Source organism: Ornithorhynchus anatinus, chromosome 8 (assembly GCF_004115215.2).
Source record: "Ornithorhynchus anatinus isolate Pmale09 chromosome 8, mOrnAna1.pri.v4, whole genome shotgun sequence".
Taxonomy (NCBI): domain Eukaryota; kingdom Metazoa; phylum Chordata; class Mammalia; order Monotremata; family Ornithorhynchidae; genus Ornithorhynchus; species Ornithorhynchus anatinus.
The window spans coordinates 7,657,827-7,935,741 of record NC_041735.1 but is presented as its reverse complement, the minus strand read 5'-3'; the positions used below and the strand labels follow the sequence as shown (position 1 = coordinate 7,935,741).

Below are 277,915 nucleotides of genomic sequence, written 5' to 3'. Positions count from 1 at the left end.
GGTGAGTTTTTTTTTCCCTCCCCAACTAGCTTGGCCAGTTTTAGCTTTAAGCGAGATGGTCCGTTATTTATTTAACAGATCCCCTACACTCATCTCCTCAGACAGATGCAAGGCAAGAACCTCACCAGGGAAACACACCGCAAAGTCGGTTTTAGCGATCCGAGCCTTCGGGCGGACCGGGAACGAAACAGAGCGAGGGAAGGAGTCGAGGTTTCTGCTGGACAGTCACAGGAAGCCAGGCGCTCTGGTCATTTCCCCTACCCGTCCTTGAAGTTGATTTCCAGACTGAATGTCGCCTTGTGCCTCTTTCTTTTTCCCTTGTGGAAAGCCCACCTGTTTCTATAGACCGTCAAAGCCTCTTCATCACCTCTCTTTTTGGGGAAGTACCAGAATTTATTTTGGGGCAGGGAGGGGAGTCTGAGAATATATTTATATATTGTGGTGATGGAGAGTACGTCCTCTTGCTTTTTTTTTCAAATTGCCTTATTTGCCTTCTATTTCCTTAACTCTCATGGTTTACACGGGGTGTGTGTGTTTGTGTGTGTGTTTGTGTGTCTCCCTGTGCAGCTCACCCCTCTCCCCCCCTCCCTCATTGGGGATTTGGTTCCATGGACATATGACCCTCCACAGCCGTGGGCTGTGGACGTGATTCGCCCTACCTCTTGGCTTTTGCTTTTATTTGGAGGTGCGGGGTTTTTTTTTTTTTGGCTGGGGGCTGGGGGAGGTTGTTGTAGTTTTTGTTTCCTTTAAAGAGTCTATGAATCTTACTTAGGAAAGACGGGGTTATACTGTGTATCTCTTATCCAGCTCATATGAGAGTGCAGGAAGCTGTCCTTGAAAATGCTGGTAAGGTGTATCATACGTTCGAAGTATTTTGAACACATGCGCTTTAGGATACCTTCATGAGGGAACATTACACCCAGAGGAGAAAGTTTTGTTTCGTTTTTCATCGGAGCACAGAGCAATAAAGATTTAAAACGCTGGCGGGGTGGGGGTCGGACTTTTTATTTTTTTCACCTTTTCTCCCAGTCCTTCCAAAAACGTTGAAAGGTCGAACCTTTCCTCTCCTAACTCGTTAGTCCCGGAGCGTTTAGTTCCCGGCGCTAAGAAATCCAGACTCATACCTGGTTTAGTCCCCGGCTCAGTAGAGTCTGTGGCGGTTGGGTCATCCCATCCGTGGGTCAATATTTTAAGCTGATCTCTATCGAGGCAAATGCTCAGTCTGAGCAATATTTACCATCAGGTGTGTCTTGTGTTGGGACAAAGATAAGCTTCCGTTTTGAGACAAAAAAAGATGCTCGTTGAGGTCAACGCTGTGTAACGGTCTTTCACGACATCGAAGAAGATCACTTGTATTTCTTTGCAATCACATTTAGTTTTCTTTTTTCTTTAAGAAGAAAATTGGCATCTCTCTGATGTGCACTGTTAGTCTTTTATCCGATAAGTCAAATAACATAGAGTAACTGTAATCGTAAGAAACAGTCAAGCGCATGTGCTGTTAATGGTGTAAAAATGCTAATATACAAAAAACAAACAAACACAACCTTGTACATATTTTGGCAGCTGAAATTTTACAATCCCTCGAAGTCAATCTTGTCTTGAAGCCCCGTTTGTGGGCTGAAGAAGAATGTGCAAAAATGAAAACCTTTTTTTTTTTTCTTATTTACCAGTCGGAGGTTTTATTTGCTGGGATATTTATTTCACGTTTGTTTGGAAAATTTCTTGAAAGCTCCTCTTCCACAACCCCTTACTGCAGCTGAGCAACAGTCAATGTGCACTGCTTGTCTATGTTCACCACTCAGGATGGCATTGAAACCTGTAGGTAGCCGTATTTCATCACCACCTTTTTTGACCTTGCTCTTATGTTTTTCAGAGGTGCCAGGGGTACATTTTTGCACTGAAATCTAAAGATGTTTTAAAAGAAACACACTTTTCACACAGATAGTCCTTTGTCATTACATAATTTACCCATGTGTTTGTACATTTTTGTATGTTAATTTATGAATGATTTTTTCAGTAAAAAATACATATTCAAGAACTGAAGTCCTTTATTGTGGTGTCTCTTCAGAAATATGGTGGCGTTTCCTTTTGCCTGATTTTTAGCAGTGTGCTGTCAATCAGGGGTACGCATTGACTAATGATTACGATATTTATTAAGAGCTTACTATGTGCCAAGCACTGTTCTAAGCACTGGGGTAGATGCGAGGTCATCAGGTTGTCCCACGTGGGGCTCACGGTCTTAATCCCCATTTTACAGACGAGGTAACTGAGGCACAGAGAAGTGAAGTGACTTGCTCAAAGTCACACAGCAGACAAGTGGCGGAGCCAGGATTAGAACCCAGGTCCCCCACGCCCATACTATATCCACTAGGTCGGGCTGCTTCTCATTCCTTAGGATTGGAATTCCTTCAATGTCCCTTTGGCGACCTTTCAGCTCTCCCTACGGCACAGGAGCGAAAACTGCAGATGAGGCAGGTCGAGGATCAGGGCAGGAAACACATGGAGGAAATGAGGTGAAATGAATGTGTGATTCTGAGCACGGTTTGCTTCTCGTCCCCTTGTTCTGGGGTAGCAGTGATGAGAGATTTTATATTTATTTCTATTAATATTTATTTACATTAATGTCTCTCCCCCCCAGACTGTTAGCTCGTTGAGGCAGAAATGTGTCTCCTAACTCTGTTGTACTGAACTCTCCCAAGCACTTAGTACAGTGCTCTGCTCATAGCACAATGATTGATTGGACCTGCCAGGGTCTGTTAAAATGAGGAGAGAAGCAGAACTTCACGGCCCCAGTGTCTTCAGGGTCCTGACAGTGTAGGAAGAGAAATACGGAGACGGGGCTCGTGTTGACCAGAGAAGCAAAATCTGGCGGCTTTCTCTGGGGTCGGGCTAAAGGCTTTTAAACTTGCTGTTTGGAAATGAGCTGACTAGGCCAGTAGCTTCCTGTAGACTTCTGAATGAAACCTATTTCCAGAGCAGTGGTACGAGAAGCTCATTTCACCACAAGGGCCGAGCAGACATTCGTGCAAAGCAGGCAGGCTGCCTCTTCCTGCTTTCATTTAGAAAGAGAGAAGGAGGAAATCCTCCTCCTGGTCGTGGTGACATCTCTCGCCAGATGTCCGGGCCAAAACAGTCTACCCAGAGTACGTGAGCTTTCCAAACCAGCCTTCTCCGGTCTTCAAAGTTTGTTGCCTCACTCCTAGATACCCTGAACTGTCCCCGGGCGATTCGCTTTCCAGGTGGTGCTGCTTGGCAAATTGGCTGCCGTGGATCAAAGAAGCTGCTGCTTGGTCGGTTGTTCTTTCCCCACTCAGTCAACTATATTTATTGAGCGCTTACTGTGTGCGGAGCACAGTACTAAGCACTTGGGAAAGTACAATACAACAGAGTTGGTAGACACATTCCCTGCCCACCCAAGTGCCTGGCACGTAGTAAGTGCTTAAGAAGTACCGCAATTATTATGATTATCAAGAGGGAGAGACTGACATTAATAGAAGTAAATAATTTATACAATATAATGTACAGGTATGTGCATAAGTGCTGTGGGTTGAGGGTGGGTTGAATATCAAATCCCCAGTGGTCACAGATCCAAGTGCAGATTAGATTAGAGGGGGAGGCAGTTATTAAAATCAATCACAAATGTATTAAAATAAATTATGAGTGTAATTTATCGCTTGATCAATTTTACATGCCCCAGAGACTCCAAAATGCCCACCACTTGGTCCCAACCAAGCGGAAGAAGGAGCCAACAGCCGCGGACCCCTGAAAAGCCTCTGTTCACTGAGCCGCGGCTATTTCCTCTCCCCCTCTCTAGTTCAACAACCCAAGCCTTTCTCGGCTCTTTTTGCCCCGAACGAGAGTCAGATGAGTACTCTCCCAAATGATTACGATAGTGCTCTGCACACAGCACTTAATAAATATGATTGAATGAATGAGTCACGTCCTTCCTGGGACGAAGCTGTGATAGTTTTCCTTCATTCATTCGTATTTATTGAGCTTTTACTGTGTGCAGAGCACACTACTCAACGCTTGGGAGAGTAAAATATAACAATATAACATATTTTCTGCCCACACCAAGCTTACAGTCTAGAGGGGGAGACAGACCGTAATATAAATAAATGGCAGATATGGACGTACGTGCCGTGGAGCTGGGAGTGGGGAATGAATGAAGGGAGCAAGTCGGGGGATGCAGGAGGGAGTGGGAGAAGACCAAAGGAGGGCTTGGTCAGGAAAGGCCTCTTGGAAGAGACGTGCCTTCAGTAAGGCTTTGAAGAGAGAGTGATTTTCTGTCGGATTTGAGGAGGGAGGGTGTTCCAGGCTGGAGGCAGGATGTGTTAGAGACTTGATCACCTTTCCCAGGGCCCATCACTGAGGGACTTTTCTGGAATTTCTTCAGAGACAGGTGGCTCTCAATCAAGTAGTCATATTTATCCATATTTACTCTTAGTACAGCGCTCAGGACATAGTGAGCGCTCATTAAATACCATTGATCGAGCGCTTACAGTATGCAGAGCCCTGTACTAAGTGCTTGGGCTCTCAGGTCCTTCTAGATTGTAAGCTTGCTATGGGCGGGGAATGTGTGTTCTTGTTAAATTGTACTCCCCCAAGAGCCTAATAAGAATGCTCTGCACATAGTAAGCACTCTGTAAATACAATTGATTGATAGATATGATTAATAATAATAATGTTGCTATTTGTTAAGCGCTTACTATGTGCCGAGCACTGTTCTAAGTGCTGGGGTAGATACAGCGTAATCAGGTTGTCCCACATGAGGCTCATAGTTAATCCTCATTTTACAGATGAGGTAACTGAGGCACAGAGCAGTTAAGTGACTTGCCCAAAGTCACACAGCTGACAAGTGGCAGAGCCCGGATTCGAACTCATGATCTCTGACTCCCAAGCCCGTGCTCTTTCCACTGAGCCACGCTGCTTAATGCTTGTTGGCAAGTGGTAGTGAATCCTGGATCTAGAAAATGGGCTTCAGAGGGAGGAAGGAATCGTTGGTCTACAATGTCTGCTGCCACGACGGGGCTGGCACCCCACCATGTGGGGTGCCACATCCGTTCACGGGGCACTCTGGTCCTTGCCCAGGCGATTTAGAGAGATAGTTCACCTCTCTTCTGCCTACCCTCTCTTCCCTCTTTACTGCATCCCAGGGAATTCGAGTCTGGGCCCTCTCTGCGCTTAATCAACCCAACCCTGTACCTCACAGCACTTAGGTACACATCTTTAAATTCCATGGCTTCACTTCCCTGAAATTCATTTGAATATCTGTCGCCCCTGCTAGATTGTAGCTCCTCGAGGACAGAGAATCAGATCTTTTAACTCTATTGTAATCTCCCACGAGCTTAGTAAAGTGCTCGGGATGGTTAAGTGCTCTGCATAGAGTGCTCAGTAAATGCTATAACCCATTACCCCTTAAGAGACTCCTGGTCTCTGTTCCCCAGTATATCAGGTGCAGGGTGAGAGAATTCATTCACTCAACCGTTTCTCGAGCGCTTACTGTGGGCAGAGCACTGTACTAAGCGCTTGGCAGAGGACAACATAAGAGACACATTCCCCTCCCAGAACAAGTTCTCGTCTGTCCGTCTCCCCCGATTAGACCGTAAGCCCGTCAAACGGCAGGGACCGTCTCTATCTGTTGCCGACTTGTTCATTCCAAGCGCTTAGTACAGTGCTCTGCACATAGTAAGCGCTCAATAAATACTATTGAATGAATGAATGAAAGCTTACAGTCTAGAGTTCTGAGGCCCACCAGACCCACAGAAAGAGACTGTGGAATGTAGAAAGCACTCAGTATGGAAGCCTGGCTTGATTGTTCCGCAGGGGCCTGAAGCAGCAGGGAAAGAGCTTCGTTTGCTGAAACTCTTTTGATTTGCTCCCACGGGAAGGCCTCCCTGATGCTACCAGATCACCAGGGCAAAAGCAGCTTCTGCCTCTTGGGGAAACACTCCCTGCCTATTCCCAGCCTGCCTCTTTCCCCACTCAGTATGCTTTTGTGCAACCTAGTCTCCCTTTGTCTCCTAACTGTGGTTTTTGTTAAGTGCTTACTGTGTGCCAGATTTTCTACGAAGAGCCTGGAAAAAGTCATGAAATGTGCTGATGTAACAACTGCCACAAAAATACAAATTGTCAATTCGGTGTTTCCAGTGACAATGTATGGATCTAAAAGCTGGACAGTGAGAAAACAGGATAGAAAGAGCATCGATTCTTTTGAAATGTGGTGTTAGAGAAGGCTTTTGCCAATTCCGTGGGCTGCCCGAAAAACATACATATGGGTTTGGGAGCAAATTAAGCTAAAGTGGTCTTTGAAAGGCCCAATGACTCGACTTAGATTAACTTATTTTGGACACATAATCAGGAGGACTGATTCTCTGGAGAAGACACTGATGCTAGGAAAAGTCCGGGGAAAAAGCGGAAGAGGCAGACCGGCAGCTAGATGGATAGAAACAATAACAATGATAATGGAAGACCCGTTAAGCAAGGTTATGGATTATGGCAGAAGACGGGACGTTCTGGAGAAAATACATCCATAGAATCGCTACGAATCGGCAACGACTCGACGGCACTTGATGATGGTGTCAATACTATGTGCCAAACACTGTACTAAGTGCTGGGGTAGATACAAGGTAATCAGGTCCCACATGGGGCTCACAGTCTTCCCACCTTCACCACTTAAGAGCTGTCATACCTTGAAGCAGTGGGGATCTATTGGAAAGAGCCCAGGACTGGGAATCAGGAAACCTGGATTCTAACCCTGGCTCCACCACTTGCCTATTGTGTATGACCTTCCAAATTTATTCATTCATTTAATCGTATCTATTGAATGTTTACTGTGTACGGAGCACTGTAATAAGCACTTGGGAAAGTATACTACTACATTATACAGGGACATTCCCTGCCCACAAGGAGCTTTCAGTCTACGATGCGGGGAGACAGACATCAATACAAATAAATAAAATTACAGATACACGTTGTCTTGAAGCCCCATTTGTGGGCCGAAGAAGAATGTACCCATAAGTGATGTGGGGCTGGGAGTGGGGAAGAACAGAGGGAGCAAGTTACTTCATTGCACTTGCCTGTTATGTGACTCTTAATAATTCCACTTGCCTATTGTGTGACCTTGGACGAGTAATTTCATTTCTCTGGGCCTCAATTTCCTCATCCTTAAAATTGGGGATTCAATACCTGTTCTCCCTCCCCCTCAGACTGTGAGTCCCATGTAGGACAGGAACTGTGTATCATATCTAATCCAGCGCTAGCACAGTGCTTGGCACAGAGTAATCACTTCACAGAAACACCTTGATCAAAGTGGTGATCATTACCAAAATAGGGTGCTAAGAACAGGGATGCTCATTTCTAGGCTGGTGATGATGAAACGTTGAAGAACACAGAGGTGGAGAACGCGGAGACTCATCCCTGCTCTTGTCAGCCAGTAAATGGGCCAAGGGCCATCCAAGGGCAAATCACTTAACTTCTCTGGGCCTCAGTTTCTGCATCTGTAAAATTGGGTTTCAATTCCTCTTCTCCTCCTCTCACAGACTGTGAGCCCCGTATAGGATGGGATCCGTGTCTGACCTATCTTATATTTACCCCAGGGCTTACTACAGTGTTTGGTATATAGTAAGCCCTTAACAAATATCACTATTATTGTGATGATGATTGTCAGCTGTGTGACTGTGGGCAAGTCACTTAACTGCTCTGTGCCTCAGTGACCTCATCTGTAAAATGGGGATTAACTGTGAGCCTCATGTGGGACAACCTGATTACCCTGTATCTACCCCAGCGGTTAGAACAGTGCTCTGCACATAGTAAGCGCTTAACAAATACCAACATTATTATTCTTAACAAGGCCTCTTGAGCCCTGAGGATCTCGGAGAGACAACGATAATAATGATGGCATTCGTTAAGCACTCACAGTGTGCCAGGCACTGTCCTAAGTGCTCGGGTGGATACAAGCAAATCGAGTTGGACACAATCCTTGTCCCACATGAGGCTCATAGTGTCAATCCCCATTATCCAGATGAGGTAACCGAGGCCCAGAGAAGTGACGTGACTTGCCCAAGGTCACACAACAGACAAGTGGCGGAGTCGGGATTAGAATGCACAGCCTTCCGACTCCCAGGCCCGTGGTCTGTCCACCATCCCCAGACCATTCAGAACTGGGGAACCGCAGGGAGCGAGGGGTCCATTCTGGCCTCTGGATCGCTCGTCTTTGCCTCCGAAGGCAGGTGTTTGCCCTCTCCGGAGCCCAAACCCCCTTTTCCGGTGGATTTCCTCCGGTGGCTAGCTACGCTCCCTTAGCCCTAGAGAACTGTGACTGCGCTGGCTGCGGTCGGCTTGGCTACTCATTAACTGGGGCCGACTCCATAAATATTGTTTAACCTCTTGCGGTCCTGGCCCGGGCCCAGACAACGGGCCACACCCCGAACCCTCATGGTCTTGGGACTTCTCACGGAAACACAGAGGCCTGCCCGGGCAGTACCTTTCCTCTGTGACTTTTGTAAGCAAGGAGGGTGTGCAAAGAGAAACCCAGAGCAAACAGGTCTTCCTGGTCCCCCAGAGGTTTCTCCAAGGACGCCGAGACTCTCCGAGAGCTTCTAGGCCGGAGGGGATGTGGGACATGGTTACCGGGTTCCTCGCTTCCCAGAAGACTCAGGGAGTGACCCACCCTCCTGCCGGCTCCATCTGGCCGGTCGGCATACCTCAGATCCGGCATGGGGCGGGAGCACGGGATTGGGAATTGTGAGGGCCGGGCTTTGGTTTAGTTCCTTTTTTTTTAATGGTGTTTATTAAGCACGTAATAATAATAATGTTGGTATTCGTTAAGCGCTTACTATGTGCAGCTGGGGTAGACACAGGGGAATCAGGTGGTCCCACGCGGGGCTCACAGTCTTAATCCCCATTTTCCAGATGAGGGAACTGAGGCACAGAGAAGTGAAGTGACTTGCCCAGGGTCCCACAGCAGACAAGTGGCTGGGATTAGAACCCAGCATGGCCTAGTGGAAAGAGGACGGGCCTGGGAGTCTGAGGACCTGGGTCTTTCTAGAGAAGCAGCGTGGCTCAGTGGAAAGAGCACGGGCTTTGGAGTCGGAGGTCATGGGTTCGAATCTTGGCTCTGCCACTTGTCAGCTGTGTGCCTGTGGACAAGTCACTTCACTTCTCTGTGCCTCAGTGACCTCATCTGTAAAATGGGGATTAAGACTGAGTCCCACATGGGACAACCTGATTCCCCCGTGTCTACCCCAGCGCTTAGAACAGTGCTCTGCACATAGTAAGCGCTTAACAGATACCAACGTTATTAATCCCGGGATTAGACCATCGCTTGTCTGCTGTGTGACCTTGGGCAAATCATTTCATTCCTCCATGCCTCAGTTACCTCATCTGTAAAATGGGAATTAAAACGAGAGCCCCATGTGACACAGGGACCGTGTCCAACCCCATTACCTTGTATCCACCCCAGCGCCTGATTCGGTGCCTGGCACACAGTAAGCGCTTAACAAATACCACAATAATTATTATTATTATCGTAATCGTCATCGTTACTATCGTTATCATTTCCATCCCGCTGGCTTGTAGCTCGTATATATTTAATACGCGTCTGTAGAGATGATGGATTGACTGACGTGGGAGTGGGGCAAATCCACAAACATACCTGCGAACATAACCTGAGGCAGAAGCATGACACCTGGAGGAGATACCCATCAGTATTTGAATGCGGTACTAGTGATGGAGAGATTGTGGAGCTGGAGTGTGAGCAGGGCTGATCAGAGCTTGGGGTGACTGACATTTCTGCTCTATTCCATGCAAACGAAGATTGCCTTGGGTTGCACCTTGTTACCCACTTTAGGCCCCTCATGTAGGCCGTATTCTTGAAGCTTCCGCTCCCCAAATTTAGCGGGAATTTAACGAGCGCTCCATTTCGGTCAGGCGTGTACTACCTGGCTTGTACCCAGGCAGGCAGGGAGGCCCCGAGGGTTGGGAAGGCAGGGTAGAAAAGGGCAATAATGTTTGTTAAGCGCGTACGATGCGCCAGACTCTATACTAAATTTTGGGGTAGACACACGGCAATTAGACCAGCCCCAGTCTCTGTCCCTTATGGGGCTCACAATATAAGGGAGGAAGAAGCAGCGTGGCCTAGTGGAAAGAGCACGGGTCTGGGAGTCAGAAGGTCATGGGTTCTAATCCCCGCTCTGCCACATGTCTGCCGTGTGACCTTGGCTAAGTCACTTCACTTCTCTGGGCCAGTTGCTTCATCAGGGAAATGGAGATTTAAACTGTGAGCCCCATGTGGGGGACATGCACTGTGTCCAACCCGATTGACTATCATAATAATAATGATGGCGTTTGTTAAGCGCTTACTATGTACAAAGCACTGTTCTAAGAGCTGGGGGAGATACAAGGTGATCAGGTTGTCCCACGTGGGGCTCACAGTCTTCATCCCCATTTTACAGATGAGGTAACTGAGGTCAGAGCAGTTAAGTGACTTGCCCGAAGTCACACAGCTGACAAGTGGCGGAGTCGGGATTAGAACCCATGACCTCTGACTCCCAAGTCTGTGCTTTTTCCCCCGAGCCACGCCGCTTCTCTACCCTACCCTATCTACCCTAGTGCTCAGCATGGTGTCTGACACATAGGTTTGAACAAATACCACTTGAAAATTAAAAAAAGAAAAGGTATTTAATTCCCATTTTATGAATGGGGAAACTGAGGCACAGAGAAGGGACTTGCCCGAGGTCACCCGGCAGGTAAATGGTGGCACCTGGATCTCCTGACTCCCAGGCCCAAGCTCCTTCCAGTAGTCAGAGACCGGCTGAGCATAGTGCTCCGTACAGCGTAAACCCTCAACAAATATCGATTGATTGATTGGGAGTGACAGAGATCTGGGCGAGGCAGAGATAGACACTGAAAGGGGATTGAGAGACAGAGTTGAGGGGAGATGATAGAGCAGGCAGAGAGAAGGGAGGGAGGGAAAGCAGAGTGGGAAGAGCAGGAAAGCAGGGTGATCTAGTGGAAAGAGCCCAGGGCCTGGGAGTCGGAGGACCTGGATTCTAATCCCGGCTCTACCGCTTGCCCGCTGTTTGACCTTGGGCAAAACACATAACTTCTCTGTGCCTCAGTTTCCTCAACTCTAAAACGGGGATGAAATCCTATCCCCTTAGACTGTGAACCCCATGTGAGACCTGGATATCTTGTACCCGACCCAGAAGTTAGAACCACAATTATCATTATTATCATCAGCAGGGTCGGCTTCAGAGAGGAAGCAGGTAAGGCACTTGCATCAGGGCCCGTTACTGGATGGGGAAGTGTCCGAGGGGAATTGGAATTTGCTCCTGTTCAAACAGGGATGTGTTTAGTGGTCTGGAGTTCGGGGCGGCGGCTTGACCCGAGAGTTTTATGTGACATTATCACATCTCCTCCAAGAGGCCTTTCTCAAATAAACCCTCTTTTCCCCATCTCGTGCTCCCTTCTGTATCACCTATGCACCTGGATCTGTGACCTTAGGGCATTTGATATCCCACCCCCAGACCCACGACACTAATGTACATATCTTTAAATTACGGATTATAAATTATTTATTCATTTTAATGTATGTCTCCTCTCTAGACTGTAAGCTCGTTATGGGCAGGGAACACGTCTGCTAATTCTGTCGTACTCAGGCGCTTAGTACAGTACTCCGCATATAGTAAGCACTCAATAAATAGCACTGATTGGTCATTATGTCACCAGGCAGGTAAACGGCACGCAGAATCAGAGAGGGCGGTGAATTATTTTCCCTGTTTTATGGAGAACAACTGTCTGAAGCCAACCATGGAAGAAGCAACAAAGGTATCGAATAGAAAGTGGACCTGGGAGTCAGGAGGTCATGGGTTCTAAACCCAACTCCACCATTTGTCTGCTCTGTGACCATGGACAAGTCACTTCACTTCTCGGGGCCTCAGTTACCTCATCTGTAAAATGGGGATTGAGACTGGGAGCCCCACGTGGGACAGGGACTGTGTCCAACTCACTTTGCTTGTATTCACCCTAGCACTTAGTACGGTGCCTGGCACATAGTAAGCACTTAACAAATACCATCAGTATTATTATTATTATTTAAGGGGTGCAGAGCTCGATAAACAAGTGCAGTTTGGGGGAGACAGGGTGGAAATGTAGGTGACCAGAAACTCCTGAATGTTTCCCAGAGGTCACTATGTCCATATGTACTAAGGGGTTTTTGTAGAGAGTAGTGTGACCAGGCCCGGATGGGGTTGATAATAATATTAATAGTAATGATGGCATTTGTTAAGCGCTTACTATGTGCCCAAGCACTGTTCTAAGCACTGGGGTAGATACAAGGTAAGTAGGTTGTCCCAGGTGGGGCTCACAGTCTTCATCCCCATTTTCCAGATGAGGGAACTGCGGCACAGAGAAATGAAGTGACTTGCCCAAAGTCACCCAGCTGACAAGTGGCAGAGGCGGGATGAGAACCCACGACCTCTGACTTCAAAGCCCACACTCTTTCCACTAAGCCATGGGTTCGAATTCCAGCTCTGCGACTGTGGGCAAGTCACTTAGCTTCTCTGTGCCTCATTTCCCTCATCTGGAAAATGGGGACGAAGACTGTGAGCCCCACGTGGGACAACCTGATTACCTGTATCTACCCCCAGCGCTTAGAACAGTGCCCTGCACATAGTAAGCGCTTAACAAATACCAACATTAAAAGCCCCGCTGCTTCTGGGATGCCTTTTGGGAGGAGGTGGGTTTCTGCAGTTCAGGGGACCTTTAAGACAAGAAGAGAACCACTTGCCCAGCTGGCAAGGAACGGGGTGCGGGGCGGTGACAGGGGACAGGCTACTAGGGCCTTAGGTGGTCATTTCAGCCAGCGCCAGCCGCTCCTGGAAGTCTAGGACGCCTTCAAAGAGCACCATCTTCTGGCTGCCCTAGTATTTGTTAAGCTAGTAATCAAGAAATACGCCGAAGATTAATGTTAGGAAGGTCTGCCATGAAGCAGAACTTGGAAAAAACCATAAAATGCGCTGATATAACAGCCGCCACAAAAATACAGATTGTCCATTCTGTGGCGTTTCCGGTGACAACGTCTAGATCCCAAAGCCGGACAGTGAAAAAACAGGAGAAAGAGCATCGATTCTTTTGAAATGTGGTGTCGGAGAAGGCTTCTGCCAATACCATGGGCTGCCCGAAAGACAAACAGATGGATCTTGGAGCAAATTAAGCCAAAGTGGTCTTTGGTAGGCCAAATGACTTGACCTAGATGAGCATATTTTGGACACATCATCAGGAGGACTAATTCTCCAGAGAAGACACTAATGCTAGGAAAAGTCCAGGGAAAACGTGGAACAGGCAGACCGGCAGCTAGACGGATAGAGACCGTGACAACGATAAAAGAAGAACAGTTAGCAAGGTTAGGGATTATGGCGGAAGACAGGATGAAAACAGATGGATAGAGTTGTTACGAATCAGAAGCAACTCCATGGCACTTGATAATAACGTGCTTACTACGTGCCGGGCACTGTACTAGGCTCTGGGGGGAAATACAAGCTAATCAGGTTGGACACGGTCCCTGTCCCACACAGGGCACACAGTCTCAATCCCCCATTTTACAGATGAGGTAATTGAGACGCAGAGAAGTTAAGAGTCTTGAACAAGGACACGCAGAATTAAATGGCAGAGCTGGGGTTAGAACTCAGATCCTTCTGACTCCCAGGTCCGTGCTCTATCCACTAGGCTGTGCTGCTTCTAATCAGTGGCATTTATTGAGCACTTACTATATGCAGAGTACTGTAGTGAGCACTTGGGAGAGTGCAATACAACAGAATTAGCAAACATGTTCCCTGCCCATAATAAGATGGCAGTCTAGAGGGAGAGGCAGACGATAAAATGAATAAGTGAGTTATTTATAATACAAATAATATAGGGCACAGAAAGCGCTCAACAAATACCACAGAACGGAAAGACATGTAGTCTTTGGGGCTCACAATCTAAGTAGGGGGGTTAACAGGTATTTCATCTCTATTTAACAGATAAGGACACTGAGGCTCAGAGAAGCTAAATGACCTGTCCAAAGTCACACAGCAGGCATGTGGCAGAGTGAGGATTAGAACCCAGGTCTCTCGACTCCTAGTCCTGTATTCCTTCCACTAGGCCTCCTACTTCTTATAGACAGCACAGTACCATCATCTCTACTATACCGCTACGGCAGTTGAGTTCTTGAAGAATGTCTTATTATCGGGAATCGTGCTGTAGTAACCTTTGACGCAGTGGGAATGAATGGAATGAGGGATGAGGGTAAGAAAGACTCACCGTGACTGACTTTTTGTTATAAATTCTTCTGTTTTTGTCAGCTCGTTGTGGGCAGGGAATGTGTCTCCCAACCTTGTTATACTGTACGCTCCCAAATGCTTACTAGAGCTCTCGATAAATATCGTTGATTGGTTGTTACTAATAACCGTGGCATATTCACCTCTAGCACTTGCCATCCCTTGTTATTTTACTGGACTAAGATTGCAAATTTGCAAATAGATGAAAAAAACCCCAAAGTTCTACCCCGTACACACACAAAAAAGGCAGAGGCTGCGAATTGTAGCAGCATCATTATTATTATGTTATTTGTTAAGTGCTTACTATGTGCCGAGCACTGTTCTAACCGCTGGGGTAGGTACAAGGTAATCAGGTTGTCCCACATGAGGCTCACCGTCTTAATCCCCATTTTACAGATGAGGTAACTGAGGCACCGAGAGGTTAAGTGACTTGCCCTAAATCAGACAGCTGACAAGTGGCGGAGCTGGGATTAGAACCTATGACCTCTGACTTCTAAACCTGGGCTCTTGCCACTGAGTCACGCTGCTTCTCATCATGCTGTAACCGACATCTTATATATGTGCTCACATATGCACACACCTTCTTTTTATCCCTATTCCGTGGTAGATAGTGTGATAAATCAATAAATCGTACCCTCTAGACTGGGAGCTCGTGAGGAGAGAGTATGTCTTCCCACTCTGTTGTTATCTCCCAAGTACTTAGTATAGTGCTCCGCACATAGGAAGTGCTCAATAAATAATAATAATAATGATAATGTTGGTATCTGTTAAGCGCTTACTATGTGCAGAGCACTCTTCAAAGCGCTGGGGTAGATACGGGGTAATCAGGTTGTCCCACATGAGGCTCACAGTCTTGATCCCCATTTTACAGATGAGGTAACTGAGGCCCAGAGAAGTGAAGTGACTTGCCCACAGTCACACAGCTGACAAGCGGCGGAACCGGGCTTCGAACCCATGACCTCTGACTCCCACCATTGATTGATGGAGTGTTTATTTTTTACGGTATTTGTTAAGTGCTTATTATATGTTAAGCATTGTTTTAAGTGCGGGGGTACAGGCTGGATGCGGTACCTGTCCCCCATGGGGCTCACAGGACTCAAGATACTGAATCCCCCTTTTGCATTTGAGGAAACTGAGGCACAGAGTAACTAAGTGACTTGCCCAAGTTCACACAGCAGGCAAGTGGCAGAGCTGGAATTAGAACATAGGTCCTCTGACTTCTGGGCTCATGCTTTATCCACTAGGCCAAGCTGTTTCCCAACACTTACACACTTTTAAAAAAAATGGTATTTGTTAAGCGCTTACTATGTACCAGGCACTGTTCTAAGCACTAGATAGATACAAGATAATCGGTTTGGACACAGGTCAGATCCCATCTGGGATTCACAGTCTTAATCCCCATTTTACAGATGAGGTAACCGAGGCGCGGAGAATTTCAGTGACTTGCCCAAGGTCCCACAGCAGACAAGTGGTGGAGCCCCCGTATTGTTTGCAGAATAGTGTTCTAAGCGCTTAGGAGAGTACAGTATAACAGAGTTGGTAGATACGGCCCTGCCCACAGAGAGCTCACAGTTTAGAAAGGGAGACAAGGTTGTTGGTCTTAGGGGCTTGTTTCGTCTTGTCTTAGGCCGAGTCGTTCCGACCCATAGCGACACCGTGGACACCTCTCTCCCAGGATGTCCCGCTCTCCATCTGCCATCGTTCTGGTAGTGGATCCAGAGAGCTTTCTTGGTAAAAATCCAGAAGCGGTTGACCATCGCCTCCTTCCGCGCAGTAAACTCGAGTCTCCACCCTCCACTCTCTCCCGTTCCGCTGCTGCTCAGCACAGGGGAGTTTTGACTTGTAGCCGACGGCCTGCCACTCGCTAGCCACTGGCCAAGCTAGGAATGGAATGGACAGGCCTCCGTTTGACTCTCCCTCCCGTAGTCGTGACTGGTAGAGGCCTGGAAACTCTCCAGGTACGACCCCGAGAGGGATCTTAGCGGCTACTGGAATTGTACTGTGCCTTTTGTTTCCAACTCCCTTATTTCCTCAAACATTACTGTCCTTGGACTGATAGCTCCTACCAACTCCATTATATTATACTCTCCCCAGGTCTCGGTACAGTGCTCTGCACGTGGTAAGTGCACAATAAACACCGCTGATCGATCGATTGGTTCATTCATGTCTGGATTTTCAGGTCTGGATCTGAGCCAGTCAAAATATTGATTGCATTTATTTCACACATATAGTTATTTGTAGGGTCATGTCTACCAACTCGTTTGCCTACCAACACTTTTGTATTATACTCTCCCACATAGTTGAGTGCCCTGCTGACAATAAGTGCCAATAAATACCACTGATCGATTGATGAATCAGTATATGATTATTTGATTATCGCACTGTACTTTTTAATAGTATTTGTTAAAAACTTACTATGTGCTGGGTATTGTACTAATCGCTGGAGTAGATACAAGCTAATCAGGTTGGACACAATCCATGTTCCACTTGGGGCTTATGGTCGTACTTCTCATTCTTATAGAGGAGGTAACTGAGGCACAGAGAAGTGAAGTGACTCGTCCAAAGTCACGCAGCTGACAGAGTTGGATTAGAACCCATGACCTCTGACTCCTAAGCCCGTGCTCTTTCCACTGAGCCACGCTGCTTCTCTGGGCTGGGCTGATTATCTTGTAGGTGTAGGATCAGATGACATTTTCCCTCCACCCCTGCGGTGACGACCTTAGCCCAACCGCTAACTGTTCCGTGTTTGCTCCTCGGCCTAGCGCTTAGTACAGTGCTAGGCACATAGAGAAGCTTACAGGGAAGTAGCGTGGCTTAGTGGAAAGTGCCCGGGCTTGGGAGTCGGAGGTCATGGGTTCTAATCCCGCCTCTGCCACTTGTCAGCTGTGTGAACCTGGGCAAGTCACTTCACTTCTCCATGCTTCAGTGACCTCATCTGTAAAATGGGGATAATATAATAATAATAATGTTGGTATTTGTTAAGCGCTTACTATGTGCAGAGCACTGTTCTAAGCGCCGGGGTAGATAGAGGGTAATCAGGTTGTCCCACGTGAGGCTCACAGTTAATCCCCATTTTATAGATGAGGTAACTGAGGCCCAGAGAAGTGAAGTGACTTGCCCACAGTCACACAGCTGACAAGTGGCAGAGCCGGGATGAAGACTATGAGCCCCACATGACACAACCTGTTTACCTTGCATCTATCCCAGCGCTTAGAACAGTGTTTGGCACATAGTAAACGCTTAACAAATGCCAACATTATTCTTATTAGGAGAAGCAGCGTGGCTCAGTGGAACGAGCCCGGGCTTGGGAGTCAGAGGACCTGGGTTCGAATCCCGGCTCTGCCACTTGTCAGCTGCGTGACTGTGGGCGAGTCACTTCACTTCTCTGGGCCTCAGTGACCTCACCTGGAAAATGGGGATTAACTGTGAGCCTCACGTGGGACAACCTGATTACCCTGTATCTGCCCCGGCGCTTAGAGCAGTGCTCTGCACATAGTAAGCGCTTAACAAATACCAACATCATTAGTAAGCGTTAAATAAATACCGTTATTATTATAGGTGTGAAGGTGTATAACTAGATTGGACCACCAGGTGGCGCTGCTGCCACTCACAAGCTCTCCCAACGCCTACTGTATTTATTGCGCTCTTTCCCTTTTTCTATCGTTTTTCCCCCCAGTTTTTATTACTCTTCTGGTTCTTTCTGCTCCCGTCGCCAACTCTCCCCTTTTTATCCTTATACTGTGAGTCTCTTGGGGGGTGCAGGAAGGGTGGAATTTTCATCTTTGTATTTTTTCCCAGCAGTTAAGACAGTAATCGCCCACTGAAGGAGCTCCAAAAAGATTATTGAGTGAATGAATGAATTCGCTCAATCCCCGGGAATCCCACCCGTTCCTTAGACGGCCTAGTGAATCCTGGCTCCTGGCTCTGGAGATGAGTTGGACTTGGGGTGCGGTCTCCAAAATATCTGGACTGGGGCTGGGGCACGGAGATCCGCCTGTATGAGCTGGAGGTCAGAGTGACTGGGGAAGACTGAGGCAGGGTGGCCTGGTGGAAAGAGCACTCAGCTGGGAGTCAGGAAATCGGGGTTCAAGTTCTAGCGTTGACATTGGTTCGGAGTAGGACCTTGGATAAGTCACTTTAACTCTCTTGGCTTCAGTTTCTTCGTCTGGAAGAGGAGGAAAAGACAGTTTGTGAGTGGGACAGGGACTGTTTCTGATGTGAGAACCTTGTATTGACCCCAGAACTTGGCTTTGTTCATTAAGCACTTACTGTGTGCTAAGGGCGGAGAAAGATAAGTAATAACAAGGACATTTTTTATGTGCTTACTGTGTGCCAAGCACTGTTCTAAGCACTGGGGTAGATACAGGCAAATCAGGTTAGACACAGTCCCTGTCCCTCATGGGGCTCATAGTCTTAATCCCCATTTTACAGATGCGGTAACGGAGGCAGCGAGAAGTGAAATGATTTCACTCGGCGGACAAGGGGCGGAGCCGGGACTAGAACCCAGGTCCTTCTGACTCCCAGGCCCGGACTCTATCCACGAGGCCACGCTGCTTCTGTGCCTGGGTAGGAAGATGGCGGGATTTACTCTGTCCACTCCGACTCTACAAATTCCAGACTAGAAGACACATGGGACATCAAACAAGTTAGATTGGGCACTCAGTGTAGCGTGATGAAATCTAATGTGATAATTTGGGAAAATGCACTGATTTTTCTGCAATCTTAGTGTGTTTCTCTTCCGGGGGGGCGGGGATCCCACTTGCTTCAGAGATTTTCTGTTCCCCCTCAAAGTTTCTGCGTGAACCTTAGCGCTGGAGGCAGGGACTGTCGGAAAGGAAGATTGGGAGCCCCATAAGGGAAAGGGACTGTGTCCAATCTGATTATGGGACTGTGTCCAATCTGATTATCTCCTATCTATCCCAACACTTAGCACATAGCAAGTGTTTACAAATACAATTATTATTACTACTACTATTCATTCATTCAATCACATTTATCGGCGCTTACTGTGTGCAAAGCACAGTATTGCTACTACTAATAATAATGGGCTAAGAGCCGAACATAAAAATAAGAGATATTAAATTGTCCAGTATAGGTAGTGGACAGGGACCACACGCACTGAAAACTGGACTGTCAACCATTACGCGGTACGTTTGGGCACTTTAGCAACTCTAGTGCGTAGAACCAGGATGAGAGAGATGCCACTGTCGCCCTTCACAGGAGGGGGAGGTGAGCAGGAAGTAAAGCACAGGGTGCAAGCTGGTTTGAGAGGAACAGAACTTGTGAGCTGAGGTGGTGTGGGAGAGGAGAGAAGATAAGTAGGAGGGAGAGAGCTGATCAGGTGACTTTAAAGCCAATAGTCACAAATTTCTGCTTAGTGAGGAAAGGGCCAACCATTGAAGGAAAGAGGAGTGGACCCATGTTTTGAACAAGTAATCTGGGTTGTGGAGTTTTTAAAGACAGGAAAGGGGAGAAACTGGAGGCAGGGAGGCTGGTGAAGAGGTTGAGTCTAGCTAGGGATCAGAAAATACCTGGATCAATCACTCAGTCAACCAATAAAATATATTGAGCACCTGCTGGGTGCAGAGCCCTGTTCTAAGTGTTTGGGAGAGTACAGAAGAATTAGTAGACATGATCCCTGCCTCAAGAGTTTACAATCTAGCAGGGATGGGCGACAGACACTAAAATAAAAGACAGCCAGGAGCAAGTAATGGAGTATAAAGTTAGGTTCATAAATGCTATGGGCTTGGGGCCGGAAGGACATTTAAGCATATGCTTCTGTGGCATAGAATGCCTGAAAAGGTAGTTGGGGGACTAAGGATTGAGAGATGAGACAACAATCAGGGAAGACTTCCTGAACCATTGTGATGGAAGTTTAAGTGGATGTTTTAATGGAAGGGAAAGGGCAGATTGCATGGCCTAGTGGATAGAGCACGGGCCTGGGAGTCAGAAGGACCCGGGTTCCGATCCCAGCTCTGTCACACGACTGCTGCGTGACCTTGGTCGAGTCACTTAACTTTTGGGTGTCTCAGTTCCCTCAGCTTTAAAATGGGGATTAAGATTGTGAGGCCTATGTGGGACCGGGACTGTGTCCAACCTGGTTATCTTGTGTCTACCCCAGTGGTTAGTACAGTGCCTGGCACATAGTAAATATTTATCAAATACCACTGAGAAGAATCTGTTGGAAAAGCCAGCAGATTGGCTGTTGGGATTGAATATGTCTCCCTTATTCCTTCCTTCCTCAGCCCCACAGAGCTTATGTCCATATCCATAATTTATTTCTATTAATGTCTGTCTCCCCGCCTAGACAGGAAGCTTCTTACGGGCATGGAATGCATCTACCAACTCTGTTATACTGTACTCTCCCAAGTGCTTAGTACAGTGCTCTGCACACAGTAAATGCTCATTAAATATGATTAATTGATTGATTGATTGATGGAAGTGTAAAGGATAATGCCATGGTGGTGGGCTTCAGTGACAGGGAGGATGGCAGTGATATATGAGGAGAGAGAAATTCTCCCCCTTCCCTGTCAGGGCTATCCTAGTCCCACAGGGAGAGATTTGGGGGATGAGCCTGAAGTTGGGGGAGACTTGGTCAAAAAGGGGGACAGAGGGTTGTGATTTTGTCTGCAGTGTGACCTTGGGCAAGTCACTTCACTTCTCGGTGCCTCAGTTACCTCATCTGTAAAATGAGGATTGAGACTGTGAGCTCCACGTTGGACAGGGACTGGGTCCCACCTGATTAGCTTGTAATCACCCCATCGCTTAGTGAGGCACCTGGCATATAGTAAGCACTTAATAAATACCACAATTATTATTATTATTATTATTAGGGAAGGACTGGAAGCCAGAGGGGGCAGATGGAGACTGACAGCCTGGGTTTCCTTGAAAGGTCAATGGCTCTGACCCCCTGAGTAACCCCAGCTCTCGATTTCCAGGATTTGGAAATTAGGACTGTGAGAATGATGACACTTGGGAAGTAAGACTTGTTGACCAGGAGTCAGGCTCGGGTCCCAGGGGAGGGCTGAGAATGTAATCAGACATGCGGCGAAAGTGAGAGACTTCAGGGAAGAATGATGAAATCCAAATTTGTAGGCACGAAGACCAAGAAAGTCTGGCCCTATCTGAACTCTCAATTCTCATACTTTCTCTTTGTTCTTTCTCACCCACCCACATGATGCAGTTTTTTTGGCAGAGAGCAGCGGCACAAAGAGGAGGAGGAGAAGGAGGAGGAGGAGGAGGAAGAGAAAGAGAAGACATGGTGAGGGCTACCAGACCACACACTGGAGGTTCAGGACCCTCATTTAGGGAGAGAAAGGGGCAGTCATTGGACAGTAAATGAGGAGTGGGGAGACAGCCCTAGACCATGTTTTAGAAAATGATCTGAGTGGCACACACCCTGTAAGGGATCCTTCCTTCCAGCTGCCACCTGAGGCTCTGGAGCGAGGAAAGGAAGAGGGATGCGGGGAGAGATGGAAGGAAGAAGGGAAGGATGAAGGGAGAGGAGGAGGGAAGGAGAGGGAGAGAGAAGGGAGGAAGAAGGGAGGAGAAAAGGAGGGAAAGCAGGAGGGAGGGAGAGGAAGGGTATGGAGGAGGGGGCGGGGTAAGAGAAGAAAGGAAGAAGGGCAAGATGGAGGGGCAAAGAGAAAGAGGGAAGGGGAGGGGAAGAAAAGGGAGGATGAAGGGAGAGAGGAAGGGAAGGAGTAAAGAAGAGGGAGAGAGAAAGGAGGAAGAAAGGGAAGAGAGAAGGAGGGAAAGCAGAAGGGAGGGAGGAAGGGTGGGGAGGAGAGAAGGAAGGAAAGAGGCAGGGAGAGGAAGAGTGGGGAGGAAAGAAGAGGGGGCCGGGGAAGAGACGAAGAAGGGCAGGATGGAGGGACAAAGAGAAAGAGGGAGAGAGCTAGAGAAGGGAAGACGAGGAGGAGGATGGAGGGAAGGAGGGAGGACATGAGAGAGAGAGGGAGGAAGAAACAGAGGGGAGGGAGGGCTGCAGTCACAAGCCTGGATCACTGACACTCCAATCAACTTCCTCCCCACCTCCATGGCCACACATGAAAGAAGGCAGCAACTCTTGGCAGCCCCTGACTCTGGAGCTTTGAGGGGGGCCAGAGCAGCGACCCTGGAGCTCACAGTGTGGGAAAACCAGAGCCGGGTTGGGGTAGGGGTTGGGGAAGAAATTTTATTGCTAGGCCTCTGAGAGTCCATGGTCCGCTCTCCATGAAGGCCTGTTAATCTGCGAACCATCCTGCCAGTCTTCTGCTTAACTCTCCCAGCCCGCAACTCACTTCCAGCCTCAATACAGTGCTCTGCATTCAGTAAGGGCTCAGTAAATATGACTGACTGACTGACAATTGCTACCCGAAGTAAATGTAATTCATTCTCCTGCCCCTCACCAAACACATGTTTTCTTTCTCTCTCCCTCTCTCTTTCCCCCCCCCCTCACATTTATATATATATAAATACACATATATATACAGACACACACACACGCATATATATATATACACACACACATATATACACATTTTTGAAAAATACAAATTCGAGTAAAACTATTTTTCAAAAAAATGCCCCTGCCCAACTCCAAGGCCAAGCTCCCGGCTAGGCAGGGTTCCTAAACATTTCCTGCTGTAAAATAATTTCAGGAAAGAGAAAAAGCTAAAAATAAAGGCTGTCCCACCCAAAGTCACAGGCCGTGCCCAGACCAAGAGAAGACAAACAACTGCCACTGCCTTCCCGGCATCGTACACAAACAAGGCCAGAGCCGAGGCAGGCCAGAGGAGAGTTGAGCCAGGGAGGAAAGACTGGCAGGAGCTGAGGGATTTGGAAGGAGAGGGTAGGGGTTGATTGAGTCCAAAAGCAAATTCTCTCACCCTGTTGCAGCCGCTACTGGTCTCTACTGGTCTGGAGAATAGATCAGTCGATGACTTAATCAATAGTATCTTTTGAGTGTCCACTGTGTGCTGAGCACTGTTCTAAGCATAAGGGAGAGTTCCATGATCCCTGCCCTGGAAGACCTTTCAGTCTAGTAGGGGAATCAGATAGTAAAATAAATTTCCCTCCTTATTTTCCTCTTTCATTTTGTCTTCCTTCTTATCATCCTCATTATTTTCCACCTTACCTCCTTCTTCTCTCTCCTCCCCGCACTCCACACCCTCCCCTTTCTCTCCTTTCCCCTCCCCCTTCCCTCTTCTTTCCCTCCCCATTCCCTCTTCTCCTCATCCCCCACCCCGCAACTCACTTCTTCCTCCTCTTCTTTGGCAACGGCGACAGCAAGCCCAGCTGTTGCTGCGGCTACTCCGGCCCCTGAGACCGAAAGCTTGGCCCTTTGGACCTGGAGGGATGACCGATGTCCCGCTTGCCAGATTCTCCACTGGGGAGCCCCAGTGGCACCGACAGTCTCCTAAACGGTTCCTGAAGCCACTGCATAGGGCTCGGGGGGAGGGCAGTGACCACCCTCCCCAACCATCACTCTCTTCCTCTGCCTCCATTCCCTCCTAATGTCTCAGTAGGTCGGAAAAAGTCCCCAGTGGTGATTTCAGGCCTCGTCCTTGAAACATCTGTCCACGATGGGGGAAGTAACATAAGAGATTGGTTCCTCTTTGGGTTGGCCACACTAGAAACAGGTCCTGACCCCCCGGGCCCAGTTCTGCTGACAGATTTCCCGTCTCTGAAGAGGGGTAGGGATTTTTATCTTCCTGACTGGTCCTTTTCAGTTTCAGGAGCACAGACCTGAATTGAAATATTTCCAACCCCTGGGCCGGAGCCTTTTTCTGATTTCTGGGGCCCCTCGAAGTCATCAATCAATCAGTTGTATTTATCGAGGATGTAAAGACTGAAAAGTACCATGCCAAGCCCTGGGAGAAGTTCAGCAGAAGCAAGAATCACATCGCCTGCCTCCGGGAAGTTTCATCCAATCCATCATTTTCATCCAGCGCTTACTGCGTGCAGAGCACTGTACTAAGTGCTCGGAAGAGTAAAATACAACAATAAACAGATACTTTCCCACCCACAACGAGCTTAAAGTCTTGCATTCTAATAGAGGAGACGGACAGACAGAAACAATTTTCAAAGGGGGAGCAGAAATGGGAGGAAGAACCAAGGCATAACAGAGAGGAATATGTATGTTTCAGGGTGAAATACTGAATAAATAATCGAATGGACGAATGGAAGCCTAAAGGTGTAAGAAACCCAAGCATTTGTGCAGAAGCAGATGAGGTGTTGGGTTCATAGCATGAACTTTTCCCTCCCTCTCTTCCCTCCCAAGTCCAGTAAATGATGATGATGGTATTTGTTAAGTGCTTACTATGTGCCAAGCACTGTTCTGAGCGCTGGGATAGATGCAAGGCAATCAGGTTGTCCCAAGTGGGGCTCACAGTCTTAATCGCCATTTTAGGTAACTGAGGCATGGAGAAGTTAAGTGGTTTACCCAAGGTCACAGAACAGATAAGTTATAAAGCCTGGGAGTAGAATCTATGTCCTCTGACTCCCAAGCCCATGCTCTTTCCACTAAGCCATGCTGTTTCTCAATGTACTCTCCCAAGCGCTTAGTACAGTGTTCTGCACACAGTAAGAGCTCAATAGGTGTGATGATGAAGACGATGATAATGGTATTTATGAAGTGCTTACTACGTGCCAAGCACGGTCCTAAGCCCTGGGGTAGATGCAAAGTAAGCAGGTTGGACACAGTCCCTGTCCCACCTGGGGCTCACAGTCTTAATCCCCTTGTTCAGATGAGGTAACTGAGGCACAGAGAAGTGAAATGACTTGCCCAAGATCACATAGCAGACAAGCGGCAGAGTCGGGGTTAGAACCCATGACCTTCTAACGCCCAGACCTGTGCTCTATCCACTATGCCAGGCTGACATCTCCAACTTTTTACAAGAGTTCTGTCCCTTGACAACCCTCTATTCCCGGTGGTGGGTGTAGCGGGATAAATTGGGGATGCGGGGGCGCTTCAGGAATGAGGGTGTTGGAGCCAGCGTGTAGAGGAGGGAGCCAGAGAGGCAGGGACATCCCAATATCACCATTCATTTCAATTCAATCATTCTTACTCAGCACTTACTGTGTGCAGAGCACTGTACTGAGTACTTGGGAGAGTGCAATACAACAATAAACAGATACATTCCCTGCCCACAACAAACTTACAGTCTAGACAGGGGGAGACAGACATTAATATAAATAAATAAATTACAGATCTGTATATAAGTGCTGTGGGGGTGGGAGGGGGGATGAATAAAGGGAGCAAGTCAGAGTGACGCAGAAGGGAGTGGGAGAAGAGGAAAAGGGGAAGGCCTCTTAGAGATGTGCCTTCAATAAGGTTTTGAACGGGGAGAGGGTAATGGTCGGATTTGAGGAGGGAGGGCGTTCCAGGCCAGAGGCAGGACGTGGACGAGGGCTCGGCGGCGAGATAGATGAGATCGAGGTATAATGAGAAGGTTGGCATTAGAGGAGTGAAGTGTTCAGGCTGGGCTGTAGTAGGAGAGTAAGGAGATGAGATAGGAGAGGAAAAGGTGATTGACTGCTTTAAAGTCAACAATGAGGAGTATTTGTTAGATGTGCAAGCGGATGGGCTACTACTGGAATTTCTTGAGGAGTGGGGAAACACGTCCTGAACATCTCTGTGGAAAAATGATCTGGGCAGCAGAGTGAAATATGGACTAGAGTGGGGAGAGACGGGAGGCTGGGAGCTTCAGCAAGGAGGTTGATACAGTAATCAAGGCGGGATAGGGTAAGTGATTTGATTAATGTGGTAGAAGTTTGGATGGAGAGGAAAAAACAGATTCTGTGATGTTGTTAAGGCGGAACCAACAGGATTTAGTGATGGATTGAATATGTGGGTTGAATGGGAGAGAGGAGTCAAGGATAACCCCAAAGTTACGGGCTTGTAAGACGGGATGGATGGTGGTGCCGTTTGCGGTGACGGGAAAGTTAGTGGGAGGAGATGGTTTGGGTGGGAAGAGAAAAAGTTCAGTTTTAGACATATTAAGTTTGAGATGATGGGAGGACATCCAAGTAACGATGTCTTGAAGACAGGAGGAAATGTGAGACTGCAGAGAGGGAGAGAGTTTACCCCATCTGAACAGTCGAATTCCTGACTTTTCCTGCTCAGCTTTTAAGAGATCAGGCTCTCTCCTTTCTCCCCACCAGCTCTTATTCTGATCTGGCAGCACCAGGAAAAAGGAAAGCACGCAAGCAGTACATGAGTGGAATTTACTGAGCACTATGGTGTGTGGAGTGCTATACTAACTGCTAAGTAAAGCTAAGTGCTTTGGAGAGTACAATAGAGCAGGCTGGATAGATAGAGTCCCTGCCCACAAGGAGTTTACAGTCTGCCCCCAAAGCCCCGAGCTTGCTAGAATGGCCCTGGGGCTTGATTGTGATCGATTAGAATTGAAGTGTTGATTGAGGTTAGGGAGCTTTTGAGCTTTTTGAGAACCAGCATGACTTAGTGGATAGAGCACCAGTCTAGGAGTCAGAGGGACCTGGGTTCTAATCCCAGCTATGCCACGTGTTGGCTGGATGATTTTGGGCAAGTCACTTCACTCCTCTGGGTTTCAGTTACCTCATCTGTAAAATGGAGATTAAGAGTGTGAGCCCCATGGGGGACGGGGACTGGGTCCAACCTGATTAACTTGTATCTTTTCCAGCACTTAGAACAGTGCTTGGCACATAGTAAGTGCTTAGCAAGTACCATAATTATAATTATTATTATTTTTCTGGCGCTCAGGACCCTCCATATCCCGCATAGGAGTGGCTTCACATTTTATCACCAATATTTTCTGCCTGACTTCCCCTTTGGCCCAAGTCTGCATTAAAGCCACTATCTCATTTTTTTTAACGGTATTTGTTAAACTCGTATTATGTGCCAGGCGTGTAGCATAAGCACCAGGGTAGGTACAAGTTAATAATGCAGGACACAGTCCTTGTCCCACAAAGGGCTCACAGTCTTAATCCCCATTTTACAGATAAGGTAACTGAGATACATAGACATTAAGTGACTGGCCCAAGTCACACAGCAGTGTGGAGCCAGGATTAGAACCCAGACCCTCTGACTCCCAGGTCGGTGCTCTTTCCACTACGCCACACTGCTCCCCAATACTCATCTCTGCTCAGCTGAAGGCCAACGGAAGGCCTGTTGAGTCGTTCCTTAGCCAGGGCGAAAACTGCTCCAAGGAAGACCAAAGCACTGAGTCAACCCATCTGTGACGGAGGTGAATCTCCACTCAGAGGAATGGAGAGCTTCCAAATCGTGATCTCATCATGGTGAGGAAACAACGTGCTTTTGGGGCCTGTTGCATCTGAATCAGTGTCTTATCTAATCGCTGATTGCAACTGCTCCCAAAACCTTCCTGACTTTCCAGAGGTCTCGCGCCATGACGCATACTACGTCTGGATCAGGACTCAGACACTCACCCCAGCTCTGGTTTTTGCCATTTGCAAAGTTTAATCTTGGCGGCTCCTTTCCCATTGGCCCTGGAGTTCAGACTCTGGCCCTGGGCATAGAGCACATTGATCCCGGATGTTAGAGGCTTCGGTCAGCCTCTGGCTGAAGGCGGAGAGCTGTTCGTTTCACCCACCAGACAGTAGCTCCTTAGAAGGGAAACATGGCTGCCTCTTTCCTCCAAAGCCCAGGTCCCGGCTCAGAAAGAAACGGTCTAAGGTTTCTTGCATTGGTCGGAACGTGCTCTCTCCCTTCCTGAAATCCAGCCCTGCTGACTGGAGAAAGGAGCTGGCCCTGCTTCCTGATCCAAGTTGACTAATTTCCAGGCTGGAGTCAGGAGTCTGTTTCCCTCTGCCCTTCTGGGTCAGACCGATCAGGATCCTTGTTCATTCTTCCTGAAGCACACGGGAGCAGTGTATGTGTGTGTGACAAACAGAGAGGGTTAGATGTTGAAGAGGTGAGGAGGGTGTGTGGCGTGAGACCTCAAGGCAGTGCTGAGCAGGTGGCCAGTGGGATTTCTCTCTCTTGAACAAGCTGCTGCCATGTCCCTCCACCCTTACCCCCACAGAGCCATGCCCCATCCCTCTCTCCAAGACCCTGCTCCCGGCTCATCCCAGGGCAATGCCCCCTCACTCTTCCCAGCAACCCCCATCCCTTCTCCCTCCCCAGAGCCCCACCCCTTGTTTGCCTGGCATCCAAGATGGAAAACTGGCCCTTAAATTTCCTGGCTTGCATGCAGCACTAAGGGTGCTCTGCAATTTGGAGGTCCTGATGTTGTTGTTCCTCTAAACCGAAAGTGCAGTGTAGGCAGGGCCCGGGTCTTCCAACTCTGTTATACTGTACTCTCCCAAGTGCTTAGTACAAGTGTTCTGCCCATAGAAACTGCTCAATCAATCTGATTGCTTGATTAATAAAAGTACTTAAAAATGAAGAAGGAGAGGGGCGAGACTTCAGAGAAATTATTTGACTGAAAATCCCCAAGACAGTGAAGGAATTCAAGAGGGAGTTATTGATTGTTGGGGAATTTCAGCAAAATTCAGCTGATCGGCAGGCCAAAATTAGAAGAAACAGGGCCAACTAAAGTTCAGATGGTAAAATATGTACCTATCTTTAAATTATATATCATAGATTATTCATTTATATTACTGCCTGTCTTCCCCTCTAGACTGTAAACTTGTAGGCAGGGAAGGTGTCAACCAACTCTTTTGTACTGTACTCTCCTAAGCACTTAGTACAGTGCTTTGCATAGTAAGGACTCAGTTAATACCACTGATGATAAAACAGCAGTGTCCCACAAGGGCCCTGCTCCAGACAAAGCTCATTTCCTTTTCATGAAAATGTCTGAAGTATAACTTGGAAAACACTTTTGTGAGCAGACAAACAGGAGAATAATTTCTGGAAAAGAGTGAATGGAGACACCAGAGTACATGTTGAAATGACTTAAGAAAAAAAAAGTGACCTGTGTGTGTTTCTCATGAATTCAGGGGTTAGAAGAGGTTGGCCCTGAAGGAGTTAGACCATGAACCCTCTGAGGAACAGAGACTGTGTCTGATCCTACTCTCTCGAATCTGACTCAGTGATAAACACAGTACTTGGCACACAGCAAGGGCTTAATATCTACCATAATTAACTTCAGAATCTAATTAGTCAGTCAAGCCTTAAGATTTTGGCACTTCAGACTGAAGAATCTCAGCGCTAGAAAAAGCAACTGAAATTGAAAGTGACATTCCCTAATAATCTGGGAGTAAGGGCTTTGAGTTTCTGTTCCATTTCAGTCCATTAATACAGACATTAATATAAATAAATAAATGAAAGATATGTACATAAGTGGTCCAAGCTCACAGAGCAAGCCAGGGCAGAACTGGGACTTGAACTCGAGGCTCCTGACTCCCAGTTCCATGCCTTTTCCATTTGTGCCATCTTATTCACAAGAGAAGCAGTGTGGCACAGTGGAAAAAGCCTGGGCTTGGGAGTCAGAGGACATGGGTTCTAATCCTGGCTCTGCCACTTATCTGCTGTGTAACCTTGGGCAAGCCACTTCATTTCTCTGTACCTCAGTTCCCTCATCTGTAAAATGGGGATGAAGACTGTGAGCCCCACGTGGGACAACCTGATTACCTTGTATCTATCCCAGTGCTGAGAACAGTGCTCGGCACAAAGTAGGTGCTTAAAAAATACCATTACTATTCAATTAAAACATGGTTGGACTACTACTGCTATTTGTAATAATAATAGTTGTGGTGTTTGTTAAGGGCCAACTATATGCCAGGCACTATACTAAATGCTGGGGTGGATACAAACAAATCTGATTGGACACAGTCCCTGTCCCACGTGGGGCTCACAATCTCCATCCCCATTCTACAGATCAGGTAACTGAGGCACAGAGGAAGAGAAATGACTTGTCCAAGGTCACACAGCACACAAGTGGTGAAGCTGGGATTAGAACCCATGACTTCCGCTGCTCACGGAAGCAGCGTGGTTTAGTGGAATGAGCACGGGCTTGGGAGTCAGACGTCACAGGTTCTAATCCCGACTCCGCCACTTGTCTGCTCTGTGACCTTGGGCAAGTCACTTAACTTCCCTGGGCCTCCGTTACCTCATCTGTAAAAATGGGGATTAAAAAATGTGAGCTCCATGTGGGACAATCTGATTACCCTGAATCTACCCCTGCACTTGGAACAGTGCTCTGCACGTAGTAAGCGCTTAACAAATATAATTATTATGACTTCTGACTCCCAGGCCAGTGCTCTTTCCACTATCCTAGGCTGCTTCTCAAACTATTCGAGTTTTGGAGACTCTCCAATGGCAGGTCCTGGAAGCCACCCTGTTGCCTTTGGGAAAATTGAAGAGTCTTCAGCATGTGCTTCCATTTCCATCTTCCATCTTACTGTGGTTTCTCCGTTCTCCACAATTCTATCTCCCAGCTGGTTCTCAGTTCTTTCTCTCTGGGAGAAACGGCAGCCAGATAGAAAAGCTTTCGAGGGCACAGAACAGAAATCTCAAACATAGGGATTGAGGGAGGGAAGGATTTGGCAAAGCAATATCATTGGCCTCTGGAGTATTTCTGTTGAATTATGAATTTTACCGGAATAGCTGGTGGGACTTTCTTAGGGGTGGGGCCATCTTGACCTGGGTGTTCTCAGAGTCTTAATAATGCCCTTTAAGGTATGTGTGTGATTTTTTTCTTCGTTCTCGTCTCTCTCACTGCTGACTCCTTGCTCGCATCTTCTCTCTTGCCTGGAATCCCCTCCTCTTTCACATCCTGGAGACCCACTGCTCCCCACATCTGCAAGGCCCTCCTGAAACCACGTCTCCTCCAGAAGGCCTTCGCTAACCAATCTTTCATCTCCCCACCTCTTTCCCTCCATCTGTCCCCCTCTAGACGGTAAGTTCGTTGTGGGCAGGGAATGTGTCCATCAACTCTGTTAAATTGTACTCTCCCAAGTGCTTAGTACTGTGCTCTACACACAGTTAGTGCTCAATAAATGCGAATCATTGATCGATGGATCTGTCACCTCGGCATTTCCACGTCACCTAACCACCTGAGCACTCTAATAATAACGTTGGTATTTGTTTAAATGCTTACTCTGTGCAGAGCACTGTTCTAAGCACTGGGGTAGATATAGGGTGCTCAGGTTGTCCCACGTGAGGCTCACAGTCTTCATCCCATTTTACAGATGAGGGAACTGAGGCACAGAGAAGTTAAGTGACTTGCCCACACTCACACAACTGACAAGTGGCAGAGCTGGGATTCGAACTCATGACCTCTGACTCCCAAGCCCATGCTCTTTCCACTGAGCCACGCTGCTTCTAGACACTCTAGACAGTAAGCTCATTGTGGGCAGGAAATGTGTCACTTTATTGCTAGGTTGTATTCTCCCAAGCTCTTAGTACAGTACTCTGCACACAGTAAGCACACAATAAATATGACTGAATGAAGTACTCACCCCTCCTTCACCCCTCTCCTCTTGCACTTATGAATTGATAAGTGCGTCCTCCAGGTTGTAATTCATTTTTGTGTCTGACTCCTGTGCTAGACTGTAAGCTTCTTGAGGATAGAGATAATGGTTACTGTAGAGAGATCTCAAATGGAACTGTGCCTGGTTCACCAAGAGGAATTGGTTCTCAAACCTCATGAGTAAGTAAATTTTCATTCATTCATTCAATAGTATTTATTGAGCGCTTACTATGTGCAGAGCACTGTACTAAGCGCTTGGGATGAACAAGTCGGCAACAGATAGAGACAGTCCCTGCCGTTTGACGGGCTTACGGTCTAATCGGGGGAGACGGACAGACAAGAACAATGGCACTAAACAGCGTCAAGGGGAAGAACATCTCATAAAAACAATGGCAACTAAATAGAATCAAGGCGATGTACAATTCATTAACAAAATAAATAGGGTAACGAAAATATATACAGTTGATCCTTGAGGGCTGGAACTGGGCCTTGACCACTCTTGTACACTCACAAGAGCTTAGTTCAAAGCTCTTGCACACAGCTGGCACTCAACAAACCAAGGCTGATTGATTAATAATAATAATAATAATAATGTTGGTATTTGTTAAGCGCTTACTATGTGCCGAGCACTGTTCTAAGCGCTGGGGTAGAATCAGGTTGTCCCACGTGGGGCTCACAGTCTTAATCCCCATTTTACAGATGAGGGAACTGCGGCACCGAGAAGTTAAGTGACTTGCCCAAAGTCACACAGCTGACAAGCGGCAGAGCCGGGGTTCGAACCTATGACCTCTGACTCCAAAGCCCGTGCTCTTTCCAGTGAGCCACGCTATGAGAAAGACAGCTGGCTAGCAGTTCTTCGTGTCCACAGAAGAACAAGAAACCAGTTAAAATCAGGTGGTAGTAATCATATTTACTGGGTGTCCTTTGGGTGCAATGCACTGTACTGGATTCTTGGGGAGAATAATAATAATAATAATAATAGCATTTGTAAAGCACTTACTCTGTGCCAAGCCCTGTACTAAGTGCTGGGATATGCACAAGTTAATCAGATTGGACACACAGTCCTTGATCCAAATGGGGCTAACAGTCTAAGTAGGAGGGCATAGGATTTTATAAATGAGGCAACTGAAGCCCAGAAAAATGAAGTGACTTGCCCAAGGTGACAGAGCAGGGGAGTGGCAGAGCTGGGATTAGAATCCAGGTCCTCTGACTCCTAAGTCTGTGCTCTTTCCAGTAGGCCAAGCTGCTTCCCATGAGAACGTCCTTATGGTGGGATAATCACCCCAGGAAGTCAGATTATCAGGGAATTTGATGAATCCCATTCACTTGAGTAAGGTGAACTGGTCTTTCTGGAGCTGAGGAATCAAGAAGTCAGTGGATCAGAATTATTTATTGTCTGTCCACAGGATACAAAACGCTGTATCAATCAATCTATCAGTGGTAGTTATTGAGTATTTACTATGTGCAAATCACTGTACTAAGCACTTGGGAGAGAACACTATAACAGAAATGGCAGATGTGCTCCCTGCCCACAGTGAGCTTACAATCCAGATGGGGAGGCAGCAATCTAATAGGTAGTGGTCTAATAGGCATGAGAAGACAGAACAATTTTCATCATTGTATCCTACTGTGGTGGAAGGAAAACATCCAAACAAATGAAGATTCTGCCAAACAGCTGCATGATTTTCTGAAAGAACGATTCCACTTAAACCCCAGACAATCGAGAAGCAGCATAACTTAGTGGATAGAACTTGGGCCTGGGAGTCAGAGGACCTGAGTTCTAATTTCACTCTGCCACTCATCTGCTGTCACTCACTTCTCTATGCCTCAGTTACCTCATCTGGAGAGTGGGGATTTTTTTTTTAAAATTGCCTTTGCGAAGCATTTACTCTGCACTAGGCACTGTACTGAGCGATGAAGTAGGTACAAGTTAATCAAGTTGGACCGAATCCATGTCCCACATGGACTCACAAATGGTTTTAAGACAGTTTTAATACTGTGAGCCCCATGTGGAACATGGATTGGGTCCAAACTGATTATCTTGTACCTACCCCAGTGCTTCGTACAGCCTGGGACATAATAAGTGCTTAACCGAATACCAAATACCATTAAAAAAAAAAACACGAAAGTGGGAGATTCCCACCAGAGTAACTCATGTGTTTACCAAACATACTGTTGTAGACTCAGTTCTGGGGAAACATGATTTACATGTTATTGTTACACCCACTGGCCTGGAGGGTCAAGGGCCAGTCTAAAGAAGTTGGCTGAAATCTTGGGATTGTTTGCATGCTATCGCCACCTCTTTCTCTTTGGAAACCAAACCCACTTTTCTGCAGTCATCTGTGATTCATGGAATGGTAGTGTTCTTTTACTCCTTGAGAAATTTAGGACACGATAAGGAAAGAGTAGGTCAGATAAGCTGGATAAGGCATTAAGCAGCCTGTGTCATCTTTATTTTCAACATAAACCATCTACATGAAAGACCATTCCAAGATGAAATGAGGGTGGGTGCTCTACTGGAAGAAGAAAATCCACCTAACTGAACTATCTGAAGTAGAGAACTGAAATGGAGGTTGGCACCAGAAAGGAAATTGTGGGATATGTAGGCCATGCTTAGGAAGGATGACTGCCCTGTAATGGATGGGTGCCAAGTTGTGACGTTACAGATAAATGATATCAGTAATTTATTTATTGTATCTATAAAGTATTTATTATATCTGTATTCATTTACATTAAAGTCTGTCTCCCACTTTAGACTGTAAGCTCACTGCGGGCAGGGAATGTATCTGCTTATGTTTATATTGTCCTCTCCCATGCACCTAGTACAGTGCTCTGAAAGTGCTCAATAAAGACAAATGACTGCCTGACTGACTGACATTGAAATCTGGGGAGTTCATAGGATTTAGAAGGTCCTGGATACGGATCCTGGATCTGCCATTTGTCTGCTTTGTGACCTTGGGCAAATCACTTAACTTCTCTGTGCCTCAGTTATTTCATCTATAAATTGAGGATTAAGACTGTGAGCACAGGGAGTGTGTCCATCCTGATTAGCCTCAATCTACCCCAGCGCTTAGTATAGTGACTGGCACATAGTAAGCGCTTAACAAATACCATAAAAAAATCTGGAGATTTATCTATCCATTGTAGAGATCAGAGAAGCAAAGACTGGAGAAGCAGCATGGTCTAGTGGAGAGAGCCTGGACCCGGGAGTCAGGAGATCTGGGTTCTAATCCTGACTCCACCACTTGTCTGTTTGTGTCCTTGGGCAAGTCACTGACTTCTCGGGGCCTGTTACCTCATCTGTAAAATGAGGATTGAGACCGTGAGCCCCACGTGGGAAAGGGACTGCATCCAACTCAATTTTCCTATATCCACCCCAGCGCTTAGTGCCTGGCACATAATAAGCACTTAAGAAATAACACAATTATTGTTATTATTGTCAGAGGTGTCTCACAAATTCTAGAGGCTTGTGAAAATCTAGACGGGTGGCAACCCTACCAGCTGCCTTTGGGAGTCAGCTGCCTGGACAGCTGTACCTGGGGCTACCCCCAAAAAACCTCCTGATTCCCAAATCCAGGAAACATGTAGTTAATCTGGGAAGGGCATAGTCATTGGGGTCCCACAGGCATTAGTCATGGACCTGGATCTATTCCCCATCTTTGTTGATGATGTCAGTCTAATAATCGAGTGAAGGAATTGCCTGGAAACAAACAAAACCTGAGATAAACATAAGAACCCCTCTACGTACCATTTGAGTTATTTATTCAAACATTGCCAATTTGGATGGCTTCATCTTTAATTTGCTCTTACTGTGACTTGAATTCATTATTTGTAATTTATACTTGTTCAAGGGAATGGTCTTCTCCGGATTAGATTGTAATGATAATAGTAACGATGGTATTCGTTAGGTGCTTACTATGTGCCGAGCGCTGTTCTAAGCGCTGGGGTAGATACAAGGAAATCGTGTTGTCCCATGTGGGCTCACAGTCTTAATCCCCATTTTACAGATGAGGTCACTGAGGCACAGAGAAGTTAAGTGATTTGCCCAAAGTCACACGGCTGACAAGTGGCGGAGCAGGGATTTGAACCCATGACCTCTGACTCGCAAGCCCGGGCTCTTTCCAGTGAGCCACGCTGCTTCTCTAAGCAGATTAAGGTTGTGAGCCCCATGCGGGACCTGGACCCAAGTGATTAGCTTGTATCTATCTCAGTGCTTAGAACAGTACCCGGCACAGAGTAAGCACTTAACGAATACCACCAAAACAAAAATAGAAATCAAAGGGAAAAATTGGGGAAAAGGTCTACAACAGGTTGAAATTCAATAGGGGCAAGGGGGTCATGCAAGGTAGTCCACTTAGGAACATGAGGGTCCACCATTTAGTAGGATAAAAACAGAGTGATCAGTCCAAGCCCAGAAGAATAAGACCTAGGGGGTCAAAGGCAACCACAAGTTGACCCTGAGACAGCTATGGTGCTGCTAGTATAAAAACAAAGTGGCAGTGGGAACTATGAGTAGGAGAAGCAGGAGTGAGTTGGAAAGCATTCCTCTCCTCTACTCTGTCTGGTCAGGCCCTTACTAGACCACTGAATCCTGTTTAAGGATCTCGCTTTAAAGATGATGAAAGAAAGAGCCAGAGATGAGTAACCAAAGTGATTTAAGGGTTAGGAAATAGTTCCTGGGAAGAAGAGCCGAAGGATTTGCGATTGTTAGAGAAGACAAAGGGGGGACTTAATAACGGTTTCCAAATATACTCGGTTCTCCTAGGAGGTGGGGGTGGTTGTTTTTGCTACCCCATGTTAATCAACCCATCAGTAGCATTTATTGAGTCCCTACCATGTGTCGTGCCCTGTAGAGAATATGATACCATAGAGTTCATAGACTGTGAGCCCGTTGTTGGGTAGGGTCTGTCCCTATCTGTTGCCGAAGTGTACTTTCCAAGCGCTTAATACAGTGCTCTGCCCACAGCAAGCGCTCAATAAATACGATTGATTGAATGAATGGACAGATTACCTGCCTTCAAGGAGCATGTTCTAATGGCAGTGTACAACAATCATTTCTCCTGGCCCAACTGCACCATATCTAACTGTGCCCTAACTTCATTAGAGCCAAAATAGAGAGCGAAAATAGACATTAAAACTGGATATGTGCATATGAAGGATTTTTACGCGAACATTATCCCATGTGCACCGAGGACTGACCGAGTGAGAGAAAATGGTTATACAGTTAAGCAAGAAATGTAGGTTGGTCAAAAGCAACAGTTTTTTGCAGTAGGCTAAAAAAGGACTCGCCACCCATCAGAGACCTTCGTGTACAACTGGGTTACTCTTGTTCCATTCTGGTACCTTTCTTCACGAGATGTATGTTGTGCAGATGGGTTTATTGGGTAGAGTTGAGGGTGAATGAATAGAGGTTACATGAGCCGTTTGAGATCGGGTCACATGGGTCACAAGATTCCAACCCAATCTTGGAAGACTGCATGAGCCCAGATGGAAAGTGGAATGACAAATGGTTCTGATTTTTCATCTCCTAGTACTCAAAGAAGCAAATCTTTCAACCAGCCCTCCGGAGATGTAGGTCTAGTTCATGGTTTTGGGCTTTGGGCTAAAGTTTGTGTTCTAAGGTTAGGGAGAGGCCAAAGATAAATCAACTCCGATGTTCTAGATATGAATCTGCAGGTTCGATTCTTCCGACAGGATGGACCAGGTGAACACAAAGATATCGAACCCCAAACTCTCTAGAAATATTATAAAAATGCTGGTGAGACTGAAGTGACTCATTTCATACATTCAATTATTCTTTTACGGCACCAGTTAATTTCAGATTTGTTGTAGCAGGGGTTTTTAAGGAAAAAAATGAAAGGTATCAGATCCCCTTCTCTTCTTGTTCGCCGAGGGCTTTGTAGTCAATCAATCAGTGGTGTTTATTGAGCACTTACTGTGTGCAGAGCACTGAACTAAGCACTTGGGAGAGAATAGTCCATTACGGTTGGTAGAAGCAGCATGGTGTAGTATGAGAAGCAGAATGTTGTAGTGGATAGAGCACGGGTCTGGGAATCAGAAGGTCATAAATTCTAATCCCCGCCCCGCCACTTGTCTGCTGTGTGATCTTAGGCAAGTCACTTCGCTTCTCTGTGCCCGTTACCTCATCTGTAAAATGGGGATTGAGACTGTGAGGCCCACGAGGGACAGTGACCGGTCTAACCTGATTTGCGTGTATCCACTCCAGCGCATAGTACAGTGCATGGCACAGAGTAAGCACTTAACAAATACACAATCATTATTATTATGATTATTATTACACACAATCCCTGACCACAAGGAACAGAACTAGCGTCTTGTCCACATGTCATTCATTAATTCATTCAATTATATGTATAGCGTGCTTACTGTGTGCAAAGCAGTGATCTAAGCACTTGGGAGAATACAGTACTACAACAAACAGATATTTTCCTTGCCCACAAAGAGCTCACAGTTTAGATCCATCAGTCACTGGCATTATGAGGGTGGAATTGTGTTCTAGTGGCAAGTGCATAGAACTGGGAGGTGAGTCTTCTTTTCATCCTCCTGCACATCTCCCCCACCTCTTGTCCATTTCCCTCCCTGTCTTGGTTCTCTCCTCTCCTCTCCCTTGGTGTCTCAGTCTCCCCTTCCCCTTATGCAATTTTGTGTCCAGGCCTCCGATCCCATTTCTGACACACCTCCAAGGGGTTATTTTCTCATCCATAGGCCCAGGTCGACAAAGTTTTCCCAAGGATGGGGAGCAGATGGAAGAGTGGAGTTGGTGAAGTGAGCTGGCAGGTTTGAAATATAGCAGTTGAGATCCACATTGGCTCTGTTTCTCTTCTTAATCCCAAGAATGCTAAATGGAAACACTGTTATTTCTCGTAAATACTTTTTAACAAGTCCAGAACCTCCAACTTCAGCCAGGGTTTCCAGAGTGCACCAGGAATTTCAGGGGTTCACTTTTTCCATGATTTCAGTGCATTGCTGAACAACAGTTGGATAGTGCTGGGCTAGGAGTAGAGGCAGCAAGCAGCATGGCCTAGTGGATAGAGCCCGGGCCCGGGAGTCAGAAGGTCCTGGGTTCTAATCCCGGCTCTACCACATGTCTCTTGTGTGACTTTGGACAAGTCACTTCACTTCCCTGTGCCTCAGTTATCTCATCTGTAAAATGGGGATTAAAACTGTGAGCCCATGTGGGATGGGGATTGTGCCCAACTGATTAGCTTGTATTTACCCCAGCGCTTAGAACAGTGCTTGACACATAGTAAGTGCTTAATAAATACCATCATTTTTTAATCAATTATTTTACTGGGGGTCAGTCATAGGAAGCGCTTCATCAATACCATCAATAAAAATGGTCATAAAAATAATGTGTTGGAAGAAGACTCAACACTTTCCTCTTTCCTTATCACTTGAGCTTGAAGGAAAAGGCATATCCGAGGGAGGAAAAGGAGCTGGGACAGTGTACCGTTGACATGGCTTGAGTTCATGCCTGCCAAGAGGTCAAATGATAGACTTGATGACCCCAGGCTGACCTGTCAGTGATGTCATTTTTTTTCAGTGATATTTTTGAAGCGCTTACTATGTGTCAAACACTGTTCTCAGTGCTAGGATAGATACAACTTTGATTAGGTTGGACACTGTCCCCTTATTGCATGGGGCTCACGGTCTAAGTAATAAAGATAGTGTTTGTTAAGTGCTTACTATGTGTCAAGCACTTTTCTAAGCACTGGGGTAGATACAAGCTAAAAGGGAGAACAGGAGAACTGAGGCACAGAGACGTTAAGTGAATTGCCCAAGGTCACACAGCAAGCAATTGGCAGAGTGGGAATTAGAACCCAGGTCCTCCGACTGCCGGGCCCAAGCTTTTTCCACTAGGCCACGCGGTGAAGAAGACAGAGTAGGGCTCATTCTATACCGAAATCCTCCCGGGACTTGAGACTGTAATTATAATAATAATAATAATAATAATCTTGGTATTTGTTAAGCGCTTACTATGTGCAGAGCACTGTTCTAAGCACTGGGGTAGATACAGGGCAATCAGGTTATCCCACATGAGGCTCACAGTTAATCCCCATTTTACAGATGAGGTAACTGAGGCACAAAGAAGTGAAGTGACTTGCCCACAGTCACACAGCTGACAAGTGGCAGAGCCGGCAGTCGAACCCATGACCTCTGACTCCGAAGCCCAGGCTCTTTTCACTGAGCCACGCTGCTTCTCTGTAAGCTTGTTGTGGGCAGGATCGTTTCTACCAACTCTACTACTTTGTACTCCCCCAAGAGCTTAGTACAGTGCTCTGCACACATTAAGCGCTCAATAAATATGATCGACTGATTCACTTCATTTCACTTTTCTCTTGTGGTTTGAGTCTCATGCCAGACTTACCCCGGTGGCCTGAAATTCCACTCCGCCTGAAGTCTGGAGTGGCGAACAGGGTCGGGATAAACCATCTGAGAGAGGTCAAGCCAAGTCCAGTCCACTCTGAGCACTGATACGAAGCACTGTCATCTTCATGATGGATCGGGTCAATTATTGGGCCACCTCATTCTGGATCTTTAAGCAAATTATAGGCGAGACATCTGGACAATGGTTTTCACAAAATGAAATGAGGGCAGGGACCAAAGACAGGAAAAGCTCAAAAGGCCATTTCCCAGAATCGGATACTGGGGAGCTTGTAAAAGCAAGATAGCGGCCTAATCTTCAAACAAACAAGTAGATTTACACGGCTTCCCAGAGTCTCCAGAGAGTGGTTTTTTGTCCCTGAGTGAAAACACCACAAGGGCAGCCTCCCCAGGCTGGGCACCCCAAACTGAACACCCCAAAGTGGGCATCCTCCAGACAAGACCACCTTTTTGCCGAAGGGACTCTAAGAGTAAATTAGCACTTCTGCCTGCCTCCCTGCTGCAGCCTCAGAGCTGTGTCCCATACTCCTTTCCTGCCCCTCAACTTCTCCCACATCACCATCAGCCCTGGGATTTGTCTGGAGTGGGAACTGGGACTGGGGTTTTTCAAGTCTGAAGCATGAAACCCCACTGCTTGCTTTTTTAAAAAATAGTATTCGTTAAGCCCTTTCTATATGCCAGACGCTGTTCTAAGCGCTGGGGTAGATACAAGATAATCAGGTGGGACACAGTCGTTGTCCCACATGGGGCTCATGGTCTTAATCCCCATTTTGCAGCTGAGGACACTGAGGCCCAGAGAAGTGAAGTGACTTGCACAAGGTCACCCAGCAGACAAGTGGAGGAGCTGGGATGAGAATCCAGATCCTTCTGATTCCCAAGCCTCTGCTCTGTCCACTAGTCCTCGCTGCTTCTCTGCTGTTGTGTGTGGGACTTGAGAATAGTCATCTCTGAGTCAGCCGGAGCTTCCGGATTGGAGCTTACAATCAGTCAATCAATCAATCAATCAATGGTATTTATTGAGCGCTTACTCTGTGCGCTGTACTAAACGGTTAGGAGAGGACAATCCAACAAAAGTAGCAGACATGTTCCCTGCCCATAACAAGTTTGAAAAGTGCAGAGCTTCTAGAAAGGGATAGTAATAATAATAATAATAGTACTTGTTAAGCGCTTACTATGTACGTGCAGAGCACTGTTCTGAGAACTGGGATAGATATAAGGTTATCAGATTGTCCCAGGTGGGGTTCACAGTCTTAATCCCCATTTTACAGATGAGGTCACTGAGGCCCAGAGAAGTAAAGTGACTTGCCCAAAGTCACATAGCCGACAAGTGGCGGAGCTGGGATTAGAACCCATGACCTCTGACTCCCAAGCCCGTGCTCTTTTCACTAAGCCTGCATTTCCGGGGTGAATGGGTATAATAATAATAATAACAATGTTGGTATTTATTAAGCTCTTACTATGTGCCGAGCACTGTTCTAAGCGCTGGGGTAGATACAGGGTAATCAGGTTGTCCCGCGTGAGGCTCACAGTCTTCATCCCCATTTTACAGATGAGGGAACGGAGGCACAGAGAAGTTGTGACTTGCCCAAAGTCACACAGCTGACAGGTGGCGGAGCCGGGATTAGAACCCATGACCTCTGACTCCCAAACCCGTGCTCTTTCCACCGAGCCATGCTGCAGGAGGAAGGTATGGATTTCCAGGAGTGAGCAGAGGCCGCTACCCCTGCCTTATGCTCCCTAACTTTCCTTCTGGGTGCATTTGTGGAGGAGGAGGGAAGAGAAAAGGAGGGAGGCACTACGAGGTCGAAGGCCCCCAACATCTGGGACTTCTCTACTACAAGTCCCAGGAAACTATGGGTCCTAAACGGAGCATGGACTGAGCATGGTCCCGCTGGAAATGGCTGTCCAGCTGGGACCCCGCTGGGGGCTGATGCCAGATAGGCTGACCGATTTAGCCAGGACAGTCCAATTCTGGGTCATTTGGATGTTTTTCTAAACTCACCTGGAACAGTTCACAGAAGTCCAGGATTGTCCTGCCTAACACAGAATTCATGGTCAGCCACTTTCTCTGGGCGATTAATGCCCACCCACTTTTCCTCCCAGCCACCCTCTCCCGTCTCTCCTCTCACCCTGACACCAGACCTGACACCTCCCGTGTTTCTCCCTAATCACTGGACCACCTTGCCCTAGGGCAGTGTCACATAAACCCTGCTTTCCCCCTCCCGCTCTTTCATTTACCAAGCCCCGCTCCCTCTTTCGAACCTCTATGTCCCTTTCATGTTTATTTCTCTTCTGCCAGCTCCTTCTCTCCTCGTCTTTCTCCTTCATTCTCCCAAATTTTCTATTTCCTTTACTTTATCTTCTTCCATTTGGACTTGCATTCTGACTTTTGGTCTGGTGACTTGTTTCCCTGGTATTTCCTCTTGTATGGCCAGTTCTGTTTTCCTACCCTTATTATCTTGGGGTTTTCTGACATCATCTTTTGTTTACTTCCTTGGAATTTTTTTCTAGCCCGATCTACGCCCCTCTTTCACTTGCAGTTCTTTCCATTTTCCTCCCTTCTTTTTTTTTCTCCATTAGTTTATCTTACCCTTTTGAGGTCCTGCCCCTCTCCCCTACTCTTCCCCTCAGTTTCCCCTCCCCAAAAGCCCATCTCTACTTAATTGGCTGTCTGCCCTGTATGGGCTGGGCTGTTATTATTATTAATAATAATTAAGTAATAATATCTGTTGAACATTTACTATGTGCCAAGCACTCTACTAAGTGCTGGAGTGGATATAAACAAATCAAGCAGGACCCAGGCCCTGTCCCGCATGGGACTCACAGTCTTAACCTCCATTTTAAAGTTGCAGTATCTGAGGCACAGGGAAGTGAAGTGACTTGCCCCAGGTCACACAGCAGACAAGTGGTGGAGCCGGGATTAGAACTCAGATCCTGCTGACTCCCAGGCCACGCTCTATCCACCAGGCCAGGCTGCTGCGGTCACGTTTGCTGTCAGGCCGTGAAGATGGTGGAGCTTCTGGGGTCATTTTTGCAGCTGTAATTGAGGTGGTCTGGGGAGTCTGGGAGTCTGGGGGTTTGGGGGATCAGGAAGCCTGGTTGCAGCTGCTCTCAGGACTCACCGATGCAGGGGCAAAGACTGGATTGGAGTCCTCTCATTCATCCAATTCTATTTATTGAGCACCTACTGTGTGCAGAGCACTGTACTAAGCGCTTGGGAGACTACAATACAACAACACATTTCAGCAATCTCATGGCCCCAACCCTGGGGGTGGGGTCATCTCTCCTCCTGGACTGTGGGTTTTTGAGAACGTAGCCACCTTTCTTATGGTATTTGTTGAGCACTTACTGTGTGTCAAGCACTGTTCTAAACGCTGGGGTAGATACAAGTTTTATCAGGTTGGACACAGTCCCTGTCCCATAAGGGGCTGACAGTCTAAGTAAGAGAGAGTAGGATTAAGTCCCTATTTTACAGTTGAGGAAACTGAGGCACAGAGAAATTAAGAGTTGTCTAAAGTCATCCAGCAAGCGATTTGCAGAGCCAGGATTAGAACCCGGGTGGAGCCAGGAGTAAAACTTTCAGTCAAATCCAAACAATATATAATGATGGTATTTGTTAAATGCTTACTATGTGCTAAGCACTGTTCTAAGCGCTGGGGTAGATAGAAGATTATCAGGTTGTCCCACATGAGGCTCACAGTGTTAATCCCCATTTTACAGATGAGGTAACTGAGGCACAGAGAAGTTAAGTAAAATCACACAGTTGACAAGTGGTGGAGGTGGGCTTAGAACCCATGACCTCTGACTCCCAAGCCTCTGTTTGGGAGATGATAAAGCTGGGATTTTTAGGATTTATTCAAAAAGAAAACAGAAATTAGCTACATACATACCAGAAACAAACAAAAAACCCCACTACAGAATACATGTATTTGAACTGTTGCTATATTTTGGCAATAAATCATTTAATCTATATATAAAATACAAGCTGTCATCTGTTCAAACTCCTGGCAATGTGTTTATTTTCACTGTTAAAGCCTTCCAATCAAGTTAGAAAGAGGAGGCATTGCGTTATCGTTGTTTTTGTTTTTACATTTGTTAAGCACTTACTATGAATCAAGCACTCTTCTAAGCATTCATTCATTCATTCAATAGTATTTATTGAACGCTTACTATGTGCAGAGCACTGTACTAGGCTCTTGGAATGTACAAATCGGTAACAGATAGAGACAGTCCCTGCCCTCTGACGGGCTTAAGGTCCAATCGGGGGAGACGGACAGACAAGAACAATGGCAGTAAATAGAATCAAGGGGAAGAACATCTCATTAAAACAATAGCAAATAAATAGAATCAAGGGGATGTACATCTCATTAGCAAAATAAATAGGGTAAAGAAAATATATACAGTTGAGCGGACGAGTACAGTGCTAAGGGGAGGGGACGGGAGAGGGGGAGGAGGAGAGGGAAAGGGGGGAGAAGAGGGTTTAGCTGCGGAGAGGTGAAGGGGGGGGTGGGTAGAGGGAGCAGAGGGAAAAGGGGAGCTCAGTCTGGGAAGGCCTCTTAAGCACTGGGGTTGATATAAGCTAATCAGGTGGGATACAGTCCCTGTCCCCCATGGGGCTCACCATCTGACAGGAGAAAGAACAAGTATTCAATCCTCATTTTACAGTTTAGAAAATGGAGGCACAGAGAAATGATCTACTCAGGGCCACCCATCAAGCAATTGGCAGAACTAGGATTAGAACCCAGGTCCCCCTGCCTCCCAGCTCCGAGCTCTTTCCACAGACATTTCTTTTTTCCCCTTTTCCCCTCCCTCTTCCCCTTTCCAGCTTCCTCACTCTCACTTCACTGAAATACCAAAGGCCCGGCACCTCAACAAGGCAAAGAATATAATAGCGGCATGGACGGAAATGGGGGCCACACAGGAAATTTTTATTTTTGAGCACATACTCCTGTTGATTATTTGGTGACAGAAGAAAATCTGTGTCCAGTAGCAAGGCGGAATTGCCTAATGCACTGAGAGAAACACCAATGTCAGCTGCCAAGCCACAGAATTTCCTCCGTTTAATGGGCCTGTTTGGAAGCCTATTGTTCACGCTTCAGAAAAGACGGCTCACAAGTTCCGCCACGTAGTGCCGGAAGCTTCTGCCTTTCTCCGGCCCTCAATTGCTCGCAGGTGCACCGATGGCGACTGGTTTAGCGGCACTTGCTGTGGTTTAGATTTTCTTTTTCTTTCAAGTGGTATTTGTTAAGCGCTCACTCTGTGCCAGGCAGTCTTCTAAGAGCTGGGGTAGATTTGAGGTAATCAGGTTAGACACAGTCCCTGTCCCACAGTCTTAATCCCCATTTTACAGATGAGGTGACTGAGGCACAGGGAAATTAAGTGACTGGCCCAAGATCACACAGCAGACAAGTGGCAGAGAGGGGATTAGAACCCAAGTCCTTCAGACTCCCAGGCCCATGCTCTATCCACTAGGCCATGCTGCTCGTTTCCTGTCAACCAGGAGTTTACCACCATACTGGTTCAGACAGGCATACGTTGCAACCTGGCTTGACTACTCTATCGGCCTCTTCGCTGATCTCCCTGCCACCTTTCCCACCCCTCCCCAGTCCATACTTCACTCTGCTGCCTGGGTCATTTTTCTAAAATGTCATTCTGACATGCCTCCCCTCTCCTCAAAAATCTCCAACGGCCACCCATTCCTCTCCACATCAAGGAAAGACTCATGAACTCCCGCTTCAAGATACCTAATCTGTTCTCTCCTTTCTACTCAGCCACTTTTCTCCCTCCACACCCCACCTCGTACTCTCCGTTCCTCTCAAATCAACCTTCTCACGGAGCCTTATTTTCCCATCTCCCGCCACTGATTTCTTTGCCCAAGACCTCCCCTCGACCTTAGAACTCAAATCCAAAAGACTACAGACCTTCCCTTGAAATAACAGCTCCTGCAAAAGGTCTGTTCTGCAGTTATTTTCTACTCTCCCCATTGCCACTTTAGCATTCTGTGCCACTTGAGAATTTGTGAATTCATCATCTCCCTTAGCACTGCTATGTATTTCTTAACACCCACTATTCCTTACGCGTTATAACACACGTCCATAACCTCCTTATCTTCTTCGTTAGGCCATAATTTATGCCTCGGTTATGAGCCGTAATTTACTATCTTTATTAGTGCTTTTATTTGTTAATTTGTTTATATCAACCTCTGTCTCCCCCTTTAAACTGTAAGCTCATTATGGGCAGTGACGTATCTACCACCCCCACAGCACGTATGTACATATCTGTAATTTATTTATTTATATTGCCCTCCAGACTGTAAACTCATTATGTCAGGGAATGTATCTGTTTTATTGTTATAATGTAACATAATTATTATTATTATTATGGTATTTGTTAAGCACTTACTATTGTACCAAGCACTGTTCTAAGTGCTGGGGCAGATATAAGGTAATTAGGTTGTTCCACAAGGGACTTACAATATTAATCCCCATTTTACAGATTAGGTAACTGAGGCACAGAGAAGTTAAGTGGATTGCCCAAAGTCACACAGCTGACAAGTGGCAGAGATAGGGTTAGAACCCATGACCTCTGACTCCCAAGCCCGTTCTCTTTCCACTAAGCCCCACTGCTTCTCAGTGTACTTTCCCAAGTGCTTAGTACAGTGCTCTGCACACCGTAAGCACTCTATAAGTACTACTGACTGACTGACTGACCCGACCAGCTGAACGGCACCACCTAAACGATCCCAGCTGCGTGCTCATCCGGTGATCTGCATTTGATTGCATTCCCAGGTTTTCCAGTTAGACTACCCCTTGGATGTGAATTAGATTGAACCCCTCCACCATTCTGGAAATTTGGTCTGGTGGTCCAGTTCACTGCGGTCTAGTACATTTTTAACATTTTCAGTTTCTAGCACTTAAAAAAAATAAATTCTGCATTTAGCAAAGTTTCGTTCTTAGATTCAGCCCTGATGGTGGGTCTCTCAGCCCAGCTTGATTTTAGTGTTGAACAGAGCAGTTTCAAGGGAGGTTGCTTTACTTTTCCGGTTACCAGGGTTATTTTTGTTTTCATTGTGGGTATACTCCTTGAGTCTATCCATCTCATTAGATCGGAAGCTCCTAGAAAGCAGAGATCCTATCTTCTGCACACAGTAGATAATAATAATAATAATAATGATAATGATAACTGTGGTATTTGTTAAGAGCTTCCTATGTGCTAAGCACTGTACTAAGAGCTGGAGTAGAAACAGGTCCCATACAGGGCTCACAGTCTAAGCAGGAGGGAGAACGGATATTGAATCTCCATTCTGCAGATGAAGGAACTGAAGCCCAGAGAAGTGAAGTGACTTGCCCGTGATCACACAGCAGGCAAGAGGCAGAGCAGAGACTAGAGCCCACGTTCTCTGACTCTCAGGCCCGTGCTCTGTCCACCGAGCCATGCTATTTCTCTGGAGGATGTTGGTATTTGTATTTGTTAAGCGCTTACTATGTGCCGAGCACTGTTCTAAGCGCTGGGGTAGACACAGGGGAATCAGGTTGTCCCACGTGGGGCTCACAGTCTTAATCCCCATTTTACAGATGAGGTAACTGAGGCCCAGAGAAGTTAAGTGACTTGCCCACCGTCACACAGCTGACAAGTGGCCGAGCCGGGATTCAAACCCATGACCTCTGACTCCAAAGCCCGTGCTCTTTCCACTGATGAAGAATTGCTTGTAGAAGTATGGCCCAAACATAGACAACAGGAGGGGAGGGAGAAGATTGACCTTTTCCCCTCTGTGGTAAACAGGAGGGGACTTGGAGCAGAAATTGAAACAGCTGGACCTTTCTCCCCGTTTGAGAAATCTGGTCCTCGTTCCACCCTCCGAGCAGTAAGGTAAAAGGCCGGTTTGGGGATTAGAGCAGATGAACCCGCCACATCATTCTTTCCATTGGAAATCGCCAAGGTTTTTGGATCGGAGCTGCCAGAGCCGGCTGTGGTTTCGGAATCCTGAGGCCGCCTGTTTTGCAGGGTTTTAAGGGAAGCAGTATGGCCCAGTGGAAATTAGACCTGGGTTCTAATCCTGACTCCACTTGCCTGATGCGTGCGACCTTGGGCAAGTCACCTCACTATGCTTCAATTCCCTCATCTGTAAAATGGCAATTCAATACCTGTTCTTCCTCCCCGGTATACAGTGAGCCCCATATGAGACAGGGACATTGGATTATCTTCTTTTTTAACGGTATTACTTAAGCACTCACTATGTGCCAGGCACTGTACTAAGCACTGGGGTAGGCACAAGTTAATCAAATTGGACACAGTCCCTGTCCCACATGGGGCTCACAGTCTTAGTCTCGAGCACAGAGAAGTTAAGTGATTTGCCCAAGGTCTCACAGCAGGAAGAGGAGGAATTAGAACTCGGGTCCTCTGACTCCTAGGCCCGTGCTCTTTCCTCTAACCTACACTGCTTCTCTTTGTTGCTGTCCTTGTGTTCTCAAGTTGTTTTTTCTTATCATTTTCTTCTTATTATTATTGTTATTTCAGTCTTCCCTCATGTAGCCATCAAGGATCTTCTGAACCTCCTTTTTAGATTTTGAGCTCGCTTAGGACCAGTGACAGTGTACTTATTTGTACTCTTCCTGAGTGCCTATTACAGTGCTCGACAAACAGTAGGTGGTCAGTAAATTCCACAGAATGAATAAATTCCATTCAGGGTGGCCAGTCTATTTCTGAATAGCGTTGCTCAAACACTCAAGTACTACTGAGTGGTGATATTCATTTAGTCATTCAGTTGTATTTATTGAGGATTGTGTGCAGAGCACTGTACTAAGCGCTTGGGAGAGCACAATATAACAATAAACAGAAACATTCCCTGCCCACATCAAGCTTACAGGGCAAATCATCATTAGGCTCCTTAGACTGTGAGCCCCATGCGGGGCAGGGACCCTGTCCTACCTGATTATCTTGTGTCTACCCCAGCACTCAGTACAGTGCTTGGCACGTAGTAAGTGCTTAACAATTTCCACAATTATCATCATATTTCATAGACAAATTTAATCTCTTTCCTTGGAACGTCAAGATGACGTTTTACAGCTCAGTCACCTCTTAGTGGGGAGTCTCTGTGGGGGCGGATGTTTGGAAATGGCTGTTTTGGGGAGCAAAATGGAATTTGTGGGCTGTTGAATGTCAGCTCCTGGGGATTGGGGTGGGATCAGGGACTGGATTGGAGGAGGGAGGATGGGAAGGAAGCCTCTGAGGAGTAAAGGACGTGACACACAGCATAGCCAGATTACTGGAGGAGAGGACTGCTGCTACTGCCCGCTTCCACTGCCAAAGCTGCTGCTTCCCTCCATGGGTGAGGCCATAACAGCATCTGCTCGGGAGAGCAGAGGGGAAGGGAGGAGAGGAAAGATGCTGCCATGGGATGGGGATTGGGGAAAAAGGAGGAAAAGGAAGAAGCGAGGAGAAGGAGGAGGTGGATGAGGAGAAAAGGGAGGAGGGGGTGAAAGGAGGAGAGGAAGAAGGATGCGGAGGAGGAGGAGGTGAAGCAGGAGGGGGAGAGGGAGGATGAGATGGAGGAGGAGCAAGTGGCAGCAAGATTTATTAGTCCTGGCTGTGTGAAGGGTCAATAGGCAGGTTGACTGAGATGGGTAAGTAAGAGGAAAAGGACGAACTCCCCAGTAGCAAAGAAACCACAGCCCGAGAGACAGGAGACCTGGGTTCTAGTCCCGGCTCTACTATTTGCCTATTGAGTGATACTGATCAAGCCCCTCAGCCTACCGGAACCGCTACGGTGTGCGGTGCACTGTGCTATGGGCGTGGGAAGTACGAAACAAGCAGGTCTCATCCCCTGCCCACAGGAGCTTACACTCGAATGAGGGAGACAAATGAAAATATTTGTATTACAAGTAGCGTGGCTGGGAGGAGCGGAAAGACTGCTCCGTGTTTATAGGACAGACACCGGGGGTGGCTTCTGTGGGGGTGTGGAGGTAGAGAGAGACGAGGCTCCTCGCCAACCTGTCTTCCCTAAACAAAGGGGTTAACTGGGCAAATCTTTCCTCCTCTTAAAGGCCAATAAGACTCACTCCTGAAAGAAAGATCCAACCATCAGGTTAGAGGAGCAGCGTGGCTCAGTGGAAAGAGCCCGGGCTTGGGAGTCCGAGCTCATGGCTTCGAATCCCGGCTCTGCCGCTTGTCAGCTGTGTGACTTTGGGCAAGTCACTTCACTTCTCTGGGCCTCAGTTACCTCGTCTGTAAAACAGGGATTAAGACTGTGAGCCCCATGTGGGACAACCTGATTGCAGCGCTTAGAACAGTGCTCCGCACATAGTAAGCGCTTAACAAATACCAACATTATTAAAGATCTGTCAGAAGGTTCTATAAAAGGGGAAGAAGATGCAGGGAAGGCAGCTACTCTGTAATTTGTTAAGGGGCCCCATCAACCATTCGATCGATCAATGGTATTTTTAACCGTGTGCAGAACACTGTCCTAAGCGTTTGGGAGAGCACAGTGCAGCAGAGTTGGTGGACATAATCCCTGCCCTCGAGCGGCTTACGAGCGAGTGGAATCCATCAATCGATGGTTTTAATAAAGACAATAATGATGGTATTTGTTAAGCGCTTACTCTGTACAAAGCATTGTTCTAAGCGCTGGGGGTGGATACAAGGTGATCAGGTTGTCCCACGTGGGGCTCACAGTCTTAATCCCCATTTTACAGATGAGGTCACTGAGGTTCAGAGAAGTTAAGTGGCTTACCCAAAGTCTCACAGCTGACAAGCAGCAGAGCGGGGATTAGAACCCATGACCTCCGACTCCCAGGCCCGTGCTCTTTCCACTGAGCCACGAGCGCTTACTGTGTGCAGAAGACTGTACCGAGCACTTGGGAGAGTACAACACAACAGTTTTCACTAAAACAGATTTCTGGGTTGAGATCAACTACATTCTAAAATTGGGAGAGGGATAGGGATCCTTGGAAGGGGGATGAATTTAAAAGCAGGGTGTTTTTTTTTTCTTATGGTATTATACTTTCCTGAGGGCTTAGTACAGTGCTTTGCACACGGTAAGCACTCAATAAACATGACTGACTGAATAAATGAATTTATTAGGCACTTACTTTGTGCCAAAGCACTGGGGTAGCCAAAGGCCAATCAGGTTGGATACAGTCCCTGTCCCACATAGGGCTCACAGTCTTCCCATTTTCGGAAGAAGTAACTGAGGTCCAGAGAAGTGAAGTGACTTGCCCTAGATCACACAACTGACAAGTGGCAGGAAGATGTCCACGTTCTCTCTCTAGAGCTCCTTTTGGAATGCCTGGGGTTGTTCTTTCTCCTAAGGAGCCCCCACCTACTCACGACCCTCAGGCCAGATGGGTTAAACTGAGGCACGCAAGGCACCGCTCCTCCGGTGCCGCTAACCTCACCGGGCCTCATTCTCACCCGTCCCGCCGTCGACCTCCGGCCCACGTCCCACCTCCGGCCTGGAACGCCCTCCCTCCTCAAATTCGCCAAACCAGCACACTTCCCCCCTCCAAAGCCCTACTGAAGGCTCGCCTCCTCCGGGCGGCCTTCCCAGACTAAGCCCCCCTTTTCCTCTGCTCCCCGTCCCCTTCCCCTCACCCCGACTCACGCCCTTTGGTCTAGCCCCCTCTCTGCCCCACAACGCTTGTTTATATATGTACGTATTTATTTATTTATATTAATGATGTGTATGTATCTATAATTGCACTAATTGATAGCGATGCTATTGATGCCCGTTTACTTGTTTTGATGCCTGTCTCCCCCGGCGACTTGGCTTAACGGCAAGAGCCCGGGCTTGGGAGTCAGAGGTCGTGGGTTCTAATCCCACCTCAGTCACTTATCGTCTGTGTGACTTTGAGCAAGTCACTTCACTTCCCTGGGCCTCAGTTACCTCATCTGTAAAAGGGGGATTGACCCTGTGAGCCCCACGTGGGACAACAACCCGATCACCTTCTATCTACCCTAGAGCTTAGAACAGTCCTTGGCACATAGTAAGCGCTTAACAGATACCGCCGTTATTATTGTTTATTATCATTCTAGGCTGTGAGCCCGTTGTGGGCAGGGAATCGTCTCTATCTGTTGCTGAATTGTACTTAGAGAAGCAGCGTGGCTCCGTGGAAAGAGCACGGGCTTTGGAGTCAGAGGTCATGGGTTCAAATCCCCGCTCGGCCATTTGTCAGCTGTGTGACTTTGGCCAAGTCACTTCACTTCTCGGTGCCTCAGTTATCTCATCTGTGAAATGGGGATTAAGCCTGTGAGCCCCCCACCTGGGACAACCTGATTCCCTTGTGTCTACCCCAGCGTTTAGAACAGTGCTCGGCACATAGTAAGCGCTTAACAAATACCAACATTATTACTTTCCAAGCGCTTGGTCTGCACACAGTTAACGCTCAATAAATATGATTGGATGAATGAGTGAATTCGACCAGGTGTCTCCGGGGCTGGGAAGGGAAGGTTATATGAAGCCCCCGGGAGGGATCCTTTTCCGATCCCAATCCCCCTCCGGCCTCTGGGGGAACCGAGAGGAGGAAGAGGGGAGGTGAAGGGGTGAAGCAGCTTCCAGGGAAGGGAGCAGGGGGCGGGACCAGAGGGAAGAGGAGGAGAAAGGAGGGAGAAGGAGGAGAAGGGAGTCACCTGGGTCCAGCTGGAGTCCCGCGGAGGAGAGCGGAAAGCAGAGGCGGAGAAGGAGCGGCTCCCGGCCCGCTCGCCATGCCGTGGGTGCTGCTGGGCGGCCTGCTGGCCGGGCTGCTCCTCCTGCTGCTGCTCTCCCGACGCCGGACACGGTGAGGACCACCCCCTACGCCCCCCACCCGCTACCCTCCTTCCCCTTCCTCGCCGCCCTCAGCCGGACCTTCCTTCCTTCTCCCCTTCTCCTCCCCTCCACTTCACCGTCCTCTCCCCATACTGTCCCCTGTCCTCTCCCTATCTCCTCCATCTCGCTTTCCCCTGTCATCTCCCACTCCCCTCCACTGTCCCCTGTCCTCTCCCCATACTGTCCCCTGTCCTCTCCCTCTCTCCTCCATCTCGCTTTCCCCTGTCATCTCCCACTCCCCTCCACTCCACTGTCCCCTGTCCTCTCCCCTCCACTCCACTGTCCCCTGTCCTCTCCCCTCCACTCCACTGTCCCCTGTCCTCTCCCCTCCACTCCACTGTCCCCTGTCCTCTCCCTCTCCCCTCCACCCCACTGTCCCCTGTCCTCTCCCTCTCCCCGCCACCCCACGGTCCCCTGTCCTCTTTCACTCCCCCCCACCCCACTGTTCCTGTCCTCTCTCACTCCCCTCCACTGCCCCCGTCCTCTCCCTTTCCCCTCGATCCCACTGTCCTCTGTCCTCCCCCTCTCCCCTCAATCCCACTGTCCTCTCCCTTTCCCCTCCACCCCACTGCCCCCTGTCATCTCCCCCCTCCCCTCCACCCCAGTGTTCCCTACCCTGTCCCCCTCCACCCCACTATCCACTGTCCTCTCCCACTCCCCTCCACCCCACTGAACTCTCCCCCTCTCCTCCACCATAGTTCCCTACCCTTTCCCCCTCTCCTCTACCCGACTGTCCCCTACCCTTTCCCTCTCCCCTGCCCCTTTCCCCTCCGCCCATCCCACTATCCCCTGCCCTCTGCCCTTTTTCCTCCTCCCCCTCTCCCATTCTCTTCTTTCCCACTCCTGCTTTCCCCATTCCCCTTGGCCCTCTGCCTTTCCCCTCTCTCCTCCGCCCCCTTCTCTCCTCCCTCCCTCCCTCCGCTCCACGCCATCCCCCTCCCCAGCTTGGGGGCTCGGTGGGGCGTAGGGCATGTTGCCCACCCTCCCCGGGCACTCTCTTCCCTGGGCCGGTTTGGGGCACGCGGGACCCCGGGGTCCCGTCAGCCGGCCGGGCCCCTCTCCATCCCGTCCATTCCCGGCCCGGCCAGGCTCCCGGAAGGGAAGGGCGGTTACTCTTTCGGGGTGTAGTTGACCCTGGGGAGGCTGCGGGCGTCCTCTGAGGAGGAACGATGAGTCCTCAGGCCAGTGCTCTGCACATAGTAATTGCCCAGTAGAAAGGGCCCAGATTTCAGAATGTCCCCTCTCCCTCACAGAAACCCCCCACCTCTCTCCATCCCCCTCCCCCAAGTCCAGCCAGCTGACCCCCTTCCTGACCTCCCTCCCTGGGCTCCCCATGGTCAGAGAAGGTTAATCTGGTCCCTGAGGCTTGGAGGGTAACTGCCCCACCTACCGTGTGTATGTCCTGTGCCGTAATAACAGTAATAATACCGTTGACGGTATTTGTTAAGCTTTTACTCTGTGCCAGGCACTGTACTGAGTGCTGGGGTGGATTCAAGCAAATCGAGTCGGACACAGTCCGCGTCCCACTTGGGGCTCACGGTCGCAATCCCCATTTTATAGATGAGGTAAATGAGGCACAGAGAAGTGAAGCGATTGCCCGAGGTCACATAGCAGACAAATGAGTCGGGATTAGATCCATGACCTTCTGACTCAGGGCCGTGGTCTATCCACTACGCCGTGCTGCTTCTCATTTTGAGTCCAAGGAACCCTGAGAGGTCACTATAATTCAACTTCCCCTTTTGTCCCCCTCCAGCCACCCCCATCCTTCCATTCATTCAGTCGTATTTATTGAGCGCTTACTGTGTGAAGAGCACTGAAATAACCGCTTGGGAGAGTACAGTATCACGAGAAACAGGTGACAACCAAGCTGGTGTTCCACAGACTCAGAGGTGCCCCGTGAGATTGATGATATTATAAATGATAATTGTGGAATTTGTTAAGCACTTACTCTGTGACGAGCACTGTTTTAGCAGCTGGAGTGGGTATAAGTAAATCAGGTCAGCCACGGTCCCTGTCCCACGTTACTTTCACCGTCTAAATCAATAGCCTTTACTGAGCACTTCTTATGTGCGGAACACTGTACGAAGCACTTGGGAGAGTACGGTACAACAGAGTCAGCAGACACATTCCCTACCCGCAACGAGTTTGTAGTCTAGCTAGGAGAGAGCCTCTGAGTTACTAGAACTGAGACAAGGGTCCCCAGTGGGTGGGGACGGGGGGGGTCTCGGGAGGAGAGATCTACCTCAAAGCCAAGAAACCCCCCTCCTTACGACCCTTGAGCTGAAGCTGTTGGCTTGAGTCCGGTCCAGCCGGATTCTGGGGACCAAAAATATAAGGACAGAAAAGCAAGCTGGCAACTTCTGTGTGTCTTGCAAGTACCTTCTCTGTGCTTCAGTTTCCTCGACTGTATAGTGGGGATTCGATACCTGTTCTTAGACTGTGAATCTCATGTGGGACAGAGGCTGTGTCCAGTCTGAATCTACCTCAGCAATTAAAGCAGGGCATGATGATGATAATAATAAAATAGCCTGCTCAGAATTCTTTCATCTGAGGCCTGTCAAAGCTCTGGCATCCCAAGATTGAGAAGTCACTCCCCTCCCCCAACTCTAGGGAACTTCCCACTGCCCCAACTCTGGGAGCGGGACGGGGGCGATCTCGTCATTCTCGGCTCTGTACATCCCTGACCGGAGAGCTCAGCTACTGGACTTTGTGCGTGGAAAGAAAGAGACTAGGAAGGATAACATGATGCTGGTAAAATTGAGGACAGTGCGGGTCACCTCTGCCTTTGTTCTCCTCTATTTAAGAGCCCTCTTGGAAATGGCTCTTGTCTCAGGCTTCAGAGAAGCAGCGTAGCCTACTGGTTAGAGTAGGGGCATGGGAGTCAGAAGGACCTGGGTTCTAATCCCGTCTCTGTCACTTGTCTGTGGGGTGTGACCTTGGGCAAGTCACTTCACTACTCTGTGCCTCGGTTACCTCATCTGTAAAATTCAGATTGTGAGCCCCACGTGGGACACGGACCGTGTCCAACCTGATTAGCCTGTATCTACCCGATACTTAGTGCAGTGTCTGGCACATGTAAGCACTTAAATTCCATTAGGAAAAGGAACATAAGTTTTAGTTTGGATGTACACTTTCCAGCTGTTTGTAGTCAGCACGAAGAATTCCATCACAAAGTCAGCCTCAGACATCTGATCTCCTACTGGGGAATTTTCTCTCTAAATCACTGTTGGGATGGTCCTATAGTTGGCAATTCTAAGGCAAATACACTTGCAACCCACTTGACTGATGTCAGTGGCATTTTCCCGAATGCTTACTATGGGCAGAGCGCGGTACTCAGCTTGGGAAAGTAACTACCATCGAGTCGGAAGATACATTCCCTGCCCGCAACGAGCTTACAGCCTAGAGGTTCCTTCTCCCTGGACGTAGCTCCCTGAACAGTCTCATGGACACTTCTGCCTACTTCACTCTCATCAAATATTTGGTCTCTCCTTCCCCGCGGTGTCTCATTCCCCCATTCTGGTGTTCTAAATGATTTACCATAAAACACCAAGAACACAGAAACATTTCTAAGTCTTCGCTTGGGGATAAAATGCCACCCATTATATTTCTGTTGTGTTTGGATCAAATCACAGATTCCTTGTGGGCAGAGTATTTTAGTTAAGTCCTTGCCCAGCACTGCCTGTACACTTGGGATGTGTTATTTAGCTAACTGCCACGTATTCAGTCGGCAAGGAGGGAGAAGGATCCACTACTTCCTATTTTCTGAAAGTCCTGGAGCGTAATCATCAACCAACTCAGGCTTTTTTCAGCCTTTCATGTGGGATAAGGCTACGGGGTCTTGGTGGTCTTCTGGCTTTCCGATTGACTTTTGATTTGAAAGCCATTCCTGAATCCACGGTTGATCTCTAATAGAATTGCCGTTCCCAAGATCACGCTATTGAATTTTAATGACATTACTTAGTGGCTATGTCATTTAGCAGCCAAAGCTTCCCTTTAGACTGTAAGCTCGTTGTGAGCAGGGAATGTGTCTGTTATATTGTTACATGGTACTCTCCCAAGTGCTTAGTACAGTACTCTGAGCACAGTAAGCGCTCAATTAATACAACTGATTGAATGAATGGAACGTGAAAGAGAACATTTTGAAAATTAACTACTGGGTTGACATCTGCCCGTAGAAACACCAAATAAAAAATTCAAAATATCTGCACCTATTTATGTGGCTATTTGATTATGCAACTAGATGGTGCTTTTATCCCTGATTTTTAGCATATTTGCAATGTCTGGGTCAATATTTTAGATATTGGGAGCGCATCAATGCAGCTTACATTAAATCTTGTAGGAAGCTGAACTTCACTTAGCTTAGTACTCTTTCACATAATTCTCCATTTTCTGGAAGACAGCTAAGGCACTCAGTAAATTCTACTGAATGAAAGAATGCAATGGGAGAGCAAGAGCTGGAAAGACTGGATCAATCTCACGGCCCTTGAAAGAGTTAACATGTTAATCGATGGCATTTATTGAGCACCTACCATGTGCAGAACCCCGTCCTAAGTGCTCGGGAGAGCACAGTACAATAGAAACGATAGACATGATCTCTGCCTTCGAGGAGTTTACCCTCTATTTTCTCATCATACATTTTGAGAATGAATTCCTCTTATTGATTCCATCCCAGTTCCATTTGAGATCTCTCTCTACAACCTGCAGGAGTCAAACTAGGTTTTTTTTTTTAATGGTATTTGTTAAGGATCTACTATGTGTTTGACACTATTTAAAGCGCTGGGGTAGATACCAGCTAATTAGGTAGATACAAATTAATTAGGTCGGACACAGTCTCTGTTCCTCTTGGGGTTCACAGTCGAAGTAAGAGGGAGAACAGGAGTACTGAGGCACAGAGAAGTGAAGTGATTTTCCCAAAGTCACACTTCATTCATTCAGTCGTATTTATTGAACCCATATAGTGTGCAGAGCACTATACTAAGCGCTTGGAGAGTACAATTCAGTAACAAATAGAGACAATCCCTACCCAACAACGGGCTCACAGTCTAGAACGGGGGAGACAGGCATCGAAACAAGTAAGCAGGCATCAATAGCATCGAAATAAATAAATAGAAATATCTACACATCATTAATAAAATAAATAGAATAATAAATACATTCATATATACACAAGCGCTGTGGGGCGGGGAGGGGGGTAGAGCAGAGGGAGGGAGTCGGAGCGAAGGGGAAGGGAGGAGGAACAGAGGAAAAGGAAAAGGAGGCGAGCTTTCAGGAGGGCTTTGAAGGTCAGTAGGGCTTTGAAGGTCAGTGAGCATTTGGCAGAGCTGGGATTAGAACCCACATCCTCTGACTCCCAGGTCCGTGCTCTATTCCCAGGCCCATGATCTAGTCTCGCAAATGCTTCTTTTCTCCACAAGTGTCTCGTTTCCTTCCCACATCCCTGGAAGGGAATCCTTCTTGCCCGTGATGACACATTACTTGGCTGCAGAGTCCCGAGTGGAAAAGGAAAGTTGAAGGGCGGCTCCCAGTGAGCTCATGAAGGCCCCAGGCACCGCCACCGCCTCCCCTTCCACCCCCCCCCCCCCCGCCCCCACACACTAAGATACCTGATTCAGCTCTTGGGATTCCTCGTATGTAGGGCTTCATTCGTTCAGGTAGCGTTAACTGAGATCCTACTTTGTGCAGAAGCCCGTAGCGCGCTTTAGGAGGATGCAGTAAAGGTAAAAGAGATGGTCCCTGTCCTCGAGGAACTCGCCATCAAATGGGGAAGACAGGCAGACAGAAATTGTATGTAGAGTGGGAACAGAGGAAAGAGCATGGGCCTGGGAGTCAGAGAACTTGGGTTCTAACCCCAGCTCTACCATTTGACTGTTACGTGACCTCAGCTCTATTGGGTCTTTGATTCCTCATCTGTGTTAAGGGGTTCAAAACATGTTCTCTCTCCTATTTAGACTGTGAACACCACTTAGAACAGGGACGGGGTCCAGCCTGATTAACCTTTTTGAACCCCAGGGCTTAATGCAGTGCTTGGTACAGAGTAAGTGCCAAATAAATACCACAGTTAGGAGGAATAATATAGGGCGAATCTACTGGTCTACGCAACTGGTAACACTTATGGAAACATAAATAAATGGGATACTTAAATCAGTGTGTACCCTTAAGCTGAAGGCATATGTCTTTCAATCATATCTGAGTGCTTACTGTGTGCAGAGCACTGATCCAAGTGCTTGGGAGAGTACAATTTAACAACAAACAGGCACATTCCCTGCCCGAAATGAGCTTACAGGCTAGAGGGAGAATTTGATGCCCGTCATTCTGCTGCTCTTTGTCCTACAGTGTCCACTGATGGCACAGCAGTGGAGTCAAAATGCCTCTTTTCTACTTCTCCCTCCTACAACTGATTGTGGAACGAAGTTGATTGAGATCATTTTCTGATAGCTCATGGAGGGATCAAGTGTGACTGTGGGTATTCTGGGGACGAAAGGCGGTCAAAAGTAACCAGGCAACCTAATTACAGCTCCCAGATTGATATAAACATCATAACCACAATAAAATTTGTTAAGTACTTACTACATGCCAAACACTGAACTAAGCACTAGCGTAGATCCGAGATAATGAGATCAGATACAGCCCCTGTCAAGTATCTTGGCCTAGTGAATAGAGCACGGACCTGGGAGTCAGAAGGATCTGGTTCTAATCCTCGCTCCTCCACTTATCTGCTGTGTGACCTTGGGCAAGTCACTTCACTTCCCCCGGGCCTCAACCTCATCTGTAAAATGGGGATTGAGATTGTGAGCCCCATGGGGGACATGGACTGTGTCTGACCTGATGAGTTTATATCCACCCCAGTGTTCAGAGCAGTGCCCGGCACATAGTAAGTGCTTAACAAATACCACTTTTTTTTTTAAAAGATACCTGTGCCCTTTTTACCAATGAGGAAACTAAGATCACAAAGGTAAAGTGATTTTCCCAGTCACACAGAAGGCCAGTGACAGAGCCAGGACCCGCAGGTCCTGATCTCGAGCTCTTTCCGCTGGACCTCTCCCAAGTGTTTTGACTATTGGGAACATCGCTGATAGAGCAGCATTTTTTACAGAGATGGGAAGACTCGCTACATCCACTAGTAGTCACCTCCCTGACCTCATCTGACTTGCTTCATTCTTTAACAAGCTTTCAACACTGGCATCTGGGTGGAATCCTCCCTTTGTGAGACACAACTGAGCAGCGCCAGACGAAGCAGGACCTGGAGGGTGGGTTGCATCACCACACCTGGGGTTTAAAGAGGGGTGGCGAGGGCCAGTGCTGCTCTGCTGGGGGGTGTAGGAGAGCTGGGCCCACCATCGTGAAACTGATAAAGTACTGGTTGCATCTAAGGAAGGGAATCTCAGTGCTTTCACTCCTATGTTCAGGGAAGGAGCCATGCGTTTTACGCCTTATTAAAAGTACATTTCCAAAAGGCCTTTCCTGACCAAGCCTGAAATTTCCTCTTCTCCCATTTCCTTCTGCATCACTCTTGCACTCAGATCTGCATCCGTCGCTTACCCCTCCTGCAGCCCCACAGCACTTATGTCCATATCCATAATTTATTAATAATAATGCCTGTCTCCCCCTCTAGATTGTAAACTCCTTGCGGGCAGGGAAGTGTCTACCAACTCCGTTGTACCCTACTCTCCCAAGCACTTAATACACTACTCTGCACATAGTAAGTGCTCAATAAATACGACTGATTGACTGTTAGAAGCAGCGCGGGTTAGTGGCAAAAGCCTGGGCCTGGGAGTCAGATGACTTAGGTTCTAGTCCCGGTTCAGCCGCTTGCCTGCTGCTTGATCTTGGACAAGTCACTTGCATTCTCTGTGCCTCAGTTTCTCCTTCTATAAAATGGAGATTAAAATACCTGTTCTCTCTCCCGCTTCGACGGTGAGCCCCGAGTGGGCCAAGGTCAGAGTTACTTATCTTGTATCTACCCCGGCGCTTAGCCCACTTTTGACATTCATTCATTCGATCACAGTTATTGAGCGCTGTGTGAAGAGCACTGTACTAAACGCTTGGAAAGTTTGGCACACAGTAGGCCCTAAACCTATGATTATTCTTATCATTATTGTTGCGTTCCAGTCATCCCAGAGAACCCCCGCTGGACAGAGGTCTCATCCCTTGGTTGGGACATGCCTTGGAATTTGGCAAAGATACGGCCCACTTTCTCTCCCGGATGAAGCAGAAACATGGAGATATTTTCACTGTGAGTATTTGCCGGTTTGGGGTCGGGAAGCCAGGAAGGAGGCAAGAGGCCAGGGTGTTTGTGGTGCCATCCTGACTCCAGCCTGGTGACACATTCAGCCATCAGCAGGAGTTAAAATACTCAGCCTCAGTAGATTGCTCTGTGCAGAGAGCTTTTCTGAGATTCCAAGACTCCGCCTCCAACGTGACCATTCCAAGGTAGAAACATATCACTGTTTACTTTCCTGATCCTAGCTGAAACCCTGCCTCCTGCTCTTCTCTCCCTCACAGTTTACACCGCTCTCTGTTTTCCATCTAGCTTCTCTCTGCAAGCACCCGCTTGGCTTCCACCGCCTCCCCTGCCCCCCACCCTGCGATCTCCTTGAGGAATTTTTCTCCTGCCTCGATTTCTTGCTCCCTCCCTGCTGCCTTGTTGTCTTGGATGGGATTCCTGGCATGGGCTCCCGATGCCATTTCCAGCGAGGGAAAGGCCGAGGAGGCGAAAGGAGGGTGTGGAGAGAGACGCACCAAGAAGATCCGAGCGAAGGCCCAGGGGCCCAGCCAGTGACACGCTCGGAGAACACGCAGAGTCAGAGACCGCCACGGCAGAACCAGAGAGGAGAGAGAAAAGAGGGACAGAGACTGGAAAGCAAAACCTCAAACCATGCTAGAAGACATTCTGTGTGGGATGCTGGAAAAAATAATGGAGACAGACCAGCTAGGTATGGCTTTCTCTTTGAGTAAAGGCTTTGGACAGAATCAGCAGATGCAATGCTCAAACGGTAAAATTGTGAGGGTACATGTGTGCACTTGGCAAGGAAGGGATAGTTCATTTTTTTAATATGGTGTTTGTTAAGCACTTACTATGTGCCAGGCACGGTTCTGAGCACTGGGGTAGACACAAGTTTATCGGGTTGGACACAGTCCATGTCCCACAAGGGGCTCACAGTCTTAATCCCCATTTTACAGATGAGGTAACTGAGGCCCAGAGAAGTGAAGTGACTTGTCTAAAGTCCCACAGCACACAAGTGGTGGAGCCGGGATTAGGACCCAGGTCCTTCTGACTCCCAGGCCCGGGCTCTACTCACTAGGCAGAACTACTTCTCAGTGGTTCATTGATTACAGGTCTTTCCCATTTCACCCAGACACACAATCTATACTGTTGTTCTTCATGTCCAAAGACACCACTGGTGGTGAAGTTCATCTACGGGGGTGGGGGCAGGTGGGGTGCAGGAGGGTGTGTGTGTGTGTGTTTGTGTGTGTGGGTGTGTGTTTGTGTGTGTGTGTGAAGGCCAATGCAGGATTCACAGTCCCAGCCATATTGGGCACTCCAAAAGGTTGTCCCTCCTGGCGTCATCATGCTTAATGTTCGCAGTGCCCGGTGCTGCTTTCTCTTTTGCTTCCTTGATTTCCCTTCCTTACCAAGCTTCGGCTAGAAGAGAGTTACTTCTTCTTTGACGGCAGTATGCCACGCTGGTCTGCCTTCAGCAACTGACTCCCAGTTTTCAGCTGGGTTGTCGTGTTGGGTCTGAGGCTTTGCTTTATGACTCTAGGCCGAACAATAATAATTCACACCCGGGGGCGCCATCGTCCAATAAACTAGAGAGGGAAAACATAAAGCAAGCAGACTTCTTCTTCAGACTTTCACCCTAAAATGCAGACATCTTTTGGATCTCAAAGATGGGGGAAATGACCTCAAGACAGGTCAGTGCCATAGCTGTACTGACCAAAAAGCTTCCAGCCCCTTCTTCGGGAAAAGATGGACCGTGACCTTGGCAGGCTTCATGGGCTGGGGCACCCCCTCTTCCGGCTCTGTGGGATTTACCCCTTCCCAATGCCCACTGGATTTTAAGAGCCATTCCAGAGAGCACCCAACAGTCAGTTGGTCGGTCAATCATATTTACTGACAGGCAATTACTCCCGATTTAAAGTCTCATTAAAGGCACATCGCCTCCAAGAGGCCTTCCCTGACTAAGCCTTCCATTCCTCTTCTCCCTCGCCCTTCTGCATCATCCTGTCTTGCTCCCTTCATTCATCCCCCTTCCCAGGCCCACAGCACTTAAGTACACATCTGTAATTTATTTACTTATATTAATGTCTGTCTTGACTGTAAGCTCGTTGTGGGCAGGGAATGTGTCTGTTTACTGTTATATTGTAGTGCTTGCATCTACTCCAGCACTTAGTACAGTGCTCTGCACACAGTAAGCACCCAATAAATATGATTGAAAGAATAAAAGAATGGACTGAGTACTTACTGTATGCAGGATATTGTACGAAGCGCTTGGGAAAGTACAATATAACAATAACGAGTGTGCTTCTGACTGGGTCATGAGGACTCTCGTAAGGGGAGTCAGTAGATACCCATAATGAGCCAAAGGTCATGAGCTTTTGGCGGTGACGTGCCTGAGGTAGGGATTGATGCCCTTCGAGGTATTTTGGCAACCTTCACCGTGAGGAGTGCTTCTCTGTTCCTCCCTTCTGCTTAGAAAGGGAGGGAAGAGCCTGCCAACATGACCTCTCTGCAATTCCTTCTGTAAACAGTTAAGAAGACTTATAAACCCTGGGAGTGGAGGATTTCAAATGATTGCCACTGGACTGGGGTTCGGGGCCAAACAGGCACTACCAGTGGGTCCTCAGGCTGCAATAACAACACTAATCCAGCCTCCATGACTGCTCTAGAGACTCTGGAAATTATTTTTTTTAGTGGGGTTTGTTTAGAGCTTACTCTGTGCCGGGCAGTGTACTAAGTGCTGGAGTAGATGCAAGATAATTAGGTTGGACCCTGTCCCCCATGGGGCGCTCAGTCTTAATCCCCATTTTACGGATGAGGTAACTGAGGTAATTTGCTCGAGGTCACACAGCAGACAAGAGGTGGAGCTGGAATTAGAACCCAGGTCCCTCTGACTCCCAGGCCCGTGCTCTGTTCATTAGGCCGTAACTTCTCCATAACTTATTAGCATTTTTTTTTTTTCAGGGCATTCGTTCAGCACTCACTATATGCCAGATGAGGTATATAGGCGATAGAGTGATAGACTGTACTAGGTAGTAATATAGTTTATACACCATATAGTATCTTCATATTCAGTCAATCGTATTTATCGAGTGCTCGCTGTGCGCAAAGCACTGTACTTAGCATTTGGGAGAGTACAGTATAACAATAAACAGACACATTCCCAGCCCACGGTGATCTTATATATATGCATAGTATATAGTATATCTATATCATGTAGCACAAACTTCGCTAGTAATACATATAGTAATATATATTATATTCCTATGTATAGAGTAATACATATGGTAATATGTAGTATATTACAGATGAGGTAACTGAGGCCCAGAGAAGTGAAGTGACTTACCCAAGGTCACACAGCAGACAAGTGGCGGAGCTGGGATTATAGGCCTGTGCTCTTTCCACTAGGTCTTGTCGGCTGTGTGACTGTGGGCAAGTCACTTCACTTCTCTGGGCCTCAGTTCCCTCATCTGTAAAATGGGGATTAAGACTGTGAGCCCCACGTGGGACAACCTGATTCCTCTATGTCTACCCCAGCGCTTAGAACAGTGCTCGGCACATAGTAAGCGCTTAACAAATACCAACATTATTATTATTACTAGGTCACACCGCTTCTCACTACTGCTCTACTCACAGCGCCCCACGGTTTAGTGGCTAGAGCACGGGCCTGAGAGTCAGAAGGTCATGGGCCCTAATCCCATCTCTGCTACTTGTCTGCTGTGTGCCTTGGGCAACTCACTTCGCTTCTCTGGGCCTCAGTTACCTCATTTGCAAAATGGGGAATGAGACTGTGACCCCCATGTGGGACAGGGGCCGTGTCCAACCTGATTTTCTCGTATACGCCTCAGCGCTCAGTACGGTGTCCGACACGTAGTAAGTGCTTAACAGATACCACAGTTATTATCATTATTATTATTACTCGGCAGCCCCTCCTTTCCTTCTTCTTGCACCCAACATCCACTGCCAGTCCGAGAGGCTTCTGGGCAGTTACTCGGTGGCAGAAGAGGGAGCGGGAAGGGGCAAGGAGGGAACTAAGCTTGTTGTGGGGCAGGTTCTATTGCTGTATTGTACTCTCCCAAGTGCTTAGTACAGTGCTCTGCACACAGTAAGTGCTCAATAAATTCGATTGACCGACTATGGGAGGAGAGAGGGTCGGCTGGCACTGATCAGCTGTCAATCCCGGTTCCTCCTGGACCCTCAGGGAGAAGTGTAGAAGTGCGGCCCCAACCCAGCTGCCCTCTTTCATTCATTCAGTCGTATTTATTGAGCACTTACTGTGTGCAAAGCACTTGGAAAGTACAATTGGCAATAAAAAGAGCCAATCCCTGCCCACAGTGGGCTCACAGTCTAGACGTCTTCCCTGTCTTCCCAACTCCAAAGGAATAGCATTCATTTGCCATCACCCCCGTTTTTGACCTCCAGGATTTTCCCTCTGCATTTCTGCCCCTTTTGTCGCCTCCCTCCTCTCCAACCCTTCCCTCGCTCCGATCCTCGGAGCCTGCTTGATCCTCGGCCGCTCGCTTCTGCCCGTGTCTTGTCTCTGCCGTCCTCTAACTCCACCTCGCATCAGTCAGCCGCATCCCAGCGAGGACACACCCTGGACTTTCAAATAGTCAGACGCCGCACCTCCTCTGATCCTACAAGCTCCATAGCCTACCCTTCCAACAGTGAATTGCCACTGACATTAGCCTCCTAACCTGCCATTCCCTCCAATCTCTTGCCCCTCCCAAACTGTCCCGCATCTCTCTGAGAAGATTCCCCACTCATTAGCCCCCTCCACCTGCCCGGTCCCATTTCTGAGGTCTTGTTGGGTGACCTCGGGCAAGTCAACTTGACTTCTTTGTGGCTCGGTTTGCTCATCTGTAAAATGGAGATAATCATCTTGTCCCCTCCTGTCCTCAACTTCCAGTCTTCTATTCTTTCCTGGAGAATCCCATCTCTTCCAAGAGGCCTTCTTCTTCTTCTTCTTCTTCTATCCCATCTGCACTGACTATGTACTCGTCTGCGTACCCCTTAAGCACCTTAATACTCACCCCAGCCCTGCGACTATAATCTACATCTCCTTATTTACCCCTATTTCTCATATCTGTTATTTATTTTAATGTCTATCTCCCCCTTCAGACTGTGAGCTCCTCGTGGGCAGGGATCACGTCTACCAACTCTGTTGTACTCTCCCAAGTGCTTAGTACAGTGCTGGGCACACAGTAAGCGCTCAATAAATACCACTGATTGATTGGAGACGAGGTAGCCCTCCAGGTTGGAGGTAAGCCCTTTCTGGGGCCTCTGCAAGTTGGGGAGGGGCAAGGACTTCCCGCTTGCCTCAGTTTGACCCAAATTCCACGGTGGAGAGTGCCCCCACCTGAATGACCTCCACCCGTGTTAATCTCCCCTAGGTTCTGGCTGCCGGCCGGTTTGTCACCGTCCTCCTGGACCCTCATTCCTACGACTCTGTCGTCTGGGAGTCGAGCTCCAAGCTGGATTTCCACAAATACGCCGTCTTCCTCATGGAGCGGATCTTCGACGTCCGGCTGCCCCACTATGACCCCAGAGAGGAGAAGGCCAAGTTGAAACCGTGAGTGCCTCAGACAGCGTCTGGGGCAGAGGGGCGGCGGGGGGGGGGGGGGGGACTGGAAGCTCTCTCGCTTCTCACCCCTCCCTCGGCTCTTGACGAGGGACTCGTCCACGGTCGCGCGGCGGGCGAGCGGTGGAGCCGGAATTACAACCTGAGTCCTCTGACTCTCAGGACGGTGCTCTTTCCGCTAGGCCACTCTGCTTCTCAAATTCAGGGTAAAGAGAAAGAGAAGAAAGGACTTTTTTCCCCCTCTCTGATTTGCAGTTTCTTCTTGAAGATTGTCCAAGAACAATTCTCTGAATGGAAAAATTCTGAAGAAGGAACTTTCCAGTTTAGGAGAATATCAGTAGACACGCATTTTACATTTGGAGAAAATCCCGGTCTCCTCCCAGCTCTGGAGAACCCAAGAGGCATTTAGGGAAGCGGGATTAACGCTTTCAGGCCCGCGGTGTTCTCTAGAAATTTCCGGCCCTGGAGTCTCCCGAGCATTCAGTCATCGGGTGAGGAAGCTTAACTGCAGAGAGCAGAGCAGGAATGGGTCAATGGGTAGCGGGGTGGGAGGGTCTGGAGAAAGTTGAAGAGGCTGCGGGGGTCTCTGAGAGACCAAAACTGAGTCCATGGGGGAACTCATCTCCTCTCTCTAGATTGTAAACTTCTTGTGGGCGGGGAATGTGTCTGTTTATTGCTATACTGGACTCTCCCAAGCGCTCCGTACAGTGCTTTCCACACAGTGAGTGCTCAGTAAATACGACTGACTAGATGACCGAGTACTCCAGCGCTTAGTTCAGTGCTGAATGCATAAGTGCTTAAGAAATACCACAGCTATTATGAATTAAGAGCTCGTGGCTTCTCCTGTGCTCGAAGGGATTCTGGGACCCAGGCGTGACCCAACCAACTCCCAGGGGAAGCATCCTCTCCTCCCAGTCCTCCCCGAAAGTGGTGACGGAGGACAGGAAGGGACGAGGAGGGATAAGAGAAGCAGTGTGGTGTAGTGGATAGAGCAGGGGCCTAGGAGTCAGAAGATCATGGGTTAATAATTATAATAATAATAATGGTTTTGTTAAATGATTACTATGTGCCAAGCACCGTTCTAAGTGCTGGGTTCTAATCCCGGCTCCGCCGCGCATCCGCTGTGTGTTCTTCGGCGGGTCACTTCACTTCTCGGTGCCTCAGTTACCTCATCTGTAAAATGGGGATTGAGAATGTGAGTCCCGTCTGGGACAGGGACCGTGACCAACCCGATTTGCCTGTCTCCACCCCAGGGCTTAGTACAGTGCCTGGCACACAGTAAGCGCCTAACATATACCACGATTCTTGTAATTGTGGCATCCTGGGAGAAGCAGATGGAGGGGGCCCAGGCGGGAGAGGGCTGGTCCTGTCGGCTCCTGGGAGGAGTGGATGGGTTGCCTGCCTGGGGAAGGGTCCCCGAGGGCGGGGAGCGGGGAGGGAAGGTCTGTGCAGAGCTAAACCCGGCTATATGTGCTTTCAGGACTCTGCTCAACCAGAACCTGCAGACCCTGACCAAAGCCACGCTCCTCAACCTACGCACCCTGCTGCTCCCTGAGCTGGGGGAGGGGGCCCAGGTCTGGAGGGAGACAGGCTTGCTGCAGTTCTCCTATAGCACACTGTTCAGGTGAGCGGGGTCTGCCCGAGGGGGGACGGGAGAAGGGCAGGAGGAGGCGGGGGTCGGGGTCTGCAGGTAGGGGTCTGTCTCCCCACAGGCGGGATAGATTCTTCAGGCTGGGCAGGGCAAGTTTAGCTCCGGAGGCCTAGAGCAATCGGTCCAGCAATTAACGATCGAGAAGCAGCGTGGCCCGTTGTTGGGCAGGGATCGTCCCTGTCTGTTGCCGAACTGTGCGTTCCAAGCGCTCAGTACAGTGCTCTGCACGTAGTAAGTGCTCAATAGATGTGATTGAATGAACGAGTCAGAAGGTCACGGGTCCTACTCCCATCTCTGCCACTTGTCTGCGATGTGACCTGGGGCAAGTCACTTCACTTCTCCGGACGTCAGTTACCTCATCTGTAATATGGGGATTAAGACTATGAGTCCCATGTGGGTCAGGGACTGTGTCCGACCCGATTTGCTTGTGTCACCCAGTGCTATACCCAGGCACATAGTAAGTGCTTAAAAAATACCTCCTGCTGCATCCCTGCCCGCCAGTTCCCTCGTTAGTATTATTATTGTTATCGTTGTTAGTAGTCACATAATTATTGTTAATAATCATAATAATAATGAGAAGAATGAGTGAATTGGCGGTCAGGGATGCAACACGAGGCAAACAGCGTATTTCATTCAGTCATTCAATTGTATTTATTGATCACTTACTGTGTGCCGAGCACTGTACTAAGCACTTGGAAAGTACAATGCAGCAATGAAAAGAGACAATCCCTGCCCGCACCTGGCTTATCTGCAGTCCTTGCCCAGCACTTAGAACAGTGCTTGGCACACAGTAAGCACTTAAACAATGCCGTTGTTATTATATTAGCCGGTCGGGGGCAGAACCGGCAATCAAACCCAGGTCTCCGGATTCCCAGAGCAGAGTTCTTTCCACGGGGCTCTGGACAGCCCAGTGGGGACTGGGCTGTGGGAGGGGAGGTGGAATTGGGGTGAAAAAGACTTTAGGGGCGCTGGGGGAAGGTGAGAGGGCTGGATCCTGGCAGGAGCAAAGCCAGGGGAAGATTTTTGAGCATTATGGCAAGATAAGGGCATCATGTAAACTCGTGGTGGGCGGGGAATGTGTCTGCTTCCTCTGCTGTTGTATATTGCGCTCTGCACACAATATGTGCTCAATAAATACCATTGATTGAGGCAAAAATTAAACATCATATACAAATCAACTTCGGTTGTCACTTTTGGGTCAACAGCTCAGACCCAGACCTCTATTTCTAATAGTAATAATAATGGCATTCGTTCAGCGCTTACTATGTGCCGAGCACCGTTCTAAGCCCTGGGGTGAATACAAAGTAATCCGGTTGGACACAGTCCCTGGTACACGTGGGGCTCACAGTCTTAATCCCTATTGTACAGATGAAGTAACCGGGGCCCTGAGAAGCGAAGTGACTTGCTCATGGCCACACGACGGACAGGTGGCGGAGCTGGGATCGAACCCCCATCCTCTGACTTCTCTTGCTATCGGGCCATGCTGCTTCTCAGTAAGCCTGGCGAGATGAAGTGCTTAGTACAGTGTTCCACACATAGTAAGCACTCATTCCATCGATTGGATGGGGATTGAGGGACCACCCACGGATCCACAGATCCAGTTTCTGCTGCTCCAGAGGACCCCCCCTCCCTCAGGGCCCCGGCCGGCACCTCGGTCTGTATCCGAGCCAGATCCTGGCCCTCATGCCGTCTCTTGTGTTCCCATGGCAACCAGAGCCGGCTACCTGACTCTGTTCGGCAACGAGGGAGCCCGGTACGATGACCCCGCCGGCCAAACGCAAGACCGGGCCCACTCGGCCGAGGTCTACCAGCACTTCCGCCAGCTGGACCACCTGCTGATGAAACTCGCCCGCTCCTCTCTGTCCTCAGGTAAATCTCCCTCACCTCGACCCCTCTCCTGCCTTCTGGAACGGAGACAGAGGGGAAGAGGAAAGGGGAAGGGGAGGAGAAACCGTGTCTACTTCGCTGGAAGTTAGAGAAGCAGCGTGGCTTAGTGGAGAGAACCCAGGCTTGGGAGTCAGAGCTCGTGGGTTCTAATCCTGGCTCCGCCACTTATAATAATAATGTTGGTATTCGTTAAGCCCTTACTATGTGCACAGCACCGTTCTAAGCGCCGGGGTAGATACAGGGTAATCAGGTTGTCCCACGTGAGGCTCACGGTCTTAATCCCCATTTTACAGACGAGGTCACTGAGGCGCAGAGAAGTTAAGTGACTTGCCCACAGTCTCACAGCTGACAAGTGGCAGAGCTCCTGTCTTTGGACAGGTTGCTTAACTTCTCTGTGCCCTCAGTTACCTCGTCTGTAAAATGGGGATTGAAACTGTGAGCCCCACGTGAGGCAACCTCGTTACCTCCTATCTGCCCCAGAGCTTAGAATAGTGCTTGGCACATAGTAAGCGCTTAACCAATACCATCATTATTTGATATGGTTTTAGATGGCATCTGCTAGGTGCTTACTATGTGTCAGGCACTGTACTAAGTGCTGGGGTGGTTACAAGCTAATCAGGTTGGACACAGGTCCCACATGGGCTCACCGTCTAAAAGTTGAACTCAAGGGAGTGACAATCTACTCCACAGGGCAACTTCCAGATCTATCCCTTTTTAATGAGTTTAATAGAAAAGGAGGCTGGCCTAGTGGACAGAGCACGGGCCCGGGAGTCGAAAGGGCCTGGATTCTAATCCCGACCCTGCCACTTGTCTATTGGGTGGCCTTGGGCAAGTCGCTCCATTTCTCCGTGCCTCAGTTCCTTCATCTGTAAAATGGGGATTGAGACTACGAGCCCCTTGGGGGACATGGACTGTGTCCGACCCGATTAACGTGTCTCTACCCCAGAGCTTAGTACTGTGCCTGGCCCGAAGTAGACGTTGAACGAATGCCGTTTAAAAAAAAGTGAGTTTTAGTGAGTTTTAGTGGGCATGTATGTTCTGTTCCTGAAGCTACAGTTCTTTCTGGGTTAGGGCAGTAGATGGCAATATTGGGCAGGCTTTGCCCAACCTCCTGCCATCATTTGTCTTTTAATTAGTTTTTTAATGGTATCCGTTAAGTGCTTACTACGCGCCAGACACCGTACCTCTCCCTTTACCACCTCATTATTCTGCCCTGGGATTCCCGGAGGGATGACTGGCGTCTAGAGAGCAGGATCCCAGATGGGAATCTTGGGGCTCCGGCCCGGATTTGGCCCACGTGCCTGCCAGGTGGTCTTGGGCAAGACCTCGCCCCTCCCTGCATTCCAGTGGCAGAAAGAAACTGCAGCCAGACCATCTCAACTCCCTTCTCGATTCCCCGGCCCGGGCCCGGGCATGAGGGGGAGGATGAAAGAAAGGATGATGAGAATCTGAGACTGAGGGAGAACCAAGAAATAAATCCGTTTCATCCCTTCTGTTTCCTCAGCCCTCCCTCCTTCCCTAACCGACCCCCCCAATCACAGTCAGACCTCCCCCCCCCCCCCCCCCGACAGAAGGGCTGACAGGGGTCCCTAAGTCAATATTGTGTCCGTTCCCCCAGGGCAGCGATTGTGTCTACTATGGAACTCCTCCCAGCGTTTAGTACAGTGCTGGGCACTGGACGTTCATCCGTCCACTCGTCCAATCGTATTTATCGAGCCCTTTCCGTGTGCAAAGCACTATACTGAGCGGTTGGGAGGATAGAGTATAACAATAACACATTCCCCGCCCACAGCGAGCTGCTCGGTTAACACTTGGGATGGATTGACACTTTGCAGGAGAGAAGGAAGAAGTCGCCGGCATCAAAGTACGTCTCTGGAGGTTGCTTTCCACACAGCGCTTGAGGGGCAAAGCCAATAAGAGCTGTTGGGTGGAAAGTTACCGGGAGCATCTGGAGGCCCTCAGAGTCGGGGAAGAGATGCAGGCGAGAGCCATGTTGCTGCAGCTGTGGGCCACGCAGGTTAGTTCCCACGCGTATGAGCCCACGCGTGTGCACGGATTTGTATGTGGAATTGGACGTGTACCCGTCTCCTATTGCTTCAGCCTTACTCAATCATTAGGCGGCGTGTTGATCCGTATCGTCGTGTTCGCTTCTTTAGCCTTGCCTATTTATCAATTGGCGGTGTTTATCGAGCGTTTACTGTGTGCAGAGCACTGGAGAATCAGTGTGGCTCTGTGGAAAGAGCGCGGGCTTGGGAGTCGGAGATCACGGTTCTAATCCCGGCTCCCCACCACTTGTCAGCTGTGTGACTCTGGGCAAGTCACTTAACTTCTCTGTGCCCTCAGTTACCTCATCTGGAAAATGGGGATGAAGACCGTGAGCCCTTCGTGGGACGACCTGATAAGCCTGTATTTACTCCAGCACTTAGAGCAAGGCTTGGCACATAGTAAGCACTTAATAAATACCATAATTATTCTTGTTATTATTAAATGCTTGGGAGAGGACAATACAGTGGGAATTAACAGAGGCTTTCCCTACCCGTAATGAGCTTCCATGTATTCAGTCGTATCTACTGAGCACTTACTACGTGCGGAGTACCAAGAGCTTGGGAGAGTCCAATATAATTTGACAGTCTAGAGGAACGAACTTAATCATATTTATTGAGGGCTCGCTGTGTGCAGAGCACCTCACTAAGCGCCGGGGTAGATACAGACTAATCAGGTCGGACACGGTCCGGGTCCCACGTGGGGCTCCCGGTCTTAATCCCCATTTTACAGCTGAGGTAATTGAGGTCCAGAGAAATGAAGCGACTTGCCCACGGTCACACAGCAGGCAAGTGGTGGAGCTGGGATGAGAAGCCGGGTCCTTATGACTCCCAGGCCCCTGCTCTATCCGCGAGACCACACTGCTTCTTGTCCCATTGATGATTTAGCCAGCAGCAGCAGCTGACAGGTGGGGAGAGAGAATCAAAGTGGGAGCCCTTCGGGACCACTAACTTTGGGATTATTCCATCGATAGGGAGAAATCCTAGGATGGTTCCATTCGGCAGAGGCAGGAGGTCTCAGGAATCGATGAGTTGTAGTTAGTCATTACCGATGAAAACCGGCCAAGCGATGGTGAGCCATCAGTCAAATTCCGTTTTTCTCGTGTTCTCCAGGTATTTTCTAGCATCGTCCTGTATTCAGGTTCCTACCAATCAGTTCTCATGCCACCTAGGAACTGAGGAAATTTTGTCCAGGATCGTGAGCTCTTGAAGAAAAATCTGGGAGTAGGAGGGGGAGGCTATTTAGAAACTCCAGCACCTAGAGCAGCGCTTAACACATAGTGAGTGTTGAACAGACATCGTTAAAAATGGAAGGGACGGGCTTTTAGAAGAAGGGGCCCTTCGTGCTAGGGAAAGAACAGATGAAATGAGTTTCGAGTGCAGTAGGAGGGATCGTGATTCGACTCGATCAAGCAACCAATTCAGGAATCGTATTTATTAGGTGCCTATTGTGAATGGGGCATCGTCCCCACCTCTAGGAGCTTATACTCTCAGCTCACAATCGAAGGCAGGAGGGAGGGACTGAACAAGCACTTAATACAGTGCTCTGCACACAGTAAGTGCTCAAGAAGTTATTTTTATGATCTCCGTTGAATGCCTACTGTGTGTCAAGCTGGGTTCTAGACTGTAAGCCGATTGTGGGCAGGGATTGACTCTCTTTATTGCTGAGCTGTACTTTCCAAGTGCTTAGTACGGCGCTCTGCATCCAGCAAGCACTCAATAAATACAACTGAATGAATATTCTAAGCACTGAACTAGACACAGAGATAATCAGGTTGCATTCAGGCCCTGTTCCATGTGGGGCTCCCAGCCTAAGTAGGATTGATTGATTGAGCAAGAGGTCAGAGGTGATAATAATAACAATGATGTACCTGTTAAGCACTTACTATGTGCCAAGCCCTGTACTAAGCGCTCAGGTAGATAAAAGATCATCAGGCCCCACATGGGGCTCACAATCTAAGTAGGAGAAAGAACAGGTACTGAATCCCCATTAGGCAGATGAGGGAATCGAGGCACGGAGAAAGGAAGTACTCGCCCAAAGTCACACAGCAGGTAAGTAGCAGAGCTTGGATTAGGATCCAGGTCCTATGACTCCCAGGCCCATGCTCTTTCCACTAGGCCCTGCTGCTTCCTCAGGTAGAATTGAGAAGAAAGTTAGAAGCAGCAGGGCCTAGTGGATAGAGGCCTGGGAAACAGAGGGACCTGGGTTCTAGTCCCGGCTCCTCTACTTGTCTGCTGTGTGGGCTTAGTTAAGTCACTTCACTTCTCTGTGCCTTAGTTACCTCATCTGTAAAATGGGGATTAAGACTCCGCGCCCCACGTAGGACACGGTCTGGGTTCAACCTGATTACCTTGCGTCTACCCCGGTTCTGAGGACAGTGCCTGGCCCGCAATAATAGTAATGTTGGTATTTGTTAAGCGCTCCCACTGTGCAGAGCACTGTTCTAAGCGCTGGGGTAGATACAGGTCATCGGGTTGTCCCACGTGAGGCTCACAGTCTTACTCCCCATTTTCCAGATGAGGTAACTGAGGCAGAGAGAAGTTAAAAGTGACTTGCCCACAGTCACCCAGCTGACAAGCGGCGGAGCCGGAATTCGAACCCATGGCCACATTTAACAACTACCCATTCCAAAAAAACCCCAGTAAGAAGATGAACTTGGGAGGAGCTGCACATGTGGGCTAGGGTGAGTGGAGAGCGTGGGGAAAAGAATTCTGATTGCCTAAGTTGCTTGTCCCAAGACAAAGCGTTGCCCACGGGAGCCTTCGTCTTCTGTTTCTCCAGGGGAGGTGGGGGAAGGAGACGAGACCCTCTAGGCCTCTGGAAGATGGGAAGAACCTTTTCTCCGGCACTAATAAGTGCAGGTTCCCCAGCCCTGGCATTTTAATTAAAGAGCAACTGCTCGATTGAAAACCCGGGGCGGCTAAAACACTGATATAAGCAGCCTAGCCAAATGAAGTGAATTATTCCTCACTCTTGTCCAGATCAGGAATAATAATAATAATGATGAAGGTTTATCTTAGGTGCTTACTATGTGCCGAGCCCTCGTACTAAGCACTGTGGTAGATACAAGATCGTCAGATCCCTCATGGGGCTCACAGTCTAAGTAGGAGGGAGAACAGGTAAAAGTAACGAATCCCCATTTTGCAAATGAGGGAAATGAGGCCTGGAGAAGTTAAATGACTTGCCCAAGATCACCCAGCAGGTTTGGGGCAGAGCGGGGATTAGAACCCAGATCCCGCGACTATCGGGCCCGTGCTCTTTCCACTAGGCCATGCTGTGATGCCATTTATCACGTTCGCCTAACACGCGAAAGGTTCCCGGTTCGAAGCCGGGCAGAAACATCATTTCCGGCGCTTAGGACGGTGCTCGGCACATAGTAAGTGCTTAACAAATACCATAATTTTTATTATCATTCCCCATTTTAGGCCAGGCTGCAAGTGGAGAGGGGTGGTCCGGGACCACCTTCCTGAAGGCCCTGTCTTGGGGGAGGCTGCCTCTGGCCTTGAGGTCCCTTTGGAGTCAGCTGATCAGTTAATGGAAGAGAGTGCGGTCTAATGGAAAGAGCCCGGGCCTGGGACTCAGGGGAATCTGCGTTCTAATCTCGACTCTTCCTCTCGTCTGCTGGGTGACCTTGGGCAAATCGCCGCACTTCTCTGTGCTTCCGTTCCCTCGTCTGTAAAATGGGGATTGAGACCGTGAGTCCCACGTGGGACAGGGACCGTGTCCGACCTGATTTGCCCTGTATCTACCCCAGGGCTTAGAAGAGTGCCTAGCACATAGTAAGCGCGTTACAAATACCATAAAAATAAAAAAAGCCTCCCACGGAATTTTAGCTCCGCCGTGGTTCGGCGGCCGCCTTGATTCTGGGAACGTAGGTAGGCATCAATAATACAGGAGGACTGCAGCGGGGTTTTCTGCCCTGGAAAGGCAGCTCTCTCAGAACCGTTTCGTCTGCATTTGCAGAATCTACTCAGCTAATGGGCTACAGAGGCTCTGTTGGCCATGAATCCTGGATCGGCGATGGCTTTTACAAGCCTCCAGGGTGAGAGCTGAGAGTCCATCTACCCCCCCCCCCCACCTGCTCCTGACTTCTTCCAGATGCTATTATTCATTCAGTCGGATTTATTGAGCGCTTGCCGTGTGCACGGCTCTGTATTAGGCACTTGGAAAAGTACACTACGGCAGTAAATAGTGACATTCCCTGCCCACGGCGAGCTCGCGGTCTAGAGTCGGGGAGACGGACAGCGATACAAATAGATAAAATTACAGATAGGTACGTAAGTGCTGTCGGTCTGGGAGGGGGGAAGAGCAAGGGGAGCAAATCAGGGTGACGCGGAAGGGAGTGGGAGATGGGGAAAAGCGGGGCTCAGGCTGGGGAGGCCTCTTGGAGGAGGTGGGCCTTCAATAAGGCTTTGAAGCGGGGAAGAGGGGTTATCTGTCAGATTTGAGGAGGAAGGGCGTTCCAGGCCCGAGGCAGGACGTGGGCCAGGGGTCGGCGGCGAGACGGGAGAGATCACGGCACTGTGAGAAGGTTAGCGGCACCAGAGGAGTGACGTGTGCAGGCTGGGTTGTAGAAGGAGACGAGGGAGGGGAGGTAGGAGGGGGCAAGGTGATGGACGGCTTTGAAGCCGATAGTGAGGAGTTTTTGTTTGATATGGAGGTGGATGGGCGACCGCTGGAGTTTTTTGAGGAGCGGGGTGACGTGTCCAGAACGTTTTTGTAGAAGAATGACCCGGGCAGTGGTGTGACAGGAAGACTTTGCGGATAAACTTCACTTGCCTTTGCCTACTCCGGTCTCTCCGGTCACTCCCGAGTACAGGGGCCTGGCTCTGAAAATTACTCAGTCTATTTTTCTCTGTTCTTTCTTCTAGGCAGCGTGGCCTAGTAGTCAGAGCACGGGTCTGGGAGTCAGAGGACCCGGTTTCTAATCTTGGCTCTACCACCAGCCCGCCGCGTGACCTTGGACAAGTCACTTCGCTTTCTTGTGCTTCAGTTTCCTCACCTGTAAAATGGGGATTCAGTATCTGTTCATTCTCCTACTTAGTCGATCGTATTTATTGAGTGCTTAGTGTTTGCAGAGCACTGTACTAAGACGTGGGAGAGTACAGTATAACAACGAACAGACACATTCCCTGCCCGCAACGAGCTTACGGTCTAGACTGTGAGCCCCACGTGGGACAGGGACCGTGTCTGAGTTCATTAATTCGTATCTAGCCCGGTGCTTAGAACACTGCTTGACACGTAGTAAGCACTTAAAAAATATACCATAACGACAGTGATTAATAGATTAATAATTAGGATTTGATATTTTGGGTCATTCAGATTTTAGGCATGCTTCTTTGGATCCTGGCTCTTTTATTTATACCTGTCGCTGAGGCGTTTGATTTTAGGGTTCTCAAGTCGTAGCTTCACCTCCTCCTGGGACCCGGCACACCCAGTCGTGTGTTTTCCGCCCCGTAGGTGCTCAATACGACCCGGCATCAACCGAACATCGGTCATTTTCAGTGGTCCTTGCTGAGGGCTAGCACCGTACTAAACGTTCGGGGGAGTGCCGCAGTAAGAAGATATGCGTTCCCTGCCCTCCTCCTAGACCGTAAGCTCCTCGTGGGCGGGGAACCAGCCTACCAACTCTGTTATACGGTGCTCGGCACACAATAAGCGCTCAGTAAATGTGATTGGATGAATAACTAGACTGTAAGCTCGTTGTAGGTAGAGAACACGTCGACAAGCTCCTTTATGTCGTACTCTCCCAAGCGCTTAGTACAGTGCTCTGCACACAGTAAGCACTCGATAACTAGACGGCAAGTTCGTCGTAGGCAGGGAACGTGTCTGCCAATTCTGTCGTACTCTCCCAGGCGGTTAGTACGGTGCCGTACGCAACGTAAGTGGTCAACGAATACGATTAATGGATCGATTGAGCTGAGAATTGAACGGGCTCCGTGTGGGATGGAAATTGACTGATTTGTTCACAGTATTCATCACCAACTTCCTTGTTGGGGCCGGGGGTTTTCTTTCTAGGGAAATGCGGGTCCGGCCGCCTTTTGGCTTCTCTTGTTTCTCCTGAAGAACCCCAAGGCGCTGGCGGCCGTCCAGGGAGAACTGGAAAGAGTCTTTGGGCAGACCGGGCAGCCGCTGACCCCGAAGGAGAGCGTTACCCAGGAAACTCTGGACAACACTCCCATTTTTGGTGCGTGCTTCCTGGCCGATGCTGGCCGCTTTCTTTTAGAAGGAGAAGCAGCGTGGCCTAGTGGAAAGAGCCCGGCCCCGAGAGTCACAGGACCGGCGTTTCGATCCTGGCTCTGCCAGTTGCTTGCCGTGGGACCTTAGGCAGGTCACTCCACGTCTCCGGACCTCAGTTTCCTCAGCTGTAAAACGGGAATTAAATCCTACCTCCTCCTACGTAGAGAAGTAGCATGGCTAAGTGGATAGAACACGGGTCTGGGAGTAACAAGGACCTGGGTGCTAATCCCGGCTCCGCCGCGTGTCTGCCGTGTGATCTTGGGCAAGTCGCTTCACTTCTTTGAGCCTCGGTCACCTCATCTGAAAAATGGGAATTAAAAGTGTGAACCCCACGCGGGACAGAGAAGCAGCATGGCGCAGTGGAAAGAGCCTGGGCTTGGGAGTCAGAGGTCATGAGTTCGAATCCCAGCTCTGCCACTTGTCAGCTGTGTGACTGTGGGCGAGTCACTTACCTTCTCTGTACCTCAGTTACCTCATCTGTAAAATGGGGATGAAGACTGTGAGCCCCAAGTGGGACAACCTGATTTCGCTGTATTTACCCCAGCGCTTAGAACAGTGCTCTGCACACGGTAAGCGCTTAACAAATACCAACAGCATTATTATTATTATCCTGATTAACTTTTCTCCCCCCAGTGTTTAGAACAGTGCTTGGCTCATAGTAAGCACTTAAAAAGGACCATAATAATAATAATCATCATTGTTTCGACTCTGAACCCCATGTGGGACAGGGTCTTTGTCCCATCTGATAAATGTTGATCTACTCCAGCGCTTAAGACGGTGCTCGGCACATAGTAGGTGCTTAACAGATGCCTTAAGAAGAAACAGACGAGGTCTCTGGGGGTGTGGATTCCTTCCAGCTCCTGACCTGATCTCCCACCTGCCTCCAGGGGTAGGAGACTAATCCACGGGCTGTCTGTTCAAGCGGCCTGGAGAGCTCCTTGGAAGAAGCACCTAGGGGATGTGGGAGCTATAGATTGCTGCCTTGCCCCCATCCTCTCCCCTCCCCTCTTCCCGTCTCTCCAGCCGGTGCTAATAATAATAATTGCGGTACTAGTTGAGCACTTACGATGTGCCAGGCATGGTTCTAGTTGCTGGGATGGACACGAGCAAATCAGATTGGACCCAGTCCCTCGCCCACGTGGGGCTCGCAATCTTAATCCCCATTTTCCAGATGAGGTAACTGAGGCGCAGAGAAGTTAAGCGACTCGCCCAAGGTCAAACAACAGATCAGTGGCAGAGCCAGGATTAAAACCTGGGTCCTTCCGATTCCCAGGCCTGGGATCAAATCCACTAGGCCAAGCTGCTTCTCTATAAGACCTTCCCCGATTCCAATAACAGCCCCTGTTTTATTTCTTCTGCTCCGGGACCTGATGTAGCTCAGATAAGTCAACTCCCTACATCCCTCCCACCCTCCCCTGATCCACTGCTCCTATGGCTATCCCCACCCCCTTTCCCGGGCATGATTATTGCAACAAAATACATTTGCCACTGGCATCCTAAAAATGAATTTCTTAGACACATGGAATTGGGAAGGTTTGAGTGCAGCATGTAAATTCATTCAAATGAACACGTGGATTTATGCAAATTTGAAAATATGCATCTGAGAAAACAGGATAAGGAGACTATCCGTATTCCTTCTTTCTGTTCCAGTGATAATTGCTATTGGGTCTGAAAGATGCAGAGTCATGGCCCTAGGAAAGGCTGAATTAAGACAGCAAATAGGCTTTTTTCCTCCCTTTTCATTTGATTCACTCCACTGAAAGAGCGGGCCCCGGTCGGGGGGTGAGACCGCTGAGTCTGTTGAAGTGTTTTTATCTCTTTTCATTGCAACAAAGCGAAGAGTTCCCGTGATGGCGTGGGATCCAGATTTGGAGTTGGGGGTGTGGGGCTGAGAGAGAAGGGAAGACCCTTGTTCTTACCTTCAGGCCTAGCAGGGAGAGGCCCAGATCCAGCTCAGATGTCGAGAGTGGAAGTGTGTCTGGTGGGGGGGAGGGACGAGCAAGACATCATGGGAGCTCAGCGGCAGATGGCCGGTGGCAATGTGAGGCACCGCTGACCCCATCTCCCAAGGATGTGTCCCCCGGCGCTTACTATTTTCAAGCGTTGTTGTGAGGGCTGGGGTAGATCCAAGCTGATCAGATTGGACACAGTACCTGTCCCCCATGGGGCTCACAGTCTTCATCCCTGTTTTCCAGGTGAAGTGACTGAGGTCCAGACGAGTAAAGTGACTTGCCCAAGGTCACACACCAGACTAGTGGCAGAGCTGGAATTAGAACCCAGGTCCTTCTGCCTCCCAGGCCCGTGCGCCATCCGTGAGGCCGCACAGCTTCTCATCATTCCCTGCCCACAGCGAGCTCACGGTCGAGGGGGGAGCTCTCTGGATTGGCCTGACCGCTTTCTTCTCGCCCCCGTCCGTGCAGACAGCGTGCTGAGCGAGAGCCTGAGGCTGACGGCGGCTCCCTTCATCACCAGGGAGGTCCTGGACGACCTAGACCTGCCCCTGGCCGACGGTCGCAAGTATCGCCTCCGCAAGGGTGATCGGCTCCTCCTCTTCCCCTTCCTCAGCCCCCAGATGGACCCTGAGATCTATGAGCGACCCGAGGTAACGGGAAGGTCCCCTGGGTTCAGTTGATCAAATTCGGGCACTAATTGAGTGAAGCACCGGATTCACCTCTGGGGAGAAGGCAAGGAAGCAGAGTTGGTGGCCACGTTTCTTGCCTGCAAGGAGCTTACACTGTACGGGGGAGTTTGTAGTCTAGAGGGTCTCAAGGAAAGTGGGTCTCCATTGGCTGGGGCTTTTTGTTCTGGTTTGCTTTATTTTTTAATAGAGTTTGTTAAGCACTTACTCTGCGCCAGGCACTGTTCTAAGTGCTGGGTAGAAACAAGCTAATCAGGTTGGACACAGTCCAGATCCCACATGAGGCTCCGGGTCTTAATCCCCATTTTACAGATGAGGAAACTGAGGCACCGAGCAATGACGTGACTTGCCCAAGGACATGCAGCCAAGTGGAGGACCTGGAATTAGATCCTAGGTCCTTTTGACTTCTAGGGCCTTGCTCTATCCACTAGGCCACACCGTTTCAATCTCATTTGGAAACCTCAGCCAGCCCCTGCTCTACGGGATGGTGAGGGGCCTCTACCAGTTGCGGGGGGTCCAGGGTAAGAGCTGTCCTGCGGGGGCAGGGGGCACGCTTGTTCCCACTTGCGGGTTCGAGGGGAGTTGGGTTTTACTGAAGGGATCCACTGGTCCGTGTCTGCTGATTCCTTTATACCGTACTCTCCCAAGCGCTTAGTACAGTGCTCTGCACATAGTAAGCGCTCGGTGAATACGATCCATTGATTGATTGGTCCTGCCAGGTTTCCCCAAAGTCTCCCTGCTCAACCCCTTCCCTTTCTTCCTCCTTCCCTTCCTCTCTCTCCTCTTCTTTTTTCTCTTCCCCCTCCTCCTCTTTCAGCCCGTCAATCAACGGTACTTATTGAGCACTTACTACAATCATTACGGTATTGAATAATTACGGTATCTGTTAAGCGCTTGCTATGCGCCAAGCACTGTTCTGAGCGCTGGGTTAGCTATAAGGTAATCAGGTTGTCCCACGTGGGACTCACAGTCTTAATCCCCGTTTTCCCGCTGAGGTAACTGAGGCATAGAGAAGTGTCTTGCCCAAGGTCACAAAGCAGATAAGTGGCAGAGCCAGGATTAGAACTCACATCCCCTGACTCCCAAGCCTGTGCTCTTTCCGCTAAGCCACGCTGCTTCTGCTAGGTTCGGAATCTCTTCGTCTTCCTCCTCTATTACTTCTTTCTCCTCTCTCTCTTCTTCTTCCTTCTCCTCCCTCCCTTGTTCTTCCTCCTCCTCCTCCTCTTTTTCTTCTTTCTCTCCCCCCCCCCTTCTTCTTCCTCCTCTTCCATCGTTAGCTCCTTTTCCTCCCTCTTCCTCCCGCTCCTCCTCCTCTTCCCCATCCTCCCCCTTCCACCAGTCGATGAGGCTTGCCAGAGAGCAGTCAGATGGAGGGAGAGATGTGAGAGATACCCAGTTATTAGAGTCTGCCCCAGTCCCTTCCTTGCAAGGAGAAGCCGCTTCAGAGGCAGCCCAAGCGGCTCTCGTGCCTTGGCCTCGTGGGGGAAAGGGACATTTTCAAATGGAATTTGCCTCTGGGGAAGACGAGAGAGGCAGAGAACGTGGGAAACCATTTTGCGGATGCGGCAAGGAAGAGCATCCTCCTCTGACTGCCTCTGAAGCTGCTGGTTGGTGTGGGTGTTTCCTGATTTGCCTATTTATGGTGCTCAGAGCTCAGGGCACCTGCCTTGACTCTTCTAGAGTCCCCAGATGATCTCGGGGAGAGGTGAGAAATCCCTCCTCCTGGCTCTGGGGGAGGTGATGAGGAGGAGGAGGAAGGAGGGGAGGAGGAGGAGGAATGGGATTTACTGTCTTTTGAGCAAAAAGTCCCTACTTTTGTTGTGTTTTTGCAGACACTACTTTCTCCCAGACCCCTGGCTTTTCTAGCAGGTTTTCCTGTATTCGTTTTCCCCCAGTGTGAAAGACGTTGGCCTGAAGAGGATTCTAGACCCACCCCTTTCACCGTCCGGCCTGGGCCCAGAAATCCAGAGGGTTTCCTGTTATTTGAGGGGGGGAAAAAAATACATCATCCTTTTCTTCCAGTTCCACAAATGAATTCGTAGGATAGCCCATTCCCACCCCCTCATCCCCTGCTTTACTGTGACCCCTGGCTATCCGGTTCCCATAGCAACCCAATGGTTCCTCAAGAAGGAGACTTAGCTTTTCCTGGCCCTAAGGCTGTTTGATGGGAATAGAGAAATGAGCCAATTCGGCTTAGTCTTTTGACCCGGGAAAGTCAAGAGGTCTCAGATTTCCTAGCGGACTGCCGGGATAGGTCCGGGGACGGGACTGGATAAGATTATAGCATCCTTATTTGATGCTTCTGAATTTGGAAGCAGCGTTGCCGAGTGGCCAGAGCGTGGGCCTGGGAGTCAGAAGGGCCTGGGTTGTAACCCCAGTTCCGCCACCTATTTGCTGTGTGGCCTTGGGCAAGTCACTTCTCGTCTCTGTGCCTCTTCCGCAAGTGGGCATTGAGATGGTGAGCCCCACGTGACCGCGTCCAACGGGATGAGCCTGTATCTACCCCAGCGCTTAGTACAGTGCCTGGCACCTAGTAAGCGCTTAACGAATACCATTTAAAAAAATAATTGGGGAAGATCCATTTAGCTCAGGAAAGTCTTAACCCAGCCTAAGTCAGGGATGCAAACACACACACACACACACACACACACATACAAACCCCTGCAAACAAATACAGCCATGTGCTTATTCCCCTCTTCACACCCAAACGTACATTCCCTCACACGTGCGGATACTCCGACAACGGACCCATGAACGCGCTTCGGCACACATGACCAAGGACACCCTCACACACTCTCAGGGCTCCACGGGTGCCGAAGTGCAGATTGGAGATCGCGCTCCAGGTTAGGGATGTCTCCCACTGACGACTCTGCCTCCTATCCAACGCCCCCGCCCAGAGAGCCCCGTTTCCCCCGGAGCAGGCTCTACTCTGTGGAACCTGGAGTTCATCTGGAAGAAAAACCACTCTTGGACTGTTTCAGGAATTTAAATTCGACAGATTCCTGAACCCGGATGGGACTGAGAAGAGAGATTTCTACAAGGGCGGGAAGAGGCTGAGGAACTACAACATGCCGTGGGGAGCAGGAAACAACGTCTGCCTGGGGAAAAGCCACGCTATCAATAGCATCAAGCAGTAAGTAGCGGAGGGGCTGCTGAGGGGCCTGGGGGCCGTGGGAGGGGGACGGGAGCGCTGGGGAGAAGGAGTAGAAGCCCTTTCCCACTGCAGTTGGGATTCAAAGTCTGTTCCCGTTGGGATTTCAAGAGAGAAGAACTCCAGCCTTGAGCATGAAAAACTACAGATAGCTACACTTGCCTTAGATACGTCCACGTCAGGGTCTCCGCTCAGCACTGAACTCAAGGCCACACAAATACCTCTCCAAAACGACTTTCTGTTCACCCCCTTGAGTTCTTCACCGAAGCTGGAAAGAGCTGGCTAAACCACATAGCGACCATTTCCCTCCCAAGGGCCCTGAACGAGCCCCGGTCACCCCCAGACTTCGGAGAGTCAATCAATCGTATTTATCGGGCCCTTATATTTGTGCAGAGCGCTGTACTAAATGCTTGGAAGAGGACAATATAACAGTATAACAGAGCTGATAGACGCATTCTCTGCCCACAACAAGCTTACAGTCTCAGTGTCGACCCCATCCCATAAAAAGGGATGCAGGCTGCTGTTTAACGAAGCAGCTCCCTACCGGAGCGCTGCGCTCTTCGGGAGGAGGGAGAGGGTTTGATGGCTTTTTGGTTTATCGCTGGTCTTTGCTCCAGCCGACTCCCCCCCGTCCCAGGTTTGGGGCGGGAGGGGGTGGAGGGGGTACCAGGCTAGGCTGATCTCTTCATTAGCGGATGATGGACCTCCCATTTTTGCCCCAGGAAAAATGAAGAGCAGTACGGCCTATTGGTTAGAGCACGGGCCTGAAAGTCAAAAGGGCCTGAATTCTAATCCTGGCTCCACCACTTGTCCGCTGTGTGACCCTGGGCAAGTCACTTCACTTTTCTGTGCCTCGGTTACCTCATCTGTAAAATGGGGATTAAAATTGTGAGATACTTAAGGGGCTTTTTTAAAATCTATGTGGGATAGAGACCGAATCCAACCTTACAGTGCCCGGCACATAGTAAGCACTTAACAAATACCAATTAAAAAAAGGGAAACAAGCTCTCGTTTCCGCCGACGCTTACTATTCTCCGGCATTTCTGAATCCAAACTCTAGGTGGAAGAGCTGTGGGTGGCCAGGGCTGGGAAACTCAGATGCCTATTATCTTGTAAGCTCCTCGAGGGCGGAGACTGTTGTCAGGTGCTCCGATCATAATCTTCGGAACACCCAGTACAGTGCTCGGTGAATTCCGATGAATGAATGAATGAAATCACCGTGGTAACTCTTCTTTGTGCCTCAGTTCCTCTGGCTTCTGACATTATAGGAGAACTGAATTTGAGAGGGATTCTGAATGCTTCCGAGTTTGCTCAAATTCCACCCTGGGTCAGTGGAGCTTTAAAACCCGAAGGTATTCCATTAGCGGATAATCAGTTGGAAAACTGAAGCAAAAATCCAAGCAACCAAATCTGGGTGTGCTCCTGCCCAAGAGAACCAGGCCCGATTTTGTACTGGAGTGAGCTTCAGTCCACTTTTCCTCATCTCCTACTCTCTTTTGCTTCACCGTGACTTGCTCCCTTTGCTCTTCCCCCTTCCCAGCCCCAGAGCACTTAGGTACACATCTGTCATTTTATTCGTTTGTATCGACGTCTGCCTCCCCCACTCTAGACTGTAAGCCCGTTATGGGCAGGGAATGTGACTGTTTATTGCTGGATTTTACTCTCCCAAGCCCTTAGTACAGTGCTCTGGACACAGTAAGTACTCAGTAAATACGATCGAATGAATGAATGGTTCGGGTAATAGATTTCTAAATATAGGACTTGGGAATCTGTTCTGGTCTGTACCAGAAAAACTCAGGTCACTCTTTCCCCTTCCCCACCACAAGATTGATCAGTCAGCTGAGGGGAAGCTTGATGGAGTTATGTTGCTTCTCTTGGGCTATTTGCTGAACACCCCTAATCCCAGGACGTTTCATCTCACTTCACAACTACCCCAAGGTGGACAATGTTGCTCCTGTCTGACTGAATAATAATAAAAATGGTGATATTTGTGAAGCGCTTACTCTGTGCCAAGCACTGTTCTAAGCACTGAGCCCTGTTTTAAGTGTAAGGCATTTGTTAGGTACCGTGTCCTGGGGGAGGTTCAAGAGAAGAGAATCAGACACAGTCCCGGTGCCACAAGGGTCACAGGCTAAGGGGGAGAGTGAACGGATTTTACGTAGGAGGAAACTGAGTCCCAGAGGAATTGTCCAAGGTCTCACGGCAGGCAGGTAGTGAAGCCGTGGTTATAAACCAGGTCTCCTGACTCCCAGGCCCGGGCTCTTTCCATTAGGCCACGCTGATTCTTGCTAGTCACCAGAACTGATCAATCCCAGGTCCAAGTCCTGCAGTTAACATGGACCCTGAGGAAATCCAGTTCATCTTTTGCAGGTGGCAAATTACGCATGGTTAGTTGGGCTGGGGAATCTTTTACCCCGCGAGGGTTAGCCTTGCTTCCCTCTTTGCTGTGAGAGAGGAATTGGTGTGTGCAAGGGGTAAGAGCGTAATTTTCTCTGGTACAAAAAATGTAGACTCTAAGCTCCTTTCAATAGAATGTAAGCTCCTTGTGGACACGGAGCATGCCATTCTTTCTGTTGTTCTTCCCCAAATGCTAATTTAAGTGTGCAAGGGTTAAGAGCATTATTTTCTCTGGTACAAAAAGTGTAGACTATAAGTTCCTTTCATTGGAATGTAAGCTCCCTGTGGGAAGGAAGAGAGTCATTTTTCTGTTGTTCTGTGTTTAGTATATGCAGTGTAGTGTACTCACTGGTCACTCAAGCAATACCATTATTATTATTACACTACTACTATTACTATTCATTCAGACGCATTTATTGAGCGCTTACTGTGCGCAGACCACTGAACTGAGCGCTTGTGAGAGTACAGTATAACAATAAACGGACACATTCCCTGCCCACATCGAGCTTACCATCTAGTGCGGGTGACAGATGTCGATATAAATGATTACTATTAATACTATTCCTATTTCTGGAGTAGCCCAACTACTGCGATCCCCATTCACTCAGCCTTCTGGAAAAGCAGAATTTCTCCGGCAGGTCTGACAGACTTAGATTAGCATATTTTGGACACGTAAGCAGGAGGACTAATTTTCTGGAGAAGACACTAATGCTAGGAAAAGTCCAGGGAAAACGTGGAAGAGGCAGATCGGCAGCAAGAGGGATAGAGACCATAACAATCTGGAGGACAGATTGGCCGTCAGACTTCCTTCGAAGAATGAGGGAGAGGTTTGAGGAACTCGTCTCTACTTGGGCCTCCAAGGAGCCAAGTTTTGCTTATTCATTCATTCATTCATTTATATTTAGCGAGTGCTTACCGTGGGCAAAAGCACTGCATTAAGCGCTTGGGAGAGTACAATATAACAATAAGCAGACCCATTCCCTCTGTCAGGCTTGTATATTCTGAATGCTCGGTCCACACCAAATTGCCAAGACCGACGGTTTCCATTTCTTAGCAGGGCACTCGGCAACCGTGTCATTGTCAGCCCTTCTCCCCCGCAGGTTTGTCTTCTTCTTGTTGAACAACTTCAACTTGGAGCTCAAAAACCCCGAAGAGCCGATCCCCAAGTTTGACAAGAGCAGGTACGGGTTTGGCCTGCTGCAGCCGGAACGTGACGTCACCGTTCGGTATCGAGTCAAAGCCTGAAGCGCAGCCCGGTCGGAGGACCGACGGTCCCCGGCTGAAGAAGCTGGATTCCTCGGGCGACCGCGGAAGGCGTCCACTCTCTGGACGGAGAAGACCCGTGCACAGGCTTTCTCTTCAAAGTGTGTTCCTGAGGGGAAAGTGGAAAGAATTCCCCTCGCAAGGCCATCTCTTGTAAACGGCCCTCGCTGGTTACGTTCGTGTTTGATTGGAGGGAGTGGGCCCGTGCTACTATTCTTCATTTCTGTTTTCATTTTATGTCTATTTTCATTTAGTGCCTCTCATGTCTCCCCACCCCTGAACTGTAAGCTCCCGAACCTGTCTTGGTCTTCTGCTGTTATTCCCTAGGAAATTCAGAAGGTGTTTAAATAAGAAGCATCTTCAGGCTGATTCCTTTGATTCATTCAGTCAGTCATGTTTATTGAGCTCTTACAGTGCAGACCACTGTCCTAAACGACTGGGAGAGTACAGCGCAACAATAAACAGACACATTCCCTGCCCACAACGAGCTTTCAGTCTAGGGGACTAGACTAGATTCGACCAGGCCTTGCCTGGCCATGAATGCGTGAATGGATTTAACCTGGAAGTCGAGACTGTAAGCTCACTGTGGGCATGGAACGTGTCTGTTTATTGTTGTATTCTCCCAAGAGCTTAGTACAGTGCTCTGCATACAGTGAGTGCTAAATAAATACGATTAGATGAATGCGTGAATGAAAAGTCTCGACTCTGCCATTACAGGTTTGGTCCAGTCAGAGCCACGTCCAACACACACCCAGTTGTCCAAAACTCTGCCACTCGGGCCCTGGCATCTCTCTGAAATTCCTCTTCTCTCCCCTTGCAGTATTTGTTAAGCATGTGCTAGGCGTATACTATGTCCCAAGCGCTTTTCTAAGCTCTGGGGTAGATACAGGATAATCAGATCCCACATGGGGCTCACAGTCTAAGGAGGAGGGAGAACAGGTACCAACTCCCCATTTTGCAGAGGAGGGAAGCGAGGCACAGAGAAGGTAAGTGACTTGGCCAAGGTGACACGGCAGGTAAGTGGCGGAGCAAGGATTCGAATCTCTGACTTCCAGCCCCATGCTCTTTCCACTAGGCCAAGAGCTCTCCTGAGAGATAATCAGGTTAGCCCCCAGGAGAATGGAATCCGTGAAAACCTTCTTTAATCACTTGTTTCCTACCCCTAAGTAGAAAAAATATGGAGAAGGGATTTTAGTGGGAAGCATAGAAACTATGAGCGGAGGCACCAACCGTGCGTTTTTTTCAATCAATCAGTCAGTTATATTTATTGAGCTCTTTTTGTGTGCAGAGCACCATACCAGGCACTTGGTACGATAGAATTGATAGAAATGATCCCTGCCCACGGGGAGCTTACAGTCCACAGGGGGCAGGGAACGCGTCTACCAAAGTGTTTGTGTTGTACTTTCCCAAGCGCTCAGTACATGCTCTGCACACAGTAAGCGCTCAAGAAATGTCATTCATTGATTAGTTGACTAATTTCAGGACAGTTTGTCATAGCAGGGTAGGTCTGGCAGGGCTGCTCTCTGTTCAGTCCGATCCAGAGACAGGTATGCCTAGGGGGTGGCTCAAGCTCCACTGCGGTCTGTTAGCTCTGTCTCCGGCGAAGCCATTTTCTGGTCCTCGTGCTTCCCCATCGTGAAGGCCTCCGGGATCCTGCTCAGCGACGATGCCAGCGTATTCCTCTCCCCTTCTCCTGGGTTGGACTCCATCCTCGTCTGGATAGGGCGATACGGGATTATCATTGGAAGATGTGGTATTTCTCTGGGACGCCAGGAAATTAATTAGCACGGCACAGCACACATCTCTGCAGAAAAATCCAAGTCAGATCATCAGTGGGATTATAAATAAATGATAGCCGGTATTATGGAGTCTGAAAGAAATTACTTCAAAGGGATTCTTCTGTTGCCGACTAAATTCTAAAAAGGATTACAGATGTTTGGCTCACTAATCTTTATATGAACAAATTATGCTAAGTAGGCCTTATCTAGCCTCTGAGTGGCTATTGCAGATAAGCCAAATGGGGTATTCCTTACATCTGGGACTTTCAACCTTTTTCCAAAACTCTCTGTAGAAAGAACGGTTTTGACTTTTATGTATAAAACAGATCTTACTCTAGGCAGATTATAACGGTGTCCTTCAAATGAGGACAGTTTCAAGAAGGCTGTCCCTTGTTGGGTTGTTATAGTTGAGGTTTTCAGCGCCTGGGGCCGTTTTCACTTCGGCCTACTTGTCTCCCTTCCTTTAGGAAGCGTTTGCCCAGAGAGATCCACTCTCTTCTTGGTGGCAGGGAGCCGTACTCGTCCGTCCTCAACAACTGACCCCCAGGATAGAGCTGGGACAAAGTATTGTCTGAGGCTTTGTTTTACTGTGTCCTTAAAACGTTTCCTCGGCTCTCCGTGGTTTCGCTTCCCCAGTTTCAGCCTGCCAAAGAGCAGTCGCTTGGATATCCAGCTATCATTCGACGTCCGGGGACTGACTTCATTCCTACAGGACAAGGACGCTAAACTAAAACCAAAAGAGCAGCAGGAGGGTATCGAGGCTAGAGGAGTAGAATTTCAGGCTCCTCCCGACTCGGAGTCCAACAGTCACAGCCCAGTCACGACCACAGCTACCGCAGCTGCCAACGCTTTAAATTCTGTGGCATCCTCAGAGTCTTCCCTGCCACGGTGGTGAACGGCAAGTAGTCCCGCCGTTTGGTCCATCTTCTTGGGGAAGGACCTTGGGAATAATCTAGTGGAGTGATAGCAAAACAGAAGCCGTTCTTCCCTTTCTCCTAGAGGTTGCAGAGAGGTCTGGGGGGGACTTTGACTTCTCCAACTCTGGTTTGCCCCACTACCATGTAATGAGTTTTGCAACTCGTTATTCAGGGTACGAGTAGATCTCGCTGGTAAAAAAAAGAAAAAAAAAAAAAAGACCTGCAAGGGGCACTTTGCGATGTTCTGCCTCCCTTGCCCACCCAGCCTCCCGCTGCACTCTGTGCCCCAGAGAGAACAGAACTGGCAGGGATGAGAGGGTGTGAGTGGTGCCGGGAAAGCCCCCGGCAGTAGAATCAGTTCCTCCACCTTGGGACTCAGGACTAACGCTCCCCCGCCGCTCCTGACAGGAAATTCCATTGTCCACGATCATCTTCATTCCGGGGACTTAGGGAGGTGCTGGCTCTAGACTGTAAACTCGGTTGTGGGCAGGGAGCCTGTCTACCAACGTTGCTATATTATCCTCTCCCAAGCACTTAAAACAGAGCTCTGACTACAGAAAACACTCAATGAATACGATCGCTCCAGAGATGAGAGTGAAAGGGTGTGGACTGTAAGCTGGTTGTAGGCAGGGAACATATCTACCAATTCTGTTATCTTGTACCCTCCCAAGTGCTTAGAACAGCGCTCTGCACACAGTAAGCATGCAATAAATACCATCGATTGAAGAATTGATTGGCTCTGGGGTGCTGGCCAGTCAGAAATTAAGGGAAGAGTAATCAAATATTTAAATTGATGTTACTTTTTCATGTATTACTCCTGAGTAATTGGCAGGGGCCTTTCAAAACCACAGAACAAAGATAGAGTTTACTTTCATCGCTTAATTAGCAGCAGAATGATTAAAATCAAGAAGGCTGGGGATTGTTTCGTTTGTTTGTTTTCCTTTGAAAAATGTATTTTCCCTGGAGCTTTTCAGAAGCAACGAGAACCGCCTCTGGCGGTTTCTCTTGAGCTGGTGTTCTTCAGGGAGGCAGCAGCAGGTCTCCTGTTGGATCAGAACCCAGCGTGACCCTCTAGACCGTAAGCTCGTTGCGGGCAGGCGTCGTGTCTGCCAACTCTGGTGTATTGTACTCACCCAAAAACGTAGTACAGTGCTCTGCACACACTGAGTGCTCAGCACCAGAGATCGACTGAGCGCGGCACCAGAGGCTCCTAACGGAGGAATGAGTTCAAAAGATCTCAACAGGGCCAGGGAGATAGGCCCTTGATTGGCATGGGGGAGAGAAGGAGGAAGAGAAAAGCCAGTGTCCCTTTTTTATGGCATTTAAGTGCTTTCTATGTGCCAGGCACTGTACTAAGCGCTGGGGTAGAAACCAGCTAATCAGGTTGGACACAGACAGTGGCTCAACCTGGAGCTCACAGTCTTCATCTCCGTTTTACAGATGAGCTAACTGAGGCCCGGAGCAGCAAGGTGGCTTGCCCAACGTCACACGGCCTTCGAGTGGCGGAGTCGGGATTATAACTCGGGTCCTCCGGACTCCCAGGCCCGAGCTCTAACCAGCAGGCCACACTGCTTCCCAACTGTTCAACTGTCAGTCTCGGCACACTGAGATTAGCAGCCAACTGAAGTGGCGTTTGGAGAAGATTTTCACTCCGTGAGAGTTCCTTCTTGTCCAGGAAACACTAGGTTCTTTGGCCAGGATCGGGAGTGCTCTGAACCCAAGTCTTAGCGTGTCAGACTTTGGCCTCTTTCGGTTTTCCAAGCAGAAGCAGCGGGCCTACTGGATAGAGCGTGGGCCTCGGAGTCCAAAAGACCTGGGTTTTAATCCCAGCTCCACCGCTTGCCTGCCGTGTGACTTCGGGTGAGTCACTTCACTTCTCTGTGCCTCAGTTCCTTCATCTGTAAAATGGGGATTACGCCCGCGAGCCCCATGTGGGACAGGGACGGTATCTAACCCAGCGCTTAGTAGAGCGCCTGGCACATGGTAAGCACTTAATAGATACCATATTGTGGATGCTGATGATGACGCTAACGGTCTGAAGGGATACGGACGAGGGGAAATGAGTGGGGAGGGGAACCCCAAAGTGATTTTGCCTTACAAATAAGGGAGGGTCCTTCAGGTACCAGGTTAGAGTTCTTCCAGCAAGTCGTTTGCGACAGGGAGAGGCCGAGAGGTAGGTTGTGGAGTCTTCATCTTTGGAGAGTTTAAAGGAGCCAGAAGGCAGCTGTCTACCTGGGATGATCCGCATGCAGGCCTCTCAGGGGCAGGGGGACGGACGAGACGAACGCTTCCAATCCCTTCCGGTTTTCTGGGCTTCAAGGGCAGGGCACTGCAGCAGAAAGCAGGCGGGAGGCCAGAAGAGGGAGCCTCGGTGACCGCGGCCAGGCCTTTACCCACTCTGGATTGTGAGTGGGTAATTCCTAGGGCCGCCCATATATGCGGTTCCATTCCTTGTTTCTTTCTTTGCTCCGTTTTCTAGAAAGATGGGTCAGGAGGGATCCTGGATTGCTCTGTGCTAGATTGAAACAGAGAGAAGCAGAGAGCGGGCGAACTATTTTGGCGTTGGTCCCCCCCCTCCCCCCCCCCCGGCTCGACTGCCAGCTCCTAGAAGGCTGGCATCGTGTCTGTTAACTCTTCGATTCTCTCCCAAGCATGAAGTACGGTGCTCTGCACATAGTGTTGCCTTTTGCCGTCGGGTCGTCTCCGACGTAAAGCGACTCCGTGGACACGTCTCTCCCAGAAAGCCCCGCCTCCACCTGCAATCATTCTGGTAGGCGTAGCCGTAGAGTCTCTCGGTAAAAATAGGGACGCGACTTACCGTCGCCTCCTTCCGTGCAGCAAACCTGAATCTCCGCCCTCGACTCTCTCCCGGGCAGCTGCTGCCCAGCGCAGGTGAGTTTCGACTTGCAGCCGATGGCCCGCCACTCGCTAGCCACCGCCCATGCTAGGAATGGAATGGGTAGGCCTCTGCTTGTCTCTCCCTCCCAGAGTCGAGACTGGGAGAGTACTGGGATGTCTCCAGGTGCGGCCCTGAGAGGGACCGCCTAGAACAGGTGCCTCCATAAATGGTATCGATCGACTGAAATCAGATTACCCTTCCCCTGCCTGGAACTCCCTCCTCCCTCAAATCTACCTGGCCATATCACTCGCCGTGGGCAGGGAATGTGACTACTAACTCTGGCATGTCGTACTCTCCCCAGTCCTTAGTGCAGCGCTCTGCACACAGGAAGCACTCAGTAAGTGCCATTGATTGATATCGCTCCCCACCTTAAAAGTCTTCTTGAAATCCCACCTCTTCCAGGAGCCATTCCCCAAATAATCCAAACCTCCCGTGGTCCAGACCATCCCACTGAACATCCTCAGCACTTGTGTGTTTATCGGTTGATTATTTCATTTATTCCGTTTTCGGTTTTGCTCACTTTTTCTGTCACCAGTTCTATGTCTTTTCACTGGTTCCCGCTTTACCCCCATTAGGGTCTTCTTGGGAGCCTCGTTAGATGGTGAACTCCTCCAGGTCAGGGTCAGTGAACCCGTAGTGTCTGGGACAGGGTTCTGGCGGAACGTAGCTTCTCAGTAATGATGAATCAATGAAATTATAGATAGCGCATCATATTTTCAATCCCAAGAAAGTCTCAGATGGAAGAGCAACAACAGATTTGCTTCTCCCATCCGTCAATGCTATCTATTGCACATTTACCTTGTACAGAGCACTGTACTGAGAGCCTGAGCGAGTACTTGTTCCCTGCCCACCAGGAGCTTACTGTCTCAAGGGGGAGATAGATATTAATATAAAGAAATAATTTATGGATATCTTCCAATGTCTTGCCTTCTAAGTGAGAGCAGGAAGGGCTCTTTTGGATTTGGGTAGAAACAGATCTATTTTTCGGACGTCTCACCTTTCCGACACTGGGCCGCAGACTGAAATTCTCAGACCCCGAGAGAGGAATTATGAAAGGGGAGAAGACGGTAGTAAGCTCCAAGAAACATGGCAAGGTAGGAAGGTGAATTGAATCTTGCCACAGTTGATGCCACCGAGGAGGCTGGGACTCTAGATAAGATTAGGTTGGGTGGGAATGGAGGGACTGTTTCTGCTTTCTACATATAAGCCCAAGCGCTTGCTCAGAAAGGGTGAGCGAGAGAGAGAGAGGGAAAGAGATGGAGAGAGCGAGAGCAGAGAGTCAGTGCGGTCTAATGGAGTAAGCGTGAGTCTGAGCAACAGATGATCTGGGTTCTTATCTCAGTTCTGCTTCTGATCTGCTGTTTGGTCTTAGCCAGGTCACTTAGCTTGTTGTGGGCAGGGACTATGCCTACTAACGCTGTTAGAGTGCACTCTCCCCAGTATGGTGCTCTGCACACAGTAAGCACATAATAAATTGGATTGATTGATCAGTTAAGACCTGCTCTCTGGGCTCCAGTCGCCTCTGTCCAGTGAGGGGAATATCACCTGCCTCTCTCTTCACCTCACAGGGACTCCCCTTCTAGACCGTAAAGTCGTCGCGGGTAGGGAATACGTCTGTTCATTGTCATATCGCACTCTCCCAAGCACTTAGTGCGGTGCTCTTCACACGGTAAGTGCTCAGTAAATACGACTGACTGACTGACTGACAGGGATGGCACAAGAACCAAAGTAACGAGAAGGTTCCTTGGAAGAAATCAAAGCACTAAACGAATCGGAGACATTCGTATTAGCCTAGGCTCAAGGAGAAACGAGTGAGGCTTAGAAAGAAGACAAATATTTTCCATAGAATAAAAAAGAACCCCTAGTCTGAGTCCTCATCCCAGAAATTTGCACACCACCAAGCCCGGCATGGTAGCCAAGGGGGGAGACATTACATTGGGCAGGGAAATGGTTTCACACAGAGAGATGCTTTAGAAACCCGTCTGCTCCCCCTGGACTCTAATTCATTCAACGGTATTCACTGAGCACTCACTATGTGCAGAGCACTGTACTAAGCACCGGGAACGGACATTTCGGCAACAGATAGAGACAGTCCCTGCCCAACGACGGGCTCGCAGTCTAACCGGGGGAGACCGACAGCAAAGCAAAACAGAACAAAACAGAAACAAGACAACGTTATCCAGACAGATAGAAGAATCAAGGGGACGTACACCTCGTTAAGAAAATAAATAGGGGAATAAATAATACATACAAATGAGCACGGGGCTGAGGGGAAGAGGAGAGGGGGAGGAGCAGAAGGAAGGGGGGCTCAGCCTGGGAAGGCCTTTAGGAGGAGGTGAGCTCTCATAAAAGGTGGCTTTTTCAAGAAGGGAACCCTTTCGGTCCGGGTCACCAGCAAGGTCTCCGGAGGCCTCCTCGGACCCGACAGAATAGTCAGAATCCCACTACAGGTCCCCGGACTCTAGCACTACCGGGAGTCAACCTTCTCACCTTTCACAGTTCCTCCATCGTAACCACGTGCTTGGGCAGAAGGACACACCGTCTTGAATTCTTTATCCAGGAGAAGGACTCACCGCCGGCCCAGTCATCCTCAAATGCGGAAGAAGCAGTGCAGTCCAATGGCAAGAGCGTGGAACTGTAAATTGGGAGACTTGGGTTCCAATCCCAGCCCCACCACCCTCCCGCAAGCCATTTAACTTCTCTGAGGCTCGGTTTTCTCACCTGTAAGGTGGAGATGAAAGAGTCGTCCTCCCTCTCCCTTAGACTGCGAACCCTCTAAGGGGCAGACTGCGGTGTACGACTGCAGTATAATCTGCCCCAGCGTTTAACGAAGTACTTAAGAAATACCCGTCAGCGGTGCTTACCGAGCACCCGCGGCACGGCACCGCACTAAGCATTTGGGCAGACACGATCCCTGCCCTCGAGGAACTTCCAGACCGACGGGGAGACGGTAAACGGATTACAGCTAAGGGAAGCAATCAAGAATAAGGATGCGACTGCAAGTGCCGTGAGGGTGCGGTGAGCGCCTAAGTGCTTAGCGGGTGTCCCTCGGCGCATGGGGGAAGCAGTAGGGAGGACAATAGGGTGAGGGGATGAGAGTTGAATCAGGGAAGACTTCCTGGACGAGAGGGGATTTCAGTAGGACTCTGGAGATGGGGAGAGGGCTGGTCGGTCAGACAAGTAGGGGGAGGGAGTTCCGGAACACGTGAGCGAAGAGTTGACAGATAACGAGGTGAGAGTGAAGGACAGTGAGTAGGTGGGTATTAGATGAGCGCATACGTGAGCCGGCCTGTAGTGGGAGAGAGCTACCAGAGGGGCTTTAAGATAGCGAGGAGGTTGTCACTCTTCTGCGGCGACGGCGGCGGCCCAATGGCTGGAGCACAGGCCTGGGAGTCAGGGGGTCATGAGTTCTCATCCCCGCCCCGCCGCTCGCCCGCTGTGTGACCTCGGGCGAGTCGCTTCGCTTCCCTGGGCCTCAGTTCCCTCGTCTGTAAAATGGAGATGGAGACCGTAAGCCCCACGTGGGACGGGGGCCGCGTCCAACCCCATCCGCTCGTATCCGCCCCGGCGTCCGGTCCGGCACCCGGCACAGAGCGAGCGCGTAACGGACACCGTTCGTCCGTTCGGTCGTATTCGCTGAGTGCTCACCGTGTGCGGAGCACCGTCCTAAGCGCTTGGAAAAGCACAGTTCGGCAACAGATAGAGACGATCCCCACCCAACAACGGGCTCACAGTCTAGAAGGGGGGGAACGGTCTAGAATTATCGGACAACCTTAGAAGCGGCATAGGAGAGGAGAGGGTGCAGGGGGTGGGGAAGGGGATACTTCGGGCCGGGGCAGGTTCCTGTGGGAGGATCCATAAGGGGTAAAGAGGTGGGGCAACCCTCACAAGAAGAATAAGAAGAATGATAATAATAATGTTGGTATCTGTTAAGCGCTCACTATGGGCCGAGCACCGTTCTAAGCGCCGGGGTAGATCCAGGGTCATCGGGTCGTCCCGCGCGAGGCTCACAGTCTTAATCCCCATTTTGCAGATGAGGGAACCGAGGCCCGGAGAAGTGAAGCGACCGGCCCACGGTCACCCAGCTGCCAAGAGGCAGAGGCGGGATTCGAACCCCTGACCTCCGACTCCCCAGCCTCCTTCCACCGAGCCACGCCGCTCCTGTAATCGCAAGAGACGGCCGGGGGCCCCATCCTCCACCCCGGCTCCCCTAAGGGCCCCTCCGGACGTCTCCCCGAGAAGCAGCTCGGCTCAGCGGCAAGAGGCCGGGCCCGAGAGCCGGAGGTCATGGGTTCGAATGCCGGCTCTGCCACCCGACAGCCGTGTGACCGTGGTGGGCAAGTCACTTTACTTCTCTAGGCCTCAGTTCCCCCATCACGGGATGCCCTCAGGACAGCGCTGTGCACATAGTAAGCGCCTAACCGATGCCGACCTCATCATCTCCGATCCCTTCCTTCCTCTCGTATGTATCGTGTGCATCGCGCGCTTTACTGTGTGCAGAGCCCTGGACTGAGCGCTCGGAACGGACCGTTCGCCAACAGACAGAGACCATAACGATCACGTTGGTATCCGTTAAGCGCTTCCTACGTGCGGGGCACCGGGATAATCAGGTCGACCCACGCGAGCCTCCCAGTTAATCCCCCTCTTCCAGAGGAGGGAACCGAGGGCTCCAGAGAAGCGAAGCGACTCGCCCAGGGTCAGCGGGCGGGGATTCGAACCCACGACCGCCGACCCCCCCCCCCCCCCCCAGCCCGAACTTCCGCTGAGCCACGCCGCTCCTCCGATCCGTGGCCGACGGGGGGGTTGGCGGCGTGGAGAGAAGGGGGGGCTCCCGGAGGGGGGGGGGGGACGGGGACGGGACGGGGAGGGTCCAGGAGGGGAGAAGGCGTTGCCAAGGGGGGGGGGAGGAGTTAAGGGCGGACGGCAGTGCCGGCCCCGGCCTGGGGGAGGCGCCGCTCGGCCTGTCTTCCCGCCCTAGCGTGGCAAGCTCCCGGCCCAACGCGGGGCCCACAAGCGCAGAGCAAAGCTGGAGCTTCCCAGCGGACTTGTTGATCTCCGCCCAGAGGCGGCCGCAGCGCGGACCCCGGCCGGCAGCGCGGGCCGAGGCGCCGGGGAGGACGCCCCCGCCTCTCCCTCCACGCGGCCCGGCCGGCACCTGGAGCGGGAGGGGACGGGACGGGACGGGACGGGACCCCCACCGCCCCCCCGAGCCCCAGACATCTGCGGGGGGGGGGGGGGGAGGGGCGCGGGGGCCGGCCGGGGCTATGACCGGGCTCTGTCTCCTGCAAGCTGCCGACGAGGTAGGGAGGGATGGAGGGAGGGAGCGAGGGAGGGAGGGAGGGAGGGCGTCCCGGAGGAGGCGGCGCGGGAGCATCCTCGCCCTGCCCGAGTTCACCCCCCCGCCCCGGGACCGGCCCCGCGGATCGACCTGGCGCCAGCTCCGGGAGCCGGAGGGTGACCCCGGGTCCACCTGCAGGGCGAAGGAAACCCAGGGGAACCCCCCCCTCCCCGCCACACACACCCCCCCACCCCCCCAGGGGAGGAGGGGCGGGGTCCCCGCAGCCGCAGCAGCAGCCGCCGGCGGCAGCTCCCCGGATTTTTCCAGTGCGTGGCGGAGACGGGAGCGGGGGGGAAGGGGGGCGGGGAGAGGGGTGAACGTCCCCGAAAATCCGGCCCGCTCCCTCCGAGCCCCGCTCCGGAAAGAGCGGAGTTTGGGAGTTATAAAAAGCATCGGTAGGAGGGAGGGCAGAGAGAGACGGAGGCGCAGACGGAGAGAGGAGAGAGAGCGGAGAGAGAGCGGAGAGAGCAGTGAGGAGGGGGAAGGGAGGGAGGGAGGCGGGGAGGGAGGGAAGGAAGGAAGCAAGGAAGGAAGGAAGGAAGGAAGGAGGAAGAATGGAAGGAAGGGAGAAGGAGGGAGAAAAGGAAGGGGTAGAGGGAGGGAGGGAGGGAGGGAGGAAAGAAGGAAGGGTGGGAGGGAGGAGAGAGAATGGAGGGAGAAAGGAAGGGAGGAAAAGGACAGGTGGGATGGAAGGAGAAAGGAAGGAAAGAAGGAGAGAAGGAAGGGAGGGAGGGAGGGAGGGAGACGATGGGAGAAAGGGAGGGAGGAAAAGGACAGGTGGGATGGAAGGAGAAAGGAAGGAAAAAAGAAAGGGAGGGAGGGAGGGAGAGAAGGGAGGAAGAGAATGGACGGAGAAAGGGAGGTAAAGGAGAGGTGGGATGGAGGAAGGAAAGAAGGGAGAGAGAGAATGGAGGGAGAAAGGGAGGGAGGAAAATGACAGGTGGGAAGGAAAGAGGGAAGGGAGGGAGGGAGAGAAGGGAGGGAAAGAAGGGAGGGAGAAAGGGAGGGAGGAAAAGGACAGGTGGGATGGAAGGAGAAAGGAAGGAAAGAAGGAAGGGAGGGAGGGAGAGAGAAAAGGAGGGAGGAAAATGACAGGTGGGATGGAAGGAGAAAGGAAGGAAAGGAGGGAGGGAGGGAGAGAGAGAATGGAGGGAGAAAGGGAAGGAGGGAGGAAAAGGAGAGGTGGGAAGGAGGGAGGGAGGGAGGGCGGGAAGGGAAGGGAAGGGGGTCGAGGAGACGAGAGGAGGGTCGTTTTCCGGGGGCCATCCCGCGCTTCTTCCCTTCTTCCCGGCCTCGGGAGCCCCGGGCTGGGGGCGGGACCTGCCCCTCTGACCCCGGGACCTTCTGGGGCCGATGCTGGGGTCACTCCGCGGGCCGGGGGTCCCCGGGGGGCAGAGGGGCTGCCCAGCCTCCAGAGGCAGAGGCCGGGCCGGGGGGCCTCCCCCCCCCCTCCTCCTCCCCCTCCTCCTCCTCCTCCTCCGAGCAGGGGAGGGGGCGGAGAGTGGCACGCGCCCCTTCTGCAGAGGGCTGCCGCCCCCCTCCCGGTAAAAAAACCCCCCTGGCGGTGTCCATTCGTTCGTTCGTTCGTTCACTCGATCGTATTTCTCGGGCGCTGACTGTGTGCGGAGCACCGTGCTAAGCGGACCAGCCCCGGAGGCGGGGCGGGGGGGAGGAAGAGCGCTCTCCCCCTCCCGGGACGCAAGCCCTCTCCGAGGCTTCACCGTTCGCCCCCTAACACCGCGTCTCGCCCAAAGGGTCTCCCTTCCCGACTCTCCTTCTCCCCTCTCGCTGCGTCGCCGCCGCCGCCGATGCCAGTGACGGTACGTGGCGAGCGCTTTCGGTGGGCCCACCGCCGTCCCGAGCGCCGGGGTGGATCCCAGGCGATGCCGTCGTGCCACGCGGGGCCGCCGGCCCCCGCATCCTCTTTTTCCGGAGGAGGCGACCGAGGCACGGAGACGCCGAGTCACCCGGCCGCTGAGCCGATGGGGCGGCGGGAGCCGGGCTTGGCGCCCGCGACCTCCGACTCCCGAGCCCGCGCTCCCTCCCCCCCCGGCCACGCCGCCCGGGGGGCAGGAAGGAAGGGAAGGAAAGGAAAGGAAAGGAAAGGAAAGGAAGGGAAGGAAAGGAAAGGAAAGGAAAGGAAAGGAAAGGAAAGGAAAGGAAAGGAAAGGAAAGGAAAGGAAAGGAAAGGAAAGGAAGAGGGAAGGGAAGGGAAGGGAAGGGAAGGGAAGGGAAGGGAAGGGAAGGGAAGGGGCAAGAAGGAAGGGGCCGGGCCGGGCCGGGCCGGGCCGGGCCGGGGCTTCAGCACCGGGCCCCGGGGAGAGCGCCTCCGGCCCCCCGCCCCCCCGAGGAGGCCGGGGCCTGGACGGCCGGTCCCGCCTCGCCCGGGGCGGGGGCGGGGGCGGGGGGGCCTCCGACGGGGGCCGCTGACCCCGCGCTCGCCCTGTCTGTCTTGCAGCCGTCGGGATGGAGGTGAAGGAGACCCCCGCCGAGAAGAGAAGGGGCCCGAGCCGTCGCTGAAGGAGACGAGCCCTCCTCTCCTCTTCCCCCCCTCCCCCTCCCCGGGAGGGGGGGGGCCGGCCGCGGCTCTCCCTGCCCCCCTCCCCCCCGTCGGGGCCGGATTCCCGATTCGCGGGGAGGGGGCCGGGGGCGGGGAGGGGCGGCGGGGGCGACGCCGGCGATGCCGTCGGGGATGAGCGAGCACGGCTCCCGCTCCGCCGCCTCCCTGCCGCCGGACCCCGCGGACATCATCCGGAGCAAGGCCCGCTCCCGGAGGGTCAAGCTGAACGTCGGGGGGCTGGCCCACGAGGTGCTCTGGAGGACCCTGGACCGCCTGCCCCGCACGCGGCTGGGCAAGCTCCGGGACTGCAACGCCCACGACGCCCTGATGGACGTCTGCGACGACTACGACCTGGACGACAACGAGTACTTCTTCGACCGCCACCCCGGGGCCTTCACGTCCATCCTCAACTTCTACCGCACGGGCAAGCTGCACATGATGGAGGAGATGTGCGCCCTGTCTTTCAGCCAGGAGCTGGAGTACTGGGGCGTCGACGAGATCTACCTGGAGTCCTGCTGCCAGGCGAGGTACCACCAGAAGAAGGAGCAGATGAACGAAGAGCTGAAGCGGGAGGCCGAGACCCTGCGGGAGCGGGAGGGGGAGGAGTTCGACGACGCCTGCTGCGCGGAGAAGAGGAAGAAGCTGTGGGACCTCCTGGAGAAGCCCAACTCTTCCGTGGCCGCCAAGGTGGGCCCTCGTCCGGGGGGGGCCGGGCGGCGGGGGGGGCGGGGGGCCGGGCCCGGGGGTCGGAGGCCGCGGGTCCCGACCCCGGCCCCGCCGCTCGGCGGCCGCGCGGCCCGGGGCGGGTCGCCCCGCTTCTCCGTGACCCTCGGGGTGGGGACCGCGAGGCCCGCGGCCCGACGTCCTCGTGTCTGCCCCGGCGTGGCTCGGCGGAAAGAGCACGGGCTTTGGAGTCAGGGCTCGTGAGTTCGAATCCCTGCTCGGCCACTTGTCGGCTGGGTGACCGTGGGCGAGTCGCTTCACTTCTCTGGGCCTCGGTTCCCTCGTCTGGAAAATGGGGATGAAGGCCGTGAGCCCCACGTGGGACAACCTGATTCCCCTGGGTCTACCCCGGCGCTCGGAACAGTGCTCGGCACATGGTAAGCGCGTGACAAATACCAACGTTGTTATCATTATCGATTATTATTACTGTCATTATTACCCCGGCGCCCGCCACGGTCGAGCGGGGGCCGAGCGGACTCCGCCGTCCTCCTTACGAGGCGCCGGGAAGGGTCCGAGGCGGCGGAGTCGGCCGGGGGGCCCCCTGCCCGTGACGGGCTTCCGGTCTGGAGCGAAGGAGAGCGCGGGGAGGGGAGAGCGATGGGGAGACCGATTCCGATCGTGGCGTTTTCCGAGCGCTTACTTCGCGCCACGCGCCGTGCTGCTAAGCGCTGGGATGGATGGAAGGCCACCGGGATGTCCCGCGCGGGGCTCCCTGTCTCGATCCCATTTTACGGATGAGGCAACTGAGGCCCCGAGAGGTTAAGCGGCTTGCCCGAGTCGCCCAGAGGACGGGGGGGGGGGGGGGGGGCGGAGCCGGGGTTAGAACCCACGACCTCTGACTCCCGAGCCCGGGCTCTCGGGCTGGTCCCGGCGCGCCCGGCTCGTCGCCGCCCCCTCCCACGTGGGAGGGCCCGGATCCTCGGGAGTCGAGTCGGGGCTCACGTATCCCCGCTCCCACGGCCGGTCCCCCAGTGGGGATGGGGGAGACGGGTGGGTGGAGGGAAGCTGGCTGCTTCCCTGCGCGGGAGAAGCCGGTTGGCTCGTGTCGCCTCACACGGAAGGCTGGCTCTCCCTAGGCTGGTTGCTCCCCTCGGTCCCCGTCCCCCCCTCCCCCGGTGCCCGTTTGAATTTCCTGGTCCGGGGAGTGGCCCCGACAGTCGGGAGCAAGCCGGGGGGGGGGGGGGGGGGGGGCGTTCGTATCCAAGAGACGGGAGGACGCGTTGCTTCGCGTTACTGGCTTGGTCTCGTTAGGCCGACCCTGACCTTTCGAGGTCCGTACGTGGGCCGAGGGGGAACTCCCGGGCTCCGACTGATCCGCTCTCGCGGGCCGTCCACTCCTCTCCCGCTTCCCGGAGACGGGTCGGGGAGGAACCTCGTGGGGCTGGGGATGGGGTCGGGTGAGCCTGCGTCTGCTTCCGGCTCGTCGGCGCGGCTGGGCGGTTTGGCGTCCGAGCCGCTGGACGCGAAGGGTCTTTGTCGCGGGCCACGGCGGCGGGGGGGGGGGGGGGGGGGGGGGTGGCGCCTTATCCGAGTGAGGGCGACCTCTCTTGTGGCATTCCCGATGGAGATCTAGAGCTCTCCTTCCTTTTCCGGGTCGTTACGTAGGTTTGTCAGAACCACTGTCCCCAGGCACACGTTCAACCGAGTATTCCTGCCGAACCCCCTCCAGGAGGATGGTGCCTTGGGGTTTCAGGAGGACCGTCAGATTTCAGGCTCCCTGGACTCCCAGTCTCCGCCCTTGGGGATCCAGCCCCCTATTCCCAGCGGCCCCTTTTTCCTTTCCTTGCTTTCAGCCAGTGGACGGCGGAGGGAAGGGAAAGGGCTTGGTAGCCACCTTCCCTGGGGGCAACTCTCAGTACTTAGCTCAGACTCCGGAGCGACGCCCGAGGGAAAACCAAGGGGAAGCGCCCGAGGGAAAACCAAGGGGAAGCGGCGGATCCCGTCGGGAAGGTCGACGTGTCGAGGAACGAGCCGTCCCTCTCGGAGGGACAGGCCGGGCCGTAGAAAAGCCTTTTCATTTCCAACGGCGCGGGAGACGCGGGCCCGAATCTGTTAATAATGGATGAGGAGATTTCGGCATCACGGAGAAACCCCGGAGCCCGGGCTTTAGGCTCCACCGTCTGTGGCACTGAATCAGAGTCCATCAGAGGCGATGGACGTTGATGATACGTTACGGTAGAGGAACGGGGGTCGCGCCGGCCAGACAGACGCCTTTGACGATTCGTACGTAGAAGGGGGTCGCGCGTCGGTTTTCCTTTCTGAGGAAATTCTCGTCGCCGGGGCCACCCTCCCCGGAGACGGGGGACCAGATTTTTCAGGGCGTCGGAGGTGAGGCAGAGCCCCCGGCCTGCTCTGGGGAGATGCAGTGAAGGCTGGAGTTATTTCGCCTCTTTACTGACCTGTCTGCTCGACTTGGCTTTCCCGCTTTCACCTAGTGGAATCCTGAACCCTAGGGGACCGAGTCAGAGAACCGACGCTTGTCGGTCGTTCCTTCATCCCGTTGCCGGTTTGTCAGAGGTGCTCTGAGAAGGTGGCGGATGGGGCGGACGAGAAGCGGCGAGGTCTAGTGGAAAGAGCCCAGGCCTGGGAGTCAGAGGACTTGGGTTCTCAGCCTGGCTCTGCCGCTTGTCTGCCGTGTGGCCTTGAGCGAGTCACTTCAGGTCTCTGGGCTTCAGTCCTCCTGTTCTCCCTTCTAAGACGGTAAGCCCCACGTGGGGCAGGGACTGTGCCCAACCTAATAAACCTGTAACTACCCCGGTGGTTCGAACGGTGTTCGACGCATAGTGAGCGCGTAACAGATACTATAAAAAATATTTGGAGGGCCTGAATGGTTGTCTCCTCCCTCCTAGACTGCGAGCTCCCGGGGGGCAGGGGACGGGTCTGTTATATTGTACTCCCCCAAGGATGTGTTCTGCACCCAGCAGGTGCTCAATTAGTATAATCAATTGATTGACTGATGGATGCCATGAGAACAGGAAGCGCTTAGTACGGCGCTGTGCACACAGCAAGCGCTCGATAAATACCGGCGAATGAATCGAACGAAAGGAAGCAGGCGTCTGAGGCAGCGGAGCCCAACCTGCCGCCCCCAGTTTGCCCCTTCTTCTTCCCCGGCCCGGCCCAGGTGGGCACGCGGGATCGCCGCCGGACACACGGAACCGCCACCTACCCCCCCCCCCCCCCCGCCCGGCCGAGCAGCGGGATGCTCAAAAAGGCCTCGAGGAGGGAGCGAGGCTAGTAGAGAGAATATTGTCTAGCGAAGAAGTTCAAGAGCCTGCTTAGGTTTACATCAACTTTCTCCCCTCCGTTAAGAAAGCTGGCGGCGTTCTAATCGAGCCCACTGAGATCGGGGACGGGGGGAGTAGCCCCAGAGCCAGGCCACCGGGGCAAAAATGCCTCCACTGGGATCCGGAGATGCCGTCGCCGAGAGGTTCGTCTGCTCTCTCGCTGATATTGTGCGAGGAGCTTTCACCGCCGACTCTCTTCCCTCTCTCTGCCACCTCTCGGCCTGCCTGGGTGCACCGCACCGAGTGGACTCCCCGTCAGCGCGACTGCCTCTACTGCTGGTCCTTTAAAATCATCTTCTCCGGTGAATCGTAGCTCCCACGGGGCACTTTAACCTCCAGAGTGTTTGCGATCTCATTTTATCCTCCCCGCACCCCTGTGGTGGATGGGTATTTCTCTCCGACTTTAAAAATGGGGAAACCGCCTCGGAATAGTAAAGCGATCCCCCCCAGGATCGGCACCGTCGGGGTGAAGGCCCGAGGCTCCCGGCTCCCTCCTTGACCTTCTTTCCCCTCCTCCCACCTACCTACCCAGGAGTTTGGATTTTTAGGTGGTCGGGCAGGGTTCGTGCCGGTCCGCGTTCTCTCTTTGTTCTCTCCGGTTGGGAGACCGGCCTCTGCAGTCAATTTTTCTTATTTGTTTTATTTATTTTTACGGGATGGGTAAAGCGCTTACCGTGTGTCAAACCCCGCTCTAAGTGGTGGGGTAGGTACCAGTTAATTAGGACGGACAGAGTCCAAGTAGGAGGGAGAACCGCCGTTTAATCCCCAGCTTACAGTGGAGGAAACCGAGGCCCAGAGAAGTTAACGACTGGCCCCGGGGTCGCACAGCAAGCAGTTGGCAGAGCTGAGAATAGAACCCAGATCCTGTGACTCCCGGGTCCACGCTCGCCCACTGGGCCATACTGCTTCTCGATATTGTCATGTAACTCTTCAGAAATTCTTGCTGTTGAAAGATCTGGAACACCAGTCTTTTTTTCCTAATTCCTTTTGCTTTCTGAACTGTGTTTCGACTGTGATTTTGAAAAGTTCTCGTGGGCCAGTGGCCGATCCGGGACTAGGAGTCAGACCCTCAGATTCACGCGCCACAACTAGGCCGTTTCCACGAGATCCCTACTGCCCCTCTGATGAGTTCCTGTATTGACCGATGGCGAGGCTTAGTCAAGGATCTTAAAAAAAAAACCCCATTATATAACCTGCCTTGCCCGACGGTATCGTCCTTCGATGGACTACGAGAATGAAATGAAATAATCCTGCCCTCTTGAATCCCAGTTGGCAGGGCCTGATCAAATGACGCTTTTCAAGGTATTGCCTTACATTTGTACTGTTTTCTCAACAACCGTGAAACCGAGCCTAGCCGTAATTACTCACCAGGCTGTATCTGATGGACGTCATCTCTGAGATAATGATGTTGTGTTTGCTAATTTTCAGTCACCTCGTATCCTCTAGGTATTTGACCTGTTATCAGAGGAGCCCTAAAAATAGCTTCTGATGCTTCGCTAATTGCCTTGTTCTCATTTCCCTTCAGAACTCGAGGAGCTCTCTTACCTGGGTCCCTTTCAGTGACTTACCGTCCTCCCCGGGAGCCCCATCGACACTGTAGGGCGGGGGCGGGGGGGTGGGGGGGTGGGGGAGCGGTCTAGTCGGACCCCCTCCCCCCAGTTTTCTGTATGGCGCAATTGCTGTTTACAGTCAGATCGTTCTCTCCTTCCTGGTAAAATATCAGCAACGGAAAAAAAAAACCCGTTTAACAAACCTTCTATTTCCTTATCACTTGTCGCTAATTCCCACTGTCTCTTTTAATGGATCAATTTTCTCGTTTATCTCCTGTCTGCTGTGAATATATGTGCAGATCCTTTTGTTGCTATTTGAAACATTCACTGTAATTTTATTCGGTATTTCCCTTCTGTTCCTGTGATTATCCTTTTAGTTCCCACATCTGCTTCTTTGTGTGGTTCTCATCCAATCTTCCTGACCATCGTATGAGTGCGTGCGTGTGCGTGTGAGCGTGTGCGCCCGCACACGCCTGTGACCTTCTGTCGGCTCCCTCCCTATTTAACCCCCTTGGCCCTTTCCGCCCTTCCTTCTACATGGGCTACACGGGATGGAGCTCACGTGTAGAGAACAGTGGTTTTCCTTCCCTCTCCAGCCCAGTGACAGTCACGGTCCTCTTCAGAAATCGCCTCTCCCGGAGGCGGCTCTCTGAAGCTGCTCTTGACGTCCTTTAGACCCTCTAGGAGTTCTCTCTCTCATCTTCTCAACCAGTAGGAACATTCTCCCCCTCTAGACGGTAGGCTCGTTGCGGGCGGGGAATGTCTCCGCTCTACTGTTGCATTCCTACTCTCCCAAGCGCTTAGTCCGGTGCTCTGCACACGGTAAACGCGTCCAGTAAATACGACTGACTGACGGACTGGTTCGTAAATCGAGCCCGAAAGCTGCCGCCGTGACCTTGGGCAAGACCAGCTCCTCTCAAGCAACGGGGACTCTGGCTCGAAGATCTACCCAACCCTGCTGTCGTGACCCCGACCGGGAAAGACGCACTAGCCTAGCTGTGGCCTTGGCTTGACTCCGTCGTCCACCCGGGCCGCCGGGCCGGGTCCTGGGCCTGGACCCTAGGGCGTTCTGGTCAAGAGGGTCAGAAACCTCGCCCCCTGACCAGACTGTGATTAGTCATCGCAGCTTTTTTACAGGCCGGAGTCCAGAATACCCTCTGGCTGTCGGGAGATGAACAGCTTCTGGAGGCTCTGCTTCCTTTGAAATATCCTCCCTGGGGGGAGGTGTTGGAGTTATTCTCATCCAGATGGATAATTGGGCCATTAAAGCATCCCAACTTGGAATGCCCGGCTTTCTTTTCCACAGCCCGCCCCATGTGACCTGATCAACCGTGCTTTCTCTCCCAGGCGGGGAGGTCTTCGGGCTGCCATTCTGAATCTCTCAATTCATCTTTCTCCTGAAGGGCATTTCCAACCGGGGCCACGTCAGGGAGGCCAAAATATGGTATCGATTTCAGTCTGTTCTCTCACCTCTCTCTCCCCGTGGGGCCCCTGGCTGCCTTTAGAACTCTTTGGAAGAGCCTTTCCTCAGCTAGCGAAAATTCCTCCTTTCCTTTTCCTGGGCTGGATTCCTCTTTCCACCTTTCCAATAACGTCGCCTTTGGTCTTGATCGGTGCTGTTCCGTTCCAGGTTCCTTTTCTCCGTGTCCCAGGGAGGGAGAGAGAACGAGGGGTCTTCCTGAGTTATTTTGGAGCCCGATACCTAGCCCCGATCTGACCCGCGCCCTCGCCCCCGGGGTGGACTGAGCGGGGTGGGGTGCTGCACTGGACGATGGCATTTTAAGAGCACGGGCCTGGGAGTCAGAGGACGTGGGTTCTAATCCCGGCTCCACCGCACGTCTGCCGTGCGACCTCGGGCAAGTCGCCGCACTTCTCTGGGCCTCGGCTCCCTCATCTGTAATGTGGGAAATAAAAGGGTGAGCCCTGTGTGGGACAGGAACTGAGTCCAACCTGATTATCTTGTATCTACCCCATTCGTTCGTTCATTCATTCATTCATGCTTATTTGTTCAGTCACATTTATTGAGCGCTTACCGTGTGTAAAGCACTGTACCGAGCACTCGGCAGAGTATAGCTTAACAGTAGACGCATTCCTGCCCATAAAGAGCTCCGGTGCTTAGAAGGGCGTAAACGCCAACGGATACCCAACAAATATAAGCAAATGTTATTATTATTAGCTTATGCCTGGCTTATCTATGCCCTTTCCTTTCTCCTTCCCACCCTCTCTCCCTCTGATCCTTCCTTCATCCCTCCCTTTGTCTCTCCAGCACCCTCTGTCACCCTCTACCCACCTGGCCCAGCTGGCCTTGGGGGGGTAAGGGTAGAGCATGGCTGGCCAGTTGCTTCAAGTCCATTTCCTTGCCCTATCTCGGCCTCCCCCGCCTCAGTTCTCCTCTACACAACAGCCGAGAAGCAGCGTGGCCCAGTGGAGAGAGCGCAGGCCCGGGTGTCCGAAGGACTTGGGTTTCTAATCCCGGCTCCTCCACCTGAGAAAGTCACTTCATTTTCTCCGTGGCTCAGTTTCTCCTCGGCTTAAATAGGGGTTACCTGTTCTCCCTCCTACCTAGGCCGTGAGGCCCGTGTGGAACGGGGACTGTGTCTGACCTAACTTGTACCTACCCCAGCTTCTCGAACAGTGTTTGACACAAAGTAAAAGTGCCTAATAAATACCCCCCAAAAAGCGCGAGGGGGGTGCCATTTCCTGGTCCCCGGGCTGTGGTGCTTTTTGCAAACGGAAATCCTTCAGGGCAGTTCCAGGGGGTTTCTCTCTCTCTCCTCCTTGACCCCTCCACCTACCTACCGGAGAGAAGGCCACCCTTTCCCAAATTTCCCTCGGCCCCTTCCTGAAAAGACGATCAGAGACTCCCGCCGGGGGGGCTCCTGGGGCTTCCGCCGGTCCCGCCCACCAGGTCAACGGCAGGATTTCCCCAGTCAGCATCAGTACAGTCAATCCGTCGATCGATCGATCGTATTCATTGAGCACTTACTGTGTGCAGAGCACTGTCCTAAGTGCTGGGGAGAGTAGGATGCAACGGAGTCGGTAGACACGTTCCCCTTTCGCAACGATCTTACGGTCAAGAGGGGAGGTAGTCTTACTAACTGATGCCATTCTCCCTAACCTCCCCGGACCAATTCGGGTCTCTCCTCTCCTGCAGACCTTTTCGTCCATGAAGCCCTCCCCCAACCCTCCCTAACCCGCCAGTTAGCTGCTCCTCAATCCAGAGCTCCAAACCCTCCCCGGGCCTGTTAGCAGTACCTCGTAATTTACCCGGCTATACATGGATGGTTCTGTTGTTTGTTACCTCGAGTTTCTTCCTCCCGCCCTGCTTCTGAACGGGTCCATTTCTCAAGCCATGCGGCAGGCCTGGCTCCCGCTACAGTGTAAGCGTCTGGAGAGTAGGAAAGGGATCTAGCTCTTCTCTGGCGCTTCCCAGAGAACCTAGAACTGGACAGGAATCCGGGCCCGGAGGTGTGAAGGAAAGCTCGTTGATTGACTGAGCGATTGCTGGGAGTTGAAGGCCCGCGTGATTTTTTTTTTTTATGGTGTTTGTTAAGCACCTGCTATGTGCGGGCACTGTACTGAGCGCTGGGGTAGATTCAAGCTAATCAAGTTGGACATGTAAGTCCCACATGGGGCTTACAGCCTAAGAGGGAGGGAGGGAGAAGGATTGAATCCCCATTTCCCAGATGAGGAAATGGAGACGCAAAAGTGAAGTGATTTACCCAAAGTCACACAGCGGGCAAGTGGTGGAGTCGGGATTAAAACCCAGCTCCTCGGACTCCGGGGCCTATGCGCTTTCCGCTAGGCTGTGCCGCTTCCGTGAAATCCACTGGAAATTTCCCAAACTCACCCGGTCTAGCCCCCTGATACCTTCAAGGTCATCAGCTTGGGAGCTGGACAGCCTTGACCATGAAATTCCTGACAGGTCTAGGGTCCGTTATTAACTCTCGGTTATCCAAGATTCTAGAAGGCAGGGGGAGCTGGAATGTGTGAAATCCACAGATGATCCCGAAGCTACATTTGATTATGATTTTTTTAAGCGCTTACTATACGTCAAGGACTGTTCTAAGAGCTGGAGTAGCTACAGAATTAGTCCCCGTCCCACGTGAAGCTCATACCCAAGTAGTCGGAAGAACATGTTCTGAATCCCCATTTTGCACCTAAGGAAACTGAGGCACAGAGAAGTTAAGTGACTCGTCCAAGGTCACACAGCTACCGATGGAGATGGAATTCGAACTCAGGCCCTCTGACTCCCAGGCCCGTCTTCTTTCCGTTAGACCGTGGTGCTTCACATCTGAACCAAAAAACTTCATCCTTCCTTCTCCTGGTCCCCCCCCCCCCCACCCCTCTTTTACCCTCACCTCCCTCTCCCAACCTCCACCACTCCCACTAGCCTGCGACAAGTTCGGCTACGAGCGGCAACCTGAAGAGATTGGAGCCTCCCTCCCTCTCCCTCTCTAAATCAATTACAGATTTCCAGATGGATCAGAAAAAGCTTTAGGAATCTGGGAACTTCTGCTCTTGTTTCCGGGCGAGGGGGGATTTTCCAAAACCAATCACCTTCAAAGCCCCTTCGTGGGGGCTGGATGATCGGATTCAGCTCGACTACTGCCCAGAGAGGGTTGCGATTTATCATGCTAATGGTAAACCGTGTTAAACAAAGTTCACAATTGATCGTTCTGTTCAAATAAACACGGTCAGAGTGATGGATACAGTAGAGGTAACCTGGCAAGAGCAGAGGAGGGGAAATGCAGCAGGTCGCTGTGGTCAACACAAATGTAATATTCCTGCCAGTCAAGGAATCTCATTGCTCAGAGAAGGAAAAAAATCATCTTTAAATCTAGCGCCTGGGGCGTAGAAGGGTGATGGAATAAAACTGCGTTTGCAGGAGCTGTTTGGGGGCTGGAACAAGACTGAGCTCTCTCCTTCCGGGTTGCCCTTAATATTAATAATAATACTTGCGGTATTTGTAAAGAGCCTACTATGTGCCAGGCACTGTACTAAGCACTGGGTTGGATACGAGCGGATCAGGTTGGACGCGGTCCCTGTCCTGCGTGGGGATCGCAGTCATAATCCCCATTTTACAGATGAGGTAGCTGGGGCACAGAGAAGTGAAGTAACTTGCCCAAGGCCACAGAGCAGACAGGTGGCGGAGTCGGGATTAGAACCCGTGACCTTCTGACTCCCAGGCCTGTGCTCAGGTCTCAGAGGGCTTTTAGGAGGCAAATTCATTCAGCCTCCCAGGCTTCCCGGCGGGAGGGGTGGTGGCAAATCTGTGCTGGAAAATACATGATCTTTTTCTGAGCCTCGCTCTTATTGCTGCTGTTGCTGCTGCATTAACTCTTCTAGGCTGTGAAAAGCTCCCAGCCAAGAGGCCCAAAGTACAAATGGGTTTCTACCCGATGATTTCCCCGAACCGGGCTGAATAAGGACCCATGGGCTCTGTCGGAATCTCTGGCCTCGATGCTGGAATCCAGGACCGGCAGTGTCCTTTGAGAAGTCATTTAGGCCATCCCCCTGCCTTCAGGCACAGCCCTACCAACCCATCCTAAACAAAAATGGGAGGACCTGATGAGGGGGACAGTTTATTCTATTTTTGAAAATTCCACAGATGGAGTTAGGGTGGCTTAATGGAAAGCGTTTACGAATCAGGAGAATTAGGAGGCCCAGGTTCTAATCCCTGCTGTGTGGCCTTGGCCAAGTTACCTAACCTCTCTGGACCTCTGTAAAGCTGGAATGAGATAGCTGCCTGCTCCCCCAGACGCACACACACACACACACACACACACACACACACACACACACTCTCTTAGATCGTGAATCCCGTAATGGGACAAGCTCCGGATCTGATCCAATCATCTTGTGTCTCTCCCAGTGCTTAGCACATCATAAGCATTTCATAATAACAATGAATAATAATAATTATGGTATTTGTAAAGTGCTTACTACGTGCCAGGCACTATACTAAGCCCTAGAATGGATACAAGCAAATCAGGTTGGACACAGTCCCTGTCCCGCATTAGGGCTCAGTCGTATTCCCCTTCTTACAGATGAGGTAACTGAGGCACAGAGAAGGGAAGTGCCTTGCCTAAGGTCACACAGCAGACACAGCAGAGCCGGGGTTAGAACTCATGACCTTCTGACTCCCGGGCCCGCGCTCTATCCCCAAGGCCATGCTGCTTCGCTAAATAAATAATAATAAATATAATTATTAAAGAAATGATTCGAGGCTCCCAGGGAAATCCAGGACATCGTCTAACAACCCTTATGTTGCAGTTCAAACCACATCCATTACCTGGGCTCAGTAGAGCTGGAGAACAACCAGACCCTCTCCTTCCTCCACTTGAAGATCCTTATTTCCTTTCCCCGTTCCTTGGCATTTACTCTGTTTCCAGCATCCGGCCCTCTTGTTTACTGTTCCTCACTGAACAGCTTCTGTATCTGGGGAACCGCAGAAAACACAGGATTAACACCGGATTGCCCGGTTCCATCTGAAGTGTCCCGGCTGGACCATCCTAATAAATCCATCCCTCTCCCGGCAGACACAGAAATCAATCACGCGGCCAATGAGGGTGTTCGAGTCTCACTCTGTGAAGAATAATTCTAAGTCATTAGGAAGGTTTCTCCTTCTGCTGGCAGGCAGGCTACCGCCTCCTCTCCCAGAGCAATTAAAACATCGGCTGCCCACCACATTATCGCAATACCAAGACCGCATTTGTAGTTTACAACACAATAAACACACATTCCCAACCCTTTATGTGTTGTTCGGAGAGCCGAACGCCAGGCCGGCTGAATGGCTCCCGTTTGGATCTTTCAGCCGGCTGTTCTGTCGGTGAGTGGTGTTTGTTGAGCGCCTGTTCGTTCATTCAGCCGTATTTATTGAGCGCTTACCCTGTGCAGGGCACTGTACTAAGCGCTTGGAAAGTACGATTCGGCAACAGAGACCGTCCCTACCCGACAAGGGGCACGGAGCACTGTTCTAAGCGCTTGGGAGAATATAGAATTAGTAGGAATCATCTCTGCCCTCGTGGAGTTTACAATCTGCGGGGGGAGACAAACGCTAAAATAAATTACAGACGAGAGGGAGTAACAGAGTGCAAAGATATACCTCTAGACCGTAAGCTCGTTGTGGGCAGGGACTCAGTTGAGTTCCCTCCTCGGTTTTTTCCCCTTCTCTCCTTTCCCCCTTCCTCGCCTCGTTTCCCCTTCTGTTTTCTCTCTTTCTTCCCTGGCAAAACTATTCAAAGCCATTGCAATCCATCTGAATTTCTTTTAATGCCTCAGAGATCTAAAGAACGTTCTTACTCATAGGTGTTACAAGATTCGTTCACAGGTAGGGGTGAGTGTGATTGTTTTCAATCCAAGACTGCCATGTGGTTCTGAGCGGAGGGAGGTTAAATTAATATTTTGTGCTTGGAATTTGACAGACGAGTTGGGAGCTAATGGCAGAAAATCACACAACATTTCACTGGGCTGGCAGGGTGGCTTCTGACATTAAGAAAATCAGGGGCGAAAAATGTCGATGGGAAGCCCCATTTAGGTTTTCTGCTTAACAGGCACCACGCAAAGACCCAGGGAATTAAGTAGGGGGAGAACTGGCAAAGCGGCGTGACCTAGTGGATAGAGCACGGGCCTGGGAGTCAGAAGGACCTGGGTTCTAATCCTGTCTCTGTCAACTTTCTGCTAAGTGACCTTGGGCGAATCATTTAACTTCTCTGTACCTCAGTGACCTCATCTGTAAAATGGGGATTAAGTCGGTGAGCCCTGTGTGGGAGAGGGACAGTGTCCAACCCAATTACCTTGTATCTACCCCAGCCTAGTTCAGTGCCTGGCACATAGTAAGCACTTAACAAATACCAAAATTATCATTTATATCAAATCCCTAGGTTATGTTGACACTGACGCGGGGCCCCGAATATTTCCTCCTCCTTCGTAATAATAATTATTGGTATTTATTAAGTGCTTACTATGTGCCAAGCCCTATACTAAGCGCTGAGGTGGATACAAGATCATTGGAACAGACAAAGTCCTGGTGCCTGCACGGGGCTCACTCGTGGTCTGAGAAAGAGGGAAAACAGTAAATCCCCATTTTCCAACTGAAGAAATGGCGCCCCAGAGAAGCCAAGCTACTGGCCCCAGGTCACACATTCATTCAGTAGTATTTATTGAGGGCTTATTATGTGCAGAGCACTGTACTAAGCGCTTGGAATGTACAAATGGGTAACAGATAGAGACGGTCCCTGCCCTTCGACGGGCTTACAGTCTAATCACACAGTGGGCAAAGGCCGGAACCAGAATTAGAACCCGGGTCTTCTGACTCCCGGACCCATTCTCTTTCCACTAGGGTACACTGCTTTCCCTTTGTGGCCCCTCTCCGTGCATTAGGTTAACCAAATGTCTGAAAAAACCCAAGTCATCCAGGGAGGGTGAGTGAGGGAAAGAGGAGACCTGATCCAGCTTAGCATCGCACCTTTCCTGTGAAGTCCCCAGTGAGCCCAGCCTCTAACCTCCCTTTTCAGGGAAAAATTTGCCATTCAGAAGTGACCCATTGAGACTTGAATAGGCGTACACCGATTCTACCTGAAGACAAGGAAGGAGTAGGGCAGTTGCTCAAACAGAGAAATGATTTATTCATTCAATCGCATTTATTAAGCACTTACTATATGCAGAACACTGTACTAAGTGCTTGGGACAGTACAATACGACAATAAACAGTGACTGTCCCTGCCCACAACGAGCTCACAGTCTAGAGCAAGGAAGACAGATATCAATACAAATAGACAACAGTACAAATAAATAAAATTGCAGATAGATACATAAGTGCCGGGGGGCTGTGATGGGGAGAAGAGCGACGGGAGCAAGTCAGGACGACGCAGAAGGGAGTGGGAGATGAGGAAAAGTGGGGCTTAGTCTGGGAAGGCCTCCTGGAGGAGACGGGCCTTCAATAAATCTTTGAAGAGGGGAGAGTAATTGTCAGTCGGATTTGAGGAGGGAGGGCGTCCCAGGCCAGAGGCAGGAGGTGGGCTGGGGCGGGGGATGGACGAACGGGATTGAGGAGCAGTGAGAAAGTTAGCACCAATAATAGTAACTGTGGTATTTGTGAAGTGCTCACTGTGTGTCAGGCACTGTACTAAGCACTGGGGTGGATCCAAGCAAATTGTGTTGGGCACAATATGTTCATGTATATTATATATACTGATGTCAGTCTCCCGCTCTAGACTGCGAACTTGATGCGGGTAGGGAACGTGTCTACCAACTCGGTTGTATTGAACTCTCCCAAGCGCTCCGTACAGTGCTCTGCACTCAGCAAGCACTCAAGAATTACCACCGATGATGCTGCTTCTGATGATGGTGATGAGAAGGAAACGCTCTTCCCTTGGGCTGTCTGAGAAGCTGGGACCTTCTTCTCAAGGAGATGTTCTGTCGCCAGGGTCCAGTTGCTTAGCGTCTCTGGGTGTCGGTTTCCCCATCTGACGGGCCTACGGGAACATTTTCTTGGATGTGGGCAGGGGTCAAGGGGGGAATGGACCCCGCCTCATGGGAAGCGGAATCGGTACCTCCTAGGAGGATTCTCAAGGCAGGATTCTCAATTAGGTGAAGACGTGAGTCTGCCCTAAATAGCATCCTGGCGAGTGGACTCGGATCTGTGTCCTTTGGGCGTTGGTACTCGCCCCACCCCCAGCCCCATATCACTTATGTCCATATTTCTAATTTATATATTTTTATTAATGTCTGTCTCCCCCTCTAGACTGTAAGATCACTGTGGGCAGGGAACGTGTCAACCAACTCTGGTCTACTCTCATTCATTCAGTTGTATTTATTGAGGGCTTACTGGGTGCACAGCACTGTACTAAGCACATGGAAGAGTACAATACAACAATAAACAGGCATAGTCCGTACCATTCATTCATTCATTCGATTGTATTTGTTGAGCGCTTACTGTGTGCAGAGCACTGTACTAATTGGCAACAATTAGAGACAATTCCTAACCGACCACGGGCTCACAGGCTAGAAGGGAGGAGGCAGACAAGAAAATCAAAACAACTAGACAGGCATCAATAGCATCAATATAAATAAAATAGAATTATAGATATATACACATCATTAATAAAATAAATAGAATAATAAATAGGTACATACCCTATAACGAGCTTACAATCTAGAGGGAGAGACAGACATCAGTATAAATAAATAAATTACAGATTGTACATGAGTGCGGTGGGGCTGGAAGTGGGGAAGAATAAAGGGAGCGAGTCAGGGTGATGCAGAAGGGAGTGAGAGAAAAGAGGTGTTCTGCACACAGCCAGCACTCAAAAATAACCACTGATTGACTGACTGATGACTGGAAGTCTGAATCTCCCTTCCCCTCGAGAGTGAGCTTTGACTTCCTGATCACTGACAAGCAACATTTCCCTCCTGAGAGGGATGGTTCTCTCACAGGGTGAATTATTGTTATTATAGTTTTCTTCCTTAGAATAATCTGGACTTTACCCAGCATGCTCACAATGACATTAGCCAAGTACATTCCAAGCAACCCTCATTGAGATAAAAATTGAATTAGCTTAGAAGACACTGTTCGGCAGGGACAATAATAATATTGAGTATTATTTCATTTAGCTGATTCTGAGACTTCAGAGGTCAGGGCCCTCTGAGGAAAGCAAAGGTCTCTCTCAGTCCTCGGTCCTGCTGAATTTCAGTTCTCTTAAGCCATAAATGTTGGCTGGCAGGCATGGACAGGGCTGAGCAGGTGAGAGACTACTTCTGGAAAATGCCCTTCTCTGGGCACCAGTGCCCAGAGCCCGGGAACCAACTTGGTGCCCAGTGGAGCGGCCTTAAGGAACCGTGGGTATCGAACCCACTTGGTGAAATTAAGCCACGCTTTTAGTAGAGCTCCCAGGAGTCCAGAACCCACAGAGGCGGCTGAGGCGGGGAGAGACGGCGGAGGTGAATCGGGATTGTTGCAGGAGCTGGAGACCCCTGGTCGGGGGAGCGGAGCCAGTACGCTCGATCGGGAATAAAGAAGGCTCCATACGATGGATAGGAAAAGCTCCTCCTTTCTCAGCCCTTTCCCCCTTTGTCAAGAAACCAGTTAAGAGCGCTAACCTGGGTGTCCCTGTGTCCTCAGAGAAACCCTTCAGACTCTGGATGACAGAGGGAAATGCTTTATAGGCTTTCTCCCCACCCCCATTCAAAGTCTTGATAATATTGAGTGTTATTTTATTTAGATGATTCTGAGGATTCAGAGGATTCTGAGGATTCAGGGCCCTCCGAGGGAAGAAAGCCTTATTGAAGGCACATCTCCTCCAAGGGGCCTTCCATGCATTCATTCGGTCATATCTGAGAGCTTAATGTGTGCGAAGCACTGTGCTTACACAGTCCCTGCCCACAAGGAGCTAACAATCTAGAAGACTAAGTCCCGACTAAGCCCTCTTTTCCTTTTCTTCCACTCCCTTCGACATCTCCCTGCCTTGCTCCTTTTATTCACCCCCTCCTCCCAGCCCCAGAGCACTTCTGCACATATCTGTAATTTATTTATTTCTATTAATGTCCATCTCCCCCCTCTAGACTGTAAGCAGAGACCGTGTCTGTTTTATCATTATACTGTACCCTCCCAAGCGTTTAGTACAGTGCTCTGCCCACAGTAGGCGCTCAACAGCTATACAGTTGACTGAGCGACTGACTGATTTATAGCCTTCCCTTCTCCAGACCAAACGGTGGCCCAGATGTTTCTCCATCTGGACGACTCTCTGCCCCTTTAGTCATTCTGTCGGTCGCCGGAGTCCTGGGTGCTTACGGCACGTCTCTCCACAGAATCGCTGAGGAGAGAGAAGGCGGTGGGGGCTCCTGTGTCCCTTTGACCCTTCTCCAGCCTTTCTCCCATGGCCCTCGGGGCAGGCCTGGCTCCGGTTAAGGGTTCAAGGAAGGGCCAAAATCCAGGGCCCCGAGAAAGGACTCTCTTAGCCTCGCTGGAGTGGAGATGAGTGAGAGGTGAGGTGGAAGACAGAGCGGGAAGACCGTGCTGGCTGGCCAGAAGGACAGGGTAGGTGCGATCTTTTATCTGGAAGAAAAAGACGGTCACCCCTGGCAGCCTGCTAATTGCCTGTCTTGAGCCTCGATTTCTAAGAGACGCTTGGAAAAAGAATAACATTTGGTCTCTGTCCAGAAGTATCAACTGCAAGCTGGTGGCCGTGAGCCTGGTGCATGGGGCGGTTCATTAAATTTTAAAATACCTTTTTGTCTGGTGTCTTCCGAAAAGGGAATCGCTAGCAGAGCTCCCAACCACTAAGAAATCTGTCTTATTTGGGATAAAGGTTTTCCTCTTCGCCCTGGACCGACATTGTGGTTTGAAAGTCGCTCTGACTTTATCAGTAGCAAATTGCACTGCAGATCAAGATGGACATCCCGGTGCCTTTTGCTGAGTCAGGGGTGATGGGATCGGGTTTGTATTAATGGACCGCGTTTTCACGGCTTAGCGGAAAGAGCACCGATCCAAGCAGGGTCAGTAAACCGGGGTTCTGGTCCCTGCTTCGCCCCTTGCCTGCTGTGCGGCCTCGGGCAAGGCATTTAACCTCTCTGTGCCTCAATCTTCTCATCTGTAAAATGGGCGTAAAATAGGCGTCCTTCCTTCCTCTTAGACTGTGAGCCCCCGGCTGGGACAGGGCCTGGATCCGATCTGGTTGCCTCGCATCTACCCCAGGGCTTAGCCCAGTGCTTGACTGGACTTAATAAAAAACACTGTTACTAGCCCCTTCTCTTCCTCACTGGGTTGGAGAGGTTCCAGCAGTGCTGGAGGCTTATTGGAAAATTGCTCAAGCTGTCCACTCGAGAATACTGGACGATTTTCCCTAAAGGGGAAGGCTAGCGTCAGGACGTGCGGAAACCCTTTCCACTCAGCGCTCGGCGCCTCCCGACCAACGTGGCCTCGTGGAAAGACCACAGGCCTGGGAATCAGAAGGAAACGGGTTCTAATCGCGGTTCTGCCACCTGTCTGCTACGTGACCTTGGGCAAGTCACTTTACTTCCCTGTGCCTCAGTTTCCTCAGCTGTAAAATGGGGATTCAGCCTGTGGGACGGGGACCTGCTACGTGACCTTGGGCAAGTCACTTTACTTCTCTGCGCCTCAGTTTCCTCAGCTGTAAAATGGGGATTAAGTCTGTGGGACGGGGACCGTGTCCAACGCGATGATCTTGTATCCGCCCCAGCGCTTAGAACGGTGCCTGGCCCCCACACAGTAAGTGTTGAACAAATACTATGATTATTGTCGTTGTCATTATTAGTAGTATTAATAATATTAACCCTCCCGGCATCAACTTCTCTCCTGAAAGCCTTCTGTCGCTTGAGGATGTGTTTGGGCCCTGCCCAGCCTGTAGAAACCCTTGACTAGATTCCGCCTGAAGAAATTAGGGATTCCGTCTCTAGACTGTAAGCTTCCTGTGGGCAGGGAACGTTGTAATGTACTCTTCCAAGTGCTTGGTACAGAGGTCTGCACGCACCAAGCACTAGATAAATACACTGATCGATCGATTGATTCAGGATTCCCAGTTTACGCTGCAGTTCCGTTGGAAGAAGAAGTTTCTTACTTGTAATTTATTTTAGTGTCTTATGGCTAGATTACAAGCTCCTTGAGGGCAGGGTCATGTCTACTTTATTGGATGCTCTCAAGCATTTAGTGCAATGCTCTGTATACAGTAAGTGCTCAATTAATATTACTGGTTGATTAACTGATTGGGGGGGGGGGGTGGCCTCCACCCATCCATCGCCACTCGTTACTGGCCGCTCGGAACCCGAATTCCCCTTCAGGTGAAGAATCTGGTAGCCGCTGAAGGGCTGTAATCTAAACAAGCCCCACGTGCTGAGAAGCCCATTTGGTCAGATTTATCACTTGATCGTGGAGCAACCACCTTGTCTGGGCTGGGTGCCATGACAGATTAATAAGCAACTTCCATTCCGGTTTCCCCCTGCAGTCCACGCCGGAACGTAATGCCGGTTTTCTGCTTGGGGATTGTGCATCTGCTGTCATCAAAGAACCTGCCGGCTTCCGCGGGCGGGCTGAGCGAGGCGGGCTGCGCGGGAGAGGCTGCCTCTAACGGGGCCAATCCTGCTTCCGATGCTGGTCCAACCGACCCTGGGCCCGACTGACCTTGGGTTCGACCAACCCTGTGCCCGAACAAGCCTGGGCCCAACCAGGCCTGTACCCAACCAATCCTATACCCAACTAACTTTGGGTCCAACCAACTCTGGGCCCAACCAACTCTGGGCCCAACCAAGCCTGGGCCCAACCAAGCCTGGACCCAGCCAACCCTGTGCCCAACTAAGTTTGGGCCCAACCAAGCTTGGGTCCAAATGCGCCCTGGGCCCAATCAATCCTGGGCCCAACCAACTCCTGGCCCCAACTAACCCTAGGCTCAGCCAAGCCTGGACCCGACCAGCTCTGGGCCCAATCTCTTTGAATTTCAGTGACTAGATTACCATCCCACCTGCTTTTCAAATGAACCGACAGTCTCCTCCCTCCCACAGTCTCTCCTTCCCCAGTCCCTTCCCAAACTAACCCAGGGAGTTGGAAGCATGGGGCGGGTCATTTGGTTCCGTTTCCGTCCCAGTGCCCTCCGAAACAAACCCATCTCTGCCTGAACCTCTCAGCTATTTATCTAGACCACTCTAGTGGTCTACTATTATCTACTAGTATCAGTCACTCAATGGCATTTATTATTGAGTGCTTAGTGGTGTGCACTGTACTAAATACTTGGGAGAGGACAATATAAAAAGAGAGTTGATAGACATGTTCCCTGCCCATAAGGAACTTACAGTCTAGAGGACAACTACTGTTATTTCTGATAACCCCACCAACAGCTTGAAGACCAGCATCCAGACTGGACTGGCCCAAGTCATCCCTGGCTTGATGACCGTAGGAGACTAAATCAACTCTGGGTGTCCACTCCAACCGACCCGGGTGTCAACTTTAACCTCGCCCAAAGAGAGGGGATGGTCCAGATCCAATTTGCATTCCCCGGGGACTCGGGATCTGTGAACCGAACTCACGAACCGTAGATGGTAAAGCAGTCAGTCAGTCGATCGTGCTTATTGAGCACTTACTGTCTGCAGAACACTGTACTAAGCGCTGGGGAGAGTACAATACAACAATATAACAGACACATTCCCTGCCCACAACAAGCTTACAGTCTAGGCAGCCGGCCACCAACAACCTAGCCAACCCGGCCTTTATCCACACCCGCCTTCCACCTTAACTCCTCCCTCCCATTCTCCCCTCGTGAAACTCCATCCTTTTCTCCCCAGAGATCATCTGATGGCGGTATTTGTTAAGCGCTGACTAGGTATCGACCACTGTTCTGAACGCTGGGCTAGATACAGGTTAATCAGATTGGACCCAGAGAAGTGAAAGATCGCACGGCAGGCAAGTGGCAGAGCCAGGATTAGAAACCAGGTCCTCTTTCCTTCCTGGCCTGCGCTCAGGTCTCCAAAAATTGTCTCTTCTTATAAATTGCCTCTGTTCTTCTAACAGGGGCATTTTCTTTCATGCTTTCGTGTTGAAAGGAACTTCGTGGCGGTAGAAAGCTAGAGAAGCTTTTTGGAGTGGCAGACAACATGAACAGGGCATGAAAGAAATATATCTCATATCACAGTCGGCATTTAATGAGACATGAACTCAGCTGTTACCTTCTTAACATTCTTCTGCTTGTTACCTCGTTAACCTTCTTCACCCGGCCTCCTCCCCCCAACAACTCTCCCCCCCCATTCCTCAACTCCCCCTTCACCCTTCCTCTTTGAAAGACACAGATACACTGTGAGTGGACCGGTGACCTTTCTGGAGTTTAACGATCAGATAAGAAGAGGAAGTTGTCAACGTAATCAATATTATTCGATTACGTGTAAGTGCTTTGGTTCAATTATGTCTCTTTCCAAACGGCAATGGTCCGGATCAGATCAGGCCTGCGAGGATGGAGCTGAGGCCTGGGTAGCCACAGGCCAAATTGCCTTATAGTGTTCACACTCCAAGTGCCAGGCTCCAGTGCTGTCCAGTGCACAGCCTCTTCTGGCAGAGAGTGTAGAGGGAGGAAGCTTGCACCTTAGGGAAAATCTGGCTTAGAAATAGAGAAATAGTTTCCTCCGGGAGCAGATCTGTCCCGTGACCACACTGAGGGCCGGAGCCCCCGGCTTCAAATTGTAATTTTTATTTATTTATATTAATGTCCGTCTCCCCCTCTAGACCGTAAGCTTGTGTGGGCAGAGAATGGTTCTGTTGACTGTAGTGCTGTGCTCTCCCAAGCCCTTAGTACAGTGCTCTGCACACAGTAAACACTCAATAAATATAATTGATTGATTTAGTTTTCACATCTTCCGGTCTAGAAAAGGCTCACGCTGCTATTTAAGCTCACCTACCAATCAGTCAATAATCACCTCGTCTTGTTTTCTATATTTTATGAAGTCTGAAAGTCTGCAACTTTTTAGAAGAACCTCGAGTCCTAGAAAGCCCCAAATACTTGCCAACTGATCATGCTTACTGAGCACTTACCGTGGGCCGAGCACCGTACTACACCCTTGGGAAAGTATCGTACGACGGAGTTGGTAGACGTGTAGCCTCCCCCCAGGGAGTTTACAGTCTAGAGGGGGAGACAGACATTAAAATAGCTAACTTACAATATATAATTTATAAATATGTACATAAGTACTGTGTGGCTAGTGGTGGGGCGAATAGCAAATGCCCCAAGGTCTCAGATACAAGTGGCAGGTGGTACAGAGGGAGAGGGAGCTGGGGGAAAGGGGATTTCATCGAGGGAGGTCTCTTGGACGAGATGTGACCTTATTAAGGCTCTGAAAGTGGATAGACAGGTGGTCTGGTTCGTACGGAGAGGGAGAGAGTTCCAGGCCAGAGGGAGGATGTGGGGAAGGGGTTGGCAGAGAGAAAGGTGAGATCAGGGCACAGGGAGCCAGCTAGAAGAGCAAAGTGTGTGGGCTGGGCTGGATCTGACCGGCTCTCAGAATTTCCAGGGGGTTAGGCCAACGCCCTAATATGAAACGTAGCTGAGCGCTTCACCTGCACTGTATAAGTGAGAGGTTCCACCGTTGGAGATTTTGAATATCGGAATCTGGAGTGGAAGGAATAGATCCAGTTACTGTGAGCTCTGGAATCAGAATGAGGTCGAGATGAGCCAGTGAATAATAATCATTACTATAGAGCTGAAAAAGCAGCGTGGCTTAGTGGAAAGAGCACGGGCTTGGAAGTCAGAGGTCGTGGGTTCTAATCCCGACTCCGCCACTTGTCAGCTGTGTGACTTTAGGCAAGTCGCTTAGCTTCTCTGTGCCTCAGTTACCTCCTCTGTAAAAGGGGGATTAAGACTGGGAGCCCCACGGTGGGACAACCTGTTTACCTTGTATCTCCCCCCAGCGCTTATTACGGTGCTCGACACATACTTGAGTGCTTAACGAATACCATCATTAGTATCGTTATTATTGCTAGGTGCCAAGTGGAAAGGCAGGCGCAAGGTAATCGGATTGGACTCATTCCTTTTCCCACAAGAGGTCCACTGCCTGAGAGATAAGGACAGCTGCTATCTCATCCCCATTTTAAAGATGAGGAAGCTGAGGCCCAGAGAGGTTAATTGGCCTGCCCGAGATCCCACGGCAGGCCAGAGGCAGATCCGCGACTAAAACCCAGGACTCCCGTCTCCCAGGCCCATGCTCTTCCCACTAGGGTACGCTTAGCTCGCCCCACTGCCTTGCTTTCCTCATGGAGAAGAGAGACTGTGCTCATAGAGAAGGGACATTTGGGCGGATTCCCTGGTTGGGTAGCAATCTGGGACATAAAACAGCCAAGCGGCGGTAAGGCTTCCAGGGTGCATTGCTTTTCCATCGCTCTGATCACGCCCTCAATGAGGCAGGAGGCAGGTGGCGATTTTTAAGGTATGGTGATTGGGCGTGGAAACCAATGGGGGTGTTTAATATATGGTGATTGGGCTTGGGCATTGGTGAGAATGTTTGATGCACGTTGATTGGGCGTGGGCACTGATGGGCACGTATTATGTATGGTGATTGGGCAGGGACCGCTGGTGGGGAGTGTAATGAATGGTGATTGGGCGTGGGCACCGAGGGGGACGTTTAATATATGGTGATTGGACGTGGGCCACTGGTGGGGATGTTTAATGTATGGTGATTGGGTTGGGGGGACCCTTGCGGGGATGGATGACGGATGGTGATTGGCTGCGGGGCACTGCTAAGCGGCGGGATTCCTGTCGCGTCACCGTCCCGTCGTGCCTCCGCCGCCGTCCTACGGCCTTCCTGCCATCTGCCTAGAATTTCGACAAGATGCCGTTAAAATCCCATAATCCTTCATGTCGCGTTGAGGGAGAAGCAACGAGACCGCTCTCCTCATCCACCTGCGGGATGGTCTAAAAGCCCATCGCTCAGCACGGGAGGTGGCGAGGAGCCAAGGCCGAGGGTTGAGAAACCGTCGCACTGGGAGGCCAACGGGAGTCGGGGCTTCCGGGCGGGAAACGGGGTGTCATCTGGGGGGCGCGGGGTATGAGATGGGAGCAGCCGGTTGGATTTAAGAGCGGTCGGGGAAAGAAACGATCTCATTTGTCTCAACCCCTCCCCAGTTTCCAGAGAGGAAATGGATCCCCTGAGAATATAAGCAGCGTGGCCTAGTGGAAAGAGCACAGGCCTGGGAGTCAGAGGACTAGGTTCTAAACCCGGCTCTGCCAGTTGCTTGCTGTGGGGACTTGGGAAGGTCACTTAACTTCCGATTCCCGGGCCTGCGCTCTATTCATTAGGTTTCTCTTCTTCCTTCTCCTCCTACGAGTTGTAATAATAATGATGATGGTATTCGTTAAGCCCTTACTATATGCCAAGCACTGTTCTAAGCGCTGGGGGAGATACGAGACCCTGAGGTCGTCCCACGTGGGGCTCACAGTCTTCATCCCCGTTTCACAGCTGAGGTAACTGAGGCACAGAGAAGTGAAGCGACTTGCCCACAGTCACCCGGCTGACAAGTGGCAGAGGTGGAATTAGAACCCATGACCTCTGACTGCCAAGCCCGTGCTCTTTTCACTAAGCCACACTGCTTCTTCTGTACCGTTTCTCTCATTCTATTACTCCTACTGCTCCTTCTCCTACCCACAACTCTTGTTTCGCTGGTCTGGCCAGAATTCAGCCGGGAATCAGCTCCCCCTCCTGCGGCCCAGGTTTTCCAGAAGCCCTCGCCCCTCCTGTTCCACCCTCGCACCCCCAACACACACACACACACACACACACACACCCATCCCTCTCCCCCAGTGCCCCCACCAACTCCACTCTTCCCCAGCCAGCGGCTCCCCCAGGGTTAGACAAAGGAATCTGAGTTCCTCATTTATCTTCCTGTTTGCTCCGGGGCTATTCGCTCCGTCGGAGCTCAGGGACTGTAAGCATTTCCTTCCAAATCCCTCATTTTTAGGGCTCATAATTCAATTGAAAAATTAAAGCTCCCAGGGCTGGGACCAGAAATGCACCGCCCTAGCTGACAGAAGGCCCTCTGCTACTCTGAAAGCTCTAAAGGTAGAGATGCTTTCCGGCCTGGGGAGATTTTTCTAGGCACGCGTGACATAATGAGAGTAATTATTACCGTTACTGTTGTGGTATAGGGTAAGCACTTATGCAGCAAGCGTTGGGCTAGATACAGGATAATAATGTTGGCATTTGTTAAGCGCTTACTATTTGCAGAGCACTGTTCTAAGCGCTGGGGTGGATACAGGGTCATCAGGTTGTCCCACGTGAGGCTCGCAGTCTTCATCCCCATTTTACAGATGAGGTCACTGAGGCCCAGAGAAGTGAAGTGACTTGCCCAAGGTCACACGGCTGACAAGTGGCATCCGATCGGACCCCGTCCCTGTGGCACATAGGGCTCAGGGTCTAATCGACATGGCACGGGGCTGGGACTCAGAAGGTCACGGGTTCTAATCCTGGCTTCGCCACTTGTCTGCTGTGTGTCCTTGGTCAAGTCACTTCACTTCTCTGGGCCTCAGTTCCCTCATCTGTAAAATGGGGATTGAGATGGTGAGCCCCATGTGGGACAGGGACTGCGTCACAGGGTTTAGCACGGTGCCTGACACATAGTAAGTGCCTAACAGATACTATTGTCACTATTATTATTAAAGGGGAGGGAGAACAGGTGTTTACAGATGAGGAAAACGAGGCGCAGAGAATCTAAGTGACTTTCCCTAGCAAGCGGTGAAGCTGGCATTAAAATAGGTGTCCTGATTCCCGGGTCCGTGTCCTTTCCACTGGGCCCACGTGGGACAGGGACTGTGTCCAACCCGCTTATGTTGCATCTACCTCACTGCTGAGTACAGGGCCTGGCACATAGTAGGTGCCTAAAAAATAGGCCCCATTCTTTCACAATTCAGCTGGTTTCCAGGTAGCAGGCGTGTCATGAAGGCGACTGGCATGAGGGGTGATCGGCCCTTGGGTGATCAGCTGATCCCTCACCCGTACAAGCTGATTAATTTAAGGTCTGAAATAAATTCAGTGGCGCCTAAAGAAATCAGCCATTCGGCAAGTTAGCATTTGAGTGAAAATAAAAACTAGACTTCATCCCAGATGACTGATTACTTCTTCAATTTTTAGAGTTATTCACATAAGTGATTGCATTTGTCCTCTTAACAGCCGTGAGGGAAAAGTGGGTATTCTTACAATCTGCTAGACTGCAGACGCCTTAAGGGCAGTAATGGAGTCTACTAATTCTATCGTACTATCCCAAGCATTTAACACAGTGCTCTGCGCACAGAAGGTGCTCGATAAATACCACTGTCTGATTAACTGATTACAGTAGAGGTAAAAGACACGATCCCGGCCCTTGAGAAGATTAAAATCGAGTCAGGACGTGTGCTTCCGTGTGAGGATGGAAGAAGAGATCGGGGATTTTTAGATGGCGGACAAGTTACGTGGGTTTGTTCGTGGACACCCAGCGGTTCGGCAGCAGCTTCGGACACAGAGTCCGGATCTACTCCCAGATCTGTGTTCTTTCCACCAACCTATGCTACCCTCTCTTTTTTTTGGATTTGTTAAGTGCTTACTATGTGCCAGGCTCTTTACTAAGTTCTGGGATAGATACGAAGCTAGTTTGGACACAGTCCGTGTCCTACGTGGGACTCGCAGTCTTAATCCCCATTTGACAGATGAGGTAACTGAGGCCCAGAGGAGTGAAGTGACACGTCCAAGGTCCCACAGCAGACAAGCGGCAGAGCTGGGATTAGAATCCAGGTCCTTCTGACTCCCAGGCCTGTGCTCTACCAACTAGGCCTCGCTGCTTCTCTTCCTAGTGGCTCCCACCTCCGAGTGTCGCTTCCCCGTGACCCTGGCAAATCTTCAGATTTCCCCGCCGTCACACTCAGCTCTTCATGACTCTCAAACCTCAGCCGGATCGGTCATGAATAAGAAAAGGATTTAAGAATGTGCTCTCCGGCCTTCCAACCTTTGCACCATAGTTCCGGGAAGAGGGAGGCGGTTCCTTTATGAGTGAGGCTACCGCTCTCTGTGTATTTTCCATTTTATCCTCGCCCCATTACAAGGGGCTGCAGTTTCCTTTCGACTACTCGAGTCGGGACCAGTCCGACATGAATGGCAGGAATTCTAATTCGACTTGGAAAGGGAGTCCGTGTCTGCGAATCAGAGATCTGCCCCGCTCTGCTTCTGAGGCCGTATGTAAGGCTGATGCATAAATAATAGTCCCTGGTGGACATGGAGTCACAGAAAGTCAATCCCAGCCCCAGCTAGAGGATGACGGGCAGGAGTTACAACAGCAGAACCATGAGTCATCGTGAGATGCTGATGGGATTCAATTGATTGCCACCTGGAGGAGCTGGGAAACGGGATGGGGGACAGGCGGGAAGACCTTCTTTGCCCACCTGTGGTTCCCTCATATTCCTATTTTCTAGCCTTTTCTACCTCTCTGCTTTTTTTATGGTATTCGTCAAGCATTTACTATGTGCCAGGCACTGTATTAAGTGCTGAGTTAGATACAAGCTAATCGGTTGGACCCAATCCCTGTCCCACACGGGGCTCACAGTTTTAATCCCTATTTTACCGATGAGGGAACTGAAGCACAGAGAAGTTAAGTGACTTGCCCAAGATCAGGCAGCAGACAAGTGGCAGAGCTGGGATTGGAACCCAGGACCTTCTGACTTCCAGGCCCGTGCTTTATCCACCAGGCAACTCCACTTCTCTCTTTATGCTTCCTTAACATAGCCGATCGGATGTGGGGATTTCAGAAAGCCAGGGGTGGTTTCTGTTCCAATTCTGCCCTCCCTCACTCCTGCAAAGTAACGGCTTTTGCCTAGAGAAGGACAGAGGCTAAAAATATATTTTTTTCCCTCTCGGTCTCCTTGGGCTCTGTATTCGGGAGATCTGATGAAAGTGTTTTCCTTCCTGACGTGGGACCGGTAGAAAAGAAGTTAATGTATCTATTTTTTTTCTCTCTTTAGAACAGTCTATTTTGGGCTGGTATCTTCTTGGATTTACCTGCAAGGATGCTTTAATAATTCAATAGCCAGAAATCACATCACCTTGGTGTGGAATGAAAAAAGCAAAAAACCCCAAAACTTTGAGGGGGAAGGAAGGGGGCGAAGACACAGATTGAATTTCCATCTTTTGGAATTCCAATTAGAGACTGAGAGTGAGGAAACTTGAGTCCTGTTCCCTTTTCCTGAGTGTCCTTGGGCCAGGATGCCATCTAACTGGATTTCGGCCCCCCCCCCCCCCCGCGTTTGATGGCATTGCTTCATGGTGCCCAGGGAGACCAGATCTTCCCAGTGGGTCTGGGGAGAAGGGGATATTCCATCAGCGGTACCATCAAGAAACGGGGATGAAGTTACAAGGTGAAGAAAGACAAAACGTCTCGGAGGTGCCTCGGGGAGACCGGGGCGCGGGGGGGTGGAGGTGGGGGACAAGGTGAATGGAGGCGACGAGATCTGATCCTGAAGTAAGGTGAAGGGTTCTGGATAGGAGCCAGAATGAGGGTTGCCCAAGTCGACGGATATGTGACATTCAGAAAGGACAAAAACTCTAGAATTCTTTGTCCTCCTTCCTTCCCCAGCAAAGACACTTGGGTTCATTTTAGGGGTGAAATGGAAAAGGGAAAAAAGGGAGGGGGAGGTGGCTACCATTGGTGAGGTCTCCGTGGCGAGGCCCCCACTGACCAAAGCCCACCATCTTGTCAGTCAACCAGATGCAGTTTTAGGTACTTTTCTGTATGTCTGAAGCGTTGCTGAAGCCCCCATTCGAATGTGGAGGGGCAGTCATGGAGCTTTCTGGCACCTGGAAGTTCCCAGGTCGGCACTGGAAAATTGAGAAGACTCTGGAATCAGACTTCCCTGCAGGGGGAATGGATCTGGGGGGTTTGAAGTCCCCCACTTCCTTCCTTGGGCCCAACCCTTCGTGGGGATTTTTTTCTCTCCCCCTGTAGACTGTAGACATTTAGACTGTAAGCGTCTTGTGGAGGGGAATATGTCTACCAAATCTGTTGCACTGTACTCCCAAGCGCTTAGTACAGTGCTCTATAGTCTGTGAGCACTCAATAAATACTTTCGATTGCTAGACTGTAAACTCTCTGAGGACAGGAATGAACTCTACCGATTCTACTGTATTCTCCCCAGCTCTGAGAACAGTCCCCTGCATGTAGTAGGTGATCAGTAACTATTATTGATTGATCACTGTCAAAATAAATGCATTGAGAAGACATATTTAAGTGCTCGATAAATTCCATTGGTGATATATACAAAAGCGGGCATATAGGAATTCATACATTCACTCCCTCAGTTATATTTATTGAGCACTTACTGTGTGCAGAGAGCTAAGGGCTTGGGAGAGTCCAAATCAACAATAAACAGACACATTCCCCGTCCACATGAGCTTACAGTCTAGAGGAGGGGAGACGGACATTAATAGAAAAAAATTACAGGGATGTACATAATTGCTGTGGGGCTGGGAGGGGGAAGAACAGAGGGAGCAAGTCAGGGGGATGCAGAAAGGAGTGAGAGAAGAGGAAAGGGGCTGTTTAGTCAGGAACGGCCTCCTGGAGGAGATGTGCCTTCAATAAGGCTTTGAAAGGCGGGAGGTGGTTCCTAAGCGAGAAGTTCGGAAGTGCCAGAGGGAAGCCAAGAGTGCAGCGGAGCAGTGCCAATGCCCAGTTCCCAGAATATATTTTGAGCTACTCAGGGTAGACGGTCCTGCGTTAAGTGAATATTAGAAAATAGTCCCTTTTAGAAGCTAACTTTTAGGACCTTTAGAAGCTAACCTTCGAATGTGGAAGGTGAGACGTGTCCTGGCAATAGACATAATAGATATAGATAGGCGATTTTTAAAGAAAGAAATGAGGGTGCGGGTTGGGTCACGCGTGGTGCTGACTCAGGGGGGAGACTGAGGCTCATCAGCCGTGGCTTTCTGGTGGAGGCGGGCCTGCAGCCGGGATCATCCCCGCAGATATAGAGAAGCAGCACGGCTTAGTGGAGAGATCACAGGCCTGTGAGTTGAGGTCCTGGGTCCTAATTCTGGCTCTGCCTAATGTCTGCTGTTTGACCTTGGGCAAACCACTTCACTTCTCTGTGCCTCATTTCCTCATCTGTAAGATGGAGATTAGATCCTACTTCCTCTTACTTAGACTGTGACCCCTATATGAGACAGGGACCGTGTCCTACTCGATTAACTAGTATCTAGGAAGGTGTTTGACACACAGTATAAGTGCTCGACAGGTAGCGTAATTATTATAGCTATTATTAAAATTTCTGGCTGTACTTCTTAGCTGCAGGAAGAGAAAGAAGACTCCTTTCTCCCTTTTCGCCGGATCTCCTCCCTCCTCCCCATTCACGTGGTCGAGCCTCAGGGCAGTACTTATTCCTCTACCTACAGGCCTGAAGGGTTGCTCAGAGGAGCAGTGTGGTGTAGTGGAAAGATCACAGGCTTGGGAATCGGAGGCCTTGCGTTCTAATCCCACCTCTGCCATGTGTCTTCTGTGTGACCTTGGGAAAGTCACTTAACTTCTCCGTGTCTCAGCTCCTCATCTGAAAAATAGGGATTAAATCCTCCTCCCTCCATTTTAGACTGAGCCCGATGTGGGGCAGGGACTCTGTTCATCCTGATAACTAGCCCAGCACCTAGAACAATGCTTGGCACATAGTAAGCGCTTAACAAATATCTTTAAAAAAAAGGGTAGTAAGCGACATCTGGAGAGTTCACCCCTTCTCTGCACTGATAGTACTCTTGACTTTCTCTTCATACTGATGGAGACAGCCACTACTATGGTATCATTGATCCAGGAATGAGTCTGGAATCTCCATTCCGATTCCACCTAGAACAATGCTTGGCACATAGTAAGCGCTTAACAAGTATCTTAAAAACCAAAAAGGGTAGTAAGCGACATCTGGAGAGTTCACCCTTTCTCTGCACTGATAATACTCTTGACCTTCTCTTCATACTGATGGAGACGGCCACTACTATGGTATCATTGATCCAGGAATGAGTCTGGAATCTCCATTCTGATTCCACTCATCAGCTCTCATGGGAATTAATGGTAATAATAATAATAATAATGTTTATTAGCTAAGTGCTGGGGTAGATACACACTAGCAAATGACTTAGAGTTCTGATGCCTAGATTGAGCTCCAGTAAAGTTTTTTTCCTTATTGGCCGAAGGAGGACCCCAGATTTCTCTCAATACAACCCGCAGAACGAGAAACCAAATTGTCTTCTGATTCAACCTCTATAACTTGCCTTATGAGGAAACCAGGGACTGAGCTTTACCGATGAAGCTTTGGGGTAGCAGAAAGTATCACAGCATTACAGCAGACAGCTATAGGCCTGATGCTGCTAATAACAGCAGGCCAGACAGTAGAAATAATTCCCAAATCAATTAGGGTATTTTACTCTCTGCCTAACCAAGCTGTGGGAAAGGAAGCCGCTTAAATTTGACCATCTTTTGAGAAGTCTATGAAGTCTGCTCCAAAACCTTCCCTTGGGCCGAGGACATCTGGGTACAAGTGTCACGGTTAGCATCTCTGAATTTTCCAGATCAGGGAGAGGTGTCACAGTTGGCGGGGATGACTACGATGATCATTATAACAGGCATTGGTCTTGTATTGGCTTGTGGCTTGATGGATATAAAAAGCCAATGCCGCTGGGTTCTTTTTTTAACATGCTAACTCGTATCAGTTTTTAATTAGTTGCCGCAGATCAATTGATATTGCTTTAGCTTCCTCCAAAAAAATCATGGGATCAAATTACGTGGAACCCTGGGAAGGGAGGCAGGGAGAACGAGAGCCAAGCGGGGGAGGTCAGGAAGCCCACATCTCCTGCTTTAGAGTGATCTTGGACAAGTCATTTCCCCTTTCTCTGAATGTCAACGTCCCCATGTGACCAATAGAGGTTAAAACCCCAGACTCTGTCTTCCTTGAGAATGGGATGTGGGGAGATGGGTCGATGAGCTGATATATGAGAACTGCTATGATTTTCCTGGAAAGGAAACTATCCCTAATCAAGCTTTCAGAATTGTAGAATGCCCAGGGTTGGTTGGGTTTGGGGTGACATTCACTCAGCCAATCTATCGTTAGAGAGATTGTATCATAGCATGTCCCCGTATCTGACAATTACGCTCTCCCTCTTCAAAGCCTCATTGAAGGCACATCTCCTCTAAGAGGCTTTCCCTGATTAAGCTCCCCTTTCCTCTTCTCCCTCTCCCTTCTGCGTCACCCTGACTTGCTTCCTTCATTCATCCCCCCACTCCCAGCCCCACAGCACTTATGTACGTATCTGAAATTTATTTATTTCTATTAATGTCTATCTCCCCCGCTAAGCTGCAAGCTATTTGGGGGCAGGAAATATGTCTGTTTATTGTTGTACTGTACTCTTCCAAGCACTTAGAACAGTGTCCTGTACACAGTAAGCGCTCAATAAATATGATGGATTGATCGAGTTCCATTGCATGGCAAAAAGGAATTGGCTCCTGATCTCACACATTCATGATCACCGCTTGGATTCTTGGGCTCCATACTTACTGCGCATTTTTCACGAATCTCCAGGGAAAAGAAGGAGGTGGCCTCGTTGGGCATATGATTCTGGGAAGAAACCTCAGAAGTAGCCTCAGAAAATAGCTCCGATCTGGTAGTCAAAGGGTTTAGGGCTTGTTGGAGATAATACTTTTGAAAGGCATCCCGGACTGTGCGATCCTAATGATCTCATTCTCACTGTGAGCTGTCCTTGGTCCATCACCCTTACTCTTTTGTTGTTGCCTAAACACCGTGGCAAGCGAGAGGCACAGAGAGAGAAGGTGTGTTCTGACAGATTCCGGACACATGAGCGACCACTGGCCTCTCGTAAGATTCTGCTTATTTTCTAATTGATTCACTGGACTGAGGTGGGCCCTTCTGACAAGGTGAAGAACAATAGAAGATCCTTGAGAGGATTTTCTCCCCACCTTCTTCCCAAGGACTCTGGGCTGAGGAAACAAGCCATGGAGAGAAGGTGAGGGAGGTGGCCGTCTGCTCTTCTTTTCTCTCTTTTATTTCCGTCGGTTCTTTCCTTGCACTTCAGAGCCAGCCCGTACTTCCTCAATGAAAGCAATTTGATCTAGGGGACCGTTGGGTATTCACCTGTCCAGGGAAAGGAAGCTGGAACAGATGGCTTCTTAAAGCCCCTTCTGATGTCCTGAGGCTCTCCCCGGAGGTATCGAGGGAAGGCATTCTCAGTAGAAGGGGCAGAAGTTGCTTTTCAGCTAGACTGTAAATTCTTTAAATAATAATAATTATTATGGTATTTTTTTTGAACACTTACTATGTGTCAAGCACTGTTCTAAGCGGTGGAGCAAGGATTATATATATATTAACCCTATTGAACTTTCCCAAGGGCTTAATACAGCTTTGCTCACAGTAGGCTCTCGATAAATATCATTGATGGATTCAGGAGGGGCCGTTCCCTCCAAGTTAAATCATGCTATGGGTCTTTCACCTCTCTTCTGGGGACCAGTGTTTCTCTAGAATCAGACTCCCTTTGAGGGTAAGATTTCGGTTCTTTGGACAGTCTCGGCCACGGCCAACCTTTCCTACAATGGTTTTTGCATTCTGCAGCTTTCCATTTCTAAAGCCTTTCGTTTTGCGGTGACACCTTCCTGAGAATTCAGCAGGTGCCTCAAATCCCCTCCCCTAGAGAGAAACCGGTGAGGGGAGGGCTCTTGAAAAAGGCATGGGACATTGAATCCCAAGCCCTAAATTCCAAACCCTGCTGACTCTCCAGGGATGAATTTCTTAATCTCCCCGGGTCTCGGTTTCATCACTTTAGGCTCCTCCCCCCTCCCCACCTCATAAAGGATTTGGGAGGGAACACATGTAAATGGGTCGAATCGAAGAGACCCAGATGGATCCCAATTCCGCAGCTTTGGAGGACTCTAGCTTTCTTCCTGGGTGGCCATCTTGATGGCCAATGGCCTTTTCCCTCCCAAATCTCTTACCCAAGTCTCCTTTCTCTGCTAGGCCTATTCTCAGATTGTGAACCCCTTGAGTGCCGGGGACCACGTGTAATTCCCTCTTCCATATAGTCTCCCAGCATGTAGTACAGTGCTTTGCATACAGTTAGCTCAGTAGATAGTATCTGTACCACCACTACTATAGGGATGCTTAGTAAGTACCATTGATTAGAGAATAATAATAATAATAGTTGTGGTAATTTTAAGTGCTTATTATATGCCGGGCACCGTTCTAAGCACTGGGGTGCAAACAAGCAAATCGAGTGGGTCGCAGTCCCTGTCTCGCGTGGAGCTGGTGGTCTTAATCCCCATTTTGCAGATGAGGAACTGAGGCCCAGAGAAGTGAAGTGACTTGCCCAAGGCCACACAGCAGACAAGTGAAAGAGCCGGGATAAGAACTCATGACCTTTTGACTCCCGGGCCCTTGCCTGGGCTAGTGGAAAGAGCTTGAGTCTGGAATACGGAGGACTTGGATTCTAATCCTAGTTCTGAGTGACCTTGGGCAAACCACTTCACTTCTCCCTGCTTCCGTTTCCTCATCCGTAAAATGGAGGGGGTCTGTTCTCCCTCTTTATTAGACGGTGAGCCCTGTGTGGGACGGGGACAGTGTCCCACCTGATCGTCTTGTAGCCATCCCAGTGTTTAGTACAGTGCTTGACAGATAGTAAGCACTTAACAAATAGCATTTATTGTCATTATCGATCGATGGATTGGTAGACCACAGGATGGGGGGTGCACTCTGCAACAGCCAGCTACTTGGGAAGGAAAAAAGAGAGCATCAATATTAAAAGCAGAAAGGTAACTGTGTTTGGGACCCAGTGTCCTAAGGGACTGGTAGGGGATAGAGTTTGTGCTCTGTTGGTTGGATGGAATCTCTTTCCTCGCCTTCCCGGCCACTCACCTCCCCCATCTCCGGGCTCGGTCATTCCCCCACCCACTCCCGCCCACTCTCTGGCATCTGGTCTGAAAACTTGGAGAAGTTCATGCCGAAGGCAGGGATCAAGGTCATTTGCTCTGATAGAGTGAAAGAAATCTCTTGTCTCTTTCCACCTGGAGTTGTTCCAGCTTTCCTAAAGGGGAAGGAACAGTTAAACAAACAGAAATTGGCCAATCAGGAGGCTAAGTGGAGTCCCGCTTTTGTTCCATTGCTTAATGGAGCTTTTTGGGACAAAAAATCCTACACAGGGAAGCGGCGCGCTTTAACCGGCCTTAACTCATGGGTTTCCATGGTCTTGGGGAGGATCTTGAGGGTGTTGAGGAAAATGGGAAGAAAGGACGTTTTATTTTTAAGATAATGGACTTAAAATGTCCTTTTTCCACCACGGTAAGGAAGGTGGTGTTCTTCCAAAGGTATCTGAACTTTAGACTTTGGAAATCTCGTGTGGCCCTCTAAAATCTTTCTTCTCTTCTTTTAATTTAAAAAACGTACTTGCTTTCGAGATAGATTTTTCCAGCCCACAGAACATTTCCACCCTTCCCAACTTGACCGGTATTCTGGGGATGATGCATCAAATCAGAACAGATGCCATCAGAAATGGAGTACCTACGCTGAGAGCAATTCTCTCTTGCCTTCAGTCTGATTACGTTCGAGACTTGTGCCTCCGAGTCTGAGCTGATTCGGCTCGCTAGTATGAACCGCACAAAAACGCGGAATGGCCAGATATATTGGTACTTGCAAGGGAGGATACGCATTAGAAAATGAATGTGTTTAGCCTTTTCGAGCAGGTTTATATGGTAGACTTATTGATCTGGTTCCAGATCTCCCACCTCCTGGCTAGCCTACCTAACCCAGCCTGCACACTTCACTCCTCTAACATCAATCTACTCACTGTATCTTTATCTCGTCTATCTCACCTCCAACTCCTTGCTCACATTCTCTCTCTGGTCTGGAACTCCCCTTTCATATCCAAAAGACCACCACTCTACTTATCAGCGTGGCTCAGTGGAAAGAGCCCGGGCTTTGGAGTCAGAGATCACGGGGTCGAATCCCGGCTCTGCCACCTGTCAGCTGTGTGACTGTGGGCAAGTCACTTCACTTCTCTGTGCCTCGGTTACCTCATCTGGAAAATGGGGATTAAGAGTGTGAGCCCCACGTGGGACAACCTGATTCCCTTGTGTCTACCCCAGCGCTTAGAACAGTGCTCTGCACATAGTAAGCGCTTAACAAATACCAACATTATTATCTTCTAAGCCCTCCTAGAATCACCTCGTCTCCAAGAGGGCTTCCCTAATTAGGCTCTCATTGAATCACCCGCTTCACCCTCCCTTCTGCATCGTCTCTGCTCTTGGATGGGTAGCTCTTAAGCCGTCAGATACTCACCCTACCCCCAGTACCACAGAACTCCTGTACAAAGCTTTATGCTCTGCCTTTTCTCCTATCAGTAATTTATTTTAAAGTCTATCTCCCGTCCTAAACTGTAAACTCTTTGAGGGCAGGGCTCAAGAATACCAACTCTATGGTCTTATACTCTACGTAGTGCAGTGCTGTGCACACAGGTAAATAGCAGTGATTGATTGATGGACGCCCGGGGGACCGTCTCTTCAAATGGACCAAATTGAAGTTTGTATCCCGTCAGTTAATACCGCACGTTTTGAGCTCTTCTGCCTGACAGGGCCTGGAATTAATAGCTGAAATCTTCGATGTCAGTTCCTCCCAATTAAATTTGACCCATCGAATATGAAAATTAGGGCAGACAGTAAATGCAGTGTAACCGGGGGGTCTGTGAATTGCTCTCGTGGAGCCCTGAGGTCAGGTAGTTGGGGAGACGCCGCTATTTAAATTTATTCGACTCCTTTTCCCTTGTAAATTCAGTTGTGACCAGCCAAAGACTGAATGACGACTCTGTGGATCTCCCATTTCCAACTGGTCAAAGAAAGTAATTCTAGGTGAGCTGTGGAATTGGAGTGTTCGCTTTTGAAAACGAAATGTAATAATAATAATAACAGCATTCGTTAAGCACTTATTATGTCCCGAGCATTGAACTAAGCACTGGGATAAATACCAGTTAATCAAATAGGAAACTGTCCCTTTCCCGCACGGGCCTCACAGTCTAAATAAGAAGGAGAACAAGTACTGAATCCTCATTTCACAGATGTGGAAAGTAAGGCACAGAGAAGCTAAGGGACTTGTCCGAGCTCCCGGAGCAGGTAAGTGGAGAAGACGGGATTAGATCCCTTGAACTTCTGATTCCCGGGCCCGTGCTCTATCCACTACACTCTGTCTCTTCTCCATGAGAGATGCTTATGATAGATGCTCATCCACGGATGCCACCCAGAATGAATTTGTAGCTGAGGTTTGTGGGAGAGTGCCAAAGCCGGGTGGGCTGGCTCCTTCCTGACCATGCTGTCCTTTTCGTCTCTCCTGCTTCCCCAGTGAGGGCCAGAGTTTTTTTTTAATCAGTGCCACCCCTTTGTCCCGGTCCACACAGACACCTCCTCATGTGATGCTGCTCCTCCCCATCTCCTCCTCACCAAAGCCCACCAAGCAGAGGGAGAGAGAGAGAGATAAGCGGGGAAAACAGATTGTTTTTTCCATCTTTCAAAAACCATCTAGAGCTGAAGGCATGTGACTCCCCCGCCCCGGAGGGGGAAGGACTTGGATGGTGACCAGGAACTTGGCCTGGAATGGGTTTGATGGGAGGAAATGAAATACCAAAAAGCACGTTATTTATTCCTGCCCAAATGCACCCTCAGCCTAAAGAGGACATCCCCTTCGTAATGAAAGGGTACGCTCTTGCTTCTCACTGCCTCTCTCCATTCGAGGAGATCCTTTGATGTCACCAAAACCTTGCTGCCTGATATCAGTAGAATCATAGGAGGCTGAAAGCAACCCTCCCCTCCAAATCCATCTCCCCCCCCCCCCATTTCTGAACTGTGGTGCATCTAAATAATCAGAGATGGAGCCTGGTGGTGTTTTCATGGCTATAATTTCATTAATGATCCACTGGGATTTTTGCTTTTTATCGTTTTGGGGTTTTTTTTCCAAGGAACAAGGTTATGTAAGTCTAAAGAGCCCTGCAGATTGGCTTCTGGGCTCTATCTGATCTCAGTGTGGGAGGTGAATGTTCAGTTCTATATAAAGACAGTCCACTATATACAGCCTCTGAGGTTCTCAACGCTAAGTGAAGCCTTCAGCGGAGGTGGAAGGGTGGGTCTGGTGTTGAGGCGGGGAGGACGTCCCGAGAAGGAGCGCGTAGGCAGCGGAGCTTCCCTTCTGCGGAGACAGTTTCTGGGATTTCTCAGTGGACCAACCTGTAAAATAACTATCATCGGCGGCGACGTAGCCTTTCGCCATCAATCGGTCGCATTTATCGAGCACCTGCCGGGTGAAGAGCACTGTACTAAAGCTTGGGAGAGTACGATACAGATGTAGTAGACAGATTCCCTGTCCACAAGGAGCCTACAGTCCAGAGAGGGAGCCGGACATCAAAATAAACTATGACTATGTAGTAATAATAATCGTGGTATTTGATAAGTGCTTACTATGTGCCAGGCACCGTACTAACCGATACAAATAAATCGGGTCGGACACTGTCCCTGTCCCACGCGGGGCTCGGTCTCAAACCCCATTTACACATGAGGTAACTGAGACCCAGAGAAGTGAAGTGACTTGGCCGAGGTCACACAGCAGACGCGTGGCAGAGCCGGGCTAGAACCCACATCTTCTGACTCCCAGGCCGGCGCTCTACCGCTACGCCACGCCGGGCCTTGGGGGCCGAGGATGGGCCGAACGGAGGGCACAAAACCAAGTGAAAGGGTGATGCGGAAGGGAGAGGGAGCACTTTAGATACCCCGCCCCCACCTCCCGGGGGATGGCCTTGGGTATCCTTTACCTTTACCTCTCTGTGCCCCAGTTTTTCCATCTGTAAAACGGGGATAAGATGGTTATTTATCTTTCCTCTCAGACTGGGAGTCCATATAGGATAGGGAATTTGTCCCATCTGACGATCTCGTGTCTGCCCAGTTGGTTGGCACGGGCACCCCCGCTTTGAGTGCTGCACTAGCCGGGGGAGCACGGAGGCAGTGCCAGGCGGCAAAGCGCTGAGGGCGATCACTGGAGGAGCAACCCTCACCCCCCCACCGCCGGCCTTGACGTGCCCAGGTACGCCCCAGTCGGAGAAGCGGGGTGGCTTAGCGGATAGAGCACGGGCCTGGGGGTCGGAAGGACCTGGGTTCTAATCCCATCTCCGCCACGTGTCTGCTACGTGGCCTTGGGCAAGTCACTACTTCCCTGGGCCTCAGTTCCCTCATCTCTAAAATGGGGATTAAGACCGTGAGCCCATGTGCGCCGGGGACCGTGTCCAACCTGATTAACTTGTGCGTATCCCAGTGCTTGGCACATAGTGATCGCTTAACGAGGGCTGTGATGATTATTATCACCTGCCACCCTAAGCAGATGCTCTGTCAAGGCTCCGGAGACCCCTCCTGGACCAGGTGGCCTGGGGCAGTGACTTCACCTACCGCCTTCTCCCCCACTCCCCCGGGGTTCACTAGCCCATCCCTCCTTATCCATTCATCCCAGTGCCCAGAGACCTCTCAGCGGGGAGAAACCAGTCCCCCCCCCCCCCGCCCCCCGACCAATGTCAAAGCCGGGCAGGGGGAAGTCAAGGCTCCATCCTTCACGCTACGTGATATTTGGCCCCGGGGCCCACCGCTGACGAAGGCGCTTCAGGTTCCCACAGAAAGAAAGGTCGAGCTATTTTCAGCCGTGTCAGCCTCCCCGGGTTCCTCCGTTACAAGCCGACCGGGGCCGGGCTTGAACTTTGAACTCGGACGATAGACCGCGGGTCTTCCGCGCTCGATAGCCACCCCTCGCCCGTTTATAGATGGGAAAAAAAAACCCATAAAGAGTTGAAAAGTCTAATAGAATTCTTTTCCCGTTAACTACCGAGAGGATCAAAAATAAAATAAAATAACCCATAACCGTCTGAGTGGAAGGATGACTCTCCAGGAGGCATTAAGGCTGAGGGGGAAGAGAATTTTACAGATGGAATATAAAGCAGCCGGGCTTTCTGTAATGGGACACGGTGCACTGAATGAGCGTAATAGGGCCGAAGTGAATGAAGCTCAGTAACGGACCACCAGGAACTGAGAAGCAGCGTGGCTCGGTGGAAAGAGCCCGGGTTTGGGGGTCAGAGGTCATGGGTTCGAATCCCAGCTCGGCCGCTCGTCAGCTGGGTGACCGTGGGCGAGTCACTTCGCTTCTCTGGGCCTCAGTTCCCTCGTCTGTAAAATGGGGGTGAAGACTGTGAGCCTCACGTGGGACAACCTGATGACCCTGCATCTACCCCAGCGCTCAGAACAGTGCTCTGCCCATTGTTCTGAGCGCTGGGGTAGATACAGGTTGTCCCACGTGAGACTCACGGTAAATCCCCATTTTACAGATGAGGTGACTGAGGCACGGAGAAGTTAAGTGACTCGCCCACAGTCACACGGCTACCGAGTGGCAGAGCCGGGATTCGAGCCCATGACCTCCGACTCCCAAGCCCGGGCTCTTTCCACTGAGTCACGCTGCTTCTCTACATTGTAGAGTTGGAACAATGTTACCCTCTCATGGAAGGATTAAACCAAGGCAATGGAGGTGAGAAGAGACTGTCTCTTCCTCAGCGATCTGGCATTTTGAAAACTCTGCTGTTTAGACTCAGCCATGTGTATAGAATATAATAGCATAATATAATGTTATTTATATTAATGTCTGTCTCCCCCTACTCTAGGCTGTAAGCTTGTTGTGGGCAGGAAATGTGTCTCTTTATTGTTATCTTGTACTCTCCCAAGCACTTAGTACAGTGTTCTGCACACAGTAAATGCTCAATAAATACGATTGATCACCCCAGTCCAGCCCTCTTGTTGGTCCAGTGGGTAGAACGTGGCTCTCTGCACACAGTAAGTGCTCAATGAATACCTGCGGTGGAGGTTTCGTTTCATTCATTCAGTGGTATCTATTGGGTGTTTACTGTGTGGAGAGCACTATACTAAACACTTGGGAAAGTTCAGTCCAGCAGATTTGGTAAACACGATCCCTACCCACAAGGAACTTACAGTCTAGAAGGGGAGACGGGCATGGAAATAGAATACAGATAGGGGAAATCGTAGAGTATAAGAATATGGGAACAAACGTGACCTGGAGGATAAAGCACGGGTCTGGGAGCCCAAAACACTGGGTTCCGGTCCTGGCTCCGCCACTTGCCTGCTGTGTGGTCTTAGGTAAGTCACTTAACTTCTCTGTGCTGCATTATTTTCAACTGCAAAATGGGAATTCAAAGCCTGTCCTCCCTCCTGTTTAGACTGTGAGCCCCGTGTGGGACAGGGACTGTATCTGGCCTGATTAACTTTTATCTAACCAAACCCTTAGAACGTTCATTCATTAAATTGCATTTATTGAGCGCTTACTGTGTGCGGAACACTGTGCTAAGCGCTTGGCAACGGGTAGGGGCAACCCCTACCCAGCAGTGGGCTCACAGTCTAGAAGGGGGAGACAGGCAACAAAACAAACCAAGTAGGCAGGCATCGATAACATCGAAACAGTACTTGACACATAGTAAGCACTTAAAAGTACTAGGAAAAAAATATTTACTTAAGGGATGTAGGGCTGGTGTGAGCACCAGAGCGCTTAAGGGCTAAACGGCCGACTACATAGTCAACACAGAGGGCAGGATGGTTGGGAGAAATGAAGGACTTAGCCTTGGGAAGGTAAGTTCGTCGTGGACAGGGAACGTGCCTGATGAGTCTGTTACAGTGTATTCTCCCAAGTGCTTAGTTCAGTGCTCCGCACATAGTTAGCGCTCAATAAATACCCGTTGGATTGATTGAAGGCTCCTTAGAGGACCTAGAGGGAGGGATCCTGAAAAATAGTTGCTTAACCTGGGCGGAGAAGACTGCCTTGAGCTCTTTGTGGGCAGGGAATGTGTCTGCTTATTGTCGCACTGTACTCTCTCAACCGCTTAGTACAGTGCCCGTGTCTGCCCGTCTCCCCCGATTAGACCGTAAGCCCGTCGAAGGGCAGGGACCGTCTCTATCTGTTACCGATTTGTACATTCCGAGCGCTTAGTACAGTGCTCTGCACATAGTAAGCGCTCAATAAATGCTATTGAATGAATGAATGAACGCTCTGGGCCCGGGAAGCGCTCGATAACTACGATTGAATGAATGAATACTAAGGCAACCTTCCACTGGGTTATGGCACGGGCACTGTGCCATGATCGCGTTGGCGTAAAGTGGGTCGTGAATGTATGGAGCCTTGGCGTGCCACACACCTGCCCGCCTATTGGCTCATCCCGTTTTAGGAAACCACCAGACCAACAGCAGCAGGAGGAGCCCTGGAATCCATTGCTAAGCACTCACGCCTGGTCCCGAGGTGTCAGGACCAAGGCCCTTCCGTTGTGGGAGAATCTCTCGTCGGTCCAGTCCATGTGCTCTCGAGAAGGTTTTGGCGCTTTTTGGACTCCCTGAGCACAGTGAGGGTACGGCGAGGTTGGCGCCCGCTGCGGGCACGGATCTCTCGAGGAGCAGAAAGCACCGCCGTCCCGCCCCCGCTAGCGGCTGGGGAGGCTGCAAGTCAAGAGAAGGGAGCACAGGTCTCCCGCGCCTCAGTTTCACTCCTGGAGAGAAGAAGTTACGTGCCGGGGCAGAGGGATGGAGGGATGGTTGGGGGGGGGGGGGGGTTATATGGGCTCTAAAAGACTTGGGGTGTGGCCTCGGTTTAATCAGCCCCGGAGGACTGGGGATAGGTCAGCTTTCACGGGTGGCCAGCTTTGCGGTATTTCTATAGGCCCAAGTAGTTCGCCATTCTTCTTTCTCTCCTCCCTCCCCCTCCCTTCTCTTTCCTCCTCCATTTTCCCATTCCTTTTTCACCTCCCACTTTCCCTTCATTCCCCCTTCTCCCTCTCCCTCTCTTCCTCCTCTTCTCTCTGCTCCTCTCCTCCTCCCTCTGGCTCTCTCTCAAACACTCCCTTTCCCCTTTCAATCACCGGGGGAGTCAGGAGGACTGTTTTCTCTCCAGCCTGAGGGAAAAAAATCCCTTAAAGTGGTCCTTAGAGGTGTTTTCTTGTGTGCTGTGTTTTCAAGGGGCTTTTGAAGGCTTTTCTTGTGTCCAGTCTTTTCTTCCCTCTGCCAATAGCACTCATCTCCAAAGCTTTTATTTTAAAACCTTGGCAAGGAGGGAATTTTTTTTCTCTTTTTCTTGTTGAAAGTTTATCTTGGCGGGGTTCCCCCGCAGCTCACTGAGTCTAGCCCCAGCTGGAGCGCCGAAAGCTTAATAAAGTTGGAGGGGCGACCTGCCAACGAGGAGGTTCCAGTGAGCCCAGTGGACATTGGAGTGCTCGGGCAGTCTGCTGAGGGCCCGGGCATCCCCGCCCCGGGACCGGACCCTCCTCACGGCTTCCTGGGATGGGACGGAGGACCGAGGGTGACTTAGACTGGAACGGGGACCGCGTCTGATCGGACTGTAGCCTATCTCCACCTCGGGCAAGTCGCTTCACTCCTCTGTGCCTCAGTTCCTTCATCTGCAAAGTGGGGATTCAAGATCTTATCTTCTCATACTTAGACCAGAAGCTCCAGGTGGGATCTGATTATCTTGTATCTATCCCAGCGCTTTGGGCAGCAGCAGCACGGGAGAGAGTCGAGGGAGGAGACTCAGGTTTACTCCGCGGAAGAACGCGGTGGTAAACGGCCTCCATGTTTTTACCAAGAAAACGCTGTGGACACACTACCAGAACATTACAGATGGAGAGCGGGGCGTTCTGGGACAGATGTGTCCTTGACATCACTAGGGGTGGGGAACAACCTCGACAGAATTAGACATGACAATCCCAGAGCTTAGTACAGTACTTAACAAATACCACAATTATCATTAGTTTCTACTATTACTGTTATGATTATTACCTACCCCAGCACTTAGCACAGTGCTTGACCTATAGCAAGAGCTTAGAAAGTGCCATGATTATTATTGTTGAGGGTGGGGGGACCCAAACGTGCCACCATCTTAGCGATGGTCGGGTACCCAGATGGCAGAAGGAGGAAGGTGAAAGACAAGCTAGAGTTGACATTTATTTCACTTAAGTTTTCTGTGCCTCAGTTTCCTCAACTATAAATTGGGGATCCGATCCCTCTCCTCCCTTCTGCTTAGACTTTGTGGCCCATGTGGGACAGGGACTGTCCCACCTGATTACCTTGTATATACTCCTGTGCTTAGAACAGTGCTTGACGCATACTAAGCACAATAAATGTCGTTATTATTATTCTTAATTATTTTGGCTCCCAGTTGCCTGAGCTACCTCAGAACCAGAGATATTTAGCTATTTTCTGGGGGGGGGGGGTCCAAAATGGAAGCACCCCAGCTCTATCTCACTCACCCTGAGGAAGGCCCCAGGACCAGCTCATTGTGCGCAGGGAATGTTTGTCCCAACTTCGTTATAGAGTCAGGAGGTCATGGTTTCTAATCCTGGTTCTGCTTCGGTTACCTCATCTGCAAAATGGGGATTGAGCCTGGGAGCCCCAGGTGGGACAGGGACTGTGTCCAACCCGATTTGGTTGTATCCAGCCCAGGGCTTAGTACGGTACCTGGCACAGAGTAAGCGCTTAACAAATATCATCATTATTATTATTATTATTATCATAGGGATCGTGATGCTTTTCACTGCTGAAAAAACATGAAAATGAAGCAAGATTTTCATCAGCCAATCAATCAAGGGAATTTATTCAGCACTTACTCTGTGTGGAACACTGTACTAAACGCTTGGGAGAAAACAATATAATAGAGTTGGTAGGCATGATCCCTGCCCTCAAGGTGCTTACAGTTATCTCTGTGGTGTTTTCAGCTGGGACAAGCAACAGCTGGATGGTGGGTAGAGGTGGGTATGCTGAGTTTTCTGAGTATAATCATAATAAAAATGATAGTAAGCTTGTTTGGGGCAGGAAGAGTGTCTACCAACTCTGTTATTTTGTATTCTCCCAAGGGCCCGGTACAGTGCTCCGCCCATAGTAAGCGCTCAATAAGTATGATCGATTTACTGTAGGCTAAGCGCTAAAGTAGCTATAAGGTCGCTCGATAAATATGATTGATTTACCGTAGGCTAAGCGCTGAAGAAGCTACAAGGTTTTCAGATTAGTCGCAATGCCTGTTCCATACAGGGCTGCCAAGCCATATTATCCCCATTTCACAGATGAGAAACCCATAGACCCAGAGAGGTTAGATGACTTGCCCAAGATCACTCAGCCAGTCATCTGGACCCTGAGTAATAATAATGGTGGTATTTGTTAAGCGCTTACTATGTGCAAAGCACTGTTCTAAGCGCTGGGGGGGATACAGGGTGATCAGATTGTCCCCCGTGGGGCTCACAGTTTTAATCCCCATTTTCCAGATGAGGTATCTGAGGCCCAGAGAAGTTAAGTGACTCGCCCACAGTCACACAGCTGACAAGTGGCAGAGCCGGGAGTCGAACCCATGACCTCTGACTCCGAAGCCCAGGCTCTTTCCACTGAGCCACGTGTGCTGACAGTGTCATTTCCACTAGGACTCTCTGGGTCAATTGGCGCAGTCCCCTGCCTCCAGGCTAGTGGATGCCCGTGGGTGAGAATCCACCTTCTAAAAAGCCCCTGGCTCTTCTTTAAAAAAAAAAAAAGGATTTGTTACGCGCTTACTTTGTACCAAGCACTGTTCCAAGCTCTGGATAGATACAAGCAAATCAGTCTGGACACAATCTGTGTCCCACATGGGGCTCACAGTCTCAATCCCCATTTTACAGAGGAGGTAACCGAGGCACAGAGAAGTGAAGCGACTTGCCCAGGGTCACCCAGCGGACAAGTGGGGGAGATGGGATTAGAATCCGGGTCCTTCCGACTTCCAGAACCGTGCTCTCTCCATTAGATAGTGATGCTCCAGTGAGGATGGCTTCCCTGGAGCTTCCCGTCTTGGCCTAGTCTTGATGAAGCGTGTGAAAGAGGGACCCTCCCCATCTGGCAAATTGAGGTAGATTCAGTCTTCAGCCCCCCTGGCCGGGGGGCACTGAGTAAAACTAACCCTAAAGATGAGGTGGGGACAGATTATCGGAAAAGCTACACCAGCGGGCCCGGTTGTGTTTGTGTGGGCGGGCGCATATGTGTGCCTGTGCCTCTTCGTGAGGTCCTCTAGACCCTAACCTCACTGTGGGCAGGGAATGTGTCCATTTATTGTTATATTTCATTCTCCCACGCACTTAGCACAGTGCTCGGCACACAGTAAGTGCTCAATAAATGCGGGTGAATGAATGATGAAACCAATGACGATAGATATATATCCCTGTTTCTTGTGCGATCGCTGGTAATTAGATGCGTGAGAGGCAGGCAGGGGCCTCTTGTCTATGCAGACAAATTAAAGTGTTGTTATCTTCCAACAAGAGACGCCGCGTGATAGACAGCGAAAGGGCTTTACAAGGGCAAAAAAATGGAGGGGAGCTGTGCAATTAAAGTCTATAAATGGCATGTCAACTGAATGGTGGATAATTTGAAATGATTACGGACAGATTAGCCAAGCACAACAAGTGGAAAGAGTGAGGGATGACAGGGGCTTACCTAGGATTGGTGAATTGATGTTCCTAGCTGGCTGCGCCCTCAGGGAGCAACCAGTCGGGAAAGGATGGAACGAGGCCTCGTGACCGGGGATACCACCGGGCTTTCTCGCAACACCCAGAAGGGCAAGGCATCCTGCCTCTACGCTGTTGTTTCTGCCTCCCCGCAAAGAGGCGGAGGTGATTCCCGCGGGGATAAACCACGAGACGAAGACGTTGGAGGACTTACGTGCGCTAAGTAAGGAGAGCTGAGAGACGGATTTGGGTCTCCTGGGCTCTGGTCTCTGTACCGCACCGGTGACCGAACCTTTGGTGGGGGGAAGGATGGGGTCTCGATGACTTAGTGGGGGGCGGATGGGGGTAGGAGGCGGAAAGCTGAAAGTAAGGAGTTTCTGTTTCACGTGCAGATGGATGGGTGACCGTTGGAGGTTCGTAAGGAGTGGGGAGACACGGACTGCTGTGGTAATAGTAGTGTTTATTAAGCACTCACTGTGGGTAAAGCACTGGGAAAAAGTCATTTCACCCAGTCTACTCCTGCCGATCGGGATGACCCCGACCGCCCTTATTTAGGTGGCCCGAGGGGACCCCACGGTGACAACCCGCTCTGTCAGGGAAGACCAACCCCATCCCCCTGGGGAAAGCTGGAGCTTCCGGCTTCCACTGGTCTCCCCGGAGACGGCCCGGCCCTGTGATCAGTGGGGCAGCGAGAAAGGGCATGGGCACCGTTTCCACGGCAGTGGCTTCCCCAGCAGTGGAAGCTAATGGGACTCGGGCGGCGAAGACCCGGCGGGCGGTCACGGGGCAGTGTGTAGGGAGGGGAAACGGTGGAAGAAAGCGCCTCAGGCTGATGGGCCGCTCTGGAATACAGCAGTCACTGCTCATGGCGTAACAGGGTCGCTACCCGCTTGGCTAGGTCGCGCCATGCTGTGGCTTGTCTCCCAAGAGTCTGGGCTAGGGCCTACCTCTTTCTTCTTGCCACAGAAGCCACGGGAATCTTAGCCGAGCAGGTTTATTTCTCTCCCCTTGAGTTCGGGGAGTAGGGCCCAGCAGCTCGGTAGGAAGGAAGGAATCAGAGACGCCCTCCGTGTTCCATCTCTCTGGGTCACCCGAAGAGACATAGACAAGCTAAATCAGGAACTGATGGCTTGGCCAACCTGCCTCCCTCTCGACTGTAAGCTCACTGTGGGCAGGGAATGTTGTATTGGACTCTCCCAAGTGCTTAGTACAGTGCTCTGCACCCAGTAAGCGCTCAGTCAATGCAGTTGAGGGAATGAAAGAATAAATGAGGTGAGGGTCTGGACTGGAAGCTTGGAACAGAATGGGGATGCTACAGGGAGGGGAAGTATGAGGGCGCTAACAGGAGCTAATGGGCAGCCATTTTACTGGGAAGGTGCAATCTGGGAAATCTCCCTCACTCAGCTTCTTCAGTATTAGTGTCCGTCTGCCCCTATAGACCGTAAGCTCGTTATAGGCAGGGAATGTGTACGTTCACTGTTATATTTTACTCTCCCAAGTGCTTAATACAGTGCTCTGCACAGAGTAAACACTCAATAAATACAACCGCCTGAGTGACAAACCCCTGCGTCCCTGGGCCCAGCAGCCTCTCCTACGGAAAATTAGTCGCTCTCCTCAAGCATTGATTCTGGTGCTTTCTAAGCCTGCAGCCACCCTCTCACTCTGGGAATTTCTGCCGTGGAAGGTCTCAGCTGTGTCAGAGAGTGAAGGAGAACAGATTCCTGCCTGACAGATTCCTTGAACACCAGGCCATTGGCGGGGCTAAGCTTTCCGAGGAACTGCAGCAGAGGGAACGCTCGTCCGCTTAACTCTTCTCGATGACGGAAGGGTGGGAGGAGACCGTTTCGAGGCCGTGAGCCCGGACTGCCCTCGGGTCCCGTGACACAGTGGACATTCGAATGACGGGTCATAGATAGACTCATGGGATCCCAGAGTTTTAAGAGGTCATTTGAGATCATCCCCTGTCTCCGAGCATGAGGAATTTGAACCATCCCAGGGAGAGGAAGACCTACATAAATTTTCCAGACCTCTAGGGCACAGCCTTATTTAATCACTCACTCAATGTCCTCTATTGAGCAGAAATTCTTCCTCACGCCTAACCTTGATCTCTCGTGCTGTAGCTCAGCGATGATGATGATGATGCTGGGAACAGGTAGGGGAGGCTTTAAGATTAGGAGCTCTAAGTAGGCTGGTTGGACATCGATGTGTGAACCGGCCTGAATCCTTTACTGTTCGCTATTGTCCTCTGGCCTAGTAAGTCTCTCCTAAACCAGGTCCAGGATTTTTATCTCCAGTCTCCCCTGAGCATCGGTGAAAAGCACACGGTAGAGTGTGATCGACCAATCAGTGGTATTTATTAAGCGCTTACTGTGTGCAGAGCACTGAACTAAGCGCTTGGGAGAGTACAATACAATGGAGTCGGACGATGGGTTCCCCGCCCGCAAGGAGCTTACAGTCTAGAGGGGGAGACAGACCTTAAAATAAATGACGGGTGTAGATTTGAGTGCTGTGGGGCTGAGGGTGGGTGAATATCAAATGCTTAAAGGGAACAAATCCAAGCACAAGGGCAACGCAGAAGGGTGAGGGAGAAGGGGAAGTGAGGTCTTTCCTCTCTCTTCCTGCTCTGGGGCTGTTACCTTTCCCACTAGAGCAGGCAGAGGAAGGAAAGACAAACCAGTTCATGTTGCTGCCTCTTAGCAGCTCGAGGTAAAGGCTCATTTGGGCTAGAAAGGGGGTTTCGATCATCCCCGCTACTGGCCCTCTTCAGCAAAGATAATTTAGCGTTAAAGACCGCTCTTCCTGAGGCTGTGCGTCTTTCCCATCGGCCTTCGGTTCTTGAAAAGGAGGCTGATGGACCCGCCATTTCTATCCCGGCTCCGGTGCTGAGATATAGGCCATTTCTTCTCTCCCCTATGCTCCCCAGTATCCCAGAACCTTGGAAAGCCAATATCGCTGGAGAACGGTATTCCCCAGATCTAGTTCCAGGCACCTCCACCGAGCAGCTGCTCTAGAAGAAAATGGTTCCTTCTCCTCCTCCTTCTCCTCCTCCTCCTCCTCCCCCTCCTCCTTTTCCTTGGCCCAGCCAAGAGCAAGCAGCTTACTGGGCTCCCGGTCACTTCTCCTGCCTGGCTCTGCCTTCAGACGGCCAGTGGAGCTCCTAGTTCCAGCGGTTCTCTGCCAAGCCTCAGAGCTGAACCTTCCTGACCAGACTCTAAAAAGGAATTATTTATGTCTCCTACATAGTTCTGGGCCTGACTGCCAAAAATGGAAAGCGGTGCACAGGGAGGGGTGGGGGTGGGGGGGGAAACAGAGTCCCCAGCATAAACACACTCCCAGGAGGCTGAGGGAAGTCACCGGAGGGGTTGGAGAGGAAGGAGTGGAGAGCAAATTTTTCAAAAGAACCCATTTCTCTCTTTCCCTTCCCCCCCCAAAACAACTCTTTCTCAACCTCATCGACTCCCTAACTGTGTTGAATAAAAATAGCTCCTTTTTTTTTTTTTTTGAGACACTGCCTGTGTTCCCTGCTTCACATAGCCTGGTATATTCCACCTCCAGAAGCTCCCAATGGCTTATGGCATGTGTGCGGAGGAAATTAACCTTTTACGAGCCTGAGGGGCTATATTCGTTATGATAACCTCTAAAGAGATAATAATAATAATAATAATGGTATTTGTTAAGCACTTACTAAGCCAAGCACAGGTTCTAAGTGCTGGGGTAGACCCAGGAAATCAGGTCGTCCCACTTGGGGCTCACAGTCTCAGTCCCCATTTTGCACGTGAGGTAACTGAGGCAGAGAGAAGTTAAGTGGTTGCCCAAGGTCACACAGCAGACAAGCGGAGAATCTGGGATTAGAACCCATGACCTTCTAACTCCCAGGCCTACGCTTTATCCCCTAGCCACGAATGCAGATAGCAACTAGAATAGTTTCGGTGTAGGAGGGGGGATGAATTCAGTGTTTTTTTTTCTCTCTTCCCAGTGTCCAAGGAACTTAACGGTTGTTGGCTTCTCCATCCTTATCTCATACCATCTGGGCCTGGCATGAGTTGGGAGACGGAGATGGGGGCTCTTCATCTCCAATGATCGGTCGGGGAAATTGTGACCCAGGGGTGGCGATTCAGTCGGGGGCCTGAAGTAAACCCAGATGCAGGGTGTGGGGGGGCTAAATCTAGAGCTCTGCCCACTGGACTGTCCTGTCTCCTTTCTTTGAATTGCCGCCTCTTGCTTGTTGTGAGCCCACTGAGGCTGGAGTCAGGTTAAGTCACCCGATCGATCAGTTGCCCACCCGCCAGTGGTATTCGTTGAGCTGTAAAGTTGGATTTTATGCAGAGCACTGGGCTAAGCCCTTGGGCGAGTACCATAAAGTAGACTCGATCGCCGTCCTCAAGAAGCTTGCTCAGGGGGAACCCCGGCTGCCGCTTCTGTCTCCTCAGTGTTACGTGTTTGGGATGCAGGAAAGCGTGTCCCATCCCCGGCTCCTCCTTTCCCTTTATTTCTTAAAGTGCTCAGGGCTTAGCAGGAAGTGTAATTCCTCTCTGTTAGACTGACTGACACTTACCAAAACCCTTATAAATAGCTTTCTTTTGCCCACGAGCTCTCCTCCAAAATACATCTCATTAACTCTTTAGAGCACAGAAAAACAGCGTGGCCTAGTGGACAGAGCATGGGTCTGGGAGTCAGAAGGAACTGGGTTCTAATCCTGGCTCCGCCACATGCCTGTTATGTGACATTGGGCAAGTCATTTCACTTCTCTTCACTTCACTCTGCTTCTCTCTGCTTCACTTGAAGCAGCGTGGCTCAGTGGAAAGAGCACGGGCTTTGGAGTCAGGGCTCATGAGTTCGAATCCCAGCTCTGCCACTTGTCGGCTGTGTGACTGTGGGCAAGTCACTTCACTTCTCTGTGCCTCAGTTCCCTCATCTGTAAAATGGGGATTAAGACTGGGAGCCCCACGTGGGACAACCCGATTCCCCTATGTCTACCCCAGCGCTTAGAACAGTGCTCGGCACATAGTAAGCGCTTAACAAATACCAACATTATTATTATTATTCTCTGCACCTCAGTTACCTCATCTGTAGAACAGGGATTAAAACCGTAAGCTCCAGGTGGGACAGGGACCGGGTCCAACCCGATTAGCTTGTCCCTTCTCCAGGACTTAGTACAGTACCTGGCACATAGTAAGCTCTTAATAAAGACCATAAAAATCCATCTTCCAGATTACCCCAGGCTTCAGATGATGGACCAGGAGAAATGAAGAATGATGGTCTTTCTTTTTCCACCTCTGAGCTCAGGCCAAGGCTCCAGGCTTGTGCCATCTTTGGGGGATGGTGAATTAGAGCCCCTAGCCCAACTTCACATCCCCCGCCTCCCCAGTACAAGGATTGGAGACGTTATGAGTCCACCTCCCTCTCCAATAGAGCTGAGCCCCCCGCCTGCTCTCCTTTTCCTTACTCCAATATCTCTCTAACCCCTCCAATTTCGACAGTTGTCATAATGTACCCTCCCAAGTGCTTAGTACAGTGGTCCTCACACAGTAAGTGCTCAGTAAATGCGATTGCTTGATTGATCTCCTTCTCACCCCTATACCCTGCCCTCAGATGACTTCTCCCTTCTCCCCTCTCCTCCCTGCTCCTCCTCCTCCTTTTCCTTCTCCTTTTTTTCTCCCCTCCCAAGTGCATTCTGGGTTTGCGGCAGCTCTCTCTGCCCCCGGCTCCCGGCAGGGAAACAGATACTTGAGCTGGTTGAATGTTTTTTCCATCTGCAAGTCAGAAACAGGAAATCCCAAAACTCCTAAGAAATCCCAGTAATTAACTCAGCTCTTCACCCTCCAGGTCCCAAGCATTTGGGGGGGACAGGGGCCCAACACTGGACTTCTCCATTTTAAAGGCAAAATGCTCTCCGGGTCGCCTTAGGTCTTTCTTCCCAGGGATGTAACCCGCTTCCCTGGGGAAATGGGGCAATTGAAAATCTCTATGATTTGGTGGGGGGGGGGGGGGTGGTGATGGTGACATAGATTTGCACCCACGGTCTGCAGGAAATATGTCTGTGAGTCTCGCTTACTGTCGTCAGACCCTTATAGCTCATAAAATGCAGTGACGTGCAAAATCGCAGGGCCAGATGGAGAGAGGCAGTGGGGAAGATGTGTCCGGGGAAGAGCCGGCATTGTGTTTAGCTGTTTGAATTTCACGCTGGACTTTGCGATCTTTCCAGTAAGTGTTTACAATGGCTGTTGGCCTAGGTGGTGCTCGTTTCACCCGGCAGGATTTGGGCTGCCTGTGTGTGGTGGGGGAGGGAGGATGGGGGGAGGTCCTGAGAGTACCCAGAGGAAGTCTGTTCAGAGTTATACGTTCCCATTTTTTTAATGGAATTTGTTAAGCGCTTCTATGTGCCAGGCATTGTATAAAGTGCCGGGGTAGATACAAGCTAATCGGAATGGACAAAGTCCGTGTCCCATATGGGGCTTCCGGTCTTAATTCCCATTTTACAAATGAGGGAACTGAGGCATAGCAAAGTGAAGTGACTTGCTCGAGGTCACACAGCAGATGAGAGGTGGAACGGGGATTAGAACCCAGGTCCTTCTGACTCCCAGGCCCGGGATCTATCCGCTAGGCCGCGCTGGTGCTGCAGGGAGGGGAGGGGATGGATTCACTTCCATTTAACCAGGCCTGTAATGGTAAAACCAAGGTAGAACAGACTCCCAATTATCCATGTTAATGGAGTGGATAATTAGAAAAGCAGATAATCACCCTTCCCTCCTTCGCCCTGCTACCCTCTCCGCCCTGGCTGGATTCCGAGATGTATCCCTTTCCTCTCCCTTCGGTCTATGGCCGGCACGGGGAGGAGGGAGCGGACCAGACTCTGAGAGCATACCCAGAGCGGGGGAGAGAGCCGTCAGAGATGATGACGATGGTGTAGATTTTGCCTCTTGTTCTTCCCCTTTCCCAGCCCCACAGCGCTTGTGTACATTTCTGTATTGTATTTATTTATATTAATATCAGTCTCCCCGGCTCTAGACTGTAAACTTGTTGTGGGCAGGGAACGTCTCTCATTACTGTTGCATTTTACTCTCCCAAGCACTTAGTAAAGTGCTCTGCAGACACTAAATGCTCAGCAAATATGACAGTGAATGAATGATCATGTTTTTTAAGCGCTTACTGCCTGTCAACACTGTTCTAAGTCCTGGAGTGATTACGAGGTAATCGGATTGGAAACAGCTCCCGTCCCATATGGGACTCGCAGTCTTAATCCCCATTTTACAGACGAGGGAACTGAGGCACAGAGAAGTGAAGTGACCCAAGTGACGGAAAAGTGACAGAGCAGGAATAGAACCCGGATCCTTCCGTGTCCCAGGCCCGTGCTCCATCCACCGGGCCACACTGCAGAGGAGGCGGGAGTCGCCGAGATACTCCACAGCGGGGAGCGTCCTGGGCTCGGGGCTTCTTCCCCTTCCCCAGAGCTCCTCACACACACCTCCCGATCCTCCCTTCAAACCTGCCAGGGCCACGCCCTGACATTCCAACTGGCTTCAACCGTGACGGAAGAAGGTGGTGAGGGCCAACCCTCGTGGTCTGCTTGGCGTGTGCCAGGTGGCAAAGTTTATTTCCTCCAGACCAGACTTTCCCTGACCCGGAGCTGAGGAATGTGACCACGCAAGAGGCCCCAGCTGTCCACCCAGCAGTGCTCAGCTGTATGTGGAATTCTAATTGCAATTTGCAGTGGGGAAGGGGGGGGAGAAGGGCATTGAACTCTGTTGGTTGGAGTGTCCTCTGGATAACAGCGTTAATAATAATTAATAATTATGGTATTTGTTAAGCACTTCCTGTGTGCCGAGCACTCTTCTAAGCACTGGGGGAGATACAAGGCAATCAGGTCGCCCGACGTGGCGTTCACGGTCACGGCATTCAGCTGGGCGGTCTGTAGACTAACCTCCCTTACACAGAAACTGAATTCATCCAGTGATTTCGCAGCTGGGTAAATGCATAGGTGGAAGCATCAACCATGGCTGACTAATTATCCTGGAGGGCGAGGAAGAGGAGGAAAGGGAAGTCGGAAGGGGAGAAATCATGATATTTATCGAGTGCTTACTGTGCGCGGAGCACCATACTAAAAGGGCTTGGGAGAGTTTAGTATAGCACGGTTGGTAGACGTGTTCCCTGCCCCGGAAGATCTTTTAGTTTAGAGGGGGAGGAGGAAGAGGGAGGAGAAGGGAGGAGGAGGACAGAGAATGTTAGATCCAGAGACCAGAGCTAGAACTCTGCGAGTTTGAGTCTAGGATTCACTCACGTCCATTAGCTTTTTGAGTCACCTCAAGTGCGGCAGACAGGCTGCCCTCACCCACTCCCGGGGCCACTTTCCAGCTTTCGTTCAGAGTGTGAACTCCAGGGTCAAAGGAGACAAGAACCAGGAGCCTATGGCCACGACATCCTCCATGCCACGGAGAATGACGCGGACGGTTACGTGAGCTTGGGGATGTTCAATCAGGTGAGTCTCCGGAGCATCCTTGCTCCAAGCCCTTTGAAAGTTGTTGTTTTTTTAATCAAAGACACATCGATATGGACAAACAGAAGAAGTGCGGACAGGCAGAAGTCTGACAGACATCTCATGTGGAGAAACGAATTGAATTTTTAATAGGTGTAGTGTCAAAATCATTCTTTGGTTCAGGCCCTGATCTTTTCCTGGTCTGTAAGTAGAGAGTATTGTTTTAGTGTCTGTCTCCCCCATTAGAGCGGAAGTTTCCTTGAGGCTGGGAACATGTTCTTTCTTTTTCTGTACTTCCCAAGTACCTAGTTCACTGCAGTACATTCTACTAGTCAGTCAAATGTATTTATGGAGCGCTTCCTCTGTGCCGAGCACTGTACTAAGCACCTGGGAGAGTCCGATATAACAAACACACACATTCCCTGTCCGCAGCGAACTTCAAGTCTAGACTACTATTATTACATTTGCTGCTAAGGGGAATGTCACTGTTTATTGTTGTTTTGCACTTTCCCAAGCGCTCAGTACAGTGTTCTGCACACAGTAAGCGCTCAGTCCAATTGAATGAATGAACGCTACTATTCCGAGCTTCCTTTTCGGAAGACTAGCCGCACAGTCCCAAGTCTTTCTCCAGGTTCTGACCTGGGCAGTGGACATGGATTCATTCAATAGTATTTATTGAGCGCTTAGTACGTGCAGAGCACTGTACTAAGCGCTCGGAATGGACAATCAGTAGCATTCAACGTGCATCTTCTTTAATGAATTCTCCTCTGGGCTCCCTGAGTTAAGAAACAGAAAGAATCACCCGTGAAACGAGCTTCCAGTCTAGAGGGGGAGACAGACGTTAATATAATTGAATAACTTACAGATATGTGAGTAATTGAGTAGCCGTGTGGTCTAGTGGCTAGAGCATGGGCCTGGGAGTCAGAAGGGCCTGGGTTCCAGTCCTGGTTCTGCCACTTGTCTGCTGCGTGTGTGTGACCTTGGGCAAGTCCCTGCACTTCTCTATGCCTCAGTTACCTCATCTGTAGAATGGGGATTAAGACTGTGAGCTCCACGTGGGTCAGGGACCGTGTCCAACCCGATTAGCTTGTACCTACCCCAGTGCTTAGTACAGTGCCTGGCACAGAGTAAGCGCCGAACAAATACCATAAAAAAAGTTCTCTGGGGCTAAGGGTGGATGAGTACTGTACCGAGCGCATGGAAGGTACAATCTGGCACCAAATAGAGACAATCCGTACCCAACAACGGGCTCGCAGTCTAGAAGAGGGGAGACGGGCAACAAAACGAGTAGACGTGCATCAAGAGCGTCAGTATAAATGGAATTATAGACATGTACACATCATTAATAAAATAAATAGAATAATGAAATAATAAATATGCCCATATATACGCAAGTGCTGAGAGGCGGGTGGTGGGGGTTGTTTTTGTCTCTCTCCACCGATTAGACTGTAAGCCCGTCAATGGGCAGGGTTTGTCCCTATGTGTGGCCGAATTGTCCATTCCAAGCGCTTAGTACAGTGCTCTGCACATACTAAGCGCTCACTAAATACTATTGAATGAATGAAAAATGTCCAGAAGGGTACAGATCCAATGGGGAAGCAGGGACAGCTCCTGAGACTCTTGATTCAAAGCCAGGAGGCCCAGTCCCAGCCCCTTGGGAACCTAAGACTATGTCTACACTGACGTCTAGACTGTACGTTCGTTGTGGGCAGGGAATGGGTCTGTTTATTGTTCGACTGTACTCACCCAAGTGCCTAGTACAGTGCTCCACACACAGTAAGTGCTCAGTAAATACGATTGACTAATCCCTGTGTTTCGAATGGTGCTTGGTATAGGTAAATCGGTGGTATTTACTGAGTGCTTACTGTATGCAGAGCACTGTACTGAGGGCTTGAAAACTATCGCTATTATTGCCGTCGTCATTATTATTATTTAGAACGAGACCTGATTTTCTTGTATCCACCTCAGCGCTCAGCACAGTGCTTGTACTACCGCTATTATCGTCACAAGGATCATCGTTATTATTTAGACCGTGAGCCCCATATGGGACCTGATTATCTTGTATTTATTCCAACGCCTAGTACAGTGTTTGGTAGATAGTAGGTGCTTAACAACCGCTATTATTATCTACATCATTATTATTATGATTTTGAGCCCCATATGGAAACTGATTATCTTGTATCTCCCCCAGCTCTTAGTAGAGTGTTTGACATATTGTAAGCGCCTAACCAACACCACAATTATATTTAGTAAGCTGGACATCCTGGTCCTAAGAAGGTTAATCAGGCACTCGGTGGAATTTATTGAGCACTTACTGTGTGCAGAGCACTGTTCTGAGCGCTAGGAGAAATACAGTAGAGTCGGGGGATGTGATCCCTGCTCACGAAGAGCAGACAGTGAAATTACAAGTCTGTCATTTATTTCAGTGGCAGACCGTAAGCTCACCGTGGGCAGGGAATGTTTCCGTTGTTGTATCAGACTCTCCCAAGCGCTCAGTGCAGTGCTCTGCACACAGTAAGCACTCTAAATAGGACTGATTGATAGGGGAAATAGTAGACTAGTTTAGTGAGGAGTTGAAAGAAACAAGAAGGCCTAAGTCTCTGTCCCTTGATCTGTTCCTGGTTTGACTTCGGCCAAGTCCGGAGAACGGCCCTTGGCCTCCGAAAGACAGATGAAGAGTGAAGTCTGAGGAGAAGAAATGAACAGTCTATTCTGCCCTTTGTGAACCCCCGGGGGATAGAGCCGGGTAGGGCTGACGTGCGTAGAGGGGGGTTTGAAGATCTGAGGCACTTCCGAGGCTGAGCCGGTCCGAGGTGAACTTATAGAGGAGGTTTAGTGTAGATTTGGGGCACGTATTTTCAAGGTCGAGTTAGTCCCAGGTGAACTGTGCCGTGCTACAGCTGGGGATCGGGGGTCACTTATGGGACAAAAGCCAGTGGCTCTCCCCTGGGCTATGGAAGGGCACTTTGGCCTTGTGGGAAAGAGCCAAACCCTGGGAGTCAGAGGACGTCGGTTCTAATTCGAGCTCCGCCTCTTACCTGCTGCGAGACCTTGGACAGGTCATTTCTCTGTGCCTGTTACCTTATCTGTAAAATGGGATTCAGTACCTGTTCTCTGCCCTATTTAGATTGGGAGCCCTATGTAGCACAGGGACTGTGTCTGATCTGGTTATCTCATATCTTTCCCAATGCTTAGAATGGTGCTAGACATATCGTAAGCGCTCAGATATTATCAGTATCACTATTATCACCCCGTCCGTTTCACCGCTGCTCTCTGGAGGTAGGGCAGACTGACATGGGCAGAGGGGACTTTGTAGATCTGAGGCACTTCTTTTCAAGGCTGAGTTAGTCCAAGGTGAGCCCCGTCACGCTTAGAGCTGTGGATTTGGGGTGACTTATGAGAGAAAAGCCAGTGGCTGTCCCCCGGGCTGTGGCTTATCAAGGCCCCATCCAGCATTTCATTGCTGCTCACTGGGCCCGCTAGGATCACAGGCTCTCTGAAAGGCATTTTGCTCTCTGCTCCAGTCTCTCCCTTCCATGCCTCCGGGGCCTGTCAGCCGTCCACAAGGATCAGAAGCTAGAAAACGTGGTCGATGAAACTGCAGGAATGAAGTAATTACAGGGAGGAAAGATCACGTGGGCCGGCGTGTCGGGATAGTGACAGCGGGTAGTTAAAGTGGGAGGGAGAAAGTCAAGACTTCTGAGTTTCAGCCAACTTTCCCCGGCCGGTGTGGCTGTGGAACAGACCCACACTCTGTCAGGAGGCCACATTCTTCCGTATACACGCTGCCAGCAAGGTGGCAATCACGCCAGTGACCTCGGGCACGGTCCCGGAAGGCTGGACAGCTGCCCGTCTCCCTTTTCCGGGGCCTGGCAGGCTGGATTCAAAGGCCTGAGAAGGGAATCGATCAATCAGTCAGTATTTATTGATTAGGCAGCCTGACTAGCTCACTAGTTTGTGGCCAAGGGTCCTTGGATGGGGGGAACCTGCCTCTCGTAGGCAAAAGCATCCCGACGCCGGGATAACCTAGCTCCTGGATCTTCAAGGGGCTCCCCCTGGCCCTCCATGGAAGACCCACCCCCTCCAGGAATCTCTCCCTGCTCCCCCCATACCCACTTTCCAGTCTTTTAGCACGCTCTGAGGCGTAATTCTCTGTGGTATCAATGCTTGTCCGTCTCCTTAAGGGCCGGGACTCCGTCTATTCTTTAATACGTACCCCAAGCACCCCAAAGGTGCTTAGTGAAAATTTAATGGAGATGATGAATTTGAGGAAAAAAAGCCCACAATGCTGAATTTCTTTGAAATAGTATTTAATGATATTGGTATTTCTTAAGCGCTTACTACGTGCAGAACACTGTTCTAAGCGCTGGGGGAGATACAGGGTCATCAGGTCGTCCCACGTGAGGCTCCCGGTTAATCCCCGTTTTACAGATGAGGTGACTGAGGCACAGAGAAGTGAAGTGACTCGCCCGCAGTCACACAGCTGCCAAGTGGCAGAGCCGGGAGTCGAACCCATGACCTCCGACTCCGAAGCCCGGGCCCTTTCCACTGAGCCACGCTGCTTCCCAGCGTATCTGTTAAGCGATTCGTCTTTGCCAAACCCTGTATTAAGCGCTGGGGTAGAAACAAGGTAATCGGTTAGGAACCAATCCCTGTCACACATCCATCCGTTCATTCAATCGTATTCATTGAGCGCTTACTGTGTGCAGAGCACTGTACTGAGCACTTGGAATGTACAATTCGGCAACAGATGGAGACGATCCCCGCCCAACGACGGGCTCGCAGCCTGAAAGGGGGAGAGAGACAACGAAACAAGTAGTCAGGCATCAATACCATCAGGATAAAGAGAATCATAGATATATCTACACATCATTAATAAAATAGAGTAATAAATAATACAAACATACACAACTGGTGTGGGGAGGGGAAGGGGGTAGAGCAGAGGGAGGGAGTAGGAGGAATGGGGAGGGGAGGAGGGGCAGAGGGAAAGGGAGGGCTCAGTCTGGGAAGGCCTCTTGGAGGAAGTGAGCTCTCATGGGGCTCATAGTCTGAATGGGAGGGAGAAGAAGTATTAAACCCCCTTTCACAGATGAGAAGCAGTGTGGCCTAGTGGGAAGAGCCTGGGCCCGGGAGTCAGAGAACCTGGGTCCTAATCTCGGCTCCGCCACCTGTCTGCTGGGTGATCTTGGGCAAGTCACTTCACTTCTCTGCGCCTCCGTTCCCTTGTCTCTAAAATGAGGATTAAGCCTGTGAGCCCCATGTGGGACATGGACTGTGTCCAACCTGATTAGCTTGTATCTACCCCAGTACTTAGTAAAGTGAAGGGCACCCAGTAAGCACTTAACAAATACCATAAAAAGAGGAAACCGAGGCACAGAGAGCTTCTTCAGGCTACTGCCGTTCCCTCGGTGAGTACTAGGAAAGAGGGCCGGTGGGTTATCAGGGACAAAAACCCATCTGCATGGGGAGATCCATTGGGTTCCAAACCAGGCCTGGGCAGATAGAACTGTGCTTGGAGAGGGAACGAGGCCAACCTGCCGTGCTGCCGGCTGGAGTGGGAAGCAGCTCTCTCTCCTCCCACCACGCCCAACCCCCTCAGCCGAGTCCCCCTCCACTTGCCACCCCCGCCAGGCCCCAAATAATGACAATAATGGGAGTAATAAGCCGAAAATACACGCTCGTGGCGGGCGGGGGGTGGGGAGACCTGTTAACCGTTTATTCTCGATTTATATTGGTTTCCACCACTCGCATCCATCAAGCTGGCAAGGAAATTCAGCAGAATTCTCTGCCAATTAATCCCTCAGAAGATCATCATTCACCAGCAGAAGCTTTTTTTTTCCCAGAGCTGGGGGTTGGATGGTACAGAAAAAGTTCACAAACTGATCCTGGGATGGATGGGGACACAGAGACACTCTCTCCCTCTCTCCTTCCCCCCACCATCCACCACCAAGTCGATGACCTCCCTCTTGCTTGGGGCATCCGCGTCTGAGGCGGGGCAGAAGCAGGTCGGAGAACACCAGCTCAGAAAGCTGCATCTGGGGCCTGGCTCAGACACAAGTGTGCTTGGCGATCCTGGTTAAACCCATTCTCTTGCTGTGGAAAATGAAGAACAATCTCTCCCAGGACGGGCAGGACCACTGAGAAGCAGCATGCTCTTGTGGAAAGAGCATGGGACTGGGAGTCAGAAGACCTGGGTTCTAATGCTGGATCTGCCAAATGCTTGCTGGGCGACCTTGGGCAAATCACTTCACTTTTCTGGGCCTCATTTCTCCTTTTCTCCCTCTTACTTAGACCCTGAGCCCCACGTGGGACAGGGACTATGTCCAACCTAATTCACTTGTATCTACCCCGGCTCTTAGAAAAATGTTTGACACATAGTAACAAATATAAAAATACCATTAAAAAAAGCCCTTCTAGACAGTAAGCTTGTTTATGGACAGGGAATGTGTCTACCAACTGTGTCCTACTGTGCTCTCCCAAGCGCTTAGTACAGTGCTCTGCACACGGAAAGCACTCAGTCAATACCACTGATTGATTGATTGAAGGCTTTTCAGCTCCTCAGGGCAAATAATGCATAGATCCTCTTTCTAGATTGTCTCTTCTTCAATATCAGAGACTTTGGTGGCTTTAGGGAAGTCACTGAATCCAATCCAATCAGGTAAAACCACCCTGAACCCAACCCAGCCTTTTGAGAATGTGGTTTTAACATCCTCCGGAGTAGAGGAGGGCATAATCTCTCCCATTTACCCATTTTTTGGGTCTCTATCTAACCCCTCTTGCTGCAACACAAGCCAGTTTCCTGGAGTCCAAAAGAATTAGGCATGAATATCCCTCCCATTCCAGAAAGGGTGACATTTTGTATACTCGCAGGGAAGGGAAGACTTTGAGTGAACTTTGAACATCATGTTCTAAAAGTTGGTAAACCCTCGGCTTCCTCTTCTCCCTGTCTAGACCGTAAGCTCGTTGTGAGCAGGGAATCTGTCAGTTCATTGTTATATTGTACTCTTCAAAGGACCTAGGACAGTGTTCTGCACACAGTAAGCACTCAAGTAAAATCGATTGACTTGTAAAAGTTCTTTTCCGTTTCAATATCAAGGGGAATTCATCCCTCCACCTGCTCCGTTAAGTCATGAGACTCAGAAATGAGATCCGTTTCAGGACTGGTTTTTCAAGCCCTCCCCAACACCTGGGAAACACAGGGAAGGCAGAAGTGGGGTCTGAGAGTAAATAATTCTGGTTCGCTAATTAAACTCGGCACCCGTGGGTGATTTTCGTGACTCTTCTCTGTCTCAAAGGGAAAAATCTATAGTCTATAAGAAAAGGGAAACATCTGTTTGTTTTTTTTTCCCAGAAGTTTCTGTAAATAGATCTGGGAGCCTTTGGAGTGAGTTATCAGCATAGACCATGTGGCTTCCTCCCCTAGAAGTGGACAGGATCGGAGTGACATCCCCCTCATCCGGGGTCTTAATCGTTCAGTGATGTTTATTGAGCGCTTACTATGTGCAGAGCGCTATACCAAGCGCTTGGGAGAGAAAAATAAAACAGAATTAGCAGACACGTGCCCTGCCCATAACAAGCTCACAGTCTAGAGGAGGAGATCCTGCCCAGCGGCAGGAGGGTGGACATTTAGAGTCTCATCTAGCTTGACTCTCCCCCTCAAGACTGTAAGTTCATTGAGGGCAGGGAAAGTGTCTGTTTATGGTTCTATTATATTCTCCCAAGTGCTTAGACCCTGAGCCCCACGTGGGACTCTGTCCAGCCTAATTCACTTGTATCTACCCCAGCTCTTAGAAAAGTGTTTGACACATAGTAACAAATATAAAAATACCCATTAAAAAAAGCCCCTCTAGACAGTAAGCTTGTTTATGGACAGGAAATGTGTCTACCAACCGTGTCCTACTGTGCTCTCCCAAGTGCTTAGTACAGTGTTTTACACCCAGTAGGCTCTCAAAAAGATATGATTGAATGAATGACTCTACAAAGCTCTGTAGTTCCGATGTTTCCGTTTGCCCCGAGTCCTTGAAAGCCACTGTGTTACGATGACGCTGAATGCCCAGGAGGTCTCGGAGAGCAAGTGAAAGGAAGAGGAAGAGTGGTAGCCCAACGATCCTCGGAGGGTCACTGAGAAGGTCTCCTCATTATGGAGATGGACCTCTGAACCCATCCCCCCCCCCCGCCGGGTCATTGCCTAGAATCCTGGACACGTCAAGGAGACGCTGAAGACTCGGGATGAGTAAAGGAAAAAGAAATTTGTCATTCCTGTTCTTCAGTCTTCACTTTGCTGAGATACTGCTTAGCACTAATAATAGTAATAATAACAATGGTATTTTTTAAAGTGCTTACTATGTGCCAAGCGCTATGCTAAGCACTGGGGTAGATTCAAGTTAGTCGGGTTGAATACAGTCCCTTTCCCACATTGGGCTCACACTCTTATTCCCATTTTACAGATGAGGTGATTGAAGCATAGGTGAAGTGACTTTGCTCTTTCCACTTAGTACAGTGCCCTGCAATCATTAAGCAGTAAATAAATGCCATTATTATTGCATTTAAGTGGTTACTCTGTGTCAAGTACTATTCTAATTTCTGGGGTAGATGTAAGTGAATCAGGTAGGACACTGTTCCTGTCCCACATGAGGTGCAAGATTGAAGTGTAAAGATTCTACAGAAAGCAAGGACGTTTTCCTTCATAAATATGTCATCAAGTTTAGAGGGACATTTGCCAAGGACACTTTGGGGATCAGCATAAGGCCTGTAGTGGGTTGGGAGGCTTGGGGGGCAGTTTAGTTCCTGCGTGTCCAAATGTGATCTTGGAATGGTGTTGGGCTCTAGCTTATTAAACTTGTCAGCTTTTCAATCAATCGTATTTATTGAACGCTTACTGTTTGCCGAGCACTGTACTAAGTACTTGGGAGAATACACTGTAATAATTTAACAGACACATTCCCTGCCCACAACGACCTTCCAGTCTAGAAGGGGAGACAAAATCACTGACAAGCTGTGATTCAACAGCCTCTTCTCTCAGCGAAGATCTGCAGGCCTGGTCCCAACTCGAGGAGAGGGAGAAGGCTGTAATGGGAGAGCATAACTATTTTTCCAGGTTTTTTTTTTTTTGATCAATCAATGGTATTTATTGAGAGCTTACTATGTGCAGAGCACAGTACCAATCACTAGGGAGACTACAACACAACGTGTGATTTATTGCCTAAGAGGAAGAGTCCTCTGGGGGCTATTGTAAAAGAAAAACTATGCAAGATCCAAAGCTCAGGCCAACAGTCTCTCTGCCACAGAGTTAAGCCAGTCCCTTCAAACCAGGGATTTATTCGTTCAAGATGAGGACACAGCGAAACCCCCAAAGTGGAGTCTCTCTTGGTTATTCATTTCTCTTCCATTGCTAACATCTATTGATCGTTTTCTTTTTGCGGAGTGTCATGCCAAGTGTTTGGGAATAGACCTATTTGAAAGACCTAGCTCAACTACTCTCTTTTACTGCTTTCTAGCTCTAGACTACTTGAATATCCATCTCCCCTGCTAAATTGCAAGCTCTTTTTTTCTTATGGTATTTTTTAAGCGCTTTCTATGTGCCAGGTACTGTACTAAGAGCTGGAATAGGTACAAGCTAATCAGATTGGACATGGGGCGCAAAGTTTTAATTCTCGTGTTATTCATTCAGTTGTATTTGAGGGCTTAGTGTGTGCAGGACACTGTACTAAGTGCTTGGGAGAGTACAGTATAAAAATGAACAGATACATTCCCTGCCCACAACAGTCTTACAGGCTACAGATGAGGTAACAAGTACAGAGAAGTTAAGGAATTGTACAAGGTCACGCAGCAGACGAAGCGGAGCCGAGATTAGAACCCAGGTCCTTCTGACTCCCAGGCCCGGGCTCTATCCACTAGACCACACTGCTGCTCCCTGAGAGCAGAGGTCATTACTACTAACTCTAGCATACTCTGCCAAGTGCTTAATTCAGTGCTGTGCCCAGCGCTTAGAACAAGGCTTGATGCATCATAAGCACTGAACAAATACCATAATTATTATTATTATTACAGGAGGTGCTTAGTAAATGCTTAGGGTTGGAATAATTGGAAGACAGTCCTTGCTCATAAAGGGGTTACAATTGGGGGGATGGGGGAATTAAACATAAAAACAACTATGAGTCATCAAAGATAAAATGCCAGCGTAGCATCTGGGTGCCATCCTCCCTTCCGCCTCCTCCTTCCCCACCCCCGATGAGGGAGCGGAAAAAATCCCACATTTTCCAGTTCTACCTGGGTCACGCACACTCCATTCTAGCAGGAAGCAAGGCTTGGAACTGCAGTGGCATGCTTTTTTATAGATATTTTTTTAATGGCATTTGTTACTAATAGTAATTATTATTGCAATTATTATGGTATCTGTTGAGCGTTTACTACGTGCCAGGCACCGTACTAAGCGCTGGGGTAGATAGAAGTTGATCGGGTTGGACACAACCCCTGTCCCACTTAAGGCTCACAGTTTTCCTTTCCATTTTGCAGATGACGGAACTGGGGCCTGGAGAAGTTAAATGACTTGTCCGAGGTCACACAGCAGACAAGTGGCAGAGCCAGAATTAGAACCCAGGTCTTCTGACTCTCAGGCCTGTGTTTTTTCCACCGGGTCATGCTGCTTCTCTCTCTTTCACTCTACTATGGTGCCTTTCTCTTCTGAAAGCCCAAGTCCCTCTCATGATGGCAACTGGGGTGTCTATTAAGTGCTTACCATGTTTCGAACACTGTGCTAAGCACTAGGGGAGAAACAAGATAATTAGATTGGACAGCAAGTGTGGCTAGTGGGACAGTTTAAGGTATAAGCGATAATAGTTCCTTGGCTACAACTGCACGTATAGCTGTCCTTTGTGCTTGAAGAAGTCACCGCTGACTAAAATTCACCTCTAGGTGTGTAAGGTTCTGAAAAGGCAAAGCCTCGTGACGTTGGGGATGTTCAGAGACTGCTTCCCGTCGAGGCTCTAGACTCTGTGCTAGACTCTAAACTCTGTGCTAGACTCTAAACTCTGTGCTAGACTCTATGCAGCAATTGACTCCCAGCTTACAAACGGAATACGGCATGCTCTGAAGGTTTTCTTCTACTGCATTGTTAAAACATTTCCTCTGCCTCCCTTGTTTGGCATTTCTCACTTTCACTCTCTCAATTTTATATTGTTATAGCGTACTCTCCCGAGCGCTCAGTACGGTGCTCTACACACAGTAGGTGCTCAATAAATATGACTGCTGGATTTTCAGCTGAGTAGATTGCAGGCCCCTATTTTCCTCCCCTCTCCCACCCAGTTTAGTCGTGTTGTTGTCAGCATCTCTTCAGTACGAGGAGACAGGCTTCATCCTTGGATTTTGTTGTCCGTGGTCCTATCTGGTCATCCGGGGACTCATTTACCAATCAATATTCTTTTGTTCTGAGTTCCTGGGAGAGTACAGTAGAATTAGAAGAAGAGGCAGCGTGGCTTCACTTCTCTGGACCTCAGTTTCCACATTTGCAAAGTGGGCATTAAAAACCTGTTTTCCCTTCCTCTTAGACTGGGAGCCCATGTGGGACAGGGGCTGTGTCCGATCTGATCGACTCATATCTATAGTGCTTGGCACACGGTGAGCGCTTAACAAATACTATTATTATTAAAGAACTGTGTCGGTGCATTTGCATTCGGTTACCTTTCTGCTCTAAGAGCCTGTGAAACTGGGGGCGGGGAGAATTTTGGTCGAAGTTCACCACACTGCTGACTCTTCCTCTGGCTCTGATGGGGGCGAGGGGAGCGGTCTCATGCTGCGGAACTTGGGTCACTCAGAGGGAGTCATTCAATCCATCGATACTATTTATCGAGTGCTTGCTGGGTGCAGAGAACTGTACTGAGCGCCTGGGAGAGTACAGTACAACAGAGTCAGTGGACATAGGAAGCAAGGCCCACACAGAGAGGCAGAGGGAAGGGGAAAATTCAGAAGTTGCCAGAGGGGGTACGAACTCTCTCCTAATGGGCCCCCTCCCAGACGGAAAGGTAAAACCAAATTAAGGACCAAGCGCTTTGTCCAATTAGGCTTCGTTCAGGGAAGCTAAGCGAGACTCCAGGACCTTCTGAAGTTTTCCTCCTCATTTTCCCAGTTCGGACCGTGAGTCCGATGTGGGACGGGGATTGCGTCCAACCTGCTTTGCTGGTATCCACCCCAGTACTTAGTACGGTGCTTGGCCCGTAGTAAGCGCTTAACGAATACCACAATTATTATCATTCCTGAAGACCTTCGAAGGGGATGAGTGACCATCATGAGTGAAAATTGCCGGGGAGTCAATGACCAATTGATCAATAGTATTTATCGAGCGCTCCTGTTGTGCGGGCAGAACGCTTGGGAGAGTTCAATAGAGTAAGTAGAGAAGCAGCGTTGCCTAATGGATAGAATCTAGGCCCGGGAGTCTTGTTTTCTAATTCCAGCTCCTCCCCATGTCTGCTCTGTGACTTTAGGCAAGTGGCTTCACCTCTCTGGGCCTCAGTCACCTCAACTGTAAAACGGGGATTACGACCGTGAGCCCCATGTGGGACACCGACTGTAACCAACCTTAGTAGCGTGTGTCTACCCCAGTGCTTCCCCTCAGGGTCGCACCTGGAGAGTTTCCAGTCCTCTACCAGTCCCGGCTACGGGAGGAAGAGTGAAGCAGAGGCCTATCCGTTCCATTCCTAGCTTGGGCAGCGGCTAGCGCGCGGAAGGCCATCTGCTACAAGGCAAAACTCACCCATGCTGGGCAGCAGCGGCACGGGAGAGAGTCAAGGGCGGAGACCCAAGTTTACTGCGCGGAAAGAGGCGATGGTAAATCTCTTTTGGATTTTTACCAACACTGTGGATCCGCCACCAGAACGATTGCATATGGCGAGCGGGGCGTCCCGGGAGAGACGTGTCCGTGGTATCGCTAGGGGTCGGGAACGACGGCGTAAGACAAGACCCCAGTGCTCAGTGCAGGGCCTGGCTCTTAGTAAGTCCTTGATAAATACCACAAAAAAGGTAGACAGGATCCCTGCCCTCGAGGAGCTTACGGCGTAGCCGGGAAGAGAGAAATGGTTTCTCTCCTGACCGTGGCATCCGCCCGGGAGTGGGTCGTGGGGACCGTCCCCTTGGAGACTCCAGGCTGAACCATCGAGAGACCTCGCCCTCTCGGAAGTGAGGCTGCCATCATCGCTGCAGAGGCAAGAAGCCAACGTGCTGCGGAGAGGAGGGGGAGAGAGCGGGAGCCAGAAATAGCAGGGTGCCGCCTCACCGCCGCTGGTCTCCCTCCTCTGCTTCTTCTCCTCTCCGTGACTCACTCTCCTCCGGTTCGTCATTCGATCCCACCCAACAGAGGCCGGGAGTTGGGATCATTTCTTCTCCAGGCACCGGGCGACGAGGAAGTTTCTCCCTCCACTTGGCATCTGGTGAGCTTCAGCATTTCCGCGGTGGTGAAGGAGAAGCCCTCACTTCTTATCCGGCTGGAAACTCCCAGGGTGCTACCGGCCAGGGGACGGGAGTGTCTACGCTGTGCCCGGGACGATCAACGAAGAGCGTCGATTGAGCGCTAACCGTAGGCGGGCCACCGTACTGAACACTTGGGAGGGGACGATGGGGTTAGTAGGCTCATCTCTGCCCACAACTAGTTTATAGCCTAGTTGTAGGGGGTACAATCGCATCTCTCCGGTGCGGGCAGGGATTGTCTCTATTGCTGAATTGTACTTTCCAGGTGCTTGGTACACAGTAAGCGCTCAGTAAGTACGATGGCATGAATGAATCTCTCCTTGCAGATAATCTCTCCTCCACTTCCAGCTCCTCCTTAGAAGGGATGGGTCTTTGTCCTGGAAACCAAACCTCTGGCTTCCAGAAGCAGGTAGAACAAGTGAGCCTTGAAGACCCCCCTTGCCCACCGTGCCCCGCTTCACCTGTTTCTGATCAAGGAAAATCCCTTCCCCATCAGGACCAGGACCCGGAGGACCCGGGTTCAGATGTGATTTCCGTATGACCTTAGGCAAGTGACCTAATGTCCGTTAACTCATCTTTAAAATAGGGATTAGATCCTCCTCCCTCCAATTTAGACCGTGAGCCCCTGGTGGAGAAGGGCCTGTGTCCAACCTGATAAATGCGTACCTACCCCAGCTCTTAGACTAGTGCTTGACATGTAGTAAGTGCCTAACGAATACCTTAATAAATAAATGAATACGATCGATCGAGCGGCAGTAAGGTGGAAACTAATGGTCCGACCTGGGGATGGGACCGAACGCGGCGGCCAAACCCGAGAGAGGCCGCGGATGCTCACGGGCCGTCCCCCGATCCCGGAGTCTGGCCCTGGGAGGGGTCGGTGTATCTTGATATAATAATAATGATTGTGGTATTTGAGTACTTACTGTGTGCCAGACACTCTACTAAGCACTGGAGTGGATCCAAGGAAATCAGACCGGTCAAAGTCCCTGTCCCAGTTGGGACTCATTTAGTCTCGATCCCCATTTTACAGACGATGTAACTGAGGCCCAGAGAGGCAAAGCGACTTGCCCGAAGCCACACGGCAGACAAGTGGCGGAGTCAGGAATAGAATCCAGGTCCTCCGGCTCCCGGGCTCACGCTCTTTCCACCTGGCCAAGCCGTTTCCTCTGCCGCCGCTGCAAGGGGAAGCAGCCGCGACCCAAGAACGGGGGAGGCCCCGGGCACCGTTTTGGCTAGTCACCGTCCTGGCTTTTCTTCAAGCGTGAGCGCTGACTCGGTCTTCGGCACGGCGGGGAGAAAAGCCTTGAGAGGGGAGAATCCGAGCCTCGCCGCGGGTCCATCTCCTGCCTGTAAAAGCTCGGAATCGACGGGGTTATCTCCTGCGGGAGAGGAGTGAAGCTCACACTCGGATTACCCCGAGTAGGCCGCTTCGCCCACCTGTAGTTGAGGGGGCTTCCGGGTGTGCGGTCCACGGTCTTTTCCGCCCCTTCCCGCTTTGGGTCCATCTACTCCGGGTCATTCTGGCAGTGCGGGCTCCTCCCCGGCCCTGGGATCATTTACTCATCAATTCGTTCAATCAGTCGTATCTATCCAGCGCTTACTGCCCGCAGAGCACTGTACTAGGCTCTTAAACTGTGTTTCTCTGTGGTGCTTTCATTACCAAAGCACAGTACGTTAATTAGTTATTTACTCCTCGCGACACCCCTGCAAGGTAGGGTCCCAGGCTTACAGCTGGGGAAACCGAGGCATGGGGCACACGGGGCACACGGGGGGGGTGGGGGTCAGGGCCAAGACTCAAAGACGGGACCCGCGGCTTGGCTTTCGGGACCGCGGCCCTTCCATCGCGCCCCGCCGCCTCCCCGGCCTTCCTCCCTCTCGCTGTCTCCCACCCCTGGCGTATTTCAGGAACGCCGGCCCTGCCAGGATCACTCCCGGCCACTGGCGGCGGTGACTCACAGCCCCGGCGCTGGCTCGGCCCTTTCTGGGCCCACACGGTAATCGGTCCCGTAGGAAGGACCCGCTGGGCCGCCTGAAGTCTGAGCGCGTCCGAGACGTCCGTCCCCATCGCAGGCCCTACCGAGCCGCTGCGTCCTGTTCGTTACCTGAAATCTGCATCCGTCTCCCACTCCTCAAAATTGCTTGTCCCAATATTATTATAATTATTACACTTAAGTGCTTACTACGTGCCAAGCACTGGGTTCTAAGCACCCGTTATTATTATTGTACTCAAGTACTTACTATGTGCCCAGCACTGTTCTAAGCACCCGTTATTATTAGTGTACTCGTTAAGTACTTACTATGTGCCAAGCGCTGTTCTAAGCACTGGGTTCTAAGCACCCATCATTATTATTATTGTACCCGTTAAGTACTTACTATGTGCCAAGCGCTGTTCTAAGAACTGGGTTCTAAGCACCCATTATTATTATTATTATTGTACTTGTTAAGTAATGATAATAACGTTGGTATTTGTTAAGCGCGTACTATGTGCAGAGCACTGCTCTGAGCACTGGGGTAGATACAGGGTCATCGGGTCGTCCCGCGGGAGGCTCACGGTTAATCCCCGTTTTACAGATGCGGTAACTGAGGCCCAGAGAAGCGAAGTGACTCGCCCGCAGTCACACAGCCGGCAAGTGGCAGAGCCGGGAGTCGAACCCATGACCTCTGACTCCGAAGCCCGGGCTCTTTCCGTTGAGCCACGCCGTTGTGCCAAGCACCGTTCTGAGGACCGAAGTAGATACAAGTTGATCGGGTTGGACGAGGTCCCTGTTCCCGCATGAGGCTCACGCTCTTATTCCCCATTTTACAGATGAGGGAACTGAGGCCCAGAGAAGTGAAGCGACTTACCCAAGGTCACACAGCAGACAGGTGGCGGAGCCAGGATTAGAACCCAGGTCCCTCTGACTTCCAGGCCCGTCACGCTCTGCGTCAAGTAGAAACCCCTGATCCCTGGCTTTAAGGGACTCAATCAGCTCTCTCGTCCCTCCTTAGCCTCGCTTCTCTCCCAACACCCACCGGCCCGTACATTTTACTCCCCTGATGATGACATCCCCTCCGCCTCGATTATTTTTATGTTATATTTGTGAAGCGCTTACTGTGTGCCAGGCATTCCGGTAATGATTACGGCACTTGTTAAGCACTACTAAGTGTCAAGCACTGTTCTAAGCCCTGGGCAAAGCACTGGGTAGCTACAAGCTAATCACATCGAACAGAGTCCCTGTCCCACATAGAAATCACAATCTTAATCCTCGTGTTATAGATAAGGCAACTGAGGCACAGGGATAAGGTCAATCGGCGATACTTACTGAGTACTTATTCTTGGCGGGGGACGGTATTAAATACTTGGGAGAGTATCAGAGAGAGTAGACACGGTCCCTTTTCTCAAGGAATTTACAATCTAATGGGGATATTAAATCACAGGTGGGAGAAAAAAATCAAGTATAAGAACATATATATGTATGTGATCCATCCGTAGTCCACCTGGAGCTCACGGTCTACGTAAATATATGCATATGTATAAAGTTTTGAAGAGCGATAGAGCAGCGTGGCTCAGTGGAAAGAGCCCGGGCTTCGGAGTCGGAGGTCATGGGTTCGACTCGCGGCTCTGCCACTTGCCGGCTGTGTGACTGCGGGCGAGTCACTTCGCTTCTCTGGGCCTCAGTTACCTCATCTGTAAAACGGGGATTAACCGTGAGCCTCACGTGGGACGACCCGATGACCCTGTATCTACCCCAGCGCTTAGAACAGTGCTCTGCACACAGTAAGCGCTTAACAGATACCAACATTATTATCAACGTTGAGGAAAAACGTGAGTAAACCATTTCTGTGGATCAGCTCCAAGGAAAGCCAGCTGAGATTGGCATACGACCACTCTCCTCCATAAAGAGCCAAAGCCCCTCGGTGTTCAAACTGATTATTTTGGATCTACTCCAGTGCTTAGTACAGTGCCTGGCACAGAGTGAGCGCTTAAGAAATACCATAAAAAGAGATCTGGATGGGTTCGAATCCCGGCTCCGCCGCTTGTCAGCTGTGTGACTGTGGGCAAGTCACTTCACTTCTCTGGGCCTCAGTGACCTCATCTGTAAAATGGGGATTAACCGTGAGCCTCACGTGGGACAACCTGATTACTCTGTATCTACCCCAGCGCTTAGACCAGCGCTCTGCACATAGTAAGCACTTAAATGCAAACATTATTAATCGTGGCTCTGTCACAGTAGAGAAGCAGCATGGCTCAGTGGAAAGAGCCCGGGCTTGGGAGTCCGAGGTGATGGATTCGAATCCTGCCTCCACCACTTGTCAGCTGTGTGACTGTGGGCGAGTCACTTAACTTCTCTGTGCCTCAGTGACCTCATCTGTAAAATGGGAATTAACCGTGAGCCTCAGGTGGGACAACCTGATGACCCTGTATCTACCCCAGCGCTTAGAACAGTGCTCTGCACTTAGTAAGCGCTTAACAAATACCAAGGTTATTATTATGTCTGCTGTGCAACCTTGGGCAGGTCACTTCACTTCTCAGTTACTTCATCCGTAAAATGGGGATCAAGACTGCAAACCCCATGGACTGTATCCAACCTGATTATCTTGTATCTACCCCCCGTCTTAGTAGAGTGCCTGGCACAGAGGTGGCAATTAAAAAATACCATTAAAAAAATAACCCTTAACTTTACAATCTAATGGGCAAACACAACTTCATAAACATACACAAACACGCCCAAGAGTTGGAGTGTGGGGGTCCGTTTGTGCTCGGTACAGTGCTCTGGACACAGTAAGCACCTTGTATATTCTATTACTAGGGAGGGAGAGAGGAAGAGAGAGAGGGAAGAAGATAAAAAGGAGGGAGAGAGAGGAAGGATAAAAAGAAGGGGGAAGAGAAGAGCGTTACATAAATCTTCAGACATTTATATAACTGTTAAGGGAACTGGAGTGGATTGCATGAACAGGACAGTGGAGGAGGGAGGGAGGAATGAAAGGATTAACCTATGGTCTTATCATTAATCATATCACGGTAACACTGAACTCTCCTCTAGGCTTCAGTATCAATCAATCAGTCGTATTTATGGAGCGCTTACTGGGTGCAGAGCACTGTACTAAAGGCTTGGGAGAGTACAGTATAAGAGAGTTGGTAGACACGTTCTCTGGCCACAGCGTGATTACGGTCTAGCTTCCAGTAGCTAGAACTGTAAGGATTCTGCTCATTAAACTAGGGGATGGAGAGGGATGGGGAGAAAATGGGGGATCTTTAGGCTTCCAATCAGGAAATCAAGAATTGTCTCCAAATCCTCGGCTGAGGGAGTCCCAAGATTCTCCAAGGTTGCCGTAAGTTACACTAAGTGTCTCTAGGCACCGGGTCTTGGTTCTGTGGTCAAACCTCGAAACCCAGAAAGTGCTTTTCGATCAATGAGTGGTATTTATTGAACGCTTACTATGTGCCGAGCGCTGTACTAAGTGCTTGGAAGAGTACAACAGCCACGTTCCCTGCCCGCAGTGAGCGCTTCTGAAGCGCCTCTTCCGTGCTGACCCTCTCTGCGCTCACCCCAAAAAGCCTCAGGACCACAATGATACTAATCATTCTGCTCTCCGTTAAACGTTTACTACGTGCCAGGCGCCGTTCTAAACACTGAGGTAAATGCAAGGTAGTCAGGTTGGACACAGTCCCCGTCCCACATGGGGCTCACGGTCTCAATCCCCACTTTTCAGATGAGGTAACTGAGGCACAGAGAAGTGAAGTGACCTGCTCAAGGTCACACGGCAGACAAGGGGCGGAGCCGGGATTAGAACCCACGTCCTCCGACTCCCAAGCCCGTGCTCATTCTACTAGGCCCCGTGTGGCCCGGCCGACCCCTTCCGCGGGTCAGGTGGCGAGCCGGTAGTAATTGATAATTACGGTGTCTGTTAAGCGCTTACTATGTGACAGGCAGGGTACCGAGCTGGTTCTCGGTGGCCCCAGATGACTGTTCTCTTCTAGGACAGGGGTTGCTCTGATCCCGAGCTATTAATGTTGAGGAAAAACATTAATAAATCCATTTCCGTGGATCCGCTCCAAGGAGAGCCGGTCGGGTTTGGCAAACAGCCGCTCTGCTCCGTAAAGAGCCAAAGCCCCTCAGTTTCTAGGACTCCTGTGGCCCTGTGAAAGAGGAACATGAATGAACCATTCGGGCGAGGAAACCGAGGTGCAGGGCGGTCTCCTAAGTTCCCCCGCTTGTAGGGAAAGCTGAGATGAAGAAGCAAGACTTTCCTGACTGAGCTTGGCTTTCTCGACCCAGGAGGCCTTGGGCAAGTCACCTGTCTGAGTTTGACCCAGACCAGAAGCGACCCTTAGTTCTGAGATGGAGACGGAAATCATCCCCCGCCAAACCATCTCGCCCTTCCAGCTCTGGGTGGAAATGAGAAAGCTGAGTGCCAACAGTAGGGGCCACTGAGAATCGAAAAGATGTCTTCGGCCTCTCCTTCTGCGGGCCCTGGAGGCCGGGCGGATGGCTGCATGAAGACGCAGGCGGCTCTGAGGCTTAGCCACACTAGCTCTGGGAGAATAGTCGCTGCTCTGCCACTTGTCAGCTGTGTGACTGTGGGCAAGTCACTTGACTTCTCTGTGCCTCAGTTACCTCATCTGGAAAATGGGGATGAACTGTGAGCCTCACGCGGGACGACCGGATTACCCTTGTATCTTCCCCAGCGCTTGGAACGGTGCTCTGCACATAGTAAGCGCTTGACAAATACCAACATTATTACCATTACTGACCGGATTAAAGTCTATCAAGAACAACCAGTAAGCAGGGGAGTTCTTTTCTTTTTCAGTGGTATTTGTTATGTGCCAGGCACTGTACTAAGCGCAGGGGTAGATACAAGCTAATCAGGTTGTACACGATCCCTGTCCCATGTAGTCTTAATTTCCCATTTTACAGATGAGATGAATGAGGCCCAAAAAAGTTAAGTGACTTGCCCAAGGTCACAGAGAAGACACGTCCTTCTGACTCCCAGGCCTGTGCTCTATCCACTAAGCCACGTTGCTTAGTACTGTGCCTTGCGCACGGTAAGCGCTCAATAAATACGTTTGAATGAATGAATCCGCCTCCGTTACGTTAGTCCAGGACAGGATTAGATACCCAGTTCGGGCTGTGGCCTGACTGGGAAGACCTAACCATTAATTTCCTGGAAAGATGGACCTTTCCCCTTCAGCTCCCTCTCCCCGACCTGGCCGAGATCCACGGAGGTAAAGGAAGCCCTTCCTCTCTAGGGAAGAGGACGCTGAACCCGTCAGCCTATCAGACCAAATCGGTTCGCCTTTGGACACGGTGTTTCAGTTTAGCTGTAGCCCTCTAGACTGTAAACTTCTTGTAGGTAGGGAATGTGTCTACCAACTCCCGCACTGTAGTCTCCTAAGGGCTTAGCGCAGTGCTCTGCACACTGTAAGTGCTCTATAAATACCACTGATGGATTAGCTCATTCACTCCAAGCCCCCTTGCTTACTATAAATGGCAGCGAGAAAGTTTGACACTCAGGGCACTTTAAATAAGGAATTTGTGTTTTAGACAGATGAGCCGAAACCTATGGAAACAACAAGGAAAAAATGACTCATTTTGAAATTTTTCCCTTCAGAGAGTTTCTTTCTGTCTCCCTGCTGGTCACAGTGCTAACCGCATTTACTGAGGATGTGTCTGATCTGATTTTCTTGTGCCTGAGCACTTAACATGGTGCTTGGTAATAGGATAAATGCCTCATTATCATTTACTGTACCAGAGACTTTGGGAATCTACAGAGACATGCCCGCTGCCCTATAGGAGCTTTCGATCCAATAGGGAAGGCAGTTGATGTAAATTGGCCGTAGTTATGAGTCAGAGAATAGATATAAAATAATAAGCCCAAAGGAATAAGTTGTTAACAGCAAAGAAAGGGAAAAATTATTGAATGTCACGGTGGCTGATGGGGTTGGCTCAACCAGGGTAACCTCATCTGTGAAATGGGGGTTAAGACTGCGTGGGACGTGGACTGTGTTCAACTTCATTGGCTTGTATCTACCCCGGTGCTTAGTACAGTACCTGGCACAAAGTAAGCACTTCACAAATTGCTTAAAAACATTAAACATTTTTTAAGATTAAAAAAAAACAGACCCACAGAGATCCAGAGCAGTTGAGGGAGACACTGATCATGGGTGCATTCTGCACACTTGGAAAAACACTCATTAGAGACTCACCCCCATCTGTAGGATAGAAATGCAATAGAAATCTCTCACACACACACACACACACACAGCGACACATACACACTGTCACACGCACCGTCTCCCCGCTCTACGTAGCAGCCAGGTCCCTTGCTCCGGGCCAGAGAGGCTTTTGCTCCTGGCCTCTGAGATTTCTAGCCCGGGGACCCATTTTCCAACTGGAATCCCAGACCCGAGGAAGGCAGTGGTGGCCTAGTGGAAAGAGTACTGGTCTGGAAGTCAGAGGCCCTGAGTTCTAATCCCAGCCTGCCACTTATTTGCTGAGTGACCTCGGGCAAATCACTTCACTTCTCCATGCCTCAGTCTCCTCGACTGCAAAATGCGGGTTTCAATACCTGCTCTTCCTCCTGTTTAGACCGTGAGCCCCAGGTGGGACGGGGACTTTGACTGGATCAACTTGTGTCTTGAGCAGCGCTTAGGACAGTGCTCGATGCATAGTAAACGCTTAAAATATGTCATAATTATTGTTGTCGTTATTACTGGCCCTGCAGGACGGACCAGGGGAATTTGATCTCTCCCCGCTGCCTTTAGCACATCTAGTGGGGTTCAGACAGCCTCATAGCAGCTGACATGGTCAGCCCGCCACAAGTTTGACGTGCCTGACCAAGACCAACCAATTCTCCCAAATTAGGACAAAGAATGTTGCACTTTAAATGAAGTATGAGTTGTCACTGAAGAGCCTCTTTCTTCAAAACCTTCAGTGTCATGATTGGTTTCTGAATCTTTGGTCTCGGTCAGCCTTGGAGCTAGAGAAGACAACAGAAATAGAGTTCCACCGAGATAAAGAATCTCCCCATTTGCAGTTTCCCCTCCTCTGAATCTCCGTTCCCTTTAATATTTCCATTTCAGTCAGGTGGTCTAGAGTACAGTTCCTCTCATTTTGGTGTAAGTTTGGAATTGTGTTTGCGAGGTAAAGAAGAAGAATAATAGTACTTGTAAAACGCTATGTGCCAAGCACTGTTCTAAGTGCCGGGGTAGATGATAATAATGGTATTTGTTAAGCACTTACTATGTGCCAGGCACTGTACTAAGCGCTGGGGTGGAAACAAGCAAATCGGGTTGGACACAGTCCCCATCCCAGGTGAGGCTCACAGTCTCGATCCCCACTTGACAGGTGAGGTAACTGAGGCCCAGAGAAGTGAAGTGACACGTCCAAGGTGACACCAGCTTACGAGAGGAGGAACGAGGATTAGAACCCATTACCTTCTGACTCCCAGGCTCGTGCTCTATCCACTATGTCGAGCTGCTTCACCTAGATTCAAGTTAATCAGGTTGGACACAGACCCTGTCCCACATGGGGTTCACACTCTTATCCCCATTTTACGGATGAGTACCTGAGGTCCCGAGGCCGCGTAGCAGACGTGTGGCAGAGCCAGATCCTTTGAGTCCCAGGCCCGTGCTCTATCCAATAAGCCAAGCTGCTTCCCTTGTCACCCTCATCCCTCACTTAATGCCATTCTTTCATACCTCCCATCTCCTCACTCTTACAGATCTGAGAAGAGGGTTATGGACTTTTCTGGTCTTACCCAACTTGGTTATTGTTTCAGCCCTCCCGCCGACACCCACCATCTCATCAATTCGTTTCTTAAAAATTGGGTTAAACTACAAAAGAGACTTGGATTGCATCTCTGCCTCCAGAACTCCCTTTAGCTCCACTGCTTCTGTTTTCTGCCTGCTCCTTTTTTCTCTCTTTTCCTTCTGTTCAGCTTCACCCCCACCCCCTTCTCTTCTTTCTCCTCTCTCTTCCCCCTTCTCCCCGCCCACCTCCGAGGCTGAACCAATAGGGGCATGCAAAACCTCCCACAAATTCCCCATCCCTCCCACCTCAAGCTTCTAATCCGTGGGTGGATCTCAGCTCTAAAGTCTTCCTCTTCCTCTTCCTCCCAATTCCATCCCCCTGGGCCTTAGCGGCATTCTCCTCCGCGGCCTCTCCTCCAGAAAGGCGCGTCACCTCGAATCCACCTGAATTCCCCTGCTGCTGCCACTTCTTCCCCTCCCTTCAATCACCAGGGTCTCAGATCAACAGCTCGAGGAATCTGAATCTTAGTGAGGGAGGGTCTGCCTTTCTTCTGCCCCGTCTTAGGTTCGAGATGAAACAGACTGTAAGGTCCTTGGGGGCAGGGAGCCTGCCAACTCTAGTACAGTGCTCTGCCCAAAGTAAGTGCTCAATATACATCTAATGCAGTGCTCTGCAAAAGTAGGAGCCCAAAAAACACCGCTGATGGGCTATTTTCTCTGCCTGTTGCTAAAACCCCTTTGGAGTCTTTGGTTTTGCCTTTTAAAAAAAAAAAAAAAAGGTATTTGTTAAGCACATACTTTGTGCCAGGCACTGTAGATAAAAGCTAATCAAGCTGGACGTGGTCCACGTCCCACATGGAGGTCCCAGGCTTAATCCCCATTTTCAGATGAGGTAACTGAGGCACAGAGAAGTGGTTTGCCCTACATCACACAGCGGACGAATGGCAGAGCTGGGATTAAAACCCAGGTCCTTCTGATTCCCCGGCCGGCGCTCTATCCACTTGAACGCGTACTTCTCTTGCCGTGAAACCCGATGCTCGGGACTGAAAACCAGCGTCCCCAGATGGAAACCCTATTTACATTTTTGAAGGAACTAAATGAGGGAATGCATATAAATGCCCGTCTGTCCTGTTTGTCACTGTAGCTGTTAATGCATCGGCCTTGTTATCCGAGATCTATTCCTTTGATTCTCCTGAAAGCAAATGAAGCATCAAACCGAAGGTCTGTTCTGTGTTCATCTATCAAGATTAACACCGCTTCTTACTCCAGAGGAAAGTAGCCTTAATCTCAAAATATTATTACCGATGTCTGACAATTACAGCCATGAATATTTATCGCTTGGTGCTAGCATAGACATTCTGGCACCTAATGAATATTCTCATCAGGCACCCCCACTGTTAACTACTCCGGACCAAAGACAACGATAACATCCGACTCGAAACCGTGGTCTGCGGCAATCGATCGATCGATCGACGGTATCTATTGAGCGCCCGCAGACGGCTGTACTAAGCGCTTGGCAGAGGATGATAATTATGGTATTCGTTAAGCTCTTACTGCGTACTGTACTAAGCACTGGGGTGGATACGGCAGATTGGGTGGGAAACAGTCCCTGTCCCGTTTGGACCTCACAGGCTCAATCCCCATTTTACAGAAGAGGTTACTGAGGCAAAGAGAAGTAAAGTGACTTGCCCAAGATCACGCGGCAGACACGTGGCGGAGTCGGGATTAGAATCCAGACCTTCTGACTCCCAGGCCCGGGCTCTGCCCACTACGCCGGTGGACACCGACACCTCCAGCTATGTCAGTCAGTTGATCGGTGGTAGTTATCGAATGCTTAGCAACCAGTTGTATTTATTGATTATTTACTGTATGCAGAGCACCGTCCTAAGCCCTTGGGCGACTACGGCACGACAACATAATAGAAACATTCCCTGCCCACAGCCAGCTGAACAAAGAGCTTGGGAGAGTGCAATACAGTAGAGTTGGTAGACGTGTTCCCTGCCCACGGGCTTACAGGTCTGGAAGAGGAATTTACAGATTGGAGTGGCTTAGTCGACAGCCTGGCAGACACTTTTTTGAGATGGTAGGTCCCAGGATAAAGAGGAGAAAGGATAGGGGAGAAGACCCTCACGAGGCAGCGGTGACCTCCTTCCACCCTCCCACCGGGTTGCTCTGCCGCTGACACCGTAACGTGAAGCAGTGTGGCCTAATGGAAAGAGCAAGGGCCCGCGAATCAGAGGACCTGGGCTCTAATCCCAGCTCTGCCAATTGCTTGCTTGGGCAAGTCACTTCACTTCTCTGGGCCTCAGTTTCCTCAACTGTGAAATGGGGATTTAATACCTGTTCTCCCTCCTACTTAGACTGTGAGCCCCATGGGGGACAGGGACCGTGTCCAACCTAAGTACCTACCCCAGCACTTAGAACAGTGTCTGACACACAGTAAGCACATAAAAAGTACCATAAGAAAATGCCGATATTTCTGTTTGGGTAAACATAACTCAAGCCAGCGAGTCAATGAGTCTTTGTCACACGGACTATGCGCTTGGAATTAATGTTAAACAAAAGATGCAATCTATGCACAGTAGAATTTACAGCCTCAGAGGGGAAGCGAGACAGGTAGAAGAATCAGTATAAAGATGTACCAAATCGAATGGTAATTTTAAGGATGAAATAGAGCATCGGAACTGGCAACAAGGGATGTTTAACACCGACTTTGTGCCATTCTCTGTGCTAGTGGTTGCGGCCTTTTTAGCTCGTTTGTTTGGGAAGAGCCAAAACATTGTGGAACATCGATCCTCTCCCAGTTCTGGGCTGCTCTGGGCTTCCTAAGATTCCTCGTGGACTTCCAAGTGAGTGGCAGGGAGTTGGAGGATTTATGAATTGGTTCTGACTTCACCACTTGTCGGGAATGTGAACAGGAGGAAGTTACTTGATAAGTATAATAATTGTAATATTTATATTATTATTATTATCGTATTTGCTAAGCATTTACTATATACCTAGCACTGTACTAAGCACTGGAGTAGATTCAAGACTGTAAACTGTAAGCTCGCTGTAGATTGGGAAAGCGTCTACCAACTCTGTTATATTGTACTCTCCCAAGCACTTAGTGTTCTGCACACAGCAAGCGCTCAATTCGATTGATACGAGAAAATCAGGTCGGACACAGTCCTTGATTCACAATGGGGCTCACAGTCTAAGTAGGAGGGGATAGGATTCGATTCCCATTTTAGAGAAGAGGGAACTGAGGCAAAGAAAAGTAAAATGACTCATTCAGAGTCACAAAGCAGACCAGTGGCAGAGCCAAGATTAGAACCCAGGTCCTCTGACTCCCAGGCCTGGGATCTTTCCACTGGACCCCGCTGCTTCCTGTTCCGTGCCTTACCTTCCCCACCTGTAAAATGGGGATGATTCTACCTGCCTCAGAGCGATGGGAAGATATCCGATTACCAAACGTTCAGGGAAAATTCAAGAACTCTCAGGCAAGGATCCTTATTCTTCTGTTTCCCCTCCCCAACTATCTTAAAATGTATTTTAAAAGTTAACCGGTTGCCATAGGAACCAAGGAGCTTTTGAATGACAGTCTTCCTGGCTAACCTTTCAGATATTATTGAAATCAAACGCAGAAGGAGCTAGGACTCAATACTGCTCCCTGTCACGCTCTCTGCTCTCGGGGGCCTCCCTTACTGCTGTAGGCTGTCTGGTTGGAAACCTTTCCAAGGCCCTGAGGGTGTAGGGAAACCAAGAGGAAAGCTGAAATGTGAGGCCAGCAAAAAATAACAATTGTATCTCTTAAGCACTCACGATGTGCCAAGCACTGACCTAGACCCTGGAATGAGATAATCAGATCGGACCATCTGAATCTGTACCGACCGATCGATCGATCGATCAGTGGTATTCATTGAGTACTTACTGCAGAACACTGCACTGAGAGCTTGGGGGGAGTACGATATGTGAGTCGGTAGACACGTTCCCTGCCCACGAGGAGCTTGTAGTCTAGAGGCGGAGATGGGTATTAATATAAATGGGACTTCACAGCCTAAGAGGGAGGGGGGTATCTTATCCCCATTTTACAGATGAGGAAATGGAGGCCCAGAGAGATTAAGTGACTTTCCCAAGGATGCACAGTAGGCAGGAGTGGAACTGAGCCTGAGACTAGACAACTAGAGAGGTTTGCTCATATGCATCACCAGTTCCTCTATCTCTGTTATTTCACTTTTGATCTCATCTCAGCACTTGCACCTAGCCCTTCCCACCCAATCCCAAGTGGTTTTCCTTTGCTGCCATTTTATCTGAGTCCTCCACTGACTGGTCTTCATGACACCATACACTAGTGCTCTAAAGAAACTTCTCAATTTGGGGACCGTGGAGATTATCAGAGATGTTCCTAGAGAGTAGTAGAAACCAGTGTGGCCTAGTGGATAGAGCCCGGGCCCGGGAGCCGGAAGGACCTGAGTTCTATTCTCTACTCCCCTACTTGTGTGACCTCGGGCAACGCACTTCACTTCTCTGTGTCTCAGTTACCTCATCTGTAAAGTGGGGATTAAGACTGTGAACTCCATGTGGGACAGGAACTGTGTCCAACCCACTTTTCTTGTATCCACCCCAGTGCTTAGTACAGCGCCTGGCCCATAGTAAGTGTCTAACAAATACAATTATTATTATTATTATTATGTGCTGAGAGGTTTATGAAGCTCATGAGCAGGGCTCCTCGACTTGTTAGGCTCCCCCTCTATGCTTCCTTCCTCACAGCCTTTAGCATTTGCTGTGGAGCTAAAAGGAAGTCAATCAGGTGAGACCTTTGGCCTTGGCCTCAGTCTCCCTCTGGCTGGGATGACTGGGACATAAGAGGAGCAGAAAAGGAACAGGAACAAGAGTGGATGCAAAGGGAAAGGTGTAGGAAGAGTCACTGGGAAGTGGAGGGAACTGAAGAGGTAGGAGGTAAGATGAAGCATGGGATGCCGCAGGTTGAAAGCTTTTATTCTATAATTTATTGATTATGGTATTTGTTAAGCGCTATGTCTCGACCTCCGTTCTAAGTGTTGGGGTAGCTACAAGTTAATCGGGTTGGACACAGTCCCTATTCTACTTGGGGTTTGCAGTTAAAGTAGGAGGGAGAACAGGTCCCCAATATACCGTTGAGGAAACTGAGGCACCAAGAAGTTAAAACTTGCCCAAGTCACTTAGCAGACACCTGGCAGAGCCAGAATTGGAACCCAGCTTCTCTGACTCCCAGGCTCTTGCTCTTTCCACAAGGCTTTCCACAATCTTCCAGAGCTTTCTATGTGCTCTTTCCACAATCAATAAATATGATTGATGAATGAATGAATGAATAAATGAATGAATGAGAGGCCAAGTTAGCTGTGACAGTCACCCCCTTTCCTAGGTAGGTCATAAGAACTACAGTCAGTTCATGGGGGTCGTGAGGAAATTGGTCCCCCAGTCTTTTTGATTGGGTCTCAGAGTCTTCCTCATCTCAGATCTCTGACATCAGGACTGGAAAGAACCCAAATCAGTCAATCGATTAATGGTATTTATTGAGTGCTTACTGTGTTTAGAGCACTGTACTGAGCGCTTGAGAGAATACAGTATGTCAGACTTGGTAGATGCATTCCCTGCCCACAAGGATCTTATATTCTAGAGGGGGAGGCAGGAAATAATACAAATAAATAGATTACGGATAAATACTTGAGTGCTGTGGGGCCGATGGGGCGGGGTGAATATCAAGTGCTAAAAGGATACAGATCTAAGGATACGGATCCTCTAGGCAGTTGGGAGAGAGAGCGGGGGAAAGAAGGTTGAATTCGGGAAAGACTCTTGGAGGAGAAGCTTGGAAGGTGGGGAGAGTGGTGGTCTACTATGAAGAGGGAGAGATTTCCAGGTCAGACGGAGGGAGTGGGCAAGGGGTTGGTGGCGAGGTAGACGAGATCGAAGTCCAGAATGGCAACTTTCGGGTCCATTAGCTCTCTGAAGGCTGTTCCGTCCTAGTAGCCAACCATTCTGAAATCCCTGCCCTCTCTTTCACCCCTGCCCCCAGAATGAGGTGTTGGCAAGTGTTGAATGTAGAGCTCTACACACAGTAAGCACACAATAAATATGACTGATTGATTGATTGGCACCTGTGGGTCCAGGTCCAGAGTAAGCCTTCAAATTGGGCGAAAGGGGATTTGTTCCAACAGGTAGGGGAGGGGGATGGGAGGGGACTGGGGGAGGTGGGATTCTCTGGAGTACCGTTGACTCGACTGCAGAAATGTCAAAGACAACGAGCCCCAGAGCACAGAGCTATCTCCAGAAGCCAGCGTGGGGAAGTTACCTAATTAAATCACAGATGCCGCCTGTGTTTTGATGTTTAAATAATTACCCAGTGCAGATACTATTTTATCAGCAGGTGTCATCTGTAAGACTCCCCGTAACCCCCTCACAGAAATACCCACCGACGTAATCTCAAGCATGCATTACACGTCCTCGCAGGAATACACCCTCTGATGACGACGGTCATTCCAAGTATTCAGGATTGGCTTCTGTTTCTTTGCCTGGTCCTGCTTTCCCCGCAGAGGTGTATCGGGAAGGGAAGCGGCCCGGCATAGTGGACTGAGCACAGGCCTGGGAGCCAGCAGGTCATGGGTTCTAATTCCGGCTCCACCGCTTGTCTGCTGTGTGACCTCGGGCAAGTCACTTCACTTCTCTGTGCCTCAGTTCCCTCATCTATGAAACGAGGATTGAGACTGGGAGTCTCAAGTGGGTCATGGGCTGTGTCCAATCTGATTAACTCGTACCTACCTCCACCCTTAGTTGAGTGTGTCGCACATAGTAAGCGCTTAACAAATACCATTAAAGAAAGGGAGGAAGGGAGATTTAAGCTGCGTTGGATTTTCTAATTCTAATTCCATTGGCTTGTTCCTTGAAATAGCCTTGTGCCTAGCCCCTCTAGGCTGCAAGCTCGTTGTGGGCAGGGAATGTTTCTGTTATACCGTTGTGTTGTACTCTCCCAAGCTCTTAGTAGCGTGCTGTGCACACTGTAAGCGCTCAATCAATAAGATGGATGGACCGACTATAATTGAATATAGGCCTAGTTCATTCTTTCAGTCATATTTATTGAGCGCTTTTTGTGTTCGTGGATTGAGCCCTCGTGAGATTTCGCCCATGGAAAATCCATCGATCAACCTGTGAGATTTTCTTCTCATGCCAGAGAGCACCCAGGACAGAAAGCCCAAGCGCTTGATTCCCGTATCGTGCAGCCTAATTGCCTATAGACGGCACGTTCTTCGCCACGTACTGTAAATAGAACGTAGCGGATCCGACTCAGACATGGCGCTAAGTGTGACTAATTACCCCAGGAGAGCAAGGGGAGGCAGCAGGTGTTGAGCCTGTTAATATCATTTCGATCTGCCACTGCCCCCCCCCTTCTCTCCAGCCCAGGTCTAACTCCAGACCTCCAGATGGATCCAATCCTTTCACTAACCTCAGTGTTCCTTCCCTCACACCACACATCCACGCTGAGAGGCAGCATGGCCTAGTGGATAGAGCCCGGGTCTGGGAGTCGGAAGGACCCGGGTACTAATCCTGACTCTGCCACTTGTGTGTTGTGGGTGTGACCCTGGGCAGTTGGCTTCGCTTCTCTGGGCCTCAGTTCCCTCATCTGTAAAATGGGGGTTGAGACCCTGAGCCCCTCGGGGGACAGGGACTGTGTCCAACCTGATTGCCATGTATCTACACCAGTGTTTAGTAGAGTGCACATAATAAGTGCTTAATACCATAAAAGAGCCAATATCCTGCAACATTAAAGCAAGAAAAAGTGGATTTCAATTACCATCTCCTGGATGGCGGCAATCCTCTCAAGCACAGAGGAGAAAAAATTCCTCGCGGTCCAGGTTTGGGGCAGGTGTATCTACATTTCAAAGCATTAGTTCAGTTGTTTTAGCGCCACAACATTGCCCTGTTGCCATGGAAACTCTGCAGTGATCCTTTTTCTGGAGTGGAACTAGAATCCTTCGAGGGGTTTCCACCGTTGAGAAGCAGAGCCGAACACGTCGTGGCCAATCAAGGCTATTCTTTCCCCAGCTGCTTCTTCCAAAGGAAAGAGAGAGAGATAGGGAAAGAGAGAAAGGGAGAGGGAAAGAGAGAAAGAGAAAAGGGGGGGAGGGAAGAGGGTGGGGAAGAAAGAGGAAGAAAGAGAAGTGTCTGGAAACTATCTGTGTGAACCAACGACGAAGGAAGGCTAGGGCTCTCGGCTCCAAGAAGGTCAGCGTTGAACTCAGACCTGAGTTCTTTCCCTACTTCTGCTCCGTGGCATCTGTGGTGAGCCCGGACTCATCGATCACTAATACTGACCAGCCTCCCCAAGACCATCCCTGAGCTCGGGGCCATCCTCTTCCAGGATAGGTAACGGTTGTTAGCCCTTGGGCCGGTGGTTGCCACAAAGTCAGTGCTTAATAAATACCACAATTAATAAATGGTATTTATACAATCAGTGGTATTTATTCAGTGCCATGTGCAGCGCACTGTCCTAAGAGCTTGGGAGAGTACAATACAAGAGAGGAGCACTGTGCACACAGTAAGTGCTTAATAAATATGATTGAATAAATAAGCACATTCCCTATTTATTGAGCACTTACTGCGTGGCAAAGCACTGTACAAAGTGCTTTGAAGAGTAATAATTATAATTGTGGTATCTAAGCCCATACTACGTGCCAGGCACTGTACTAAGTGGACACAATCCAAAACAACAGGCCAACACTGAGTTTACCGATTGCCTATTCTGAGGACCCTCCAATAGCCGCGAGTCTAGAATGTTCCCGGGAGTCCAGGTGCCATTTTGATTCCAGACCAGGTATCTGTGTGGGGCAGATTAAGTGGGGCCTCCCCGAAGTTCATGGAAGAAGTCAAGATGGATTTGAGTAATGTTGTTTTGCTGTTTCCATTTTGGGTGAACTCATGCAGATAGGTACTCCAGCTTAACAACCTCATTTCACATGTTTCCACAATGCTAATTATAGGCCGTTCTGTGCAGATCCTTCCACTAATTAGAATGATTCTATTTTATCTGCTGGTTATTAGCATAACCAAACACAGCCAACTGGTCTAACGGAGCTCAGCAGCAGCAGCTGAGAGGGCCTTGCCGGGGAGCATATGTGCTACAGAAGAACAAAGCTGTAGGCAGGAGGTAAAAATAGACATGGAAAAACACCTCTTTTTGTTTCTCCCTGAAAGGGTGGCTGACTGATCCACAGCAGGAGCCTGGGGAGAGTCTTTATTGATAAACTATTATTAAGAGGCAGCGGGACAGCCAAATGATGGGGGAGGATGGAGGAGGGAATTAACTAATGATTCCGGCCAGGGTCCCCTCCACCCCCGTCTAAAGTCCTGGAGGCCGCCCTGGCTCAGAGCCCGGGAGATCCGGGTTCCTCTCCCTTGCCTCCGTGATCAGTCCCTCCCTTTCTTTAGCCGGTCCTCAGTTTCCCCATCTGTGAAATGGGTGGAGTCAAAACAACAAGCTGGTTTCCTGTCACCCGGGAGAAACTGCCCTCCAAGTCAGACATTCTGTCCCTGGTGCACCTTGAAGATCCATCCACTGGGTATAGAGACCCAGATCAGGGGGTGAGGGAGAGTTACAGGAGTTCTAAGACCCAAATCCTCCCCTCAGAGCAGGACTAACATAGAAATGCCCAGAAATGCTCAGTACCATAAAGCGTGACCAGACACAGAACAGGAGATTCACAGGAGAAGCAGCATGGCCTAGTGGAAAGAGCATGGGCCTTTTAGTGGCTCTCTTCGAGACACCGGAGGCTATTTCTATACTGGAGTCAGCTGGTGTCCTACAAAGAGGGATGTGAAAGGATCATTTTGAGCCGCAACGAGGCAAAATAACCAGGCAAAGACCTAGGGTTTGGGGTTTTTTTTTATTATTATTAGCTACTACCAATTTGATTCTAATAATAATAATAGTATTTGTTAAGCACGTACTCTGTGCCAGGCGCTGCACTGTACTAACCCCTGGGGTGGGTACAAGTTAATCAAGTCGTACAAGTCAGACACCATCCCTTTCAAGAAAAGGTATGTAATCCCCATTTTACAGAAGAACAGAGAAGTCAAGTGTTTTGCCCAAGGCCACGCAGCAGGCAAGTGGCAAATTAATAATAATAATAATAATGTTGGTATTTGTTAAGCGCTTACTATGTGCCGAGCACTGTTCTAAGCGCCGGGGTAGACAGAGGGGAATCGGGTTGTCCCACGTGGGGCTCACAGTCTTAATCCCCATTTTACAGATGAGGGAACTGAGGCCCAGAGAAGTTAAGTGACTTGCCCACAGTCACACAGCCGACAAGTGGCAGAGCTGGGATTCGAACTCATGAGCCCTGACTCCAAAGCCCGTGCTCTTTCCACTGAGCCACGCTGCTTCTCTGGATTAGAACCCAGGTCCTCTGATTCCCAAGCTCATGCTCTTTCCAGAAGGGCACACGCTTTCCCTCCGCTCTGCAGGGAATGGGATTAAACAGTGGGAAGAGTTAGGGAGAACATCTTGGCAGTGTGACTAAACCCAACCCGAGGAGGATGTGGAATCTCCTTTCCTGATATTCTTTAGAAGAGAAGAGACAGAGATCTCCCCCACTAGGTAATAAGATCCTTGAAAACAGAGAATGGGTCTACTAACTCTACTGTACTCTCCCAAGTGTTCGGTAGAGTGCTCTGAACAAAGGAAAGACTCACTAAATACTATTCTTTGAAAACGGGATGGTTCAGAAATTCACCCGCCTGCACGCCTCCTCTTGAGATCTCTTCCAAAGCTTGATTTCTTTGATTCTCAGAGTCTTTGCCCCAAAAGCCCCATTAGTTTGCTCCAAGGCTTCTAATAATAATAATCATGATAAAAGTAATAGTGGTATTTGTTAAGCACATACTATGTACCAGGCACTGTTCTAAGCGCTAGGGTAGATACAAGGTAGTCGGGTTGTCCCACGTGGGGCTCACAGTCTTAATCCCCATTTTACAGATGAGGTAACTGAGGCCCAGAGATGCAAAGTGGCTTGCTCAAGGTCACACAGCCGACAAGTGGCAGAGCCAGGATTAGAACCCATGACCTGCTATTGATTTGATCCTCCCCATTTTATTTACGGATGGGATAACTGAGGCACAGAGAAGTTAAGTGACAAGGTACTCAAGGTAACCCAGCAGACGGGTGGCGGATCCGGCGTTAGAACCCAGGTCCTTCTGACTCTCAGGCCCATGCTCTATCTATTAGGCAATGCTGCTTCTCCTAGAATCTAAATTCCAAAATAGCAAGAATCACACCTTCCCCATGCCCCGGAACATTTTTTTATAAGCATTTTGTTCAGCAACATGTGCCCAATAAATAGTCTTTGCAGGTGGCGTTGATAATTTTGGTGGATAAAGCTTTTCATCATAAAAACAACATGACTGAAGCTCCCAAATTTAGACGTCTGTCTCCAGAAGATCTTTATAAAGCACTTGGACTCTATTACTTCATTTCCCCCCTCCTCTTTACCCCCCAAGCCCCGGGGCTCGGCAAAGCAGGGGTCAGATGGGATTCGAGATGGGGGAGATTGGCGGAAAGAGGAAAGTGACTCACTCAAGGTCACGTAGCCAATTAAGAGATGTGTCAGAGCCAGACATTCCGACTCCCAGGTCTGGAGACTTACTGCTAGATCAAGCAAGCCAGTCTAAACTCACACTTGCCCTGTGTTTATGAGGCCGGCAGTAGACAGCTCTGCAATTCCTGTGACTGCTAAATCAATCAGTCGGATTTACTGAGGGTTCACTGTGTGCAGAGCACTGTGCTAAGGGCTTGGGAGAGTGTACAATATAACAGAGTTGGTAGACACCTGCCCTGCCCCCAAGGAGCGTACAGTCTAGAGGGGGAGACGGACATTAAAATAAATTACGGATAAGTACGGAAGTGAGATGGGGCCGAGAGAGTGCAGAGGTGACGCGGAAGGGAGAGGGAGTAGAGGAAATGAGGAGTTAGTTGGGAAAGGCCTCTTGGAGGAGATGAGATTTTTAGTGAGAATTTGAGGGTGGAGAGAGTGATGGTCTCTCAACTATGAAGGGGGAAGGATTCCAGGGCAGAGACAGGATGGGGATGAGGGAATCAGTCAGTCAGTAGTATGTATTGAGTGGTTAATGGGTGCAGAGCATTGTACTAAGTGCCGGGGAGAGTACAATACAACAAGATACGGACACGTTCCCCGCCCACAGCCCGTTTACGGTCTAGAGGGAGCTCACAGTCTAAAGGGTCAGCAGGGAGATAGGCGAAATAGAAGCACGGCGAGCGGGTTGGCATTAGAGGAGCCAAGTGAGCGGGCTGGGTTGTAGTAGGAAATCAGCAAGGTAAGAGAGGAAGGGGAAAGGTGATTGAATGCTTTAAAGCCAATAGTAAGGACTTTCCGTTAGATGTGGCGGTGGTTCTTGAGAAGATCTCGCCTGTCTCGCCGCCGACCCGGGCCCACCCTCTGGCCTGGAACGCCCTCCCTCCTCAAATCTGCCAAACCATCACCTTCAAAGCCCTACTGAAGGCGCACCTTCTCCAAGAGGCCTTCCCTCTTTTCCTCAGCTCCTCCTCTCTTCCGCATCCCCTCGACTCGCTCCCTTTGCTCTCCCCTCCTCCGCCAGCACTTATGTATATATGTATATATCTGTAACTCTATATTGATGCCCGTTTACTTGTATTGATGTCTGTCTCCCCTTCTCTAGACTGTAAGCCTGTTGTGGGCAGGGATTGTCTCTCTTAATTGCTTTATTGTACTTTCCAAGCAGTTAGGACAGTGCTCTGCACACACTAAGCGCTCAATAAATATGAGGGAGGGAGGGAGGGAGGGAGGGAGGGAGGGAGGGAGGGAGGAAGGAAGGAAGGAAGGAAGGAAGGAAGGAAGGAAGGAAGGAAGGAAGGAAGGAAGGAAGGAAGGAAGGAAGGAAGGAAGGAAGGAAGGAAGGAAGGAAGGAAGGAAGGAAGGAAGGAAGGAAGGGGGAAACATGGACACAACCGTTTTTAGAAAAATGATCCATTTAGTAGAGTGAAGTATGGACTTGCTTGGATGCGCATAGTAGCAGTTTGGATAGAGAGGAAAGGGTGGATTTTAGCGATTTCTATGAAGGTCGAGCCGACGGGACTTGGTGACAGATTGAATATGTGGGTTGAATAAAAGAGATGAGTTGGGGATGATGCCAAGGTTACAGGCTTGTGAGACGGGGAGGAGGGTGGTGCTGTCTACAGTGATGGGAAAGTCACTATGAGGACAGGGTTTCGGCGGGCAGATGAGGAGTTCTGTTTCGGACCCAAGTGAGAAGAGTCGGCTTGAGCCACTTCGTCTCGTCCGCCATTAATAACCTAAGCAAATCCAGCTTGTCTGGTTTATCCCAGCTCCATCACAGTTGAAGTCACCTTTCCCCCTAGCCAGATAGGATGTTTTTGTTTGGCTTTAACAGCCAAGACATGCAAAGGAAGCTTGAATCTGCTGTTTCACCTTAAAGGTGCTGCATAGGGTGAGATGTTTCACAAGAAGGCTCTACTACTGCAAGGTGGTTCTGACTTTTGGCATCTGAAACTGCCTTCCCTTTCTTTCTGATGTTCTGGACTTTCAAGAAGTCATGGAAATTAGCCCGGGGTCTAGAAGAAATTCAACTGGGCCTAAAGGAAATCAGGCTGCGGTTAAGCGTGAATTGAAAAAAAACGGTCACGGCATGCAGAGGCCTGGGGACAAAGTGTGGTTGATTTCCTCGTGGACGGTCTGCTCCGGGGAAGTAATAAAGAGAAATGGAGAAGGAGCAACATACCTAATGGATAGATCACGAGCCTGGGTGTCAGAAGGACCTGAATTCGAATCCCGCTCCACCACATGTGCTGTGTGACCTTAGGCAACTCACTTCATTTCTCTGTGCTTCAGTTACCTTATCTGTAAAATGGGATTAAGACTGTAAGACCCATGTGGGACGGGGACTGTGTCCAACCTGATTACTTTGTATCTACCCCGGTGCTTAGTATGGTGCCTGACGCATAGTAAACGCTTAACAAGTACTGGAAAATTTTAAAAAAGAAGAATAGGAATGCAGACATTGTGGATCCTAACCCAGTTCTGCTGCTGGCTTGCATTTTGACTCGGGGATAAATTACTTCACCTTTCAGAGCCCTTTTCTTCATCTGAAAGATGATCTTGGAGAAATGGTAGAAGGAGGAGGATGATCGAGGATCTGTATTGTAATAAATCCAGAGCTACTGCAGCAGCCCAGAGGTCTGAGGAGTCACCTTGGGAGTAGGATCAAAAGAAGTTGGGAAAGGGGCATGGCCTAGTGGAAAGAGCACAGATCTAGAAATCTGAGGACCTGGGTTCTAATCCCGGCTCTGCCAATTGCCCACTATGTGACCTTGGGCCAAGTGACTTCACTTCTCTGGGCCTCAGTTTCCTCAACATTAAAATGGACATTTTCTTCTTTTTCTTCCTCCCTCTTAAGACCGTGAGCCCCATGTAGGGCAGGGAGTGTGTCTGAACTGCTTGTCTTCTATCCAGCTCAGCTCTTGGTACAGAGTTAGGCATGTAGGATGTGCTCAACAAAAACACAGTTATGGTTATCATAATTAATAATAATAATAATGATGATGCTAACCTTCTCACTGTACCTCAATCTCATCTATCTCACCACCAAACCCTCTCCCATGTCCTACCTCTTGCCTGGCATGCCCTCCCTCTTCATAGCAGACAGACGATCTCTCGGCCCACCTTCGAAGCCTTACCGAAGGCACATCTCCTCCGTGAGGCCTTCCCTGACTAAGTCCTCCTTTCCTCTTCTCCAACTCCCCTCTGCATCACCCTGACCTGTTCCCTTTACTCATCCACCCCTCTCAGCCCCACAGCATTTAGGTACATAACCGTAATTTATTTATTTCTATTAATTTCTGTCTCCCCCTCTAGACTATAAGCGCCTTGTTGGAAGGGAACGTGTCTATCGTTATATCGTAGTCCCCCAAGTTCTTAGTACAATGCTCTGCACACAGTAAGCCTCATTAAATACGATTGATTGTCGAAGGAGTCAAAGACCCAACACCCGGGTTTCACTGGTTCCTCCTTTCACTGTGTAACTCTGAATTTCTAGTTATCTCAGATTAGTTTGGGAGGAACAGGAAAGTTTGTCATTTTAGAAAATGAAGATATTTGTCTATCCATTCGAGAGAGAGACACAGATCCATACAATTAACATTGCCTAAAATGGGGATTAAGACTGTGAGCCCCATGTGGGCCATGGACTACATCCAACCTGATTAACTTATATTTACCCCCAGCACTTAGTCCGGAGCCTGGTGCATAGTAAGTGCTTAACAAATACCATTTAAAAAGAAAAGAAGAAAGAGCCACACACATCCACAAGTCCAAAATAGCCGACAACTCAACACTCAACAGGACGTTGAAGACTAGAAGAGGCCAGGAGTCATCGAGCCCAAATCATTGTCCAGGGAACTAGTGGCATAGAAAACACTTAAAAAATACTGCAATTATTACTACCAGCATAATCATTAGTATCATCAACATGTCTTCCCTCCCTCCTTCGCCACATACAACCAAAATCATACCGCTTTCTTTGTCGACTGTGCATTGAAACTTTGGACTGGCTCTTGGCTTGTAAAAGTGAAGTCGTGCTATAGGTATCCAAATGAAGATTTGTGTATCATCACACCGAAAACTGCACTGTGTATAAATACAAATAGAGAGGGAGACACAAAGGAAAGTTCTAGAACTATTAGGGCAGTCCCAAGTAATAGAATTCAAATATCCAAGAGACTGATTTGACTGACCTCAGATGGCATCCCTAAGAGATCTGGAGCAGGAGCAGTGTAATCAATCAATCGATTGTATTTACTGAGTGCTTACTGCGTGCAGAGCACTGCACTAAGCGTTTGGGAGAGTACGACGCCACAGAGTCGGTAGGCAGGTTCCCTGCCCACGAGTAGCTTACGGTCCACGGGGGTTTTAGGGCATCTCCCTAAAGAATGAGCTCCAGTTTGAAACTAACACCGCTTGCCTGTTTGACAGTGGAACCAGACCTGAAACACTTGATCCCCAGTCAAGGGGGAAATTGATGCTGATGGATTGTGACAGATAACTATATTCAGTTAAGTTCTCAAAACATGCCAGTCAAAAACACTTGAGCCCGAACACCGTGCATGAATCACTTGTAATTCAAAACTGCAACGCATCTCCCTTTTAACAGCACTTAATATGCAGTGTTATTTTCTGCCACTGTTTCAGCGCCGTCACCCCAGCTGCTGGCAAACCTTTAGGTTCGGGTTGCCATGGGGACCCAGTGCACTGATTCACATGGAATACATCATCGCATTATCCCTGGAGTGGTGCGAGCCTTTCACAGCTGATAATTTTTAAAGAGCGTGACTCATCATCAAATAGATCATGGCAGTCCCACATTGATTACTCTTCACCGGGAGCATAATATGGAAATAGGCCTTTGTACACTCCTCTAGCTTCGAAGTCGGGTCACAAGACTTTTTAAACCAAGACATCTGCGGCAGTGAAAGGCCACGTTCGACTCTTCCTTTCTTGTGCCGTTCTCCCCCTCTCTGCTGAAATGACACCTTGGGCGTTCTGCTCCTCTTGGCCCTGAGGAGAGGAAGTAGGTGTCGGGATTCTAGAAGGACGTGGCCGAATGATCCCTTAGTGGACTGTTTCTTGCTTCTCTTTCTCGTTCTTGGTAAAGTTGCTGAGCTGAGGATAAGCCTGCTCCCGACAGACTCAGGTGGCTTAGTGGACGCTCCGCACACCGTAAGCGTTCAATAAATAAGATCGAACGAACGAACGAACGGAAAGAGCCCCGGCCTAGGAGCCAAAGGACTAGGTTCTGATCTCGGCTCTGCCGCTCGCCTGCTATGTGACCTTGGACGAATCACTTACCTTCTCAGTGACTCAGTTTCCTCATCTGCAAAATGGAGATGAAATATCAAGTCTCTATCCTACGTAGACTGTAAGCCCCATGTGGGACAGGGACCGTGTCCGACTTAATCATCTTGTATCTATCCCAGCACTTAGTGAACACTATTATTACATAATATAATAATAGTGATGACGGCATTCGTTAAGTGCTTCACTGTGTGCTGAGCATTGGTCTGAGCGCTGGGGTAGATGTAAGGTAATGAGGTTGTCCCACATTGGGCTCACAGTCCGAATCCCCGTTTTACAGATGAGGAAACTGAAGCGCAGAGAAGTCAAGTGACTTGCCCAAAGTCACACAGTTGATCAGCGGTGGCCCCGGGATTAGAACCCGCGCCCTCTAACTCCCAAGCCTATGCTCTTTCCAGTTGGCCTCGCCGCTTCTCAAATGAGCTGAGGAACACTTTAGTGAAAAGAACTCAGGCCTGGGAAGACAATTCAGTCATAGTTATCCAACGCTTACTGTGTGCAAAGCACTGCACTACAAGCTGGAATCAAAGGACCTGGGTTCTAATTCCATCTCGGCCGCTTGCCTGCTCTGACTTTGGGCAAGTCACTGAACTTTTCTGGGCCTCTGTAAATTGAGGGTGAGGTACCTGTTCTCCCTCTCTCTTTAACTGTGAGCCTCACGTGGGGCAGGGGCTTGGTCTGAACTCATTAGCTTGTACCTATCCCAGCGCGGAGTACAGCGCTTGGGACATAGTAAACTCTTAATAAATACCCCAATTAGTATTGCTATTAGCTAAATCTGTCCCTTCAGCTACTCAAGACCCAGGCCTCCCCTCCTCCCTCTATTACAAACATACAGCACCTAGATGATCTGACCAAGATCCAGGTTGGTTGACTACCAGTTTCCATTCGGTTCCGGATTCCAGAAGGAAAGGATCCTAACAAACCCCGATGCTATGCTGCTTTGCTGGCTGGGAATCCAGTTTTCCACTGATGAAGCGGAAGTGACCACATCTGGAGTCAAATCCGAGGGAGAAGCAGAATGCCGTGACTGTATCCCTGCCTCTCGAGGAGAACTGATTGGATGCCGATAGGTCCCAGAGCGCTTTAGCTGCTATTACAGCTTCGAGCTCCAGTAATCTGCAGGTTTGCACAGTCCGCTACTAAATGGCTTTGCCAGAAAATGAAAGAGAGTGTGCTTCCCTTAAGTACTTACCGGGCTACCATCAACTCTCAATTTTCTGCAGGGGTTTTATACCTCTTAGTCACTTAAGCTCCATTTCATCCATCCACCTCTTACCCCCTTGACCAGATGGAGGCTCTGTCTCTCTCTCCCTCTCTCTCTCTCTCTCCGGTTTCCATTGATCCTAAGCCACTTTTCCCCTCAGTCAACTAATCGGTGGTATTTATTGAGCCCTTATTGCGTGCAGAGCACTGTACTAAGCGATTGGGAGAGTACAATTTAACGGAGTTGGTAAGCTCGTTGTGGGCAGGGAATGCGTCTGTTTATTGTTACATTGTTCATTCAATAGTATTTATTGAGCGCTTACTATGTGCGGAGCACTGTACTAAGCGCTTGGAATGAACAAGTCGGCAACAGATAGAGACGGTCCCTGCCGTTTGACGGGCTTATTGTTCTCTCCCAAATGCTTGTACTCGGTAAGCACTCAGTAAATCCGATTGAATGAATGATTGAACGATCACAGTCCCTGCCCCCAATGAGTTTACAATCTAGAGGATGAGCAGGTCACTGTACTAAGCGCTTGGGAGAGTACAATGTAATAGAATTGGTCGACGTGTTCCCTGCTCACGGTGAGCTTACACTTTAGAGAGTCTGCACCCTTCTTCTCAGGGTCCAGATGGCCACCGCTCCCTTGGACTGTCTGTGGTTTTGTGTTATCTTGTGTTTTCTGCTCTCCCTCCGTCCACGTGAGTGATTGAGATTTGCCTAAATGAAGTGTGGAGTCATGGGAAATAATAATAATGATAAAGGTATTTTATTATGATTATTATTATTTGTTAAGCGCTTACTGTAAGTCAAGCACGGTTCCAAGCTCTGGGGTAGAGACAAGCTAACCAGGTTGGACACAGTCCCTGTTCCGCTTGGGGCTCACGGTCTCAATCTCCATTTTACCGATGAGGCATCTGAGGCACAGAGAATAATAATGTTGGTATTTGTTAAGCGCTTACTATGTGCAGAGCACCGTTCTAAGTGCTGGGGGAGATACAGGGTAATCAGGGCGTCCCACGTGAGGCTCACAGTTAATCCCCATTTTCCAGATGAGGTAACCGAGGCACAGAGAAGTGAAGTGACTCGCCCACAGTCACACAGCTGACAGGTGGCAGAGCCGGGAGTCGAACTCATGACCTCTGACTCCGAAGCCCGGCCTCTTTCCACTGAGCCACGCTAAAGTGACTTGCTCAAGGTCACACAGCAGACAGGTGGCAGAGCTGGGATTAGAACTGGCTCTGACCAGTAACGATGTTTTGAAAGACTCTGTCGGGGAAAGCAAATTAGAGCAGGAGGCCAGCTCGGAGCTGCTTCCCTGCACCATTTCGAGAAGCCGCTGTTCACCGTAAAAGAGAAAACGGCACCGGGTGCTACAGACATGAAGTGTAACGGGGCTTGTGGATCCCGCGTTGGCTTTTTCATCCACACAGACACTCCTGGGAGATCTTCACCATCAGAATCACCCTCTTCCAATACAAAAGACAACTAGTTATATTTGCCATCTCAAAGGCCAGCTCATTGGTGAGCAGGGAATGTGTCTACCAACGCTGTTAGATTGTACTCTCCCAAGTGCTCAGTACATAGCAAGCGCTCAGTATATACGATCGATTGATGGCATCCACCAGATCTGTGATTTTTGATTTCTTGCTTGCACCCTGGCACTTTCGGGGATAGAGCTCAGGACATGACCATTCACAGAATCGAGGAAAACCAAGCAGTAGTAATAACGATAATAATTATGGTATCTGTTAGGTGCCAGGCACTGTACTGAGCGCCGAGTATGTAGGCCCCTGGGAACGTACAACAGAAGCAAAGGACACGCTCCCTGGCCACAAGGAGCTTACACTCTAATGACGGGGACAGACGAGAAGATACCACAAATAGAGTGATCTCAGTTGCTGTCAGGCTGAGAGACTTTCAAAAATAAGAGGTTTCTAAAAACTACCCTCTTAAAAAACACACATTCCCACACCACATCTGTCTGGTGACACTGTGATTATCTTGTATCTACCCCAGCTTTTAGTACAGTGCCTGGCACTCAGTAAGAGTTTAACAAATACCATTAAAAAAAGCCAAAAAACAGGAGAACGTGCCCGATTTTAGTCTGCCCCACGGTGAGAATATTCTCATGAGAATATTCGGAGTATATTCTCACCTCGACCAAGATGTCCAAACTGAACTTCTGGCCGGAACAGGGGTTGGCAGAGCTCTTGGGTCCCAGCCAAACCCGGGGCAGGATTGAGTGATTTCCTCGATAAACCCACTTCTTCTGTCACAAAGTGCCCATAATGATTAATTGGTACATAATGAATGCGAAACTTCAGTGGTAATTAGAGCTGCTGGTTTCATGAAATCCTGAGGGCGCTTGGCATGACCCTCGTCAGAGAGGAGGATGAATTCACAGCCCCCCGGGATCTTCTCGGCCTGCCGGCTGCGTTGCCTGGGTTGGCCTGGGCCGTCGCCCAACTTGGCAATGCCCCTGTTCCCACCCACCCCACTCTCGTCCTCTGCATGAGATATTTCTAGCCCAAGCAACTGTGAAGGCAGGTCATTTTTGCACGTTGGACGCCTGCGGGGAGGGGCCTCCTGCGCTATCCTGCTTGGGGAAAGCTTGGGAAGCAGCGTGACCTAGTGGATGGAGCGCAGGACTGGCGTTCAGAAGTCCTGGGTTCTAATCTTGCCCGCTGTATAACCGTGGCCAGATCTCTTCACGTCCCGGTGCCTCGGCTTCCTCCTCTCAATCATAATAATAATAATGATGTTGGTATTTGTTAAGCGCTTACTGTGTGCAGAGCGCTGTTCTAAGCGCTGGGGGAGATGCAGGGTAATCGGGTCGTCCCACGTGAGGCTCACAGTTAATCCCCATTTTACAGACGAGGGAACCGAGGCACAGTGAAGTGACTCGCCCACAGTCACACAGCTGACAAGTGGCAGAGCCGGGAGTCTAACCCACGACCTCTGACTCCGAAGCCCAGGCTCTTTCCACTGAGCCACGCTGCTTCTCTGGGGATTAAATACCCGGTCTCCATACCTCTTGAACCGTGAGCCCCGTGTGGGACAGGGACTGTGTCCAATCTGATTATCTTGGGTCTACCCAGAGCTTAATATAGTCCTGGGCAGATAGTTAATGCTTAATAATAATAGCAGTACTATTATTATTTATTGTTTCTATGAATTAATGACCTATACATCCGAGGGACCTAGCTAGCCACCTTCTGGGACACTCTGTGTTCTCAGAAAGGAAAAATCATCATCTTCACACCGGCTTCATTTTTCCAGGGTCTGGGCTACAGGGTTTCAGTAATCTACACGGTCACTCTAACGGCAACCTATTTTATCAGCTACCGTACACGCGTTTCAGCTGGTTCTGCTACGTTTCCTCTCCTGGTGCTTCGGATGATAATTTGTATCTCAGGTTGGATGAGCAGAAACGATGCCCAGGCTGGATCTAATGCTAGGAAAGATCTTCTGGGAATCAATCTTGCACCAACTCCCCTGGGAGCGGAGCACATCTTTATCGCTCCCATTTCCACAAAATACATTTTCCCTCGAATAATATCTCAAGCCCTCGGAGCTGTGTGGTCGAGAAGAAATATGACGTGGGAATTAATCGAAGTGCTCCAAGTCGATTTAATCACGTTTATTTTGATTTCTGGGAAGAATGAGCCCTGGTTGGTCTGCTAATCTGGAAAATGGATTTACTGATTTGGTATTAACATGCTAAATTGCGCGAGAGGTTCCCATGGAAAATGTAGACCAAGTTGTGGGATGACTGTCTTTGCTGAGCAGAAATTACAACGGCCGTTTAACGTTCGTCAAGCGCTTCAGGTTTACACTCTGTCGTTGGCATTAATCATTTCTCATTAAGGGCCGGAGAGAGATCTGATTGTCTGTTTACTCACCGAAACATCACCTCCGACTCTTTATTTTGCCATCAGTTTCTGATTGGGAGAATTTGAGTTTTCAGAGACTAAATGCCTTGGGCATATGCCACATCCCCACTGGGATTATGGGACTAGATAGGGTATTTCTGGGTAATCTACAGGGATTCCTGATTTCAGAAAAAAATTACCCGGTCTCGGAAACAGGCTCAGAGACCCCTGCATTGGATAAGGGTGCGTTTGCTCGACACAAACCAAAATGTCAGGGATATCGGTCCCGCACATGACAACACTTCTGGCATCCCCATGCCAGCCTGATCCGGCACCGGCGTGGCCTAGAGTATAGAGCACGAGCCTGGGAGTCAGAGGGAACTGGCTTCGAATTACCGACACCACCACTTGTCTACCGTGTGACCGCGGGCAGGTCACGTAACTTCCCCGGGCCTCAGTTACCTCATCTGTAACACGGGGATTAAGAAGGTGAACCCCATGTTGGGACGTGGACCGTATCCAATCTGATTAGCTTGCATCTACCCCAGCACTTAGTACAGTGCTCGGCACATACCAAAAATAAAATGATATAAAAATAAAAATATAAAATAATATAAAATTCAAACGCCGACTTCGTCCCTGGTTGCATAGGCTCCCCCAGCTTTTCAGTTCATCTCCAGACAACCCATGATTTTGCCCTAATACTTGGGGTATTTGTTAAGCACCTACTATGTGCCAAGTATCGTACTGAGCGTTGAGGGGTAGGTACAGTCAGGTCAGACGCAATCCCGGCCCGACATGGGAATCAGAGTCTAAAGGGGAGGAGGAATCTCCATTTTACAGATGAGGAGACTGAGAAGTGAAGTGACTCGTCCGAGGTCACACAGCAGGTAAGTGGCAGAGCCGGGACTAGAAACTGGGTCTCCCGCCTCCCAGGCCCGGGCTCTTTCCGTGAGTCCGTCGTGGATCTGTCTTTCTGTCCGTCTGGCCCGGGTCCGGGGTCCCAGGACTCCGTGCTACTCTCCCCCGGAGCCATCTTGCTGCGTCGGCTAGCGGTCGTGTGATTCTTGCCCTTTGGTCGTGGGAAAGGTCCCCTTTTGGTGTGATTTACACTTCGGGAACCGAGCTTAATTTAGGATAGTCACCTTTATGTTCTCTGGGATTTTCCGGGCACCCAGCTCTAACAGAAGGAGAGAACTGCAGATCTATTAGGCATTTTACCTTTCTGTTTAACGTGGATATTCTTTCCTCTCTTGCTCTTTCCCTGTTTAAAGGTCAGGGTCTAATTTTCGGCTCCTTCGTCTGCTGGTTTGAGAAGAATTTCATCCAAGGGCTCGGCACCCTTCTGACCTCATGTACGGCACAAACCTCTGCCCTTCCTCGCCCTCCACCGCAACTTCCCTCTCACTGCCCCCCTGGATTTTTGTTTCACCGGGTCCTGATCATGAGCTCAAATGGGGATTTAAAATGTTCCCAGAGGAGGTCCTACATCCTTATGTTCGGTTTTGGGGCGTTCTGGTCTCTGTTTTTTCTCTGTGGTAAAATGGGACGAAATGTTTCTTCTCCCTCCCCCAAAGACTCTGAACCCCTTATTCATTCATTCATTCATTCAATTGTATTTACTGAGCATTTAATGTGTGAAGACCACTGTACTGAGCACTTAGAAACTACAAATCAGCAACACGGAGAGACAATCCCTGCCCACAAAGGGCTCACGATCTCGAAGGGGGGAGACAGGCATCAAAACAAGTAAACAGGCATCAGTAGCTTTAATATAAATAAATAGAATTATAGATATATACAAATCATTAATATAAGTAATAATAATGGTATTTGCTAGAAATATAGGGACTGTGTCTGACCTGAATGTGTAGTACCTACCCCGGTGCTAAGCACAGTGCCTGCTGGTAAGCACTTAAGAGATATCCGAATTATTGTTCTTATTATTATTATCTCCAACATGGCCTCGTGGAAAAAAGCATGTGCCTGGGAGTCAGAAGGCTTTAGCACCCACTGTGTGCTTGGTCCTCATTCCGGTTCCGCCCTTGCTTGCTGTGTGACTTTGGGCAACTCATTTAGCTCCCAAGCTTGGAAGCCAGAGGTCATGGGTTCTAATCCTGGCTATGCCACTTAGCTGTGTGACTTTAGGCAAGTCACTTAACTTCTCAGTGCTTCAGTTACCTCATCTGTAAAATGGGGATTAAGACTGTGAGCTCCACATGGGACAACCTGATTACCTTGTATCTACCCCAGTGCTTGGAACAGTGCTTGGCACATAATAAGTGCTTAACAAATACTATTATTATTATTATGATCTGCTCTGTGCCTCAGTTTCCTCAACTGTAAAATGGGGATTCGACACTTGTTCTCAGTGGACAGGGAATGTGTCCGTTACATTGTTGTATTGTACTCTCCCAAATGCTTAGTACAGTGTTTTACACACAGTAAGCGCTCAATAAATACGATTGACTGACTGAATGACCGACTCCAGGGTCAAATCTAGGGCAAATCTCTACCTACTGTGCTTTCAAAAGCACCGAGTGAACCGTAGAACCAAAGCACCTTGTGTCCTCTAGATGAAGACGTTCAGGAACTTGTGAACCCCAACCGCAACAGGGACTGTGTCTGACCCACTTATCTTATATCTACCCCCAACGCTTAGTTATTATTATTATTATTATTAAGTGCCGTCAAGTCATTTCCGATTCACAGAGACTCCACGGATATACTTTCTTCAGAACGTTCCGTCTTCTGCCATGATCCGCAACCTTTCCTATGGTTCTTCCGTTATCGTCGTTACGGTCTCTATCCGTCTAGCTACCGGTCTGTCTCTTCCGTGTTTTCACCCGGACTTTTTCTAGCATCGGAGTCTTCTCCAGAGAATCAGTCCTCCTGATTATGTGTCCAAAATATGCCAATCTAAGTCGAGTCGCTTGGCCTTCCGAAGACCATTTTGGTTTAATTTGCTCCAAAATCCATTTGTTTGTTTTTCAGCCTGCCCATAGTATTCGCAAAGGTCTTCTCCAACACCACATTTCAAAAGAGCCGATGTCCTTTCTATCCTGTTTTTTCACCGTCCCGCTTTCGGATCCATACATTTTCACTGGAAACACCATAGAGTTGACAGTTTGTATTTTTGTGGCAATTGTTACGTCGGCACATTTCATGACTTTTTCCAGGCTCTTCATAGCAAGTCTTCCTAGCATTAATCTTCTGCGTATTTCTTGGCTACTAGTTCCAACGCTTAGTACGATGCTTGATATTTAGTAACCACTTGGTAAACGCCATCATAATAATAATGATAATCTCCTGGTCAGGACCGAGTGGGGAGTTTAGCAGAGCTGACCAAATGGTAGCCACCTCGTTTTACTCCAATTGAAGGCGGAGATCCCAGCCCTGGTGGAACATAGCGTGCTGTCCTGGGGGTCACGTCCCTGCTCTTGGAGTCCGATGATTCCTTCCAGGGTGGGCATGGCCTTCTCCAGCCCCCGGATCAACAACCCGTGCCCCATCCGGGACCCCCGTTTGCTCCAAGAGCCCAATGCGTTCTGGGAATCCCCACGGCCCTGAGTTCACGAGGTGTCGACCCCGGCTAAAGAGTAAAAATATCCAAGTGATCACTCTCTGCCCCACTGCCTTTCTTGGATTCCCCTCCCTGTGGGACTTACCGAGCTTGGCAGTTTCCCGGCAGCTGCGGGAGCAGATGGGACTCATTCATCATTCTTTTCCGAAACTTGCCGCCTCTTTCCTGGAGGAGAGGGAGACTCTGATGGGAGGGAAGGGGGAGGGAGGTTTGAGGAGATTGATTCTGCTTGATTCTAGACAGGAGGGTGCAAGGGACCAAAGTAACCTTACAGAAAGAGTTCCAGAGCTAGATTTTCCCCTACCGGAGAGGAGGTTCTGGCCTCAAAACTTGGTCTTCCCTCCATTCCTAACTCATTCCTCGGGATGAAACAAGAAGGTTTCTGCAGGAGGAACCCCAGTTAGGTCAAAGGGAAGACTGCCTGACAGAGAACTCTCATCATAGATCATTAGGGAATGTCTCCTTCCTCCTTAAGGAGGCCCCCGCCCCCGCCCCGACTCTTCCTGTGTCCCCGCCGCCCCCCATCAAGGAGGGAGAACAGGGCCCAGGGCCTTGCCCTTTCTGGAGGGAGGGGACTGTGGCGATCCCCGATAATAAAGCATGATCCTTGCCCTCAAAGAATTAAGAGTCCAGCAGGCGAGACAGATACTTAAATGAATTACGGATGTCCTTCAGGCGAATGGACACCACTAAACCCTCATCCTTTCCCTAACAGAGAAGCAGAATGGTCTAGAGGAAAATGTCCTGGCCTGGGAGTGGGTTCTAAGCCCATCTCTGCCACTTGTCTGCTGCGTGACCTGGATCAAGTCACTTGACCTTTTTGTGCCTCAATTACCTCACCTGTAAAATGGAGATTAAGACCGTGAGCCCCATGTGGGACGTGGACTGAGTCCAACCTGATTATCTTGTATCTACCCCAGTGCTTAGTACAGTGCCAGGCACATAGTGCTTAAATACAATTTTTTAAAAAATAATAATGATTGTGGTATTTGCCCAGTGTTCACTATGTGCCAAGCACTAAGCACTGGGGTAGATCCAAGATAATCAAGTTGGACACGGTCCCTGTCCCACATGGGGCTCCCAGTCTAAGAGGGAGGGAGAACAGGAGAACAACCCTGTAAGTGCTTAAAAAATACCACTTAAAAAAATTTTTTTAAATTAAAAAAACCGTTAAAAAAAATGGGGCTCCACAGTCTGTCAGAGGGAAAGCAGGTATCAAATCCCTATTTTACAGATGAGGAAACTGAGGTCCAGGGGTTATGTGACTTTCCCAAGATCATACGACCGACTAGTAGCAGAGCCAGGATTAGGACTCAGCTCTCCTGACTCCCAACCAAGAGCTCTTTCCATTAGGCCACACTGCCTCCCGAAGAGCCTCCTCAACTGCTAATGACTCCATAAGGCAGCCGACTGAGGATCTGTTTGGCAGTAGCTTTGGGTCCACATAAATATGAATATAAATCAAGTCTGTCTCTTTGGAAAGAGAGAGTGGGGGAGATATCCTGATACAGGCAGGGCCGTAATGGAGAAGAATCGTTCTTCACTCCGAGGGTTGCTGCTGGTTTGAATTTGTGACGCTTAAAAGGATAGCGAGTGACCAAACAGCAAGGTCACCTTTGGTTCCTGGTGTTGTTTTCCTTGAATGAAGTCAGCTTCAATCTGCCCAAAAGATGTGAAAAGAAGACCGAGGGGAAAAGGGAAAGAAGGGAGAGAGAAGGAAAGCAGAGAGAAAATGCGAATCTATTCTACCCAGGCAGCCTTTCCCGTCGTGAGCTGATAAAAATAAATGATAATAATAATAATTATAATTGTGGTATAATTGTTAAGCCCCTGTTATGTGCCAGGCACTGTACTAAATGCTGGGGTAGATATAAACTAATCTGGTTGGACATAGTCCCTATCCCACCGAGGGGCACAGTCGTAATCCCCATTTTGAAGATGAGGTAACTGAAGCCCAGAGAAGTGACTTGACTTGCCCAAGGTCACAAAGCAGACAAGCAAGCAGAGCTGAGATTAGAAACCAGGTCTTTCTGACTCCCAGGCCTGTGCTCTATCCACTTGTCCATGCTGCTTCTCATTGGCTGTATTTTGGAAAGAGCACAGGCTTGGGAGTCAGAGGTCATGGGTTCGAATCCCGGCTCTGCCACTCGTCAGCTGCGTGACTGTGGGCAAGTCACTTCACCTCTCTGGGCCTCAGTGACCTCATCTGGAAAATGGGGATGAAGACTGTGAGCCCCACGTGGGACAACCTCTGATTCCCCTGTGTCTACCCCAGCGCTTAGAACAGTGCTCTGCACATAGTAAGCGCTTAACAAATACCAACATTATTATTATCAGGTCATGAGTTCTAATCCCAACTCTGTCACTTGTCAGCTGTGTGACTTTGGGCAAGTCACTTCACAGCTCTGTGCCTCAGTGACCTCATCTGTAAAATGGGGATTAAGACTGGGAGCCCCACGTGGGACAACCCGATTGCCTTGTATCTATCCCTGTGCTTAGAACGGTGCTTGGCACCTAGTAAGCGCTTAACAAATGCCGTCATTATTACTGTCATTATTATTCTCCCGGTAGCCAAAGATGCCACGCACTAGAGGAATGTAGGGATGCCTGGGGTTGTTGTGATAGGTCTCGCACACTAGACTGTAAGCTCCTTGTGAGCAGGGAATATGTCTACCAACTCTACTGTATCACAGTCTCCCAAGTGCTCAGTATAGTGCTCTGCACACTGTAAGTGCTCAATAAACAGTGACTGATGGATTATGACGATGATGATAATGCTGTTGAAGATGATGGAGTCTCTTCTCACAAGCTACGAATGTGACTCTGCCCTGAGGTGGGATTGGACTTAATTTCAAATCAGTACATTTCACTCCTTGAAAGCCTATCCTTCTGCCTTATGGAGCCTGCAAGAATATAAGTAACCTCTCTCCTCACTCCCCCATACCAGGTTGGTGTGTTTGTTATTGCTTTTCTCCCCATAGTACTCGGTTTTACCACCGCATTTGAAACTAGGCTTTACTATGGCTCTAAAGCATTTCTTCTGCACTCCTGCTGCCCTCCCCCCATCTCCCTGCATGGAAATATCCCAAATCATTTAGTCATATAGCTATTTCTTGGGTAGCCTGCTGTCATCCATTCCCTCAACATGCGTTCTAATCCTGACTCTGACGCTTATCTGCTCTTTGACCTTGAACAAGTCATTTAACATCCCTGGGTGTGGGGTTCCTCATCTATAAAATGGGGATTCGATATCTGTTCTTCCTCCTCCTTAGACTGTCAGCCCCATGTGGAGCAGAGACTGTCCAATCTGATTTATCTTGTGTCTACCCCAGCTCTCAGTAGAGTGCTTGGCACATGGTAAACGTTCAATGAACCATGATAATTGTTATTATTATGGTCGTTTTTGTTCTTGTTGTTATCGTTATTTTTAGATTCTGAGCCCCTTGTGGAACGGGGACCGTGTACAGCAGTCCTCGTGAGTGGAAACTCGTCGTGGGCAGGGAATGTGTCTATTATAGGGTTATAGCGTATTCTCCCAAGCGCTTAGGACGGTGCCGTACACACAGTAAGCACTCGGTAAATTCAATCGACTGACTACTGTCGGAAAAGATGTACCATCTGCTTCTGGCGTTCATGTGCTTGGAGGCCAAAGGTCGAACTAAATGACCTCTATAAGTCCCTTCCAGCTCTAGGAGGCCATGAAGATGAAAGGCACTGGAAAAACCCTCGAAAAAACCAAAGGTGCTATGGGGATTTGAGGCTAAGCGTTTGAAACAGCGATTTAAAAAAAAAAATAACCACAATAGCATAGCCATAATCGCAACGTTATCAGAGCACTGAGCTGGAAGACAGGAGCCTGGGTCGCGGTCCCGACTTTGCCTCGACCTAAATAGTCTGATCTTGGGCAAGTGCCTGAACCTGTCTTCCCTCAGTTTCCCCATCTGAACATTAGCATGGCAATCCCAGGGAGGTTCTGGGAGTGAGATAAAGGCATCGAAGTCTTTGAGTTCTTGGGAAGGACCGTTATTCGGAGGGAAGGTTCTCTCTGTTCAGAAAAATCTCGACTTCAAAGCACCATCCTATGCTGGAAATTGGGGGGAGGAGGGATTTAGAACTCTTTAGGGCCAAAATGGTTAATAGTCGAGGCCCAGAACTGAGTTCTGGGCCTCCTTGGAAAGGCTGGGCCGTTCAGGGAATGAGAGGAGATGTTCTGGGATATTTTGGTGAGAGAGGCATGTCAGTATACCAAAAAGCACAGCCCCTGAGAGGCCCCTGACTTTCAGAAAGGGAGGTGATTTAAGAATCCTAAGGGTGGATGAAGCCTCGAGAGATCCATCATCTCGCCCATCTAGTCATGAGGCAATATGGCAAGCCTGGGAGGCAGGAGGCCCAGGTTCTAATCCTGACCCTGGCACGGCTGAGTCGCCTTGGGCAAGTCACTTAACTTCTAGGCTAGGGAAACAGCGTGGCTTAGTGGAAAGAACGTGGGTTTGGGAGCCAGAGGATGTGGGTTCTAATTCTAGCTCCTCTACTTGTCTGCTGTGTGACCTTGGGCAAGTCACTTAACTTCTCTGTGCTTCGGGTACCTCATCTGTAAAATGGGGATTAAGAGTGTCAACTCCATATGGGACAACCTCATTACCTTCTATCCACCCCAGCACTTAGAGCAGTGCTTGGCACACAGTAAGCGCTTAACAAAATACCATTATCATTATCATTATTATTATTTGTGTCTCGGTTTCCTCATCTGTAAAATGGGGATTACCTGTTCTTCCTCCTACTCAGATACATTCCAAGCGCTTAGTACAGTGCTCTGCACATAGTAAGTGCTCAATAAATACTATTGAATGAATGTAATCCTCACATGGAACAGGGATTGTGTCCAATCTGCTTTTGATATAGCTATCCCAGGGCACATAGTAAGCGCTTAACAAATATTACTAGTTCATTCATTGTCGTATTTATTGAACACTTAATGGGTGCAGAGCACTGTACTAAGCGCTTGGAATGTACAGTTCGGCCACAGATGTAGACAATCCCTGCCCAGCAACAGGGAACAGAATTGAAGGGTAGAGCAAGGAGTGTATAAACAGATGGCTCAGCTTTGTGAAAGTGTTGACGGTCCTATTGTTTTTTTAATTTTTTTAATTTATTTATTTTTTTTTTTTTAATCGGCAAAGTCTCGTTGAAAACATCTGCCGGCTCGAAGGAGCATCTGGATTCCAACATCCAGGCCGGGGCCAACTCCCGCCAGACAGCATTCTCTTCATTAGGATTCGGAATGACCCTCGGTAGTATCTCCTAAGCCGCTTAGACTCATTCCGCTTCCAAAGATAGAGAGAATATTCAATCTTCTTAGAGGTGGGAAGATGGCTGGACAGGCCCAGCTCTGCCCTGGGGTCACTCTTCTCCCAACCTCAGGAAGAAGCTGCCCGATTGGGTAACTGCTGTTAGAGCCTGGCTGAGAAGACGATGACGGTATTTGTTCAGCGCTTACTATGTGCCAACCACTGTTCTAAGCGCTGCGGTAGATGCAAGGTAATCAGGTTGGACCACGTGGGGCTCACGGTCTTAATCCCCATTCTGCTGATGAGGTAACCGAGGCAAAGAGAAGTTAAGTGACTCGCCCGAAGTCACCCAGCTGATAAGTGGCGGAGCCGGGATTAGAACCCACGTCCTCTGACTCCCAAGCCCGGGCTCTTTCCACTAAGCCACGGTCTCAGAGTTTGGGTCCCTCTGTTAAGGATTGGATTCGTGCAGTTGGAGATAATACTAATAATCCAGTGAAAGGGAATAATAATAATAATTTAGTATTGGTTAAATGCTTAGCAGGTGCCAAGACTGCACTAAATGCTGGACCAGATACAAGATAATCAGGTCTTACAGAGTCACCGACCGTGTCACTGAGAAGCGGCATCATCTAGTGGCTAGACCATGGGCCTGGGAGTCCGAAGGACCTGGGTTTTAATCCCAACTTGTCTGCTATGGAACCTCGGGCAAGTCACTTCACTTCTCTGTGCCTCAGTTCCCTCATCTGTAAAATGGGGATTAAGAACGTGAGCCCCATGTGGCACGAGGACCGTGTCCAACCTGATCAACTGGTATCTACCGTAGTGCTTAGTACGGTGCCTGGCATGGTAAGCACTAAACAGATGCTCTTTACACAGTAAGCGCTCAATAAATACGATTGAACAAATACCATCTTTAAAAAACTGACCCACATGGGGTTCACAGTCTAAGGGAGAGAACAGGTTTTACAGATGGGGAAACTGAGACCCAGAGAAGTCAAGTGACTTGCCCAAAGTCACAGAGCGGGCAAATGGCAGCACCAGGTTTAGAATTCAGGGTTTCTAACACCCAGTCTCATGCTCTGTTCCCCTGCCATAACTGCAACCTGCCCCCGGCCTATGCCCCGCTAGACTGTAAGGTCCTTGTGGGCAGAGAATGTGTCTGTTATGTTATTATATTGTATTCCCCCAGTGCTTCGTACAGTGCTCTGCACACGGTAAGCACTCAATGAATTTGATCGACCGATTGACATTCCAGGTGAGGTGGGTGAAGAGCCCAGAAAGATATTCTTTCTGTTTATTAATAATAATAATAATGTTGGTATTTGTTAAGCGCTTACTATGTGCCGAGCACTGTTCTAAGCGCTGGAGTAGATACAGGGGAATCAGGTTGTCCCACGTGAGGCTCACAGTTAATCCCCATTTTACAGATGAGGTAACAGGCACAGAGAAGTTAAGTGACTTGCCCACAGTCACACAGCTGACAAGTGGCGGAGCAGGGATTCGAACCCATGACCCCCGACTCCCAAGCCCGGGCTCTTTCCACTGAGCCACGCTAATAATTAGCCACAAGTAAAGAGTTTACCTGGGAAAGATGCATATATAACTCATTTCTCTGCATCAGGAAGCACCTCGGTTCCCCTGTTCGCTTCTGCCCCCCTCTAGAACCTTAATAAATGGAGAAAACACCTAGCTGTATTTAATAACAGAAGCACTGGCGTTATTTATTGAGCTCCCACAGTGCTCAGAGCCCTGGACTAGGAGCTAAGAACAACGATAGAAGCAGTATGCACCTTCCTTGTCTTCCTCAGGAAGCCCTCGATCTGAGGGGGGAGACACAAATCGTAATTCTACACTAGGTCCCAAGAGGAAGACCGCGGTAGGAAAACTAATAAAAGTGGATATTTGTGTGAGTGCTGAGGATAGATTTTGGCAAGACCTGATCGGCGAGGTGAGGGGGGAGGTGCCGATCAATCAGTCAACAAATAAATGATGGTTTTTGAGGCACCTACTGTGCGAAGAGCTCCGTTATAAGCATGTAGGAGAGCACAAGAGAGTCAGTAGATTGAAGTACTTCTGCCCTCAAGGAACTTACAATTTCATGGATGCCCAAAAATTAGATCCAGAGATCAGGAGAGATTCCCTAACGAGGTCTGAACAGAACAAAAATCAGTCAGTCGATTGTATTTATCGAGCGCTTACCGTGTGCAGAGCACTGTACCAAGCGCCTGGGAGAGTACAACAATAAACGGACTCGTTCCCTGCCCGTGACAAATTTACTCGAGACCTTGACTGAACCCAGGAGCGTTTGATCTTACGGTCGATCTCACTCGGCTAGCGGCGTAGAGCACTCCCCACTAAATCTGTCCCTCGACCACCAGCCTCTGAACCTGCAGGGTTGGCAGGGCCGACAAGAAGAATTCTGCCAGGGGGGAGATCCCAAAGAGCAAAGCTGGCAAAAAAAACACTCTGTCCTCATCTCTGAGGCCAAAGTGTTTTTACGTAGGCAGGCCCAGAGCTCCATCTTAGATTTGGATCCCATTCTGCAGGGTAGAGGAGGCACATTTTCCAAAAACCTCTCCTTAGAGTCTTAGGAATGCCTCCTAAAGTATTATTAGTCACCGAAGGGATATCAGCCAAAGGGATATCAGCCAGGGATCAGTCGATCAGTCGATCAATCAGTGAATGGAAGAGCACCGTACTAAACCCCGGGAGAGTAGGCATTCCTTCACTCGGTTGTATTTACTGAGTGCAGACTGGGGGCAGAGCACTGTACTGAGTATTTGGGAGAATACGATGCAACAATAAACAGATACATTCCCTGCCCACAGTGAGCTTACAGTCTAGAGGGGGAGGCAGGCATTAACAGAAATAAATGACAGATAAGTACATGAATGGTGTGGGGCTGGGACGGCGGGATGAATAAAGGGAACAAGTCAGGATTGGCAGACGTGTTCGCTGCCCACAAGGAGCTAATCATCTAGTGGGGAGACAGACACTAAAATAAATACAGATATTATAGGAGAAAAGAGGAAAGTGTGGAAGGACTGGGGTTGGGGAAGGGAAGAATACTGAGGTCTCGCCTTTCCTTATTGAGCCAGTTACTTAGCTTTTTAAAGATGTATGAAGCATTGACAGTAAATGATGATCCTTGGGTCTGTGCCCACGAAAACCTCATCGAAACCCAGGCGAACACACCAGCTGACAAGGGAGACGGCAGCGCCAGAAGGGAAGCTAAATGCATATTTATTAAAATGACACATTGCGCGTTTTGCTGCTCCCGAATATTGACCAGCTTGACTCTCATTCCAATCCAACTTCCTTCCTTCTTCAAGTTCTATGGTTCCAGGTGACCCTTGGCCCTTCTCATTCGTTCATTCAGTCGTATTTATTGAGCGCTTACTGTGTGCAGAGCACTGTACTAAGCATTTGGAAATTCCTCCTCCTCCTCCTCCTCCTCCTCCTCCTCCTCCTCACATGTGCTGGACGGAGAAGATGAGGATTTGATGTCCAGATGGGATTGCCTCTCCCTCTTGGGAACACCCCTTCTTCTCCCCGTCCCCCACCACCCACGGAAAACAATGGCTTGCATTCGCCAGAGCTTGACCAATTCGCCATTACACCATTAGGAGCCAATCCCTAAGTCACCCTTGCGTCCCCCCAGCTTGGATCTCCCTTTAGCCCCAAATCCAAGATCTTCCCACACTCAAAACCCTCCGAAAATCCCACCTCTTCCAACAAACCACTGTGGGCAGGTAATGTGTCTGTTTATCGTTATATTGCACTCTCCCAAATGCTTAGTGCAGTGCTTTGCACACAGTAAGCGCTCAGTAAATATGATTGTATGAATAAATGAATGAATGAACATCCCAGCTTCCTGATCCCGGTCATCCCTTCAGTCAACACCAGCCTTTATAATAACTGTGCTATTTGGCAAACACTTACTATGTGCCAAGCGCTGTACTAAGCGCTGGGTTACATACAGGATAATTAAAGTCTACGTGGCTCTCACAGTCTGAGGGAGAACAGGTACTGAATCCCCATTTTGCAGTGAGGGATCTGGGCCACAGAGAGGTGACCTGCCCGTGATCACACAGCAAGAAAGTAGCAGGGCCGGGATTAGAACCCAGGACCTCTGACTCCCCGGTCCATGCTCTTTTCACTAGGCCATGCTGCTAGCCCTTATGAACTTTCTCATCCCCATCCTTAGTACTTTTGCATTTACGCCTCCCTAATTATAACAATTCCCCTCTCAGGGTGGCATCTGGAGAGTTTCCAGTCCTCTACCAGTCTCGACTACGGGTGGGAGAGTCAAGCAGAGGTACATCCATTCCATTCCTAATTTGGGCAGTGGTTAGCGAGTGGCACGAGGGTGGAGACTCAAGTCGACTGCGCGGAAGGAGTCGGCGGTCAACCACTTTTGGATTTTTACCGAGAAAACTCTATGGATCCACGACCGGAACGATTGCAGATGGAGGTGGGGCGTCCTGGGAGGGACGTGTCCATGGCGTCGCTCTGGGTCGGAGACGAATCGACGGCATAAGACAAGGCAAATTATACATTCAATCATTTATTTTGATAACTCTAGTATTTTAATGTCTGCATCTCCCTCAGAGTGGAAAGTCCTTGTGGGCCGGCAATGTGTTGCTTCTTTATTTGGCATTTCCCATGCACCTAATACAATGCAGTGCATCAAATGTTACTACGGATGCCCTAGTGTGAAAGTCTGAAGCGAAATGTACGTACTCCAGTGCTCTGTCGAAGTCCAAGGTGGCCTGTAAGTAAGAGAAGCAGTGTGGCCTAGCGGGAGAAGCCCAGGCCTGGGAGTCAGAGGACCCGGGTTCTAATCCCACCTCTGCCAATTGCTAGCTGCTTGACCTTAGGCCAGTCCCTCTCAGAGAGTTCCATCCCACCAATTGCCAGTGGAGTAAACTGAAGTGAGTTGTCTTGATCGTGTTGGCGTAGTGGATAGAGCATGGGCCGAGGAGTCAGGAAGTCTTGGGTTCTAATCCCGGTTCTGCCACGTGTCTGCTCTGTGATCCCGGGCAAGTCACTTCATTTCTCTGTGTCTCAGTTACCTCACCGGTAAAATAGGGATTGAGACTGTGAGCCCCACATGGGCCAAGGACTGTGTCCAACACCATTTACTTGTATCCATGCCAACGCTTAGTAACAAATACCACAATTATTAGTATTATTAATAAAAAGAGCCTTCCCTTAGTAAAGGAACATTCCTTCTTCCATCTCTCTGTCTCCACGTCACAGGAACTCTTGAGATCAGTAAACCGTCCCCTTTGTCCAAGGAAGGGGCTCCCCGCTAGATCATGAACTCCTCAAGGGCAGGGTTCGTCACGGCTTAATCGAAACACTCAGTGCAGTGTTCGGCCCCCGGGAGGCACTCGGTAAAAACTATTGATTGATTGACAGGAAGAGGGCCCTGCCTTTTTTGTTCCATCCCCCAGTTGCTTGTGAAGCAGCATCGTGACCCCTCTTTTCAATTGACAGAATCGGTCCCAAGTCAACCTCGTGCCTAATCTGAGGCCCTGACTCAGATTAGGGACAGTCCTAGGCTCTATCCACTAGACCATACTGCCTGCTCCAGGAAGGGAACTGCCCCTTGCTCCTCCAGGGCCTCTGAAGAATGCCATCAATCGCTGGTATTTATTGAGTCCTTACCATGAGCGTGGCACTGTCTAAACTCTTGAATACAGTTCCACATTTAGTCATTCCCAAATCCTTCCTAAACCAAATCGCTTCCATTTTCAGGCCTCTTTTTTCTTTCAATCGGTGGCAAAGCACTTCGTTTTCTCTACTTCGTCTTGCACGAGGCACTTCATCCAACCTGTCTCATTTTTTTCATTAAACTTGGGCCACAAGGAGGGCCCTGTTTTAATAACCTGACAGATCGAACAATTTCTTGAGATAACTAAATGAAAAATCACTTGGCGTCAGAGAAGGGAAGGATCTGCGGGATGGGAGAGGAGACCTTTCCAGACCCCGCCTGGTGTTCTTGGGATAATTGGAATTTTGGACTGTTTTCCATTGCCCGTTATCAGATTGAGGAGCTGGTCTACCTTTAGGCCCCACCGGCCCCACCAGACCTTCAGACTTAAAATTTCGGGTCCCAAACCAAGTCCCCTTCTGCCTCCTCTCCTCCTCCCCAGGCCGTCTTCTTCAGATCAGAGATGTCCAGGGCTACCCTGAAAGCGGACAAGGTGACGGGGGGGGGGAGGAGAAAGTCTCCATGGGCCTGCCTCCTTGTGACATCATCCCGTTGGGTAGGGGGGCTGCGATCGGAATGGGGACCCTCCACCCAGTTCTCCATTTTATCACTTAATCCCTCAGTATCCGTCACTACAGACGGGAAGCAACATGGCCTAGTGGATAGAGCACGGGCCTGGAGTCAGAAGGACCTGGGTTCTAATGCTGACTCTGCCGCTTGTCTGTTGTGTGACCTTGGGCAAGTCATTCAATCTCTCTGTGCCTCAGTTACCTCAAATGTAAAATGGGGGCTAAGATCGTGAGCCCCATGTGGGACAGGGATTGGGTCCAACCTGATTAACTTGTATCTACTCCAGTGTTTAGAATAGTGCTCGACACATAGTAGGCACTTAAGAAATACCACTGTTATCATTATTACTGTTATTATTATTTCACCATAGCATCCCAATAATTAAGCATGCTTGGTAAGTCCATCACTTAATAATAATCACGATGGTATTTGTTAAGTGCTTACAATGTGCCAAACACTATTCTAAATGCTGGGGTAGATATAAGGTAATGAGGTTGTCCCACATGGGGCTCACAGTCTTCATTCCCATTTTACAGATGAGGGAACTGAAGCACAGAGAAGTTAAGTGAGTTGCCCAAGGTCACACAGCTGATAAGTGGCAGAGCCAGGGTTAGAATCTAGGACCTCTAACTCCCAAGCCCAAACTCTTTCCACTAAGCCGCGTGCTAGTCAGTCAATCATATTTATTGAGCGTTTACTGTGTGCAGAACACTGTACCAGGTACTTGGGAAAGGACACAACAACAATAAACAGATACGTTCCCTGCCCACAACGAACGTACAGTCTAGAGACGAGTTTACGGCCTAGAGTCTTGTGCTTACACAGATCATGAGGGAGAAATCGCGTGGATGCCTGGGCCTCTCTGACACCCTAACAGTCTGACCTTCTGAATCCGGGGCTTCCTCCTTGTCCCTGTGGGGGCTTTAGCAGTGGGCCACGTGACGCAAGCCTATCAGCAGTAGTTATTGAGCACCCGCTGGATGCAGAGCCCTGTACTGGACCCTTGGGAGCGTATAATAAGAATAGAAGACATGGGACCTGCCTATTCATTCATTCAATAGCATTTATTGAGCGCTTACTATGTGCAGAGCACTGTACTAAGCGCTTGGAACGTACAGAACGGCAACAGATAGAGACAGTCCCTGCCCACTGACCGGCTTACACTCTAATCGGGGAACACGGACAGACAAAAACAATAGCAATAAATAGAATCAAGGGGATGGACGTCTCATTAAAACAATAGCAATAAATAGAATCAAGGTGATGTACATCTCATTAACAAAATAAATAGGGTAATAAAAAATATATACGATTGAGCGGACGAGCACAGTGCTGAGGGGAGGAGAAGGGGAGGAGCAGAGGGAAAGGGGGGAAGAGCCTGGGCCTGGGAGTCAGAGGACCTGATTCTAATACCACTTGTCGCCTCACTTCCTCCGTGTCTCGGTTCCCTCGTCTGCCTATTGGGGATTCAACACTTGTTCTCTCGTCTACTTGGGCTGTGAGCCCCATGTGGGACCCGATGATCTTGTATCTACCCCGATGCTTAGTACGATGCTTGGTTCGTAGTAAACAGTTAGCCAATACCACAATTATTAATTATTATTATAATAATTGCAGCATTTGTTAAGCGCTTACTATGTGCGCCGGGGTAGGTACAAGCAAATAGTGTTGGACACGGTCCCTGTCCCTCACGGGGCTCACAGTTTTAGTCCTCATTTTACAGACGAGGTAACTGAGGCCCAGAGAGGTGAAGTCACTTGCCCAAGGTCAAACAGCAGACAGATGGCGGAGCCGGGATTAGAACGCACGACCTCTGACTCCCAGACCCGGGCTCTATCCACTAGGCCACGCTGCTTCTGCCTCAGTCCCGCCTCCGCGTCTGCTCCCCGAGGCACGGGATTTCCGATCCGTATCCCGGAGCTCAGCAGCGAGAGGATGTGAGTGTGACAGCCTGGAGCTGAGCCTTAAGAACACGGGGCTTCCGTGCGGGGGGGGGGGGGCGGGGGCAGGAATCCGAGGGAAGAAAAGGCAAGCCTGTTGCTGTCTAAACGAACTCTTAAAATGGTCAGATGGAACAGACTGTTGTGCTTTTCTCCTGCGCGACGGGGATTCGTCTGGAAAAGCAAACACAATACCCGGGGTTGGTTTGAGCAAGTCACGGGGTGGTTGGGTCTAAGTGGCAGGGAGTGCTTTGGCAGTTAGCCTTCCTTATCCCTGGTGATGCTACAAGTGGATTTTAAAAGATGTGGGAGAGAAAGCAGTGGGGCCAGGGAAGGTAGGTTGCAGGTGGAAGACTGATGGCGTTTCAGCTTTGAAGACGTAGATGTAACCTTAAACCCCCATATTCTCTCTCCCATAAACAAAGCATCAGGCGATGTTGCATCCCAGCTGAAGGCTGGGAGTCCATTTGGCTCGGACGGACTTGTACGACTCACTGCCATCAAGAACGGAGTGGCTCGCTTTGACCCAAACCTCCTCACGGATGTGTCCCACTCCTATCCGTAGGATAGGATCCATTGCTCCCAGATCCATTCCGCCAGTTCCCAGGGATAATAATAATCCCTGGGCCTATATCCCTTCTTAGACTGCGAGCGCCTTGAGAGAGCGTCTCTCATAGCGAATTCTCGATCGGCGCTCAGCACGGTGCACTGCACGCAGTAAGCGCTTAATAAATACTATTACCACGCACGAAATGGTAGCTCCCGGTTTCTGGGGCCCCAGCTGGAGTTAGCAGAAGCACGAACTTCCTGGGAGAGATGAGTCTGTAAAAAATAATGACCTGGGGTTTACAGATCATCTGCAAATGAATTTATGGATATGGGAGGGCGGTGAGTATAGATTAGATTTCGATATGTAGGTTGCTTCTTTTTAAGGAGCTTCTGTTGGTATTTGTGGACACGCATAAAGCACGTGGATAATACTACTAATACTATCAGTAATAGTAATAATCATAACCGTGGTATTTGGTAAATGCTTATTTTGTTCCAAGCATTGGGGCAGTATGGCCCAGTAGAAAAAGCAGAGACCTGGGAATCAGAGGACCTGGGTTCTAATTCCGGCCACCTGCCTGCTTTGTGACCCTGTGCAAGTCACTTAAGTTCTCTGGGCCTCAGGTACCTCAGGTACCTCTTCTGTAAAATGGGGATTAAGATTGGGAGCCCCACTTCATTCATTCATTCAATCGTATTCATTGAGTGCTTACTGTGTGCAAAGCACTGTACTAAGCGCTTGGGAGAGGACAGTATAACAATAAACGGCACGTTCCCTGACCACAGTGAGCTTACATGCTAGAGGGGGAACCTGTTGGGCTTCATCTTGAGAAGCAGCCAGGCCTAGTGGAAAGGACACAGGCTTAGGAGACCGAGGACCTGGGTTTGAATCCTTACTCTACCCCTTGTCTGTTTTGTGACCTTGGGCAAGACACTTCATTTCTCTGGACCTCAGCTTCCTCATCTATAAAATGGAGGTAAAATAGCTATTCTCCCTCTCCCTTAGACTGTGAGCCCAGGTGGGACAGGGACTGCGTCCCTACTCATATTGTATCAACCCCAGTGCTTAGCACAACCCTGGGCGCGTAGCAAGTGCTAATCGGATATCACACGTTACGCTGTGTGAGCTTGGGCAGATCACTTAACTTCTCAGGGCCAAAGTTCCCACATCTGTAAAATGGGGATTAAGAGTGTAAGCCCCATGTGGGACAGGAACTGTGTCCAACCTGACTAACTTGTACCTACCCCAGTGCTTAGAACAGTGCTTGGCACGTAGTAAGCATTTAACAAGTACCATAATTATTACTTTTATCACAGGATTGCTCCTGTTGCTGGAGTCTTTCCAAAGTGATACCGCAGAAAGGTTCTATCTCTTGCCCTCAAGGGGCTGATTCTCGAGAGTGCTTTGCTCCCAGATCCATTCTGCCAGTTATCAGGGATGATGATAATAATAACGGTATCTGTCAAGTGCTTACTATGTGCCAAGCACTGTTCTAAGCAGAGGGGTAGATACAAGGTAATCAGGTTGGACACAGTCCCTCTCCCTCATGGGGCTCACAGTCTTAATCCCCATTTTATAGATGAGGAAGCCGAGGCACAGAGAAGTGAAGTGATTTGGCCAAGGTCACACAGCAGACAAGTGGTGGAGCCGGGATTGGAACCTACATCCTCTGCCTCCCAAGCCCTTGCTCTTGCAACTGGGCCATGCTGGGCACTGAGCCAGAAGGCGGGAGCCCATAGACATCGTGGTACCCTTTCGTTCAGTCGGTCATATTTATTGAGCACTTACCCTGTGCAGAGCATTGTACTAAGCACTTATCCCTGAAGCTATAAAGACGAGTGCCAACAGCTTCCTGGCAGGCTGTTTTCTTTCCCGATGGAACAGCTGGCAAAAGGATTCCGTCCTCCCCGTGGCCTTAATATAAACAAATTGGCTTCATTCTGGGATAAGCCGAATGACAGAGGGATCCTATTTGGTGGTTTATTTTTTCTCATTCACCAGCAGAGCTAGCGTCCCCCTGGAGGAGCCCAGATTCCGCTAGGAGAGACAGCTAATCCTCAGGTCTGTGAATAAGACTTAGGAGGATCCTTTTTACAAGGGAAACACCAGCAGAGATGCAGAAAGGGAGAGGAAAAAGAAATAGAAAGAGAGAGAAAGAAATAAAAAGGGAGAAAGAGAGACAGGGAGAAAGAAAGAAAAAGAAAGAAAGGAAGGAAGGAAGAAAGAGAAGCCACGTGGCTTTAGTAGAAAGAGCACAGGTTTGGCAGTCAGAGGACGTGGGTTCAAATACCGGCACTGTCACTTGTCTGCCGTATGACCTTGGGCAAGCCACTTAGCTCCTCTGTGCCTCCGTTACCTCGTCTGTAAAATGAGGATTAAAACCGTGAGCCCCACGTGGGACAACCTGATTACCTTGTATCTACCCTAGCGCTTAGAACAGTGCTCGGCACGTAGTAAGCGCTTAACAAATACCATAATTATTATTATTACCGTATCCTACCTTTCCAAGCACAGTGCTCTGCCCTCAGCAAGCACTCATTCAATACCGCCGATTGATTGACTCATTCTCAGATTGTGAGTCCCCACGTGGGACAGAGATTGTATCCAAGATAATTATCTTGTCTCTGCCCCCAGTGCTCAGCACATAGCGAGTGCTTAGTAAATACCGTAATTGCTACAGTTCTGACTGGCTTGGTCCTGGAGCAGCCCCTCTACTTCCTCCCCCGGGGGTGGGGAATCCCTGCAGGATTTGTTCTAACGGCAGGTAATTTCTCACCGAAGAAAACCCAGCCGCACTTCTGCAGAAGGCCTGGTTCCAACCCTGCGGCCGTCTGGCCTCAGGGTTTAAATCTGCGGATTCTGGTTTGTGGTGGAGAAAATCTTCTTAAGCATGTGGGTCTTACTGTCAGCAAGATTGAGCAGCCTTTACGGCTGCCCCCTTTCAGGCCAGCGAGCAGTGGCTCACCGAGGAGGGGCCAGAGAATGGCGGCATTCGTTCGTTCAGCCGTATTTATCGGGCGCCAGTGTGTGCGGAACACTATACTAAGCACTTGGGAGAGTACAGTGCAACAATAAACAGACACGTTCCCTGCCCACAATGATCTTACAGCCTAGAGGAGACAAACTCTGTCTCTCCACCACCCCTCAACCCCCAGGACCCTGGCCCACGCCAAAGAGCACCCCACTCGGTCCACTGCAGCTCTCTCTCTTTTTATTTTAAGTGGTTACTATGTGCCAAGCACCGTTCTAGGCGCTGGGTGGATACAAGGTAATCAGGTTGTCCCACGGGGGACTCACAGTCTTAATCCCCATTTTACAGATGAGGGAACTGAAGCTCGGAGAAGTTAAGCGACCTGTCCAAGGCCACACATCGGACAGGTGGCAGAGCGGCCCCATTTCTGGGTGCAAGCATCAGGCTCCTTTCCTTTTCAGGCCACAAGGAGAAATGAGGGAAGACGCTCGGGTCATCTGGGGACGCTGGGGACCGAACAGGTCTTGCGGGAATCCTTCTGCCCTGGCCCCGTTCTATGGATGGGGGAAGGGGGGATGGAATAAAAGATTGCCTGGAAAAGAGTGGGCTGGACTTCTCTTAGAGGCCTCCTTGAGTCTTTCTGTTTGGGATCAGCCATTATCCCTCTGGGAAACCCAAGGGCCAGCTCAGAGAGTCCACGTTTAGGCCACAACTGAGCACTAAGTTATGGCCAGGAGAGCACCTTTAGGTCTTTTTTTTTAATGGTATTTAGCCCCACTCAGGCTGGTCTCTGGGTTGTGTTGTATCTGACCGTACACATAGACACACACACACTTCCTGTGCTCGCCAAGACTTGTCACACCCCTCTAGACTCTAAGTTCATCCCCTAGACTGTGGGCTCATCTTCCAGACGGTAAATTCGTTGTGGGCGGGGAATGTATCTGTTTATTGTTACTTGTGCTCTCCCAAGGGCTTAGTACAGTGCCCTGCACACAGCGCCCAATTAATACGATTGACTAAGTGATATATTGTGTATCAGGCACTGTACTAAGCGGTGGGGTAGATACAAGATAATCAGGTAGGACACAGTCCCACATGGGGCTCACATTCTTAATCCCCATTTTGCGGGCGAGGTAATCGAGGCGTAGAGAGGCTAAGTGGCTTGCCCAAGGTCACACAGCAGACAAGTGGTTCTTTCCTCTAGCCATCCCCCTTGGTAGCCTTAGGAGTAATCGTCCTCGGAGGACTGGAATCTTGTCAGCTTCTGGGAGTGTCCTGCTGAGAATTATCCATAAGAATTTATTGTTATTATCATTATTATTTCTGTGGTATTTGTGGAGCACTTTTTTCTTTAATGGAATTTATTAAGCATTTACTATGTGCCAGGCACTGCAACTAAGCAGTGAGTAGATTTGGTCACAATCCATTTGCCACATGAGGCTCCCAATCTTAATCCCTATTTTACAGATGAAGTAACTGAGACGCAGAGAAGTGAAGTGATTGGCCCAAGGTCCCACAGCAGACAGTCGGCAGAGCTAGGATCAGAACCCAGGTCCTCTGATTCCCAGGCCCGTGCTCTTTCCGCTAGACTGTCCCAAGGCCTGTGCTAAGCACTGGGGTAGTATTGGGCAAATCACTTAACTTCTCGGTGCCTCAGTTACCACATCTGCAAAATGGGGATTAGGACTGTGAGCCCCACGCGGGACGACCTGATTACGTTGTTTTTATAATCCAGGGCTTAGAACAGGGCTCGGCACATAGTAAGCGTTTAACAAATGCCATCATTCTTATACTCCCAGAGGGCTCACAGTTACGGTTGGAATGGGAGAAGAGAGTGTGGTTGTGATTAGTTAAGCTGTCTTCTGGGGATGAGACTGTTTGCTCTTTAGACTTTCTTCCACAGGGCAGCTCTCAGGGACTTTGCGTCAATTCCCGGATATTAAAGACCTTGGGAGTTTCATCTGGGTTTTGTGTCTGGTCCAGGTGCCCAGACGTTTATTTTTTATGGTACCTGTTAAGCATTCACTGTGTATTAGACTCTGTTCTAAACGCTGGAGTGGACACAAGCAAATGAGGTTGTACCCAGTCCCTGTCCCACTCGGGGCTCACAGTCTTAATCCCCTCTAGACTCTAATCTTGTTATGGGCAGGGAACAAATCTGCCAGTTCTGTTGCATTGTACTCTCTCAAGCAATTAGTACAGTGCTCTAGACTGTGAACTCGTTGGGTCTGATTGTTGTTATAGGTGTGCTCTCCCAAGCGCTTTGTTTAGTGCTTTGCACCCAGCAAACGCTCAAAAAATATGATTGAATGAATGAATGCTCTGCACATAGTAAAAACTCAACAAATATCATCGACTGAGTGATTCATCTTCATTTTACAGTGGAGGAATGCTGAGGTGCAGAGCAGTTAGGTGACTCGTCCGAGAGCACACGGCAAACATTCGACAGAGCCAGGATTAGAACCCATGTCTTTCCGACTCGCAGGCTGGTGCTCTATTCAGTACGCCGTGCTGCTTCTCTAATAAGCCTTTGGTAAGGCCCAAACCACAACCCAACCTGCCCTCCCCACCACCAACTAGCTGGGTGGACTGGGTGGGAATTCCCAAGTTCAAGTCGCTCCACTGGATCCAATTCAGCCGCATCCACTTGCCCTCGCCCCCCTGCTTCTCGGTACGGTATCCAGGACAACTCCATTAACTCCAGCGGGTCCAATTCCCCCATTAAATCAGAAACCCGAAACTCAAGGAGCAGTGCCAGATCCTAAGCTTTTGCTCCAGCCCGGCCCCGGCGCCTGGAAGCTCCCTTTCCTTGGTATCGTTTGGGAAAATATTTAATCTTTTAAGAGATTTGGGATACAGCCTTACAGCCTGCAGCTCCCAAATCCCTTGGCTTCCCAGAGGCCCGTTTCCTGCTGATCCGGAACTAGGAGCCTTCTAACGTCCCAGAGGGTTGCTCCAGTTGGTTCCCTAAGGCCTTTCTGGGTCTCCCAATTTTCCGAGCTTTGTCAATCAGTCAGTCATATTTAGCGAGCGCTTACTGTGTGCAGAACACTGTACTAAGCACTTGGGAATGATGAACAGACACATTCCCAGCCCACAGAGAGCTTATAGTCTAGAGGGCGGGACAGACATCAAGGTAAATAAATAAATAAATTACAGTTATGGACATACGTTTCGTGGGGCTGGGAAGGGGGGATGAATAAAGGGAGCAAGTCAGGGTGAAGCATAAGGGAGCGGGAGTAGAGGAAAGGAGGACTTAGGGAAGGCCTCTTGGAGGAGATGGGCCTTCAATAAGGCTTTGAAACAGGGGAGAGTAATTGTCTGTCGGATATGAAGAGGGAGGGAGTTCCAGGACAGAGGCGGGATGTGGGCGAGCGGGTCAGTGTGAGATAGAGGAGATGGAGGTACACTGAGAAGGTTTCCTCTTGGGCTCGACAGAATGGAAGATTGACTCCATCGGGCTTGGGTTTTTGGAACGTGTTCCTCATCTGACTCCTACATCAGAATGAATTTTTAAAACCCGGCTCTCTCCCCTCTGGGTGTTAAATCGCCTCCTGGAAATTGCAGAGATTTTTCTACTTGTCGGACGCAGGCAGAAAGAAATCACGGCCCTGACGGTTCAAGTGGAGGAAGGTAATTGCTTGGGAACTCTCCCGCTTCCTCCGGCTCCTTCCGGAAGATGGAGTTTGCAAAACAGTTACCCGTTCCGTCTAATTTGGAGTGAGATGGGTTGGAGGGAGAGACTTCTGGGGATCGGGAAGGTCAGATGTAAGATCAGGACGGCGGCTTGGGATCTGCCCGTCGGTTACTGGGAGTTCACTTGCTTAGATCCTTTGGGATTTGGAACCAAGCCCCCCCCGAAATATAGATCCCTCCCCCCGCCTCTGCTTGAAAAGGCGATTACGGAGATTCTCTAATAGAGCGGAGGTCATGATCAGAATACCAGGAAGCAGCATGGCCTATTGGAAAGAGCACGAAGCTGAGTGTCAGAAGACCTGGGTTCTAATCCCAGATTCTCCACTTGGCTGCTGCGAGGCCTTGGGCAAGACACTTAACTTCTCTGTGCCTTACTTTCCTCATCTGTAAAATGGGGATTAAAATCCCTGTTCTCCCTCCCTTTTAGACTGTGAGCCCCATGTGGGTCAGGGATTGAGCACAGAGTATGTGCTTAACGAACACCACTGTTACTGCCATAATAATAATCATGATGGTATTTGTTAAGCACTTACTATGTGCCAAACACTGTTCTGAGCACTGGGGTAGATACAAGATAGGTTGTCTCATGGGCTCACAGTCTCAATCCCCATTTTACAGATGAGGTAACAGGCCCAGGGAGGTAAAGTGGCTTGCCCAAGGTCACATAGCAGTGATGGAGCCGAGATTAGAACCCACATCCTCCGACTACCAAGCCCGTGCTCTTGTCACTAAGCCACGCTGCTCATTCTCGGTGACAATTCATCCAGGACCAAACTGGACCGTCCAGTTTTCTGCCGGCCCGTCTCCTTCCTGGTACTTGTAGATCACCAAACGCATCTGTGCCTAGAATTTCTATTTTCAGCACCCAATCGATCAGCGGGATTTATTTTATTTTTTATGATATTGGTTAACCACTTATTATGTACCGGGCACTGTACTGAGTGCCGAAGTAGACCCAAGATTATCCGGTTGGACAGATGAGGTGACTGAAGCGCAGAGAAGCAAAGCGCCTTACCCGAAGTCTCACGATAGACAAGTGGAGGAGTCGGGATTAGAACCCAGATTCCTCCGATGCCCGGGCCCGTTCTCTACCCGCTGGGTCACGCCGCTTCACGCAAGCTGAGCAGCGAGGTCTCGGACCAACCCTCGGCCCCTTGGGAAATCACCTCCCACCTCGGCGGCCGTGCCCGAGGTCGGGCAATCCAGTTCCGGCAGGGGCCGGACCTTGCCAGAACCAGGAACCCGCTCGAGCCCTGGTCGTCAGGCCAGAGGAAGTCGGCGAGGTGCCGCCCTCACCCCCTGCACGATCGCTCTTGCTAATTCCGTTGCCCTAATTACGTGAAGCCGTCGAATCTGGGTTACCTGACGGGGAGACACCCAGGCCTCCGCCTGCTGACGTCGTCGTCGGTCGCCTCTAAGCTGCTTCGGTCTCAAAATAGCCGTCTGCCTGCATCACGACGACGGAAGATGGGGCGGCGGGGAGGGCAGGGGAGGGCAGACTACCACTTATCGCCCACAACCCCGGCCTCGAAATAGATGGCAGCGGCTCAGCCTCTTTGCCCCTCACCGTCCCCCCCCCCCCGACTCACACTCTCCCACCCACTCTCCCCCACCCACTTTCCCCTCTCCCGCTGAGCTCGCTGCTTGCCTTCCGCTTATTTCTCTCCCTGCGGGGGTGAAACAGCAACGGGACTTAATCGATCCATGGTATTTACGGAGCGCTGTGCGAGGAGCAGTGTACTAAATGCTCGGGAGGGTACGATAGGGTCGACAGACACAACCCCTGCCCTCAGGGAGCTGACGGCCCAGGGGTCGTGCAGGCAGATCAGGCCCGCGTGGCTCTGCGCACGCCTCGGTTACTCCATCTGTAAAATGGGGATTAAGACCTTCAGCCCCATATGGGACGGGACTGTGCCCAACCCGATCGCCTTGTATCTACCCAGCGCTTAGCACGGTGCCTGTCACGTAGTAAGCACTTAACAATTGCCTTAAAGGAGAAAAAGACGAAGATCTCCCCGTGCGATTTCCACCTCCCCAATTCCACGGACTCCAGAGTCTCGCGGTATTTGTTAAGCGCTCAATGTGTGCCAGGCACTGTGCTAAGCACTAGGGTGAATACGAGCGAATCGGGCTGGACGCGGTCCCTGTCCCACTTAGGGCTCACAGTCTCGTTCCCCATTTTATGGATGAGGTAACTGGAGCACAGAGAAGAGAAGTGATTTGCCCAAGGTCACGCAGCAGACAAGTGGCGGAGCCGGGAGCAAGCACTTACTGTGTGCCAAGCCCGGTGCTAAGGACTGGGAGCAGGGAACATGTCTATCAACGCGGCTGTATCGTACTCTCCCATGCGCTTATAGTACAGTACTCTGCACGTAGTGAACGCTCAGTAAATACCCTTTGATTGATTGGGGGAGCTAGAGAAGCAGCATGGGCCTGGGAGTCAGAGGTCATGGGTTCTAATCCCGGCTCCGCGACTTGTCAGCGGTGTGACTTTGGGCAAGTCACTTAACTTCTCTGTGCCTCAGTTACCTTATCGGTAAAATTGGGGATTGAGACTGGGACCCCCACGTGGGACAGTGTGATCACCTTGTATCCCCCCAGTGCTTAGAACTGTGCTTTGCACAGAGTAAGCACTCAACAAGTGCCATCATTATTATTATTATTATTATTATTACTAGGAGATGATCAGATCAGACGGAGTCCCCGTCCCACTGGAGGCTCCTAATCTAAGGTCAAACTTGGAAGGCCTTCGTTAAGCCTTGGTTTGTGTGTGGTGGGAGAAGCTTGCATCTCTCTTCGGATGGAGCCCACCTGTGCTTTTTCCCACTATTCCGGCAGCCTCCCTAAGTTTCTAGGGGTCTGTAAAGTTCATTCCGTGCTTTGTCGGAGGACGGTTTGGGATGAGCGTAATAGGATTGGGGATGCTATATTCGGCTGCCTAAGCCCGGAAGTCCTGCTAATGGGCTGAACCCTGGAAGAAGGACCCTTTTAGAGGCGGCTCAGAATATCCAGCGCATCAGCTACCGTGGCAAGAGAAGAAAGAGAAATATTCTCGAATGCGCACGGCGGAAGAGCAAAACAAGCTTCAGCTTGTTGACGTTAGGTTGTCGGCTTAATGATGTCGGCATTTCTTTTCTTTTCTTTTTTAATGGTTTTTGTTAAGCACTTACCGTGTGTCAAGCGCAGTTCTAAACGCTGGGGTAGAGACAAGTTTGGCAGGTTGGACCCAATACCTGTCCCACTGGAGGCTCACACTCAAAGAAGGAGGGAAGGCAGGTGGTGAATCCCCACTGTACCGTTAAGGAAACTGAGGCCCAGAGAAGTCAAGTGACTTGCCCAAGGTCACACATACCGGGCTAACTAAAGAGGTGATAAGGAAGCGAAGTTTTCTAAAGGTAACGAAATGCAACTTTATCTTTTCCAGGGGCCCAATTAGGCAGGATAAAGTAGGGAGAGGCCTTGACGATATCCTAGGACCTGAACACCGGCCCAGGTGCCACTACTTTAATAATAAAGTTGGCATTTATTAAACACAAACCTTGTGCCGAGCTTGGGGGGAGATTGGACTGTAAACTTACTGTGGGCAGGCTATATTGTACTTTCCCAAGCGCACAGTAGAGTGCTCTGCATACAGTAAGTGCTCAATAAGTATGACTGATCGCTTGATTGATTCACAGTCTAAGAAAGAGGGGAAATGGGAGTTTTATCCCCATTTTGCCAATGAGAAAACTGAGGCCCAGATAAGAGAAGTGATTTTCCTCAAGTCACCCAGCAAGCAAGCAGGCGACGGAGCCGGGATTAGAACACAGGCCCTCTGACTAGATAGTAAACTTGTTGTGGGCAGGGAAAATGTCTACCAACTGCTGTAGTGTACTCTCCCAAGCACTTAGTACAGTGCTCTGCACACAGTAAGCACCCAGTAAATACCACTCATTGATTGATCTCCTTGTGGGACAGGGACTGTCCATCCCAGTGCTTAGAACAGTGCCTGGCTAATATCATCGTCGTCATTATTATTATGTGGGTTTATCCTCAGGTGAACAGTTGAGTCCTCAGGGATGAAGCCCTATGGAATGAGTTTTTTATCCAAAACGGATACACGACACTCCCAACGGCTCTAACTGCAATTTTCAATCCCCTGCTGCGTTATTCAAGAGGCCCCCGTTCTCTGGAAAACGATAATCGTGGTGCAAAAACTTGCAGGGCTGCCATAAATCATTATATTATTATAATCAAACTGTGAGTACTCTACCTACAGGGCATTATAGGATTAGGCGAGCTAATCTCTGGATTATATAATAATGGCGTTTGAGCTGCAGTGCTCAGTGACTTTCCAATACCACTGTCGTGGTTGGGACCAGTCTTGGAAATGGAGAGATTAGCTCAGGGAGAGCTCAGGGAGAGAAGCGTGGCTTTTCTTGGTCGCTGTTCAACTCGAGTGTCGGCGTCAGAGGAGTATCAGGAGGTCGATCAGAAACCCCCAGGACTCAAGTGCCCTTGGAGAAGCAGTGTGGCCTGGTGGATTGAGCGCGGGCCTGGGATTCAGAAGAACATGGGTTATCATTATCACCATGGAATTTGTTAAGCGCTTACTATGTGCCGAGCACTGTTCTAAGCGCTGAGGTAGTTACAAGGTTATCAGGTTGTCCCACGTGGGGCTCACAGTCTTAAGCCCCATTTTACAGATGAGGTAACGGAGGTACGTAAGCGTCTTGCCCCAGGTCACGCAGCAGACAAGTGGCGAGGCAGGATTAGAACCCACATCCTCTGACTCCCAAAGCCTGTGTTCTTTCCATTAAGCCAGGCTAATACCGGCTCCGCCACTCATCTGCTGGGTGACCTCGGACAAGTTGCTTCCCTTCACAGTTCCTCACTTATCTCACCCTGTAAAATGGGGATTGAGACTATGGCTCCCATGTGGGGCAAGGACTGTGTCGACCTGAAGAGTTTGTATCTACCCCAGTGCTTAGTTCAGTGCTTGGCACATAGTAAATGCTTAACAAATACCACAGTTATTATCATCAGGATAAACTGGGTGAGGCCAGTCCTGTTTGGAGGCAGGGGACTGAACAAGATGACCTTTTGCAGGTCCAACCAAGGGTTTCAGGATTAGCAATATTTATTAAGCACTTACTCCGCGCAGAGCGCTGTACTTAAGTGCCTGGAAGAGTACAGAAGAGTAAGTACACGTGATCCCTGCCCGCCAGGAGTTTAATAATAATAATAACGATGATGGCATTTGTAAAGTGCTTACTATGTGCCAAGCACTGTTCTAAAAGCTGGGGTAGATAGATGCAAGGTAATCAGTTTGTCCTCATTGGGGCTCATAGTCTTAATCTCCATTTTACAGATGAGGTAACTGAGGCACAGAGAAGTTAAGTGACTTACCCAAAGTCAAACAGCTGACAAGTGGTGGATCCAGAATTAGAACCCACACCCTCTGACTCCCAAGGCGGCGCTCTTTCCACTAAGCCACGCTGCTTCTAGTTTACCGCCTAGCAGATTTTCAATCTGTCACTGGAATTTACTGAGTGTTTACAGTGTGCAGAGCACTGTTCTAAGCGCTTGAGAAAGTACAGTACAACAGAATTAGCAGACACGTTCCCTGCCCATAATGAGTTTCCAGTTTAGAGAGGGAGGCAGACATTAATAAGAATAAAATAGTCCCTACCCTCTGATCTTTCCCCTGCTAGGTAGAGAATAAAATGTGCAACGCTCCCACTAGATTACACATTCTCTGAAGACAGGGATTGTGTTTACTAGTTTTATTGAACTCTCCCAACCACTTAATACAGTGTTCTGCACAGAATAAACATTCAATAAGTAATATTGATTAATCCAGGAGCAAACGATCCTGGGAAATGGGATTCTCCCTCTCTCTCTCTCTCCCAACTAGTTATTTACACCTCTTTCCATATGAACCGCTTTCGAAGGAAGATATGAAAAATGAATATAATCAGGCAGTGAAAACAGGAGATTTGCCATAAACCTAGTATTAGTGGGCTGTCATCAAGGGTCTGTCAGTCTTTCCCTTCAACTACTCTGTGTTCCTTGGGCATATAACTTAACCCACTGCATTAGGGCCTGAAAGGGGAGGAAAACTTAACTTCACAGATTTCCACTGAAATTGAAATTTGACATTTTAATAGGGTGGGAGGGGAGGCTGGGGTTGGAAACGAACTTCAGGGAGGAAGCAAGACTGCATTTTTCCGGAAAAACACCAGAGATCATCTGTGCTCTGGGGCACGTAAGGAAAACGGGCCAGCGACTCAACTCCGTCCTCCTGCCCGGCCAGCAAGGTGCCGAGCTCCACTTCTGATTGGGGGCGAGAGAGGTGGGATGGGAGAGTCCACAGGGAGGACTCGGGAAGACCAAATGGGACTCGAGATGGACCCCCCTACCAACCCAACCCATCGAACAATGGTATTTGTTGAGCGCTTACTGTGTACCGGGCACTGTACTGAGCAGTTAGGAGAGATTAATACAGTAGAGTTGGTAGACAGGATCCCTGTCCTCAAGGAGCTTCAAATCCCCCGTGTGGGATTATTATAGGTTTCAGCTGGTCTGTGAATCTTGCATCTGACATGTGTTCTAATTAGAGTCGCTAGGCTCCGGGGAATGATCGTTATGGTCCCGATAGTTTCAAAGAATATATGCTCAGTCTAGAATTTCCTTGTCCTACTCATCATTGCCTGCAGGCAAGGATGAGGATCTCAATCCTTAGAGATTTTTCCAAAACAGGCTTCCATCAGCCCCAGAGGAAAATGCTTCAGGAAGCAGGGAAATCAACCCAAGGCCCCCTGTGATCCTTTGATTTGAGGGGTACTTTCTTGGAGCCCACCTCTTCAGGCTGGTCTCTGGATCTTTATGGGACTTTCTTTTTTTAATGGTATTCTTTAAAGCACTTGCTACGTGCCAGACGCCTTATTAAGCACTGAGGTAGATACAAGCCAACAAGATTGGAAACAGTCCATGGGGCTCCCAGTCTTAATCTCCATTTTACAGATGAGGCCCAAAGAAGTGAAGTGACCTGCCCGAGATCACCCGGCGGACAAGTGGCGGAACCGGGATTAGATCCCAGGTCCTTCTGACTCCCGGGCCCGTGCTCTAACCACTAGGCCGCGGTGCTTCTCGTTACCAGGCTGACTACTTACGGCCAGAAGCCCTACTGCAGAAGCTGAAAGTGTGAGGGCCTCAGTTCTGTTTATGCCTAGACTCTGGGCCGTCCCTGTGCAGAGTCCACAGGGAGGACTCGGGAAGACCAAATGGGACTCGAGATGGACTCCCCTACCAACCCAACCCATCGAACGGTGGTATAATAATAATGTTGGTATTTGTTAAGCTCTTACTATGGCAGAGCACTGTTCTAAGCGCTGGGGTAAACACAGGGGAATCAGGTTGTCCCACGTGGGGCTCACAGTCTTAATCCCCATTTTACAGATGAGGGAACTGAGGCACAGAGAAGTTAAGTGACTTGCCCACAGTCACACAGCTAGAGCACTTACTGCGTACCAGCGTGGCTCAGTGGAAAAGAGCGTGGGCTTGGGAGTCATAAGTCATGAGTTCGAATCCCGGCTCTGCCTCTTGTCAGCTGTGTGACTGTGGGCAAGTCACTTCACTTCTCTGGGCCTCAGTTACCTCATCTGGAAAATGGGGATTCAAACTGTGAGCCCCACGTGGGACAACCCGATCCACCCCCAGCGCTTAGAACAGTGCCCCGCACATAGTAAGCGCTTAACAAATACCAACATTATTATCATTATTATTATTACCGGGCACTGTACTAAGAAGATAGGAGGGATTAATACAGTAGAGTTGGTCATCTCCCTGCGGCTGGATTCAGACCCTGAAGGCCCAGTCTACGCCCATGTGGTCCAATCCCCTGCCTCCGGGCCAGCTGGTCTAAGCTTCCAAGGCTGGTGAGTGCTGTAGGATTTCAGAAACTGAGCTTAGAGGCCGAGCGGTGGCCGGGGTGGGCAAGGAGGGTGTGAGTGAGGGAAAAAAGGAATATTCCGAGCCGACTTCGAGCGGCAGTCAAAACGCTTGTTGACTGCAGCGCGCTGGAGCGTGGGGTTCTGAGCTTCCTCATGGCAGAGACCCCTGCTGGTTATGTTGCTGTTTGTGTTAATAATGTTCTGGCAACCTCCGGCTCCTGTTGGAGAGTCAAAAGCAGAGACACAACAGGATTTTGGCATTCATCTTCTCTGTCGGGGGCAACGGGTCCCCGAGCTCTGGATCCGGGCGGCTTCGTTTATCGGACCGCGGCGGGTCCGCTCTCCTTGAGACATTTAGAGAGGAAGCGAAGACGGTGGATGGGGCAGAGGCCAAACGGGAGAGCCCTTCGCCAAATAAGGCCGGACGGCCACGTTACCGCGGGGGGCTTCCGGACCTGGGAAGGGGCCCCGGAGGCTGCGGAAAGTCTCCTTCCGAAAGGACTGCTGATGTGCGCCGCTGCTTTTGGGAATCCTCCCTCTGGGGTGTAAACCCGCTGTGGGCAGGGAACGTGTCGACCGATTCCGTTATAGTCTCTGCGCCTCAGTTTCCTCATCTGTAAAGTGGAGATTCAGTATTTGTTCTCTTAATCCCTTGAACTAGGAGCCCCGTGTGGGATAGGGACCGCGTCCTATCCGGTTATCCTGTAGCTTAGCACGGTGCTTGATCCGCGGTGAGTGCTTCACGGATACCACGGTAATTATTATCTGGATTTTTCCCTTTTTCGTGGTAGTTGTTAAACGCTTACTGTGTGTCGGGCACTGTTCTAAACGCTGGTGTAGGTACAGAGTAATCAAGTTGGACACAGGCCGTGTCCCGCGTCGACTCACAGTCTTAACTCCCGTTTTACAGATGAGGGAACTGAGGGCCAAAGAAGTGAAGTAACTTGCCCGAGGTCCCACAGCAGTCAGATGCCGGAGCCAGGATTAGAACCCAGGTCCATCTGGCTCCCGGGCCCGTGCTCGAGCCACTAGGCCGGGCGGCTCTTTTCCGTGTACTTCGGGGGTCCGACTTCCCCCGAAAGCTTGGAACGGTCACTTTCATTTTGGGAGGAAACACGTATCTCTCGAATCTAAAGTCATCCTTCTCTTGGATTGCAACCGTGTTGGCCCCTCAGGGTGAGGCCCCTCAGGGTGAGGCGGCAGCTGGGCGGAGAGGTGCCCGGCCATCACACCCACGGTCGCGTAAAGCGAGCGTTGGCGTTGAGTTCGCGCTTTACAATTCCGCAGCGTCTTCCAGGCAAACTCACGGTGATTTTCCAGACCTACGGCAGAACAGACCCTTCCGAGGGACTTGATTCAATTAGAAGGGAAGCGGCAGCCACGCCAGACTCAGACCCCTGCCACTAACACCACCCCCGTTCCTATTCCCAGCCAGGAGGGAGGGCTGGCTGGGGGGCAAGAGGCAGAGGCTGGCTTGGAATCCGGAGTAATTCCCGGAGGGCATTTGGTGAGACTGCCCGGTGGTGCCATGAGAAATGAGCTTGTGTGGTCGGAGGCAGTGTGGTTTAGTCAGTCAGTTGTATTTATTGAGCATTTACTGTGTGCAGAACACGGTACAGAGCACTTGGGAGAGAACAGTACAACAATAAAACAGACACGTTCCCTGCCACATTGAGCTTACGGTCGAGAAGGCGAGACAGACATTAATATAAATAAATAAGATGACAGATAGGTACATAAGTGCTGTGGGCCTGGGAGGGGGGATGAATAAAGGGAGCGAGTCAGGGTGACGCAGAAGGGAGTGGGAGAAGAGGAAAGGAGGGTTTAGTCAGGGAAGGCCTCTTGGAGGAGATGGGCCTTCCGTAAGGCTTGGAGGGAAGGGAGGGTAATGGTCTGTCTGATATGAGGAGGGAGGGTGTTCCAGGCCAGGGGCAGGACGCGGGCGAGAGGTCGGCTGTGAGGTAGACGAGAGCGAGGTGCAGTGAGGAGATTGGCATCAGAGAAGCGAAATGTGTGGGCTGGATTGCAGTAGGAGAGCAGTGAGGCGAGGTAGGAGGGGACAGGGTGATTGAGGGCTTGAAGTGCTTTGAGTGCTCCTCTAAGGCTTAGAGGAGAGCCTCCCACAACACTTCTGTACATATCTGTAATTGATTTATTTATATTACAGTCTGTCTTCCTCTCTAGAGCGTGAGCTCATTGTGGGTAGGGAAGTGTCCGTCTATTGTTACGTTGTACTCTCCCATGTGCTCAGTACAGTGCTCTGCACACGGTGAGCGCTTAATAAATACAATTGGATGATTTGAATGAATGAATGAACTGAGCCCAGGGTCTGTTAGTTCTGGCTTTGTCACCTGCCTGCTAAGTGACTTTGGGCAAGTCACTTAACTTCCCCGTGCCTCTGTTTCTTCACCTGCAAACTAAGAATAAAATACCTGGTCTCTCCCTCTTAGGCTATGGGCTCCATGAGGGAAAAATACCGTGTCCGATCCGAAGATCTGTGTCTCGCACCTAATAAGCACTTAATAAATGACATCGTTATCGAAGAAGGGGCAGTTACTGGGGTGGGGGAGGGAGGAGAGGGGTACGCAGTGGCCCACGGATAGGACACTGTTGCGGTGTCCCCTGCTTCCTGAATGAATTTGACGCAGTTTACCCTGTCATGAGAGGATGAGTGGGAAGAGACAGAAATCTACTGTAAATCCAATGAACCAATGTGAAGTCTTCAAATTGGCTCTTGATTGGAGAGAGTTGAGTGTGAGGGATTATGGGTGAATGGGGGCAGAGATGCGGGGCAGGGGGAATGGAAAGAAGTTTCTTTTGTTTGTTTTATTTTTTGTAAATAGTATTTGTGAAGCACTTACCCAGATGCCAGGCACTGTGCTTAGGTACAAGCTAATCAGGTTATACCCGGTCCATGTCCCACATGGGACTCACGGTCTTAATCCCCATTTTACAGATGAGGTAACTGAGGCCCAGAAAAGTGAAGTGACTTGGCCAAGATCCCACAGGAGACAGATGGTGGATCCGGTGGACAGATTCTGACTCCCAAGCCCATGCTCTATCCACTAGGCCACGCCTCTCCTCACTTATGAGCCAACCTTGACTCTGAAGAGCTGATGGGGAGAGGGTCAAAGTGGTTGTCGGGTTTAATTAGGGATAATTCATCCTGACTGGAAATGGAGCATAATCCGGGAGCTAAGTGAAGAACCAGGGTGGCTTTAGTCTGACCTTTAGGCTGACCTGGATTCAGCTTCCTCCTCTCCCCATCCCCTCTGACCCATCCCAGGCAAGGGTCTGAGACAGATGGACACAAAGGGAAAGGGAAAGTTTGGGGAAAGGAGAAGAAAAAGATAACACGACATGTTTCTTCTTCCTTCCTTTGCAGTACATTCTTGGTTGGGTGAGGAAAGACAGGGGAGAGAGGAGAATGAGTTAATAAGGTAGTTTCTTCTCCTGGCTTTATGATTCCTTCAATCAAGAGTATTTATTAAGTGTCCCAGAGCACTGCACTAAACATTTAGGAGAGTTCAGTCGACTGTTTTTTGGTTTTTTTGTAAAGTGTGTGTGTGTGTTTTATGGTATTTGTTTGGTGCTTACTACGTGCTAGGTACTGTACTAAGCACTGGGGTAGATACAAGCTAATCAGGTTGGACACAGTCCATGTCCCACCTGCGGTTCTCCAGTCTTAATCCCTGTTTTACGGACAAGGTAACTGAGGCCCAGAGAAGTTAAGTGGCTTGCCCAGTGTCACACGGCATACAGGTATGGAAACTGGGATTAGAACCCTGGTTCTCTGACTCCCACACCTATGCTTTACTCGTCCCATTCATTCAATCATATTTATTGAGCGCTTCTGTGTGCAGAGAACTGTACTAAGCACTTATTCTCCTGACTTTACTCTTTGACATAAAAGAAATGATCCCTGACTTAGTGGAGCTTGCAATTTAAAGACTGACTGACACGAATTATTTGTAACCAGAAGGAGCAGATAGGAGCAGGAAGAAGAACTGTGATCCAACCACTGGTAACTGCAGTCAAACAAGCAACTGTATTTATTGAACACTTACTGTGTGCAGGGCACTGTATTAAGTGCTTAGGAAAGTACAATATAATAGACACGTGCTCTGACCACAAGGAGCTCACAGCCAAGTGGGAAGAGTTTGAAAAGAGTATGGGAGGAGGAATAGATGCGACAGTCAGCGCTCAATAAGTACAATTGAATGAATGAACAAAATATGAAGGATGGAGATTGTCTTCTCCCTACAGGAAGGCCATCTTGATCCTGAGACTTAAGGGCTGAGAATCTGTGCCGAGGAATTGATTCTTGGTCTTGTGACTTGTGAATTAACACTTGAACTCCGTCATCTTTGCCAGCTGCGTCCCCTAAGCTCTGAGGTTGGCTTTGGGGCTGACGGAATATGAGGAGGTGAAGATTAAACTGGGGGAAACTCCATGTGGAGGAAAGTGAGATTCCAAGGGGACACTGAGGAAGGGGAAGCAGGCTGTGGTTGGCGGATTTGGATCGGGAGGGAATGCCGGCCCGTGGGAAGGGTGTGAGTGAGGAGATGTACTTTCCAAAGATGATATTTCTTTCAGGGTGGGGAGAAACGGGACAGGGAGCTAGAGAGAGCTCATCCTCTCCTTCTCGAGCTGATCACTCTATTTCGGTCGAGGCGGGTTTGGAGGTCTGGAAGTCCGGAGCTGGGTACGGGGCTTGCTGCAGTATAGTCGAGACCGGTAGAGTACTGGAAACTCTCCAGGTGCAACCCTGAGAGGTGCAACAAACCAATAAACCGCCCTAAAACCTGGCAAAGATGATGTTTTTCCATAATCTTCTGGGTTTCCCTTGGCTCTTCACAAGGAGATTAGAACACAAAGGCCTGGGCAAGCCTTCCTGCTATAAATACCTAAAAGTGAGAAGAGAGGCAGGCGGTGATCTCAACCCATTGCTTGCCAAGGGCTGGGGCTGGGGTCTCTAATAATAATAACAAAAATGAGGATAATAATATCTGTGGCATTTGTTGAGTGTTTCCTGTTTGCCAGGCACTGGGGTGAATACAAGCAAATCGGGTTGGACACAGTCCCTGTCCCACGTGGGGTTCACAGTCTTAATCCCCATTTTACAGATGAGGTAACCGAGGCACAGAGAAGTGAGGTGACTTGCTCAAGATCACCCAATAGACATTTGGCAGACCTGGGATTAGAATCCACGTCTTTCTAACTACCAGACCAGTGCTCTTATCCACTAAGCCATGCTGCTTTTCTGAGCCCACCTCTGCTTTTCCCCTGAATCCTCGCACCCAAGCAGAAAAAAAAACTTCTTGGCAAAATCAGGAAAAAGCCTGGAGGCATCAGAGGTGATGGCAAACAATCAATCCAGAGAAGTTATTTCAGAGGAGCAACATGGCATAGTCGAGATAGTACAAGTCTGGTAGTCAGAGGACCTAGGATCTAATCCCAGAACACTTGTCTGCTTTATGACCTTGGGCAAGTCACTTTGCTTCTCTGCACTTCAGTTTCTTCATCTGTAAGATGGGGATTCAATACTTGTGCCCCTCTTACTTAGATGTGGGACAGGGACTGCCTCTGACTTGATTAACTAGTATCTACCCCAGCCTTAGAAAAATGCTCAACACAGAGTATGTGCTTAACGAATACCATTAAGAAAACGAAAGAGCAGAGCTTTGTTAATTCTAAAACAATTCTCAGATGGACCAGAAGTTTGTAGAATCAGCAAATTTCTATTGGGATTCCTGTGGCCCAGAATTGGCCTGAAGGTTTGAGAATCCATTCAGATAATTTACTGCTATTGTTCTTGTCTGTCCGTCTCCCCCCGATTAGAGTGTAAGCCCGTCAGAGGGCAGGGACTGTCTCTATCTGTTACCGATTTGTACATTCCAAGCGCTTAGTACAGTGCTCTGCACATAGTAAACGCTCAATAAATACTATTGAATGAATAATAATAATAACTGTGGTATTTCTAAGCACTTACTATGCCCCAAGCACTGTTCTAAGCGCTGGGGTAGATAGAAGGTAATCAGGTCGGACACAGTCCCTAACCCACGTGGAGCTCATAGTCTCTGCTTGATGCAGAGAGGAACGGGAAGCCGTTGGAGAAGGTTTCTGAGAGGAGGGAGAAGGGCCCCGAATGATGTTTCAGAAAAATATTCCGGGCAGCAGAGGGGAGTGTGGACTGGAGAGAGGAGAGACCAGAAGCGGGGAGGTCAGCGAGGAGGCTGATGTGGTAATCGAGTGTTTCATGACAAGAGGGAAATGAGAGGTCCCACCAGGTGCCGTGAGCCACAAGAGCCTCCAACGGGAAGGCATTTAGGGAAGCCCGTGGGGCCTAGTGAAAAGAAGTTGGGAAGTCGGGAGTCCGGGGTTCTATTGCCTGTAAGCTTGTCGTGGGCCGGGAGCCTGACTGCTAATTTTGTTGTACTCTCCCAAGTGCCAGGTACAGCGCTCTGCACAAAGTGCTCAATAAATACCATTGATCGATTAATTGCCAGCTCTGCCACTGGCCAGCCAGGTGACCCTTGGCCCTTCTGGGCCTCAGTTTCCTCTTCTTTAAAATGGGGACAAGGTAGATTGGGAGTGTCATGTGGCGCTGTGCCTCTACCACAATCAATCAATTGATGGTATTTTATTGAGCACTTACTTTGTACGGAGCACTGTAGTGAGCACTTGGGGAAGTAAAACACAGTAGAGTTGGCAGACACAGTTCCTGCCCACAAGGCATTTACAGTCTACAGGGTAAGGATGACATTAAAAGAAAGGACGGAGAAGAAAAATAGTAGAGTATAAGTATAGTAAGCCTATAGATGTGCATAAGCGTTCATTCCTTCCATCGTATTTATTGAGTGCTTACTGTGTGCAGAGTACTGTGCTAAGCGCTTGGGAGAGTACAATATAACGATAAACAGACACATCCCCTGCCCACAACGAGCAGTTTGGGGTCATAGGGGTGGGGTGAGTATCAAAGTGTTTAAGGGGTAGGCAGCCAAGTGAATAGTCAGCACAGAGGGGAGTGGAGAGGGGAAATGGGAATTAGTCTGGGAAGACCTCTAAGGAAGAAATGAGCGTTTAGGAGAGTTGTGAATAGGGGGGAAGAGTGGTGGACTCAGCATTCAGCCCATTGGCATTGCCATAAATTACTCCAGGAAAGACTTTGATAAACAAGAACTGTCAGATGGCAACACAGTCTTGCAGGGGTTAAACGGCAAGCTCTCCCAGAATTCATTAAGTTCTGCAGAGGACAGACTGCAGTTTCCAAGCAACCTGCCTCTCCGGCTGCCTCCCCCCCTTACCCCTCCGAGTCCGCCACTGTCCTCAACAGACACCGTTTGCTTGGAGCCGTCTAGAAACGCACCAGCGATGAATTCATTCGTGCACGAACTCTAATCACGGAGCAGGGAAGACTGCCCCGATTCCTCAGAATCCAGTCCTGTGGACTGTAAGCTCGTCGTGGGCAGGGAATGTGTCTGCTTATTGTTGTATTCTCCCAAGTGCTTGGTATAGTGCTCTGCACGCAGTAAGCGCTCAATAAATACGACTGAATAAATGAATGAATGAATGTACCAGCCATTGCCCTGGGATCTCATGGGCTGAGTTCCTCACTGAGGAATCTGCAAGCCAGCCAGAGGAAAGGGATGTGCTACGCACCCCACCTCCCTGGCACTTGTGTACTTCTCCCATTTTCCTATTTTCCCCTATCCGTAATTTATTTTAATGTCTCCCACTGTACGGTGTAAGCTCCTTAATAATAATTTCATTCATTCATTCAATAGTATTTATTGAGCGCTTACTATGTGCAGAGCGCTGTACTAAGCGCTTGGAATTTACAAATCGGTAGCAGATAGAGACAGTCCCTGCCCTTTGACGGGCTTACGGTCTAATCGGGGGAGACGGACGGACGAGAACAATAGCAATAAATAGAATCAAGATAGTTCTGGTATTTGTTAAGTCCTTACTATGTACCAGGCACTGTACTAAGCACTGGGGTGGAGTCAAGCAAATTGGATTGGACACAGTCTCTGTCCCACACGGGACTCACGATCTCAATTCCCATTTTACAGATGAGGGCCCTGAAGCCCAGAGAAGTGACTTGCCCAGGGTCGCACAGCAGATGGGTGATGGAGCCAGGATTAAAACCCATGACCTTCTGATTCCCAGGCCCTTGCTCTATCCGCTATCCCATGCCGCTTCTCATGTGAGCGGAGATCATGTCTACCAACTGTATTGAATTGTAATAATAATGGTATTTGTTAAGCGTCTGCTAAGGGTCAAGCACTGTGCTCCACACTGGGGTAGATAAAAGTCAGGTTGGACAGAGTCCCTGTCCCATGTTGGGCTCAAAGACTAAGTAGGAGGGAGAACAGGTATTGAATTCCCATATTATACCTGAGGAAACTGAGGCACAGAGAAGGCAAATGACTTGCCAAGGTTGCAATAGCGAGTGAGAGGCAGAGCAGAGATTAGAAACTAGATTCTCTGACTTCCAGGCCTTAAGCACTTATTATGCGCCACACACTGTTCTGAGCGCTGGGGTAGATAAGAAGGTAATCAGATCAGACACAGTCCCGGTCCCGCATGGAGCTCACGGTCTCTGCTCGATGCAGAGAGGATCGGGAAACCGTTGGAGGAAGGTTTTGAGATGGGGGGAGAAGGGCACTGAATGATATTTTAGAAAAATGATCCAGGCAGCAGAGGGGAGTGTGGGCTGGAGAGGGGAGAAGTCAGAACCAGGGGAGGTCAGCGAGGAGGCTGATGTGGTAATCGAGTGGTCCACGACAAGAGGGAAATGAGACATCCCCCAAGGTGTTCCAGGCTCGATCAATCGGGCGGTCAGTTAGGTTTATTGAGACTAGACTGTAGACCGTAACCTCGTCCTCTAGACTGCAAGCTCGTTGTGGGCAGAGAATATGTCTGGTTATTGTTCCATTGCATTCTCCCAAGCACTTTGTATAGTGCTCCGCACACGGTAAGTGCTCAATAAATACAACAGAGTTGGTAGACACGTTTCCTGCCCACAGTGAGCTTACAGTCTAGACAGACAGACATTAATAGAAATAAATAAATTACAGATATGTACGTAACTGCTCTGGGGCCGAGGGAGGGGTGAATAAAGAGAGAAAATCCAAGCGCAAGGACGACGCAGAAGGGAATGGGAGAAGAGCCGCATTTTTCCTCATCTCCCATTCCCTTCCGCGTCACCCTGCCTCGCTCCCTTGGCTCTTCCCCCGCTCCCCTCCCCACGGCACTTGCGTATCTATTTTATTTATTTATATTGATGCCTGTTTACTTGTGGGCAGGGATCGTCTCTCTTTATTTCTGAATCGTCCTTTCCCAAGCACTCAGTACAGCGCTCTGCACACAGTCAACGCTCAATAAATACGACTGATTGAAGGAATGAATGAAAACGATATGAGGGTTCATTCTGGGAATGACGGCTTAGTTGGGCTCTTTCCACTAGGCCACGTTCCTTTCTGTTGTACTGTCCCAAGCACTTAGTAGAGTGGTCTGCACACAATAAGCGCTCAATAAATATCCTCGATTGGTTGGTCGAGGAAAGGACGATAACCCCAGCCCAGAGTCCTCTTTATAGGTTGATCTCTCAGGCCCCAGGAGAGGGCATTCACTTAGTCGCTTAGGGCCTGGAAGCCCAAGGGACTGATGCAGAACAAGGACTGCAATCTTTCTGGTGGAGTTGCTGTTTTTCCCCTCACTCCCCTGGAGCCCGAAAGCACATTAATCTCTCACTCCTCTCCCCGTCTGCCAAATGTTTTTAAATATAGATGACTTGGATAAATCACGTTACTCCCCGAAAGGGGGGAAAATGTTCCATTCCCTCAGCTGCCCCGGCCCCCTCCGGCCCCCACTGACTAGCCCAACCACCTCCCCCTACGCTTTTTTTCTTTATGGTATTTAGTGGAAAGAGCGCGGGCTTGGGAGTCAGAGGCCACGGGTTCTAATCCCGGCTCCGCCGCTAGTCAGCTGTGTGACCTTGGGCAAGTCATTTCACTTCTCTGTGCCTCAGTTCCCTCATCTGTCAAATGGGGATTAAAACTGTGAGCCCCACGTGGGACAACCCGATCACCTTGTATCCTCCAGCGCTTAGAACAGTGCTTTGCAAATAGTAAGCGCTTAACAAACGCCACACTTTATTTATTTATTTATTTACAAAGCATCAGATACCGTTCTAAACTCTGGGGTAGGTACAGGTTAATTAGATCAGGTACAGACCCTATTCCGTGTAGGGCTCACAGTCTGCTTGTCAGCTGGTCTGACCTTGGGCAAGTCACCTCACTTCTCTGTGCCTCAGTTATCTCATCTGTAAAATGGGGATGAAGACCGTGAGCCCCCCCGTGGGACACGGACTGTGTCCAACCTGATAAACTCGTATCTACCCCAGCGCTTAGAACGGTGCTTGGCACATAGTAAGCGCTTCACAAATACCATAAATAAATACATATATACCATTGATTGATTTATTGTTGTCCCTCGTATTTGAAGGAGACATCACCGCTGATGAAATTAATCTCTGAGTGGGTGGGTGACCCGTGGATCACACAGTTCTAGCCCCATTTGCCTCCCCGAGAAGACCTTCCCTTATTGTGTTGGGTTTAATATTTGCAGTGCCTGGGGCTGTTTTCACTTTCTCCTCGATCTCTCATTCCTCGTGAAGTTTTGTTCCTAAAGCGCCACGAAGCTTGAGGGTATCCTTGTTGGTACAAGACCTGAGCCTTGTATCCTTTTTTTTTTTTTTGTCTTTTTTTTTCTAGTGGTATTTGTTAAGCACTTGCTAGGTGCTAAGCCCTGTACTAAGAACTAGGGTAGATACAAGATAATCAGGTTGGACATAGTCTATGTCCCACATGGGGCTCACAGTTTTAATCCCCATTTTACCGTCGAGGTAACTGAGGCACAGAGAAGTGAAGTGACTTGCCCAAGGTTACACAACAGACAGGTGGTGGCACTGAGATCCTTCTGGCTCCCAGACCCGTGCTCTTTCCACTAGGCCACGCTGCTTCTGGCATTCCCCATGACATATGCATGAAGATGTGGGGTGGCTTTATTGCAGGATGAGAAAATGAGGCAAAGCAGGCGGAAGTCGTTTGCCCAAGTAAGAATTGGAAAGACATTCCTCGACTGCCTGGTTCCTAGCCGGGATTCCTTCCAGGAGATCATGCAGCAAATCGGAGACCGTCCCAGAAAGGAAACGTGAGAATCCATAGACCCCAATCTTCCCACTGGGCAGTTTCTCTCTCGCTCTTTTCTTAATTTTTTATTTTACTTTACTTCTCAAATATAAGTCACATGCTCCTGTCATTCCTGTCAAGACTTAAGATCGCTTGACCCTTTGAAGATAATAGTACAACTCTACTTCTTCCCTGGGGAAAAGTTTCCAGTGGGAAAATCAAGGCTCTGGAATTTCAGGTTCCTGCCTTCTTTTCCAAGCCAATTAGAGGATTGAGGCAGGGTGGTCTGGTGAGCCTCACGTGGGGCAACCAGATTCCCTTGTATCTACCTCAGCATTTAGAACAGTGCTTGGTGCAAAGTAAGTATTTAACAAATACCACAATTATTATTAATATTATAGTGGAAAGTTAGGAGAGACCCAGCTCTTCCATGCACCTTTGTGACGTTGGGCAAGTCACTTACCATCCTTGTACCTCAATTTTCTCCTATGTAAAATGGAGATAAAATGTCTGTTCTCCCTCTCTCTTGGATTGTGAACTTGATTTCAAGCAGCAGGTAAGATGTGTATGAGGAGGTCCTGGGTCATTCGAGGTCTCTGCCCTCCGAGGCCCGATCAAGAGAAGATGACTCTAAGCTGGACATAAGACAGAGTCGGACATAAGAAAATGCTTCCTGACTCTAATCCCAGTTTTAACCCGTTTCTAATCTGTTGGTCCTGATCCCGGCTCCGCCACTCGTCTGCTGTGTGACCTTGGGCTAGTCGCTTCACATCTCTGTGCCTCAGTTACCTCATCTGAAAAATGAGGATTAAAAATGTGAGCTCCATGAGGGACAGGGACTGTGCCCAGACTGATAAGCTTGCATCCATCCCAGTGTTTAGTACGGTACCCGGTACATAGTAAGGGCTTAGCAGATACCATAAAAATAAAAGACTCACCTGGTGATAAAATATCATAACAGCTCTCTGAGAAACGTTGTGAGGTCTCCATTACCAAGAGCTGGGCCAGTTTAGTTGATCACCAGCCTGGAGGCAGGGGGTTGAGTAAGTTGACCTCTCCGAGGTCCTTCCCATTTGGAATTTTACGGCAATGAATCTGCCCTTGGAATGCTAGTCCCAAAGCTTTCTGGCTCCTCTTTGGCTTTCAGAGAGCGTTAAGGCGAGGAAATCTTCCTACATCCTTGCCCTCAAGGTGCATTTTCCAGCTTCCCTGGCAGCTCTGCCACCTGCTCCAACTCTGCAGTCTGCAGCTCTGGTTCCTCGAGATCCACCCGAAGCCGAGAGCCACGTCGGGTATTCCCACGGTGCTTCAGCGTAGCTGGTGAGGTCACTGGGCAGAAATAGAGAGGAGAATGAAGAGAAAAGAAAGAAAACCGCAGCAATGGTGATTGCATTTTCATTATCATGTGGGACAGGGACTATGTCTGGCCTGATTAACTTGTATCTACCCCGGCCCTTAGAAAAGTGCCTGTCGCCCAGTAAGCGCTTAACAAATGAGAAGCGGCTTGGCCTAGTGGAAAGAGCACAGTTCCTGGGAGTCGGAGGACCTGCGTTCTAATCCCTGCTCTGCTAATCGCTTGCTGTATGACCTTGGGCAAGTCACTTAATTTCCCCGTGCCTCGGTTCTCCCGTTCTCCCTCCTGCTTAGACTGTGAGCCCTATGCAGGATGGGGACTCGTAACTCGTTATCTATCTCAGTGCTTAGAATAGTGTTTGACTATACTAAGCGTTTGACAGATTCCGCGAAATATGATTAGTAGCATAATCGTTAAGTGGTAGTCATGGTATCTATTACACACCTACATTGTGCAAAGCACCGTGCTGTGAGATAGGGACGGGGTCTGGCCGGATTAACAGGTGTCTACCCTGGTGCTTAGAACAATGCTTGGCACACGGTGAGCACTTAAGGAATACGAGGAGGAAGAAGAGGAGGAGGAGTGATAGTAGTAGTAGTAACAGCATGGCCTAGGCGATAGAGAGTCAGAAGGACCTGGGTTCTAATTCTGGCTCGGCCACTGGTCCGCTTTGGGACCTTGGGCAAGTCACTTCACTGCTCTGGGCTTCAGGAGTTTGAGACCGTGAGCCCCATGTAAGAGTGGACTGTGTCCAGCTCGATCATCCCAGTGCTTAGTACAGTGCCTGGAACATGGTAAGTGCTTAACAAATACCACAGTTATTAGTAGGAGGAGGAGGAGTAAGTATTATGCATCTACTGTAGGCAAAGCACCACAATGAGCTCTGGGAAAAAATGGAACACTAGACTTAAACAGGATCGCTGGCCCTGGAGGGATTCAGAATCTAAGTACAAATGTGGGGAAAAGGCACCGGCAGCAGTCACATAACGAAGCAATAAAAGCACCCAGACTACCTAAATCCGACAACACCAAAAGCCAGTATAGCGGCACGTGAAATCTCTCCGTGCGCAGCCCCGATCTCACGCACCTTCTCCGAATTCCCGGGGCGAAGGTCCGCTTGAGCCCCAGCAGATCCCTCCCGCCCCTCCGCCTCTCGGAACGCCGAACGGCTGACCGGATGCGTTCCTCCAGACGTCCGGCGGCTGCCCCTTGGAAGCCCGAGGGATGGACCGGCCTCTAGAGAGGCGCTGACCTGGCTCTCTCCTCTTTCTTTTCAGATTCTGGCCATCATCTCCATCATGTTCATCGTCCTGTCGACCATCGCCCTGTCCCTGAACACGCTTCCGGAGCTGCAAGACATAGACGAGTTCGGCCAGACGACGGACAACCCCCAGCTGGCTCACGTGGAGGCGGTGTGCATCGCCTGGTTCACCATGGAGTACCTCCTCCGCTTCCTGTCCTCCCCGAAGAAGTGGAAGTTCTTCAAGGGCCCGCTCAACGCCATCGACCTCCTGGCCATCCTGCCGTACTACGTGACCATCTTCCTGACCGAGTCCAACAAGAGCGTGCTTCAGTTCCAGAACGTGCGGCGGGTGGTGCAGATCTTCCGGATCATGCGGATCCTGCGCATCCTCAAACTGGCCCGCCACTCCACGGGCCTCCAGTCCTTGGGGTTCACCCTGAGGAGGAGCTACAACGAGCTGGGCCTGCTGATCCTCTTCCTGGCCATGGGCATCATGATCTTCTCCAGCTTGGTCTTCTTCGCCGAGAAAGACGAGGACGACACCAAGTTCAAGAGCATCCCGGCCTCCTTCTGGTGGGCCACCATCACCATGACCACCGTGGGCTACGGGGACATCTACCCCAAGACGCTCTTGGGGAAGATCGTGGGGGGGCTGTGCTGCATCGCGGGGGTCCTGGTGATCGCCCTCCCCATCCCGATCATCGTCAACAACTTCTCCGAGTTCTACAAGGAGCAGAAGAGGCAGGAGAAGGCCATCAAGCGGCGGGAGGCGCTGGAGAGGGCCAAACGCAACGGCAGCATCGTCTCCATGAACATGAAGGACGCTTTCGCCCGGAGCATCGAGATGATGGACATCGTGGTGGACAAGAACGGGGAGACCCCGGGGAAGAAGGACAAGGCCCAGGACAACCACCTGTCTCCGAGCAAGTGGAAGTGGGCCAAGCGGACCTTGTCCGAGACCAGCTCCAGCAAGTCTTTCGAGATGAAAGAGCCCGGCTCCCCCGAGAAGGCCCGATCGTCCTCCAGCCCTCAGCACCTGAACGTCCAGCAGCTGGAGGACATGTATCAGAAGATGGCCAAGACCCAGTCTCAGCCCAACCTCATCACCAAGGAGCCCGCCCAGCCGGGGAAAGCCAAGGAGGAGTTGGAGATGGACAGCCTGCCCGGCCCGGCCGGCCCGGCTCTGCCGGCCCGCGCGGAGGGCGTCATCGATATGAGGAGCATGTCCAGCATCGACAGCTTCATCAGCTGCGCCACGGACTTCCCCGACGCTTCCAGGTTCTCCCACAGCCCGCTGGCCTCCCTCCCCTGCCCGGCGGCCGGCGGCCGGGCCCAGGACCCCGGCCGGCCGGGGGGGCCCGAGGCTGGGCTCCCCGAGGGGCCTCACGCCACCCCGGACGGCGGTCGCCGTTCCGGCTTCTTCATCGAGAGCCCCAGGAGCTCCCTGAAGGCCGGGAACCCCCTGAAGCTCCGCGCCCTCAAAGTCAACTTCCTGGAGGGAGACCCCGGGCCGCCGCCGGCCCCGGCCGGCCTGGGGGTGGCCGCCGACCCCCTCGGGCCCCGGGGAGCCGCGGCCGCCGCCGTGGCCGGGCTGGACGGGGCCGGGCTCTCGGACCGGCCCCTGCGGAGCCCGGAGTCGTCCCTGTACACCACGGCCAGCGCCAGGACGCCGGTCAGGTCTCCCGAGAGACGCCCGGCCATCGCCTTCAGCTTCCACGAGTCCGGGATCCACAGGTACATCGACGCCGACACGGACGACGAGGGCCAGGGGCTCTACGGGCCGGACCCCGGCGTCCCCACCGCCCTGCCCGGAGCCGCCAGCCCCCGCTACGCCGTCCCCAACAGCGGCTACCCCAGGCGGAGGGACGGGGGGTACAGGGCGGAGAACAACCACCTCGAAAGCTCCCCTCTCCCCACCTCCCCGTCGACGTTTCTAGGGCAGAACTGCGTTTACTCCATGGAGGCGTTGACGGGGACAAGCCGGGGCGGTCAAGAAAAGCTCAAACTCGAGAACCACATCTCCCCCGAGGTCCGCGTCTTACCGGGGGGCGGAGGGCCCCCCGGACCCCACGATCAGAGCATCTGAGGCCGCCCATCGGAGTCTCGCTGGGAGGCTCCGGGTGGACGCTGGGGCCTTCAGCCGCCGTCCACCTTTTCCGCGTGGCAAGGGTCTTTGGGATGAAACAGACCGGCCGTTTCTAAAGAGGAAAAATCCCGACAACCCCCGGGGAGGGCACCGAGCGGACAGATCCCAGGCCCTCCCCCGGGACGACCTCGCGGCGAGGGCAGACTATCGGCACGAGGCCTTCCTCAGAGCCCGTGGGATCCCAGTTCTCCACCATCGCCACCTCCACCGACTCCGCGCCTCGGCCCTCTCGACCTCCGACGGCGATACCTCCCGGGTTCCTGACGAAGGGCTGAGCGGGACGGACGGGCATGGAGGTACGGCTGTTCGGAAAAAACAAACCCACCACCCTCCCGGTCTCTGGCCGACGTCAGGCCGAAAGACCACGGGAAATGCTTGCAACGTGGGGCTGTCTCAGCTCATCTAAGTCCAGGTTCTGGTGCGCAGCTAAACCAGTGCTCCACCTGTTTCCACTATTCTGTAGGACCTGAGCTTTTACTTTCAAGTAACGAGCAGGGTGAGTTGCACCACTTGTATCTGATTCACATCTCCCTCCCCCTCTCCCACCCTCCCCATCCCGTCCCCTCCCCAGAGCAGTTAGTAAGGTTGGCACTTACCCAGACCTTCGAACTCGTCCACCGAGTTAGTGCCGTGGGAGAAAAGGAAAAGGTTGTTGGGTCTCCGCCTTTCCGGCCGTAAATAGAACGGAATCACAAGATATGCAAACGTTAAATATGCAAAAGAAATCGATTACTCCGGGCGAACGGAGGTAGTGCTAAAGAATAATTTACTGAAATTTTGATCGCCGAGGTTAAACAACCCGAGAGCAACGGGCCATTTCGCCTCGGACGGGTCCATCTCCCGGGATAGGTCCGTCCACTGTTAAAGGAGATCGCTTCGGGGGTCTCGTACTAGTAGAAATGAAAAAGAGCACTTTATGTTTTTGCAGAGTTGAGATGAAAAGGACATTGTAAACATCTAGCACTTTAAAAGAAGCACTATTCTAAATGCCTCCCGTTGCGACCGTGATGGGCGACTTACACAGCAGTAACAAGCCACACCAGAGTTGGGGAACTTTGTGCTGCTAACACTTCCATGTTGGGTCCGCGTCTGTGTTTTTTTTTCCCCCCTACGAAATCCGTCCGCCCGTGGGTCGGAAATAGTCAAGGCACGAGTTTGACCTAAGCTGGCTGGCCGTGGGCACACGAGGAGGACGGGGTCCGTCACGATAAGAGCAGCCAGACGTCTCCGGGAGAAACCGAGGCCCGTCGGAGTCGGACGTCTCTCTCCGTTCCTCCTCTCGTAGATGGGTTCGTGGCTCGGTTTCCGGAACCGGGGGACCGAACGGCTAAACCGGGGCCCCCGTTTCCGGAGACTGGTGGGAGCTGGTGCGGCGTGGCCAGACAAAAGCAATAAGCCCACGTGCGCGTTGTAAACGGTTCTGGTTTGTCACACGGTTCCGCCATTTTCCCCGCCTCATCTCTCCCGGGTTCTACGTCCTCGTCGATGTTTTAGTGTACCTAAATTCCCTTGGAGAGAAGGTCAAGCCCTTGTTCTTCAACGAATAACACCGGAAATACCCAATACGTAGCTGGGCTTAGCGAGGTTTCCTCCGAGTACCATCCAGTCGATCCAAGCGTACTTAGGGGAATGAATGCAAAGCGTCACTGAGATAGTCGGTTGCCGCTGAGCAATTATCAACCGGGAAATTGAAAGAGACTTTCCGACAGGGAAGCTCCGAATGTGGAATATTTCTGTGGGCTGCCGGGCTGCGAAATAGGCGATGAGGGTAATCTTCCCTCAGCCATCCTCAGCACGTTCTCTTTGTTTCCATCACCGTCGTGTCCGCCATCAGCACAAATGTGAAAATTCAGGGAAAATAGCTTTTTTGATAAAGTAAATAATAGTGATTTCCGATTCAGATATTTTTAAGAGCTGATGCTATTGTGTAAAAAAAAAAAAAGAAATCTAGAGTATTTTTCGTATCAGGAAAGCGAACACATTTAAATATAGCCATACAGTAGGGGGGCTTGCTCCCCCATGGTTCCAAATGAGGGGTTTGATTTTCAGCTGGCGCTAGCAAAAAGCGTAGAGGTCAACTCTGAGGTGTCTCTTATCTTTTCCTTTTCTTTTTTTCTGAAAAAGAAATCAACTGGTGCAACTCTCCTGTAGCTTAGGATTGCAATCTGATCTCATCTATTGAGTCTTACTTTAAAGGAGCATTTTATTGAGTCACTTTTGAAGGATGAATTCAGAAGTATCATTAAAAACCTACCTTTTAAGGCTTAATAGCCAAAGCCCTATAGATTTCTTATAGAAACAGAATAATTGAAACGGCATATAATATGCTTAAAGAGCGATTTCGATATTGTTGGGTTTTTGGTTTTGGTTTTTGTTTTTTTTTTTTACTTATTTTGGGTTGCGGAAAAATGTAGCTCTCGTTCCCAGCTCTAGACGAAAATACGACCGATCCAAATAAAGAACTGATGTAAAGTATGTATATGCACACACACACACACACACACACACACACACATATATATGTACGATGCATATATGTTACATGCACACTGGGAAATCTACTTAGGAACCATGAAAAGCTAGACCAGGCTCCCAAGTCTGGCTTCATTCCCGGAGAAAAGGCCGTGCTCTAAAGAAAATAATGCTGACCGCATCCCACAGGTACTTCAAGTGTAGGTCCGTTGGACAGTTCGTTCGAAATTCATGACCCTGACCACCAACGCAGAGGGAGAAGGGACCCCGTTCGGGATTCTGAGCACCTTCGGAACGGAGATGGGGAGGGCGGGAGGGCGGGGGGCGCCGAGACCCTCCCTCTCCGGGGGCACCGTCCAGCACGCGCAGCTGTGGGGAAGTCGAGGATCCGTTATCAACCGGCTCTTTGGCGGAATGGGGGAAGGGACCCCCGGAGTCTGCCGTCACACGGTCCTCCTCCAAGCCGACCCTGAAGAAACACGGGACCCGGCCCGAGGCGGGGACCCGGAGACCGAGAGAAGGACGGTCTCGTCGACGCTTCGCTCCTTGCGAAGGGAAACGACAGCACGTGGTGGCGGTAGATTTCTCAGTGCCTTTTTCTCTTAGAAATTTCACCTAAGCACACTAAAGGGGAGAGACGAAAGGAAAAAGAAAAGGAAAGAAATACAGAAGAAAACAGAACCTTCGCTCCCCTGAATCTCACTTCCTCGGAAAGCGTTGAGGAGACGGGGTAAAAAAAAACAAACAACACGATGGAAGGTGAACCGGCCATCCCTTTGTAGTTTCCGGGCCTACGCCTGACAATTACAATTGGTGCAGACCTCTCAGACCTGTCAACCGGACTCATTAGTTCCTTTGGTGACTGTAGCCTTCTCTTCCCTCGCAGCTAATATGGGAAACCTTTATAAGAAGAAAAACAGAACAGTATTCTCTGCTGTAAAATTGTAATGTATTGTTAATATTTGTATCTACTGTATATTTGTGTCTTGACAAGAATTATGGCTGGTACGGTTTATAGTCAATGAACAGGTGTATTTAAAACTCGCTACCACGACCCAAGATCCCTAAAGCCAGATTCTCTCTCTGTCAATAAGTTCTGCATAACATTATCCGAGATAGTTTCTAAAAGGCATTTAAATGATAACTCGAGCAAAGAATAGAACTTCAGAGCTGAACGAAGGAGCCAAGCAGCAAAACCTGGGCGGCGCATATGTGCTTGCATCAGTCGGTAATGCGTCTGCAAAGGATTGCTAGTGTCCCTCCAAGCGAAATAAAAGAGATGTTTTATTTCCTCAGCTGAAGTTTCATAGCCTCTCGGTCATGACTCTTAAAGGTAACCAAATCGAACCATGCACTACTGTAGATTGCTTTAGGATCACCCAATCAGGGAGAATATGGCTTTAATTAAGCTCCTTAATAAGTACAGAAGTTCTAGTTACCTCTGTATTTTCTGTTTGCCATTGTGTTGGCTCTATAGGTATCTGATGTACGGAGAGTCACATGACTTTCGAGCATCCCAGAATAGTCTATTTTTCTGTTCAGATAAAATATATATATATATATGTATTTTTAGCAAATTTATAATAGGGCAACTGAGTCAAATTTCTTCTTTTTGTATTACAGAATAATATATTAGAAGCTTTACTGTTGTTCATTTCCATAGCTGATTTCTTCTGATCCTTTTTTTTTTCATTGTTCTTGTTGTTGTCGTTGTTTCTGTTGTACTGAGGGGAAAAGAAAAAAAAAACCTCATTTGAGACTTTAGTGTTCAATTCCCTCACCCAGATTATCCGCTGATGGTTATGGACTCTGTTGTTTTTTCACTCATCTTGTCTTTGCGTTTTCTCGTCTGTGGTTCTTAAGAAAACAGGGACTGATCACGAGAGTGAGATAGGGTCCGCCTGTGGAATTCTTAATACTTAATTCTTCCCGGTGGACGGAGAGCTCCAAAGCCTGGAAATATCTCCCAACTGGCCACCTCTCCAAGAAAGATGTACCTGAGATTATCTGAGCCTCTTAGAATCAAAATCCTCCTCAAAATAAACGTTCAATCAACCATATTTACTGAGCGCTTACTGTACGTAGAGCACTGTACTGAGCGCGTTGGGGAGTATAATGTAGCAGAGTTGTTTGGCTGATCCTGATAGATTTCTAACCCTTTCTGAGTCAGAACAAAATCAGAATGGTCGCTTCTCTATTCCCACCAACACCTCCAACATGGAAGCACAGAGATGAGTGATGGGGAAGGTGAGGAAAATTCAGAATTTAAGGTTCAAAGCTAGGCAGGGTGCTCCCTGGATGAAAGCGTAAGCCACCCCATCTACTTTCCACCAATCTCCTCATTTCTGTCCAATCTCCAAATCACTTTCAGTCAATCGATCGTATTTATTTAGTGCAGAACACTATACTAAGTGCTTGGGAAGGTACGATAAAATAGGATCGGTAGACAAGATCCCTGTTCATGAGATTACAGTCTACAGGCGAAGGCAGACAGAAGGTGGAGAGAGTGGTGGACTGTCAAATGTTTTCCTTTCGAAGCGGCCGTATTCTGACATAAAACAATCTCTACGAATGGGTGCGTTTACGCACGTGGTGCATTTTTGCATCCTCTGGGAATTAGTTCTGGTTTTCTCACTGCTCGATTCACCGGGCAGAGTCCGCTTCTGGACTTCCCCCGAGGCCCACGAAAGCCAACGAGAACTTGTGTATAGCCTCCTTTGAAACCCAACTGCCATGCCAGGGAGAAGAATGTGGCAGGACAATAAAGTCAGACTGCCTCTGCCCAGCCAGCAGGACAAATGGCCATAATAATAATTGTGGTTTCCATGAGGAGCCCGCTATGTACCCAGCACTGCATTGAGCTCTGGGGTAGGTATAAGATAATCAGGTTGGGCAGAGTCCCACGTGCGGCTCGCAGTCTAAAGGGGAGGGAGGACAAGTATTTAACCCCCATTTATAGATCGAGGCATGGAGAAGTGAAGCGACTTGCCCGAGGTCGCATAGCATGCAAGTGGCAGAGCCAGGATTAGAACTCACTGACTCTCAGGCCCCGGATCTTCCCGCTAGGCCGCACCGCTTCCTTCTTTTCAGGGCTAAAGGCTTCGGGGCCAAGGGGAGATGCTCGAAGGGCATGATGACGGGCTACGGGATGTCACCCTTGGAAAGAGGTGCCGCTGGGGTGGGAACGGAGCTAGACAACTTGCCACCTCACTTCCCAGTTCCATTCCCTGGGAACCGCTGAACAAATACCCTAACTTCTCCTGAGATGGTTCAACCCTGGGGGTGATTGATGGGTTGTGGGTACATACAAGTGGTGTGAAGGCAAGGAAGATCTCCAAATGAGGGGAAACGTGTCATCGCCCTAATCTGCATGCCTAGTGGATAGAACACGGGCTTGGAAGTCAGAAGGACCTGAGTTCTAATCCCAGCTCCTCCGCTTGTCTGCTGGGTGACCTTTGGCAAGTCTCTTTACTTCTCTGTGCCTCCGTTAACTCATCTGTAAAATGGGGATTAAGACCGTGAACCCCATATGGGACAGGGGCTGTATCCCACCTGATTAGCTCGTTTCTACCCCAGTGCTTCGTACAGTACCTAAGTCATAGTAAGCACTTAACAAATACCATCATTATCATTATTATCAGTCAGGAGTGCTATTCAGGACCTCACAGAAGTAGTACATTTACGGTATTAATTGAGAACCCACGGGGTGTAGGGCACTGTTCAAATGTTACAGAGTTTGAAAGTACAAAACAAGAAGTGATAAATTCCCTGCCGGGTAAAAGCTTACCCTTTAACATGGAGAGAGACACAAAAATAGTTGCAAATAGAGGAGTCAAAAGAAATAATTGAATTTACAGTTGAATGCCATATATTTCCCGTAACTTAGGGAAAGCCTTTTCTTCTCAACCTTGGTCTCCCCAAGCTATCTACTCTGCTTCGTTTTTTTACGGTATTCGATAAGCGTATACTATGTGTCAAGTACAATCCTGAGTGCCGGCGTTACAAGTTAAATCGGATAGAGTCCCTGTCCCATTTCAGTGAATTGTGTTTCCGGCTCTTAATAGTAATACTTGTGGCATTTGTTAAGTGCTTACTATATCCCAACCACTATGCTAAGCCCTGAGGTAGATACGACGTGGGCATATTGGGCACAAACCCTAACCTACCTGGGGATCATGATAATATTTTTGGTATTCTTTAAGTGCTTACTAGATGCCAAGCACTGTACTAAGATCTGGGATAGATACAAGATAATGAGGTCCCACAGAGGGCTAACTGTCTAAGTGAGAGGGAGAACAGGTATTGAACTCCCCATTTTGCAGATGCAGGAACTGAGGCTTAGAGAAGTTGACTGACTTGCTGTAGGTCGCACAGTAGGTAAGTGATGGAGCTGGGATTGGAACCCAGGGCCCCTGCTCTTTCCACTAGGTCACACTGCTTCCCCTAGAGTCTAAGGGGAAACCAAAAGAGGAAGTTAAGGCCCAGAGAAGTTAAATGACTTGCCCAAGGTCCCATAGCAGGCATTTGACAGAACCAGGATTAGAACCCATGTCTCCTAAACTGCCAGCTTGTGATCTATCCACTAGGCCCTCCAGCTTCTTGAAACTCAAGATTTTTTTTGACAATCAGTCATCTTCCAAAAGCGATGGGCTTCCGGAGATTTTACTTGATCTTTCAGTGTATATTCGTTTTTGATGAACAGTTTCAAAGGCCCCATTTCAAACCGGTTCTATTTCGGGTCATTCGGCATTAGATGGGCTTCTATTCAGCGGGGCCCCCCAGGCCAGAACCGAGAAGTGTTTCTGATCAAAATGTCCCCCCTAAAAACCAAGTCTCCGGAAGCTCACTAAGACGATCCCCTTCACACTTCCGCAGATATTCCCCACCACAGTCATCACTCCTCCAGGTTGGGATTTGTCTCTGGAAGCCAAATATTTCACAAACAGCGTTAGACAAGTCGTGTTGCCTAATGGATAGAGCACGAGCCTGGGAGTCAAAAGGGCGTGGGTTCTAATCCCAGTTCTGCCACTTGTCTGCTATGTGACCTTGGGTAAGTCACTTCACTTCCTCTGACTATGAGCCCCATATGGGACAGGGACTGTGTCTGACCTGATTGGCTTGTATCTACCCCAGGGCTTAATACGGTGCCTAGAAAAAAGATCATCAGAGCTCTTTGACAACATCAGAGCAAGAATAGGAAGACTGGGAGGACCTAGCAAGCTTTGGGTCAGACGAACAGGGGCAGGAGAGAACTCCCGGGTCCCTAGGCTAGAGTTAATAATTATCATCAATCATTCTCATTATTATTATGTACTCACTATGTGTCAAGCGCTGTTCTAAGCACTGGGGAAGATACAAGTTAATCATGTCAGACACAGTTCCCCATCCCACATGTGGATCACAGTCCAAGTAGGAGAGAGAACAAGTATAGAATCCCCATTTTACAGTTGAGGAAACTGAGGCATAGAAAAGTGAAGTGACTTGCCCAAGGTCACACAGCAGACAAGTGGCAGAGCTGGAATTAGAACCCAGGTCCTTTGACTCCCAGGCCCTTGCTCTTTCCATTAGGCCACACTGCTTCCCACAAGAGTTTCCCAAAACCCAACCTGGGCAATTTTTGTCTCTGGATTCTGAAGCTAAAGGTCTCCCTCTCTTTGCACCATATGTAAACTGGACTCCCTCCCTAAAGACTTGGGCCTTCACTGGAAGCTTAAAATGCCTGTGAGACCCTCAGAAAGTTCCCCCAAGCCACCATTCTAAGCTCTGGGATAGCCCCAAGTTAATTAAGTCAGTCACAGTCCCTGTCCCACCTGGGGCTCACAGTCTAAGTAGGAGGGAGAACAGGAACCCATTTTACAGTTAAGAAAACTGAGGCACAGAGAATTTAAGTGACTTGCCCACGGTCACAGAGCAAGCAATTGTCAAAGGGATTAGAACCCAGGTCCTTGCGACTCCCAGGCCCATGCTCTCTCCACTAGGCCGAGCTATGAGCCCCTTGAGGGATAGGTACCATGTATTCTTTCTTGGCGCTTAATACAGTGTACACAGTAAGCACAATAAATACTCCTACTACTGCTACTACTAAGGAGAGCCAGATAGAAGAGAGGTTCGAGGCAACTCGAATCAAACTTGCCCGGTGACTTAAATCGGGACGTTAACTTCTTCTGTGATCTGTGCTGAAGGGATGTGCGTGTGGAACAGCAGGAGGATTCCTAGATTCTGTCCCCAGACGCCTCCTCCACTTCCCCTCCCTACACCCATTCCCTTGCCCCAACCCTAATACGCTCAAGTCACGCTGGACTTGAAGGAAATGGTGCTCGGATGGAATAAAACAAATATAACCCCAAAGGACGCTGATCTCCAACGGGTGCTCTCGCCTGATTCTTTATCGAGAGGAGAGCAGGGGGTGGAAGGGAGAAGGCGACGTGACGAAGAGAGGACGTTGAACGTACATGCAAACTGGGAACGTTATTGGCTTTCCCCAAGCCTTTCGATGTCGTGTTATAGGGCCACACCAAGTCCAAGCAGACTGCACTATCGACCCCGCTCTCAGCGAGCCCCCGACTGCATATTCCTCTCTCTGCCGGGTAAGTTCCCTCCGTCTTTCCCAAGGTGTCGGGCAACCAACGGTGTGGGTTTGGGGGTCTCCGCTGTCAAAGCCATTATTGCCATTCTTAACGTGATGAGGAAAAGCCAGTTCCATTAGCCATAATCTACTAGTGCTCTTAGTCTCCGTTTTCTTTGGATGATTGTTCATCTAGTCTTTTATTTGTCGGGAGTTTATCGACCTCTCCAGTTGTTTCTGAAAAGAAAAAAAAAACGCACACACACACACACATACACAAAAACACATACACTGTCTTTATATGCATGTAGTGAGATGAAACTGTGATCATGTGTGACATTCAGATACTGTACTGTCTTGTAAAATATGTCCAAATGTCTAAGGAGTTTAAAGCAACGATCCTCTACTGCAGTTTGCAGAATTAAATAAACAGGTATGGAGAAAACAGGTTTTAGTTACTTTGCTTTGTTCTCTCTATAACGGTGTGGGAAGGGCCAAAGATAGGGATTATTCGGGTCAGCTGGCTTTCGCACCTTTCTGGGAGAGCATAAGTAGAACCGTTGCCGGGTCAGATCAGTGATCGATCCAGCCCGGGGTTCTGACTCCAACGGTGGCGATGAGTTGCTTGGGAGAACCGAGGGTCGCTCACCCTCCTCGCCATCCATCTCATTTGGAAGTTCCTTAATTCTCCCTCTCAATTTTCCCTCCAGGGGCCCATTATGGACCCCTCCTCCATTAATCTTTTCCAAGCCCCTCTTGAACCTCCAGGTGCTTCGAGCCGGCCCAGTTTTGCCAGGAAGAGCCTTGGCTCGCTACCCACCAACAAGGGCTCCATAACTACCACTGATTGATCGATCGAGTTCCACTAGCTGCTCCCCACTGCTGGTGTTGGGGTGCAGAGTAGATGACGACTGGTGTGGGTGAACCACGATGAGGTGTCGGTCCAGTCTGCATCTCCAGAGATTTTTTTAACCTCACTGATAATAATAATAATAATAATAATGATTATGGTACCTGTTCAATGCTTACTAGGTGCTGTTCTAAGCGCTACAGTAGGTACAAGGTAATCAGGTTGGACACAGTCCCTTTCCCACTTGGGATTCACATTCTCAATCCCCATTCTACAGATGAGGTAACGGAGGCACAGAGAAGTGAAGCGACTCGCCCAAGATCACAGAGCAGACATACGGCGGAACCAGGATTAGAACAGAGGTCCTTCTGACTCCCAAGCCCGTGCTCTGTCCACTAGGCCGCCCTGCTTCTCTGACCTGACAGAGGGCTCAGCAAGAAAAAATAATAATAATAGTGCATTTGTTAAGCACTTACTCTGTGTTAAGCACTGTACTAAACTCCGGAGTAGACGCAAGCAAATCAGATTGGACGCAGTCCCTGTCCCCAGTGGAGCTCACAGTCTTAATCTCCATTTTACAGAGGCAGTAATTGGGGCACAGAGAAGTGCAGTGACTTGTCCAAGGTCTTGTAGCAGACAAGTGGTGGAGGCGGAACTAGAACCCAGATCCTTCTGACTCTCAGGCCTGTGCTCTATCCGCTAGGTCATGTTGCTTCTCTAGTAAAGTGATAGCCCTTATTATTAATTCATTTACTTATATTAATGTCTGTCTCCCCCTCTAAACTGTGACTGTTTATGGGTAGGGAATGTGTCTGTCTGTTGTTATATTTTGCCTCCCAAGCACTTAGTACCGTTCTTTGCACACAGTAAGCGCTCCATAAATACAATTTAATGAACGAATGAATCCTGGGGATGGGGTTGGGATGGGCCCGGGTACTTGATCAGTCTTCCCAGGGGACCCCACGATGGAGAGTTATGTGCGTCTGGGTCGTCTCCCAAACCTCAGCCATCTGCTCTCTCCTATCAGCCCTCCCCGAGACGAGTCTCATGGCCCCCAGTCACGTGACCCCAGTCAGAAGCCTAAATTGAAGCATGCCGTCATCTTCCGGAGCATCCAAGAACCCTTTTATCCCTCCCTCTCTCTCCCATTTTGCTTCTCTCCCTCCCCGCTTCCCACCCTCCCTCCTTCCAACCAACAGGTGGACAAATATAGACATGGGATAGATCATAGGCTAGCTTCGATGTTCCCCTCCCTTTACCGTCCTTTGTCTTCTCGTTCCCCCACTGCAATTATCAGACTCTCCATTTCTTAGCACCAGCGAGATGCCTCTCTGGAACTAATTAAACCGAGCCTGATGAAAAGACGCAGAAATCCAAGAAAAAGGAGAACTCGGAAAAGTTATTTTAGTCTCCGAGAACATTCTTTCCAAGAGGAAGAGAAAAAGGAAACATTTCATGAGAAATTCAATTCTGGCCTCCCCAAAGGACCCGTGATTGGCACGGTGAAAACCCAAGGTGCGGAACAAATCACTTAGTCTTCAGATGTCTTTGAAATTAGCCTCGAATTCACGGACGGTTGCGGCCATGAGATCCCCTGCCCCGGCTTCTGTCTCCTAGCAACCTATCCTACTGCAAAACTCGCTAGCTCCCAGCTGCCTCGTAGGGACGCCTGGTTTCATTAGCTAGTTCTCTCTCTCTTCCTCCTGGTGAGGAAGGCCAGTCTTTGAAAAGGAACTGAAAGGTAATGGTGTTTTTCACTAAAAGACCCCGAGCAGCCCCGCTGACCCCTTTCCCATAATAATAATGAATAGCATTTATCAAGTGTTACCTGGGTTCCGCTGCCGGTTCCACCGCTTGCCGGCTCCGTGACCTGGGGCAAGTCGCTTAACTTCTCTGTGCCTCGATTTCCTCACCTGGAAAAGGGGGATTAGACACCTGTTCTTCCTCCTTCTTAGGTGGTGAGCCCCATGTGGGACAAGGACTGAATACGATCTGGTTATCTTAAACTCCAGCACTTAGTATAGTGTTTGCCACATAGAAAAATGCTTAACAAATAGCATTACTGTTGCTGTTTTTTATTATTATTATTATTATTAGCTCAGGCATGGTCTCTATCCCACACTAGCTCACAGTCTAAAAGGGAGGGGGAGGAGGGATCGCACATCCATGGGATTTTGGTTTTTTTATGGCATTTGTTAAGCTCTATGTGCCAAGCACTGTTCTAAGCATCGGGCTAGATAAAAGGCAATCAGGTTGGACACAGTCCATGTTCCACATGGGGCTCACAGTTTTACAGGATTACAGTAAAAGTTATTCCTAGTTTTACAGATGAGGGAAACTGAGGCCCAGAGAAGTGAAGTGACTTGCCTAAGGTCACCCAGCAGACAAGTGGCAGAGCCGGGATTAGAATCCAGATCCTTCTGTTTCCCAGGCCCGTACTCTATTCACTAGGCCATGCAGCTTCTCTGCCATGTTACAGGTAAGGAAAATCAAGCTCAGACAGGTGAAATGACTTGCCAAAGATCATGCAGAGGATCATGTGGCAGAGGTGGGACTAGAACCCAAAACCCCAGCCTCCCTGTCCCCGCTCTTTCCACCTGGCCACCCGGCTACATTCCCCTCAGAAAACAAGAGGGCCACCTGGAGCCAGTTTTCATCCACGGAAGAGACGAATGATTCAACAACAGTCGATCCAACAGTGGAATTTATTGAACGCTTACTGTGTGCAGAGCACTGTACTAAAAATCCTTGGGAGAGTACAACAGAGTTAATAGACATGTTCCCTCTAACGGCAACAGGAATTTGTTGAGGATCTACCTTGTACCAGACATTTTGCCAAGCACTGCCTTAAAACTCAACTGCCTCTAAACTCAAAAGGCACGATGCTTTCCCCCTTGGAGCTTTTAATCTGAAGCTATAGAAACACAGATGAAATAAACATGGGCCTGGCACACAGTAAGTGCTTAACAAATACTATAAAAAAAACCCAGGAACAATAACGAGCGGGCCTGGATTCCGGCTATGAGAAAAGAGCAGTCTTGGATGTCTGGCTCCTGTGGAAATAATCAGGGTAAATCTTGGATGTCTGGCTCCTGTGGAAATAATCAGGGTATCTGTTAAGCGCTGACTACGTGCTGAGGGCTGTACTGAGCGCTGGGGTAGATACACGATAATCAGGTCGGCCGCGGACCCTGTCCCACAGGGAAAAGAGGTATTGAATCCTCATTTTGCAGTTGAGGAAACAAGAGAAGTGAAGTGACTTGCTCAGGATCACGCAGCAGGCGAGTGGCAGAGGCAGGATTAGAAAGCAGGTCCTCTGTCTCCCAGGCCCGTGCTCTTTCCTCTAGACCATGCTGCTTCTCTGTACTGTACTTTCCAAGCGCTTAGTATAGTGCTGCTCTGCACACAGTAAGCGCTCAATAAATAGGACTGACTGACTGACTGAAAGAACGAACTCCTATTGGGAAGCTGATGAGCATCGTCTCGCTGGCTCGAGCTTTTATTGAGGGAACAAAAGGTTGGATCATTCTCTCAGGCAAAGGCATAAGAGGAAATAGATGACTGCAGGAGAAACGTTCAGGAAGGATGCATGAAAGATAGGTATCATGAAGGAAGTGAGATCTTATGGAGAGCGGTCCTCCTCATCTGACCCGGGAGAACCCATCAGATGCTTTAACTAGTGGAGCCCGCACTAAAATTCTGGCCCGGAAACCTATCATTTGTTGTGGGACTTGTAGATTAACAAGCCGGGAACCTATCACGTCCCCAAACCCCCGTCCTGGACTCAATCTGTGGTAATTATTGAGCACTTATTTTGTACAGAGCACTGTAGTAAGCGCTTGGGAAAATAAACCAGAGTTGATAGAAGCGATCCCTTCCCTCAAGGAGCTCACAACACAACACTGTAACGGACACATTCCCTGCCCACGATGGGATGGATGGGATGCAAGGTTGTCCTTCCCTCCCTGGACCCGGATTGCCTCAGCACTGCTATCCCGTTGGGAATTGCTCACACACTCTCTCTCCCTCTCTCCCATTCCATCTCTCTCCCTCCCCCACCCGCCTCGGGGCTATTGCAAGGTCACTGTTTTAAAAGCGGATCTAAAATTAGATGTGGCCCAACGTTCAGACTTGTACCTCCTGCAAGGAAGACTAAATTACCTTAATACCTTCCGAATCATTCTCTGAATGACTGACTGCCTCTGTTCTTGGTAATTGGATTTGGTTTCCTCAATGAGGCGGCACTAATAATTCCTGCTAATGAGGACATGATTGCATTAAAAAAGAGAAAACATCAACAGCATCGTCATCGTCGTCATAGGGAAGATTTATCGTGGCTACTGAACGCAGAGCAGTGCGCTAGGCACTTGAGGAAGGCACAGCTCCTACTCTTGCGCAAGGTGGCCTAGTGGAAAGAGCCCAGCATTTGCCTGATTTGGGACCTTGGACGGGTCACTTGGCTTCTCTGTGTCTCAGTTTCCTCATCTATAAAATGGGGATTCAATTCCTGTTCTTCCTCCCCATTAGACTGTGGGCCCCATGAGACAGAGATTGTGTGTGATCTGATTGTAATACATCTACCCACTTCTTAGCAGATAGTAAGTACTTAACAAAAGACAAGAAGAAGGAGGAGGAGAGAAGGAGGAGGAGAGCAGGAGGAGGAGGAGAGAAGGGGAGGGAAGGAGGAGGAGAGGAAGAAGAAGGGTGCCCTGTCCACCAGTCCTCTGAAAGAATCCAAAGATAGATGTAGGTTCATAATCCTTATTTGGCTGGGGTCTTTTCAGCTTTTGCCTTCCCTTCACTCAGCCTCTGAAAGATTTCCTACTTCCTTCTCGCCAAGACAAATAAATTCACACGTTGACATGTCGGAAAGCATAGGCAGGCGCAAAATCCGCTCGTTTTAAAACGTGACTTTTTGGGAAGGCCTACCCCATTTACAAGTAGAAATAAGGTGCACATCGTGTTGGCAGTCACCTTGATGTGAGCATTGCCGTTTTCAGAAGCATGTTTCCACTTGTCAGCTCAGAATATCCTTGCGTCCTAGCAATCGGTTTCAGGGACTTGTCTGGTACATCTCTAGGTAAAGAGATTGGGGGGGTGGGGGGGAGTCGTCTAGACAGATGGTGTGCGTCTGAAAAAGGAAAAGCTACAAAATGTCCAACCGTCAAAATAAACCTGCAATGGGCAAATGGTAGGCTTTTCTCTGATCTGGGACAGGTTGTGCCATCCAACAAAGAGGAGCCTCTCCGAAGGGGAGGAATTTTCTGCCCCCTGGGAGCTTATCTGAAGAGCTGTGGGGTACCTCAACAGGTTATTATGACAATCAATCAACCAGTGGTATTTATTAATTTTTTATGGTAAGCACAGTAAGCACTTAGTTGAACCAGGCACTGTTCTAAGCACTGGGGTAGATACAAGGCAACCCAGTTGAACCCAGTCAGTGTCCCACACGGGCTCACCGTCTTAATCCCCTTTTACAGATGAAGTAACTGAGGCCCAGAAAACCGAAGTGACGTGCCCAAGGTCACACAGCAGGCAATTGGCAGAACTGGGATTAGAACCCAAGTCCTTCTGACTCCCAGGACCATGCTCTATCTATTAGGCCACGCTGCTTCTCTTCTTGTATCCACCCGAGTACTTAGAACAGCGCTTGGTACACAATTAGCTCTTAGCAGATACCACAATTGTCAATCGATCAGTAGTATTTATTGAGCACTTAATGTGTGCAGAGTATTATTTTAAGTGCCTAGGAAGTACCAGTATAAAAGAGTTGGTAGACATGACCCTGCCTACAAGTACTTAACAAGCCTCAGGGGAGACGGATGTTAAAATAAATTCATATTAGTAGTGGTGGTGGTAGTAAAGCAGGTTGGCTTAGTGGAAAGAGTCCAGACTTGGGAGTCAGAGGTCATGGGTTCTAATGCCGGCTCCGCCACTTATCAGCTGTGTGACTTTGGGCAAGCCGCTTGCCTGGGCTTCAGTTATCTCATCTGCAAAATGGGGATTAAGACTGTGAGCCCCATGTGGGACAACCTGATTACCTTCTATCTACCCATTTCTTAGAACAGTACTTGGCACATAGTAATAATAATAATGTTGGTATTTGTTAAGCGCTTACTATGTGCCGAGCACTGTTCTAAGCGCTGGGGTAGACACAGGGGAATCAGGTTGTCCCACGTGGGGCTCACAGTCTTAATCCCCATTTTACAGATGAGGGAAATGAGGCACCGAGAAGCTAAGTGACTTGCCCAAAGTCACACAGCTGACAAGTGGCCGAGCGGGATTCGAACCCATGACCTCTGACTCCAAAGCCCGTGCTCTTAAATACCTCTTTCCCTCTCAACTAAGTGGGAGCAGGGTTGGGGGGGTCAAACAGTAGGCCTTGCTTCTGTTGTACTCCTCCAAGTGCTTAGTACAGTGCTTTGCACTCCGTAAGGACTCCATAAAGTCTACCAATTGATCGATTACAGTAAGCTTGTTTAGGGTGGGGAACGTGATTACCCATCCCGGGTCTGCCACTTGGCAGCTGTGTCACTGTGGGCAAGTCACTTAACTTCTCTGTGCCTCAGTTACCTCATCTGGAAAATGGGGATTACGACTGTGAGCCTCCCGTGGGACAACCTGATGACCCTGTATCTACCCCAGCGTTTAGAACAGTGCTCTGTACATAGTAAGCGCTTAACAAATACCAACGTTATTATTATTATTCTGTTATAATTGTCATTCACTCATTCAAATCATTCAATGGTATTTATTGAGCACTTACTGTGTGCAGAGCACTGTACTAAGCGCTTGGGGAAGTACAAAGCGACAATAAGCAGTGACATTCCCTGCCTACAACCAGCTCACAGTCTACAGGGGTGGAGACGGCCAAGCATTTAGTACAGAGCTCTTTACACGGTAAGATTCAATAAGTACAACTGAATGATTGATTAGATCATCACAAATGGATTCAAGTTAAATACTGCATTCAAAGACACTCAAGTGCAAAGAATACATAAGAAAGGGAATGTGTCTATTGTTATATCGTGCTCTCCCAAGCACTTAGTACAGTGCTCTGCACATTGTAAGCGCTCAATAAATACTATTGAATGAATGAATGAATACAGGGGTGGAGACAGCCAAGCACTTAGTACAGAGCTCTTTCCACGGTAAGATTCAATAAGTACAACTGAATGCTTGATTAGATCATCACAAATGGATTCAAGTTAAATACTGCATTCAAAGACACTCAAGTGCAAAGAATACATAAGAAAGGGAATGTGTCTACTGTTATATCGTGCTCTCCCAAGCACTCAGTACAGTGCTCTGCACATAGTAAGCGCTCAATAAATACGACTGAATGAATGAGTGAAAGACAGCAACCACATAAGCAAAATGAATGCATAATAGTGTAGCGAAGCCTAGAAAAATTTAGCCAAGTGAGAAAAGCAAGCCTGCAAGAGTTCCGTGGCTAGTTCAGTGACCCTCTGTCTCAGTGAATCCAGGGCTCGGAACACTGGAAGGAGTGAACCTTCCAGAGTGACCTTCAAGAGGTCATCTCAGCCAGGCTCCCGCCTCCAGGCGGGTGAGTGAATGCTTTTGACCCACGCAAGGTGAGTGGCTGCAATGTTGAATTCAATCAGTCGTTCTACTGTACTCTCTTAGTACAGTGCTCTGCACACAGTAAGGGCTCAATAAATACAACATGAAGAGCCACCACAGGAGCGCATCCTTCCAGACCCCAGACCGAAACCCCCTCCTTTCCTCCCTCTCCTCTGGGAAATGGCAACCACTGCCTCATCCTGACCGGGAGGTCAGTAAGAGCTGGGATAGTGGCATGGAGGTCATGATCTCCGTCACCTCCTTGCCACCCAGCCCCTCTTCTCTTCTCCAAGGCCTTGGTTGCAGTTGACCAGGAAAAGGACCCTCTCCCTTTTGCCCGCATATAGCCTCCCTTCGATGAGATTCCTGGGCGGGTTCTTTGTTTGGTTTGCAGTCAAATCCTCCTCACACTGTGTATTTTAAACTTTCTGCTTCTGCCCAGTTGGATAAACAACACCAACTTTCCGTGGAAACATTGGAGCCGCCTGTCCCGGGAAAACGAATGAGTTGCGATGAGAAGCGGCGTGGCCTGGTAGAGGGGGACCGGGACGGGGAGTGGGGAGACCTGGGTTCTGATCCTGGCTCCATCACCAGCACTCAAGCAGGTCCCTTAACTTCTCTGGGCCTCAGTTTCCTCATCCAATTCAATACCTGTGTTCCCACCTCCTTAGGCTATGAAACCCATGTGGGCCAGAAAATGGATCTGACCTGATTGTAATGAAACTAAGGAATAGGCACATAGTATTAGCTTAACAAAGGCCACAGTGCATTATAATTAGGTTCTCTCCTAGGACTACCCTGCCCACAAAATCCCCTATTAATAATTCAGCCCGATCGTTTCTAAGGGGAGGAGTGGGAGTGACTGCCCTCTACCCACCCCCCACCGCGCGCTCCCCAGCCCCATGACCTCCCCATTCTCCTGCCCCAGAGCCCCTAACTCCCCACACCCTTTCTGCAGCTTCTCTCCTCACACTGCTGCAGTCTTTGGCAAAACGGAGGCCTTCTGCCCCACACTCATCTTGAACACTCTGAGGGAGGATGAGGCTTCCATATCATCCTGGGGGGTCTCTCGGCCAGAAGGTTGGAAATCGGCGGTGAACACTTCCTGAGGGTGAAGTATTATACTAAACATCTGGGAGAGTACAACAGAAATAAGATAAACAATTGCTGCCCTTCAAGGGCTCACAGTCTACAGGGGGAGGCAGATAAAAATTCTTTAGTAATAATAACGTACGGTGTTTGTTAAGCACTTACTGTGTGCCAGGTACTGTATTAAGCACTGGGGTAGATGCAAGCTACTCAGGTTGGACACAGTCCGTGTCCCCATGGGGCTCGCAGTCTTAATCCCCGTTTGGCAGCTGAGATAACTGAGGCCCAGACAAGTTAGATGACTTGACCAAGGTCACACGACAGACAGGTGGCAGAGTCAGGATTAAAACCCAGGTCCTTCAGACTCCCAGGCCCGTGCTCTATCCACTAGGCCATTCTGCTTCTCTGAAATAAAGGAAGAACATACACGTAACACGAAGTGGGTGACGGGAAGGGCCTAAATGGGAAAAAAGTTACCCGAGTATCATCCCCAAGTGGAAGGCGCCACATCGACATCCAACCCGGAATAGTGCAGGAAGGAATCTCAATGAGGGTGGTCGGGTCAGTGTCCCAAGGCTCCCACAGGCCCCCCGTCCAGAGCCGGGGCCGGTTTACGGACAGGTCTCCGAGCGGGCGGAAGCAGCTGCTATTGCCCGAGACAGACACGGAATCCCGAGCATGTAGTAGCCGGAGCAGCAAAAGCTGACACCGCATTCCCAAACTCTGACGCCGTCTTCCTGGGCCCCGAACGGAGCTAGCTCTCCATGCCCCCTCCTCCTGGCCAGGGTCAGTCCCGGAGCACTGCGCCGATCTACTGGGGCGGGAGGCGGTCCGCTTCGTCGCACACTGGATGTCTTCGGACGAAGCTAATGCTCCTTGTCCCGAAATAATAATAATGGCATCTGTCAAGTGCTTACCGCTGTACTAGGCACTGGGGTAGCTAATAATGCGAGCTATGAGGTCGGAACCAGACCCCGTCCCACGTGGGGGTCCCAAGCTCCAGCGCTTAGTACGGTGCGTGGCACTTAGTAAGAGCTTAACAAATACCATTACGATTTAACGTCCGACTGGGTGCTCTGGCTGGTGCTCCTCACTCCCCTGACCTTCTCTGTCAGTCGGTCGATCATATTTCCTGAGCGTTTACAGGGTGCAAAACACTGTATTAAGCGCTTGGGAGAGTACAATATAACAATATAATAGACACATGCCCTGCCCACAGCGAGCTTACCGTCTAGAGGGGGAGACACATTACTATAAATACCGAGCTGGGTTCTTAATCAATCGTATTTATTGAGCGCTAACTGTGTGCAGAGCCCAGTACTGAGCATTTGGGAGAATAGAACAATAAAACAGACACGTTCCCTCTACGCAACGAGTTTACAGTGTAGAGGAGGAGGCAGGAATTCATACAAATAAATCAAATTACAGAGACGTACTCACTCCGTTTCCCATACTCGCCAGCGTGCCCACAAAATGGCCGTTTCCGCCGCCTCAACAGCGGCTCTGTAGCCAGTACCCACTGGTGCCTAAGAAGCGGAATGGCCTGTTGGTTAGAGCACAGAGCTGGGAGTCAGTAGGAGCTGGGTTCTAATCCTGCCTGTCGTGTGACTTTGGGCAAGTCACTTCACTTCTCTGGGCCTCAGTGACCTCATTTGTAAAATGGGGATTGAGTCTCTGAGCCCCATGTGGGACAGGGACTCTGTCCACCCTGATTCATTCATTCATTCAATCGTATTTATTGAGCACTTACTATGTGCAGGGCACTGTACTAAGCGCTGGGAATGTACAATTCGGCAACGGATAGAGACAATCCCTGCCCATCAAAAGGCTCAAAATCTAAACAGGGGAGACAGATGGCAAAGCAAAAGAGAACAAAACAAAACAAGTAGTCTGATTAGCTCGTAGCTACCCAGTACTTAGTACAGTGCCTGGCTCATAGTAAGCGCTTAATAAGTACAATTAAAAGAAAAAAGGTGGTCACCTATGACGGTGAGGGGGAAGGGGAGGACAAGGGGGGCAGGGTGTCATTCAGTCGATCGTATTTATCGAGCGCTTATTGTGAGCAGAACACTGTCCTAAGCGCTTGGGATAGTACAACATAACAATAGACGTTTATTTTGTCATTACCCTATTTATTTTGTCATTACCCTATTTACTTTGTTAATGAAATGTACATCGCCTTGATTCTATTTATTTGCTATTGTTTTAATGAGACGTTCATCCCCTCGATTCTATTTATTGCTATTGTTCTCGTCTGTCCGTCTCCCCCGATTAGACCGTGAGCCCGTCAAAGGGCAGGGACTGTCTCTCTGTGTTACCGATTTGTCCATTCCAAGCGCTTAGTACAGTGCTCTGCACATAGTAAGCGCTCAATAAATACTATCGAATGAATGAATGAATGAACAGTCCCTGCCTACCGGTCTACTTTAGTCGGGACCTGGCCTCTGGAACTCTGGAGGTCTGAACGGCCGGACACCATCTTACCTAGATAACACACCATCAACAGCCCCCTCGAGGGGCAAGCCGGGGAGCCAAGCTAATGAGAAGACAGATCGTAGCTCTGGCGAAGGTCCAGGCCACGGCGGTTCAAGGAGGCGGCCGGGCTGGTGTTGACACTGACCGGTGGAAGGCCAGGAGGTTGCCATGAGAACGGCCGTCAGCCCTCATAAACAGCCTCTTGCTCTCCGCCGCATCCCCCGGGCTGGTTGTCAGGTTTACGGTGAGAGACCGTCTTTCACGGCGCTGTTTATCCTGAGCTCACAGGAGCTCTGATGGGCCCCAAATGGAGAGGGGGTGGAGGCAAGGTGGTTGATTTAAGCCTCCTTTCCCGTCAGCCCTTCCCCACAGCCCTGAGCAGAGAGCCTTGGAGCCTGGTACTTGTGTAAATCTAAAACCACCAGGGGAAGCTGGAAAATGAGGGGGGTTTTTTTTGTTTTTTATGGTATGCGTTAAGCGCTTACTACGTGCCAGGCGCTGTACTAAGTGCTGGGGTAGATACAAGTTAATCAGGTTGAACACGGTCCCTGTCCCAGGTGGGGTACAGAACTCTGGGAACAGTAAGCGCTCAGTTAATATCACTGGTTGATCTGCTCCTTTCTCTGTGTCCTTGGGAAAGTCACTTAACTTCTCAGTGCCTCCCAAATTCCTGCACTCCCACACCAGCGCCAACTGGTGTGGGTATGGATGATGATGGTATTTGTTAAGCACTTACTATGTGCCAAGCACTGTTCTGAGCGCTGGGTGCAAGGCTGTAAATTGCTAGGGAAAGGAACCTCGAATAAGCATAAGAGGCTCCTCCAGGAGGCCTTCCCAGACTGAGCCCCCCTTTCCCTCTGCTCCTCCTCCCCTCCCCATTCCCCCTACTCCCTCCTTCTGCCCTTCCCCCTTCCCCTCCCCACAGCACTGGGCATATTTGTATATATTATTGATTACCCTATTTATTTTGTGAATGATGTGTATATATCTATGATTCTGTTTATCTTGATGATATCTACACCAGACTACTTGCTTTGTTTTGTTCCGTCTTGCTCTGCTGCCTGACTCCCCCGTTTAGACTGTGAGCCCGTTGTTGGGCAGGGATCGTCTCTATCCGTTGCCGAATTGTACGTTCCAAGTGCTTAGTAAAGTGCCCTGCACACAGTAAGCGCTCAATAAATACGATTGAATGAATGAATGAGAGAATGTTCGGCAGACTGAATTCTCCCATTCCTCCGGCTTCTTCTCTGCCTGAGCGGTTCATCGCCGCATGAGAAGGTCAAGTTAGGAAACAAGTTTGTTTCTGTTGCTCTTTTAAAATATTATCTGTTAAGTGCTTACTATGTGTCAGGCACTGTATTAAGCACTAGGGTAGATACAAGCCAAAAAGGTTGGACGCAGTCCACGTATCACTTGGGATTCACAGTCTTAATTCCCTTTTTGCGGATGAGGTAACTGAGGTGCAGAGAAGTGACAGAAGTGACGTGACTTGCCCAAGATCACACAGCAGACAGGTGTTGGAGTCAGGATTAGAACCCAAGTCCTTCTGACTCCCGAGCCCATGCTCTATCCACTAGACCATGCTGTTGGCAGTGGGGTGAAGATGCTACCTTTTTCTGCCCAGGGCTTGAGGATATGCTCCTGTTTTCTTGTGGGGGTGTTTGGGTATTTTTAATGTTCCTTCTTAAGCGCTTACTCTGTGCCGGGCACTGTACTAAGCCCCGGGGTAGGTACGAGCTCAGGTTGGACACAGTCGCTGCCCCACATGGGACTCACGGTCTTAATCCCCATTTTACAAATGAGGTAACTGAGGCATAGAAGTGAAGTGACTTGCCCAAGATCACACAGCGGACACGTGGTGGAGCCGGGACTAGAACCCAAGTCCTCTGGCTCCCAGGCCCATGCACCTTCCATTAGGCCGCGGCGAATAGAATGAGCGGCACGTTCCGCAGAGAATTTGGCCAGCCAAGCTGTGTGTGAAACCTCTTGCCCCTTGGTCTTGTACCATTCAGATCGGTGGGAGTTTCTGCCCCGGAGACAGGCTGTGCTGCCGGACGAAGTGGAGAGGAGGCATCCAAACAGCAAATTTCACTGAAAAAAAACCCAACAAAACCTGGAGGATCAAGCTTGTGTCAAACTAGCTGGAGCCATAGCCCAAGGACCAACAAGAAGTCGTGGCTTAGTAAGTCAGCCAGGCGATCGTATTTATTGAGCGCTTACTGTGTGGTAAGCGCTTGGGGGAGTACGTGATAACAGTAAACAGACACAGTCCCTGCCCGCAACAAGCTTACAGTCTAGAGGGGGAGACGGCATTAATATAAATAGTTTAATTGCTGAGGATGGGCAGAGATCTTGTCCCAGCCCTCAGCCGTAGAGGTTCTTCCTTGGGTGAGGATCATCTTGATCAATGGGAAGCAGAGGTCGACAAGGCCAACGAAACCCTGGCCGTCCCCAGGAAAGTGGCAAGACAGGAGCCGGGCTCATCCTTTTGGGAGACACCAAGCAGCGTGGCTTAGTGGAAGAAGCCCGGGCTTGGGAGTCAGAGGTCATGGGTTCTAATCCCCGCTCCTCCACTGATCAGCTGTGTGACTTGGGGCAAGTCACTTCACTTCTCTGGACCCAGTTACCTCATCAGGAAAATGGGGATGAAGAGTGTGAGCCCCACGTGGCACAACCTGACTACCTTGTATCTATCCCAGTGCTTAGAACGGTGCTTGGCCCATAGTGAACACTTAACAAATACCATCATTATTATTATTATCTTTTCAATCAATCAGTCGTATTTGTTGAGAGCTTAATGGGTGCAGAACACTGTTCTAAGCGCTTGGGAGAGTACAACACAACGGGTCTCTTGCCACTCTACCAACCGAACACCGTTGCCTCGGGCACACTCTACCCAATCTACTGTCCCCACATTTTAGAAAGGAGCTGGAGAAAATACGGAGAAGGGAAACCAAGATGATCAAGGGAATGGAGGAGCTTTCCTATAAACAGAGGCAAATCATGATTATTATTATTGCAGTGTGCGTAAAGCGCTTACTATGTGCCAAGCATTGTGCTAAGCCCCGGGGTAATCCAGTTGAGCACATTCCCCACCCCATATCGGGCTCCCAATCTAAAGGGGAGAGAGAACAGGCATTGAAATCCCATTTTACAGATGCAAAAAACTGCTCCTGTCCGAGTAACCGTTATCAAAGACGGAATACCGGTTGGATCGTTGGTGATAGAGTTTCCTATGGAAATATTCGAGGAGGAGAGAGAGTGGTGGAGGGGAGTGGGAGGAAAGAGGAGACGAGAAGATGGGGAGAGACTAAGAAGGAGCAGACGAAAAGACCACTTCACCCCACTTAAGTGACGTTGCCACTTCCTGGTGCTTGAATCTCTTCAATGACCCAGTTATTAAATGGAGCTGCATTCTCTAAGAAATATCACTCTCTTAGATCGTGTAACAGTGATAAATGTGGAACAGATGGGGCCATGACAAGCTTTTTAAAGTCGATTAGGAGATATATTACAAAATTAATGTATGTGCATTTAACGAAGTTCAGCTGTCTTTGGGCAAGGCAATAAAGGACCACATAACTTGATAAAAAATCCATAAATAGCCAGCCCAATGAAGTATTAGCCTAGCACTTAACTTTCTCTTTTTTCTTCAGGGTTTGAGGAGAATTAATAGTTTGGGGTGAGTGTTGTAATTTTCCAGAAGCGATAGCCCTGCTCTGTGCTTCCGACGCCCTGAGAACCACGGCTTGGACTTTGCCAAAGTCCCTTGTTACAAGAATCCCACCGGACGTAGCCTCGTTATTTATTCACGGACCATTCCTCAGACTTTCGAACCATCTTTCACCGAGCAGTCAGTCGTTCTTTCTACTTCACGTAAGCCACAGAGATAAGTTTATCACGAATTATATCAGGTATAGAGCAAAGTAAGCGATTTCTTCCCCTACCCTGGGCAGGCGGAGTTGAGACCATGTCATCTGGAACAATGATAAACTGTGATCATGGGGAATGTTCAACAAATCCCCAAGTTCCAACCTTTTTTTTTTTATGGCATTTGTTAAGCTCTTACTATGTGCCAGGCACTGTGCTAGATGCTGAGGTAGATACAAGACAATCAGGTTGGATACAGTCCATGTCCCAGATGGGGCTCATGGTTTTCAACCCCATTTTACAGATGAGATAACTGAATCACAGAGAAGTTGTAAGGCTTTTCCAAGGTCCTTCTGACTCTCAGGCCAGTACTCTATCCACTAGACCGCACGTAGCTTCACTATCTCATACTTCTCTACCTCACATATCAAGCCTAGGGAGGACACCCAGCTCATCTCAGAGAGGAGCAGAAATGTGGGTAAATGAAGAAGTTCTGATCCTAGAAATTACGGCCCGATATCGGTTCAAAACTTCCCTGAAGGGAGAGACCGATTGAGCCGGCCAGAAACACGGCTAGGGAACTGTGGCCCAGTCCGAAGCAGAAAGTTGGAGAAACAACAAAACTTCAGACCAAGAAACCACCCGTGGCCACTCAGGATCCACAATCAGGAGTTCAAGTAACAATATGGTCATGGGGCTACTCAGAGAGAGCAGCAATGCTTTGGTAGGCAGGCCCAGGATGTCCTGGGCTGTCCTACCGTCCTCACCCCAGAACCCCAGTTCGCGACCCAGTTTGGGGACTGCACAACCACCTGGTGTGGGCCAGCCTCTGAGAGAACCTGCGGATCGCCCTGAAGAAGGCGGACAAGGACCTCCGCAAGTGAAGCCCCTCCGTCCCCTCCCAGAACCACTCCTGCGGGGTAAATCTGTGCCGAGTCCCCGGAATAATCGTGTAGGAGAAAAGATGCAGGCTACGGTGCAGAAAATAGAAGTTGTCTAGGTGTTGTGGGCAGGAAATGCGGCAGTTATATCATTATATGGTACTCTCCCGCACGCTTACTACAGTGCTCTGCGCAAAGTAAGCGCTCAATAAATGAGATTGACTGACTGATGGGGCAACACTGCTCCCTGCTGGATGGAAGGAGACACCCCCACCCACCCACCATCTCTTCACCCCCCAGAAGGGCAGTGTGAGGAAAGGCTTCCCTCAAGGCCCTGTTCCTTCCTCCTCAAGGGCGCCTGACCCATTTGTGCTCCACACTAAGAGTCAATCCGTTGAAAGACGGTCTCATCCACATCGTACCCACTGAAATGTAAATCACATCTGCCTCCCCTCAAGACTGGAAGCTCGCTGTGGGTAGGGAGCGTGTCTGCCAACTCTGCTGTATTGTCCTCTCCCAAGTACTACGAACGGTGCTCTGCACACAGTAAGCACTCAGTAAATACCACTGATGAGTGATGATAGAGCTGCCGACTTTTCATTTCGAGGGCCAGGGTGAACTTGGCTCTGGGATGGGGAAGGAGGAGGGAGGAGGGCCAGGAAATGAATGAGAGAGCCAGGTATGACTAGGGACTGGGATGGGAGGGAGCAGACACACTTAAAGGGTGGGGAAGAGGAAACGTGAGACACACGGGGAGGGGAAAGAGTAAGCACGGGCACGCTATCAGTGGGGAAGAGGAAATAGGTGAAGCTTAGGGATGGGGAAGAGGAAACAGACCCCCACACTCAGATTCCACACAGGAAAGAGGAAAAATCAGGGATGGGAAAGAGGAAAAAACAGGGATGGGAAAGAGAAAAGAGGAAACCCACACAAAAAAAAAACAAACACACACGCATACAGAGAAACATAAACACACCCATCCCCCAGACAATAAGAAAATCTGGCCAGGCCATGCAAGCAACCCAATCCTGGCAAGCACTTACACATAGTAAGCACTCAATAAATATGATTGAAGCGGACTGAGACCATAGCAGGCCTGATTGGGGTTCTGAGATCCCAATTCCTCACCCACTCCCAGCTGAAGCTTGGGCCAGGCTGACCCCCAAATGCCCATTTCCAGAATCCATCCCATAATGCAGTCACCTTCAACCCTAAAAGCCATCTGTCTGTCCTGTCCACCCATTTGCGATGGGATTTTGCATTGTTGGGGTTTTTTAATGGTATCTGTTAAGCGCTATGTGGGGTAGATTCAAGGTAATCAGGATGGTCAGGTCACAATCCAGGTCCCTCATGGGGCTCATAGTCTTCATCCCCAGTTTACAGATGAGGTAACTGAGGCAGGGAGAAATTCAGTGAACTTGACCAAGTCACACAGCAGACGGGCGGCGGATCCAGGATTAGAACCCAGGTCCCACTCCCAGGCCCAGGGTCTATCCACTAGATCACGTTGCTTCTCTTTCTCCTCACCATCTTCAGGTGGAAAAGCAGGAATGCAGACTCAAATCACGTGACTGAGAAATGGTTTATGGAGAGGCAAAGAAAGGCACCAAGCTAGTGGGTCACAGACACAGACAAAACCAATCAGAGAAGCGGCAATGGGGAGCAGAGGGAAGAGAAAGTTTAATGCTTGATGGACTTCAGCTAGAGTCACAGAAATACAATCAGGTTCCCCAGCTTGGGACTGGGCCATTTCCACCGGTGGGAAGGAGCAGAGAGGAAAGTGGTCATCTTGCTGGGTCCCAAGAACTGCCCACCCCCAGCCCTCTCCTCCTAAGCAGGCCACAGAGCGCCCGCCTACTCTCAACCCCCATCCCATGCCCCGGAAGGCCTCACCCCAAAATGTTATAAAATAATAACAATAATAATGTTGGTATTTGTTAAGCGCTTACTATGTGCAGAGCACTGTTCTAAGTTCTGGGGTAGATACAGGGTCATCAGGTTGTCCCACGTGAGGCTCCCAGTCTTCATCCCCATTTTACAGATGAGGTAACTGAGGCCCAGAGAAGTGAAGTGACTCGCCCACAGTCACACAGCTGATAAGTGGCGGAGCGGGGATCCGAACCCATGACCTCTGACCCCCGAGCCCGGGCTCTTTCCACTGAGCCACG

General features: G+C 49.7%; 2 protein-coding genes and 2 long non-coding RNA genes across 6 annotated transcripts; 3 read left to right on the top strand and 1 right to left on the bottom strand.

Moving 5' to 3' along the window:
- The first annotated feature begins 52,736 nt into the window (after nucleotides 1-52,736).
- On the top strand, nucleotides 52,737-88,369 carry PTGIS (prostaglandin I2 synthase). Its single transcript, XM_029071244.2, has 10 exons — nucleotides 52,737-52,899; nucleotides 61,038-61,161; nucleotides 66,543-66,721; nucleotides 68,211-68,354; nucleotides 70,096-70,250; nucleotides 72,104-72,285; nucleotides 78,330-78,498; nucleotides 80,972-81,153; nucleotides 84,171-84,322; nucleotides 87,838-88,369. The coding sequence occupies exons 1-10, from the start codon at nucleotides 52,826-52,828 to the stop codon at nucleotides 87,980-87,982; spliced, it is 1,506 nt and encodes a 501-aa protein (XP_028927077.1). The 5' UTR covers nucleotides 52,737-52,825; the 3' UTR covers nucleotides 87,983-88,369.
- Nucleotides 88,370-89,043: 674 nt separating this feature from the next.
- On the bottom strand, nucleotides 89,044-97,006 carry LOC103171048. 3 transcript variants are annotated; one of them, XR_003761395.1, is made up of 4 exons: nucleotides 96,316-97,006; nucleotides 96,085-96,229; nucleotides 92,928-93,210; nucleotides 89,044-89,715 (listed from the first exon to the last, which is right to left on the bottom strand). It is a non-coding gene; the product is annotated as an uncharacterized LOC103171048 (long non-coding RNA). The 3 variants fall into 3 exon arrangements; XR_003761396.1 differs by lacking the exon at nucleotides 92,928-93,210 and having other exon boundaries at nucleotides 89,044-89,804; XR_005660302.1 differs by lacking the exon at nucleotides 92,928-93,210.
- A 4,593-nt stretch (nucleotides 97,007-101,599) lies between these two features.
- KCNB1 (potassium voltage-gated channel subfamily B member 1) lies at nucleotides 101,600-254,079 on the top strand. The gene is made up of 2 exons (XM_029070771.2): nucleotides 101,600-102,179; nucleotides 247,850-254,079. The coding sequence occupies exons 1-2, from the start codon at nucleotides 101,613-101,615 to the stop codon at nucleotides 249,899-249,901; spliced, it is 2,619 nt and encodes an 872-aa protein (XP_028926604.1). The 5' UTR covers nucleotides 101,600-101,612; the 3' UTR covers nucleotides 249,902-254,079.
- Nucleotides 254,080-271,046: 16,967 nt separating this feature from the next.
- On the top strand, nucleotides 271,047-274,990 carry LOC103167136. Its single transcript, XR_485064.3, has 3 exons — nucleotides 271,047-271,240; nucleotides 273,009-273,178; nucleotides 274,653-274,990. It is a non-coding gene; the product is annotated as an uncharacterized LOC103167136 (long non-coding RNA).
- Nucleotides 274,991-277,915: the final 2,925 nt, after the last annotated feature.

Bases quoted from the DNA above. Each gene is read 5' to 3' on its own strand.
- KCNB1 (XM_029070771.2), top strand. From the start codon at position 101,613: ATGCCGTCGGGGATGAGCGAGCACGGCTCCCGCTCCGCCGCCTCCCTG. The intron at 102,180-247,849 runs GTGGGCCCTCGT...CTTTCTTTTCAG, and splicing joins ACTCTTCCGTGGCCGCCAAG to ATTCTGGCCATCATCTCCAT.
- PTGIS (XM_029071244.2), top strand. From the start codon at position 52,826: ATGCCGTGGGTGCTGCTGGGCGGCCTGCTGGCCGGGCTGCTCCTCCTG. The intron at 68,355-70,095 runs GTGAGCGGGGTC...CATGGCAACCAG, and splicing joins TCCTATAGCACACTGTTCAG to AGCCGGCTACCTGACTCTGT. The intron at 72,286-78,329 runs GTTAGTTCCCAC...TTTTCTTTCTAG, and splicing joins TGCAGCTGTGGGCCACGCAG to GGAAATGCGGGTCCGGCCGC.